The sequence below is a fragment of the Pipistrellus kuhlii genome, unplaced genomic scaffold (assembly GCF_014108245.1).
Source record: "Pipistrellus kuhlii isolate mPipKuh1 unplaced genomic scaffold, mPipKuh1.p scaffold_m20_p_33, whole genome shotgun sequence".
Taxonomy (NCBI): domain Eukaryota; kingdom Metazoa; phylum Chordata; class Mammalia; order Chiroptera; family Vespertilionidae; genus Pipistrellus; species Pipistrellus kuhlii.
The window spans coordinates 3144224-3384481 of NW_023425533.1; the positions used below are offsets into that span (position 1 = coordinate 3144224).

At 39.0% G+C, this 240258-nt stretch overlaps 2 protein-coding genes and 2 pseudogenes across 4 annotated transcripts; all 4 read left to right on the top strand.

Annotated features, from left to right (window-relative positions):
• The first annotated feature begins 26389 nt into the window (after positions 1-26389).
• Positions 26390-93767, top strand: RADX (RPA1 related single stranded DNA binding protein, X-linked). The gene is made up of 14 exons (XM_036460748.2): positions 26390-27055; positions 30831-30973; positions 32147-32339; positions 34596-34704; positions 37103-37194; positions 37302-37424; positions 40927-41031; positions 42305-42469; positions 44050-44210; positions 45608-45768; positions 54402-54475; positions 75004-75294; positions 81600-81767; positions 92519-93767. The coding sequence occupies exons 1-14, from the start codon at positions 26410-26412 to the stop codon at positions 92647-92649; spliced, it is 2562 nt and encodes an 853-aa protein (XP_036316641.1). The 5' UTR covers positions 26390-26409; the 3' UTR covers positions 92650-93767.
• LOC118731867 lies at positions 29470-30371 on the top strand (annotated as a pseudogene).
• Positions 93768-105075: 11308 nt separating the features above from the next.
• On the top strand, positions 105076-221735 carry RNF128 (ring finger protein 128). Of its 3 annotated transcripts, none has more exons than XM_045570466.1 (7): positions 105076-105647; positions 195459-195706; positions 207351-207422; positions 211872-211954; positions 213621-213717; positions 214687-214855; positions 220311-221735. In XM_045570466.1, exons 1-7 carry the CDS (start codon positions 105242-105244, stop codon positions 220442-220444), a joined length of 1209 nt encoding a protein of 402 aa, XP_045426422.1. In that variant the 5' UTR covers positions 105076-105241; the 3' UTR covers positions 220445-221735. The 3 variants fall into 3 exon arrangements, with proteins under 3 accessions (XP_045426422.1, XP_036316644.1, XP_036316645.1); XM_036460751.2 differs by lacking the exon at positions 105076-105647 and adding an exon at positions 150702-151382; XM_036460752.2 differs by lacking the exons at positions 105076-105647; positions 213621-213717 and adding an exon at positions 150762-151382.
• LOC118731869 lies at positions 172888-174949 on the top strand (annotated as a pseudogene).
• Positions 221736-240258: the final 18523 nt, after the last annotated feature.

Below are 240258 nucleotides of genomic sequence, written 5' to 3' on the forward strand. Positions count from 1 at the left end.
TGTCATTCCTTTCTTTATAATTCCTGGAAGAGTTCAAGTAAGATCAGTGTGTTATTTTTCCTTAAGTATTAGGTATAATTCATTGTGAAGAATTGAGAGATATTAATAAATTATAATTTCTTTATTATTCATAAGAGTATTGGGATTTTGTGTATTTTCTTGAAATTGGTTTTAATAAGATGTATTTTTACTTATTTTTTCATTCCATAGGAATTATTAATTTTATTGTTAATATCCTGTCATTATCTTTTTAATATTTATAAATTCTGTATTAATGTTCCTTTTTGTTACTGATACTTATAATTTATGCCTTCTCTCTGTTTATATTATCATTTTGTTTGTAGATTTATCAATTTCATTCTTTTCAAAGAGTCAACTTTTGGCTTTATTGGTCTTCTCAATTGCCTTTTCATTCATTCCTGGTTTTGCTTCTCTCTATCTCCTTTCTTGGAATTTATTTGATGTTTTTTAACTTTCTTTTTTTTTTTAATCTTTTTAAAAAATGTTTTTATTGATTTTTAGAGAGAGAGAGAGAGAGAGAGAGAGAGAGAGAGAGAGAGAGAAACATCAATGAGAAAGAAACATCATTGATCAGCTGTCTCCTGCATGCCCACTAGTGGGGATTAAGCCTGTAACCCTGGCATATGCCCTGACCAGAATTGAACTGGTGATTCCTTGATTCCTGGGTTGACACCTAACCACTGAGCCACATCAGTGGGCTTGAAGACCAAATGTTAAACATTTGAAGGCATGCATTTAAAATGACAGCTTAATTTTAAAATGGGAAGTTATAATTTTAAGCAATAGTATAATTTTTTAAAATCAAACTTTATTGTTCATATTATTACAAAAGTTCCTCAGTTTCCCCCCTCCACCAGGTTCCCACCCAACCACCCTCTACCCTTTCCCCACCCCCCATTGTCCTCATCCATAGGTGCATAGTTTATGTTCAGTCTCTTCCCAAAACCACCACTCCCCTTTTCCCCAAGAATTGTCAGTCCACTCCCCTCCCGTATCTCTGATTCTATTATAATCAACAGTTAATATTGTTCATCAGGTTTTTTAATTTCCTTGGTTTTTTTTTAATTACTAATATACTTTTATATTTTTAAGAATAAATTTTAAAATCTAATAATTTTAAACCTTGTTTTTTCTGCCCTGAGAACTGAGAAGCAAACTTGTCTACATGTAAACTTGCCCTTGGGCTATCAAAAGGCATAGCCATTCAAATGTAAATGAACACATTGTTTAAAGATAGCTGCTGGCTGGAATTGGATTACCTGTTCTGGGTGGGAAGGGCTTGTCCTCCCCTTTCTCCATTAAAATTAAGGTGTTAGCTTTAAAACCTCTTTTTGGCAAGAGACCTTAAACTTTCAGAACTTTAAATTTTTCAGGTAGCAAATCAATTACTTAGCATTTTCTCAAATCAATAATACCTCCACATTCCCAAGGATACACTTCAAACAGAAGACACATCCAAATAGATCAACCAACCTCATCCAGACCCCACATGAGGCACTCACAGATCAACACCCCAGCGCTACAATAACTCAACACACCCAGATCTAAGCCTTCATCACTTGATTCAGCAGACCCTCAAGTTCTCTCAAAAGTTTCCAGCCATGTCTGAGAAGCAGCCCTAGGGCATGGGCAGGTGAGGAGCGAGCTGTTCCGGCTAGGCTGCTCTGGGCCTGGCCGCTGTTGCTCCTGGCCTGGCTGCTGTTGCTTCAGGCCATTCCACGCCCAGCTGCTCCTGGCCTGGATGCTGCTGCTCCGGGCCTGGCCACTCACGGCCTGGCTGCTCGGGGCCTGGATGCTGCTACTCCAGGCCCGGATACTGCTGCTCAGGGCCCAGCTGGTCAGGGTGTTTTTTAACTTTCTTGAGGTAGGTGTTTAGCTCTTCTTTTTGATTCAAATTTGGTTTATCATTGCATACTAGAAAATGCATTTTCATAACAAATTGTCAATTAATGCTATTCACCAATCTATATATATAAAAAGCTAATATGCAAAGTGTCCCCTCAGGAGTTCAACCAGGAGACCAGGAGTTTGATCACTCAGTAGGACATGCTCTCACCTCTGGGGCCGGTGTGGAATGAAGGAAGGCCCAAGCCAGCAGCTAGAAGGCCCCGATTAGCCCTGATAGCCAGCCAGGCCTAAGGACCCTACCTGTGCATGAATTTTGTGTACCAGGTCTCTGGTATAACATATTTGATAAGTTTGGGGTTTTAAAAAATATTTTTCCCCCTTTCCTTAGTAAATTGCATCAAACTGAGTCATTTTTATGTCTAAGCAGGAAAATTAAATCTAAAGCCCTCCTGAAAAGCTGTTTTGAGAAATTCACCCACATTTCCACTAAACAACAGCTAGTTTTCTTACAACTTGTGAACACACATAACATGTCATACCCTTCCTTCCTGTACTTTGGTTAAAAGTGCTTTTCTCTTTTTTTCCAAAACATAACTGACTCTTTTTTTTTTTTTTATTCAACTTTTTTTACTCAGTTGTGAAGACTTTTTAAGGCTCCTACTCATTATCTAGGCCTTCATTCTACCTTTCTAACTTGCAGTTTAAACAGCAATCCAGTTTCTCACAAGGTAATCTCCAGTCCTTCAATTACATGCATTTTTCTTCCCAAATGTACTAACCTATTTCTTTTTTTAATTCTTTATTGTTTCAAGTATTATATATGTTTCCTTTTTCCTCCTTTGACCTCTCCCAAGCTGTTCCCACACCCGCCAGCACATGCCCTCACTCCCCACTGCCTATATGTCTACAGGTTCTGTTTATATACATGCATACAAGTCCTTTGGTTGATCTTTTACCCCCTCTCTCCAACCTTCCCTCTGAGGTTGGACAGTCTGTTTAATGATTCTATCTCCCTGGATCTATTTTTGTTTATATTATTCATTATATTCCACAAATAACTGAAAGCATGTGATATTTATAGCCTTTCTTCTTTTCTAATCTCTATATTTAAAAAGCCAGCAACCAGGAACACCAGATCGACCAGAATGACTGGTCACTATGACATTCACTAAGGCCATCGAACTGGCCAAATGGGGCAGTGGGGCCAGCCGACCAACCTCCCACAGTCCCTTCCCCCAGCCAGCCTGGCCCTGATTGCCCCCAATTGGGGTGGACTGGCAGGGCAATCTCCCACCATTTTCTCCTTTCTACAGGCCCAGCCCCAATCTGCCAATTGGGGCCAGGCCAGCCAGACCACACCCACGTATGAATTCATACACTGGGCCTCTAGAATGTACATAAAAGGCTTTAAGTTTTAATCACTGTTTTAAATGCATTGGACAAGTTGTGATGTCACATTTTTATTATAATTTAGTTCAAAATACTTTAAACTTTCAATTTTGAGTCCTTTGTATTTTAGCTATTTAAAAATATATTGCTTAACTTTCCAATATTTGAAGATTTCTAGTAGCTTTGTTATTAATTTCTATTTTAACTCCACTGAGGTCAGAGAACATAGTCTGATTTCAGCCATTTAAAGTTGAGACTTGCTTTGTGGCCTACCATATGGTCAATTTTGATCAATAGTCCATGCACATTTGAAAAAAATGTGTGCTCAACATTTATTGCATACAATGTTTATATGTTAAGATATATTAGTTAGTCTAATTGTTCTTCTATATCCAGACCTTTTTGTCTGCTTATTTAATCAGCTATTGTAAAACTTGTACTAAAATCTCCAAGCCTGTTTGTAGAGTTATCAATTCACTAGTGGCCCAGTGCACGAAATTCATGCACATTAAAAGGGAATTAAGAGGAAATATTTTAATATTGCTATTTGCCCTTTCTCTATAATAGAAGTGTCAGAGATGAAATAAAATTAGTAAAATGTATATGAAAATCTTTCTCTTATCAGAGTCTGGGGTGCATCATGGGACCCAGAGTCAAGACTCCGCCCACCCACATGCACTAAAAATTGCACAAGACCCAGACCCAGCTGTGGGCCCCCCCCCCCAATTGGGCTAGATCCAGACCCTGCCGGTCCCACCCTTATCAAGCCCCGCCAGGCAGGGGACACAGCCTCAGATCCCCTGTCAAGGCCCACGGGGAGGAGAGTGCAGCCTCAGGTCCCACATCAAGCCCCACTGGGCAGGAGATGCAGCCTGAGGTCTTCTGGCCCAGCACTGGGGCAGGGGGTGCACCTTGAGGTTTCCCATCAAGTACTGCTGGGAAGGGGGTATGGCCTGACGTTCCCCAGCCTGGAGCCAGGGTAGGGGGTATGGCCTGCCAGGTGGGGGGCACAACCTGAGGTCCCCTGTCAAGCCCCATAAGGATGCAGTAGAGGAGGGGGCTGTGGCCTAAAGTCCCTAGTGATTGCTCATTAAGGGAACGGCCTCCACTGTGAGTGCAGCCATCTTGTGTTACAGAAATCCCACTTCTACTGTGGGCAAAACCATCTTGTGTTACAGAAACACTGTGCCTCCACTGTGGGCACCGCCATCTTTGTGGTGGAGTTATGGTCAATTTTTATATCCCCTCTTTATTATATAGGATGTTTAGAGTTCTGGCAGTTTTCACTTAATGCATTTTGGATCTATTTTATTTTATGCATACTAATTAAGGTTTTCTAAAAACTTTTTGAATTAACCATGTAATCATTGTGAAATGTCTAATATCTCCCATAATGCTTCCTGCCTTAAAGTCTAATTTGTCTTATACATAATTAGCACAAATGGAGAAGCTTTATTTTAGTTCATGTTTCTATGGTAGACTAGAGACCTGGAGCATGGATTCAGGCACCGATGGGATTTCTTGGCCAGGCCTGCACCCTCTTACAATCTGGAACCCCTCAGGGGATTTCGGACTTCTGGTTTTGGCCTAATCCCTGCAGGCCAGGCTGAAGGACACCATTGGTGCATGAATCCGTGCACCAGGTCTCTAGTATGTGTGTAAGATCTTTAGTTAATCTCTTCTCACCCTCCTCCTCCCTTCTTCCCTCTGAGATTCATCAGTCTGTTCCATGTTTCCACGCCTGGGCATTGAGCGTCTTCCCTTAGTGGTCAGTGCACATCATAGCTACTGGTTGAACAGTCAGTTGAACGGTTGTTCAGTCACTTAGGCTTTTATATATATTATTAGTTTCAAAGATTCTATGTCTAAATATCCTATATAATAAAAGGGTAATATGCAAATCAACATTCTAGTTAAGGGTAATATGCAAATCAACCAAATGGTGGAATGATCAGCCACTATGATATGGCCAGTGTACTCCCACAAGAGGAGCACCATTCAGCCAGAAGTCATGCAAGTATAGCCGCAGTGTCAGGAACCTCTCCTGCCTCTGAGGAAGTGCTAAGGAGCAGTGAGCAGGTGGGTGGTAAGGAGCAAAGGCTCTCAGACTGCGAGAGGGATATCAGACTGCTGGCTTAGGCCCGCTCCCTGCACAGACAGGCGGACATCCCCCAAGGGGTCTCCAACTGCAAGAGATCAGGCTGAGGGATATGCCTCCCCAAGTGCACAAATTTTCATGCACCAGGCCCCTAGTATTTCTTATAAGCACACATAATTATAATTTGTATTTATATCCAGTCTGAAAAAATTTTTGTGATGGTATGTTTTAATTACACATATATTTTAAACTCCAAAAAATGATGTTCTTATTTTGAATAGCCAATATTCATGTAGATTTATTCATATAAACTCTTTGAAGTTTTCTTCATTTCTTCTTAAATTACTTCTTCCCATTGTTGATGATTTTCTTTTCATCTAAATAACTCCCTTTAGAATTTGTTTTACTGCATGTCTGATAACTAGGAATTGTCTCAATTTTTGTTTCTCTTAAATCTCTTTGAGAAAAAACTTCTGATTCACCTTCATTTTCAAATAACTTTTATGTTATTAGAACATTTTATATTCATCAGTTTGAAAATATACCATTGTTTTTTCTTTATGATTCTTTTTTAAAATATTTATTGTTGAGAGTATTTTGTATTTCTCTCTTTATCCCTCCCCCATTGCCCTCCTCCATCCAGTTCCTGCCCCACCCCAGGGCTTGACCACCCTATTGTCTGTTTTCATAGGTAAAGCATATATACATGTAAGTTCTTTGGTTAATCTCTTCCTATCCCCCCTTCCCTCTGAAATACGTCAGTCTGTTCCACGTTTCCGTGCCTCTAGTTCTATTTTATTCATCAGTTTATTTTGTTCATTAGATTCCTTGTTCATTTAATTTGATTTCTAGATTTAATTGTTGATAGACATGTATTTATTGCCATTTTATTGATCATATTTTTGGCAGTTCTTTTTCCTCCTCCTCATCTTACAGAAGACCCTTTAACATTTCTTGTAATACTGGTCTGAAGGTGATGAAATCCTTTAGCTGCTATGCCTCCTGGAATTGGTAGAGTGGCTTTGTGTAATAGGTGTCCTGTAAGTCCCAGTAGCTCAGCCTCCCTAGTCACCTAAGCTGGCATCCTAGGTATGACCCTGTGTGGACTGTGTACAGTCTTTTTATAGTTGAGTCTTGATTCCTATTTGTTCCACTTGGAAGAATTGACCCCCTAGCTAATTGGCTATGAGGGCCATCTGTGAGACACCCATATGGACCAGGACTTGCTTCAGTGGGGTTTTGGTGCTCACTGAGTCTTCCACTTGAATGTGTCACTTGTGAATGTATATAGTTGTAATCTGGTATGGTCTGAAGCTGTCCACTGGGAGCACTGGCTCTGAGGCCTCCTAGGAGGTGCAAAATCAGCCATTGCCTAGGGCTACCTGGCAGGAGCTACAGAGTGATCTACAGATGGATGCTACTTGCATTCAGCTTGGAAGTGCCCAGGCAAGGCCAAACTGTGAAGCAAGTCCGGCTGGTGCTAGTGCCATGTCTTGGGCCACTTATTCATAGGCATGGGGCACTCTGATGCCTATTGATTGCTTATTTGAGAGATTTTAGGAAAGTATAAGAAATATTTCAAAAATGTATACAGAACCACAAAAGAAGCCAAATAGCCTGATCAATCTTGAAAAACAAGAACAAAGTTAGAGGTGAAATCAAACTATACTACAGGGCCATAGTAATCAAAACAGCATGGTACTGACATGAAAACAGAGATCAATGAGACAAAATAGAGAACTCAAAATAAGCTTATTCCTTTATGATAAATGAAAATTTTGCAAAGAAGTCAATAACATACAACGGAGTAAAGAATGTCTATTCAATAAATGGCATTGAGAAAATTGGTCAGATTCATGCAAAAAATGAAATTAAACCATCTTCTTATACCACAAACAAGAATAAATTCAAAATGAATTAAAGACTTAAATCTAAGACTTGAGATCATAAAATCCTAGGAGAAAACATAGGCATTAAAATCTTAGACATTTCTCATAGCAATATTTTTTTTTCTTTTTATCTCCCTGGTCAAGGGTAATAAAAGAAAAATAAACAAATGGAACTACATCAAATTAAAAAGTTCTTTCACAGAAAAAAAAAAGCAATAAACAGAATAAAAAGACAACCCACATATTTGCCAGTGATACATTTGATAAGGGATATATATCCAAAATTTATAAAGAATTTATACAACACAAAAACAAACAAACAATTCAATTAATAAATTGGCCAAAGAATCTAAATAAGCACTTCTCCAAAGAGGACATACAGATGGCCAATAGTTATGTGAAAAGATGCTCAACATCACTAATCATCAGAGAAATACCAATGAAAGCCACAATGAGATATCATCTCATACCTGTCAGAATGACTATCATCAATAAATCAACAAACAATGTGGATGTGGAGAAAAGGGAACCTTCATGCACTACTGATGGGAATGCAAATTGGTACTGCTGCTGGAAAACAAATTAGTTTCACTAAAAAGAGATGTTGACAGGAAGCCAGGAAGGCTGGTCAACAACCTTAATTGCTCTAACCACTCACCCTTTAGTTGAGACATTGTTAGCTGAAGCAGCCTCCACCTTGTTTGTCCCAGGTAAGTTTCTGTTATTTCCTGCGTAAGGGCTACATGTAAATTTCTGTTTATGTTGCCTAAGATGTTTTCCCCAAAACCTTAATAAAAGGAAATGGCAGGGCCAGAGCAGTAGTAGTTCTCCCACTAGAGTTGGACTACCGCCTGGCCTTTCATATAGCCAAGTTGAATTTCTTCAAGTCTCAAGTCTCTTCATTTGTGTGTGGCCCTTCTTCAGAACCCAAACCCTGAATTGGAACTCTTTCCACGCCGGTCGTGAAAGAGATTCCTATATGCAGCCACTGTGGAAAACAATTTGGAGTTACCTCAAAAAATTAAAAATGAAACTGCTGTTTGACCCAGAAATTCCACTTCTGGGAATATATCTGAAGAAAGCTGAAATACTGAATCAAAAAATTATATATGCACCCTTATGTTCACTGAAACACTATTTACAGTAGCCAAAATTTGAAAGTGGCCCAAGTGGCCATCAGTAAATGAGTGGATAAAAAGCTATGAAATACTTTTTGGCCATAAAAAAGAAGGAAATCTTACATTTTCAACAACATAGATGGACCTATAGTGAATTATGCTAAGTGAAATAAGGCAGTCAGAGAAAGACAAATACCACATGATTTCACTTATAAGTGGAATCTATTAAATAAAATGGAAATAAACTCATAGAATCAGTGAACAGATTGACAGCTGTCAGAGAGGAAGGGACCTGGAGGACAGGGTGAAATACTTGAATTAAACAAAAAGTAAAACTCATAGACACAGACCACAGTACTGTGATAACTAGAGGGAAAGTGGGTAGGGCATGTAGAAGAGGGTAAACAGGATAAATGGTGATGAAAGGAGACTAGACTTGGTTTATGAACATATAATATAATATATAGTTGATGTATTATAGAATTGTACACTTGAAAACTATATAGTTTGGTTAACCAATAAAACCCCAACAAAATGAAAAAGTAAAAATTAATTTCACAAAATATTTTAAAATTAATTAAAACAAAAAACAGGAGTAAATCCTAGTGATGTTAGATTAGGAAATGGTTTCTTAGATGTAAAACTAAAAACACATCAAGAAAATATATAGTTAGAGTCTCCATTATCAACAAGACAAGCAATAACAAATGTTGGAGAGGTTGTGGGAAAAAGGGAACCCTCATTCACTGCTGGTGGTAATTGAGGAGTGGAAAATAACTGACCTTGCCTGGAGGGTAGAAAGTTGCTACTCCCTCCCCCTCCTGGACCTGAAGGCCAAATCAACAGTCTGGGTTAGTCAAGGCTAAGATAGCAGAACAAACCAAGAAGGGAGATTAGGCCGTCAGGCCGATGCGTGCAACCACAAGGTTAAGCAATATAGAAACTAATCAGCTTCAGCCCCGTGGACCTCCCCCCCCCCCCCCCCCCCCCTGTTTGGAATGTGTTTGTTTGAAGAGTGCTTAAAAGGAGACTGCTTTGTAACGGCTGCTGCTGCTCCTGGCCCGTGCCGTTGCCGCGGCGGCAGCCCAGATTCGAATCTGCAATAAAGTTTGTTATTTGACTCCGCAATTGGCTAGTTGGAGTTATTTCCCGGGTAGGGGTCTCTGCCTCTTGGGTGGTCTCGTCTCCATTCAACAGTAATGTAGACTGGTACAACTACTATGGAAACCATCTGGCGATTCCTCAAATAATTAAGAATAGAGCTACCATATGACCCAGTAATCACTCTCCTGGATATATATCTGAAAAACTTGAAATAATGTACTTGCAGATATATGCAACCCTATGTACATTGCAGCATTATTCATGGTGGCTAAGACATTGAAACAATCAAAGTGTCCTGCAATAGATAACTATATAAAGAAGATGTGGTACATATACACAAAAGAATACTACTCAGCCATAAGAAATAGTACCATTTGCTGCAACATGGATGGACCTTGAGAACATTATACTAAGTGAAATTAGAAAGAAAAAGCTAAGAATCATATTATTTCATTTATACGTGGGACAGAAAACTGAAACTTATGAACACAAATAGCAGTATTGTGCTTGCCAGATAGAAAGGAGGTTGGGTGAGGAGGGGGTTCTAATATATGGTAACAGGAGAAGATTTGACTTTGGTGGTAGGCACACAGTGCAATATACAGATCTTATAACAGAAACCCACAACGGAAACCTGTATGGTCATATTAATCAATGTCATCCCAATAAATTTAATAAATAAATAATAAAAAAATATATGCAGAACTACATAACATTTAAAAAATTTGTGTTTGAAGGACATCATCAAGAAAGTAAAAAGACAATCCACATGATCAAAGAAAATGTTTGCAAATCATATATCTAATAAGGGACTTATATCTAGAATACATAAATTATATAAAGGCCTCTTATGATTCAATTATAGACATAAGTCAATTTAAAAATAGGCAAAGAATCTGAATGGAAATTGCTCCAAAGATATAAAAATGGCCAGTAAGTACATGTACAGGTGCTCAAATTATTAGTCCTTATAAAATGCAAATCAAAACGAGAACCACTTCATATCAAGTAAGATGACTAGAATAAGCAAAATCATACAATAGCAAATGTTGTCCAGGATGTGGAAAAATGGGAACTTGTACATTGTTAGTGGGAATTCAAAATGGTATAACACTTTTGAATATAATTTTCCAGTTCCTCAAAAAGTTAATCTTTGAGCCCGGCCAGTATCGCTCAGTAGTTGAGCATCGACCTATGAACCAGGAGGTCATGGTTCGATTTTTGGGCAAGGTGCATGCCAGGGTTGCAGGCTTAATCCCCAGTAGGAGTCGTGCTGGATGCAGCCAATCAATGATTATCTCCTGTTTCTACCTCTCTCTCCCTCTCCCTTCCTCTCTGAAATACATATATATATATATATATATATATATATATATATATATATATATATATATACATACATACATACACACACACACATTAAATTGCCATGTGAGCCAGCAATTTCTGTCCTAGATAACTATACAAGTAGATATTTGAAACCATGTCCACACAAAACTCATACATTAATATTCATAGCAGCTTTAGCAAGAAGTGGAAAGAAATGTCCATCTGCTGATGAGTGATGAGCATAATATATTATATCATTAAATGAAATATTATTCAGCAAAAACAAATAATGAAGTATGCTACAACATGGATGAGCCCTAAAACCATTATGCCAAGTGAAAGAAGCCAGACACAATGTATGTTTCCACTCATATGAAATGCCTAGAATAAGCAAATCGTTATTGACCGAAATTAGATTAGTGCTTGCTAGTGTTTTAGGCTAGGATTTAGAATTGGTAATGGCTACTAATATGTATAGGATTTCTTTAAGGGATGATAAAATGTTCTAAAATTAGATTCTGGTGATGGTTGCACAACTCTTTGAGTATACTAAAAACACTTGAATAAGTGACACCTTAAATGAGTGAACTGTATTTTCTGTGAATTATAGTACAATCAAGATGTTATTTAAAAAATAAACATAATCATCTTTAGATAAATAGCCCATTGAGAAACAAATTTCTGGCCCAGCTTTATTTCAGGTAAAGTAACCCAGTATACACACTGATTTTCATATTTACAAAAATCACCAGATTTTAGCCATATATTTCAATAAATAGAAATTCTTAAGAAGAGAAATATAAATATTGAAGCATACTAAATAAATCATATTAGTATGACAAATTAGAATAACTGGAAACAAATTAATCTGTAGAATTCTGGGAATTTGTTGGCAGTCAACTTTATTTCTAATAATCAGGAAAACAAAGATCTGATAAATTGAAAATGATAAAATCAGTATCCTAAAATCCAATCTAATAATGATATATAATATTTAAACTCAGAAAGAAACTATGGCACTGGGACCTTTAGGAAAATGGTGGTATTTAAATGAACAGAACAGAAGGAGGAATCAGCATCAAGCAACCATTTATGTATCTAATATGTGTTCAGGATAAGCAAAGGTATGGGGACAAATATAAGCATTTGCCTGAGATACTGATGAGTCCATAACCATTTGATGGTGAGCCTGTGTTAGAGACTTTTGTTTATGCATATCCAACAAATCAATCAAAACATATTCAAGGCCCAGCAGATGTGGCTCAGTGAACCAGGAGGTCATGGTATGATTCCAAGCAGGAGCACATGCTCAGATTGTGGGTTCAGTTACCAGTAGGGGTGTGCAGGAGGCAGCCAATTGATAATTCTCTCTCATAATTAATGTTTCTAACCCTCCCCCCTCCTCTCTCTGAAATCAATAGAAATACTTTAAAAAATATTTGGCACATGATAAGTAAGGTAATATATGAATATCCTTGATTCCAATGAAATTAGGGTATTATAAACTGTTCAAATCCATCCTTGTATTTTGAGGCAATTTAGTTAATAAAATAATTAAGAACAGCCTTAAAAAGAGAAGGATGTTGGAAAAAGGCAGCACTGAGCTGGAGGTCTTAGTGCTCTGATGCCCAGGCAGCCACCCTCAGACCCTCTTTTGTTACTGTGGTAATATTGGAGAGCTTACCAAAATACTCTTTCAGATAACATCTGAACTCTCAAAATCCTTTTAGCACCACATAGTCATGCCACTTCCATCCCCCCCCACACACACACACACATCTCTATCCACACTGTCATAATCTTATTAATCAATGAACCTACAAGTGTACCTCAAATGCCCAATATCCAAGGCCAAAAAATGACAATGATTTTCCTACCTATGCAAAACTCAATGAAAGGATAGTTAAATAAATGAGAATATCAAACAGGGATATCCAATGAAAAATATCAAAATAACCAGAAGAAGGTTATTCAAATAAAAACAATTTATATATTTGGGGGATAGTCGAGGTTCTGTCCGACTTCATCTCATGAAAAGAACTTTGGCTTAGTAATCAGTAGTTCTGACACTATGTCTCTTAATGCTCTCTGATCTTGGCCATGTTGGTCCCCTTTTCTGGGCCAAACCCGGCAGTCCAATGCTGCCTGCCACGCCTGCCTGCTGCTCCTGCTCATCCTGGCACCACTGCACCTGCCACCACTGCTGCTCAGTAGGCTCGCTGCTGCTCTGCTATGGTCTCTGGGCTGTGACAATCAGCTGTGGGCCCTGCATCTGATGTCCATCAGTCAGCTGAGTGGCGCTCCTACTGTGGGAGCACAATGAACACCAGGGGGCAGCTCCTGATGGTCAGTGTGTGTCATAGTGACCAGTCAACCAGTCGAACAGTCAAGAGGTCAAACAATCACTTAGACTTTTATATATATAGTTCTCACTGGTGCCAATTGCACATGTGTGTTTCCATCTGTCATTGTTGATCATGAATTTGGTTAACACTTCTATTATAAAGAAAGGGAAAATAGCGATATTAAAATACTTCTTCTAATTAATGTCCTTTCAATGTGCATGAATTCATGCAACAGGCCTCTAGTAAATAATAAATCAGATTCTGCTCTCAAAATGCTTATAGCTATCTAAATTAGTGGTTCCTAAACAAAGGCAACTTTTTCCCCCAGGGGACATTTGTCAATGTCTGGAAATATTTTGAAATGTCACAACTGAGAAGTAGGGGTGGTGCCATAGCCATCGAGTGGGTAGAGGTCAGAAATACTGCTAAACATCCTCCAGTACACAAGATATGCCCACAACAAATAATTTTCTGGCCCAAAATGTCAAGAGTGTCCAGATTGAGAAACCCTGAGTTAGAAAGACAAGCTACATGCTACATACAATAGAAGTTTTTATTTTTATTTTTTATTGTAAGACTAAAGGCCTGATGCAAGAAGATTCAGACAAGAATGGGCCTTCCTTCCCCTGGCAGCCGGCACCACCTTCGCTACAGCCAGAGCTGCCTTTCCACCTTCCCATGCTGCCCAGAGGCCCAGAGTGGCTGGGGTGGTGCGGAATGCCTGCATCATCGCCATGGTGACGATGAAAGTGTCCTGCTCCCGGCTGCTTAGCGCCTGTATATGCAAATTAACCTGCCATATTTGTTGGGTTAATTTGCATAATTACTCCTAATTGGCTGGTGGGTGTCATGAAGGTACAATCAATTTGCATCTTTCTCTTTTATTAGTGTAGATATTAGATGATAACAGTTAAATGTGTGATATATACAAGATGATACAAATAAAACAAAGGTCATTGTACTTCAAATTATACTTCAAAGCAACAATAATGAAAACAGTATGGTATTGGCATGAAGAACAGACTCAGACTAATAGAACAGAACTGAGAACCCAGAAATATACCTACTTGCATATGGGCAAATAATTTTCAACAAAGGGACCAAGAATATACAATTGGAAAAAGAAAGCTTCTTCAATAGATAGTGCTGGGAAAATTAGAAAGCCACCTGTAAAAGAATGAAACTAGAATGATATTTATTGCCCTACATAAAAATTAACTCAAAATAGATCAAAGACACAAATTAAGACCAGAAGCAATAAAAAGCAGAATAAAACTATTGACAAAACAAAAAGGCAACCGACAAAATGGGCAAAGATATTTGCAAGCAACACTTCCAAAAAAGGGTTAATATCCAAAATATATGAAGAACTTATAAATATCAACAACAATGACAGCAAACAAAACAAACAAACAATCCAATTAAAAAATAGGCAGAGGACTAGACAGACATTTCTCCCATGAAGATATACAAATGGCCAAGAGATATATGAAAAGATACTCAACTTCACTAGCTATTAGGGAAATGCAAATCAAAACTACAATGAAATATCACTTCACACCTGCTAGAATGGCTGTTATCAAAATGATCCCTCATACACTATTGGTGGAAATGTAAACTGGTACAGCCACTATGGAAAACAGTATGAAGGTTCCTAAAAAATTAAAAATTGAAAAAATTGAAAACATCCTACCTTATAAAAGAGTAAATGCAAATTATCCATCACTCTGCTCAAGCCATGCCCACTAGCCATGCCCACCAGCCATGCCCACCAGGCAATCAGAGTGAGTATATAAATTAACCCCAGCCAAGATGGCTGTAGCCACAGAGAGCAGTTGAGAGAGGTTTGGGTTTCCCTGGCAATGGAAGCCAAGCTTTCCACACACCCTGGCCAGCCTAGGCCTCCACTCCAGGCTACAAAGTTTCAAATATAGGAGGTAAACAAATCCAAACAGAAATCGCAGGAGCCACGAAGCAAGGAGTGCTCTTGGTTTCACTCCAGGTTACAAAGTTTCAATTGTAGAAGGTAAATAAATTCCAGATACCAGGGCCTCCGCTTGGGTTGCCAGGGAGTGTGGTTGGCCTGAAAACTACCACAGGCCCCTCACCCAGACCACCCCGTGCCCCAAGGGAACCCCCACCCTGATCTGGGACACCATTCAAGGCAAACCAGGTGGCTCCCACCCATGCACCATGCCTCTATCCTATCTAATAAAAGAGTAACATGCAGATTGACCATCACTCCAACACACAAGATCAAGATCCTGCCCCCATCCAGACACAAGATGGCCACCACAAGATGGCCAGCAGGGGAGGGCAGTTGGGAGGCACCAGGTCTGCAAGGGAGGGCAGTTGTAGGCAATCAACCCTGTAGGGGAGGGCAGTTAGGGGTGACCAGGCCGGCAGAGGGGGGAAGTTGGGGGCAAACAGGCTGGCAGGGGAGCAGTTAGATATCAATCAGGCTGGCATGGGAGTGGTTATGGGGTGATCAGGCTGGCAGGCAGAAGCAGTTAAGGGCAATCAGGAAGGCAGGCAGGAGAGCAGTTGGGAGCCAGCAGTCCTGGATTGTGAGAGGGATGTCTGACTGACCGTTTAGACCTGATCCAAACGGGCAATTAATATCCCTCAAGGTGTCCCAGATTGGAGAGGGTGCAGGCTGGGCGGAGGGACACCCCCACACCCGGTGCATGGATTTTGTGCACCAGGCCTCTAGTTTATTCATAAAGTTATATGTATCTCCCTTTTAAGTATCTACCCAAATAACTTGAAAACATTTACTCATAAAGATGTTTATACCCTATGTTCATTGCAATATTATTCACAGTGACCACGATATGGAAATAACCAGAGTGTCGTTTGATAGATGACTGGATAAAGAAGATGTGAATAATATATACATAATACTACTCAACCATAAAAAAAAGAAAATACTTCCATTTGCAACAAGTGTACAGATCTTGAGAATATCAGGCAAAGTGAAATAAGCCTCATAGAAAAAGTCAAGAACCATATAATTTCACTCATATCTATCTATCTATCTATCTATCTATCTATCTATCTATCTAAAGAGGTAATATGCTAATTTGTCCTAACAGTGTCCCAGTCATGACCAGTCAACAGGCAGGAGCTGGTGGGCGGGGATGAGAGCAGGGCCTTGCACCCCCAGTGCACGTGCACACAGACCTGCCCAGCACTAACGTCACGCTGACTCGGAGGCTGAGGCCACTCCTGATGGAAACATGTGCAGGCAGGAGCTGCTGGGCGGGGACAGAGGTGGGGACTTGTGCCACCAGAACATGAGGCTGCCACGGGGGGCAGGCCCCCTGGCTGAGGCACATGCAGGCCCATTGTACCACCTGATCTAAAGGGAGGCATCAGGACATGCCTCAGCAGCCCTCACCCCCGCAGAAGTGCACACAGGCCTGTGGCATCACCAGGTCTGGAAGGGGTCTTCAGGACTGGGGCAAGGCCTTGGTGGAGAGCTCTCAGCACTTCTGGCCAGGTTCTGAAGGTGCAGAGAGGAAGGGAGAGCACGTAGGCAATAAGGGGGTTTAGCCAGGAGGGGAGAGCTGTTAGGGGTATCAGGCCGGCAGGGGAGCATTTTGGGGCATCAGGCAGGCAGTAGAGCAGTTAAGGGCATCAGGCAGGCAGGCAGGTGAATGCTTAGGAGCCAGGGGTTCTGGTGTGAGAGGGATCCCAGATTGGAGAGGGTGCAGGCCAGGTTGAGGGGACTCCCCACCCCCTGCATGAATTTTGTGCACCAGGCCACTAGTCCTATATAATAAAAGCCTAATATACTAAGTGTCTGGTCAACTGGCCAACCATTCAATCAATCAAAATATAATATGCTAATGATATGCTAAGGCTGCTTAACTGCTCACTATGGCATGCATTGACCACCGAGGGCAGATGCTCCGACTGGTAGGTTAGCTTGCTGCTGGTGTCCGGCCAGATGAGCCAGATGGGCCAGCTGAGTGACATGGGCTGGACACATTCTGGAGGCCTCTGGCAGTCCCTCCCCACCTGGCCAAACTCTTGCATCTCTCCCCAGCCCTGATCATGCACTGGTGGGGTTCCTAGACCTGGCCTGAAGCTTCTTGCAATCCAGAACATCTCAGGGGATTTCGGGGAGCCAGTTTCAGTCCAATCCCATAGGGAAAATGCTGCTCAGCCAGAAGCCAGGCTCACTGCCAGCAAGTGCAACAGCAGTGGTGGGAGCCTCTTCCACCTCCATGTAAGCACTAAGGATATCCGACTGATGGCTTAGGCCCACTGCCCCCAGGGAGTGGACCTAAACCACAGACATCCCCTGAGAGCTTCTGGACTATGAGAGGGTACAGGCCAGGTTGAGGGGACCCCCCCCCCCAAGTGCATAAATTTTGTGCACTGGGCCTCTAGTAAATATGGAGGCTAAGTGACCAGCTGACCAGCCAATCAGTTGGTAGGCATGACACACACTGACCACCCGGAGGCAGATGCTCAATGAAGGATCTACCGAATGACAGCAACTTTGCAGAGTGCCCTCTTGCACTCTGAAACCCCTTGGGGGATGTCAGACTGCAGGTTTCGGCCCTATTACTGCAGGCCAAGCCAAGGGACCCCACCTGCTGGAGGGACTGACTCACTCCATAGATGTCCTTTAAGCCCCAGCTCCACCCCACTTGCAGTCAGCTGGCGAGGGACCGCGGGAGGTTGGTTCCAGGATATGTCTGGCCATCTCACCCAGTCTCACCCCACCAGCCACCTTCTAATTAATTTACTTTCAATGTGCACGAATCCATGCACTAGGCCTTCTAATATGGGATAGAAAACTGAAAGCTACAAATGAACAAACAAAGACAAACAAAAACTCATAGACACAGACAATAGTATGGTGGTTACCAGAGGGAAGGAGATGTGGGGGTAATAAAATGTAAAAGGGTTCATATACAATATATGGTGACAGAAGGAGATTTGACTTTGGGTGGTGAATACACAATGCACTATACAGATGATGTGTTATAAAAATATATATTTGAAACTTATATAATTGTATTAACCAATATCACCCCAAAAAATTAATTTTAAAAAATTCAAAAAAAGAAAGGTCATTCTAGAATGAATTGGTATGAGAGGCTTCATGAAAGAAGTGGGGCTCAAGCTGAAATATGTCACTCTTCTCAAATCAGAGGAAAGCCTACAGAGCCTTGCTACTTTTCTGACTTCATCTCCTATCACTGTCCTCTTACCCCTCCACTGACTTTTTCATTTCCTTGAAAATATCAAGTATTTTCCTGTCTCATAAAATCTGCTTTTACTGCTCCCTGTGATTCAAGTATCCTTTCCTAAAATATCTATATATTCACTTCCTGTAGGTCTCTGTTCTGTTCAATTTCTTTATATTGATGATTTTTTACAGAGAGGAAGGAAGAGAGATAGAGAGCTAGAAACATCAATGAGAGAGGAACACCGACCAGATGCCTCTTGCATACCTCCTACCGGGGATGTGCCCACAACCAAGGTACATGCCCTTGACCGGAATCGAACTTGGGATCTTTCAGTCCACAGACCAACGCTCTACCACTGAGCCAAACCGGTTTTGGCTCTGTTCAATTTCTTAATATCTAGAGCACTTCCCTAATCATAGTCTATATAAATTAATTCATGCTGCATCCACTCCTTTTTCACTTATGTGTTTTGAGTAGATACTCAAGAAATATGTGATAATAAATTAATTAGTTAAATATTACTAATGATGGCAGATTCTCCCATCCCAAGCAATGAGAAAAGCTTGACTAAAGGAGCATGAGTACTGTTAGCACCAGCTGCCTAGAATAGTGCCTACCTCATAGTAGGGACTTCAAAAATCTATATATAAATATGAAAGACTAAGATACAAAGTGTCTCCATGGGAGTTCAACTGGGAGACTGGGAATTCTATCATTTTCTATGGCATGCACTGACCACTACGGGGTGGCACGGAAAGAAGAAAGACCCGGCTGGCAGCCAGGGAAGGGAGACCCTGGCTGGCAGCTGTAAGGCCCCAATCAGCCCTAATCGCCCAGGCCTAGGGACCCTACCTGTGTACAAATTTCATGCACTGGGCCTCTAGTAGTAAATAAATAATGATGAAATAGAGAGCAAAGGAAGACTAACATAATTAAAAGAAGCATATAATCATCTTTGAAACAAATTCTTAAGGCAATTACTACATTCTTTGTGTACTAATACATCTGGGTAAATAAAACATGTTTTATTTTCAATTCTGCCTATTCTTACCAGCTTTCTCCCTTTACATTCATTCCATATACAGTATATTCTTTGTAATTTAGAAATACAGTTTCTGAAATTCTATATCCTAGCTGTATGTTAAGCCAGATATTATATAATACATAAATACACTTTTAAAATTTAACTTTAGCTGAAACTGGATAAAGCATCAGCCTGCAGACTGAAGGGTCTCAGGTTCGATTCCAGTCAAGGGCACATACCTTGGTTGCGGGCACATCCCCAGTGGGAGGTGTTCAGGAGGCAGCTAATCGATGTTTCTCTCTCATCGATGTTTCTAACTCTCTATCCCTCTCAATTCCTCTCTGCAAAAAAAAATCAATAAAATATATTTTTAAAAAATAAAATAAAATTAACTTTATTGTTGAAAGTATTACAGATATCCCCATTTTCCCCTACCTACCCCCTTCAACCCACTCTCACCTCCTCCCCCGACAAGCCTTCACTGCAGTATTATCTGTGTCCTGGCATATAAATTATTTGGTTAATAACTTCTTACCCTCTTCCCCACTTGGTAGCTCTTTATCAAGACAGTTCTATAACTTTCTGTCTTCATTTGCATTTAATCACTTAATCACTGATTCACCTACCCTGCACTCTACAATTATACTAATGATTTCCCCCTACTGGGGATCAAGCCCGCAACCCAGGCATGTGCCTTTGGCCGGAATTGAACCTGGGACCCTTCAGTTCGCAGGCTGATGCTCTGTCCATTGAGCTAAACCAGCTAGGGCAGAAAACCATTTTTAAAATATATTTTGTTGATTTTTTTAGAGAGAGAAAGGGAGAGGGATAGAGAGTTAGAAACGTGAATGGGAGAAAGACATCGACCAGCTGCTTCCTGCACACACCTCCTACTGGGGAGGTGCCTGCAACCGGGGTACGTGCCCTTGACCAGAATTGAATGTGGGACCTTTCAGTCCACAGGCTGACGCTCTATCCACTGAGCCAAATTGGTTAGGGCTAGAAAACCATTTTTAAAAGTATTTTACATAGAGAGAAGAACCAAGATGGCGGCCTAGGTAAGCACCTAGACTGCTGCCTCACACAATTATTTCAAAATAACAACTAGGGGACAGGAAAGCTGGTTGAGCGGGAGATCCGTGGCTGGAAAGGAGAGAGGCTCACGGATTCGATCAGACCAGGAGCCACAAAGTGCTGAGGTAGGAAGAAGCTCACACAGAAAGAAAGGGCAGCTGAGTGCCAGGCTGGCAGGAGGGGAAATGAAGCCCCCGACTGCATTGAGCCCCAGTTCTGACTGCACTGAACCCCAGCCTCGGCTGAAACCCCGAAGACCTGTGGACCCAGGCTTGTACGGGTGGAGTAAGGCACCCAGCGACTCAGGGGAGCCGCAGCACGTGAGTGAGTGCGCGCAGAGAGGCCTGACAACTGCGGCCTCTTCAAAGGAAGGAGTCCTAACTGCACTGAACCCCCAACTATGACTGCACTGAGCATCCGTGGAAGGCAGAGGTCTGAGGAATGTGCACGAGAACAGGACTGACAGGAGGCCAAGACTGGCGGCTCAGCCCCGAGACTCCGCCCCATCCAAGCTGAGCTCAGAAGCTTTTGCAATTTTGCAAGTCTGATCCTATAAGACTATTTCCAATACAGAAGGTATCCTGGTGTAGACACAACTGATACATCCAATAAACCTGGAGGTCAATTCCTCCCAGTGATACCAACAACAATCGAGACTTAACTACAATGAGGCCGTACACGCAGTACAACTGGGGAGGCTGACCCACCGAACAATATAGGAAACCAAGCACACAAAGCCACCCTACAAACTCAGGGAAGCAGTGAAAATGCCCAGACAAGGAAAGAGATCTCAAACAAAAGAAATGGAGGAGAAGAAAAGACAGGATATAGAGTTCAAAACCATGGTTATAAGGTTTTTCAAGAATTTCCTAGAAAAGGCTGATAAATTTAAGGAGACCCTTGAGGATATGAAAAAGGACCAACTAGAAATTAAACACACACTAACGGAAATAAAAAATATTATACAGAGACCCAACAGCAGATTAGAGGAACGCAAGAATCAAGTCAAAGATTTAGAATACAAAGAGGCAAAGGACACTTCTCTGGAGAAGCAAGAAGAGAAGAGAATGAATCCAGAAAGTTGAAGAGAGTGTAAGAAGCCTCTGGGAAAACTTCAAGCATACCAACATCAGAATTATGAGGGTGCCAGAAGAAGAGAGAGAACAACATACTGAAAACCTATTTGAAGAAATAATAACCGAAAATTTCCCCGACCTGGTGAAAGAAATAAACTTACAAGTACAGGAAGTGCACAGAACCCCAAACAAAAGGAATCCAAAGAGGAACACACCAACACACATCATAATTAAAATGCCAAGGGCAAAAGACAAAGAATCTTACAAGCAGCAAGGGAAAAAAAACAAACAGTTACCTATCCGGGAGCACCCATACCACTATCAGCTGATTTTTCAACAGAAACTATGCAGGCCAGATGGGAGTGGCAAGAAATATTCAAAGCGATGAATAGTAAGAAAATTACAACCAAGATTACTCTACCCAGCAAAGTTATCATTCAGAATTGAAGGGCAGATAAAGAGCTTCACAGATAAGAAAAAGCTAAAGGAGTTCATCACCACCAAAGTAGTATTAGATGAAATGCTGAAAGATATTCTTTAAGAATATCTTTAAGCATATTCTTTAAGAATATAAGAGGGGAAGGTCACTACTGGTGACCATGCTGGTGGCATTATTGGAATAAGCGCTCATATACGGTTCAACCCTGTCTCTGCTCAGACATCCCACATGAAAATTTTGGGAGGAGGATCCAAGATGGCTGCTCGGGTAGACACCTAACTGCAGCAGCACAAAACAATTTCAATGGAATACAACTAAAATGTAGAGTGGACATCGCCCAGAGCTACAGGTAGTCGACTAACTGAAAATTCTACAACAAGAAGGAAAGAGAAAACCAGAAGGAAAATCAGAGGAGCTGAAAAAAAGCCTAAGGTACGGAGACATGCTGCGCGCCCGCACGCACACGCGCGCGTGGAGAAATCACAGCCAGAGAGGAGGAGAGGACTGGGTGCTGCCTGGCATTCCCTAGCAGGAAGGAAATAAAACCCCCAGCCTGGGCTGAACCCCCGAACCGGCAGCGCTGACCCCCAGTTATGAACCAGACCCTGGGGACCCAGGCTCCGGCGGGGGAGAGGGGGCTGTGAGGCGGAATCCCAAGCAAGCAGCGAAAAGCAGGGCCCCCGGAGTCGTGCGCACTTTGCGCGCAGAGGACTGAATGTTGACTCTGATGCTGAATTACCCTAGCGGGAAGAAACAAAGCCTCTGGCGGTGCTGAGCCTCAGTCCGGAATGCTCTGAACCCCAGACCTGGACCAGACCCTGGGGACCCAGGCTCGGGCAGGGGGAGATGGGGCTGTGAGGCGGAATCCCAGAGGAGTGGCGAAAAGTGGAGCCCCCAGAGTCGTGCGCACTGTGCGCAGAGGACAGTCTGTTGACTCTGATCCTAGACTCCCCTAGCGGGAAGGAGAAAAAGAAAAAGCTCCAGACTGGAGGAATGCGACAGGGAGCAGGAGCCCCTGCCGGACACGAGCCGGGCGACTGGGCCCCCGGAGGGGGGGGGTGCCCCTGAGCCTTTGACCTCTGAGCTCGGGCAACGGAGCCAAGGCTGGGTGCTGCTTCCTGGGCGGCGCTGACCCCAGCAACAGGCTGAAGCAGCACAGGAGCCAGCGGAGAACAAAGGGGTGCCACAGGCCAACCTGCTGAGCTCCCAGGACAAGGAGGAAGAAACCAAAGTTCTCAATGTGAAGAAATCAAGTGAGAGCAAAAGGTAGTAAAATTACTTAAGAAATAATACAAAGAAGATCTTGAAAAATCAAAGTCTAAGTCAGAACTCAACTCACCAGCCAACATGGCAACATAAATGCGTTTGTTTTTTTTAAAAAAAAAAAAAAAAAAAAAAGGACAGAATGTTGGAACAGCGGCGGCCAGGCCTAGAGTGCCCAGGCACAAAGCAGTGGCAACCGGGCCCAGAGCAGCAACGGCCAGGCCCCAGAGCAGCAGCAGCCAGAACCAGAGCAACAACAGCCAGCACTGGAGCAGCCAGACCTGGGGCAGTGGCAGCCAGGCCTGAGGCGGAGGCGGCCAAGCCCAGGGTGGCCAGTCCAGGAACACCCAGACCCAGAGTGGCCGGGCCCGGAGAAGCTGGGCCCAGAGCAGCCGTGTTGGGAGCAGCCAGGCCCAGAACAGCAGTAGCCAAACCCGGAGCATCCAGGCTGGGAGCGGCCAGACTCAGAGCGGCCGGGACTGGGGCAGCTGGGCCCAGAGCAGCCTGGTCTGGTGCGGCCAGGCCCGGAGCAGCAGCTGCCAGGCTGGGAGCGGCCAGGCCCGGAGCAGCCGGGTCTGGTGCGGCCAGGCCCGAAGCAGTGGTTGCCAGGCTGGGAGTGGCCAGGCCCGGAGCAGCGGCTGCCAGGCTGGGAGCGGCCAGGCCCGGAGCGGCTGGGCCCGGAGCAGCTGGGCCCAGAGCAGCCGGGTCAGGTGTGGCCAGGCCCAGAGCAGCAGCAGCCAGGTCCAGAGCAACTAGGTCGAGAGCGGCGGTAACCAGACCTGGAGCAGCTGGTTGTGGAACGAACCAGAGCAACAGAGGCCAGGCCCGGAACAGCCAGGCCTGGAACAGCTCGCTCCTCGCCTGCCCCTGCCCCACGGCTGCCTCTCAGACATGGCTGGAAACTTTTGTGGGAACTTGAGGGTCTGCTGAATCAAGTGATGAAGGCTTAGATCTGGATGTGTTGAGTTAGTATAGGGCTGGGGTGTTGATCTGTGTTGATCTGTAAGTGCCTTGGGTGGAGCCTAGATGAGGCTGGTTGACCTATTTGGAAATGTCTTTTGTGTGAAATGTATCATTGGGCATGTGGTGGTATTATTGATATGAGAAAATACTAAGTAACTGATTTACTATCTGAAAAGGGATTTACTATTGGGGAAAGGGAGGGAGGAAGAGACTGAACATAAACTGCACCTATGGATGAGGACAATGGGGGATGGGGAGGGGGCGGAGGGTGGGGTGGGAACCTCGTGGAGGGGGGAAGAAATGAGGAACCTTTGTAATAATATGAACAATAAAGATTGATTAAAAAAAAAACAGGAAAATTTTATGAAGAGCCTAAATTATACATGAGGGACAGTTTATCATTTCTATGCCTAACAAAGTAAGAATTTTAAATATTTGCTTCAAAATTATCTGAATTTATCTCTGTAGGCCTGCAGGAAAGATAGGACATGTTAATAATGTCTTTACACTTTGCAATTTCATATGACTGTTCTGTTATTCATCTAATCACTGATTTTGTAATCCTTGATACTTTTGCCTTGAGCTGTTGTGCTAAAAGGGAAACTTAAAGTTGAAAATATTAAAAAAAAAAAAGAATATAAGAAGAGGAAGAAGAAAAAGATAAAGATAAAAATTATGATCAAGAAATACATATATATCAACAAGTGAATCTAAAAATCAAGTGAATTAAAAATCTGAGGAACAGAATAAACTGGTCAATATGGTAGAATCAGGGGCAAAAAAAGGGAGTGGATTAATGATTATCAGGGGGAAAGGGGTGTGGGAGGTGTGAGAAGAGACTGGAATAAGGTCTATACCTATGTATGAGGACAATGGAGGGGGGAGGTAAGGGCAAAGGGTGGGGTAGGAACCTAGTGGAAGGGAGCTATGGGGGTAGAAAGGAGAAACAATTGTAATAGTCTGAGCAATAAAGATTTATTTAAAAAGAAAAGAAAATAGCAATCATAACTAAAGATTATGGACTTTTTGTGTTAGAAACTGTCCTGAAGGCTGTGAATATATTATCTGGTTTCAAGCACAATACAGTAAACCCATGTTATCACATTTATGTATATTAACCAACTCTAATTTACTTTCTGTTCCTGGTCCAAGGCCAAAACCCCAAAAACACTGAGATATGATTACTTGCACCCAGCTTCCAGCCACCTTCTCTTTTACCTTGCATCTGGGCTCCATCCTTTCTTAAAGAGTCACTGAGTGCTCCTTCCCCCTTTTTTTTAACCTGTTAACCGGGGAGTTCCCTTTTTAATTATGCAACCTGTAATAGGCATGTACTCTTTCACTAGGACGTGTCAGTACGTCACGCCCGGAGGACGTATCGATAATTTCATATTATTATTATTTTTTATTTATACTTAATTAAAATAAATTATATATATATATTTTTTTCGTTTATTTACATATAAAGCACAAAGAAAAATACAAAATTACAAAAAAATAGAAAAGAATACCAATAAAAAAATGGAAACATCGAATTAAAAAATTATAAATTTTACAAACAATTATAAAGACTACAAAAAATATATACCGTCCCTTTCAGGGCGCAACATATATTTCCAGGACGTTCCTACCCGTTCCCGATGTCCGATGTTTATGTTTGACGTATTTATAGGTCGTCGTAGTCCTGTCCTCTCCCCGCCCCCCACCCCCCTCCTGATTTACCTCAGGATTCCGCCGGTCGCCCCAGCATATGAGGAGCCGGCCTGAGGCTCGTCCAACTCACCAGACATGGTGAGGAAACTGCTACCCTCCCCACTCCGAAACCCTAATGTGCCCAGTCCAAAGCTGAGAGACTAAAAAGACGCACCGCGCGCGAGCGAGGGAGTGAAGAGCACTACTTTGCCCCCTCAGTCACTTTCGCGCGCACATATCAGCCCTTTAGCCCCGCCCCCTGGCAGGCGCGCTCTGGACGTAAAGGTCAGGTCGCTAGGCTTCGCACACGCACACGTGGTTATGTAGGGGGTCTTCCGACCTGTGGCAGGCTACGTTACCTGCAGGGGGCGGGGCTAAAGGGCTGATGTGTGCGCGCGCAGAAAGTGACTGAGGGGGGCAAAGCAGCGCTCTTCACTCCCTCGCTTGCGCGCGGCGCGTCTTTTTAGTCTCTCAGCTTTGGACTGGGCACTTTAGGGTTTGAGAGTGGAGAGGGTAGCAGTTTCCTCACCATGTCTGGTGAGTTGGACGAGCCTCAGGCCGGCTCCTCATATGCTGGGGCGGACCGGCGGAATCCTGAGGTAAATCGGGCTCGGGTCCCGGGAGGAGTGATCCAAAGGGCCGGTGCCCTAGGGCCTAGGTCCTGGATCCAAAAGGTTCTTGAGCAAATAACAGACTCACCTCTCCATTGGGTCACTCCCTCGGAGGTGGTGCCTGTCGCTGTGCTGGCCGTCCAAAGGTACCTGTTAGAAGACGAGCCGAGAGACATAGTTCCCAAACCGCCCCGTTACTGCTATGACGTGACGATCTCAGACGGGGTGTACCAGGAGAAGTGCTTCCTCGATCCCAGACTGAACTTTCTCGTATATAAAAATATTCTTAAAGTTGGCATAGAAATGAAAATTTTCAGAGTCTCGTGTCTTTACAACGAGAAAAGGTTAGGCCAGGGGATCCTGTGCATTGATAACATCCACTGTGGGGAGGAGATCTTGGACATTATTTCTTCAGCAACTCCCTTCAGAAATAGTGCCCACGAGGAGAAACCAGAGAGGCCCTTACGGGGCGGGAAAAGTCATTACCTGGCCCTGTGGAATAACGAAGATCCATACGGAGATATCTGGTTAACCAACAAGCAACCTGAGGAATACAATTTTAACCGTAAGTAATGGGAGGGAACGACGGGATGTGGTGTAAAAATAGTTTTGCGGTGCTTACTTTAACGGGAAAGGAAGCAGAAATGTTTCGGGAGTGATAGACAATTTTTCCTGAGTGACTGAGAGACGCTCGCTTAGTGAAATTTGCACAGCCCTTGTCTTGCTTCGATTTTATAAGTGGGTGTTAAGCAAGTGTCTGAATAATCTTAATTTTTAAAAATTACATCTTAAGCCGGGACTGGTTTGGCTCAATGGATAGAGCGTCGGCTTGGCTTGGGGACTAAAAGGTCCCGGGTTCGATTCCGGTCAAGGGCATGTACCTTGGTTGCGGGCACATCTCCACTAGGGGGTGTGCAAGAGGCAGCTGATCGATGACTCTCTCTCATCGATGTTTCTAACTCTCTATCTCTCTCCCTTCCTCTCTGTACAAAATCAATAAAATATATTTTTTTAAAAATAAATAAATAAAAATTACATCTTAAATTTATCTGTCAAACATAGTGGTGTCGTAATCAGTAGTCCTAAGTGTTCATTGTAGGGTTGACCAGTGGAATTGATCTTAACGTCATTCCCATTCCAGTTGTGGAAATAGTACTGTGCTGGTTGGAGAGTCTATTAATTAGAAATAGAAATAAAAAGTTGTAAATATTTGTAGTTTTGTGTGTTTTAACCTTCATTCAAAAAAAGGATGTTCTATGGTATTCCTTAATAATTTACATTAATGAAATGCCATTTTATGTCTTTGAGTGTAGCAGTTATGTAAATAATAGCTTTTTGAAGATGTGATTTTTGTGGGAAGACTTGAAATTCTCATGCTTATATTTCTTAAGATCACAGGTAATGCTGATCTGAGAAGTTCAGTTCTTCTGGGTCAGAAATAGGAAGTTAACTTGAAAATGCCAGCTGATCATCAGCAACTGCTCTAATATATGTTTTATCTCAAAAAAAATGAAGTAAAGGGAATAATTATATTATAGTCATGTACATGTATAGAATGGGGAAGAAATAAAATGAAAAAAATAAAAGCAAAAGTACTAGAGAGAGAAAGATGATAGTTTCTACATTACTGCTTTTCAGGTGTTGGGTTTTGTTTTGTTTTTTTTATTTTATTTTTTTTGTTATTGTTTTACATTGGGCTCATAATGCTAGACCATAGATAATCTTACTATGATGTGTAACAGCAACAAACTAGAAAGTGAAAAGATAACTGCATCAAAAATATGCAATTAAAGTGATATCCAGTTGTAAGGGGGGGAAAGATGTTATAGAAATGGGTAGCCAATGATAATTTAAATAACTTGTTTTAAAGGCAAGATTGTAATATCAGAGATGAACTAATGGAACGACTTTATCTCAGTAGTGCATTACTACTCTAGGGGTTGATCATTTTTATTTTTAGAATTTAATCTGTAAATGAAAAAATGGTACTTTAGAAGAATTTAGGACAATAATAATTTGTAAAAATTGTATTTCACTTTTCCGATTATGAAAGTAATATCTGCTCATTATTGAAACCATATTTTTATTACAAAAGGCAATGTCCATGTGCTAAAAATCCAAACGTTTAAAAATGTATATTGTATTAAAAGCGTAAGACCCATGTACAGTGAAATTTTGATGACAAAATCTAGAAGTAGGTGTATTGGTGTTCTTTCAGGATTACTATATGTTTAGAATTTTTAATAAAATATTGGGGTGGAATGAAAGGCCCCTTTTACCTCCTTCTATGCCTTCAGCTTTCATCTCAAAACTCCAAACTGTCAGCCATTTGGTGTGTGAATTTGAAAAAAATAATTATTTGGTATCACATGATTTGCTATTTCCACTTAAACATTTTTAATGACATCTATTCATACACTCTTCTGTGATATGAATGTATGATGATTTACTAGTATATAATCACTAGGGGCCCGATGCACGAAATTCTTGCAAGGGGCTCGGCCCTCTCAGCCCCTTGCAGCCTAGGTAGGTCCTGGCAGTTCCAGCTTCATCCAAAAGGTCTTCCAGAAGGTCATTCAGCTGTTCTATTAATTAGCATATTAGCTTTTTAATATATAGGATTCCCATGTAAATGGGTAATTTGTAATTTTAGGAAGTTGGTGTATTTTTCTTTTTCAATTTTAGATCCAAGGCTGAGCAGCATTAAGATATATACATATGTGTTCACTATGTTTAATTATTTCTGTTGAATGGATGGATTCCTAAAGTAAAATTGCTTGTTTAAATAATATTTGGCACTAGCTGGTTTGGCTTAGTGCCGTGGCCGGCAAACTGCGGCTCGAGAGCCACATTCAGCTCTTTGGCTTCTTGAGTATGGCTCTTCCACAAAATACCATGGCCTGGGCGAGTCTATTTTGAAGAAGTGGCGTTAGAAGTTTAAGTTTAAAAAATTTGTCTCTCAAAAGAAATTTCAGGCCCATGGCTTCGGCCTTCTCCGTGGCCGTGTCGGGCCGCGGCACCCAGAACCTGCTGCAGTTCCTGCGGCTCATGGGGCAGCTCAAGAGAGTCCCACGGATTGGCTGGGTGTACAGGAATGTCGAGAGGCCAAAGAGCGTATCGGATCACATGTACAGGATGGCAGTTATGGCTCTGGTGACCAAGGATGACCATCTGAACAAAGACATGTGTACGCCTAGCCCTGGTTCACGATATAGCAGAATGCATCGTTGGGGACATAGCACCAGCAGATAACATCCCCAAAGAAGAAAAACATAGGCGAGAAGAGGAAGCTATGAAGCAGCTAACCCAGCTTCTCCCCAACGATCTCGGAAAGGAGCTCTATGAACTCTGGGAAGAGTATGAGACCCAATCTAGCGCAGAGGCCAAATTTGTGAAGTAGCTGGACCAATGTGAGATGATTCTTCAGGCTTCTGAGTATGAAGACCTGGAGAACAAGCCCGGGAGGCTGCAGGACTTCTATGACTCCACAGCAGGAAAGTTCCGTCACCCAGAGATAGTCCAGCTGGTTTCGGAACTCGAGGCAGAAAGAAATGCTAACATTGCTGCTGCTGCTGTCGCGGCCGGCGAGGCGCACTCCTGAGAAGTTCTCTGTGTTGCAGTCCTGTAACAAACGTTTTATTTTCCCATTGGATGTATTGTGTTTGCCACTGTTGGCCTGTTAATTTCCCCAGATGTCAGTCTGTTTATTTTCAATTGCCTGGACGCCAGCAAGAAACGTGATATCGCTTGGGCCATAAAAGAAGCTGCAGAACAGGATGTGGTCATGAAAACGCATGGATGAAGACTTGGCAGGGTGTGGGAGAGGAGGTGTCTTTTTATGAAGAAAATAAATACATTTTAAAACCCTAAAAAAAAAAAAATTTCAATCGTTATTCTGTTGATATTTGGCTCTGTTGACTAGTGAGTTTGCTGACCACTGGCTTAGTGGATAGAACGCCTATGGACTGAAGGGTTCAGGTTTCAATTCAGGTCAAGGGTGCATGCCAGGTTGTGGGCTCAATCCCCAATAGGGGGTGTGCAGGAGGCAGCTGATCAATAATTCTCGCTCATCATTGATATTTCTATCTCTCCCTTCCTCTCTGAAATCAATAAAAATATATTTAAAAAATAAATAAACATTTCTCTTGACAATTATAAAATATCAGTCTAAGAACTTTTCAAATACACTTTTTTTTTTTCTTACATTCTCTTTGTATGGTACCATTTTGCTATGGTTGCTTTCTTTTTGTTCACTTATATCTGATATTTTGACCACTAAAATATAATTTTGAAATTACCATGAGATGTTAAGGAGGATTTTTTTCTTTTTTGTATTCTAGATACCAAAATAATTTCTCTTGCTCACCTTGAAATGAGCTGGACTAACAGAAGGAATTATCCTGCTTTGCTTGTGAGAATCATGCATAAGTCAAGACTGAGGTACTATGGAAAACCCAATAAAAAGATGATTGAGCCATACCAGGTATAAATAAGATGAGAGTACATGTTAATTTAACAGTTATAGATTATAACTTACAGACCTGACTCCATATTAGAATAATTTATGTTTAAATAAAATTTATAACTTAAATTTAATAATTTTGAAAATGTACATGGATATATATTCCAAGGTATTTTTCTAATGTAATTTCTTATAAAAATGAATTATTTTTTGTATTGGCAAGCTTTAATTCCTTGATCCAGCCAGTCTCCTTCACATCTTTTGATACTATATCTTCAACCTTTTCCTCTCTACTGTGCTTTCTATACTAGAATATAAATATACTTTAATCTTCCATTTTAAAAAAGGAAGATTAAAGTATATTTATATAAGTACAATTATTCTTTGACCTCAGATTCCTCTATTCCCTCTCTCCTCTTCAGACAAGCTCCTTGAAGAAGTAGTCTATATTAGATGTTTCCACTTACTTGCCTCTCATTTACTTCTCAACATCACTAGTTTGGCATTTTTCTTCAACTGGTCATTTACTAGATAGAGACCTAATTGTCAAATCCATCTGACTTTTTTTGCTATCTTGGCTGTCTATGCCATATAATGCTGATGAGAATATTTTCTTGGTTTCTGTCCTTTATAACTTAACATTTTACTTTATTTTCTCTGTTATCAAGAATTATTTTGGGTGTTTCATTAGTCTTTTAAAATAAAACTTGTATATTCTTTTAGAGAATTTGGAAAATGTAGAAATCTATATAAGTTAGACTGATAAATAATATCACCCCAAATCATACCATAATCACTGTTTACATTATAGTTTTATTCCTTTTTGTGTATATATATCATATATCCACACACAAATATATTCTATATGTGCACATATCTGTGATATCATGTGTATATTTCATATCTATTTGTATATGTATGCATGCATGTCTTATATTTCATATGACTATGTCATATATTAAATTAGCTTACAAACGGGCAATTATATAGCACAAAATTTTGTATTAGTCAACATTTTCTTAAGTATTTCCTAATATCACTAAAATTTCTTTATTATGGCTTTTTATTCTTAAAGATTCTTTCATATATCATAAATTAGTCATTCCCCTACAGTTTTACTTCTTCAGTCTTAAAATTTTAATATCCTGTAGATAAAAGTAACAAATATGTGTGTACTTTTACTCATCTTTTCAGAGCTTTTTGGAAGTTGCTGACAGTTCAGGCACTGTATCAGTGATCATGTGGAATGCCCTGTGTCCTGAGTGGTATAAATGTTTGCGGGTTGGTTTAGTTCTTCTGCTTCAAGATTATTCTGTTAAAAAGAGTTTTCCATTCAGGCTGCAGCCTCTCCCTGTGGATTCACAGATCAAACTAATTTCTACTATGGGTTAAGTATTAATTGCATTTTGTTTCTTTTATGACTATATTTTTTTTATAAATCTGTTAAGTATCATACCAGCCAAAGACTCTGAAAAATTACTAAATCTGTTAGAATCTGACAAACCTTTAAATTCCTGAATCTACAAAATTTCCAAACAATCACTTAATGAGTATATTTATTTATTATTGAATTTATTAAGAAAAATTATCTGAGCATTCATTGTTTATTAACAAGCTCCACTTGGGATTACTTATTCTTATTATCTTTTATTTTTCATTATAATATTAAGTTAATGACTTGAATGTAATTTTCTGTTACTACGAGCTGCTATTCAAAAGGGCTTTTTTTGAAATAATTTCAGAAAGCTTATTTTGAAGTAATTTCAAAGTTACATAAAAATTAGAATACGATACGATAAAAAATCCTATATACCCTTTACACAGATTGAACCACTGTTAATATTTACCTTGCCTTTATCATTCTCTCTCTCTCTCTCTCTCTCTCTCTCTCTCTCTATATATATATATATATATATATATAAATATATATATATACATTGTCACATCCACTTATCTCCCCACCAAAGGTTAAATCCACTATATATATATAAAACCTGAACCATTTTAGAGTAAGTAGCAGCCATTATACGTCTCTTTACCTTTAAAAACATCATTAATATTTCAGAATATATTTCCTAAGAACAAGAACACTCTAGTACATAATCACAATACAGTTATCAAAATCAGAAAATTTAAAATTAATACAATACTGTTATCTAACCTATAGCCAATATTCAAATGTTGCCAATTGCTACAATTTTTAAAGGGCTCTTCCTAATTAGTATTAAAATCAAAGTTATGACATCTTGGCATCACCCTAAATATTTTGGGAGCATTAGAATGAATATAGTAACTGATTGCTTTAAGAGTTGAATATGATATTTTCTTGCATTTCAATTTTTCAAAATTGTGGGTTACATTGCTCATTAAGTATTGTTTTATATAGGACCTGTATTTCTATATATTCTAAATTTCCTAGCTAATCTGTTAAGCTTAATTACTTAGAGAATGTTCAGCCAATGTAGCCTTTATTCATTGTTTCCTTAAATATTTTTTATTTTAGAAAACCTCATATAATTAACAATATAAGGACATTCCTGAATGAACCATAAATATATGAAATGTTTTTCAAAATAATTAGTAATAAGGGAACTGTAAAATAAGATCCCAACAAATTACCATTTTGTGTCACTAGACTGACAAATAATAAGAAATTTAATGATACCAAAATTTGGAGAGGATGTGGATCAATGTGAAATCTTACACACTGTTGATGAAACTATAAAAAGTTCTTTACTTTAAAATAGTTTGGAATTATCCTGCCAAGTGAAATATTTGCATATTTTACAATTCAAGATTTCCCTCCTAGGTATAATATGTTAGAAAACTATTGCCTGTGTACACAGGGAGATATGTACAAAAAACTAATAGTGGCCCCTCTTTATAGTAGCAAAAACTGAAAATAATCCAGATTCTGTCAACATGATAATGGTTAAATAAAATTGAAGTATGCCAACATCCTGGAACATTATTCAGTAATGACTATGAGGAAAAAAAAACTGTTATGTGCAACTGCATGAATGAATTTTAGAACCATAATGTTAAAGGAAAAAACTAGCCTTAGAGTACTGTATATAATATGTACATTAGAGTTCAAAAACAAAGCAATCCAAACACTATTTTGTTTGGACAAAAACTCGTAAGTGATTAAATATCCCCCCTTTTTTTTTTTTAATAAAGTGATGAACTTTTCTAAGTGGTTTGGCTCAGTGGATAGAGGTTTGGCCTGTGGACTCAAGGTTCCTGGTTTCGATTCTGGTCAAGGGCATGTACCTTGATTGCGGGCACATACTCAGTGGGGAGTGTGCAAGAGGCAGCTGATCGATGTCTCTCTCTCATCGATGTTTCTGGCTCTCTATTCCTCCCCTTTCCGGGAAAAAAAAAAAAGACTCAATAATTTTTTTTTTTTAAGTAAGGTGATGATAAAACAAAATTTAAGGTATGTTTAACCTTTGGTGGGGAGATAAGTGGATGTGACAATGTAACAGTAAGTAAAGAAAGCTTTTTTGATAATGGCCTTGTTCTGAAGTTTACCATTGAGCTCAAAAGTGTTCAGTTTATTTTTTTCCTATGCAATTTGTACACATGTATATTCTTTTATGTGCATTAAATATAATATTGAAGTAATATATTTGTTTTTTAGAGGTCTGCCTGAACCTTCAAGATCCTCCAAGTAATATAACTATCATTCCAGAAAGGCAGGTGAAATCAGAATGGAGATTGCCAAAGTTAAATCATCGCTTTATCACTAGGTAAAATAATCTCTTATAAAATATCCTATATAATAAAGGGTAATATGCAAATAGACCAAACGGTGGAACAACCGAACAACTGCTCTCTATGACGTGCTCTGACCGCCAGGGGGCATGTGCGGAACATGGTTGGCATTGGCCTCGGCAGGATGGTGGAGCTGGTGAGCAGGGGCACCAGATCAAGGTGGGGCACCAGTTGCTGCTGTCATCGGGGTGAGCCTCTGGTGGTTACTGAAAATTCTTTGCTCCTGTGCATCTGCTGCCAGTGCTGGCCCTGCTTGCACCCACTGCCAGTGATGGCCCCACTTGCACCTGCAGCCAACGCTGGAGCTACTTATTGCACCTGATTCTGGTGTCTGGCACTGGTCCCAATCACTCAATGCCATCAGCAGGTGCCAGTGGTGGCTACCAGCCCTGATCACCCCTGAGGGCCTCTGCACCTCCCCCTGCTCCCCTGCTCCTGAGGGGTGATAGGAGTACCAGCTGCTGCTCATACCCACTGATGATGCCGGCCCCTCTTGCACCCACTGCTGGCACTGGTCCCAATCACACACACACACACACACACACACACACACACACACACTACCATTAGCAGGGAGCGAGCAGAGCTGGCACCATCAGTGCATAGGAGTGGTGGTGGTCAGACTGGAGCCCACAGTGGGAGGGGCCAGGCGGGGGTGGGGGGTAGCAGAGGATGGACCGAGACCTGCTCCTGTGCCTACTGTAGTTTCACGGCCTACAATTTTTTTCAAGGTGCACAAATTCATGTACTGGGCCCCTAGTCTTAAATAATTTTTAGTGTTAGTCACTGAAATAATCTCTATATATTATATAAAGAGCCAGGGTTCATAACATCCAAAATGATCGAAGAGATGACCAAACACTGAAAGTCAGTCCTGCAGTCAGGGCTGCAGATCAGGCCTGGAGAGAGGCCCAGAGAGAGAAGCAGGGTCTGATCCGCAGCCTCTGTGGCAGCTGTTGATCAGCCCTTGCCTCTCTTTTTCTCCGGCCTCATAGCAGCACAGGAGCTACTGATCATCCTCACATCTCTGATCAGGCCTGGAGATAGACCTGGAAATGCTGACTGGCATAGAAACCAATTAATCAGAACCAAGTATTGGCTGCCTAGGAGGCAGAGCTTTAGGTGATGACTGGCATAGAAACTAACCATCAGAACCTGATCTGGTGAACTGCAATGGCAGAACCTAATGTGAGGGCTGAGTAGGGGTTTTAAAGGCAACAGCTGTTTGGTGTAAGGTGTAAGAAAGTAGTTCAATATTCTAATGATTGGTTTGGAAATATAGTGCATATGGCCAGCTATCAGTCCAGATATAGGGATTATATAATTTTTTCTGCCAAGAAAAAAGTTTCCCCTCCCCTCATTTAAGTAATCCTGTCCTATATAATCTATCTATACTAATAAAATGGTAATATGCTAATTAGGTGGGTGGACCAGCCATCTTCCAGACATTTGGCTTCCTTCTGGACAAAGCCATGGTGGTGGGGGCCAAGGCAGAGGCCATTAGGGGTGATCAGGTCAGTAGGGGAGAGCAGTTGGGGGAGAGATCAGGCCTGCAGGCGAGGAAAGTTAGGGGCAGCCAGGCTGGCGGGGGGGCGGGGGAGTTGGGGGCGAGATCAGGCCGGCAGGGGAAGGCAGTTAGGGGTGAGATCAGGCCAACAAAGGAGGGCAGTTGGGGGCAAGATCAGGCCTGCAGGGGAGGGCAGTTGGGGGAGAGATCATGCCAGCAGGGAAAGGCAGTTAGGGTAATCAGGCCAGCAGGGGAGAGCAGTTAGGGGCAGGATCAGGCCAGCAGGGAAGGGCAGTTGGGGGTGAGATCAGGCCTGAAGGGGAGGGCAGTTGGGGGCAACCATGCCAGTAGGGGAGGGCAGTTGGGGGTGAGATCAGGCCTGCAGGGAAGGGAATTTGGGGCAAGATCAGACCAGCAGGGGAGGGCAGTTAGGGGCCATCATTCAGGCAGAGGCAGTTAGGGGCGATCAAGCTGATAGGCAGGCAGAGAGTTTAGGGGCAATCAGGCTGGCAGACAAAGGAATTAGGGGCAATCAGGCAGGAAGGCAAGGGCAGTTAGGTGTGATCAGGCAGGCAGGCAGGTGAGCAGTTCGGAGCCAGCAGTCCCAGCAGAACCCTGGGATCTGACCTAAACCAGCAATTGGACATTCCCTGAGGAATCCCAGATTGGAGAGGGTGCAGGCTGGGCTGAGGGAATCCCTCCCCTGCATGAATTTTGTGCACCAGGCCTATAGTATATTATAATTTGCTTAAAATCTACCCAAAATTTTGCTATAGTAATTATGTAAATGTACATTTTCACAACCATAGTTATAAAATACTTTTTAACTGTTTAAAGATACAATATTTGATTATTTGTTTTTTTAGATCAGAACTGGATGATATGCCAGAAAAGCAAATCTGTGATGTTGTTGGCATTTTAGTTTTTGTAGGAAGGGTCCAGCGGTTAAAAAAGAGAGGTAAGCTTTTGAAATTGAAAATAATAAAAAGCATTTCAGTGAATAGTTCTATGTTTATATGTGCATAACCAGTTACCTTCATTTATTCTAATATTATATCCATATAGAAAACAGTGAAGATTTTTGGACATATCGCTGGATTCACATTGCTGACGGGACTTCAGAACAACCATTCATAGTGGAACTGTTTTCTACATCTCAGCCAGAAATCTTTGAAAATATTTGCCCAAGTAATCAGTTCCAATATTTTTTTCTTTTTATTTTTGCAAGTGGGGGCATTAACTTTAAAAAAAAATGTTAAACTTGCCAAAAACAGTTTGGCTCAGTGGTAGAGCGTCGGTCTGCGGACTGAAAGGTTCCGGGTTCGATTCCGGTCAAGGGCATGTACCTTGGTTGTGGGCACATCCCCAGTAGGGGGTGTGCAAGAGGCAACTGGTCGATGTTTCTCTCTCATCGACGTTTCTAGCTCTCTCTCTCCCTTCCTCTCTGTAAAAAAATCAATAAAATATATATTTTTTAAAATGTTAAACTTAATTATACAGGGTCATGATACTGAATTAGCAAATTCAAGCTATCAGATATCATTTTTAATTTTTTTCTATATTAATATTTTATTTGGTATTACATGTCATGTTTTTTATTCAAAATTAATTTGGGATTGAACTAGTTTTCCAGAAAATAGGTGCTCCTATTCTCATTGTTAGCATTTCAGACATAAAAGCACAACATTCGGTGAAACTAAAACAAAATTTCCTTTGTCAATACACTTAGACAATGAAGACTTTCCTAATGTTGAATTAATTGGTAAGAGATTGGCAGACTGTGTAATTAAATACTGACAATGATAAATATGATTCTATTTGAGTATTAAGTTAGTATTAGGTTGGTGGCATTATAATAGCTGGTTAATATTTTATTTACTTTGTCATTGACCTTTTCTCCTTGCATTCGTTTAGATATATAGGTGTTTTTTCCCCCACTAATTTTATTTATTTGAAAACATTTTAGAAGTACCCTATTATACATTTTATATAACAAGTTAGTTTTTATATCTAATATAAGAAAAAAGTAAAAAAAAAAGTATACATAATACTTTTTAATAACTTCAGTGAATTTTTCCTTTTTTTGATTTTGTAGTATCAAGTTATTTTAGATATGATGTGCTATTTTACTATTTTCTAAATGATTATATAAATTAAATACTGAGTGTTAAATGTTTGTTAACATTAGGAAAACTCTCAATCTTGGCTACATGCAATTTTTTTTTTTTTTAAATCAGCAACATGCCTAGCTGGTGAGGCTCAGTGGTTGAACATTGACCTGTGAACCTGGAGGTCATGGTTTGATTCCTGCTCAGGGCACATGCCCGTGTTGAAGGCATGATCCTCAGTGTGGCACATGCAGAAAGCAACTGATAGATGATTCTCTCTCATTATTAATGTTTCTATTTCTCTCTCCCTCTCCCTTTCTCTCTTAAATCATTTAAACATATGTTTAAAATAATAAAAATAAAACAAAATCAGCAACATGGTAGAAATTGTAGATCAGGAGTCTTGGAGACCTTGTATAGGGCTGTTCTGCTATTCCTTTGTTCTCTATTGCAAAACAGTATTATACACTATGTAGATATTATCTCATTAGATTCCACCCTGTGTTTGTGAGATTATTTTTTAAACATAACTTAATATAACCAAACCTCACCCCAACTACTGGGGGAGAGGGCAAAAAGACAGTTTTAGCGAAAACCAAGGCCTGGTCTTCCAAGGTTAGCAGGGCTATGTAACTTCTCCAAAGGCATAAATGATTGGTAGTGATGACCTCTGATGACAATTTTATTACCTCATTTTAGATGAGTTTTATTGCCATGTTTCTCTCTTTGTAGACACTTTAAACAACAAACTGATCCAAGTTTTGCATAAGGCTTTTTCACAGAAATGTTGCCAAGCATACATGTTCTATTTCTTGTAAGAAGGTAAAATATATGTTTTTTTTAAAGAAAGATTTCTATGGACTTTGGTGAGATTTTCTCTAATATAGTAGTTGACAATAATCAGTTTATCTTCATCTTTTGACCAAGAGTGAAGGGGAAAAAATAATTTAATGAATGGTGAGTATTAAAGGGGTTTTAGGCCTATGAAGGGGAACATGACTAAGGGTCTTCTGTAGTAATACCAAATTCTTTGGTAATAGGGCATCTTTTTTAATTTTTAGGAAAGTGAAGAACTACGGGAAAGGAATATTGAATGTTTACTATGTATCAAATGCTCATAGATGTTATCTCATTTTGTACTCCCCGTTACCTTTTAAAGAGTTGACATATTTTACAAATTTATAGGTAAGGAAACAAAGGTCCAGAGGGTTAAGTAATCTCCTGGATGTCAAACAGCTATTAAGTATTAGATATGAATGTCTGATTATTTTTTAATCTTTACCCAAGGACATTTTTTCCATTGATTTTTCAAAAAGAGGGGAAGGGAAGGAAAGAATGAGGAGAGAGAGAGAGAAAAAAACACACATCAATATGAGAGAGACAGCCAGGGTGAACCTGCAGCCAAGGTATATGCTCTTGGCCAGGAATCAAACCCACAACCCTTGGATCCACAGGCCGATGCTCTAACCACTGAGAAAAACAGGCCATGTCTGATTTTTAACAGCCATGAAATTAGAATAAGATATTTTGTTAATGCTACTAATCAACATCTTTAACCATGAATACTCACATATTTGTACAGTTTTTTGAAGTAAAGAAACACAATATAAAGAGAACTATTCTTAGTCACTTGAACAGATTTTATTTTTATTGCTATAAAATAAAGATCTAGTAAATATAAGATGTATAATAGAAAATAAATTTATATATCATGCTCTAGGAAAATATTTATTCTCAAGGAGAACTTACAGTTATTGTGAGATTAAAAATATGTTTATTTCTTTATTTCCTGGTTTGCAAGACTATATCAATTTTACCATGTAAGGAGTTAAAATTTTTAAAAACTGTTGGAGTAATGAAATTTTCCCAAATAAACTGATAGATATTTAAAAACAAATGATAGCTCTTGAAAGTAATTCAAGTCTGTAGACATAATCTTATTTTCAGTTATTCTTTTTAGCCTATTAAGTTTGTTGGCAAGGTGAACAAAAATAATAGGTATCAAGCCTTGTCATTGAGGCTTAAAGTCTGAAGGTCAGCACATGTAAAATACTTTTCCTAAGCAAATTAAAATACTCCATAGCCCTCTCTAGTGGAAGGAGTCAGAGTACTTTAGGGATCAATGTTAAATTGAGTTAATCAGTGAAAACATCATGGAGAAACTAAGCCTTTTTTCTCGTTAGGAAATAATTGTTCACATTGTTTTGTGTGTCCCATTAGAAAGACTCTTGCACTCTTCAACTATGCAGCAAGTAGTGACTTCAGTTAGGTGCAGCTGTTGTACATTCTAAAGGAAAAGTAAGTGTTAAGTCCTTTATCTAAAGGAAAAGGTAAGTGTTAGATCCTTGTTGCTCCAAGTGTGGTCAAGGGATTGGCAGCACTAATACCGCCTAGGAACTTATTAGAAATGGAGAATCTTAGACCCTACACTAAAACTACTAAATCTTGATTTGAATTTTAATAATTGTCCTAGGTGATTTCTATATCTATTAAAGTTTGAGAAGCACTGTGTTAAATCCTGATCTTGTTATGTCCTCTTTGAAATGCAGAAGTGCTTTCATAAGTGTTTTCATTTTCTACAGTGACATATTTCATGTGTACACAGTTGAAAGTTGTCAGAAATAGCAATCAAGTACCTAAACTGCTTTACCTCACCACCACAAATGAGAGTCGAATGTTTATTATCGGTGAGCAATGTCTTTGTATATGCTCTATTGGAAATGTAATATATTTTCTCTTCATTAAATTAACTTTTATATGACAACATTCAACCACAAGATAGTTCTATTTTCATCTTCTTTATCTCTAAGGTTATTTTAAAAGAATACTTAGCCTATGGAATATATTCCTTCTAGATTATTTGTGATTGAAGCAATGATTTTATGACTCACTGGAGAATTGTGTTTATATCCTTTGGCTAACTTTCATTCCTATTTGTATAAGGTAGATAATCATAAATTATTTGATAGATTGGAGACTGCTAGGCCCTACATCACAATATGGATTCAGTTATCAATATTTTAAAATACTGAGTAAAACAAAAATATAGATCAAATTTTGGCCTCACGATCTCACAGTTTACTTATATAGCAAGAAGAGCCTCACTACTTGTCTATAAGTACATTATTTTTCTCTGTTCCCTTTGATAATAGTCAAAACAATAAAGATAAAAGTTCCAGATTAGTGAGGGAGTACTGTGGAATGGTGTGCTTACTAGAATGCTACCATATTGTTGATTAGGAAATTTGTCAAAAGAGAGTCCTAGGAAGTGTATAACACAAATCTTTGTCAATACCTCATTTTATAAATACTAATAACATCAGATATAAACACTTTTAAGGGTGCTTTAACAAAATGAATTTAAACATTATTCTATACTGCCTGGCCAGTATGGCTCAATGGTTGAACATCAACTCATGAACCAGGAGGTCACCGTTAGATTCTTACTCTGGGCACATGCCTGTATTGTGGGTTCAATCCCTAGTAGGGGACATGCAGGAGGCAGCTAATAAATGATTCTCATCATTGATGTTTCTATTTCTACCTCTTCTTTCCTCTCTCTAAAATCAATATCACCCCAATAAAATTTAATTTTAAAAAATGCTAAGCTATACTTATAGGGAATTTAGTTCATGCATGATGCCATATATTAAAGACAACATGTGATTTAAAAATCCATTTTTAAAAAATGCCAACCACTTGGATAGTTAGAAAAATCCCAGTTATTAGTTTCTTTTTCATATGGCTTTTTAGAATCCTGTAGACAGCTACAGTTTAGTCCATTAAAACTCTGGTATGCATATTGAGTACAATTACCCTCTACATAGAGAATCAGTGAACATGACTTGTTTTCTTGGTGACATAAGAAACTTTTAATTTTAAACTGTATTTATACCAAAAAAAAAAAGTCCATGCAATTTATACCCTCCTTATTTTTCTCTTTACCCTTCTTACAAATAGGTCATAGAGGCCAGCCATATGGCAACAATACCAGAATAAAAAATTTTATTCACTGGATTAAAACAAAGACTGACTCTGGGGAAATGAAGAATACTGTTATTGGTGGATATTACCCCTATCCACCAGTGCCAGAGACATTTTCCAAGTATAGTACTTCTGTAAAAGGTACTAATAGAATTGCAGCTTTTTCAATGATATTTTATATGCTACATGTATGGTGTATGATATGTCAGTTAGTCTTTATTCTTTTATTATATGGGGGTGAGCCAAAATGTAGCAACACTCCCTGATAATAGTCTTTCTGAAGATCTAAAAATGTCATGTGTCCTAAGGTTAATATTTTCATTTTATTTGACTGGAAGGAGAGAAGGAACATAGATGATGACTAAATAGAGATAATATCTCAATTTACTGTATTTTCCGGCGTATAAGACGACCCTCTAATTTTTTTTACAGTTAAAACATAGGTTTAGGCCTATATTCGCTGTATAAGACTACCCCCCACTTCAAAGAAAAGACTTACTTTGCCGTCAAGATCTGCAGGTAATTTTTGTGCAATTTTGGTCTTTTGCCCCCAATTTTCGGTTGACTTTTTTTCGTTTCAAACGTCGTCTTGTACACCGGAAAACACGGTAATGTCATTGATATAAATCTGACCTTAGTAGATTTCAACTCCTATATTACATAGAGAAACTAAGATATCAAAGGGAACACTGGGAAATTTTATATCAAGATATTGAAAACTGCATTATGCTGCTCTTATGAAATAGTATAGTATTTGATGATGACAGGTCACTATTTCAAAGTTTCTCTTTTTTCCCCAAAATCATGAATTATCTCATAATTTTAAAAAACAATATACTTAAGCGTTAAACTTTTCAACTGTCATATCTTTTTTTTAAAAAATATACTTTATTGATTTTTTACAGAGAGGAAAAGAGAGGGATAGAGAGTCAGAATCATCGATGAGAGAGAGTCATCTATCAGCTGCCTCTTGCACACCCCCTACTGGGGATGTGCCCACAACCCAGGTACATGCCCTTGACCGGAATCGAACCTGGGACCTTTCAGTCCTCAGGCCGACGCTCTATTCACTGAGCCAAACCGGTTTCGGCTCAACTGTCATATCTTAATTGCAATAAAATTAATTAAAATTAGGCCTCTCTATCAGTACTTACTTTGCATCTCATTTATTTTGGTGTCATTTTTATTTAAAGGCAGCAGTCGATTGTGTGATAGCCAATATACAGGGGTGTGCAAAACACTTTATTCTTATATTATTATTTATTAATTATTACATTATTTTCCATATGAACAACTGTAAACCCGCTCTTGACCCGCTCTGTATTGGGATCCTTTTGCACTTTAGAATGCCATCAATTTGTAGTATATATTTAGAAATATTAAAATGTCTGTGTCTATACAGTGGCTAGGCAACACTTTATAGTCTGAAATATAATCTATAAATTACATTCAATATACAATTTTTTTGTTTCAAATTAAAACGCTAGATTAGAAGACTGTATCATGATTTGACTGATTAATATATTTTGCCTATTTTACAAAAATTGCATAAGGGGATGCCAGATATAAACACAAAAATATAAATACAATAAAGCCTCACAAATTTAAATTATGTGGCAAATTTATAATTTTATGTTGTATTTATATTGCAAATCTGATTTTTATTTTTAGCATTGTAGCTCTTTAAAACTTACAATTTCCTTGGAATTACTCTTTTGCAGTTCAGTCGCTCCTGACATCTATGAGTGAAGTGAGGAAGGAGATTGAAAACTTGCAATATAGGGAACAAAAACGCATTGCAATTCAGGGGATAATTACTATTATAAAGTATATATCCCATAGCAGTGCAACTGGAAGTTCCTCAGTATCAGAAACACTTCAGGTATGACATCAGAGAATTAATTGTATATTGCTGAAAACACTGTGATCATAATTACAGTGGTACTTTGTTCATTTTATTCAGAACTCACATGTATTGGTTCTTTTTAAAAAAAAATTCTTAATGGTCTAAAACCAAGAGGGGGGAAAATCATTGTTGTTTTTTGTTTCCTGTTTCTGTCATTTATTTTGGAGCAGGCTGGGCAGAAGGTCATAGCCTCTGATATTTTCCAAGGCCCTCAAATCTGGTATCTTGATTTTGCTTTCAAACAATTTAAGCCTATCTTGATTGTTGTTTAAATCCTCAACTGGTATATATGATTACAGGCATCCTTGGAGATAATATAGTTTCAGTTCCAGATCACTGCAATAAAGCAAATATTGCAATTAAACAAGTCACATGAATTTTTTGTTTTCTCGGTGCATATAAAAGTTATTTTTACATTCTACTATAGTCTATTAAGTGTGTAATAGCATTATATCTAAAAAACAACTTACATACCTTAATTCATAAAATATTTTATTGCTGAAAATATTAACCATCATCTGAGCCAACCGAATGTTAGTAGATTTATTCCACACAAGGTTTCCTCAACCATTTAATGTGTAAGAAACACAATAACTGCAAAGCACAATTAAATGAGATATGTCTATATATTATTTTCTTACTTTTTGTCAAGACCAGAACTTTAGGAACACTTCCACAGGAAGTTTTTACCTCTGTATCTGGAATGTCAGTCTTAGCCAGGTTGTATAAGACACCAGTTCTGAAATCTAGGCATAATCAAGACCAAAAAAATTAATTTTCCCCTGAGTTTATCTTTTGAAAAATTATTCCTAGGATTGCTATTCTTTTTTTAAAAAAATGTTATTGGAACACAACTGCAGTAATTTGTTGACATATTTGTCTTTGGCTCCTTTTTAAAATTTAAATATTTTTACTGATTTCAGAGACAAAGGGAAAGGAAGAGAGAGATAGAAACATCAGTGATGAGAGAGAATTATTGATCAGCTGCCTCCTGCACACACCCTACTGGGGATCGAGACCGCTACCTGGGCATGTGCCCTTGACCAGAATTGAACCCAGGACCCTTCAGACTGCAGGCCTACGCTCTATCCACTGAGCCAAACTGGCTAGGATTACTATTCTTACCAAAACACACATCTAATCTATCTTTTCAGCTATACTAATATAAGAGGGGCTTCTGTTTATTTTCCTTTTAAAATATTTTAATAGAAGATGGATTAGGATAAATCATCTTTATAAAAGCACTAATATGTTTTCAACATTTTGTCACAACTCTTAAGATTATGAAAAATGGGTAAACTAAAATTATAGACTTTTAAAATAAATAATTCCAATGATAGTTTTAAGTGTTTTCTTTAAAATTTTGGTTTCAGAAAGTTAACCAACCCTCAACATCCCAAACAGCAATAAAAGAAAGTCAAAGTCAGGAACTAGATGGTAAACAAGATGATGGTTCTGTGAGTGCTCAAACTACCTGTACAAGTTTGAGCCCTCCCAAGAAAAAAAGGATTCGTCAAGGGCTATTTGCCAAACTGTAAGTCATTTGTATTAAGTATATACATAGCATATTAAGTTGTTTTTTTGAGGGAGGGATTTCTTCCTATACTGTAAAATGAATAATTGTACTAGAAGCTGTATTAGTTTTCTAGGGCTGACAAAGTACAAGATCAAGGTATTGGTGAGGTGAATTCCTTATGAGAGATATAAGGTAGATTCTGTTCCATGACTCTCACCTAGCTTCTGGTATTTTACTGGCAATATTTGGTATTTCTTAGCTTATAGAAGAATCACCTCAATCTGTGCCTTGATCTTTACCTGGCATTTGCCCTATGTGTAAATTTGTGTCCAGATTTCCACTTTTTATCAGAACACCATCCACATTGAATTACGGATCCTCTCTGGGGTACTGGTCTACTCCAATATTATATTATCTTAACCTACTCCATCTTCAATGACCCTATTTCCAAATGTCACATTCTCGTGTCCTTGAACATGTAATCAGTTACATATTAGTAGTCTGTCCTCTGGCCCCTAAAAATTTATGTCCTCACAATGCAAAATACATTCAGCCCATCACAACATCCCCAAATGTCTTACCCCATACCAACATCAACTCTAAGTTCAAAATCTCATCTAAATCTCATCTAAATCATCTGTGGATGAGATGCAGGATGATTCATCCTTGGGCAAAATTATTTCCTATGTGAAACTACACATTATATGTCCAAAATACAATTGGTGGGATAAGCATTCCAAAAGGAAGAAATTGGAAGGAAGAAAAGTATCATGGGTCACAAGTAAGTCTGAAACCTAGCAGGATCAGTTTCACTTGATTTTAAGGCTCCAGAATTATCCTTTCTGGCATGATACTGTGTCCTCTGGGCTCACCAGATGACAGCCTGAGTAGTAGCTGGCTCTGTACTCTGGAACTGAGGTGATGGCTCTGCCTTCATAAAGAAAAGGCCTTATTCTCAGGGTTATTCTTCCCTTTTTTAAAAAAAGAATAACACATGATCACAGCTGGATATCTCTATCAGGTCATTTCCTGACTTAAGAATTCCAAAAACCCAACAGCCTTTCTTCATTTCCTCTCGCCTATACCCCTTCAGTCTAAGCTAACAGCATGCCAACTGAGATAGTTGATTGGGTCCACAGGTCACAAACCTAATGTATTGGGCAAATGGTTAGCCAACAATACCCTTGGTGTTCTATCCAGAGCAAATTTTCTCATTTTTTGAAATTGAGTAGGCTGAGAATTTCCCAAGTATTGAAATGTGGGGTTTTTTTTCTTAACAATTCTCTTTTTAAATGTTTCTACCCTTATAGTATTTTACTATAAGCAGCAAGGAAAAACCAAACTGTGCCTTCAACACTTTGTAAGTTCAGCTAAATATGCAAGTTCATTGCATACAAGTTTCACTTTCCATCCAACAAAATACAATTCAGCCAAATCCTCTGCTATTTTATAACAAGGATCACCTTTCATCCAGTTTCAAATAAGACATTCTTTCTTTCTGAGAACTTGCCAGAAGCACCAGTTACATTCATATTTCTAGCAACATTCTGTTCATGACAATATGTGTTTTCCCTAAGAAACAGAAGCTTTGTCTACAGCTTTCTTCTTTTCTTTCTGAGCCTTCAACAGATTCTCCTTCAAAATCCATATTTCTAGCAACATTCTCTTCAAAGCAGTCGAAGCTTATTCTGTTAATGAATCTCAAAACTCTTTCAGCCTCTACTTAATACCTAATTCCAAAGCCACCTCCACATTTTTAATTATTGTCACATTAGCACCCTACTTCCTGGTACTGAAATCTGTATTATTTTTCTAGGGCTGCCATGACAAAGTATCACAAGTTATATGGCTTAAACAACAGAAAATTATTATCCCACAGTTCTTTAAGCTACAACTCTAAGATCAAGGTGTCAGAAGGGTTGGTTCCTTTTGAGGGCTTTAAGGAAGAATCTGCCCCATGCCTCTCCTCTAGCATCTGGTGGTCTGCTGGCAACCTTTAGCATTCCTGGGCTTGTAGAAACATCACCCCAATCTGTATCTGTGTTCAAATATCCCTTTTTTATAAGAACATCTATTATATTAGATTAGGGGCCCACACTACTCCAGTATGACTTTATCTTCACTAATTATATCTTCAGTGACCCTGTCTCCAAATTTTCAGTAGCCACCAGAGGCTTTCCCTGATGACAGCTATCTTGCTCTGGCGCCCCTGCTCCACCACCCCAACAAGGCTGATGCCCGCCATGTTCTGTGCGCATGCCCCCTAATGTAAACGCATATCTTAGCGACTGGTTGTTTGGTTGGTTGTTCCGCTGTTCGGTCTATTTGCATTTTATATATAGATCCTTAACAGCTATTTATTGGAATCCATCCATTATCCATCAACAGTGAAATGTATAAATTAATTGTGGTATATTCATACAAGAGAGCATTAAACATACAATTAAAATGAGTAAACTTGCCCTGGCCAGTGTGGCTCAGTTAGTTGTCATCCCATGTACTGAAAGGTCACCAGTTTGATTCCCAGTCAGAGCACATGCTCAGATTGTGGGTTTGATTCCTAATCAGTGTTTGTGCAGGAGGCAAATAAATGATAGATGTTTTTCTTTCACATCACTGTTTTTCTCTCTCCCACAAAAATCAATGAAAACATTTTCAAAAATAAGAATGAACTGCAGCTATATGCAGCAATGTGAATTACTATTAAAATATAATTTTGAAAAAATAATATTGTGGAAAAGAAGCAATTTTAATGAAAAAAGAGCCCTGACCAGTGTGGTTCAGTCATTAGAGCATCGGCCAAGCATGTAAAGGTCATGGGTTAAATTCCCAGTCAAGATCACATACCTGGGTTGTGGGTTTGCTCCCCAATCCCGGTTGAGGCCAGAGAAGAAGCAACTAATTGATGTTTCTTTCTCTCCCCACCCCTCTCTTTTGAGACTGTATCTGTTTTGTCCATCTTTCCCTCTGTTTCTTGAACATATTAATCATTGTATTGTAAATCCTGGTCTGCTGCCCAGCCAGAGGTCATGATTCAATTCCCAGTCCGCATAAGCCCAGGTTGTGGCTCAATCCCCAGTGTGGGACATGCAGGAGTAGGCCAATCAATGGTTATCTCTCATCATGGATGTTTCTACCTCTCTCTCCCTCTACGTTCCTCTCTGAAATCAATAGACATATTTTTTAAAAATAATAATAAATCCTGGCCTGCTAACTCCAATTTCTGGGTCATCTGTTAGTCTGCTTCTGTTGGCACAATAATCTATCCTAATAAAAGAGTAATATGCAAATTGACCATACCTCTGAGATACCCACAAGCCATGCCCACCAGCCCATCAGGAGCAAGTATGCAAATTAACCCAACCAAGATGGCTGCAGCCACAGACCAAACAGAAGGCTTAGCTTTCCCTGGCAATGGAGGAAGCCAAGCTTCTTGCACACCCTGGCCGGCCCAGGCTACAAAGTTTCAATTATAGAAGATAAATAAATCCCAATAAAAATGGCTGCAGCCACAGAGTGAGCAGGAGGCTTGGGTTTCCCAGACAATGGAGGAAGCCAAGTTCTTGGCCTATCCTGGCCTCCGCTCAAGGCTTCAAAGGTTCAATTATAGAAGATAAATAAATCCCAGATACCAGGGCCTCCACTTGGGTCACCAGAGGGTGGGGGGAGACACATGGCCAGCCTGAAAACCACCATAGCTCCTCACCCAGACTACCCCACGCCCCAAGGAAACCTCCACCCTGATCCAGGACACTCTTCAGGGCAAACCAGCTGGCCCCCACCCATGCATCAGGCCTCTATCCTGTCTAATAAGAGTTATATGCAAATTGACCATCACTCCAGCACACAAGATGGCTGCCCCCATGTGAACACAAGATGGCCACCACAAGATGGCCAGCAGGAGAAGGCAGTTGGGAGGAACCAGGCCTGCAAGAGAGAGCAGTTGGGGGTGACCAGGCTGGCAGAGGAGGGAAGTTGGGGGCAACTGGACCTGCAGGAAAGGGAAGTTGGCGGAGGGACCCAGGCCTGCAGGGGAGGGCAGTTATGGGTGACAAGGCCAGCAGAGGTGTGCAGTTAGTGGTGACCAGGCCTGCAGGGAAGGGCAGTTATGTGCAATCAGGGTGGCTGGGGAGTGGTTAGGGGGTGATCAGGCTGACAGGCAGAATGGTTAGAGGCAATCAGGAAGGCAGGCAGGCGAGCAGTTGTGAGAGGGATGTCTAACTACCCGTTTAGGCCCGATCCTACCGGGATCGGGCCTAAACGGGTAGTTAGACATCCCTCAAAGGGTCCCAGATTGGAGAGGGTGCAGGCTGGGCTGAGAGACTCCTCCCCCTCCTTGTCCATGAATTTTGTGCACTTGGCCTCCAATCCTACCTAATAAAAGAGAAACATGCAAATTGACCTCACCTTTGCTATGTCCACAAGAAGCCTCACCCACCAGCCAATCTAGGCAAGCATGCAAATTAACTCAACCAAGATGGCAGTTAATTTGCATGCCCAGACCAGAGTGAAGACTGAAGACAGTGTAGAAAGAAGCCAAGTGCTGCAGAAGGGAATGAAGCTGCGGAAAAGCAAGCAAGCGGGGCGGTGCAGAAGGAAGGGAAGCAGGCAGGGAAGGGGAGAAGAGAGGAAAGCAGGCAGGCTAGGGGAGAAGGGAGAGAAGCAGGCAGGGCAGCAACCACAGCAGGAAGCCCTATTGCAGGAATCTTCCTGCAATATGGCTAATATGCAAAGTGTCCCCTCAGGAGTTCAACCATGAGGCCAGGAGTTTGATCACTTGGTATGACATGCGCTGACCAGCAGGGGATGGTGCAGAACATGGCCAGTGACCAGCAGTGGCAGCAGGGCACTAAGGAGCAAGGGAAGAGAGAGGCAAAGAGGCAGGGAGGTGGGGAACCTGACTGGCCCTGATCGCCGGCTAAGACTGGGACTCTACCCATGCATGAATTTGTGCACTGGGCCTCTAGTAGTAAATATGACTATTTAAGAGCTTCTATCAACCAACATTTTATTCCAAACTAAAGGCCCAGTGAATGAAAATTTGTGCACTCAGGGGGGTCCCTCAGCCCGGCCCACACCCTCTGGCAGTCCAGGAGCGGGCCTAAGCCATTAGTTGGACATCCTTAATGCTTCCACAGAGGTGGGAGAGGCTCCTGCCACCACCACTGCACTGGCCAGCTATGAGCCGGCTTCTGACTAAGTGGCACTCTCCCTGTGAAAAGTCACTGACCACCAGGGGGCAGCTCCTGCATTAAGCATCTGCTCTGTGGTGGTCAGTACATGTCATAGCAACAGGTCATTCCCAGTTGTTCTGCCATTAGGGTGAATTTGCACATTACCCTTTTATTATTTAGGATGGTAGTAAATCATGGTACTCTCTTTTAGATAAAATGTGTAAAAATCCACCAACTTATTCAAAAAGTTAGCAGTGAGAAATAAAATATAATAAATGGGACATTAAAACTTCTTTATTTTATCCTACTGATAAGACTATTTCCTTACCTCATTTGATACTCAATATCCCTGTGAGGGAGGCACAAGATAATTATCTCAATTTTGTAGATGAGGAATCTGAGATTCAGAAAGGATAAAAATGGTAATTAAGCATTCATTTATGTATATTAAGAACTTTTAATTTTTTGCTTGAAAGATAGTTTATAAGACTATAATAATACTAGAGTTCTGGTGCATGAAATTCATGCATGGGGGTGGGGCAGTTCCTCAGCCCGGCCTGCACCCTTTCCAATCTGGAATTAATCTCACAATCCTGAATCACTGGCTCCTAACTGCTCACCTACCTGCCTGCCTGATGGCCCTAACTGCTCGCCTCTGCCAGCCTGATCTCCCTAACTGCTCTCTCCTCCTGGCCTGATTGCCCTTACTGCCTAACTGCTACACCCTGCCAGCTTGATCCCCCTAACTGCCTGTCTGCTCTCTGCTGCTGGCCTGATCCCCCTAATAGCATATCTGCTCTCCCCTTCTGGCCTGATTGCACTACTGGCCTATCTGCTCTCCCCTCCTGGCCTGATCCCCCTAACTGCCTATCTGCTCTCCCTTTCTCTCCATGCCCTTCGGACCCCCAGCACAAGTGTGCTGAGAGCTCTCCTCCATGGCCCCACCCCCATCCTGATTGGTCATTATGTAATGGCGTCTCAGCCAATTTGCATATTCCTCTATTATTAGTAAAGGTTAATTATAATCCTGTTATATAAATTAGGGGATGAGCCGGGACCAGTTTAGCTCAGTGGATAGAGCTTCGGCCTGCGGACTGAAAGGTCCCAGGTTCGATTTCGGTCAAGGGCATGTACCTTGGTTGCGGGCACATCCCCAGTGGGGGGTGTGCAAGAGGCAGCTGGTCGATGTTTCTCTCTCATCGATGTTTTTAACTCTCTGTCCCTCTCAATTCCTCTCTGTGTAAAATCAATAAAAATATATTTTAAAAAATAAATAAATTAGGGGATGATATATAATAGAATCTACATGGCTTTTATCTAAGATCAATATGTTAGTGAAAGAGCAAAATTATAGTACAACTTAGAGCTTTTGAGATAATTTTTATATTTTGCCACTACCCATCATATGTGTCTTTATCTTCTCTTCTTTTTCTTTCTTATCTGTGCTCAGTTATCCTTCAATATTTCTTATCTTTTCATTTTTTCTCTCTTTCTACAGTTTCCTCAGTTGATACCCATAGACATTTTATATTCCATTCTGTCATTTAGCATCTTTGAGACATTTAAGTCATACAAACAAATGACTACATAGTCCAGTAGAAATCTCCTAAGCCACTTTGTAAAATTCTGTACACTATCATTGTGATGTTTCAGATTGGGAACTATTTCTTCCAATTTATTTCAGATGAATATATTCTTTTTAATCACATGTATTATAAGTATATACATGCTGTTTATGGATTTCAGAGTATGTGTAATTTAACTATTTTTAGATATTTACATTTCTCTCTGAATTGATATTTTCAGTTTTCTAATTTCTGGAAATACCATGTTTCAAAAATTGAAAAATTACAACTATAAAATGTTTTTATGTGCTAGAGTTTTATAGTTAAATAGATGCATTCTTCTTTCATGAAAACGACTTCATTTTAGTTTATTAATAACTTGACATTATAAAAGAAGCCATAGAACTAATTTTTTTAAAATTCCTATCATATGAAGTATATATCCATCTTTAGTTGATTATGTGGCATTCTACAACATGACAATTCTGATTTTCATGCTTTTAGTTTTGGAAATACAACAGAAATATGATAAATATGCTAAAATCCCATAAGGTGGAAATATTTCCTTATAAAAGCAGGCTTCACCTCAGCTGCAAAATAAAATGCTTCCCCTTTCCTCCATTCATTTCAGTTCAAAAAATAGTGAACAGATAATATGTGGAGATTCAGAAATAGATAAAATGAAGTTTATACTTTTGTAATACTTCTAGCAGAACTTATAAGATAATCAGATGGAAGAGACAGACCTATAAACTAATTTTAATATAGTGTGATAAATGCTATAATAGAAGTTTTTTCATGGTGCTATGAGAGCATACACAAGGAGCAGTGAGCCTTGACTAGAGATCAAACATAGCTTCTTATAGAAAACTAGAGGCCCAGTGCACAAATTCATGCACTGGTGGGGTTCCTCAGGATGGCCTGTGGGGATCAGGCCAAAACCCACAGTCCAACACTGCCTGCAGCTTATCTGCCGCTCCTGCTCATCCCAGTTCCACTACACCTGCTGCAGGCTTTCGCCCAATCAGTCCAGATTGAGAGAGGCTCTCATCGCCACAGCAGCACTCAACAGCTGTGAGCCCTGCATCTGGCTCCCTTCCAAGGGCAGTGGCCTGCGGGATCTGTTGAAACCAGCTCTCGGACATTCCCTGAGGGGTCCTGGATTGTGAGAGGGCAAAGCCCAGGGACCCCACCAGTGCACAGTCAGGGCTGGGGAGGGACCATGGGAGGGATCTAGGGCATATACGGCCCATCTCTCAGTCCTGATCAGTTGGACCCCAGCAGCAAGCTAACCTACTAGTCAGAGCATCTGCCTCCTAGTGGTCAGTGCACGTCATAGCAATAGGTTGAGCAATCTTAGCATATCATTAGCATATTATGCTTTGAATGGTTGAACAGTCGATCAGTCACCAAATGCTAATATTTAGCATATTAGGCTTTTATTATGTAGGATAATTCCTGAGGTAAATTTTGAAGGATAAGAGTTAATCAAGCAAAGGAAAAGGAGCAGAAAGAAAAGCATAAATATAGGAGAGTAAGGCCATATAGTTTTCTAGAATATTTGAACAAAGCAAACATGAAAATAGGCCATAAAACTAATTTTTAAATTTGTCATATAAAGTATATATCTATCTTTAGTTGGTATTTAATAAAACTGAATACTTTCTTTTGTGGAATAATTCTTAAAAGAATATTTTAATCTATTGTAGTATTTGAATTGTTATGCAGTATATGGATCTTTGTTCAACATTTTAATGTATTTTTCCTTACATTTTTAATGCATCATTTTAAGAAAATAGACCTACATATTTTCTAAATTTATTGAATTAGAAAAAATTCTGAATAGCACCAATTAATGTTTTTATTTAAGTCTCTTTGTAACTATTGGTTATTCTCATTTCATCTTTTGTAGAGTTCCTATACCTCAGCCAGAATCTTCTCCACAAACAAGAGAAAATATACCAGACATGCCATGCATCTTCCAAAGTATGTTGCTTTATTGTTAGTAGTATTAATGAAATATAATATTTATGGCACACTATTATATAAAGATCACTGTTCAATTCTGCATTTTTGTGTCATGACTGCCACTAACATAATATAAGTATTCTAAAAACGTTTATAACTAGTTACTTTTGTTGCTGGTTTTCATTTATACTAGCATAGGTCCTTGTCAAAAATACTGGTCCCAATTTAGAACAATATTGTGGTATCACCAAAGTAAAAGTAAATATAAACAAACTTATACTTATCAATTTGCTTCTTTAGTAGCATATCCCTTCAAATGTACTATTTTTAATTATCAGAAGAATAAGTAGAAATTTTAATTTTACATAAATACAGCTAAAGCTTAAAATATTGTTATAGTTTCTTTCTTAGATATTGGGTTGACTGTTTTGAATTTTGGGTTCATTTCTGAAGTAATTTAGTAAAGTAATTTATTTCTGGAAAGATATCCTTAGAGTGATTTATTTTTAGTCAGATTTTATATGGGGCCATCTTTCTGGACTAGACTTTTTATCATTTTATGTCCTTCTTGCATTTTGAATCATTCTTATTTTGGGATTGACCTGTAGTCTTTCTGGCAGATTAAGAATGCACAAAAGGTATTCATAGCCAATGAACACATACAACAGTGTGATGATGGCTAGAGGTGGAGGGATGAGAGTTGGGTGGAAATGAGTAAAGGTGGGGGACAAGAAGGAGACATCTGTAATGATATCAACAATACAAAAAGAATGCACAAATGTATCTAAGTATGTACCCTGCAATAAACATAGAAAATAAAGGGGAAATCGTAAGAATATATATATATGTAACCAAGCCTCAAAAAATAATGAAAAACACCTATGTGCCATAAACAAAGAAATTTAAAATTAGTAGTGAGTAGGAACTAAAACTAAAACTGCTAATCGGCATTTCAAAACTAGATAAAGGCCTAAACGATTATAGATTGAAGTATAATAACAACATGGAAAGGAAAGTCCAGTAGTTTATGTGAAGTAGAACTAAAATAAAATTGGAAGTTTGTGGATGACCAATGAAATTGTGCCCTTTAATGTGGGAAAGTATTAAAAAGCTACCTGTATCCTCTGGACAATGGGTGGGAAAAATTTGGAATCCCAGGACTCTGTAGTAATGGAAGTATGGTCATAGTTCAGATGACTGAAATGGTGAAGAAAATGTGCTAAAAAATTAACATTAATATCTGATCCGAAATCAATGAAACCCAAAGGTGAGTGTGAAACTGTCTTAAAGAGAAGCTTTTTATAACCTACTAGAGGCCCAAATTCATGAACCGGTGGGTTCCCTCAGCCTGGCCTGTGCGGATTGGGCTGAAACTGGCTCTCTGACATCCCTCAAGGGGTCCCGGGTTGCGAGAGGGTGCAGGCCAGGCCAAAGGACCCTACCGGTGCACGATCAGGGTTGGGGAGGGACCACATGAGGACTCCAGGGTGTGTCCAACCCATTTTACCAAGTCCCAATTGGTCAGTCCCAACAGCAAGCTAACATACTAATCGAAGTATCTGCCCCCTGGTAGTCAGTACAGGTCACAATGACTGGTCGAACTGTTGGACACTTAGCGTATTAGGCTTTTATTATATAGGATAGCATTTGGGATTCATTTGGAAAGCATCTATAGAAAATAAATTCATAGTTCAAAAAATTACAGACTTCCCGAGGAAATGAAATACTTTGAGACAATGTGATTAGATGTAATATGTGGAAAATTTTATACCCCAAAAACTAGAAATACTAGATTAATCAGAAAGGGACTTTAAATAAATATAAATCATAAATCAGGAATAGATAAATATGAAAAAGAACTGGCATATTGGAATCCCAAGACAACTATATATATAACTAGAGTTCTGGTGTACGAATTCATGCACCAGTGGGGTCCCTCGGCCTAGCTTGGGGGATTGGGCTGAACCTGGCTCTCTAATATCCTCTAAGCAGTCCCAGATTGCAAGAGAATGTAGGCCATGCCAGCACCGGTTTGGCTCAGTGGATAGAGCGTCGGCCTGCGGACTGAAAGGTCCTGGGTTCGATTCCAGTCAAGGGCATGTACCTTGGTTGCAGGCACATCCCCAATAGAGGTGTGCAAGAGGCAGCTGGTCAATGATTCTCTCTCATCGATGTTTCTAACTCTCTATCCATCTCTCTTCCCCTCTGTGAAAAGTCAATAGACTATATTAAAAAAAAGAGTGCAGGCCAGTCTGAGGAACCCCACCAGTGCACCATCAGAGCCAGGGAAGTATGTGGGAGGTTAGCCAGCCAGGGAGGGACTGCAAGAGGACTCCAGGGCATGTCTGGCCCATATCACTCAGTCCCAATTGGCTGGACTCCAGCAGCAAGATAACCTACTAGTTGGAGCGTCTGTCCCCTGATGGTCAGTGCACGTCACAGCAATTACTCAACTGGTCACTTTCTTGCCCCTGATGGGCAGTGCACATCATAGCAAGCAGTTGAGTGGACTTAGCATATAATTAGCATATCATGCTTTGATTGGTTGAACAGCCGCCTGAAGACTTAGCATATTAGGCTTTTATTATATAGGATGGGTTGAAGAGTAACTAAATGCAGATGAAAAGATAATTGATACATTTGGAAGATAGATACAGAGGAAATCATACAAGAGATTGGGAAGGTAAGAGAGAAGTTGAGAGACCTAGTGCATAGGGTGAGAAGGTCCAATTTATATCAAATAAAATTTCCAGGAGGACAGAATATGGATAATCAGGAAGAAGCAATATTTGGAGAGGTACTTTTTCAAAATTAAAGATACATATGAATCATTAGATTGAAGGTCACAGTGAATCCTGAGCAGAAATATTAAATAAATCTATACCCAAACATATCATGGTAAAGTGCAAAGAATCAAAGATATTAAATATCTCAGAAACTATCAGAAAAAAACTAGATATTTTTTTTCAAATGAAATATAATTAGATTGGAAGATTTCTTATCAGCAATAATAGATGCCTTAGACAATAGAATAATGACTTCATTTTTTAAAAGGAAGTATTTTCCAACCTAGAATTCTATATTTAACTAAAACTGTAAAAATGAGGGTAAAATAAATATATTTTTAGATATTCTAAGACTGAGATTTTACTCATAGAGTCTCAATGAATTAGTAACTTAAAAAAAGAATTCTAAAAGGAATAAAATGAAACAAAAAATGAAGTAGCAGAATTCAAGAAGAAATGGTGAGCAAAGATTGTTTGGTTGATCACACTGTAAGGTATAAAAATGTCAAGTCACTATGCTGTACACCTGAAATTAATACAACCAATGTAAGATTGTATCCCAGCTATCCTTAAATTAAAAAGTATATTTTAATAAAAATGGATACATGCAAAAAATAAGAATTTCATGAAATATTGATAAATATAAATAAACATGGGCAGTAAAATTATGGTAATAGAAGAAGGGGAAGATGGCTATGGATAGGAAGGCAGACTGCAATATAGTGCATGAGTGAGAGAATGAAAGGAGACTATGTGGTTGCACTGGGAGTGTTTATTTGTGAGTTGAGGGACAGCTATACTCCAAGGGACTGTTGGGGATTGCCAGACAGGGTTCCCCTAACCAGGAAGCCTCCCCTGCTGCTGAAATCCTTCCTGGAACAACCGGCTCTAACACAGAGACTGTGCCATCTTGAAGGGAAGAGTGACTGTTTTCAGTTGTCTAAAAATCCCAGGAATCTACAATAACAACACCCAGGGAACAGCTGCAAACCCAGGAACACTGGACCCCAAACAGCTTGAATACACAGATGTGGAGGAGCTCTGCACCTTCTCATGGAAAGGTCAGATTTCACCTTAGAAAACGTCAGGTCTGTGATACAGGCAGGAGAGAGAAAAAGCACACAATGGGAACTAGAGGATCTGTGGAAGTCTGTGCCCAAAAAAATCCGTGGCCATTGGGGCTGGCATGATCTGCAAATGTGGAAGGGGATCCACAGGACGGCTAACAGAAGGGAACTCTAAACAACCCATAGCTGAACTGGGCTCAAAAGTGCAGCTTAAAAATTTTAACAGTGTGCCAACTGCTTAGAGCCAGGGGGGAAAAAAAGATTACACAGACTTGCATGCAGCTCCAGAGGATAAAAGTTGTAAGTTCGCACACTTATTCTGGTTCATTTTCTTTTTTTTTCCTCTTTAAATCCTTGCTTTTGATTACTAAACCCAGGACATTGGGGACACTTTAAGAGACTGCAGGGGAAAGTTGTTTTTCTGGAACCTGGGGATCAGAGTGGGGAATAATGATCAGAGAACCAGCTCTGGGGCAGCCCATTCCCCAAAATCAGTATTAAGTGTGACAGGGAAAACAAAATCTAAGCACTAAATAGAGAGGACTTATAGACCTAAAGGTCAATCGAAAAACACTGTCACCCAGGGGTTGAATCACAAATTGACTTTTGTGTAAACACAAAGGAGTATAAGAAACAAAGAAGTACTGCCTGCTTGAAAATCAGGACTGTGGCTTAAAACACTGAGGAGCAGTGGAATACAGGAAACTTTAATACTGTCCTGACTAGGAAACAGGCATGCCAAACAGAACAATAGAGGAAGTGAATGACCTTCACTATCGCACATTTTTATTTATTTTTATCTTTTACTAAGAAACTGTTTTCTTTTTCCCTCACTTGATTTTACCTTTTTAATTATTACATTTTTATTTTTAACCAGTATTATTACTACTACTATTTTACCCCTTTTTTAGTAACATTTTATTTTCTCTTTGTTTTATTTGGGATTAGTGTCCTACATTCTATTGTCATCTTTCCTTTACCATCATTTTACTCTATCTCAACTTTACCTTTATGCTATCAGTCTCTTCCTATCTTTTCCCCTATTGTCCTGTTTCTTTAACCCTATTCCTGCTTTAGATTTTCCCTATTCCTTCTTTTTACCCCCTGTTATAAATTCATCCTACTTATATATCTAATTTCCAATCCTCTGCTGTAAGTCCATACACACCCCTCTCTTCTCTTGCTTCACTCTCAATTTTTTTTTCTTTCTGTCTTTTTGTTATTGTTTATATTGTTGATTATATTGGGGGTTTTTTATGCTTGTTTGTTAGATTGTTTCACTTTTTGTTTTGTTTTTTTGTTTTTTGCTTCTGATTTTCCTCACCTCACTTGATATTAGTTGTTGTTCATAGTTTGCATTCATCTTTAGGTATTTGTTACTTGCATTTGTTGGGATTAGTGCCTATTCTATTGGAGTTTTCTCCCCATATAAGTAGTTTTTTCCTCTCTTCTTTTTTATTTCCTTTCTTTTCTCCTATTTTTTTCATTATCTCAATTTCATTTTGACACTCCTATTTCTTCTTTCTTTCTTATTCTCTAATTCTCTTTTCTCTGGTGGTCACCTTTATTTGGAGATATTAGTATCCTTAATACATTTGAGTTCAGTGCCTTGTGCGTTGTACCTTGTTCGTATTGTCTTTCTGCCTTTAAAACAATGCAGGAGAGAGAGAAATACATAACCTAACACCCAGAGAAGAGAGATTATGGGGAGAAAAAGAAACATCCCTCATATGAAAGAAAAGGAGAAATCACCAAAAAAAAAAAAAAAAAAAGGAAGTAAACAAAATAGAGACAAGCATTATGTCAGAGAAAGAATTCAGAAAAATGGATATAAGGTGGCTGGAAAGAATGGAAGACAAATTCAACACTATGTGTAAGAACCAAAAGGAAATGAAAACCAAGAAGAAATGAAAAACCACATCACTACTATAAAGAACTCAATAGGAAGAATCAATTGGAGACTACAAAAAGCAGAGGACTGCATCATTGAACTGGAAGACAAGGTAGGAAAAAATACACAAGCAGAGGAATATCTAGAGAGAAAAAAAAAAACATAAAACTTAAAAAACCGGAAGAGTGCCTAAGGGAAATTTGGGACAACACGAAATGGAATAACATCTGCATAATAGGAGAGCCAGAATGAGAGGAAACTGAGCAAGGAATAGAAAACTTGTTTGAATAAATGCTGCCAAAAACTTCCTTGATATATGGAAGAAAAAACTCAAACAAATCCAAGAAGCACACAGAGTTCCAAACAAAATGAAACCCAAAAGACCAATGCCAAGGCACATTATAATTAAGCTATAAAACACCAACGACGAAGTAAGAATCTTAAAAGCAGTCAGAGACAGAAACTTACCTACAAATGATCCCCTATCAGAGTAGCAACTGATTTCTCAACAGAAACACATCAGGTCAGAAGGGAATGGAATGAAATATACAAAGTCATGCAAAGGAAGAGTCTGAATCCAAAAATACTGTACCCAGCAAGGCTACCAAATCAGGAGTTTCACAGACAAAAAAAAAAAAAGGACTAAGGGAGTTTATTACCACCAAACCAGCACTGTAAGAAATGCTAAAGTGTCTTCTGTAAATGGTGACAAGTATCTATCAATAATAACTTTGAATGTAAATGGATTAAATGCCCCATTCAAAAGACATAGGGTAACTCCGTGGATAAGAAAACATGACCCTCTGGCACCAGTTTGGCTCAGTGGATAGAGCGTCAACCTACGGACTGAAAGGTCCTGGGTTCGATTCCGGTCAAGGGCATGTACCTTGGTTGCAGGCACATCCCCAGTAGGGGGTGTGCAAGAGGCAGCTGGTCGATGATTCTCTCTCATGGACGTTTCTAACTCTCTATCCCTCTCTCTTCCTCTCTGTGAAAAATCAATAAAATATATTAAAAAAAGAAGAAGAAGAAGAAAAAAGAAAACATGACCCATATATCTTCTATCTACAGAAAACCCACCTCAGAAAAAAAGATGCACACAGACTGATGGTGAAGAGATAGAAAAAGGTTTTTCATGGAAATGGAAAAAAAAAAAAAAAAAAAAAGGCTGGAGTAGCAATACTTATACCTGACAAATTAGATCTCAAGGTGAAAGACATAAGAAAGAGATAAGGAAGGCCAGTTCTTAATTCTAAAGAGAGTAATCAAAATAAATAAATAACTCTGGAAAACATATGAACCCAATACAGGAGCATCCAAATACATAAAACTTCTGGAAGATATCAAGAGGGAAAGTGATAGCAATACAATCATAGTAAGGGTTTTAATATCCACTATCACCATTGGACAAATTCTCTAAACAAAAACCAACAACAAAGAACCATCAATCCTAAAAGACTCACTAGACCAGATGGAATTACTTGACATCTTCAGAACATTTCACCCCAAAGCCACAGAATATACATTCTTCTCAAGTGCATATGCATCATTTTTAAAGATAGACCATATATTGGGTCACAGGCAAAGTCTCTTCAAATTCAAGAAGATAGAAATCATATCAAGCATCTTCTCAGATCACAATGGCATAGAACTGGAAATCAACTGTAATAAAAACAATCTAAAAAAATTAAACACCTGGGGTCTAAATAAGATGCTATTAAACAATGACTGAGATACCAGGAAGATCAAAGAGGAAATAAAAAAACATCATGGCAACAAACAACAATGAAAACACAACAATCCAAAACTATGGGAAACAGTGAAAGCAGTCTTGAGAATGAAGTTCATAGCTCTACAAGCCTACTGCATAAAACAATTGTAATAAATTATCTAACCCTACAACTCAAAGTATTAGAAAGAGAGCAACAAGAAAAGCCCATCTTAAGTAGAAAGAAGGAAATAATAAAATCAGAGCAGAGATAAATAAAATAGAGACAAAAAAATATATAAGATGAACAAAACCAAGAGCTGGTTCTTTGAAAGGATAAACAAGTTTGATGAATTTCTAGCCAGGTTTACCAAGAATCAAAGCAAGAAGACAGAAATAAACAAAATCAGAAATGAAAGAGGAGAAATAACAGACCTCCACAGAAATACAAAGAATTGTTTAAAAAAAAAAATACTGTAAACAACTCGATTCCAACAAACTGGACAACCTGGAGGAAATGGACATAGAATAGGGAATCCAGAAATAGACCCAAACTACTATGGTCAATTAATATTTGACAAAAGAGGCACGAATATACAATGGAGTTAAGACAGTCTCTTCAATAAATGATGTTGGAAAAATTGGACAGATACATGCAAAAATAATGAAACTAGAACACCAACTTACGCCATACAGAAAAATAAACTCAAAATGCATAAAGGACTTAAACATAAGATGGGAAACCATAAAAATATTAGAGGAATTCATAGGTAGCGAAATCTTAGACATATTCCAAAGCAATTTCTTCACTGATACTGCTCCTAGGGCAATGGAAATGAAAGAGAAAATAAACAAATGGGACTACATGAAAAGAAAAAGCTTTTGCAAAACAAAAAACCATAAACAAAACAATAAGAAAGCCCACTGTATGGGAGAACATATTTGCCAATGTTATCATTGATAAAGCTTTAATCTCCAACATTTACTGGGAAGTCATACAATATAACAAAAGGAAGATAAACGATCCATAAAAAAATGGGCAAGGGACCTAAATAGATACTTTTCGAAAGAAGACAGAAGGAAGGCCAAGAGACATGAAAACACACTCAAAGTCACTAATTATCCAAGAGGTGCAAATCAAAATGGCAATGTGGTACCATCTCACACCTACCAGAATGGCTATCATCAACAAATCAACAAAGGACAAGTGTTGGTGAGGATGTGAAGAAAAAGGAACCCTTGTGCACTGCTGGTGTGAATGCAGACTGATGCATCCTCTTTGGAGAACAGTATACAGTTTCCTCAAAAAAATAAAAGTAAAACTCCCATTTGATCCACTAATCCCACTTCTAGGAATATATCCCAAGAAACTAGAAACACAAATTAGAAAGACTGTATGCACCCCTATGTCATAGCAGCACAATTCACCATAGCTAAGATTTGGAAGAGCCTAAGAGCCCATCAGCAGATGAATGGATTAAAAAACTGTGGTACATTTACACAATGAAATACTATACTATATTAAAAAAGGAGTTCTTACCATTTGCAACAATGTGATGGAGATGGAGTGCATTATGGTAAGTGAAATAATCCAGGCAGGGAAAGATAAATATGATATCATCTCACTCGTTTGTGGAATATAATGAACAGCATAGACTGATGAACAAAAATAGGTCTAGAGACAGAGAAACATCAATCAGAATGTAAAACCTCAGGGAAGGTAGGGGGTAAGAAGGAGAGATCAACCAAAGGACTTATATGCGTGCATATAAGCCTAATCAATAGAAACAGACAACAGGGGATAAGGGTATGAATGGGAGGTGGTGTAACTGGAGAATAAGGACACTTATGTAATACCTTAATTAATAAAGAAATTAAAAAAAAAAGAAACTAGAAGCACCAATCAGAAATGATATATGCACCTCTATGTTCATAGCAGCACAATTTACAATAGCTAATATTTGGAAACAGCCTAAATGCCCATCAGCAGATGAGTGGATTAGAAAACTATGGTATATCTACACAATGGAATACTACGCTGGTATAAAAAAAGAAGAAATTCTTACCATTTGCATGGGTGGAACTGGAGAGCATTATGCTAAGTGAAATTGGCCAGGCAATGAAAAAAAAAAATACCACATGATCTCACTCATTTATGGATTATAAAGAACATTATAACCTGATGAACAAAATGATAGATACAGAGGCAGTGAAGCATTGAACAGACTGTCAAATTACAGCGGGCAGACTGGGGAATGTTGCGTTGGGGCGGGGGTGTGGATCAACTGAAGACCTTGTATGCGTGCATATAAGCACAACTAATGGACACAAGACACTAGGGGGGTGGGGTCTGGGCTAGGGGGGTAGTACCATAATGCACTACCCTGCCAGGAGGTAGGGTAGGCTGGGGGAAGGTCAATAGGGGGAAAAAGGAGATATATATACTACTATTTGTAATATCTTTAAACTATAAAATAAAATTCATAAAAAAACAACTACAGTAATAAATAGTTTCTTGAGATTGGAAACAAAGTGAAAACAAAATACAATTTAAAATAAAATAGGTGGGAAATGAACTATAGACATAGTAAATTTAGACGTGAAAGTTACAATTTTTAGGAGCAACCAAGGTAGCAGCATAGGTAAATGCCTAAACTGCCTCACACAACAATTTCAAAACTATAACTAAAAGACAGAATGGACATCATCCAGAACCACAGGAAAGCTGGCTGAGTGGAAATTCTACAATTAGAAGGAAAGAGGAAAGCACATGGAGAATCAGAGGAGCTGCAAAGAACTGAGGTATGAAGACATGCGCACAGAGAGGAAGGGTGTCTGAGTGCCTGGCTGGCATTCTCTGATGGGAGAGAGAAGGAAGCCCCCGACCACACTGAACCCCAGTTCAGACTGCACTAAACCCCAGTTCCGGGCGAAACCCCATGGACCCAGGCTCATATGGGGGGAAGCTGGACTGTCAGGTAGGGAGAAAGGCACAGGGAGACTCGAAGACTCAGGGAAGCTGTGGCAGGCAGGGGTCTGGAGGCTTCCACACGAGTGCACACAGAAATGACTGACTGCTGAGATTGATGCTAGCTCTCCCTAGTGAAAGGGAATTGGAAGCTCCTGACTGCACTGAACCCCAGTTCTGTGCGAGCCTGGGGAAATTTGGACTGTCAGGCAGAAACTCAGGAGAGTAACAGAAGGCAGAGGTCGGGACGTGCATGCGCAAGGGCAGGGCTGACTGGAAGCCAAGACTCTGCTCAGCCCTGAGGCTCAACCCCATCCAAGTTGAGCACAGAGGCTTTTGCAATTTTTCAAGTCTGGTCCTATAAGGCTTTCTCCAGCACAGACATTCTCCCAGCGTAGACACAGCTGATATAGCCAATTGGCCTGGAGGTCAATTCCTCCCAGTGATACCAACAATAATCAAGACTTAACTACAACAAGGTTGTACACACAGACTACAAACAGGTGCACCAAGAGTGTCCACCTCAGGTAACTGGGGAGGCTGATCCATTGGGCCATACAGGAAACCTAGCACACAAAGCTACCCTACCAACTCAGGGAAGCAGCAAAAATGCGGAGACAAAGGAACAGATCACAAAGGAAAGAAATGGAGGAAAACAAAAATCTGGATATAGAATTCAAATCCACAGTTATAAGTTTTTCAAGAATTTCCTAGAAAAGGCTGATAAATTTAACCAGACCCTCGAGGATATGAAAAAGGACCAACTAGAAATTAAACATACACTGACTGAAATAAAAAAAATTTATTATACAGAGACCCAACAGCAGATTAGAGGAACACAAGAATCAAGTCAAACATTTGAAATGCAAAGAAGCAAAAAACACTCAACTGGAAAAGAAAAAAGAAAAAAAATTTTCAAAAAGTTTAAGATAGTATTAGAAGCCTCTAGGATAGGGGTGTCGAACTCAATCAGAGAAGGGGCCAAAATCTAAAATCCAGCCTAAATCTCGGGCCGAATGGTTTACTGAACAGTCATAAACTGTCATTGTGATGGAAACGCAGCGGAGTGCAGTGATGACAACGCGGTGCGGGCCACATTGCAAGGCCTGGCGTGACGGATTTGGCCCGCGGGCCTTGTGTTTGACACATGTGCTCTAGGACAACTTCAGGCATACCAACATCTGAATTATGGGGGTGCCAGAAGAAGAGAGAGAGCAACATACTGAAAACCTATTTGAAGAAATAACTGAAAACTTCCCCCACCTGGTGAAAGAAATAGACTTACAAGTCCAGGAAGCACATGGAACCCCAAACAAAAGGAATCCAAAGAGGACCACACCAAGACACATTAATTAAAATGCCAACAGCAAAAGACAAAGAGAGAATATTAAAAGCAGCAAGAGAAAAATAGTCAATTACCTACAAGGGAGCACCCATGCTATTGTCATTTGATTTCTCAACAGAAACTATGCAGGCCAGATGGGAATGGCAAGAAATATTCAAAGTGATGAATAGCAAGAACCTACAACCAAGATTACTCTACCCAGCAAAGTTATTTAGAATGGAAGGTCAGATAAAGAACTTCACAGATAAGAAAAAGCTAAAGGAGTTCACCACCACCAAACCAGTATTATATGAAATGCTGAAAGGTATTCTTTAAGAAGAGGAAGAAGAACAAAAAAGTAAAGATAACAAATACGTATCTATCAACAAGTGAACCCCAAAGTCAAGTGAATTAAAAATCTGAGGAACAGAATAAACTGGTGAATATAATAGAATCAGGTGCATAGAAAGGGAGTGGACTGATAATTCTCAGGGGGAAAGGGGTATGGGGTTACAGGAAGAGACTGGAGAAAAATTGTACACCTATGGATGAGGACAGTTCAGGGGAGATAAGGGCAGAAAGTGGGGTGGGAACCGGGTAGAGGGGAGCTATAGGGGTGGGGGGAGAGGAGAAACTATTGTAATAATCTGAAAAATAAAGATTTATATTTTTTGAAAGTTAAAATTTTAATGGCATGCAGAAAGAACAGGCATAGAAGGTATAACTTCCGAAGCAACAAGAAAATAAGGAGAATTATGATAATTTGATAGGGCAGAAAAAAAGGGGTGGGGAGCAGAGAAAACTATATTTAAAATACAAAATAACATGACCAAAGTAATTCTAAATACATTAACAATTAAAATAAATATAAACATGTTAAACTTTCAAAGACGGGCTTTAAAAATTTACCTAGTTAGATAATCTCAGAGAAAAACCAAGATGGTGGCATAGGTAAACACCTAACTGCAGCCTCACATAACAATTTCAAAAAAATACAACTAAATACAAAATGGACATTATCCAGAACTACACGAAAGTTGACTGACTGGAAATTCTACAACTAGAAAGAAAGAGAAAACCAGAAGAAAAATCAGAGGAGCTGTAAAAGCCTGAGGTACAGAGATACTGTGTGGTGCGCTCGTGGGGAGAGGATGGAGTTGGAGAGGAGGGGGCGGCTGAGTGTTTGGCTAGCGTTCCCTAGCGTGAAGGAGATAAAAGCTCCAGGCTGTGCTGAACCCCAGTTGTAGGTGAGACCCTGGGGACCCAGGCTCATAAAGAGGGAATCTAGGCTGTAGGGCGGAAACTCAGAGGAGCGGCAAAAGGCAGTCCCAGAGGCACGCACGTTGCACTCAGAGGATGGACTGTTGACTGTTCCGCTGGATTGCCCTAGTGGGAAGGAGACAAAAGCTTCAGACTCCACTGAACTCCACTTCCAACCCCACTTCCAACTGCACTGAACCCCAGTTCTGGGCTCATTGGGGAGAGACTAGATTGGTAGCGGGCGAAACTCGAGGGCACCTTTCTCTCAGAGGTGCTTGCAGCGAGTACCAAAGGACACTGAGGAACACTGAGACTCAGGAACCTCATAGGCTGGGGCTCACAGGAAGCCAAGGCTGTAGGCTCCACCCTGAAACTCTGCCCCATCCAAGCTGAACACATAGGCTTTTGCAATTTTCCAAGTCTAGTCGAATAAGGCTTTCTCCCAGCATAGACACAGCTGATCCTCACAACCAATTGGCCTGGAGGTCAGTTCCTCCCAGTGATACCAACAAGAATCAAAACTTAAATACAACAAGGCTGTACACACAGTCCACAAAGGGGTGCACCAAGAGTGTCCACCTCAGGTAACTGGGAGGCTGACCCACTGAACCATATAGAACACCTTAGCACATAAAGCCACCCTATCAACTCACGGAAGCTGCGAAAATGCCGAGACAAGGAAACAGATCACAAACGAAAGAAATGGAGGACAAAAAGCAACTGGATATAGAGTTCAAAACCACAGTTACAAGGTTTTTCAAGAATTTCCTAGAAAAGGCCGATAAAATAAATGAGACCTATGAGGATATGAAAAGGGATCAACTAGAAATAAAGAAAACATCATCTGAAATAAAGAATATTATACAGAGTCCTAAAAACAGAATGCAATATCGCAAGAATCAAGTCAAAGATTTGGAATATAAAGAGCCAGAAGACACTCCTCTGCAGAAGCAAGAAGATAAGAGAATCCAGAAAGTTGAGAATAATGTAAGAAACCTCTGGGACAACTTCAAGCGAACCAACATCAGAATTATGGGGGTCCCAGAAGATGAGAGAGAGCAAGATACCGAAAACATATTGGAAGAAATTGTAACAGAAAACTTCCCCCACCTGGTGAAAGAATTAGACTTACAAGTCCAGGAAGCACACAGAACCGCAAACAACAGGAGTCCAAAGAGGACCACACCAAGTCACATCATAATTAAAATTCCAAGAGCAAAAGACAAAGAGAGAATATTAAAAGCAGCAAGAGAAAAAGTTAGTTACCTACAAGGGAGCACCCATACGATTGTCAGCTGATTTCTCAAGAGAAACCATGCAGGCCAGACGGGAATAGCAAGAAATATTCAGGGTGATGAACAGCCAAAAATACTCTACCCAGCAAAGCTATCACTCAGATAAAGAGCTTCACAAATAAAAAAAATCTAAAAGAGTTCATCACCACCAAACCAGAATTATATGAATTACTGAAGGGGGTTCTTTAGGAAGAGGAAGAAAATAAAGATAAAAATTATGAACAACAAATACATAACTATCAACAAGTGAATCTAAAAACCAAGGGAATTAAAAAATCTGATGAACAATATTAACTGGTGAATATAATAGAATTAGAGGTATGGAAGGGGAGTGGACTGACGATTCTCAGGGAAAAGGGGAGTGAGGGGTGCGGGAAGAGACTGAACATAAACTATGCACCTATGGACGAGGACAATGGGGAGTGGGGAAAGGGCAGAGGGTGGGGGTGGGGTGGGAACCTGGTGGAGGGGAACAATGGAGGGAGAAAAAGTGAGGAACATTTTTAATAATATGAACAATAAAGATTTATTTTAAAAATGTTTTAAATAAAATAAAATAAATAAATAAAAATTTACCTAGTTATATGCTGCATGTAAGACACACTTAAGCAAATTTATATTAAAATTTGAATATAAATAAAAGACCAAGGATATACCAAACATATATTAAAGGAAAGATAATGTAGCAATAGTAATATGAGATAAGCAATTTATATTTACCCGTATTTTCCGGCGTATAAGACAACCCCCTAATTTTACAGTTAAAACATAAGTTTAGGCCTATATTCACTGTATAAGACTACCCCCCACTTCAAAGAAAAGACTTACTTTGCCGTCAAGATCTGCAGGTAATTTTTGTGCAATTTTGGTCTTTTGTCCCCGATTTTCAGTTGACTTTTTTTTGTTTCAAAGTTCGTCTTATACACCGGGAAATACGGTATATGCCCTAGTCAGTTTGGTTCAGTGGATAGAGCTTGGCCTGTGGACTGAAGGGTCCCAGTATGGATAATTGCCTTTATATTTCATTTCTCTTTTTCTACATTTCTTTCTTGATTATTAAAAATATAGAAAACATTACTGATAATTGTTAGTTATTTCAGACAAATCTCAAAGAAACTGATAATTAAGTGTTCGTAATTATTATTATTATTTTTTAAGAACATCCCCATTCATGGCTAGAGACCAAACCTTATTAAGTTAGTGTGCCATCCCTAGCTGGTTTGACTCAGTGGGTAGAGCGTCAGCCTGCAGACCAAAGGATCCCAGGTTTTATTCCTGTCAAGGGCATGTACCTTGGTTGCAGGCTCCTCCATGGTCAGGGCGCTTGCAGGAGACAATCAATGTGTTTCTCTCATATTGATGTTTCTCTCTGTCTTTCCCTTTCTCTTCCATTCTCCCTAGAAACCAATGAAAAAATATCCTCTGGTGAGGATTAACAACAACAACAAAAAGTTAGTTTGCCAAGCCTCCAAAGGCATTTCTGTTACAAGATAGTTTCTCAGGAAGTGGCTAATGAAGGTTATAATCGTTCTTTCTAAACTACAAAGCTCTTTTACATTCCTTATTTTTTTATATTTTTAAAATTGATTATAATTGGCATATAACATTATATTAGTTTCAGGTGTGCAACATGATTATATATTTGTATATATTGTGAAGTGTGCACCACAATAAGTCAACATCTGTCTCCATACATACATATTTACATTTTTTCTTGTGATAAGAAATTTTAAGATCTACCTTCCTAGTAACTTTCAAATATGCAACAGAGTATTGTTAACTATAGTCACCCTGTGTACATTTTGTTCCCATGACTTATTTTATGACCTTTTAACCACTTTCACCCATTTCACTTCTCACCTCTGGCATTCACTAATCTGTTCTCTATATCTATAAACTCAGTTTTTTTTCCTTGTGGTTTTTTTTTTTTTAATTTCACATATAAGTGATATCATAATAGTGTTTTTCTTTCTGTGACTGATTTATTTCACTTAGCATAATGCCTTCAAGGACCATTCATGTTTTTGGAAATGCAAGATTTTGTTATATTTTATGGTTGAATAATATTTCATATATATATATATATATATATATATATATATATATATATATATATATATATGTGTGTGTGTGTGTGTGTATACATTCACATTTCATTATCCATTCATCCATCAATGGACTCTTAGGTTGTTTCTATATCTTGGCTATCTATCTATATAAAAGGCTAATATGTAAAGTGTCCCCTCAGGAGTTCAACCAGGAGACTGGGAGTTTGATTGCTCATTATTTGTGCTGACCACCAGGGGGCGGTGCAGAATAAAGGAAGGTCCCAGCCAGCAGCCAGCAACCAGCAACTGGGAAAGGAAGGCTGGAAGGCCCAGATTGGCCCTGATGGTTGGCCAAGCCTAGGGATCCTACCCGTGCACAAATTTCTGCACCAGGCCTCTAGTTGTAAATAATTCTACAATAGACATGGGGCTGCATCTATCTTTTCAAGTTAGTGTTTTTGTTTTCTTTAGATTAATATCCAGAAGTGGATTTGCTGAATCATACAGTAGTTGTGTTTTTACTTTTTTGAGGACACTCCATACTGTTTTCTATAGTGGCTGCACCAATTTACATTCCCACCAATAGTGCACAAGGGTTCACTTTTCTCTATATCCACACCAACACTTGTAATTTCTTATATTTTTAATAATAGCCATTCTAAATGTAAGGCGATATCTCATTATGTTTTTGATGTGCATTTCTCTGATGATTAGTGATATTGAAACCCTTTCCATGTTGACCATATGTATGTCTTCATTGGAAAAATGTCTATTCAGATCCTCTGCCCATTTTTAAATCAGATTGTTTTGGAGGTAAGGTTTGCTATTAAGTTGAATAAGTTATTTAGATATTTTGGATGTCAACCACTCATATGATTTGCAATTATTTTCTTCTGTTCAGTAGCTTGATTTTTTATTTTGTTGATGCTTTCCTTTTCTGTGCAGAAGCTTTTTAGTTTGATATAGTCCTATTTGTTTATTATATTGCAATTTTAATGAATGAATTAGTTTTATGTGTGTTAACATGGTTACTGATGTATTCCCAGCTATGTTTCATAATAGTTTTGGAAATTACTATGCAAAAGAGACTCATTTGTGAGTGTGGACTTATAGTGCTGGTTTTTTTCAAGGTTACAAAGTTGAACATTTTATCATTTATATCTGATAACTTAGATAAATAGATAAAACATACATTGAATGTTAACAATAAACAGTAACAGTGCTACTGAAATATAAGACATTTCAGGTAAACTCTGACTTACACAACTCTTTAAAAAGTCTGTTATATATTTGGTACTAATTATATAACTTATCACTGGACTATCCTATTATTTTCTTATAGATCTTGTTCCAGGGTTGGGGTCAGTGGAACCAAGAGAAGAAGAGAAAATGAAAATAGTTCCTCTTCCTCTCCCATGCCTCCATACACCCCTGCCTATAACTCTTATCTACATAATGACATGCTCAGAGTAGGTTTTGTGAAGAAAAAAAAATCACCATTGCTGCATGCAAGCATGTATACTGTGTCCTTTTTTACCTCACAACTTAAATGTGGTCTTTCCCTGAATATTTTCTCATTAAACTATAAATCTGCTCTCAACAGAAAGGAGGGTAAAATGAATCATTAAAATAATAGTGACCATTATAATTACATTATATAATCATATATATTTAAACAAAAGTATAATTTTTCTAGATAATTAACCTGTATCATAATCATGCTTTAGGCTTAAAAACATAATATGGCCCGGCCTGTGTTGCTCAGTGGTTGAGTGTCAATCCATGAACCAAGAGGTCACCTGTTTGATTCTCAGTCAGGCAGGCTCGATCCCCAGTAGAAGGCGTGTGGGAGGCAACTGATAGATGTTTCTCTCTCATCAATGTTTCTGTCTACCTATCTATTCCTCTCTCTAGAATCAATAAAAATATTTTTTAAAAAGATAATGTGTTTCTTATGGCAATTTTAACAATATTCAAGCTAAAAATAAAATAATTCTAGTTCATAATATTCTTATTTTTAGCAAAACCTGAACTCTAAATGTATTTGGTCTGCTTCTTAATTGTTACCTTTAAAATATTGCTTCTGATAACCAGTGTCTACAAATACCTCTTTTATTAAATTTATACACATTTGTATTGATTATGAACATATAATTGGAATAGGTAAGTACAGTCCCAAGTTACTAAATTAAAAAATTAAAAAGCATGATTTTTCAGAGGAATTTTTACTATATTTATACCTTGCCATCCTTAATATTAACACTGAAAAAAAAAGAAAATAAGCATATAAAATATTCTGACATTCCTGCCAGGGTCAACCATAGGTTTTTTTTATAAGGTAAATGTAATTTCTTAATTTTTAAAAATTAGAATAGCCTATAACTTGTTCTTTGCATAATATATTTTTAACAAGTCAATCATGAACACACAATATAACTTGGGTCATTGTCATAGCTACTTATTGCTGCTCTAATTATGTACTTTTATTAGTTTAGGGAGGGGATATTTATTTCTAGAAAGTAAAAATATTAAATCATTGCCCAATTTTCAGTTTAGTCTAATACTATTAGCTTTGAATTTTTCTGTTGGCATTGATTGGTTCCTTTCCTTTTCATGTGTGATTAAATATTTTAATATTTTTGTTGTCAAGCATTTTATGAGATGTTAAATGAATTCATCAACTGAATTTTGAGTTTAAAGAGTCTTGTAATATTGTAGTATTTTAAATTCCTGGTAAGAAGTGTATGTTCATCTTCTTTATCTTTTCTTATAGTTTAATCTAGTATTTTATCTTGTAATAAAATTTTAGTAAGTCTCTTGTGAGGTTTAGGAAACCAAAATGTAGCTGATTTGGCTCAGTGGATAGAGCATCAGTCTGCAGAGTGAAGGGTCCTGGGTTCGATTCTGGTCAAGGGCTCATGCCCTGTTTGCAGGCTGGATCCCCAGTCAGGAGCATGCACGAGGCAGCCGATCAATGATTCACTCTCATTATTGATGTTTCTATCTCTCTCTCCCTCTCCCTTCCTCTCTGAAATGAATAAAAATATATTTTTTAAAAGTACCCAAAAAGTAGTCTAAGAATACGGAATAAAGTTAGGAAAGCAGAAGTAGTATATTAATCAAACTGAAACCTTACTATTGGTGCTCCTTTCTGTCTCATCAAGGCTGTTGTGTTGTTTTTTGTTTGTTTGTTTGCTTTTTAATGCTAGGGTGAAAATAAACAGCAGGTATAAGCAGCCTGCATGGAAGCAATTCAGCAGCCATGGTAAACTTTGAAATAGAGTTGCTGTCAGCTTTCCTCAGCTAGTAGAACTGACAACATGAGGCTCTTGTTCCAAATCTATTTTTTCTTATTCTACCATATATCTTCAGTTTCCAGAGTATAGTATTCAATTAAAATTGTATTTCACAAAGTTTCTTAGCACAGTACTAAATTCCTTAGTATATAATAGGTGCTTAATAATTAGTTGCTGAATGAATGAATGTCATAATGTGTGGGGGAGAGATTATATTCTGCCTTAGAAACTGTTAGATAAACTACATAAATGATAAATTAACTTGATGTTAGAGAACAATCTAGAATTGAAGCAGTCTTTCTGCTCAATTTAGTTCCCTCTTTGTTTTTCATATGTCATTTATATCTGAAAGAGGTATCATATAAATGAATGGTCCTTTTGAAGGTGAGTGATATGCAAAGAAAAGACTGTCTTGTGTTTGTTCAGACTACTTTTAGCAAAGATGAACAAAATATTGTTTTAATCTTAAATTCCACCAATAATGAGTGGTGGTTCCATCTCTAAAGGTGATTATTTTCATGAATTTGTTTTACCTTGAACTTGTCACTGAATATAAAAGGAATATATGTTTATTTAAGATCATTTAGAAAATACAGAAAAAAATATAAAGAAGATAATTAACAAATACCCATAAAGCCATTAACAGAGGAAATAATATTACTTTTTAATACTTTAGATTCTAAAGTTTAGAATAAAAGTTTATTTTGAAAGTAATTTTAGTTCTTTCCTCACTTTAATAAGAATTATCTTTTAGATATTCAATCTACATTTTGTAGGTGTTTGTTAGATTTTTTAAAATTACTTAAACCATTTCTCTTTAATCTGTGTTCTCTTTTTGTAGAAAATGGCTTGATTTGCTTAATTTATAGGTCAATTGTATTTATCTTATTGTGTCTTTAACAGGTAGAGAAAATGCAAGCACTGGTATTAAATGGAAAGCCAGAAAAACTCTAACTCATAGGTGGGAAAGTCAACTGTGGAGAGAGAAAAAGTTTGGCTTAAGAGATCACCTACGTTACAGCTTTGTTTATCCTGAAAGTATTCCACGGAAATTTGTTTTCGAACACAAAAAATTTCTTATTCAGCAGTATAATTGTCAGCCTGCAAAATACATAGCACCAGAAGAAAGGCCCCCAAAACTTAGTGATTTTAAGAGTGCCCAAAGTCTTGGACATTTTGAAATAACCATCCTAGGTAAGTCAATTGTTTTTCCCTTTAGATATTATTCATTTAATATATTTTAAATATAGATGATAGTGTTTTGCTTCAAAAAAAAAAATGAAGTACTCTCACAAAAAAATTAAGCTCAAGGAGCGCTTTTGTTTGGTTCAAACCAAAGGAATAGAGCACTAGTTCTAGAATACATTAAGCTCTAACTGTGGGCTTTTAAACATTGGCAAGTCCTTGGAAAGTATTTGGGGGGAAAAGATTAGGAACCTAGGGAACTTTCCTAATCCCAGACCGACTACTTCTAAAACTGTTTCTGTTCTCTGTTAGCCACCACTTTCTTGCCCATATTCTCTGTCTCTTATTCAGAGCATCTGAACCATCAAAACTAAAATGTAGGTTAAAGAGAAAAGGGTACCAATCAATAGATGCTCCTATAAACAGGGGTCTGTTTAGCCCTGAAGAAAATAAAATTCTCAAGTAACTCAGAAAAAAACTACTGAATAAACATCCCATGTCTAATAAGGAAAATAAGCTAATTTCCTCAGCTTGTTTAAAATTGAGAAGTAGCTACAGAATTTATAGAATTATAAAGGAATCAATACATTTTATATATTTATTAAATTAAGTTTGTTTTTAATGAGTGAAATCTACATAAAATATTTCTAATATAAAATTTTAGCCAAAATGAACTAATTTCAAAGTCAAGGAAAACATTTTATTTGAATTTGTGTTTTAAAGAAAGATCTTGTTACCTTAAAATGAAAGAATAAGGAAAAATCATTGGCAAATGAATTAAATGCCTAAAAGAAATTGCAAATCATAGATTTTTACATCTGGACTACTGGAATAAATTACTTTGACCTTTATCAAAATTCCTTTTTCTTCTTTTCTCTCTCCTACTCCCACTTCCCTACCTTCTTACACATAAATATGAACATACATGTGTATAATCTACGAAATGTGTGAATTTCTATTCACTCTGTTAGAGTCTTACATCTAAATTTCAGATGCTTCTTTTCACTAGAGTGCATTCTTGGTCTTTGGGGGTCAAGTTTATCAGTCTTAGTTTTATATCTAGGAAACAAATATTACAGCAACAACTTCCCTTCTATCACAAAAAACTAACCATGGAAATAATGAGTTCATCTGAAAACACATAAATTGAATATTTTTCTTCTTTTTAACATGTTACTGGTTCATTAAACATCTCAAATAATTGTAAAACTTTGAGGCTTTTGCTATACACCACATAAAAGCAAGAATCAAACGTGAAGAAGGCAAATTTATCATTCTTCCCAACTACTTCCAATCCATATTAGAATTATACTGTTTTATATCTTGCCTGTTTTCAATGATTTAAGATGGTTAACGGGAATAAAAAACAATGAAAAATAAACCATGTATGGCTAAAACAAAACAGAATATTTAAAATAAAACAAAGAGTAGGTGTTACTGGGTACTTGAAAATAACCAAAATTTTATCATTTGGTAGCAATTTTATGTCGTCTTTCTGGCAAGAAGGGAAAAAATGTATTTTTTTTTTTTTCCTGATGAGATATTTTAGAGTTCAAAGAAATTTGGAAATCTTCTAGTCCTACTTTCTGGCTAGGTTGAAGTCAGGCCATATAAATTTTGTTTCCTTAGTTTTCTATTACAGAGAAAACAAAAATATGTAGGAAACCTGTTTATTTCTTTAACAAAACTCTGAATTCTAATTTTAACCAAAGAATCACAAATCCTATATAATAAAAGGGTAATATCCAAATTGACTCTAAAAGAGGAATGAACAGGAATGACTGGTCACTATGATGTGCACTGACCACCAGGGGGCAGACACTCAATGAAGGAGCTGGCCCCTGGTGATCAGTGTGCTCCCACAGGGGGTGCACCACTCAACCACAAGCCAGGCTGACGGCTGTGAGTGCAGCAGCAGTGATGGGAGCCTCTCCCGCCTCCTTGGCAGCACTAAGGATGTCTGACTGTGGCTCCTGGGCTGCCAGAGGGATGTCTGACTGTCAGCTTAGGCCCAATCCCCAGTAGACATCCCTGAAGGGTCCTGGACTGTGAGAGGGTGCAGGCCAGGCTGAGGGACACTACCATCCCAAGTGCACAAATTTTCGTGCACCAGGTCTCTAGTGTTATTAATAATATATAATCTAAATCACCTTAATTTGCAGTTTAAGAATCAACTGAAAGTAGTATCAATGACATGCTGATAATAAAGCTATCTTCCTGAAAATATCAAAATTTCCAACTTCAGATATTTTCTCAATTTCAAAGCATATTTTCTTTCTTTCACATTTGCAAGTTGGACTGCTTCTTATAGTCAATAGATGCATTGAATGCAATGTTTGCTTTTTATTTAAAACTAGGAGCCCAGTGCACAATTTGTACACTGGGGTGGGGGGTCTCTCAGTCCACCCTGCCCCTTCTCACATACTGGGAGCACTCAGGGGATATCCTACCCATGGGGTGCTGGCCTAAGCCACAGTCTGGCCTCCTTTTGTGGGAGGCAACTGGGCTGATCAGGGGAAAGCACCAGCCCCATCACCCTGCTGCTGTAGTCACTGCCAGTCACTGCAGCCACCAAGGTGTTTTCATCAACACAGACTCCAGTCCCTTCACCATGAAAAAATGACAACTTTCTTTAGGCATTTTTAAGATAAGTCTTTCATAGGATATGACATTTCTTTCTTTTTTTATCCTCACCTGAGGATATGTTTCCATTGAATTTTAGAGAATGTGAAAGAGGGAAATATAGAGAGAAACATCAAAGTGAGAGGGACACTTTGATTGGTTGTCTCATGCATGAGCCCTGACCTAGGCCCAAGCCAGAGAGGAGCCTGCAATCTAGTTACATGCCCTTGATCAGAATCAAACTCGGACTCTGCGGTCTGCAAGCCTAGGCATTATCCACTGAGCCTAACTGGCTAGGGCAGGATATGACATTTCTTAGCCCTCCAGCAATGGACCTTCGTTTTTCTCTCTAAGAGTGTGGTGGAAAAAGCCTAGATCAACTTTTTGGATTCTTATACCCAAGTTACTAAGAATATTACCAGTGGCATACAGGGAACTTAGCCAATGAGTGGTCAGAAAAGGTGTTTCCTCTGTAATCACCAGCTCCGCCCCTGCCAAGACCTAAAGCCTTGGGGTCTGGGCAGGGGACCCCTGGCTCCCTCTAATTGCTGGCTCTGCCCCTACCCAGGCCACAAGCCTCTGGCCCAGACTTGGGACCTGGGCAGGGGCCCCCCAGCTCCCTCTCATCGCTGACTCCACCACTGCCCAGGAGCCCCCTGGCTCAGGCCCTTCCCAGGTTGCTCAGGACCCACACTACGTCAGAGTGACCTGGGTGCCAAGAAAGTTCCCAGGACCCAGGCTGCTGGGCGCCTGCATATGCAAATTAACCGCCATCTTTGTTGGGTTAATTTGCATACTCTGATTGTCTGTGGGCATAGCAGAGGTACAGTCAATTTACTTCTTTGTCTATTTTTAGGTACTAGATGGCCGGTGCACAAAACTCGTGCTCAGGGGTTAAGGTGTGTCCCTCAGCCCAGCCTACACCCTCTCTAATCTGGACCCCTCAAGGGATGTCCAACTGCCCATTCAGACCCAATCCCATCGGGATTGGGTCTGAATGGGCAGTTGGACATCCCTCTCACAATCCAGGACTGCTGGTTCCCAACTGCTCTCCTGCCTGCCTTCCTGATTGCCCCTAACCTCTTCTGCCTGCCAGCTTGATTACCCCCTAACCACTCCCATGCCAGCCTGATTGATGTCTAACTGCTCCCCTGCCAGCCTGTTTGCCCCCAACTTTCCTCATCTGCCAGCCTGTTCACCTCTAACTGCCCTCCCCTGCAGGGTTGATCCCTTCCAACTGCCCTCCCTTGCAGGCCTGGTGCCTCCCAAATGCCCTTCCCTGCTGGCCATCTTGTGATGGCCATCTTGTGTCCACATAGGAGCAGCCATCTTTGACCACATGGGGGCAGCCATCTTGTGTGTTGGAATGATGGTCAATCTGCATATTACTTTTATTATTTAGGATAGAGGCCTGGTGCATGGGTGGAGGCCAGAAGGGTGTCCTTGATCAGGGTGGGGGTTCTCTTGGGGTATGGGGTGGCCTGAGCAAGGGGCCTGTGGTGGTTTACAGGCCAGCCATGCTTCCTGGTGACCCAAGTGGAGGCCCTGGTATCTGGAATTTATTTACCTTTTACAATTGAAATTTTGTAGCCTGGAGCGTAGTCAAGCCTCCTGCTTGCTCTGTGACTGCCATCATTTCTGTTTGGATTTGTTTACCTTCTATAAATGAAACTTTGTAGCCTTTATTGGAGGCCTAGGCCAGCTCCAGCAGGTGGAAATCTTGGCTTCGTTCATTGCCTGGGAAACCCAAGACTCCCTCCTGCTCACTGTGGCTGTAGCCATCTTGGTTGGGTTTATTTGCATACTCACTCTGATTGGCTGGTGGGTGTAGCTGGTGGATGTAGCAGAGTGGTGGTTAATTTGCATATTACTCTTTTATTATGTAGGATGATACCTGTTAGCCCCCAGCAGTTTGGCTTAGTGGATAGAGAATCAACCTGTGGACCGAAGGGTCCTAGGTTCGATTCTGGTCAAGGACCCATGTCTTGGTTGCAGGCTTGATCCCCAATAGAGTGTGTGCAGAAAGCAGCCAATCAATGATTCTCTCTCATTACTGATGTTTCTATCTTCTTCTTCCTTCCTCTTTGAAATCATTTAAGAAACTAAGTAAATAAGATAAAATACTTATTAAATTGAAGGTATATCTGAGATTTAAATTTAATCTTAGCATCAAGGAAATAAGACACCAGAATGTGCACATTTACAAGGGTTTTGCAGCATTGCTAAGATTCATGAGGTAGCTATACTTGTAATACTGAGTTGGAATCCTCAGTAAATTCTAGATAACATGGCTATTTTAGTTTGTGAAAACCAAATTTTAGTAATTCCTTGCAAATCTTTAGCCCTTGGTCATATGTTATATTAAAGCTATGGAATTTTGTGTCATTTGCCCATAAAAAGCAAATAATGCACTTGCATTTCTGGATTAATTTACAGCTCAACAGGAAGGACTTTGTTTACACATCATTGTGTCATACTAAGCAGTTAAGAATCATTGTAAGGATGAATAGGAGAGATATTAAGGTCATAGAATCTATAGGACTCTGTGACAAATATCATGGAAGAATGAAAGGAAGGAGTTATGGATAGTTCCCAGGTTTCTGGTTTGGGTAACTATAATAGATAGAATTCATACAGTTTTGCTCTGTGTATTTACCCTTGCTTCAACCGCAATGGGCTCCTTACTGTGGCCTATACTTTTGGCTACTCCATTCCCTGCCTGAAATACCCTCCTGTTTACTTAAAAGCTATTCATCCTTCATACCCTTGCCTCTAGGAAGTCTTTTTCTACTCTAAATGACATTGACCCTAAATGTAAAAAGATGACAGTAATAGATCAGGATTCAGTTTGGTTGGTCCCCTATAGCCTCTTCTCTACTGCAGCCTCTTATAGCCCTAAGAGTGAGTTAGTGACATTTATATATTTGAGGACAGATTAGACTTAGTTATTATGGTGCATACCATACCATACCATACCATACCATACCATACCATACCATAACACACCATACCACACCATACCACACAATAACATAACATGTATTCTTAAGTCCAAATGCAATAAGGGAGCCAATAGTCTTCTCATGAATGATGAAAAAAGCACCATACAAGTCTTCATTTATGTGACTAGGCCATTCTCTGCATATTAAGATTTTAACCTTCAAGCTTTCATCAGTAGGGAAATTTTTTTGTAATGTTATTTCCAGCAGTGGTGAAAGACTGCACTGAACCGTCTTCCTCTTTCAACCAATAGCATGTATTCATAAATGTTTGCACAGCTAAGAATTTAGGCCACAGTTTTCAAAGTGTCTTTTTTTCATCCTCACCGGAGGATAGCATGGAAAGGAGGAAGAGCGGGAGGGAGGGAGTGGGGGAGAAGGGAAGAGAGAGAGAAAAAGAGAGAGATCCTCAATGTGAGAGAGATACATCAATTGGCTGCCTCCCACACATGCACAGACTCAGTTGGGGAATGAACCTGCAACCCAAGCACATACCCTTGGCTGGGAATCAAAACTCAACCCTTCAGTGCGTGGACTGATGTTCCAACCACTGGGCACACTGGCCAGGGCTCAAACTGTCCTTTACAGGTGCAAAGCTATTTGGCATATGTTAGGATCAAATCAGCAACTTGGCTTCATTAGTACCATATACTAACCCACTAAGTTTTAATAAATGTCATTTTTCTTTAACAGGTCTGAACCATGAGAGAGCAATTGATGTTGCATTTCTACCCCTGTACCATCCAGAAGATATCCAAACATCTCAAATAGACACATTATTAGCCTGTATGAATTACAGCTGTGTGTATCCACAGAAAGTAACTGATTCTGAGAAGATGCCAGGTCCAAGAGCCCTTGCAGGTATTACCATCTCAGTGTTCTTTTCATTCAGAAAATAAAATTAGTATGTAAGTAGTCATGTTTTGTGGAATGTGCACCTGAAACCTGTATAATTTTGTTAATCTGTGTCACCCCAATATGTTCAATAAAAAGGAAAAAATAGCCAAAACCAGTTTGGCTCAGTGGTAGAGCGTCAGTCTGCGGACTGAAGGGTCCCAGGTTCAATTCCGGTCAAGGGCATGTGCATTGGTTGCAGGCACATCCCTGATGTGGGGTGTGCAGGAGGCAGCTGGTCGATGTTTCTCTCTCATCGACATTTCTAGCTCTCTATCTCTCTCCCTTCCTCTCTTTATTGTAAAAAAATCAATAAAATATATTTTAAAAAAAGGAAAAAATATTGTAAAAAGTCTTAACCTTAAGATGTTTTTATATAAACCAGAGGTGGGGACCATCTGGTCTGCCAGGTGTATCATTTGGTTTGGCCCTGCCAAGGCAACCACAGGTGGGACACAAAATTCAATAAATCTAGGAGCTTTCTTCATAGCAATAAAAATTTTAAGTTAATCATTTTATATGTCCTGCAAATGAAGTTATAAATATCCAAGTGGCCCTTGGCAGAAAAAAAGGTTCCCCACCCCTGATATAAATAGTCATAGCCTTAACATCCTACCTAATAAAGAGGGAATATGCTAATTGACCCTCATGCCATCGCAAAGATGGTAGTGCCCACAGCCAATAAGGAGGGAATATGCTAATTGCCTGCCCTACCCTCAAATATGGCAACACCCACAGCCAATAAGGAGGGAATATGCTAATTGAATATCATACTCAAAGATGGCAGCACCCACAGCCATAAGATGGCAGTGCCCAGTCCCCTCAACCCCCAAGCTACTCAGCACCGGCCCATGGCACAGGCAAGCCTCAGACATGGGTTGCCCAGCCACCCAGGGCTGGCCCAAGGCACAGGCAAGGATCAGATGGTGGCTGCCCAGTCACCCAGGGCCAGCCTGAGGTGCATCAAGCCTTGAATGGCAGCTGCCCAGCCACCCAGGGCCACCCAAGGCTCAGGTAACCAGGGCTGGCCAAGGCTTGCACTGCCATCAGTGGCAGCAACAAAAGTGTGACAGGGGCACTTGCCTTCCCCTGATCGCCAGATTGCCTCCTGCCCCTGAGGGCTCCTGGACTGTGAGAGGGAGCAGGCTGGGCTGAGGGACCACCCCCCTCCTCCAGTGCATGAAAATTCCTCTAGTTTAATATAGTTTGAAGAATTATTTTATAAATGTACCCTAAGACTTCTAAGTGAAAATATATATTTAAAATAAAATAGAATAGCCCTAACTGGTTTGGCTCAGTGGATAGAATGTCGGCCTGTGGACTCGAGGGCATATACCTTGGTTGCAGGCACATCTCCAGTAGGGAGTGTGCAGGAGGCAGCTGAATCGATGTTTCTCTCTCATATATGTTTCTAACTCTCAATCCCTCTCCTTTCCTCTCTGTAAAAAAATCAATAAAATATATTTTTTAAATAAAATAAAATAGAATGGATTAATGGTTTTTATTCCAGGCAGGCATTAACCATGTTCTCTTACAGACTTGCCAGTATTTCTCTGTGGCTGAGAGTCCACCTATAAGTTAAGAGGTCCCTGGTTTGATTCCCAGTCAGGGAACATGTCTAGGGTTCAGGCTCGATCCCCAGTAGGGGACATGCAGGAGCACCTGATCAATGTTTCCATCTCTCCATCTCTCTCCCTAAAAAAAAGGTTTTTAACTAAAGAGTTTTCTCTTATAATACAGTTCTGAATGTAAGTATTGGACCTACTAGTAAGTGGTATATGCACATGAGAGCAATGCAAATTTCTAATCTCTCTTTTTAACTCAGATGAGACAATTTATCCTCTCACCTTATAATTGCCTGAAATTTTAATACCTCCATAGTATAGAACAATTGTTTTCTCTTATAAATGTTTAGTTATTCAAGTGATATGCAATAAACTCCTTGAGGAGTGATAGCAATGTATGTATCAATAATTCCGATAGTAAAAACCTTCAACAAAATACTTAGGCTACTACACAATATGCCAAAAATTTATATATACCAAAATTATTTATATATACCTATAAAATTATGTGTCCATGATTAACTTATTTACTTTCTCTGTCATTTCTATTTCCTAAGCATTTGGTAAAGTTTTTAGAAGGTTTCATTGAGCTTATAAGGATATTACACTTAAAATATGTTTTAAGAAAGCCTTTATTATTTTTTTTATTTTTTATTAAATTATTATATGTGTACATATACCATTGCGCCCCCCCCCCCCCATACATGCCCTCTGTCCCCAGAGTTTTGTGTCCATTGGTTGTACTTATATGCATTTATACAAGTCCTTCGGTTGATCTCTCATCTTTCTCAGATCTCCCTACCCTCCCTGCTGTAATTTGACAGTCTGCTTGTTGCTTTACTATCTCTATATCTATCTTTTGGTTCATCAGTTTATAATGTTCTTTATTATCCATAAATGAGTGAGGTCATGTGGTGTTTCTCTTTCATAGACTGGCTTATTTCACTCAGCATGATGTTCTCCAGTTCCATCCAGGTTGCTGCAAATGATGAGAATTCCTTCTTTTTTATGGCAGCATAATATTCCATCATGTAGATGTACCATAGTTTTTGGATACAGTCATCTGCTGATGGACACAATCATTTGCTGATGGACACTTAGGCTGTTTCCAAATCCTAGCTATTGTAAATTGTGCTGCTATGAACATAGGGGTGCATATATCCTTTCTGATTGGTGTTTCTAGCTTCTTGGGATATATTCCTAGGAATGGAATTACTGAGTCAAATGGCAGTTCCATTTTCAGTTATTTTGAGGAAGCTCCATACTTTTCTCCACAGTGGTTGCACCAGTCTACTTTCCCACCAGCAGTGCACGAAGGTTCCTTTCTCTCCACAACATCACCAACACTTATCCTTTGTTGATTTGTTGATGTTGGCCATTCTGATAGGTGTGAGATGGTACCAAATTGTTGTTTTGATTTGCATCTCTTGGATAATTAGTGACATTGAGCATGTTTTCATGTGCCTCTAGGCCTTCCTCCTGTCTTCTTTTGAGAAGATTCTATTTAGATCCATTGCCCATTTTTTAATTGGCTCAATTATATTCCTTTTATTAAGTTGTATAAGCTGTTTGTAGATGTTGGAGATTAAAACTTTATCAGTGATAACATTTGCAAATATGTTCTCCCATACAGTGGGCTTTCTTGTTGTTTTGTTGATGTCTTCTTTTGCTTTAAAAAAGCTTTTTATTTTGATGTAGTCCCATTTGTTTATTTTCTCTTTAGCTTCCATTGCCCTAGGGGCAGTATCAGTGAAGAAGTTCTTTTGGCATATGTCTGAGATTTTGCTGCCTGTGGATGCCTCTAGTATTTTTATGTCTTAAACATAAGACAGTCCTGTATCCATTTTGAGTTTATTTTTGTGTATGGTGTAAGTTGGTGATCTCATTTCATTCTTTTGCGGGTATCTGTCCAATGTTCCCAACACCATTTATTGAAGAGACTGTCTTGACTCCATTGTATGCTCGTGCCTCCTTTGTCAAATATTAATTGAGCATAGTGACTTGGGTTGATATCTGGGTTCTCAATTCTGTTCCATTGATCTATTAATATATGTCTGTTCTTGTGCTAGTACAAGGATGTTTTGAGAATAGTGCCTTGTAATACAGCTTGAAACCTGGTATTGAGATCCCTCCTACTTTACTCTTCTTTCTCAGGATTGCTGTGGCTATTTGGGGTCTTTTATTGTTCCAAATGAATTTAGGGAGAGTTCTTTCTAGGTCAGTGAAATATGCTGTTGGAATTTTAATAGGGAGTGCATTGAACCTATAAATTGCTTTGGGAAGACTGGACATTTTAATGATATTGATTCTACTAATCCATGAACATGGTATGTTCTTCCATCTATCTACATCTTCCTCTATCTCTTTTTTCAGTGTCCTGTAGTTTTCCGCATATAGGTCTTTTACCTCCTTAGTTAAGTTTATTCCTAGGTATCTTAATTTTTTTGGTGCTATGGTAAATGGGATTGCTTTTTTAGTCTCTGTTTCTGTAAGTTCACTGTTGGTATATAGAAATGCCATAGATCTCTTGGCGTTAATTTTGTATCCTGCTACATTGCCAAATTCATTTATTGTCTATTAGTTTTTTGATGGAGTCTTTTGGTTTTTTTATGAACAATATCATATCATCTGGAAATAAGGAAAGCTTTACTTCTTTTACAATTTGGATGCCTTTTATTTCCTCTTCTTGTCTAATTGCAATGGCTAGTACTTCCAGTACTATGTCAAACAGGAGTGGTGAGAGTGGGCATCCTTGTCTTGCTCCTGTTCTTAGAGGCAATGGTTTTAGTTTTTGCCCATTGAGTATGATGTTTCCTGTGGGTTTATGATATATAGCTTTTATTATGTTGAGATATGATCTATTATGTTGAGATATGTTCTATTCCCCACCATGTTGAGAGTTTTTATCAGGAAAGGGTGTTGGATTTTATCAAATGATTTTTCTGCATCAATTGATATGACTATAGGATTTTTATCTCTCAATTTGTTTATGTGTTATATCACGTTTATTGATTTGTGGATATTGTACTATCCTTGCATTCCTGGAATAAATCTTACTTGGTCATGGTGTATGATATTTCTGATGTTCTGCTGGAGCCAATTTGCTAGAATTTTGTTGAGGATTTTGGCATCTACATTCATGAGGGATATTGGCCTGTAATTCTCTTTCATTGTGTTGTCTTTATCTGATTTTGGTATTAGGTTGATGCTGGCTTCATAGAAGGAGTGTTCCTTCCTCTTGAATTTTTTGGAATAGTCTGAGGAGGATAGGTTTTAGTTCTTTCTTGAATGTTTTGTAAAACTCTCCTGTGAAGCCATCTGGCCTGGGCTTTTGTTTGCTGGAAGCTTTTTGATGACTGTTTCAATTTCTTCCCAAGTCACTGGTCTATTGAGGTTTCTAGATTCTTCCTGATTGATTTTTGGAAGGTTGTATTTTTCTAGGAATATGTCCATTTCCTCCAGTTTGTCCAGTTTGTTGGAATAGAGTTGTTCATAATATTTTGTTACAATCCTTTGTATTTCGGCAGGGTCTGTTGTTATTTCACCTCTTTCATTTCTGATTTTGTTTATTGGAGTCCTCTCTCTTTGTTTCTTCGTTAGAGTGGCTAGAGGTTCATCAATCTTGTTAAACCTTTGAAAGAACCAGCTCTTGGTTTTGTTGATCTTATGTATTATTTCTTTGGTCTCTATGTCGTTTATCTCCACTCTGATTTTTATTATTTTCTTCCTTCTGCTTACACTGGGCTTTTCTTGTTGCTCTTTTTCTAACTCTTTGAGTTGTAGAGTTAGACAATTTGTTACCATTTTTTCTTGTTTTTTTGCAATAGGCTTGTAGAGATATGAACTTCCCTCTCAAAAATGCTGTTGTTTTGATTTTGGCTTGTTCTCTTTTCATTGTCATTTGTTGTCAGGATGTTTTTAATTTCTTCCTTGATTTCTCTGGTAACCCATTTCTTGTTTAATAACATGCTGTTTAATCTCCATGTGTTTGATTTCTTTGGATTATTTTTATTGTAGTTAATTTCCAGTTTTATGCCACTATGATCTAAGAAGATGCTTGATATGATTTCTATCTTCTTGAATTTGAAAAGACTTTGCCTATGTCCCAACATGTGGTCTATCTTTGAGAATGTCCCTTGTGCACTTGAGAAGAATGTATATTCTGTGGCGTTGGGGTGGAATGTTCTGAAGATGTCAATTAATTCCATCTGGTCTAGTGAGTCATTTAGGATTGCTATTTCTTTGCTGATTTTTTGTTTAGATTATTTGTCCAAAGGTGACAGTGGGGTATTCAAATCTCCTACTATGATTGTATTGCTATTAATCTCTCCCTTAATTTCCTCCAGCAGTTGTTTTATGTACTTTGGTGCTTCTGTATTGGGTGCATATATGTTTACCAGGGTTATTTCTTCTTGTTGTATTGCTCCCTTTAGTATTATGAAGTGGCCTTCATTATCTCTTGTTATGTCCTTCACTTTGAGATCTAATTTGTCAGATATAAGTATTGCTACCCCAGCTTTTTTTTTTTTTTTTTTTTTTCATTTCCGTTCGCCTGGAAAACCTTTTTCTATCCCTTCACCCTCAGTCTGTGTGCATCTTTTTTTCTGAAGTGCGTTTCTTGTAGACAACAGATATATGGGTCTTGTTTTCTTATCCAATCTGTTACCCTATGTCTTTTGATTGGAGCATTTAATCCATTTACATTTGCAGTTATTGATAGGTACTTATTTGACACCATTTTTATTCTATACCCCTGTGTTCCTTCTTCGCTTCCTATCAATATTTCTTTATTTTTACATTAGACCCTTTAGCATTTCTTGCACTGCTGGTTTGGTGGTGATAAATTCCTTTAGTCTTTTTTGTCTGTGAAGCTCCTGATTTCACCTTCAATTTTGATTGATAGCCTTGCTGGGTACAGTATTCTGGGATTCAGACCCTTCCTTTGCATAACTTTGTGTATTTCATCCCACTCCCTTCTGGCCTGATGAGTTTCTGTTGAGAAATCAGTTGCTAGTCTGATGGGGGTTCCTTTATATGTGACTTTCTGCCTCTCTCTGGCTGCTTTTAAGATTCTTACTTTGTCGTTGGTGTTTGCCAATTTAATTATATGTGCCTTGGCGTCAGTTTTTTAGGATTCAGTTTGCTTGTGACTGCGAGCATCTTGGATTTGTGTGGGTTTTTTCTACTCTATCTCAGGAAATTTTTCTGTCATTATTTCTTGAAATATGTTTTCCATGTCTTCCTCATTTTCCTTTCCTTCTGGAACCCCTATTATTCTAATATTGTTTTGTTTTGTATTCTCACAAAGCTCCCATAGGCTCTCCTGCTTTTTAATTTTTTTTTCTAGAAGCTGCTCTAATTGGGTATTTTTTTTCATCTTGTCTTCTAGCACACTGATGTGGTCCTCTGCTGCTTCTAGTCTGCTCTTGGTGCTTTCTATTGAGTTCTTCATAGTAGTGATATCATTTTTCATTTCTTTTTGGTTCATCTTCATTTCCTCTTGGTTCTTCTTCATTTCCTCTTGGTTCTTACTCATTTTGTCAAGTTTGTCTTCCATTCTTTTTAGCCATCTTATGATCATTACTCTGAATTCTTGCTCTGGTACATTGCTTGCCTCCTACTCGTTTACTTCCTTTTCTGGTGATGTCTGCTTTTCTTTCATTTGTGAGCTGTTTCTTTGTCTACCCATGGTCTCTATTTTCAGGATATCTGGTTATGTAGATCTCTCTCTCCTGCGTTGGTTTAAAGTCCCAAAATACAAAGCAACCAGGTATAACACACAAGGCACTATACAGAAATGTATTTGTGATATTAATAACCTCCAATAAAGGTGACCACTAGGGAAAGGCAAATTAGGGGATAGGAGAGAAAGAAGAAGAGTAAAAGGAGAAGAGGGAGGGAGCAAAAGAAAAAGGGGGGGGGGGAAATATATATATATATATATATATATATATATATATATATATATATAAAGGAATGTCAAAATGAAATTGGGAAACAGGGAGAAGAAAAGAGAGAGAGAGAGAGAGAAGAAAATGACTGAGGGACAAAAGGGGAACAAACTATATATATGGGGACAGAATTTCAATAGAATAACCACTAACCCCAGCAAATGCTTGCAACTGTACCTGGAGAATAATACAGTCTACTCACCCACTAATATCCAGCCAAGGAAGGGAAAACAGAAGGAAAAAAAAGCAAATAAAAAAATACCAAGCAACCGCAACAACAAAAGAATAAGCAAAACACTCTCACTAAAAAGCATAAAAATACAATATAATCAACATTCACACAAACAGCATCAAAAGGACAGAACGGGGAAAATATATATATGTATATATATTTGCTAGTTAATACATCTCAGAGAGGGGTGTGTATGCACTTGGCACAGGGGATTGGAAATTAGATATATAAGTAGGGTAGAAATTTTAGCAGGGGGGAGACAGAAAGAGTAGGGAAAATCTAAAGCAGAAAAGGGTTAAGATAAACAGGTAGCAAAAGGGGGGAAGTTAGGAAGAGAGTGGAGAGTGATGGTGTAAAGATCATGTTGAGATTGGATAAACAACGCTAAAGGAGAAATGAAGATAGAATGAAGAACAGTAATTCTAATGTAAAATAAAGACAAAATAAAATGGCACTTAAAAAAAAGTTAAAATAGCAGTAGTAATAATGCTGATTGAACCTAAAAATGTAATAATTAAAAAGTTAAAATCAAGAGAGGAAAAAAGGAAAAAATTTGTTTCTCAAGTAAAAGATGCAAAAATGAAAATAAAATAAAAAATTAGCAAAAAAAAAAAAGTGTGCATTTGTGAAGGCCATTCACATTCACTTCTTCTATTCTATTTGGCACGCCTATTTCTTTAGACAGTATTGCAGTTCCTTGCATTCTGCTGCACCTCAGTGTTGTAAACTAGTCCTTAATTTTAAGATGGCGATTTCTTAGTTTCTTGGTTTTTGATTAAATAAAACTAATAAACACAGTAAGTTTGTACTCCAGCCCCTAGGTGGCAGTGTTTCTGGATTGATGTCTCTGTCTTTTTGGCTGATCTAGCCTTCTTTTTCTATGGAACTCAATACAGTTTTTGTCTTGGAGCTGAATCCCGGATGATTTCTCCCAGCTCTGCTTCTCAGCTTCCAGAAAAGCAGTTTCCCACTGTCGTATCTCAGGGCCAGCCAATCTGGGTGGTCTCTCCTTTGTAATCAGAAGCAAAGGGTTGTAGGGGAGCCAGTGTAGGTGTGCGATGGGCCAGTCTGCGCGCACTTGCAAACAGACTGCATACCTTTCCAACTCCTATGTTCTCCCTCTGTGTCTGATCAGAATGGGTTGCTACCTAGAGAACCCCACTATTAGCAACCTTAGAAACTCCCGTCCACTCTCTCGAATCACGCCAGACCCAACAGCGGGGGACTCTTGTGGACAGAGATTTCCACAGTCCCAGCGCACGGGCTTTTGTCTCTGCCACCACAGAGGCCCGCAGCATCTGCAGCTGCTGCCTCTGCAGCCTGGACACAGACACCCCACGTTATCCCCGGCAAAATCCAACCTTTCTTTGGAATCCACGTGTCCGCACTGGCCAGGGCCCCACAGCTGCTCAGTGGTCTCCACAGTTGTGGTTTTTTTAAAGTCTCAGATAAGATCCCCAGTTGCAGCTCTGATGTGGTTGTGAGAGGCAGCACGTACAAGTGTTTACCTTGCCGCCATCTTCTAGGAGCGCCAAGCCTTTATTATTATGGTCTTTCTATGCTGATGAAACTTTTGAGTGTATGTTGTTTTTAAACAAATCTTATGAGCTGTGCCTGATGATTAAGTAACTTTTGGTATTAACACTTACTATAAACTGAACATGAATAGCTAATTTTATGTGATGAGGCTGTTTTATTTTCCCACAGTCTATTTTAGAGATGATTATTAGTTGACTTGCAGTATTACTTCCTACATTGCATCTCCTTAAGCTTCCAAAAATTCCAGATTCCTTAATTAGTGCCCTAGTATGCACTTTAAATATTTGTATACTTATTTTCTTACTTCATACAATATCCATTTCTGTCACATGTTTTCTGTTATATGTATATGTTATTATTGAAGAATATCAAGGCAAAATTCTCAGCTAGTTTCTAGTGCCAATATTTTTCCAATAGTCACTAAAATGGTCATATGAAAATATCTGGTTAATATTTGGGAGATGAAGGGCAAAAATCACTAGAAAAGTGATAGGGTAATCTAAACTGAGGTGATTTATTTTGTTTTTCATCACTTAAGATTATTAATAATATGTCATGGCTAGGTGGCTCAGTTGGTTGGAACATCATCCCACACACTGAAAGGTTTTGGGTTCAATTCCTGGTCAGAGCATATACCTAGGTTGCAGGTTCAATCCCCAGTTGTGGTGCCTTCGGGTGGCAACCAATTGATGTCTCTCTCTCTCTTCCTTCCTTCCGTCCTTTCTCTCTCAATCAATAAAAACATATCCTCAGGTGAGGATTAAGATAAAAAATTATTGACAATATCATGTCAATTTAGCTTTGTGCCATGCACTGTGCCTGAACATTTGAATAAGTTATGACTAATCCTAATTGAACCTTGTAATGTGAACATTATTTTCCTATATTTAAAGATGATTAGACTGAAAATCAGATTTATTAGCACAGGTAACAGCTAGGACTTGAACTCAGATCTGTCTGACTTAAAACTTTTTAATTCCTTCCATAATTCCAAAGTGAAAGGTCAACCTAAAAGGTAAAAATGGTCAACCCGAAAGGTAAAAATAAGTACAGAATAATGTAATGCAGCGCCTTATAGTATAGCATTGGTGTCATCTTTTTAAACATTTTTTATGTACAAGTTTCTTTTTGTTGTATTAAAAATATGTAGATTTGTATTGCTCCACTATAAAAATTAAAAATAACTAAATATGGCTTTAAAGTACCAACTCATATCTTGACATTATCAGCAGTATCTGTTGGATGTATTGACTGTTATCTGTGGAAGTTATTACATCATACCTTTAATGAATGTGTGTGATGAATTAGAGGGAAGAGGAAAATGAAGTACAGGGTTAATATTATAAGAAAAACACATCAGCTTATGTGATATTAAATAAAAGTAAATATTTAATTATTTTATAATACTTACCATCTGCTTTTTATTTTTAGGTGATATTATAAAAGCAGTAACTGAACTGGATAGAGTGCATGTCATCAGTATCTTGGATATCTGTAATTTGGGTAACAACAAAGTAGAAGTCTATTTGCATAAAATTTATAGACCAGATAATGCTCCTTAAAATTGGCAAGTGGAATTATTACAGATTGTTAAATAAGGAAATACCTTAATTATATTCTATCATTTTGTTGGTAATTTTGATAACTATTTTTCTGCAAGAATATTACATAAGCTCCCAAGTTAAGTTGTTTAATGTTTATTTTCTATTGTATTTGGAGTTAACAGACTTCAGTTTAACTTCATTACTGAACCAGTCATCAGAAAAACTTATGTGTATCAAGAAAATTTACTTTACATTGATATGACTATTATCTTGACTTTTAATAATTTATGTTCAATATCTTATTTGTGAAGTGTACATTTATTCTAAAGCCTCAGCATATGGCATTTTAACTTCAGAAGAGTAACTTCATAGCCATTTAACATCCTGCAACTTTTATTCACCTATAATGGGAAATTTTGAGTTGCTAATTTGAAGATTAAATGCTTCTAAAATGGTCAATCTGCATTTCTTACAACCAAGGTAGTTTCTATCATTTTCAAAAGCACACAATAATTGTTATGGTCTAGTTGCCCCATTCTTTAATTTAGTCAGCGATAAGTGTGCATGAATTAAATTGTCTTAACGTTTTTCACTTCCTATTGTGACTTCATATCATTTGAATTTCTAAATGTGTTCACAGTCTGTTATTTTAAAGCCAGAGGCTACAATATATCTAGATTTTAGCTGTATTCAGTTGTAATTTGGATACATGTAATGTGAGCTTAAATAGTATCTCATATTAACATTTTAAGTGCTCATATTCAAACTATAAAACAGTAACTAAGGACATTGATTTTATTCTGGTTGTCTATTATACTTCCACATTTGCAAGGCCCTTTGGTTGACATCTATTTGTATCTATGACCAACACATGAGTTAAAAATTATTCTGTATCAAGTTGAATCTGATTATAGTTAAGCTATTAATTTGTGGGGTTTCCTTGGAGCCCTATTGGTCTGTGATTTCATATGCTATACATTTAAAATGTATTGGGCAGCTCATAAACCTAAAGACAGATGCTGTAGTTTGTCCATAAATGTGTATGGTCTTTTGTTCTTTATAATTGTGTTTAAATGTTAATTAGAATTGCAAATCCTTTTTGTGATAAAATTCTGAGTGTGTTATTAAAGAAGTTAGAAAACAATAACTTTTTTGGTCACCTGTCTTATTTTGAATGGATTTAATTTCTTTCTTCCATATGTATTTTTGGTCATGAGAGATCTGTATGTACTTACTAAATGAACCAATATGAGTCTTCCATATGGGTTGAAGATTGTTGTTTTGTCAAAAAAAAAAAAAAAAAAAAAAAAAAAAAAAAAAAAAAAAAAGCTGGGTTTTTGTATTTAGTTATAATAAACTCAAATATAAGGAAATTTAATTTTAGTGCGACATAAATTTTGGGGAAGGGAAAAATAATACTTAAGAAGTTACTGACTAAAATCTCAGGCCGAGATTTCAAAACCACACATTTTAACAGATATAATTTCTGTTCTCATATTGAATGAGAAATATGAACTTTTTTAAAATTTAGAATTTTTAAAAGAAAATTTCTTGGCAGTTTATTTTATATTCTAGTGATGTTTCTATCCAAATTTGGAGTTAAAACATATGTGTCATTAAGTCTGGATATTGCAAAATTAGATCGCTCCTGTGGCAGTTTCCTAAGAAGAATAGAAAACTATCTACAGCCGGGACCGGTTTGGCTCAGTGGATAGAGCGTCGGCCTGCGGACTGAAAGGTCCCGGGTTCGATTCCGGTCAAGGGCATGTACCTTGGTTGCGGGCACATCCCCAGTTGGGGGTGTGCAAGAGGCAGCTGGTCGATGTTTCTCTTTCATCGACGTTTCTAACTCTCTGTCCCTCTCAATTCCTCTCTGTGTAAAATCAATAAAATATATTTAAAAAAAAAAAAAAAAAAAAAAAAAAAAAAAAAAGAAAACTATCTACAGAAGAACATATCTTCAAGTGACAATGTGTTCATTAATTCCAAAGTCAACACAAATATACTACTGTGACATCAAATTTATATTAACAAGTCAATGAGTAAATTATGAAATATTGCATAGTCTACCAGGGACCACAGTCTCTCACTGAAGTTTCTAATGTTATATGGCACATGAGATATACACATTGAAATATTTTGGTAAATTATTAAAAGAGGAAACTTAGCATATGTCCCCTCAGCCATTCTTATGTCTTTGTTAGAAATATATTGCATTCATTTTAAGAAAAGGGATTTTAAGAAATGTGAAACCCTTATTTGGTGACACTAATAATATTTGATGTTTTTATCTAGAAACTATGTGGTAATATGGACTATAGATTATAACCAATTGTATTATTACTAGAGGCCCAGTGCACGAAATCCATGCATAGGGTGGAGGGTGTCCCTCAGCCCAGCCTGCATCCTCTCCAATCTGGGACCCCACAAGGGATGTCCAAATGCCCATTTAGGCCTAATCTGGGTGGGATCAGGCCTAAACAGGCAGTCATACATCCCTCTCACAATTCAGGACTGCTGGCTCTCAACCACTCGCCTGCCTGTCTGCCTGATTGATCCTAACTGCTTCTGCCGGCCAGCCTAATCACACACTAACCACTCTCCTGACAGACTGATTGACTCCTGACTGCTCCACTGCCAGCCTGATTGCCCCTAACTGCCCTCCCCTGCAGGCCTGGTTCACCCCCCCCAACTGCCCTCCCCTCCAGGCCTGATGGCCCCCAACTGCACTCATCTGCTGGCCTGGTCGCCCCCAACTACCCTCCTCTGTAGCCCTGACCCCCCTCAACTACCCTCCCGTGCAGGCCCGGTCCATCCCAACTGTCCTCCCCTGCATGCCTGGTCCCCCTCATTTGCCCTCACTTACAGGCCTGGTTCTCCCAACTGCCCTCCTCTGTAGGCCTGGTTGCCTCTAACTGTCCTTCCCTACAGGCCTGGTTCACCCCCAACTGCTTTCCTCTGCCAGTCTGGTCACCCCTAGCTTCCCTCCCCTGCAGGCCTTGTCCTCCCTTGCCCGCCTGGTCACCCCTAACTGCCCTTCATTGCAGGCCTGATGCCCCTAACTGTCCACCCATGCAGGCCTGGTCCCTCCCAGCTGCCCTCCCCTGCTGGCCTTATCGCCCAAAAGTGCCCTCCCCTGCCAGCCATCTTGTGGTGGCCATCTTGTGTCCACATGGGGGCAGCCATCTTTGACCACATGGGGGCAACCATCTCATGTGTTGGAGTGACAGTCAATTTGCATATCACTCTTTTATTAGATAGGATTAAGTTATTTACATGTTTTGTAATTGAGCTTATTGCTAATTCACTAGTTATCTTTTCAGATACATTTTCTTACTTTTTTTCTCTTTTAAGCATTGCTACCCAAGAATTTGCAGATAAATTAATGGGAGGTGAAATATGTATTAGTCCTGCTTATTTCAGTATGAAACTTTTTTAGTAAAGTAATTGTAGGAAAAAGATTTAAATTTAGCCGAAACTGGTTTGGCTCAATGGATAGAGTGTCGGCTTGGGGACTGAAAGGTCCCAGGTTCGATTCCGGTCAAGGGCATGTACCTTGGTTGTGGGCATATCCCCAGTAGGGGGTGTGCAAGAGGCAGCTGATCGATGACTCTCTCTCATCGATGTTTCTAACTCTCTATCTCTCTCCCTTTCTCTCTGTACAAAATCAATAAAAATATTAAAAAAAAAGATTTAAATTTAGTAAATAAAAGAAGATTTGGGGACTATCTTATGATTCCATTTATTTGAATAAAGTCATATCCCTATCTAATAAAAGAGTAATATGCAGATTGACCATCACTCCAACACAAAAAATGGCTGCCACCATGTGGTCAAAGATCCTGTCCCCATGTGGACACAAGATGGCCAGCAGGGAAATGCAGTTGGGAGGGGCCAGCCGCCCTGCAAGGGAGGGCAGTTGGGGTTGACCAGGCCTGCAGAGGAGGGAAGTTGGGGACAAACTGCCTGGCAGGGGAGCAGTTAGGCATCAATCAGGCTGTCAAGGGAGTGGTTAGGGAGTGATTATGAGATGGATGTCCAATTCAAAAGAGGGTTCAGGCTGGGCTGAGGGACAACCCCCCCCCCCCGCCCCGTGCACAAATTATGTGCACAGGGCCTCTAGACCTACCTAATAATAGAATAATATGCAAATTAACCATCATATCCACCAGCCAATCAGAGTGAGTATGCAAATTAAGCCAACAAAGATGGAGGTTAATTTGCATACTCAGAGGGAGGAGTGAAGACTGAAGACAGCATAGAAGGATGAGGGAGGGAAAGTGGAAAGCAAGGCAGCTGCAGCTGCTGGAAGGACAGCACTGGCAGAGCGTACAGGGTGGGGTAGGGCAAGGCGCATAGCAGTGGCACACATGGAGGTGGAGGTGGAGGCAGCAGCGGCGGGAGGCAGCAGAGGTGGCTGCAGTCGTGATGGTTCGGGAGGGTGGGGCAGGGCACATAGTGGCAGTGGCAGGAGCCTCTCCAACCTCTATAGCAGTGCTTAGAAGTAGTGAGCTGAGCATTAGAGAGCAGCAAGCAGATGAGTGGTAAGGAGTGAGGGCTCCTGAACTGTGAGAGGGATGCTCACTTGCCAGTTTAGGCCCACTCCCCACAGGCAGACATCCCCGGAGGGGTCCCAGACTATTAGAGGGTACAGGCCAGGCTGAGGGACCCCTCCCCACCAGTGCACAGATTCTGTTCACCAGGCCTCTAGTTTTATTACATATGTGCTAAGTCTCCAAAATAGGAACATCCTATATAATAAAATATACAAGATGGCTGCCCTCATGTGGTTAAAGATGGCTGCCCCCATGTGGACACAAGATGGCTGCCACAAGATGGCCAGGAGGGGAGGGTAATTGGGAGGGACCAAGCCTGCAAGGGAGAGCAGGTGTAGGCAATCAGGCCAGCAAGGGGAAGAGGCAGTTGGAAGGGACCAGGCCTGCAAAGGAGGGCAGGTGTGAGCAATCAGGCCAGCAGGGGAGAGCAGTTGGGAGGGACCAGACCTGCAAGAGAGGGCACTTGGGGGCGATCAAGTCTGCAGGAGAGGGCAATGAGGGGTGACCAGGCTGGCAGAGGAGGGGAGTTGGGGACAATTGTGCTTGCAGGAAATGGCAGTTGGGGGGGGACCCAGGCCTAAGTGGAGAGCAGTTGGGAGGGACCAGGTCTGCAGGGGAGGGCAGTTATGGGCAAACAGGCTGGCAGGGGAGCAGTTAGGCATCAATCAGGCTGGTAGGGGAGTGGTTAGGGGTTAATCAGGCTGGCAGGCAGATGCAGCTAGGGGCAATCAGGAAGTCAGGCAGGCGAGCAGTTGGGAGCCAGCAGTCCTGGATTGTGAGAGGGATGTCCCAGGTTGGAGAGGGTGCAGACTGGGCTGAGGGACCACCCCCCTTCCTCTGTGCACGAATTTCATGCATCAGACCTCTAGTTACATATAAACATCTTTCTTGGTCCACATCATACCACTCACTATATTATGCTTAATTTTTACATTGTTATGTTAATACCATTTCTAGGCCTATGTTTTCGCTTTATTTTATATTTAAGAAATAAAAAGTAGATTATGGGGATTTTAAAGCTAGTCACAAATCTATCCTTAATCCTTGTGGAACTTTCAGATAAGCCACTTAAATTGCTGGGCCTTAACGTACTTATTTGTAAAATTGGCAAAATAACGGTCCCATCCAGTTTCTATATAGCAGTGGTTCTCATACTTAGATTCATATTGATATCTCCTATAGAGTTTTTAAAATAACTGAGATTAGGGGGCTCCAGTCGCGCAATCGGTTAGCGCGCGGTACTTATAAAATAACTGAGATTAGCATTATTCACAGTGGCCAAGACATGGAAACATCTGAAGTGTCTCTTGATAGGTGTTTGAATCAAGAAGATATACACACACAATGTACATATACACAATGAAATAGTACTCAGCCCATAAATAAAGATGAAATACTGTTACTTCCAAAAATATGGATGAATCTTGAGAATAACATGCTAACCAAAATCAATCAGAAGGGAAAAGTCAAGAACTATATTATTTCAGTCATATGTGAGATGTAAAACTGAAAGCAACAAATAAATAAAAATTCATAGACATAGACAAAAGTATGGTAGTTACTAGAGGGAAGGGAGGTGGAGTGATAATAAAGGGTAAACAGGATGAAATATATGGTGATAGAAGATTTGACTTGGAGTGGTGAAAACACAATGCAATATACAGGTAATGTATTATAGAATTCTATTTACATTTAAAACCTATATAATCTTATTAACCAGAGTCACCCCAATAAATTTAATGTTTAAATTTTACTATGCTTAGAGAGAAAAACAAAACATGGTGGGCATAGGTAAATGCCTAACTGCAGCCTCACATAAAAATTTCAAAAAAATACAACTAAAATACAAAATGGATATTATCCAGAACTACACAAAAGTTGACTGACTGGAAATTCTACAACTACAATAGAAGGAAAGAGAAAACCAGAAGAAAATCAGAGGAGCTGTAAAAGCCTAAGGTACGGAGACACACTGTGGTGCGTGTGTGGGGAGAGGACACAGTCGGAGAGGAGTGCCTGGCTGACGTTCCCTAGCAGGAAGGAGATAAAAGCTCTGGACTGTGCTGAACTCCAGTTCCGACTGCACTGAACTCCAGTTCTGGGCAAGACCCTAGGGACCCAGGCTCATAAAGAGGGAATCTAGGCTGTAAGGCGGAAACTCAGGGGAGTGGCAAAAGGCAGAGTCCCAGAGGCACACACGTTGTGCTCAGAAGATGGACCATTGACTGTGCTGCTGGATTGCCCTAGTGGGAAGGAGACAAAAGCTCCGGACTGCATTGAACTCCACTTCCAACCCCACTTCCAACTGCACTGAACCCCAGTTCTGGGCTCATTGGGGAAAGACTAGACTATCTGGTAGTGGGCAAAGCTTGAGGGCACCTTTCTCTCAGAGATGCTTGGAGTGGGTACCAAAGGACACTGAGGAACACTGAGACTCAGGACCCTCATAGGGTGGGGCTGATGGGAAGCCAAGGCTGTAGGCTCCACCCTGAAACTCCGCCCTATCCAAGCTGAACACAGAGGCTTTTGCAATTTTCCAAGTCTAGTCGAATAAGGCTGACTTCCAACATAGACACAGCTGATCCTCACAGCCAATTGGCTGGGAGGTCAGTTACTCCGAGTGATACCAAGAATAATCAAGACTTAACTACAACAAGGCTGTACACACAGTCCACAAAGGGGTACACCAAGAATGTCCACCTCAGGTAACTGGGAGGCTGACTCACTGAACCATATAGGACACCTTAGCTCACAAAGCCATGCTACCAACTCAGGGAAGCTGCGAAAATGCCGAGACAAGGAAACAGATCACAAACGAAAGAAATGGAGGACAAAAAGCAACTGGATATAGAGTTCAAAACCATGGTTACAAGGTTTTTCAGAAATTTCCTAGAAAAGACCGATAACATAAATGAGACCTATGAGGATATGAAAAGGGATCAACTAGAAATAAAGAAAACATCATCTGAAATAAAGAATATTATACAGAGTCCTAAAAACAGAATGGAAGATCTCAAGAATCAAGTCAAAGATTGGGAACATAAAGAGCCAGAAGACACTCCTCTGCAGAAGCAAGAAGACAAGAGAATCCAGAAAGTTGAAAATAATGTAAGAAACCTCTGGGACAACTTCAAGCGAACCAACATCAGAATTATGGGGGTCCCAGAAGAAGAGAGAGAGCAAGATACTGAAAACATATTGGAAGAAATTGTGACAGAAAACTTCCCCCACCTGGTGAAAGAATTAGACTTAAAAGTCCAGGAAGCACACAGAACCCCAAACAATAGGAATCCAAAGAGGACCACACCAAGACACATCATAATTAAAATTCCAAGAGCAAAAGACAAAGAGAGAATATTAAAAGCAGCAAGAGAAAAGAGAAAAGCAATTTAGTAATGTAGAAAAAGGAGCACCCATATGATTGTCAGCTGATTTCTCAACAGAAACCATGCAGACCAGATGGGAATGGCAAGAAATATTCAGGGTGATGAATAGCCAAAAATACTCTACCCAGCAAAGCTATCACTCAGAATCGAAGGCCAGATAAAGAGCTTCACAAATTAAAAAAATCTAAAAGAGTTCATTACTGCCAAACTAGAATTATATGAATTACTGAAGGGGGTTCTTTAGGAAGAGGAAGAAAATAAAGATAAAAATTATGAACAACAAATACGTAACTATCAACAAGTGAATCTAAAAACCAAGGGAATTAAAAAGTCTGATGAACAATATTAACTGGTGAATATAATAGAATCAGAGGTATGGAAGTGGAGTGGACTGACGATTCTCGGGGAAAAGGAGAGTGGGGGGTGCAGGAAGAGACTGAACATAAACTGTGCACCTATGGATGAGGACAATGGGGAGTGGGGAAAGAGCAGAGGGTGGGGTGGGAACCTGGTGGAGGGGAGCAATGGAGGGGGAAAAAGTGAACATTTGTAATAATATGAACAATAAAGATTTATTTAAAAAATAATAAAAATAAAAATTACGATGCCTAGATGTCACCTTTAAGTTTCTGATTGGGGTGTAGCCTGGGCATCAAGATTGTTAACAGCTCCCCAGGTGATTCTAATGTGCAGACAAGTTTGAAAACCAATGGTTTATTGTAGGTAGCATCTATAGGGTTAAGCCTCAGAGTGACCTGTTGGAAAAGCCACAAACAAGTCCCAGTTTAGAGGGCACAGTCCTCTTAGTATAATTAGCTTGACCTTATGACACTCCCTAGATCCTTCCTAGGCAGCTAATGGGATGTAGGAGATGCAGCAAGTGCTGCTAAAACAAGTGAAACTCACAAGAACATTGTAACTATGGTGACCACTACCTTGTTTACCTCTGACAATAAAATAAAGGCTTAGCTTGCATCTGGATCTCTCTCTGTGGCCTTAGTCAGGCATAGGAGATCCAATATAGACCAGTTTATTCTCTTTGTCTTTTCGACATTCTTTGCCACCCCCCTCCCTCAGGCTCACCGAACCCTTGGCTGTACTGGCATGGCACAGTTTATAGTACTATTTCAAGCACTTGCTAGTTTTATTAAAGCTCAAGTTTTATCCAATACTTTGAACTTTCCTCTTATACAGTTTCATCTACTCAAGGTGCAGTGTCATCATGAATTGTGCTGATAGGAAGGAAAAATTAAAAATTAATGTTTTCTAAACATTTATTTTCATAGAGTTCTAACATGTCAGATCTAGAAGAGACTTGATAGATACTTTTTAATCCAACCTCTTTTATTGTGAAAAATAAGAAAAAGTTCCAGAGAGGTTTTTATTTCCTTGGGATATATATTTATTAGGTGTTGTAAAATCAGCACCTATGAAAACCTTTGGTTTTTAAAATACTTAAAAAATGTTCAGAGTACCACCTAAATTATAAACAAACATCAAACCTTCATAGCTTGGAAGTTGAACAAGGAGGTTGAATATTGATAAAATGACAGCAGCTAATCCATCAAAATTAGTGAGATCATGTGATATTTATCTTTCTTGGGCTGGCTTATTTTGCTCAGCATAATGCTCTCCAGGTCCATCTATGCTGTTGCAAATGGTAAGAGTTCCTTCTTTTTTCACAGCAGCATAGTATTCCATTGTATAGATGTACCACAGTTTTTTAATCCACTCATCTGCTGATGGGCACTTAGGCTGTTTCCAAATCTTACCTATTGTAAAATGTGCTGCTATGAACATAGGGGTGCATATATCCTTTCTGTCTGGCATTTCTGTTTTTTTGTTTTTTTTGTTTTTTTTGAGGTATATTCTTAGATGTGGGATCAGTGGGTCAAATGGGAGTTCCATTTTTAGATTTTAAGGAAACACCATACTGTTTTCCACAGTGGCTGCACCAATCTGCATTCTCACCAACAGTGCATGAGGGTACCATTTTCTCCAAATGCTCTCCAGCATTTGTCATTTGTTGATTTGTTGATGATAGCCATTCTGACAGGTGTGAAATGGTACCTAATTGCCATTTTGATTTGCATCTCTTGGATGATTAGTGACTTTGAGCATGTTTTCATATGTCTCTTGGCCTTCTGTATGTCCTCTTTAGAAAAGTGTCTATTTAGATCCTTTGCCCATTTTTTGATTGGTTTGCTTATCTCCCTCTTTTAAAGTTGTATCCATTCCCTGTAAATTTTGGAGATTAAACCTTTATTGGAGATGACATTGGCAAATATGTTCTCCCATGCAGTGGGCTTTCTTGTTATTTTGTTGATAATTTTGCTATGCAGAAGCTTTTTATTTTGATGTAGTTTCACTTATTTTCTCCTTAGTTTCCATTAATATGAAGATTTGAAATTAGTGTGTTAATATTATTTAACCAAATATGAAGTCTAATGGATTTAACTTAACTCCTCACTAATCTGTTTTTAAACTATTTCAAGGAGGAAAAAAGTCTCTTTTAGAAACAATTTAGTAATGTAGAAAAAGGTTAAATCAAATTTCTAGGACTTCGCTAATTATTTGCATTTTGAATGCTGATGTTGAATTTATCACAGGTATCTGTTAGCAATCAGCAAATTAATGCTTTTGACAATAATAACACTTCTGTTTCCCATTTTATAGGTTTTTTTTGTCTATGTTTTTGTGTTTGTGTGTGTGTGTGTGTTTTGTTTGTTTGTTTGTTTTTCTAGTGTATACAGGCTATATTATGAGTTTTAACATCAAAATGGTAATGCTAATAGCAAGATAATAAACTACATTTATTCTTAAATAGACCATAAGCTAATACACAAGATCTTTAAACTTTACAGTTCAAGTTCATGAATAATTATCAAGTGATTACTATGTGCAAAGTGCCACTATGCCTGGCCATTGTGGCTCAGTGTTTAAGCATTGACCCATGGACCAAGAGGTCGCCAGTTCGATTCCCAGTAAGGGCACATGCCAGGGTTGGGGACTCAATGCTCAGTAGGGACATACAGGAGGCAGCTGATCCATGTTTCTCATCAATGTTTCTATCTCTCGCCTTCTCCCTTCCCCTTTCTCTGAAATCAATTTTAAAAAGAATAAAAATAAAATAAAAAAATTTAAAATTAATTTTAAAGTGCCACTAATACCAGGTACCGTAGGGGAGTAGGTACACAGATACATAATTGGCAGCTATATATTAGAAAGGTTTATATTTGTATTGTGCTTCTGTTGGGGTTTATTCATTAGGTTCAAGTGTAGATTCCTTGAACTCCTCACCGCTGCTGAGTAGTGTTAACTTTTTGTTTCCAACTGCAGGATCCACTCCAAAGTTAATATCTCAGATGCCTACAAACAGACAGGAAGCAAGAGGAAGAAATAGCCCCACTGGTCATCTCCTTCAACAATGTCTCCTATTTTCCTACTTTTTCCCCTGTTCCCTTGACTTCAGTATTCTTCCTGATTCCAGACTACTTTCCTTGGACTTCAGACTACCATTGTGCCTGCCCTCCTTTTGACCTGGTGTCTTTCTGCTTCTGTGACAGCCTAATGCCTGCTTGTCTAGTTTGCTAACTCTTGACCCAATCAGACTTCTTATATGTCTGTTTGTTTTCTTGTTAATTTATCTACTCCTTCACCAGCCCTTGGCACACATTGAAATATCCCTACCCCAGCAACTTGCCAAGAGCAGTTGACCCCATAGCAATGTCCAAGTGCTGCGAGTGTCCAATGACTCCGGTTTAAAATAATAATAATAATAAAAAGCTTACAATAAAGGAAGCACTGAAATAAATAAATATGTCTATGCATTTAAAATAAATAGAATTTAAAATTCTAAATGTCAAAAATTAAATATTGAATGACCTTGTTAGAGTATAACACATGGAACATAAAAATTAATGGAATGTAGCAACTCATAAGTATCTGTCAATCAACAAATTTTTGAGTGCCTTGCATCGATAAGGCACTTTACTTGAAAGGAAAGCTACTAAAATATGTTTACTTTTCAATGAAAAAACAATGTGGCAGAAGATATACCTTGTGGAGCCTATTAAAAATATTCCAAAAAGAAATAAGAGAGGAAAGGATTGTAAAATCAATTCCACTAATGCCCTAGCAATTAAAATTATGTATCTTAACTTACTTCTGGCTAAACTGGTTGATAGCATATTTCAGCAGGGCTTGGAAAACCAGTTTGGTGTTTTAGTTATTCTGAGAGAGGTGACTTTCAGACTTGTTACCTGGGATTCCCAAGAGTCCAGTTCCTCGTTCCAATCCACTCCATGTTTATGAAAGTGCATTAGGTGGAACAGTAGGGGGGTGGGGAATGTCAGTGCAGGAAGTCATCCAACCCTGATAAGTTGACATGTAGAATAAAGTTGATGGTGTTATTTATTACTAAGGTAGTCTTGGTGAAGGGTTACGTGTATGTACAGTTGGAGGAGGGGCAGGCAAAAGAGAATGTAGATAAGTGAAGTGAAATAGAGCTGATGTATTCAGAGCTTATGTTGCTTGAGGTGAGATCAGTTACCTGCTTGCAACTGAAATTTCAAACTTCTGCTTAGCGGGGAACTGCGTGAACAAATGGTGACTGATAGTTGGAAATATCAGCAGACATCTTAAATTTTATGCTCAAATGAACAAGCAATGAACCAGGAGAATAAGTCCAGTTGGTTTCGGTTGCTTGTAAGTTTTACCTTTTTATTTAAAATCACAGTATCCTTTCCAGTGAATGCCTATGTGACTGTGCACTATTACAATGAAACCAGCAACTATACTACAACAGAGACATGTGAATGTGGTGTTTATGGCTTAGCCTCACCAGTAGCTAATGCGATGGGGACGGTGGGCATCCCTAAGAACAATAAGTATCAAGCTTGTGACTACAACACTGAGTTTACCAGTACCGAGAAGCCTTGGATTGCACTGATAGAAAGAGGTAATTGTACATTTTCAGAAAAAATTCAAACAGCAAACAGAAGAAATGCTGATGCTGTTGTGATTTACAACGTTCCAGAGACTGGCAACCAGACGATACAGATGGCAAATTTTGGTAAGTAATAATACATAGGTTCCGCAAAAGAGATAATGTCTTTGTTTATCTTAAAATGGTATTTCCATCTAGAATTACTCTTGATCTAGCAATGAGGGTATAAAACAATTTTACTTTAATTTTTCTTGCCTGGTACTACTTAAAATTAACTATTACTCGATATTTGTAATTAATTTGGTCCAAGGACAAAAGCAATTTATGAAGTGGATCCTACTTTCTTTCACCATTTTTTAAGCATTATTAGGTTTTTCAGTGTGTATTATATAATTGTGTTTTAATAATATGTGCATTTACCTCTAAAGTTTAAAGAAATCAAATATTTTTTATCTTTGTTAATTTATACTTTTCAGTTTAGTTCAGTTTCTCATGCAAAAAGGATTGTATGTATTTAGGTATGCTATAGCTGCAAAATAGACTCATTATTATGATTAAACAATAGCTTATTGTAAGTGTGAAAAATGTTTACATAAATGCGAATTTGATTGCTGTATACAAGTGAGACTTGAATCTATTTGTGGGACTAATACATATAAAATTACTCTATAAGAAACATTATACATTGAAAAGGGTATGGCAGAAATAGGATAACTGTATAATTCACAACTAAAGTAAAGGTTTCCCTTATAAATATTTACTTATGACTTCTTCAGTATATATAATCACCAATTTATTAACTTTATAAAGGGATTTGCTTCTGAGAATGACTATTTTTTTATTTTGTAAAAAAAAAAAAAAAAAAAAAAGCTACATTCCAAATAAATGATTTTTAAACCACTGAAGAAGTAGACTTCTGACCCAAGTTTTTAATACTGTGGGTGGGTATGGATATTTTTGACCCCAGACTTGTAATAATATCAAACAAAGTAGAGACTGGTTTAGCTCAATGGATAGAGCGTCGGCTTGGGGACTGACGGGACCCGGGTTCGATTCCAGTATAGGGCATGTACCTTGGTTGCGGGCATATTCCCAGTAGGGGGTGTGCAAGAGGCAGCTGATCGATGGTTCTCTCATCGATGTTTCTAACTCTCTATCTCTCTCCCTTCCTCTCTGTACAAAATCAATAAAAAATATATATATATATAAAAATATCAAACAAAGTAAGAGCTGACAAAACATAGTATCAGGATAATTGGTGTTCTCCCTGCCAAATTTGGCCTCTGAAAAAAACTAATGTAAATTAAAGAGGTGTCAGAATTATAAAAAAGAAAATCAAATTTCTTTTTTTTTTAATATATTTTATTGATTTTGTACAGAGAGGAAGGGAGAGAGATAGAGAGTTAGAAACATCGATGAGAGAGAGTCATCGATCAGTTGCCTCTTGCACACCCCCTATTGGGGATATGCCCGCAACCAAGGTACATGCCCTTGACCAGAATCGAACCCGGGTCCCTTCAGTCCCCAAGCCGATGCTCTATCCATTGAGCTAAACCGGTCCCGGCAGAAAATCAAATTTCTTTTAAAACTAGTAGAAGGGTTGGACCATTCCAGGTTGTACACATATAATATAATTAAGTACTACTGTTTGAAAAACAAGCTGATTATTTTCTTGGGAATTGAAAAACCAAGTGAAGTGGTCTTACACTGGTACAAAGTTATTGTAAATGTACAAAACTCTACTTGAAATATTTTGTAACATATCCTAGATATTGCCAAAAGTCAGATAGTCACTTTATTTTTAAGAGCACGTCATAAATATTCCCTGTGTGTTCTTACATTTTTATGTGACTTTTATTTTGTAGAAATAAATGAGGCAGCTTTCTGATGAAAATTATAAATTAAACCTGTTCTAAGGAATCAACTTCTAAGATTTTGAGTACTCTAGGTTTCCTTTTCCATGGACAATCACATTCTGCTTGTTCATTCCCTGGACATTTTTAAAATATAAAAAGTATGAAACTAAAAGGTAGTACTGTTTTCAAAACTTGCTTTGCAACATGCAGTACGGGCCAAGATCTAGTGGAATGTAGGTACTCAGCAACTGAATTTAAAAGATTTACCAAAGGTAGCTTACAGTAAATCTTGCCAAGAGGCATGTAAACAGTCATTTGAATATATGGCTCTGACCTGAGTTTAAAAAACAAAGAAGTTACATTTATCATTCAATATATACCTCTTACATAATCAAGGATATGTATTCAAAACTTTTTTTTAACTATGCAATTGCCCATTTTAAAATGAACACATTGAAAAAAAATAGTATAATCAGAGTAATTACAATAGTTAATATGTATTACCATTAACTATATGCCAGGCACTGTTCTGGGGCCTTTATTTTATTTAATGAATATTGATGTTTAACATTGGATGATCTCAACCCCAAAGAATTAAAATTGTAAGGTTAGTGTTTTGCACTAATACCACCTGTTCACCACTGTGTCATTGTAGTTCTTCCTTCTCAGAAATTTTCTTTATATAGAAACTATTATATGACGCAGTTGACAAACATAGGCAAATAAGTGTGGAAAACTATGATCAACCTCTAAGACAGCAATTTTTCAACAGGTGTGCTGCCAGCATTTTTAAAACATGCAATACCTGACTATTTAGTCAAGGGCACTGACCTCTTTTCCCTTAGATTGTCAAATAAAAAAAATACAACAACCAACACAATCCACTGTGAATGAATCAAAATTATACCTATTTTGGTTTGGTGAAGGCCTGGGGCTGGGGGCAGGGCCTAGAAAGGGTCAATAGGGGTGGGTATCTGTAATACTTTCAACAATAAAAATTTTTAAAATTGTAGTTATTTTTTGGTATGCCACAAAATTTTAGTAATTAGCTTATATGTGTCATGAGATGAAAAAGGTTGAAAATTACTGCTCTAGGCCATTAAACATTGAGTCATTATTTTATATCATAAGCCAAATTTTTGTTTGTTTTTGCTGTCTTTTCATTAGTGTTTCTTTTGGTCCAGGCACAGAGGGTGGAGCAACAACTCCTCCTCCTACAAAAGCTCATGCCTTCACCTTCTATCACCTTATTTTTATCATTCTTAAAAACCACCTTTTCAGAAAACCACACACTAGCCCCTAAGGGCTGTGCCACCTTTTATATTTCTTTGGTTCCCCCACCTTTTAATTCCTTCAGTCTCATTTTTCTATGCTAGCTAGGCCTTATTAGCTTTTCCACAATGCTCCTTTTTGTTTCTTACTGATGGCAATTCCCTTCAATGAAAGACCACTAGGAAAAGACCTGTTTTTAAAAATGTTGAGTTTATTATTTATTGCAACAAAGGGTGAATGCATAAGAAAGGAAATTATGAAGTGTCTCAATAAAAGGGTGATAGAAATGACTTACAGAATTTGATCTTGCTTTGCATGATTTGTGGGAGAGTTTAAGGAAGCAGGCATTTGAACAGCCATCCCAATTTTGCTCAAGACTGAGTACTTTAGGTGTTAAAACCAGGAAATCCTTGGGAAAACCAGGCTGAGTTGGTCACTCTAGATGGCTTTGTTATAGACTTAGATGCTGACAGGAAGTAAGGATAATTCACTGATCAAATTTCTAAATAAATCTTACTTTTAAGTATGAAGACTAACCCTAAGCTAAAGCTATCTATATATATAAAGAACTAGGGTCTGTAATGTCCAAAATGACCAAAGAGATGACCAAACACCAGGCTCGGGTGGGTGGGGACTGGTGAGCAGGCTGAACTGATGACCTGTCAGAGAGAGACAAAGGTGAGGCTCTCTCTCTCCAGGCCTCACCAGCAGCCAAGCATCCCTCTCTTTCTCTGAGAGGTCAGCATGTCAGCATGACCTCTCTTTCTCTGAGAGGTCAGCCTGGGGCGGCTGCTGATCAGCCCTGCCTCTCTGATCAGGCCCAGAGAAAAACTTGGAGACACTGACTCACATAGAAATCAACCAATCAGAACCAAAACTGGGTGAACTGTGAGGAGCCAATGACTGCCAAGGAGGCAGAGCTTTTGACGCCGACTGGCATAGACACCAATCAATCAGAACCTAATCTGGGTGAACTGTGAAGGCAGAATCTAAGGTGGGGACTGAGGAGGGGTTTTAAGAGCAACAGCTGTTTGGTGCAAGATGTAAGAAAGTGGTTCAATTTTTTAATTACCAGTTTGGCAGTATAGTGCATATGGCCAGCTATCAATCCAGATAGAGGGATTATGTATTTTTGTCTGCCAAGAACATCTCCTTCTGCTGACAAAGGCTTTCCCTCCATTTAAACAATTCTATCCTATATAATCTATCTATACTAATAAAAAGCTACTATGCTAATTAGACCTGGTTGACCAGCCATCTTCCAGATGTCCAACTTCCTTCTGGACAAAGCCATGGTTATGGGGGCCAAGGCAGAGGATGTTAGGAGTGATCAGGCCAGCAGGGTAGGACAGTTGGGGACGAGATTAGGCCAGCAGGGGGTTACGGGCAATCAGGCCAGCCAGGGAGGACAGTTGAAGGTGAAATGAGGCCCGCAGGAGAGGGCAGTTAGGGACAATCAGGCAAGTAGGCAGAGGTAGCTTGGGGCAATCAGGCAGGTAGGCAGAAGGGTTAGGGGTAATCAGGAAGGCAGGCAGAGTGGTTAGGGGTGATCATGCAGACAGGCAGGTGAGCAGTTAGGAGCCAGTGGTCCCAGATTGTGAGAGAGATGTCCCTGATTGGAGAGGGTGCTGGCTGGGCTGAGGGGAACCCCTCCAGTACAAATTTTGTGCACCAGGCCACTATTAATTAATAAAGAAGCAACAGTCACTCATGTTAGCCCGGATGGCAGATGTTGGTCATTTTGGGGGTTTGGACACTGTTCATATTTTGACTGCATTCAAACATGCTAATTGGAGTGGTTTTGTTTTTGCCTTGATCTATCACGGTCATGGAATGACCTTTTCTCATGTTGATGTTCTGTGAAATTGTTTATGTTCAACAAGAAAATACCAAGGCCAGATTGATAGTGCCAGGCCAGGTCCCAGATGCCAGAGGCTGCATGTCTCTTTCTCACTGCCATTACTGTTGTACACATACCGGTATATTCTCTCTCCCGACTTTATATTTCTGTACATCCCTATCCCCTGTATGCTTCCTTCAAGGACCCAAGCAAGTCTAAGGAATGCTTTTTCACCCTTTGTTTCTCATGCTTTCATGTTGAGGAGACACACTGTCCTTACTCATCTGCCCAGTCTATTTACATTTTCCCTATTGGGAGTATTCTCTTTCTGAAAGGGGGAAGTTCAATTAGAGAAGAGCTCCCACCGAGAAGGAATAGTCTATAGCCTGGTACTTGGAGGTAAACCTTTAAATCAAAAGTTCATCCAATTATGTCCCAGGTATGCAAGAAAAGTCAGGACTGCTCATTAAAGCAGAAAATTTGGAGCAAGTTTAGAGCAAGTTTAGCGCTTGCTGAGCAAACAAGTTTTGAAAGTTAAATATGCAGTTAAATAGGTAAATTTCTTTAAGAAATACTTAAATTTGAATGTAGTTTACTTCAGCAAAGTCAGTAATTTGAGAGAGATAAAATTGTTCTTACATTTTTATCATTTTAACCATGTCCAATGAAGTGAGATTTGCAGCATTTCAGGATCCCCAAAACTCATCATTTCAGAGTAATTAAGTACATGGAAAGGAAGAGTTTAATCAGAGAAGCAAGCTCACATGTTTTCAGGGGAAATTTTTCTAGAAATGAGGGGGGAAATTTAAAAAATAGTATATAAATGAAGTGAAAAGATTAAAAAACTTCAATAAGGCTTAGGCTCAGATATACATATAAAGAAGAGCTTAATTCAAAGAAATCAACCAGTTCTACTTCGAAATCTGTCAAGAAGTATCTATCTCTAAGACTTCATCCTCAGATATCTGCAGTAACTTCCTAATTGATTTCCCTATTTCTCTCATACCCTTCCAAGCCCACTCTACCCTGAAACCAAGTGGCTGTTTAGAAGTAATAAATCACACTCTTTAAAATATGTCAGTGGCTTCTCATAGCACTTAGAGCAAATGAAAACTCCTTTCCATGCCCTTACCCATCCATGAATCATCTGGCTTCTGCCTACCACTCTGACTTCAGCTCTTCACAACCTCCCCACACACTTACTACGCTAGCAACACTGGGTTCATTTGAGTCCCTAAATTCCCCTAAACTCTTCCTGCTCTTGAGTCTGAAAGTACTTGATACCTTCCTCTTCTTGCTTGCACCCAAGCCTAAACCAATATCATCTCCTACCTGGATTATTTCAATAGCCTCCCAACAGATATCCCTACTACTCTTGTCCCTCTATAGACAGAGTGTAGTCTTTCATATATTGTAGCAGCCAAAGTGATCATGTGAAAAATGTAATTCAGTCCCCATTAGAATATAATCCAAGCTTCATGCCATGTCCTATAAGACCTTATTACATGACCCTCTCCCCCCATTACAATGATTCAGACAGCCTAGTCTTCTGTTTATAAACCAATAGAGAAATATGAGCAAGCTTTTACACCTGCTGTTCCCTCTACCTAACTCATTAATTTCTCTTTCATACTTTCACATAATGTTTCCTCCAAAAATATAGCCATGTGTAATATAAACAATCTATTGCAGGGTACTTTCATCTCTCATACTCTCTACTGCAAATGGCCTCCAACCTCACTTCCTGCTTACATTCTTTCTGAGGTTCATATTTTCTCTACTTGGCATTAAGAGTGATGTTCTAGAAATATAGGTTAGATCACATTATTCCTCTATTCAAAGCCCCCAGTGACTTTCCTTTGTTCTAATGAAATCTAAACTTTACAAGCCTAAAGGAGATTTGCATAATTTGGCCCCCTGCTGACCATTTTATTCTTATTTTTCATTTATTTATTTATTTCAGAAATGAAGGGAAAGGGAGAGAGAGATAGAAACATCAATGATGAGAAAAAAAATCATAGATCAGCTCCCTCCTGCACGCCCCACACTAGGGATCAAGCCCACAACCGGGGCATGTGACCCATCTACTTCATAATTCTCTGAACTTTATATATAATATTTTCTCCAACACTCAAAGCTTTTTCTGTGAGAATCTTTTTGCTTGCTTTTCTCCCTGTCACCACCATCATTATCACACATAACAGGTCCTTCAAATCACAGTTTAAATGTATCTTCTAGGAAGTTTCCCTCAACCACATTATTTCCCATCAAAATCCACTGCTCATTTCAATTTAAATCTCCTATAATTTGTAATTATTTTGATATTTGCTTGTAATATGTCTCTCCCATTTAACTGTAAGTTCCAGGATGACAGAATATATGTCTGTCCTGCTTGTCATTGTATCCATTATACTGAGCAAAGTGCATGGTCTTCACTAGTTGTTGAATAAATGAAAGATTATGAAACTAGAAAGCAATTCCCTTTTATATATGAAAAGGTGAACAGGTTTAAATGAGGTTGATTAGGTGAATTTAGCAAACCATTGTATTATATATATATATATATATATATATATATATATATATATATATATATATATATATATATATATAATTTTTTTTTTAATTGCAGAGAGGAAGGAAGAGGGAGAGAGAGATAGAAACATCCATGATGAGAGAGAATCATGGATTGGCTGCCTCCTGCAAGTCCCCCACTGAGGATTGAGCCCACAACCCGGGCATGTACCCCTTGACCTTGACCAGAATCGAACCTGGGACTTTTCAGTTAGGCTGACATTCTATCCACTGAGCCAAACCGGCTAGGGCAACTCATTGTATTTTTAAATTATTTTTATTTTCACAATACTTTCTCCTTTTACAAAATAAAAATATAATTAAAGTCCCCCTTAACTATCACCCCCAATCTTGGTCCTCTCCCAAGACATAACTAACTATTGCTATGTATTTTGTTAGCTAACCTTTCAGCGTGCGCTCTCTCTCTCTCTCTCTCTCTCTCTCTCTCTCTCTCTCTATATATATATATATATATATATATATATATATATATATATATATTTGTGTGTGTGTATATGCATATACCAGTATGTACTAGTATATATACACATTATATGTATGTATATGTACATATATATAGTAGTCAACTTGTGTTTTTTTATTTTTATATATTTTTATTGATTTTTTTTAAGAGAGAGAAGAAGAAACATCAATGTGTGAGAGAAACATCAATTGATTGCCTCCCAGACACACCCCAACCAAGGACTGAATCAGCAACCTGGGCATGGGCCCTGACCAGGAATCAAACTGTGACCTTTTGATGCACAGAATGATGCTCAACCAACTGAACCACATGGGCCAGGGCAACTTGTGTTTTATCTTTAACATTAACAAGCATTCTGTAGCTTTCTTGAGAGCTTGTTTGGAGGTTCTAGCAGGGGAGCGCAGCTACTCGTATACCCTTGACCGAAGACTGGTCCTCTCCTCTTGGGGGAAAGTCGTCCTCTTCGACCGAGCGCACAGCTTCGGGAGGGACGCACATGGATCGGTGAGGGAGGAGGGGGACACCCGCCTAGCCAGCCAGATCAGCCGAATCAACCCTGGCGATCAATGGGGTGACAGATGTCGCAGCCAGATCGCCCTCACATCCGCATTCTGTAGCTTTCTTTTGCCACTCAACAATAGGAATTGTTGAGTTATCACCATGTCGATAAATTTACATTTAGATCTAATTCGTTCTTTTAATTACTGCATAATATTTCATGGTGTGTATACACACATAATTTATTTACCTACTCCCCTATTAATGAACATTTGGATTGTTTTTATTTTAATTATTTTGTACATAATATTTCAATGAACATAATTATGGCTGATAACTTAGGATGCTATTGATATTGACCTTGCATTATTTATGTTAATTTTGCATCTGACCACCTTGTTGAACTTTTAATTTTGTTTGTCCATTTGATTCTCTGAATTTTCATGATAAATCACAATTTTCTCTAAAAAGTTTTTACTTAATTTTTTATCTTAATTTTACCTGTTAATTCTATCCAGTGGTTTTATTCTCATGCCTTGGGCTCCAGTAGTGTAATAGTGTACATTGCTTATGTGTTCCTGACTTTACTAAGAAAAAAATTTCCAGCTGGTCTAAATTAGTGTGTTGCTTGATAGAAGGTTCTAGGAGGTACTCTTTATCAAGTTTCATGACTTCAGAAAGGATGTGGAATCTTATTATTACTACCAAGCTAGAATATAAATATATATATGTATATATGTATGTATGTAGAACAACATATAAATACAGTCATCTCCAGCATAACAGCAAGAATATGTTCTGAGAAATGTCTTCTTAGGTAATTTCATCATTGTGCAAACATCATAGAGTATACTTACACAAACCTAGCTGGTATAACCTATTATACACCCTATTATACACCTAAGCTTATTGTTCTTAGGCTGGGGCCACCATTGTAAATGCAGTCTGTAGTTGACAGACATGACTATATACATATACAGTATATAACCCAAAGGGGGAATCCAATGATTTATTGTTATTTTAGGAGAAATAATAAAGTGAAATAGAGAAACAATAGTTTAAAAGGACAGTTTTTGTTTGTTTTTATATATAGTTTTATTATTGCCCTAATAAAAGGATTAAAAACATATTCATTGCTTATACGGATGATTTCAAGTTGAGTGTCAAGTTGTAAGACACCAACAAAATTTAAAAGCATCTTAAAAATTAGAAAAATTGGAATGGCTGAGGAGAGGTCAATGGGGGGAGACATATAATACTAATAAAGATTTTTTTTTAAAGAAATTGGTTATAAAAACAGTGCCATAGTAAAGAGTAAGGAATAATAAATGTAGAGAAAGATATAAAATAGAAAACATGGGCAAAATACAGATTTATAAGCAAAATATGTGTTAATTTTAATTTTCAATTATATTCAATAGTTTATATTCAGTAACATTTTGTATTAGTTTCAGGTGTACAGCACAGTAAGTGGTTAGGCAATCATATACTTTACAAACTGTTCCCCCTAATATTTCCAGTACCCACCTTGCATGCGGCTCTTTGGCCCCTTGAGTGTGGCTCTTCCACAAAATACCATGGCCTGGAAGAGTCCATTTTGCAGAAGTGGCATTAGAAGAAGTTTAAGTTTAAAAAAATTTGACTCTTGGGGGAGAAGAAGGGGGAAGGAAGAAAAAATTAACTCTCAAAAGAAATTTCAATTGTTGTACTGTTGATATTTGGCTCTGTTGACTAATGAGTTTGCCCACCACTGCCCTATGTTGTACTTTACATCCCTGTGACTATTTTGCAACTACCGATTTGTACTACTTAATCCCTTTACCTTTTTTCACCCAGGCCCCTGGGAACCATCAGTCTGTTCTCTGTGTCTATGACTCTGTTTCTCTTTTGTTTGCTCATTTATATTGTTCTTAGATTCCACATTAGTGAAATCATATGGTATTTATTTTTCTCTGATTGACTTATTTCACTTGACATAATACATTCTAGATCTATCTGTACTGTCATAAATGGTAAGATTTTATTCTTTTTATGTCCAAGTAATATTTCATTGTATGTATGTATCACACCACTTTTATCCACTCATCTATTGATGGGGCACTTGGGGTGCTTTCATATCTTGCCTATTGTAAATAATGCTGCAATAAACATGGGCATATAAATATCCTTCCTTTTTAGTGTTTTGGATTTCTTCAGATATATATCCAGAAGTGAAATTTTTGAATCACAAGGCAGTTCCATTTTTCACAGTGGCTGCACCAATCTGCACTTCCACCACAGTGAATGAGGATTCCCATTTCTCCACATCCTCTCCAACATAAATTTCTGGATTTATTGGTAGCAGCCATTCTGACAGATGTGAGGCGACATCTCATTGGGGTTTTAATTTGCAATTTTCTGGTGATTAGTGACATTGAGCATCTTTTCATATGTCTATTGGCCATCTGTATGTTCTCTTTGAAGAAGTATCTATTCAGGTCCTGTGCCCGTTTTTTAAATTGGATTATTTGTTTGTTTGATGTTGAGTTGTATGAGTTCGTTATAAATTTTGGATATTAACCCCTTACTGGAGGTATCATTGGAGAATATGTTCTCCCATTCAGTGCATTACCTTTTCATTTTGTCGATGTTTTGTGTGGGGTTTTTTGGTTTATTTGTTTGTTTTTTGTTTGTTTTGCTGTGCAAATCTTTTTAGTTTTATGTAGTCCTATTTGTTTATATTTTCTTTTGTTTTCCTTGCCTGAGGAAAAAACATTCATAAGCAAAATATTTAACAATCATATCACAATGTAAATAAAAATGACAATTATTTTAAGAACTGGTATGATCATGAGATGTACAAACAAGTATATAACATGTTAGGTCTGGAAAATACATCAGCTATTCTTAAAATTTATGAAACTACAAACATCACAACCTTTAATATAATTTGGTGTACAATAATATTTTGTACCATTCTCATACATTCACATAAGTCTCCAAGTGCTCTCTTTCTGCTCTCTCGACACATACATACATCTTTGCATAAGAGTTTATATTTTTATAAGGAAGTCAAAAATATAATTCTTCTAGATGCTTGTCTCCATAAAAACCAAACTGAGTACATATAATTTGAGTTCTTTAAAGTACGTTTTATCTCACTTTCTCCATCTTCAAATAAATGTTTTGTGGGAATTCAAACACATGCTTTTTGTTCATTAATATGTTTTTTGCTTAACTTTCGGCCTCTTCTTCCTAAAATTTTAAGGCTTTATATATTACGTTATGATTTGCTGCAAGAACATTGATTTCCCTGAAAATTATTTTTAGTTAATTGTCAGGAAGGAATATGCATGTTCTTATGCGTGTGCACGTGTATATAAATACAAAAAAAAATGCCTGAGCAGGATTGTATAAAACAGACTAGTTTCTCTTAAATACTCTCTCCCATTCTTTATATCAAGTATTGGTTTCTAAGTCCTCTTACCCCAGCCACACCTCTTCATTATGCAATACTATCTTCCCTAGGCAGCAAGGACTTCATTTAAATAAATTATATTCATTTACATCTAAACTTTCAAATCCTATGTCCTGCTCACTTAGGGAATTGTTAGCTATGCAGGAACTACTCTGATAAAGTGTACCAGGTGGGACCTTATTTGCTGCACCTGGAAACAACATGCCACTCGAACAAACCCAAATTCTAACTAATGATATTATCAGGACTTTTGACAGAACTGTGGAACAGTGAATTGGAGAAATGATATTTCAGAGCATTACTCTTCACATCAAGCAACAACCTATTCCACCTGTGCTCAGAACTGTCATGATCACATACATGTTTAGCAATATAATATTAGTTAAAAGCTTTTAGATTTTAGATGTATATCATATTTTATCCAAATTTTAATAACACATATTCTCTGTATGCCCTTCTACTGATGTCATAATTCAATGAAAGTGGACAAATAAACTAGTCTCTGGCAATGATCATTACATTGACATCTACTCAGTGGAAAGTAAAGATAGAAGAAAATGAAAATTTGCTAATTCTCTTGCTTTCAATTTCAATTTTAAAATGATTGTCTCTTAGTTTCATTATTCCTAATAATAAGAGCTCTTTTTTCATTTTATTTTTCAATTATAGTTTGCATTCAATATTATTTTTTATTGGTTTCAGGTGCACAGAATAGCACTTAGACAATCATATACTTAACAAATAACCCCTGATATTTCAAATACTCACCTGGCACTGTACATAAATGTTACAATAATATTGACTCTATTCCCTATGCTGTACTTTACATTTTCATGACTATTACATAATTACCAATTTGTAGTTCTTAATCCCTTCACCATCTTCACCCAACCTCAAACCCCCTCCTCTCTGGCAACCATCAGTCTGATCGTAGCCATTTTTATTTCAGTATTGCACCTAATTCCTATTAAAATCTATTTTCCTTGCCCTTTATGAAAGTAACTAGAGAGATTCATGCACTGGGGGTGGGGGGTTCCCCTCAGCCCAGCCTGTACCCTCTTACAGTCTGGGACCCCTCGCTCCTTACTGCCTACCTGCACCAGAGATGGGAGAAGCTCCTGCCACCACCTCTGTGCTAGCCAGCCATGAGCCCGGCTTCTGGCTGAGTGATGCTTCCCCTGTGGGGAGCACACTGACCACCAGGGAGCAGCTCCTGCATTGAGCATCTGCCCCATGGTGGTCAGTAGGCATCATAGCAACCAATCATTCTGCCATTCTGTCAATTTGCATATTAGACTTTTATTATATATGATTGTTATTACCGTGTTTCCCCGAAAATAAGACATCCTCTGAAAATAAGACCTAGCGCAACTTTGGGAGAAAAAATTAATATAAGACAATGTCTTATTTTAAGGGAAACAGGGTAGTAAGCATTCTATTAGCTATGTGCCAGGTATTCTTCTAAGTATAATCATTTCAACAACTACATAAGGTACATAGTGTTAATACCCTCATCCTATATAATAAAAACCTACTATGCTGTGTCCAGTCGGCCAGTCTGTCATTCAACCAATCAAAGTGTAATATGCTAATGATATGCTAAAGCTGCTCAGCCACTCGCTATGACATGCACTCACCACCAGGGGGAAGATGCTCTGACTGGGTTAGCTTGCTGCTGGGGTCCAGCTGATTGGGACTGAGCAAGGTGAGCCAAACATGCTCTGGAGCCTTCCCATAGTCCCTCCCTGGCTGGCCAACCTCCTGGGTCCCTCCCCAGGCCCAATCATGCACCAGTGGGGTCCCTCGGCCTGGTCTGTGCCCTTTTGCAATCCAGGACCCCTCGAGGGATGTCAGAGAGTCAGTTTCAGTTTTGGCCCTACCGCAGAACAACTGGTTACTATGATGCACACTCACCACCAGGGGACAGATGCTCAACTCAGGAGCTGTCCCCTGGTGGTCAATGAACTCCCATAAGGGAAGCGGTGCTCAGCCAGAAGCCGGGCTCACAGCTGGTGAGCACAGTGGCAGTGGCAGGAGCCTCTCCTGCCTCTGCAAAAGTGCTAAGGATATACGACTGCCAGCTTAGGTCCACTCCCCATTGGCTGACAGTTGGACATCCCAGGGGGCTCCCAGACTGTGAGAGAGCACAGGCTGGGCTGAGGCCTCTTCTAGGGCACAAATTTCATGTACCAGGCCTCTAGTTTATATATAAGAGACTGGAGGCATAGAGAGGTTGATTAACTTCCCCTGGATATATAGCTAGTAGGCTATAAAGCTAGAATTTAAACCCTAATATCCTGTCTTGAAAGTTTGTGCTCTTAATCAGCACATGACACCACCTCTCTAGTGAGCATATACTATTCAAGATAATGTCCAAAAATGATTTAAAAATGATAAAGGTCCTTAAGGAGGAAAGTATAGTAGGGAATACCAATATCTATGCAACTAGTAGAAGACAGAATGTGAAAAGCATTATCATAAAAGTGTTAAGATTACTGGATCTGAAGAAATTAAGAAATTCCAGGGTGTTGGAAGGGTCATCAACATGGAAGTTAAAGTTATAGAAGATGATAGCAGAGAAATCAAAAATCAGCATTTGGAGAGTTTCGAGGCAGGAAATCAGAAAGTAGAGTATTTTTGTTAAGATTTCAGAAGCTGGGAAGATCAGAATGTCAATAATATCCAGAGTATAACCATAGAAGTGGGGTGCCTAAAGAGGAGTAGGGGCAAAGATCCTTGAAGTTGAGGCCAGAGTGTTAGATGCTTAAAGAACTTAGGGTGAAGAGGATGACTATGATCCAAATGACAAATGCTTCATGTTTGTGGAGGAGTAACTAGGAGGTTATGTAACACCAAACAGGAAGATAAGAAATAGAAGGTAGTAAAACCAAATGCCATAAGTCTCTTGACTGCCATGAGTCTCCAAGAAGCAGGGATTGTTTTTGCATGAGGGTGATGGAAAGGTGGTCTGGAAACAATCATGTGGGAGGAGAACCCTTATATGAACTTAAAATATTAATACATGGTGTGCAGAAGGATGAACTGCCTCTATTGAAAATAACTGAGGGGTAAGTGGTGTTCTCATGAGTAAGATGGATCAGGAATGGTAAAGAAATATTATATTATAAGCCTTAGTATAATCCTCACTTAAAATAAGAGAATTTTACCAGTTAAGCATTGTGTCATGTAACCAGAGAGCTAGAAGACAGTGGAAAATTTTGGGAGAAAATCAGTGGAAGAAGAAAGTAATAAGCAGCAATATGGAGAGAGGAACACAAGAGTGAATATTAACCAAATAAGCTTCCCTTTAGGACCATAACAAATGAGCATTAATGTCAATATTTCCAACTAAATTCTGGAATAAAGTTGTCTCAGACAAGTACTGAAGTGCATTCAAAACATGAAGGGGTTGTTCACAAAAGAGCAGGCACTCTTTTTTAAATTTTTTTCCATCACCATTTATCTCCTTTCTGCCCTCTTTCACCTCCATTCACTCCCCTTCCCCCCAGTAATCGCCACACTGTTGTCCATGTCTGTGGGCTCTTTTTTCTTCTTTTTTTTTGCTCAATGCCTCCACCCCCCAACATATCCCCTTTCACCCCTTACCCTTACTAGCTGTCTGCCTAAGAGCAGGCACTCTTAAATGAACTGAGAAGGGCAGTGCTGAATAGGGTAGAGATGGAAATATGAAAGAATATAGAACAGCGGGGTCCTAGAGCTGTAGATTATAAGGGTGAAGAAGGGGCATGTAATCTTTGAGTAGGTAGGGGAAGTATACTAGAAGGTAATTGGTGCTGAAAAACCTCAATGAAAAACTAAACCAGCCCTAGGTTCCAAATGGTGCAGCTTTAAATTCTTAAATTTGGCAGAAGTTGGAACTTGTGTTAAGTGCTACCTATGAATCTGGAGCATGTTGCATAAAAGTATGAAATTAGAAAAGCCCACTGTATGGGAGAACATATTTGCAAATGTTATCACTGATAAAGGTTTAATCTCCAACATCTACAGACAGCTTATACAACTAAATAAAAGGAAGATGAATGATCCAATTAAAAAATGGGTAATGGACCTAAATAGAATATTTTCAAAAGAAGACAGAAGGAAGGCTAAGAGGCACATGAAAACATGCTCACAGTCACTAATTATCCGAGAGATGCAAATCAAAACAACAATGCGGTACCATCTCACACCTGTCAGAATGGCCAACATCAACAAATCAACAAATGACAAGTGTTGGTGGGGTTACGGAGAAAAAGGAACCCATGTGCACTGCTGGTGGGAATGCAGACTGGTGCAACCACTGTGGAGAACAGTTTGGAGTTTCCTCAGAAAACTGAAAATGGAACTCCCATTTGACCCAGTAATCCCACTCCTAGGAATATATCCCAAGAAACTAGAAACACCAATCAGAAAGGATATATGCACCCCTATGTTCATAGCAGCACAATCTACAGTATCTAGAATCTGGAAACAGCCTAGGTGCCAGTCAGCAGATGATTGGATCAAAAAACTATGATACATCTACACAATGGAATACTATGCTATCATAAAAAATAAGGAATTCTCATCATTTGCAGCAACCTGGATAGAACTAGAGAACATCATGCTGAGTGAAATAAGCCAGTCAATGAAAGAGAAATACCACATGACCTCTCTCATTTAAGGATATTAAAGAACATTATAAACTGATGAACCAAAAGTCAGATATAAAGACAGTAAAGCAACAAGCAGACTGTCAAATTACAGCCGGGAGGGTAGGGAGATCTGGGGGAGATAAGAGATCAACTGAAGGACTTGTATACATGCATATAAGTACAACCAATGGACACAAATCTCCGGGAAGGGAGGGTATGTATAGGAGGGGGGGAGACAATGTTAAAATATGTACACAGATAATAATTTAATAAAAAATATTTTTTTAAATATGAAATTATAAAGGAAGCACATAAAAAATTTTTGGGCCATTTTAATTAAGAGTTCTGATAAATGTTTTATGAATAATGCAAATCATCTATCTCTGCATTGAGGAGATTCAGATTTTAGTGAAAATTGGTAGAAACTTAGTCAAGAGTTTAGGATGTCAAAATTGCAATCACTAAATGCCTAGATGCTCTGAATTACAGAATTGAATTAAATCCAATCTCCATTTACTTGTATATATTTTTAGCTTTTAAATGAAAAATGTGAATTGGGTTCTTTTCCTCAAAGCCGTCATTTCTGCAGAGGAGGAGGCAGAGGAGTGTAGAATCAAGTCAAATGGGATGTTTCACATTATTTTAGCTCTAAAAGTGTCTAAATGGACCAAATAACCATTTGTCAAAATATAGGGGGCAGATGCTCCAACCAGTAGGTTAGCTTGCTGCTGGGGTCTATGTATCTGTCAATGATAATTAGGAATCCAGGAAAGATACAAATGTGTACATAAGAATACACAAAAATAAGCAAAGAGCAAATTAACATGACCTAAACTATGTTTATAAGTGTTGAATGGGTGTCAAGTAGAGGAGAAAGCATGGTAAACTATTAGTCAATAAAAGCTTCTACCAGGTAATAAATTTTGCCCAAGATTTTAAAGTGAGAAAAAGACATGGATAGGCAAAGAAGGAAAATAAGCCAAGACAGGGGATGACTTCATTAGCATCTTCTTAATAGTACAATTTTTAATGTGCTATAGAATAGGCAATATGTACTATAGCATTTGTACTCTATAGAAGAGACAACTGAGATGAAAAGATTGGAATTCAGAAAGGTTAAATAACTTTTCCCCAAGGTCACACAGGTAGAAAACAGATAGTAGACCTAGCATTCAAATTTAGGTCTGTCTCCCTACAAAACCCATACCTAAATCACTACAACAAACTACTACTTCTCATAGTACCCATATTGTATATGCAAAGGCTCAGAGAATTAGGAAATATAAAACTTGGGGAGACAGGACAAATAATTGGCCAGCAGTAAATATTTAATGAATGAATAAGTAAACTCTTGCTTTTAAGATAAAAAAAAACAAACAAGCAAAACAAACCACCCACATTTTTATGTATTATTTTGTTTCCATGTTAGAAAACCCACTTGTCAGCCAGAGCTTGCTCTCCCTAAGAACTTAACTCCTAGTCACAGACTGCACAATTTCACTTGGCCCAGGTTACAGATATGTAAACAAGAGTAGCACTCTAGGGTTTTATCCCCTAGGGTTTAACCTCACTTCTTGTATCCCAGGTGAGTGAGGTAACATGTGGTTATATGCAACACGTTAGAGCCCTAGTGTTTCTAAATATTTAGACCTTGTTTAAGCTTCCTTTATTGAGCCAAAAGGCTGACGTTTTCAGGAGAGAAAGGATGCATTCTTTGTGAGATGGTCCAAGAAAGCACTGTCTCCCTTTAGCAAAAATCCAACTTACCTCTCTCTCCATCTGAGTTCTGTTTCAAGAATTCTCTACAAAGCCCTTTGGCAAAAAAAAAAAATAATAATAATAAATTAAATAAATAAAATTTTTAAAAAAAGCCATTTTGATATATCCTGACTTTTTGATAAGACTAATTTTCTAAAAGCATTTGCCTGTATAGTTAGAATGATATAGGAATATGTTCTCATTTATAGGCTTAGGCCTCAGATAAAACACATGGAATTGGGGTAGGGGCTGGAAATAGATCTTTGCAAACCCTGCAAAAATCTTGAATTAAAATCCACCTCTTCACACATATCTTCTTGTGGCAGAATTATTTTGTTGGCTTACATAATAATATAATCATTACATAATAATGGTAGAATTATTTAGTTGGTTTACACATTTATGGAGAGATTTTTGTGATTTTTTTTTATTTCACAAAACATAGGGGAGTTCCTAAGCACAGAACAAAGTTTTAGTTCATTGGGTCAAGATAGCATTTTAAATCTTCCTTTTAGCATTGAAACTAGTTAAATGAGTCAAACATATTTGCGCCAGAAAGACTTGTGAATTTGCATTTAGGATTTATTCAACATTTGTGATAGTTACAATAGAATTCCTTTTCTAAACCCAAGTACAACCAGATGACACAGCATTTTTCTGTTCCAACTTTATAAAATAAAGGTCCAGCAGAGGGCACATTGAGCAATTTCATGGCTAATCCAAATGCCTTAGCATTCTCTTAAGTCTATTTAAACCAGATCATGCTATTTTGGCATCTGAAGTAAAATTTCCAGTGTCTTCTGACACCGTAAGAGAACTCTTTCAATTAAAAGAATACCAAGATACTCAGTAAAGATCAGCCAAATAAATTTGAATTAAAAAAAATTTTTTTTGAAATTTTATTTTATTGCTTATAGTATTACAAATAGTAGTACATATATCTCCTTTTTCCCCCCATTGACCTTCCCCCAGGCTCTCCTACCCACTGTCGCATGCCCTCATCCCACCACAGCAGTGTTCTGCGTCCATTGGTTGTGCTTATTTATATGCATGCATACAATTCCTTTGGTTGATCACTTTCTCCTCCATCCCCAACACTCCCTAACCTTCCCGCTGTAATTTGACAGTTTGTTCAGTGCTACTCTGCCTCTGTATCTATCTTTTTGTTCATCAGGTTATATTGTTCTTTATTTTCCATAAATGAGTGAGATCATGTGGTATTTTTCTTTCAATGCCTGGCTTTTTCATTTAGCATAATGCTCTACGGTTCCATCCATGCTACTGCAAATGGTAAGAATTCATTCTTTTTTTTAATTTCATTTTATTTATTTTTTACAGAGAGGAAGAGAGAGGGATAGAGAGTTAGAAACATCGATAAGAGAGAATCATCGACCAGCTGCCTCTTGCACACCCCATACTGGGGATGTGCCCGCAACCAAGGTACTTGCCCTTGAGCAGAATCGAACCCGGGACCTTTCAGTCCACAGGCCGACGCTCTATCCACTGAGCAAAACCGGTCTCAGCTCATTCTTTTTTATAGCAGCATAATATACCATTGTGTAGATGTACCATAGTTTGCAAATCCACTCATCTGCTGATGGGCATTTAGTCTGTTTCCAAATCTTAGCTATTGTAAAGTGTGTTGCTATGAACATAGGGGTGCATATATTCTTTCTGATTGGCATTTCTAGCTTCTTGGGATATATTCCTAGGAGTGGGATTACTGGGTCAAATGGGAGTTTCATTTTCAGGTTGTTTTTTGTTTTGTTTTCTTTTGTTTTGTTTTTAGGAAAATCCATACTGCTCTCCACGGTGGTTTTATCAGTCTGCATTCGCACCAGCAGTGCATGAGGGTTCCTTTTTCTCTGCACCATGCCAGCACTTGTGGTTTGTTGATTTGCTAATGATAGGCATTCTGACAGGTGTGAAATGTTATTGCATTGTCATTTTGATTTGCATCTCTCGGATAATTAGTGACTTTGAGCATGTTTTCATGTGTCTCTTGGCCTTCCTTCTGTCTTTTTTCTAAAATTATCTATTTAGGTCCCTTGCCCATTTTTTTATGGATCGTTTATCTTCCTTTTATTATATTGTATGACTTCCCAGTAAATGTTGGAGATTAAAGCTTTATCAATGATAACATTGGCAAACATGTTCTCCCATACAGTGGGCTTTCTTATTGTTTTGTTGATGGTTTTTTGTTTTGCAAAAGCTTTTTCTTTTGATGTAGTCCCATTTGCTTATTTTCTCTTTAGTTTCCATTACCCTAGGAGCAGTATCAGTGAAGAAATTGCTTTGGAATATGTTTGAGATTTTGCTTACCTATGGATTCCTCTAGTATTTTTATGGTTTCCTCTCTTATGTTTAAGTCCTTTATCTATTTTCAGTTTATTTTTGTGTATGGTGTAAGTTGGTGGTCCAGTTTTATTTTTATTTTTTTGCATGTATCTGTCCAATTTTCCCAACACTATTTGTTGAAGAGACTGTCTTGACTCCATTGCATGTTCATGCCTCCTTTGTCAAATATTAATTGACCATAGTAGTTTGGGTCAATTTCTGGGTCCTCTATTCTATTTCATTGATCTATATTTCTTTTTTTAAAAATATCTTTTATTGATTTTACACAGAGAGGAATTGAGAGGGATAGAGAGTTAGAACGTCAATGAGAGAGAAACATCGACCAGCTGCCTCTTGCACACCCCGCACTGGGGATGTGCCCGCAACCAAGGTATGTGCCCTTGACTGGATTCAAATCCGGGACCTTTCAGTCCGCAAGCTGACACTCTATCCACTGAGCCAAACCAGTTTCGGCCTCATTGATCTATATTTCTATTCTTGTACCAGTACCAGGTTGTTTTGAGAACAGTGGCTTTGTAATACAGCTTGAAATCTGGTATTGAGATCTCACTTACTTTGTTCTTCTTTCTTAGGATTGCTGGAGCTATTTTTTTTTTTTTTATTCCAGATAAATTTTTGGAGAGTTTTTTCTAGGTCTGTGAAATATGCTGGTGGTATTTTAATGGGGAGTGCATTGAATGTATAGATTGCTTTGGGGAGTATGGAGATTTTAATGATGTTGATTCTACCAATCCATGGACATGGTATATTCTTCCATCTGTTTATGTCTTCTTCTATCTCTTTTTTAGTGCCTTGTCATTTCTGCATATAGGTCTTTTACCTATATTAAGTTTATTCCTAGGTATCTTAACTTTTTTGGTGCAATGGTAATGGGATTGATTTTTTAGTTTCTCTTTCTGTAAGTTCACTATTAGTGTAGAGAAATGCTATAGATTTCTTGGCATTAATTTTGTATCCTGCTACATTGCCAAATTCATTTATTAAGTCTAATAAATTTTTGATGGAGTCTTTAAGGGTTTTTATATACAATATCATATCATTGGCAAAGAAGGACAGTTTTACTTCTTCTTTTCCAATTTGGATGTCTTTTATTTTTTCTTCTTGTCTAATTGCAATGGCTAATACTTCCAATACTATGTAAAACAGGAGTGGTGAGATTTGGCATCCTTGTCTTGTTCTTGTTTTTGTTCTTGTTCTTGTTTTTATTCTTGTTCTTGTTCTTAGGGGAAATGGTTTTAGTTTTTGCCTATTGAGTATGATGTTGGCTATGGGTTTGTCATATATGGCTGTTATTATGTTGAGGTATTATCCTTCTATTCTCACCTAGGTAAGATTTTTTTTTTTTTATCAAGAAAGGGTGTTGAATTTTGTCAAATGCTTTTTCTGCATTAATTGATATGACTATGTGGTTTTTTATATCTCAATTTATTTATGTGATGTATCACACTTATATTGATTTGCAGATATTGTACTATCCTTGCATCCCTGGGATAAATCTTACTTGGTCATGGTGTATGAGCTTTCTGATGAACTGTTGGACCTGATTTGTTAGAATTTTGTTGAGGATTTTGGCATCTCTGTTCATGAGGGATATTGGCCTATAATTCTCTTTCATTGTGTTGTCTTTATCTGGTTTTGGTATAATGGTGATGCTGGCTTCATAGAAGGAGTTTGGAAGTGTTCCTTCCTCTTGAAATTTTTGGAATAGTCTGAGGAGGATAGGTTTTAGTTCTTCCTTGAATGTTTGGTAAAACTCCCCTGTGAAGCAGTCTGGCCCTGGGCTTTTGTTTGCTGGCAGCTTTTTGATGACTGTTTCAATTTCTTCCATAGTTATTGGCCTATTGAGATTTTTAGATTTTTCCTTATTGAATTTGGAAAGGATGTATTTTTCTAGAACTATGTCCATTTCCTTCCGGTTGTCCAGTTTGTTGAAATAAAGTTGTTCGCAGTATTTTTTAACAATCCTTTGTATTATGGCGGGATCTGTTGTTATTTCTCCTCTTTCATTTCTCATTTTGTTTATTTGGGTCCTCTCTACTTCTTGGTGAGTCTGGCTAGAGTTTCATCAATCTTGTTTATCCTTTCAAAGAACCAGGTCTTGGTTTTAGTGATCTTTTGTGTTGTATTTTCTGTTTGTTTGTTTGTTTTTTGTCTCTATGTCATTTATCTCTGCTCTGATCTTTATTATTTCCTCCCTTCTACTTACACTGAGATTTTCTTGTTGATCTATTTCTAACTCTTTGAGTTGTAGAGTTAGGTCATTTATTACCATTGCTTCTCGATTTTGCAAGAGGCTTATAGAGCTATGAACTTCCCTCTCAAGACTGCTTTCACTGTGTCAAATAGATTTGGATTGTTTTGTTTTCATTGTCATTTGTTGCCATGAAGTGTTTATTTCTTCTTTGATCTATCTGGTAACCCAGTCGTTGTTTAATACACCCTATTTAGTCTTCAGGGGTTTGATTTTTTTTTTTTAATTATTTTTTTTGTAGTTGATTTCCAGTTTTCTGCCATTGTGATCTGAGAAGATGCTAGATACTTTTCTATCTTTTTTAATTTGAATAGACTTTTCCCTGTGACCCAATATATGATCTATCTTTGAAAATGACCCATGTGCACTTGAGAAGAATGTATATTATGTGGCTTTGGGGTGAAATGTTCTGAAGATGTCAATTAATTCCATCTGATCTAGTGAGTCATTTAGGATTGATGTTTCTTTGCTGATTTTTTGTTTAGCGTATTTGTCCAATGGTAGTAGAGAGATATTAAAATCCCCTACTATGGTTGTATTGCTGTTAATCACTCCCTTGATATCCTCCAGAAGTTTTTTTGTTTGTTTGTTTGTTTGTTTTTTGTTTTTCAGGGTTTTTGGGTTTTTTTTGGTTTTTTTTAAATGTATTTGGATGCTCCTGTATTGGGTGTGAATATGTTTACCAGAGTTATTTCTTCTTGTTAAATTGCTCCCTTTAGTATTATGACGTGGACTTCCTTATCTCTTGTTATGTCTTTTACTTTGATATTTAATTTGTCAGATATAAATATTGCTACCCCAGCTTTTTTTTTCTTCATTTCCATTCATTGAAAAATTGTTTTCCATTCCTTCATCATCAGTTTGTGTGGGCTTCCTGTAGACAACAGATATATGACTCATGTTTTCTTTTTCTTTTTTTTCTTTTTAAAAAAATATATTTTATTGATTTTTTTACAGAGAGGAAGGGAGAGAGATAAAGAGCTAGAAACATCAACCAGCTGCCTCTTGCACACCCCCTACCGGGGATGTGCCCGCAACCAACATACATGCCCTTGACTGGAATCGAACCTGGGACCTTTCAGTCCACAGACCAATGCTCTACCACTGAGCTAAACCAGACTCGGCAGACTCATGTTTTCTTATCCACTCAATTGCCCTATGTCTTTTGATTGGGGCATTTAATCCATTTACATTAATGTTATTATTGAAAGGTACTTGTTTGTCGTCATTTTAATTCTTTACCCATGTTCCTTCTTAACTTCCTATTTCTATTTTTTACAGAAGACCCTTTAGCATTTCTTGCAGTACTGGCTTGGTGGTAATAAACTCCCTTAGTCCTTTTTTGTCTTTGAAATTCCTGATTTTCCCCTCGAGTTTGATTGATAGCCATGCTGGGTACAGTATTCTTGGATTCAGACCCTTCCTTTGCATGACATTGTATAGATTGCTCCATTCTCTTCTGACCTGATGTTTCTGTTGAGAAATCAGTCACTACTCTGATAGGGATCCTTTGTAGGTAACTTTCTGTCTCTCTCTGGCCACTTTTAAGATTCTTACATTATCGTTGGTGTTTACCAATTTAATGATAATGTGCCTTGGCATCGGTCTTTTGGGGTTCATTTTATTTGGGACTCTGTGAGCTCCTTGGCTTTGTGTGAGGTTTTTCTTCCCTATATCAGGGAAGTTTTCTGTCATTTCTTCAAACAGGTTTTCTATTCCTTGCTCAGTTTTCTCTTCTTCTGGTACCCCTATTATAAGGATGTTGTTTTGTTTCCTGTTGTCCCAAAGTTCCCTTAGGCTCTCTTTCTGTTTTTAATATCTTTTTCTAGAAGCTGTTCTGCTTGATATTTTTTTCTACCTTGTCTTATAGCTCACTGATGTGGTCCTCTGCTTCTTCTAGTCTACTGTTGATGCTTTCTTTTTTCTTTTTTCTTTTTTTTAATACATTTTATTGATTTTTTTACAGAGAGGAAGGGAGAAAGATAGTTAGGAACATTGATGAGAGAGAGTCATCAATCAGCTGCCTCTTGCACATCCCCTACTGGGGATGTGCCCACAACCAAGGTACACGCCCTTGACTGGAATCGAACCTGGGACCCTTCAGTGTGCAGGCTGATGCTCTATCCACTGAGCCAAACCGGTTTCGGCCTGTTGGTGCTTTCTATTGAGTTCTTTACAGCAGCGATGTCATTTTTCAATTCTTCTTCATTTCCTCTTGGTTCTTAGATATATTGTTGAATTTGTCTTCCATTCTTTTTAGCCACCTTATGACCATTTCTCTGAATTCTTTCTCTGACATATTGTTTTGTCTCTATTTTGTTTACTTCCTTTTCTAGTGATGTCTCCTTTGCTTTCATATGCAGGCTGTTTCTTTGTCTCCCAATGATCTCTTTTTTCCGGGTGTCTGGTTATATAGTTCTCTCTCTCCTTTTGCTAGGCATAATCTGACCTTTATGTGAGAAGCTGCAGAACTCCTGCAAATCCATGTGTTCATGCTGCTTGGGGACTGGTGTTCCTGGGTTTGCAGATGTGTGCTGTGTATTGTAGATCCCCGGGGTTTTTAGGTTTCTGATAACATACACTCCCCTTGTTAAGATGATGTGGTCTCCGTGTCAGAGTCAATTGCTCTGGGGGGGATTTCAGCAGCATTGGAGGCTGCCCAGTCAGGGGAACCTCATCTGGCAATGCCCAACAGTCCCTTGGAGTATAGCTGTCTGTCAACTCACAAATAAACACTCCCAGTGCAACCACATACTCTCCTTTCATTCTCTCACTCATGCACTATCTTGCAGTCTGCCTTCCTGTTGGCAGCCATCTTCCTCTTCTCAAAATAAAAATCAATTTAACTGATTACTTTGAAACCAAGCACTGTGAGGATGTGAATAAATTCCCAGAATGAATAAGGCCAGTGAGTCCATGGATTTTCTTTAGTGGTTACATGCTTATGGGAGTAAGGTGATAGTCTATATAATAAAAGGGTAATATACAAATTAACTGTCACTCCATACAAAGATGGCAGTGTCCATAACCAAAGATGGCGGCACCCATTCCTTTCAGTTCCCCTTGAGTCCCCCAGTCCTGGAGGGGAGGGAGATGGCTGCTGAGAGCAGGCTGTGTAAGCGGCCTGGTGGAATGCTTGCCTTGTCACCATGGCAACGAGGCAAGCATTCCACCCCAGCCACAGAGGGCCTCTAGGCAGGGTCACAGAACAGCTGGGGAGGAGAACACTTGCGTTGTCTCCCCAGTGACGAGGAAAGTGTTCCGCACCGGCCGCTAATGGGCCTCTGGGCTTCAGAGAGCCTCTGGGAAGCGGGCATGGAGATGCCAGGCCCCACAGAGAACTCCTGGCACACAGATTCGTGCACAGGGCTACTAGTACAGAATATAAATATACTAAGGTATGTGATTTGCTTAATTATCTGCATGGAGCTAGATTACTGGCAGTATTTAAATCTCAGGCTAACTTTCTTTGATCACTCAAGCTACTTCAGAGTCACAACTTCTGGGTCTGGAAATGCTTATGTAAAACATAAATAAAAATGAACTTTCAAAGCCTCAAATACAACCCCAAGTGTCTTTTCTGTTATCTATCGATATATCACTGGTTCTCATCTGCTAGTATCTATAATTGAGATCTGACTTAATTATTTTGTAGGGGACTAATAAACAATGACCCTAAGAAAACTGCACCTTCAATATAAAAGGTGTACCTAGTTTTTAGACAGAAAATGAAATTCAACTACAAAAAAAAAATTTGATTTCAATATTTGAAAGAGAAAGCCAGGAATGAAAAGATATCGATTACATTTTAAGAAGACAATTCTTCTAGTGAGAGCAATGTCATCAGAGCTTTGGTAAATAACTACCACTTTACACATAAGTACCTTCTACTCCTATAAAGTTGACAAACTACAATGAATTAGAAAGCTGTGTTGCACAACACAAGCTCCCTTACATTTTCTCCAACTTATTTTCTGCCTACACATATAACTCAACTCAGCGATTTATTTTCCCTTCACAGCACTTAAAATCTTGCTCCTCCCCAATCTATTTTAATAACACAATTAGTATCATATACACTTAGTGGCCAGATTATTATGATCTCTGAACACTTAATAATCTGGCCACTTAGTGTATATCCTATATAATAAAAGGCTAATATGCAAATTGTCCCCTCAACCAGAAGTTCAACCAGGAGGCAGGCCGGCCAGCGCCCATGTCCCCTCCCTCTGTCCAGGCTGGCTGAACCCCACCCATGCACGAATTCATGCACCAGGCCTCTGATGCTGAGTGGCCAGATTATTATGCATTCAGAAATCATAATAATCTGGTCACTCAGTGTGTGTGTGTGTGTGTATGTATATATATATATATATATATATATATATATATATATATATACACACATATATATATGATATTATTATGTGGAATTGTATGAGTTCCCTATATATTTTGGATATTAACTCCTTACCATATATATATATATATTATTTATATATCATTTGCAAATTTCTTCTCTCATTTAGTAGTCTCTTTGCTTTGTTGATTATTTCCTTTGCTATACAGAAGATTTTTAATTCAGTTATAAAATAAATCAACAAAACCAAGAGCTAGTTCTTTAAAAGGATAAACAAGATTAATGAACCTCTAGCCAGGCTCACTAAGAAGCAAAGAGAGCAGACCCAAATAAACAAAACCAGAAATGAAAGAGATGAAGTAACAACCAATCCCACAGAAATACAAACAATTATGAAAAATACTATGAACAACTTTATTCCAACCAAATGGGAAACATAGATGAAATGGACATATTCCTAGAAAAATGCAAGCTCCCAAAACTCAACCATGAAAAATCTAAAAATTTGAATAGGCCTATAACTACTAAATAAATTGAAACAGCAATCAAAAAGCTTCCAGCAAACAAAAGACCTGGTGCAGACAGCTTAACAGGGGAGTTCTACCAAACATACAAGAAGAACTAAAACCTATCCTCCCCAGACTATTTCAAAAAACTCAAGAGGAAGGCATATTTCCAAGCTCTTTCTATGAAGCCAGCATTATCCTAATCTCAAAACCAGATAAAGACATCACAAAAAAGAGAACTACAGGCGAACGTCCTTGATGAACATAAATGCTAAAATCCTCAACAAAATTCTAGCAAATTGGATTCAGCAATACATTAGAAAGATCACACACCAGGATAAATTGGGATTTATTCCAGAGATGGTAGGATAGTACAATAGTCGCAAATCAATAAATGTGATACATCACATAAACAAACTGAAAGACAAAAATCACATAATCATACCAATAGATGCAGAAAAAGCATTTGACAAAATTCAGCACCATTTCTTGATAAAAACTCTCAGCAAAGGGAATAAAAGGATCATACCTCAACATAATAAAAGCCCTATATGGCAAACCTACAACCAACATCATACTCAATGGGCAAAAACTAAACCCATTTCCCCTAAGAACAGGAAGAAGGCATGAATGCCCACTTTTACCAATCCTGTTCAACATAGTCTTAGAATTACTAATCATAGTGATCAGACAAGAAGAAGAAATAAAAAGCATCCAAATTGGAAAAGAAGTAAAACTGTCCTTATTCGCAGATGACATGATACTTTATATAGAAAAACCCAAAGACTTCATAAAAAAACTACTAGCCATAATAAATGAATTTGGCAATGCAGCAGGATACAAAATTAATAACCAGAAATCTATGGCCTTTTTATACACCAATAATGGACTCACAGAAAGAGAAATGAAAAAAAAATCCCATTTACCATTGCACCAAAAAAATTAAGATATCTAGGAATAAACTTAACTGAGGACGTGAAAGACCTATACTCAGAAAACTACAGGACATTGAAAAAAAAGATAGAGGAAGGCATATCATGTTCATAGATTGGTAGAATCAACATCATTAAAATGCCCATACTACCTAAAGCAATCTATAGATTCAGTGCAATACCTATTAAAATACCAATGGCATATTTCAAAGATCTATAATAGAAAAAACTCTCCAAAAATTCATCTGGAATAAAAAAAAGACCCTGAATAGTCACAGCTGTCCTGAGAAAGAAGGACAAAGTTGGAGGGATCACAATACCAGACATCAAACTATATTACCAAGCCACGGTTCTCAAAACTGCCTGGTACTGGCACAATAACAGACATATAGACCAATGGAACAGAATAGAGGACCCAGAAATTGACCCAAACTAATATACTCAATTAATATTTGACAAAAGAGGCAAGAGCATACAATGGAGTCAAAACAGACTCTTTAATAAATGGTGCTGGGAAATTTGGTCAGATACATGCAAAAAAAAATGAAAGTAGATCACCAATTTATACCATACACAAAAACAAACTCAAAATGGCTAAAGGACTTGAACATAAGACGGGAAACCATAAAAATCCTACAAGACTCCATAAGCAGCAAAATAGCAGAGATTTGACGTAGTAATGTCTTTATAGTCACAGATCCTAGGGCAAGAGAGACTAAGGAGAAAATAAACAAATGGGACTACATCAACATAAAAAGCTTCTGCACAGCAAAAGAAACCATCAACAAAACAATAAGTAAGCCCACTGCATGGGAGAACATATTTGCCAATGTTATCTCCAATAAGGGTTTAGTCTCCAACATTTACAGGGAACTTAACAAAAGGAAGATAAACAACCCAATCAAAAAAAAAAAAGAATGGGCAAAGGACCTAAATAGACACTTTTGTAATGAGAACATTCAGGAAGCCAAGAGACACATAAAATATGCTCAAAGTCACTAATCATCCGAGAGATACAAATCAAAACAACAATGAGGTACCATCTCACACCTGTCAGAATGACTATCATAAACAAATCAACAAATGACAAGTGCTGGAGAGGATGCAGAGAAAAGGGAACCCTCCTTCACTGCTGGTGGGAATGCAGACTGGTGCAGTCATTGTGGAAAATAGTATGGCATTTCCTCAAAATTTAAAAATCGAACTGCCATTTGACCCACTTCTAGGAATATATTCCAAGAAAACAGAAACACCAATCAGAAAGGATATATGCACCCTATGTCCATAGCAGCACAATTCACCGTAGCTAAGATTTGGAAACAGCCTAAATGTCCACAGCAGATGAGTGGATTAGCAAACTATGGTACATCTACACAGTGGAATACTATGCTGCTATAAAAAAAGGAATTCTTACCATTTGCAGCAGCATGGATGGAACTGGAGAGCATTATGCTAAGTGAAATAAGCCAGGCATTGAAAGAAAAATATCACATGATCTCAGTCATTTATGGATAATAAAAAACATTATAACCTGATAACAAACAAGATAGATACAGAATCAGAGAAGGATCAAAGAGGCTGGGGAGTGTTGGGAGAGTGGGTAAAGAGATAAACCGAAGTACTTGTATGCATACATATAAGCATAACCAATGGATACAAGACACTGGGGGAAGGGGAGTGAAAGCATGTGCCAGGGGGTAGGGGAGGCCAGGAGAAGGTCAATGGGGGGAGGGGGGGAAGGAGACATATGTACTACTATTTGTAATACTTTAAACAATAAAATAAAATAAAAAAATATTCCCAGAAGTGGAATCTCTGGAATATATGGCCATTCCATTTTTCTTTTTTTTCCCATCAAAATTTTTGAAATCTTATCTCCCAAAAGTGTTAAGAACCACTATTGCAGAAGCAGAAGTAGCTGCCCCTATTTGTGCTCTAAGTTTCCTAACAACATGATTAAAACTAGAAACATAGCTCTTTTTTTAAATATTTTTATAAGAATATATCCAAATTACTCAGCAAAAAACAAATAGAACCAAGTAGGTGGATTTCTGAAAGTTATTCATCTATTTGTATGTGTGATCCAGTTTCTCTACATTCTTGCCATAGTTGGATCCTATTTTTCTTTTTATATCTTTCTTTTATTATCTTAGATTTATTTAAAAAAAATAATTTCCTACAGTTAAATTCAATCTGGCCAGTATGGCTCAGTAGTTGAATGTCAACCTATGAACCAGGAAATCACATATCAATTCCCTGTCAAGGCATATGCCTGGGTTGCAGGTTTGATCCCTGGTGTGGGGCATGCAGGAGGTAGCTGATCAATGATTCTTTTTCATCATTGATGTTTCTATCTCTCTCTCTCTCTTCCTCTATAAAATCAATAAAAAATATATTTAAAAATTAAATTAAATTCAAGTAATGTAGAATACATTTCTACAACCAACATATAGTCCTCTTTTTTAAAGAAAAAATATTTTGAGAAAATTGTAATTGTAAGAAATAGTGGTCCCATTTATCATTCACCTAGTTTTCTCCAATGGAATCACCTTACATAAGTATAGTACAATACCACAACGTGCATATTGACATTGATACAATCCATCCACCTAATTTGGATTTTATTGGTTTTATATGGATTCATTTTCATCATCTATGCAAGTCTATCACATGTAGGTTCATGTGAGTATCATCATATTCAAGATTCAGAATAGTTCCATCACGAAAAGTCTCACTCATGTTGCCCTTTTTCACACAAAGTCCACTACACAACCCTCTCCTTAAACCTAGGTGACCATTAATATGTTCTCTATTACTATAATGTTTTCATTTCAAAAATGCTATGTAAATGGAATCTATCTTTTTGGATTGGCTTTTTTTCACTTAGCAGAATTTTCTGGAGATTCATCCATATCTTTGCATTTATTCATAGTTCATTCCTTTTTTTAGTAATATTCTGTAGTATAGATATATAACAGTTTGTTCAACCACTCACCTATTTAGGTTATTTCCAGTTTTGGGAAATTATTAATGAAGCTGCTACAGGTTTTAGTGAGCATAAATTTACATTTATCTAAAATAGAGACATAACTGAATTGCGGAGTCATATGGTAATTGTGCCAGACTCTTTTCCAGATTGACTGTACCATTTTACATTCTCACAAATAATTTATGTGTATGTGTGATCCAGTTTCTCCACATTCTTGCCATAATTTGGTATTACTTTTCCCTCTCTCTTTTTATCCATTTCCATAAGTATGAAGTCATATCACATACTAGTTTTAATATGCATTTTCTTAATGGTTAATGATATTGAACATCTTTTCATGTGCTTGTTTGTCATCTGTATATCTTTTCTGGTGAAATGTCTGAGGTTTCTTCCCTTAGAAAGAAAGCATTCAAGATAGGAATGTGTTCTTTTTACATAGGAATTTGCGCAATATCAGTGAATAATTTGGCCTTAAAAAATGTTGTTCGACTGGAATTTTTATTGCCTATCTGCTTAGACAGAAGCCTAAAATTAATTCTCACCCCAGTGCAAATGTTTCTGTGAAGAACTAGGAGAATACGATCCAGGAACAACACTTGGCTTTTTGATACTTTGACCATAGAGAGACTTGAGAGAATACAAATGAATGATGAGATTAGAGAGCCTTCGGTTGGCATTGGATTCAGTCATTTCATTAATACTTTTTCTAACAAGTACTGTTAGTGCAGATATTTTATATTCTAAGTATGCTTTTTATATATTTTAATGGATATCATTTGTTGCTTTGCTTAAAAGTAACCTTTGTATACTCACCCAAAGAGCAGTCTCCTTTGAGCTCAGGCAGGGCAGCAGAATTACCTGCAGAAAGAACCACCATATTATTGTCCTTGAGAAAAAGCTTGAATCAGAACACTTCAGTGGCTGTCCACTGCCTAATAAATCAAGACCAAATTTCTAAATGTGTTATTTAAGGTCAAGAAAGCCCTAACTAGCTTTGCTATACTGTCTTCCACCACTCCTCCTCTCAAGTGGTCTAGCCAAATAAAATAATATTCTCCAAATCAGGCTATCTTATATCAGTGTTTTTAATTATGCCCCACATAAGGCATCTTCGGCAGGAATTCTCAAGGAATTGACCATTACCTCTGTCTTGGAACTTGAGAATTCCTGCTGAAAATGCCTTATGTGGGGCATAATTGAAATGATATAAGATAGCCTGATTCCTGGAATGTGTATACTGATAAGCTTTTACCCTGCCTTGAATCCAACAAAATAGGTCCTAAAACCAGCAGAGTTGCTGGGCTCTAAACATATCATAGGGCCCAAACACATACTCTCATCAGGCCTCTAAATATCTCAAACATCACCACCTAAGAAAAACGAAGACATTTAATGAACTGGTAGGATCATTGAAGGTAAACTTGACTAGCCTCTTCTTCAAACAAAGAAGAGATTCAGTACTTCAATTTCTGCTTTCCCCCCCCCCCCCGAAAAAAAAGCAAACATTGCTGAGCCACCTCATTGCCTCTGCTGAAAGGCTTTCTGTATCTCCAGAGTTGACAGCCTCCAGAATATTAAACAGTCATTGACTTCTACTCCTGAACTACCGTAGTTTTCTATGAAGAACATGAAGTATATTGATGCTATCTGCACCCAAAGTAACACAGAAAGAACTTAGGAAAAATGTGTACTTAGTGCCTGCTAATTGGAACATTGTCAGCTAAGGAAGAGTGATTTTATGGATTTTAGAGTGTGCTGTAGTTCAATGAACCTGGGCATCTTTTCTTTTGATGTTCCCATTAGTATTTTTCTTTGTTAAAGTTCCTATACCATATGCTGCATGATTTATGGTGAAGTCAAACCAAAGTAATTTTGATAGTCATAAAATACCCTTTTTTGACGTCCACTTACCTGTTTCCTGCGACCAATATAACTGTAACAGTTACCTAATTCTGTTGTGACAGAACTTAATTATTGTGTGAATCATGAGTGGTAAGCCAGCCGATTTCAGTTGTCTCAACTATGTACTAGCGCTTTGTCACTTATTGCCAGATACTTGTTTACTTGGAGTTATTGATCAATTTTGAGCCATGACCAGCTACAGCTAATCCTAATGCATATAGTTGGCAGCTGTGAATTTGTGACTTTGCCCCTTGGAATACAAAGGCTGCCTTTGCCCACGCTCAGGCTGACTTCAACTTCTAAAGGGCAAGCCTTGGCCTCAGTAGGTGATTGTGATTATGCATTACAATGTAAATCTTTTTATTCTTAAATTGTTTTTCAGAAGACCCAGCTTTATTAGGAATTATCAAATTTGATTCTTATTGAGAAAGAACCCATTCTGTCTGTAGGTTAAAATAAACTCAGTACCCATTTGCAATTTTAAGAACTTAGCACCTCCCTAATTTGTAAACTGATTATAACCAGGCCCACTCTCTTCTAAAGCTCTTCTGTCAATTGTCATAGTCAGTGGCAATAACATCGATACTTATTTTACTACTAGAGGCCCAGTGCATGAAATTTGTGCACGGGGGTGGGAAGGTGGTTCCTTAGCCCAGCTTACACCCTTTCCAATGTGGGATCAGGCCTAAACCAGCAGTCAGACATCCCTTTAACAATCTGGGACTGCTAGCTCCTAACCGCTCGCTTGTCTGCCTGCCTGATTGCCCCTAACCACTCCCCAGCTGGCCTGATTGATGCTTAACTGCTCCCCTGCCAGCATGATCATCCCCAACTGCCCTCCCCTGCCAGCCTGATTCACCCCCAACTGCCTTCCCCTAAATGGCTGAGGGGACTGGGGGACTGAGGCTGCATGAGGCAGGACTGAGGAGACTGGGTGCTGCCATCTTGTGAGGGCTTGGCAGTCATTTAGCATATTCCCTCTTATTAGATAGGATTTGATTTGTTAGACTTTAATCTGAAGGAATATTACGTGCTTCAAAGTATATCTATACAATATTTCAGTATTATTATTATCCTTATTTTGTAGCCGAGGAAGAAGAAAGAGTAACTTCCTCAGTGACACACACCAGTCAACAGCACAGATTGGAATGGAGGAGATATGTGAATTTAATCTATTGAGTTGTGTGAATGGATTGGAAGAAAACCTCAAATATGTGGTCTTATCTGTAGGGCACAATTCATTAGGAACACTTTCTTTTTCCTTCCAGTTTCCCCAAGTAATTGGTTTTTTAAAAAAGAACATACATAAATCTCTTACGATCACAGATTTAATTCCTTTGTTATCTTCATCCTACTAGAATATGAAAAGGAAGGAGAGGAGACAGCACGAGACCAGATGAGTTTCCCAAGTAGATTGCCCTAATATAATAATTCAATGAAAGGTAAAAGCCACTCATGTCCATCATTCCCTGCAGCAACTCCCTTGCCCAACTTTTCCCTGAAGCCATTCCTGCTCTCATGCCTTGGGCCCTTCCCCACTCTTATCCCATTTTAGCCATCTGGGATCCCCTCAATAATTTTCCCAAATGAAAAATTGCTATCCTGATCCTCCAATAGCAATCAAGTCAACACAATTTAACTCAAAATTGCTCATTGCCCTCCATCAATTCAAGTCCTTTCTCTACCAGTTTTCACGAGTGGACATAAAACATACAACACAGATTTTAGGTACTCCTCTGCACACTCTCATGTGAGCAAGTGTGTACAATTAAGATGTAGACATATATAAATGACAATGAAGCACTTGACTAAATAGTATACTCCCATCATCTTTGTTATATAGGATTTTTGGTGCTGCTCAGCAAAAAAAATCAGGGCCCTCTAGTGAGGGGTTTATTAGTGTGCTAAAATGTGTTACTAGATGTGGCTAAAAAACACCCATTCTTTCCACATTGTAATAATATCCTCACTATGCATGTGGAAGGCAGTACAGCAGAATTAAAATGATGTAGAATTTGGAGTCATACTCCCATGTGAATTTCACTTCTGCCACTTACTGTGTGACATTTGGCAAGATTCTTCACCTTTCTGAGCCTCATTTTCCCCATCTGAGAAATGGGAATTATTATATAATAGAATTTTATTATCTGTTGTAAGCATCAAATGACATCATTAAATACATGCGAAGTGCCTGACACACAGTAGGTTATCAATAAATGTTTTCTTCCTACCTCTACTTTTTCTAAAATATGTTTTTATTTATTTCAGAGAGAGGGAGTGGGAGGGAGAGATAGAAACATCAATAATGAGAGAGAGCCTAAACTGGTTTGGCTCAGTGGATAGAGCATTGGCCTGCAGACAAGGGTCCCAGGTTCAATTCCGGTCAAGGGCATGTATGTTGGTTGTGGGTACATCCCCAATGGGGGGTGTGCAGGAGGCAGCTCATAGATGTTTCTAACTCTCTATTCCTCTCCCTCTCTGCAAAAAAAAAAAAATCAATAAAATATTTTTTTTAAATAATGAATCATCTATCAGCTACCTCCTACACACCCCTACTGGGGATTGAGCCAAGAACTCAGGCATGTGCCCTGACAGAATCAACTGTGACCTCCTGGTTCATGGGTCACCAGTCAACCACTGAGCCACACAGGCTGGGCCTTACATCTACTTTTGAAGACAGTGTTGTTTAGAGTGGAAAGTGCTACTAGTACAATGGGAAGAGTGTAGTTTTGTACTAAGACATGGAGTCAAATTCTAATTCTGTCATTTGGTTACCTTGGGTGACCTCAACAAGTTTCTTAACCGGAGCCTCAGTTTCTTCTTCTCTAAGATGCAGCATATAATACTTATGTCCTAGGTATAAGGTACCTGGCCCACAGTAGATCTCAATGTTAGATATTAATATTATGGATATAAAATTTTTTCTTAATTTCACAGATAGCAAACTTCTGTTCTAAAGCCACTCTCTGAAACTCGGTCTTTTCTTTGTATGAAAGTTTCTTTTTAAAAATCCCGTTTTCGACAGAGGAGAATCCAAGATGGCAGAACAGGTAGACACCTAGCCGTACCCACACACAACAATTTCAATAAGATACAACTAAAATATAAAATGGACATTACCCAGAACTACAGGAAAGTCAACTGACTGGAAATTCTACAAAGAGAAGCAAGGAGAAGGCCAGAAGGAAGAGCGGAGGAGCTGTGAAAGCCTAAGGTACTGAGACGTGCAGCGCGCAGAGAGGATGGAGCTGGAGAGGAAGGGCGGGGCGGCTGAGTGCCTGGCTGGTGTTCCCTAGCAGGAAGAAGATAAAAGCTCCGACTGTGCTGGGCCCCAGTTCCAACTGCTCTGAACCCCAGATCTAGGCCAGACCCTGGGGACCCAGGCTCATCCAGAGGGAGCTGGGCTGTAAGGCGGAACCCCTGGGGGAGCGGCAAAAGGGGGTCCTGGCGGTGCGCACATTGCTCGCAGAGAGGGGACTGTTGGCTGTGCCAGGGGATTGCCCTGGCAGGAAGGAGACTGGGGCTCCAGACTGCTTTGAACGCCACCTCCAACTCCACTTCCAACTGAACTGAACCTCAATACAGGGCTCATTGGGGGAGAGCCTAGACTGTTTGGTAGCAGGCGAATATCGAGGGCACTTTTCTCTCAGAGGCACTTGCAATGAGTACTGAAGGACCCTGAGATGCAGGAGCCGCATAGGGCAGGGCTGAAGGAAGCCAAAGCTGTAGGCTCCACCCTGAAACCACGCCCCATCTGGGAAACTGCGAAAATGCCTAGATGAAATAGATCACAAAGGAAAGAAATGGAGGACAAAAAGCGACTGGATATAGAGTTCAAATCTACGCTTATAAGGTTCTTCAAGAATTTCCTAGAAAAGATCTATAACACCTATGAGGATATGAAAAGAGATCAACTAGAATTAATAAGGAATCAACAAGAAATGATAAGGGATCAACAAGAAATAAAGAATACATTGTCTGAAATAAAAAATATTATACAGAGTCCTAAAAACAGAATGCAATATCGCAAGAATCAAGTCAAAGATTGGGAACATAAAGAGCCAGAAGACACTCCTCCGCAGAAGATAGAAGGCAAGAGAATCCAGAAAATTGAAGATAATGTAAGAAACCTCTGGGACAACTTCAAGCGAACCAACATCAGAATTATAGGGGTCCCAGAAGATGAGAGAGAGCAAGATATCAAAAACATACTGAAAGAAATAGTGACAGAAAACTTCCCCCACCTGGTGAAAGAATTAGACTTACAAGTCCAGGAAGCGCACTGAACTCCAAACAAAAGGAATCTAAAGAAGACCACACCAAGACACATCATAATTAAAATCCCAAGAGCAAAAGACAAAGAGAATATTTAAAGCAGCAAGAGCAAAGCAGGTAGTTACCTATAAAGGAGCACCTATACTAGGGGTGTCGAACTCAATCAGAGAAGGGGCCAAAATCTAAAATCCAGCCTAAATCGAGGGCCGAATGGTTTACTGAACAGTCATAAACTGTCATTGTGATGGAAACGCAGCGGAGTGCAGTGATGACAGAGCGGCCACATTGCAAGGCCTGCCGGGACGGATTTGGCCCGAGGGCCTTGTGTTTGACACATGTGACCTATACGATTGTCAGCTGATTTCTCAACAGAAACCATGCAGGCCAGACGGGAATGGCAAGAAATATTCAAGGTGATGAATAGTAAGAACCTACAGCCAAAGATAATCTATCCAGCAAAGGTATCACTCAGAATCGAAGGTCAGATAAAGAGCTTCACTAATAAAAAAAAAAAAGCTAAAGGAGTTCATCACCACCAAACCAGAATTATATGAATTGCTGAAGGGGGTTCTTTCAGAAGAGAAAGTAAATAAAGATAAAAATTATGAACAACAAATACGTAACTATCAACAAGTGAATCTAAAAACCAAGGAAATTAAAAAAAAAATCTGATGAACAATATTAACTGTTGAATATAATAGAATCAGAGGTATGGAAGGGGAGTGAACTGACGATTCATGGGGAAAAGGGGAGAGGGGGATGTGGAAAGAGACTGAACATAAACTGTGCACCTATGGATGAGGACAATGCGGGGTGGGGAAAGGGCAGAGGGTGGGGTGGGAACCTGGTGGAGGAGAGAAGTGGGGGGGGGGGAGGAACATTTGTAATAATATGAACAATAAAAATTTATTAAAAATAAATAAATAAAAAATAAAAATAAAAAAAGTAAAAATCTCGTTTTCTGCCGAAACCGGTTTGGCTCAGCAGTAGAGCGTCGGTCTGCGGACTGAAAGGTCCCAGGTTCCATACTGGTCAAGGGCATGTACGTTGGTTGCGGGCACATCCCCGGTAGGGGGTGTGCAAGAGGCAGCTGGTTGATATTTCTCTCTCATCGACGTTTCTAGCTCTCTATCTCTCTCCCTTCCTCTCTGTAAAAAAAATAAATAAAATATATTTAAAAATCCCCTGTTTTCTAATGGTTATATACCCATTTGAGCTGGCTGATGTTTACTTGCATTTACAAGTGACGTTATATTATTTGAAAGCTTGTTGCAGCATCATATTTAACTTTTTGTTTTGTTTTCTTTGGCTGTTCTCTCATTGCACGCTCCCATCAATTTCTTCTTGGTATCTGTAGAGCAGCTGCCTAGAGTGAAAATTTATTGTCATCCCTTCTCCATACATTCTCTGCACATATTTTGTAGATCTGTGTAGCACAGCTTTGCTTAGATGCCAGTACACTAGTTGTCCTAGACTCAGGGGTCCTCAAACTTTTTAAAGTGGGGGCCAGATCACGGTCCCTCAGAGAGCTGGAGGGCCGGACTATATGAACTACTAATTCCTACTGTAACACCTCGGCTGCGCTCACTGCCCAAAAAACCTGGCGGGCCGGATCAGACTCCTCTTCGGGCCGCATGTGGCCCGCGGGCCGTAGTTTGAAGACGCCTGGGTGCCTTGCCATTTATTTAATAGTAAGAATCCAGATGTGATGTCTCAATTCTTACAGAGGTCTGTCTCGGAACCTCTGCAGAAACTCAATGTGACTGGAAAGTTAATCAGCCACAGTGGTGCCCTGCTGTTACTTCTGCATGATGTTGTTCTGTTCATCATTAGTATCAGTTCATCATTATATAGTGCACTGCTCAGGACAGCTTTCTGTTCAGTATTGCTGATACAAATGTTTGGCAAGGCTAGCCATTGTGGTAGGATTTGAGGAATTCAAAAAGGATCCTGGCCCAAATTTATCTCCCTTGCTGTTCACAGTGCCTGAAATGCATACAAGAAACATTTCACTTGAACTTTGTTTCTTTAGTATAAGGCAATGTTGAAGTGCAAATGCCACTCTCCAGAGGCAAGGTACTCAGTCACTCACTATTCAGCTATTAATACTTACAGTCAGAAGTGCATTAAAATCCTAATTTGATTACAAGCTATATGATTTTAGGTAACTTGATAATTCTCTCTAATCCCCTCTTCTGAAATTTTTGATAATGACCAATGGTTGTGAGAATCAACTGAGATGATGCATTTAAAGCACACAATAAATGCTCAGTGAGCAGTAGCTGTTCTTAGCCTTAGGTATAGAAGGATCCTAAGGGAATACATCTAGGACTAGTAAATTTGGTTTGAGGGTCAGGAATCAGGTGATGTCTGACTGGTACTGGGAAACTGCTCAAAGCAAAGACCCTGGTGGGGTGGTGATAAAGCTAAGAAATAGCATGGAAACTCTGGGGACCTGAGGGGAGGAAGAGTTGGGTGGGAGGAAGAGGGAGGACCAAAACAAAGACAAACAATACTTACATGAACTTTCCAACAAGAAAAGTATAGTACTATTCAGGATGTGATGCTTTCTGAGGTAGTAATCTTTCATATCAGGAGTGTTCAAGCAGAGGTTAGGTGCTGGCTACCAATCTTTGAGTAAAGCCAGAGAGTTACCCAGACAAATCTCCATAGAATGGAAGGACATTGAAAGAGTCTGGTTCTGCCGAAACCGGTTTGGCTCAGTGGATAGAGCGTCAGTCTGCAGACTGAAAGGTCTCAGGTTCGATTTCGGTCAAGGGGATGTACATTGGTTGCGGGCACATCCCTGTTAGGGGGTGTGCAGGAGGCGGCTGGTCGATGTTTCTCTCTCATCGAAGTTTCTAGCTCTCTATCTCTCTCCCTTCCTCTCTGTAAAAAATAAATTATATATATATATATATATATATATATATATATATATATATATATATATATAAAGAAAGAAAGAGTCTGGTTCTTAGCTTTGTAAGCTTTGAACTTTGATTGGTAGTATAACCAGAGACTGGGATCCTGGAGACTGACTCACAGTTAAGTAGATTCACAAAATACCAATATATAAGCCAGAATACTAATTGATTAATTTATAATGAGAAGTATAACTTCCAAGTGGACCAGATACTAGTGTTTGCCCATCAGTACAGTATCTCCCTGTAGGCATATTTACATGAGGAGCTAAATACTAATAAGAAGGTTGCTTGGTGAGGATTAACTTGTAGCAATGGGAGTTCATGGGATAATTTTAATGGTTAATAGTTTAATAACTCCATCTCCACAATTGGGAAAGACTTCCAGAGTTTTACTGAGGATATTAGCTTCCTCACTAATCTCTCTGTGTCTTGTCTTGTCCTTAATATAATCCAGATTATCTATTTAGTCCTAAATCTGATCATATTCATTTGTTCCACATACTTTAATATAAATTCATAACTTTAAACTTATCATTACAAAAAGTTTAAAATATGGAGAAAATTTTAAAAATAATACATTGAGCACTTATATACCCATCATCTGGATTTAATAATAATAATTTTGCCATATTTTCTTTATGTGTGTGTGTGTGTACATGTGCATTCACGCGTGCTCGAATGTGTCTGTATGTGTATTGAGTTCACTCTTATTTTTTGAGTTCACACTCTTTAACATAGTTTTCTACACTTTTCATATTCTGGCATAATTTATTTGACCAGTTTTACTTTCCTTGGCTTCCCCTTTGCAACTTATATGCCCACCATACCTAACTACTGAATGTTAGTTCCCTGGATGTTTCCTGCTGTTCTTATGTAATATACTATTGCCTATGCCTGAATTTCCTTACTCTCTTTGCTTGATTAACTTTGTTCTAAAAGACAGCCACAACCATGTTGCTATAGCACCTTATGTTTTCTCCAGTCATAACATTTATGACACTGTATATTATTATCTGTTTACCTCTCTGACTTTCCTACTAAACTGTGAACTCATTGAGGGCAGGGACTGTTTCTTTTGTCTCTGTATACCCATACCTCTCCAGTGTCAGGTGTTCAGTAATCATAAAATCCAACTGCCTACCAGAGAGTTCTACCTAGTTATGTCATAGATACCTGAAAATCAATTTGTCTACACTGGACTCATCTCCCCTTCCTATCCACTCTATTAAATTTAAAACCTTCTTCCTGATTAATCAAGTGTCATTCGGTCTTCCAAACAAAGCTTCAGAGACATCCCTAACTCTTGTCTCTCTTTTATAATCCAAACAAGTCCTATTGATTCTACATCCAAAATACATTCCCAATTTATCTATATATCTTCATTCCCACTACCTGTGTATCCAGGCCACCTTCATACCTTACCTGGAGCATTGCCAACAACCTTCTATCTGGACTCCCTGCTTCTACTCTTTTCCCCTCTAATCTATTGTACATAGAGAAGCCATAATGATTCCTAAAATTCAAATCTAACTATATCTTACTCCCCTCTTAAATCCTGGTTATATTACTTCTTGCTTTTGGATAAAATCCAAACTCCCTAGCTTAACTCAAAGGACTCTCAAGAACTGACCCCCGTGGACCTCTAAAACTTTATCTCTTGTGCTCTGGGTTGTATGCAACCATATTGTTTATAGAGCTTGTAGTGCTTGTTGCTACCCAAAATTTTCAGTTTCATGCCTCAATACTTTTCCTTGTATTGTTCTTTACCTAAAAAGGCCAAACTTCTCAAACTCAGCACAGGTATAACCTCCTCTGGAGAGCTTTTCCTTACTTTCCAGTGGGTTAGGTTCCTCTTTTCTTTTATTACCCACTATTGCCCTATGCATACCTCTATCAGAGCATTTACACTATATACATAAAGTACTCTATATTGCAATCACAAGTTTGCTTGTTGGTTTCATCAAAGTTAATTCATTAACTTTTAAAAATGCTTTTATTGATTAAGGTATTACATATGTGCCCTTATCCCACCATCCCCCACCCCACTCATGCCCCCCCCCCTTGTTGTCTGTGTCCATTGGTTATGCTTATATGCATGCATACAAGTCCTTTGGTTGATCTCTCCCCCTTACCCCCACCCTCCCTTACCTGTTGGAACTCTGAGATTTGACGGTCTGATCAATGTTTATTGCACACCTACTGTATATCGGCCTTGGGCTAAACATTGGGGTAAAAAAAAAAAAATACATGAATATTCATTAACTTTTTGAAAACAGAATTCATGTCTTATTTTTTTTTACCCAAATGCTTAGCCCATGGCCAGTATAGAGTAGATATGTAATGAATATTTATTTAAAAAAAGAAAGAATGAATGTTAAAAAATGTCTCTCCAAAATTCATTTTTGTAGGTACTTTAGAAAAATATTTCTTTTCTTTTGAACACATTGTTTCTTCAAAGTACAATTTAGTTGATTGTCATACAGGTAATATTAATTGAATTTTGAGAGCTCTTCAATAAAAAAAAAATTAGACAATTTCTGAGAGGTGGTTGATCCTACCATTTTCTTTTCCCCTAGTTAATTTTTATCTTAGAGATTAACATCATTAATAGATATGAGTGCCATGCTATTGGCCCCCTATACTTACCCCTGTGATCTCTAAAGTCCATTTCAATTCCTAGGGTTCATGCCCATTTATTTGAATTCTAGGTGCTATTTGATTATGATATTAACTTTCTATTAGGTTTATCTTAAGCTATAAAAGTAAGAAGTGCAGCCGAAACTGGTTTGGCTCAGTGGATAGAGCGTTGGCCTGCGGACTGAAGGGTCCCGGGATCGATTCCTGGCAAGGGCACTTACCTTGGTTGCAGGCACATCCCCAGTAGGGGGTGTGCAAGAAGCAGCTGATCGATGATTCTTTCTCATTGATGTTTCTAACTTTCTGTCCCTCTCTCTTCCTCTCTGTAAAAAAATCAATAAAATATATTTAAAAAAACAGTATGAAGTGCAAATTGTCACATGCTTAATTTGGGGGAATAATATTGAGTAAGTAAATGTTGGGCCAAGACTGAGGGGAGTGATTGATCAGGAATTTTACAAATGTTGGGCTGGACAAAGTAAATTATATTTCTTTGGATTAAAAAAGTTACTAAAGCTGAACATTCTAAACATAACTTTATCTGATTATTACCTCAAAGTAACAACTTTAAGATTATTTTAAAAGTATTGTGTCCCTGAACCTGCTTAAAAATAGTATGTAACAGATATAACTTTTACATTTTGCTTAGTAGTGTCTCAAGTGCTTTACTCATGTAAACTCATTTAATCATCTGAACAACTCTAAGAGGTAGGTACTATTATTATCCCCATTTTATAGATGAAGACACTGAAGTACAGAAAAATAATTTCCCCAAGGTCAAAAGTTATCTGAAACCACATGTACTGGTATCAATTAAGTTTAATCAAATGCATATTCATTGAACACCCACTAAATGTAATAACCAACATAGTGCATAAAAATTGTACACTTAAAGTTAGGAGAAATCATAAAGCAATAGTGTCATGAGTGAATTGTTAAGGTGAGTCACTTCTTTTTTAGTTAGTGGGAAATAAAGATTATGTAGTTAGTGTCATGAATTGTACCGATATATCCATTTGGATAAACCTGGTTTGGGAAGACAAAGAGACTTAACTGACATTTGTGAAAACGAAATTCTCTTTTTGAACACTAAGATAACTTTTAGAAGGGGTCTCTAATGCAGTATATTTCGCATGGGGTATGGTAAGAGGGAAATACACAGGTATGACGCTTGCTTAATATATATATATATATATATATATATATATATATATATATATATATATATATATATATATATATATATATATATATATATATATATATATAAAATACAGCACCACCCACCGTACCCAAATTCTCTTGACTAGAACTCAGAACCTTCGGATCTGCGCTTTTTAGAAGTACTTTCACATTCTGGCACCTTAAGCCTGAAAAGCTTTTTAGGCAACTGTTAGGATAAAAAATGTGTTATTGAAATTCAAAACAAACTCTAATGCTACCAAAGAGCTAGCTCTCTTTATGTTCGCAGATTCTAGCTCCTCACCTGTCCATTTTTTTCCTCTTTTTTTTTTCCTTCTTTTTTTCTTTTTTCTAAAATCACACACACCTGGCTACACAGCCTTAGATGCTACTTTGTCCATCCTGTTACCCTTTTAAGAGGCGGATCCCGCAGTGTCCTTTCCTCCCTCCCAGCCACCTCTACCCCCAGCCGGCTGGGCGGAGCTTCGTGCCAAAGCCCCGGAGCCCTGCGCGGCCGTGGCAAAGGCGGCGACGGCTGCTCCCCGCGACGTCCGCCCCGAGAATTCGTGCCCCGGGCTCTAACGCCGCCCGCGCCTCCCCGTCCCCTCCCCACCTGGCGCGCACCTGGTCAAGGCCAAGGTCTCGCCGCCCGCGAGGAGGGCGCGTGTCACAGGCCCCAGGGAACCGCAGAGCGCGCGCCATGGGGCCACCGCCCGGGGCCGGGGTCTCCTGCTGCGGTGGCGGCGGCTTTTCCCGGCTGCTGGCGTGGTGCTTCCTGCTGGCCCTGAGCCCGCAAGCCCCTGGCTCCCGGGGAGCCGAAGCCGTGTGGACCGCATATCTCAACGTGTCCTGGCGGGTCCCGCAGACCGGGGTGAACCGCACCGTGTGGGAGCTGAGCGAGGAGGGCGTGTACGGCCAGGATTCGCCGCTCCTGCCGGTGGCTGGGGTCCTGGTACCGCCCGACGGGCCAGGGGCGCTCAATGCCTGTAACCCGCACACGAATTTCACAGTGCCCACGGTTCAAGTCTCTTGGTTGGCCCTCATCCAGCGCGGAGGGGGCTGCACCTTCGCGGACAAGATCCATCTGGCTTATGAGAGAGGGGCGTCTGGAGCCGTCATCTTTAACTTCCCAGGGACCCGCAATGAGGTCATCCCCATGTCTCACCCGGGTGAGTGTGGCTACTAAATTGTGTCTTTTTAAATCCCTTCCAAGGCCAGTTTCTCTTATTTTCCTCCATGCTCTCCTTCTATTTCTTTGCTCCGAAAGAAAACCAGTGCCCGTTCTGTCCCCACCGAAAGAAACTGGGGCCTCTTCTCTGGGAGATTTACCCTGCATTGGGGGTTGGGCAGAAAAAACCTTTAGAATTTGTCTCTCTGGGTAGAAAAGGGTAAGACAAACAGAATGCGGAGGCTGGCAACTGGAGGGGAGTGTTGGGACTCTGTGTCGCCTTTACCTGGTTTCACAAGGTGCGTGCATTGGATTAATTGGTGGTGGGCATTGGCTTTGAAATGACTTGGGAGAAGACTTCCTGAAAATCCCTTCCTCACTCTTCCTGTTGAACCTCAGGCCTGCAGCAGATTTCCCCCTCTCCTCTCCCTGTTTTTCTCTTCATGTTTCCTAGTATCAGGTACAAAGATTGTGTTACTGTGCCCTGTTAACCTCATTGCAGTTTTGGTGGCAACTTTGCTTTGCTCTTGGGCTCTTCTCTGCCCAGGGATCTCAGAGCCCAAGTGTTTGTTGGTATCAGTGCTTTCCTTTGCCTTTGAAAAGTGACAGAAGAGGTGATTAATGTTATTGAAAAAAGTAGAGGTTTATGCATAAGGATAGCAAAAGCCTAGACTTTGGGAAAAGTAGTAAAAGTGGGTCTTTAATTTCTGGAGATGATGTGGGTTACAATTTTTCCCTCTGTAGTTATCCTTCCAGAAACCTTTTCCTTAACTGTAATTAGATATTCATTATATATACGTACTGATCTTAGCCCAGAATTTTTGGAAGAAAAAGGAAGAGACATAACAGCAATATATCATAGTTGTTCAGAGCTGGGCCTCAAGTCAGGCCTTGGAATTCTGGTTCCATTTGCTTACTAGTTCTGTGACCTTGGACAACTTATTTGAAGTCTTTGAGTCTGATTTCCCTCATCAATTAAATGGGAAAGAACTAAGAACTACTCCCATAGGTTTGCTTAAGGATGAAATTAAATAAGGCCTATAAAGACACATCATCTTTCTCAGAAAAGTTTAGTTAATAGGATTAGCTTTTTAGGAGTCACTGGAGAAATTTATTTATTTAAGTACTTTCAGGGGTTTTTGTGTGTGTTTTCCCCCTACAACATTGTCTAGCACTGCCTAGAGAGCACTTGCATTGAGTGCCTGGGTGGCGTAATGGAAAGAAGACTGAATTGGAACTCTGGAGATTTTAGCCTCTTCTTTGCCTCTACCAGCTTTATAACCTTGTACTAATTACTTAGTCAAATGATAGTACAGAGGTAGGAGTTGGAAGCCAAGTTGGCAGAGTGCGCTGAGACAAACGTGAACTAGATGAACTCTAATATTCCTTCCTGTGATTCCTTCCTGCTGTGATTCTTAGATTTTATATTTATTAAAGGAGCAACTGTATCTCTGTTGGTTAATAATCCATTGATTAGAATGAAATTATTTTTTTCCTCTTTTTTCCCCTTGTACTTTTTTATTGTTGACACTATTTCCCCTTCTACCCAGACCCTACCCACCTTGGCCTGCATATTGAATTTATTGGGGTGACATTGGTTAATAAAATTATAAAGGTTTAAGGTATACAGTTCTATTATACATTATCTATATAATGTTTTGTGTGTTCATCACTTGAAGTCAAGTCTCCTTCATCACCATTTATCCCCTCTTTACCCTCTTCTACCACCCCTATCCCCTTTTCCCTCTGATAATCCACCATAATGTTGTCTGTGAGTATTTTGTGGGTGTTTTTTTGTTTTGTTTTGTTTCATTTTGTTAGTTTGTGTTGTTGTTTCTTTACTCACTCCCTTCTTAAAAGCTAATAAAAATGAAGAATAAGAACTTGGTAAATTTTAAAGTCCTTACATTTTAATTGGCTACTTAAATGCAAGGTTTTGACTTTGTCTCCTCCAAATGAGATTTACTTGCATAAATTATTTGGAATTGAAGAGTAGTCTTTAATTAAAGAGTTTCTACTCAAACTATTTTCATCCTGATAGTTTTAGGGGTAATAAAATTAATTTTGTTGCACTCCCACTGTGTGCCTGGCACCTTGCATACACCTTGGTTTCTGAAGTGTTGAGTTTTGGCAGAGAAAGGGTGGAAGACAAAAAGAAGTAGCCGTGGGGGAAATGTGGACAAGAAATAGCAATGTGAGCCCAGCTAGTGTTGCTCAGTGGCTGAGCATCAACCTATATACCAGGAGGTCAAGGTTGGATTCCTGGTCACGGCATATGCCTGCAATGCTTAATCCCTAGTGTGGGGTGTGCAGGAAGCAACCAATCTATGATTTTCTCTCATAATTGATGTTCCTATCTCTCTCCCTTCCTTTCCTCTCTGAAATCAATAAAAATATATTTTTTTAAAAAGGATGTGAATCAAATTCTGGATTTACCATACAATAGCTTTGTGTCCTTGGTCAGATTATTTAACTTTACTGAGTCTCAATTTCCTCAACCATAAGATGGTGATAATATTTACATTGCTGTAATTATTAATGATAACATGTGTGAACTACCTAGCAGATAATAAACACTCAATTAAAGTTAATTATGATAATAAGTTGATGCTAACAAAATGTAAAAAATAAACATACAAATATATGATTATGCAACTGTTAGTTTGAATACATGAAAACACTGGGAATCTAATCGTGGCTGTTTTGCTTCAGAATACTACATAGAAATAAAGCCCCAAATATTGATCACTTAATTAAATTACATTCATAAAGGTATTTTAATACTTTAAAATTTTCTTATTATCTGAGATTATGACTATGGCAAAGTTTACCATTAGACTAATTAGCTATAAAAAAGCTAGCTGGTTCCTTAAAGTATGGAGTTATATTTCTCTCTTGAACTCTGGCAGAAACTACTTTTCAACATGGGAAAAATCACTTTGCATTTCTTTCACGTGCATTATTGAACATTTGGCAAAGTGCTGTTTCTCATTTGCTTTGCTCATTCCTGAGATAAATCCTAGGGTTCGTTGTAATGTCTGGTCAAAAACAACCTATTTTGAATCTTAGTGGCAGAGAGGTAGGACTGAGGTTTAAGTGTTGATTATTTCAATATGTATTGCTATGAATTGCACAAGGGTCACCAAATGTGGAAAAGCCAGTGTTGCCTTCTTTGTTCACAAAAATCTCTCTTCACCCACTCTCACAGGGGACTGTGCTTGAATTGTTTTATCTTTGAGTTTATGCTGAGCATCCACACTCTTACCTATTACAAACCTATGACAATGAAGACCCTTTATCCCAAGACAACAGAAATAATTGGTTTAGTTCTGGTTTACAACTGTTTTAAAATAGTTGCTTTAAAACTTGTTTATTAGAGAGAAATTCCACTATATTAAGAGCAATTGATTAGAAAAATGAGGCTGTTTTTATGCATACTGACATTTTACAGAAGGTAAGCTGTAGCTTTGTATCAACCATGCAGTTTATTTCTGTATAGTATTATTTGGGTTGCAAAATATTCAGAAAATCCTGATTCACACAGATAATTGTAAATGATACAGTACATTTATTGACCGCTTGTCTTGCTATCTCTGAATATTTTCCAGTTAAATTGACCCAGAAACCTGGAAGAAATTAAGAGAACATTTTGTTTTCAAAGTTTAATTACTATTCATATGTCTTAACTATGAAAATAAGATAAGAAGCAGCCCAAACTTAGACTAAGCGCTAATGCCTTCTAAAATGTAGGATTGTCACAATAAGACAAGGTACACATGTTTTTTGTTATTGTGCAACTAATTTTTCTGCTTTCACCATGCATATGGGTCTGAACTCAACATACTGTCTAATTTAGCAAATCCTACAGGTTCAAATTGTGTAGATACTTGCTTGTACAATTTTCCTTGAATCAACATGTGCAGGCATAAGTTTATTGAAAGACTTGTGTAGAGCTATAACCTTCATAACCCATAACACATTTACAAAAACTTGAAATATATTCAAAGGTATGGCAGGAGAAGCATTATTTCTGAGCACTGTAAGAAAGTGAATGAACTAAGTAGTTTAGTTAATTACTGGGTGAAAAACATTTGCTTTTACTAGTATATATTATTGGAAGACAGTAGAGCATATTAAGAGGTTGGTTCTGTCAATTACTATTCTTAAAATCTTAGACCATAACTTCTCTAAGTATCAGTTTTTGCCTATGTAAGATGGGCATAATAATAAACTTGCATTATAAAGTTGCTGTGATTAAATGAAATAATCCAGATGAAGTTTGAGACAGTTCTTGGCATATAGGAAATTGCTATTTTTTTTTTATTGCAGTTAACATAGTTAAATGTATTTAGAAAATGAAAATAGAATATTATGTTTGTAGTACACAATTTGAAAACGAATGGCCAAGAGTACTTCAAAGTATACATTACCTGAAATCCTAAATTTAATTCTTTTTTGTTGTTGTTGTCAATCCTCACCCAAGGATTTTTTCCATAGAGAGAGTGGGAGGTGGGGAGAGAGAAAAACATCAATGGGAGAGAGATGATGTGAGAGAGACACATCTATTGGCAATTGGTGTGGGGCGGGGAGCCTGCAGCAGAGGTATGTGCCCTTGACAGGAAGCGAACCCTGACCCTTCACTCTGTGGTTGACACTCTAACCACTGGGAAAACCAGCAAGGGTCTAAATTTAACTCTAGGAATAGGGTGAGTAGACTGAATTCCTTACAAGAATTCCTTTTGACCCACCTTTATTTGTCATTGTTTTCTTAAATAACTGCTTTTCCTTCTATCTTCTACCTATCTTTTTTCTATTCACAAATACTTTGAGATAGTATTTTATTCTGATTCATCACTTGATATTTAGTTTTCTGTTTTTTTTGTTTTTGTTTTTTTTAACTAGGATGTTGACTTTGAAAAGAACCGTTTTTAGTAGAGTGAGAGGTTCAAAAGAGGATGAGAGGGGATTGAGTGTGATAATTTACCAAAGTAAAGTACCATTCCTAAATCTGTTTCCAGATACATCCTTTTTGATATCTCTGCAATATTATATTGATACTATTGATTGCTCCTTTGAAATCCTCTCCCAAGCAGTCTCTGGCTTTTAATGCCTCACATTTGTTTCATTTTATTACTTTACTAGTGACCTGGTACACGGATTCGTGCACATTGAAATGAAATTATTTAGAAGAAAGATTCGTGCAGTAATTATGTTACTGCAAAAAATTACATGTCAAAATAGTATATATAATATCATAATAAATAAAAGAACAAGAGGCATCAAGACCAAAATGACCAAACGACTGGTCACCAGAAGGTCCCAGGAGCACCTCTTGGCCATAAAAACCTAACGACCAGTCGCTATAATGTCCACTGTGGCCAGCAAACCAGCCCGATCAAGGGGTGGGGCCAGCGGCCAACCTCGGGGCCCCTCCTCCCTGCCAGCCTGCCCCTGATTGGACCCTCCCATCCTGATTAAGAGCTGGGCTTGCCAAAAAGTAAATAAATAAATAAATAAAATAAGAGCCGGGCCTGCTGGCCAAACATCTTCACCTTCCCCACCACCCCTGCCAGCAGCACCCCCATCAGCCCACCTTACCACAATAGGCCCACAGCCCCTACCCTCAACCCACCTGCCCTGATCACACCTCCCCACCCCAACCCACACCTCCGATGGGCCCCCACAATCCTGATCAGCCCACAGCCCCTTTTGGCCAGCCCCACCCCTGATCACCCTTGTACCCTAAAGGAGGGTGGGGCTGGCTGGCCAACCACCATGGCCCCTTCCCCAGGCTGCTGGCCTCCAATTGGAACCCCTCCACCCAGCCCACTGCCCACTGCCCATCCCCATGGCCAACCCTGCCCCCAGTCAGCCTTCCAAACCCAATCAGGGGCGGGGCCCACCAGCTAGTCTCCTGTGGCCCCTTCCCCCAGCTAACCAGGCCCTGATCAGGGGCCCAGATTCAGGTAGGCTGGCTAGCCAACCTCCTGCCATCTCCTCCTTCCAACAGGCCCAGCCCCAATGGGCCGGCAAGACCCCACCCATGCATAAATTCGTGCGCTGGGCTTCTAGTCTATATACATAAAAGCCTAAGTGACCAAGCGACTGAATGACCAGTCAACCAGTTGCTATGACACTCTCTGGGGGTACAGATGCTCAATACACAGGATCAGGCTCCCTCCTATCTGGATCAGGGCTGTGGAGATCAGGCTGAAACTGGCTATCTGACATTTCCTGAGGGGTCCCAGATTGCGAGAGGACACAGGCCAGGCCGAGGGACCCCACTGGTGCACCAGGCCTCTAGTAGTATTATAAAATTAAAACACATGTGCAATTGGCTTTTGTGAGAGCTTTATAAGTATCGTACATGTATGAGTCAATGTTTATTTTTAAATTGCCAGTGAGCGGCATATGTACCACCAGTCGGATAGTCAGATGGATGTATGGTCAGTCACTTAGCCTTTTATGATCTCTGAACACATAATAATCTGATCACTCAGTGTATATCCTATATAATAAAAGGGTAATATGCAAATTGTCCCCTCAACCAGGAGTTTGACCAGCAGGCAGGCCAGCCAACTGCCCATGTCCCCTCCCCCTGGCCAGGCTGGCTAGACCCCCACCCATTTATGAATTCATGCACCGGGCCTCTAATATTTTTATACACACACACACACACACACACACACACACACACACACACACTGAGTGGCCAGATTATTATGCATTCAGAGATCATAATAATATGGCCATTCAGTGTAGATTAACTCATTCATTTAACACCTCTTCTTCATTGCATTCAGAACTAGGCCCAACATTCCCCCTCCAATAAATAAGTGCCATACCAGTTGATTCTATCACTTTAAATCTTTTAACATATGTTCCCTTCTCTTTTGCAACTGATACTGTTGTGCTTTCAGTTCCTATGTCTTCTCATGGGAACAAATACTTAGTCTCCTAATTTAATAGGTCTCCCAGCCTTCAGTGGTTACTTCCCTCCAATTCTTCTACATTGCCACTGGACCACACTTTTCATCACATATATGCCATTGCTTAAAAGCTCATTACTTAGAAATTTTGGACTACATTTCCCAGAAGAAACTTAATGTAATCCCAACCTTCTTTTAAAGTTTTATATACCTCTTCTCTCATGTTGATCCCTGCGTGTTATCTCTTCTTTCCATTGTCATTCTTTTGCCTGTATTTCTGCTTTTGCCTATATGTTCTTTTCTTCCCAGCTCCGCTGGTCAAAACTTATTCTTCAAAATCCAACACAAATGCCTCCTTATCTTTCAAGTATTTCTCAATTCCTTCTTTTCCTCTTCCCACCACAGCCCACATCAAAACCAAAATAATCTATTTTCTTTTCTCCCTTAGTACTCCATCTCTTATAGTAATTTCTGCATTTTGTTTATATATGTCAATATCATATTCTACTAGATCATAATCATTTTAATATTTTATTTTTATATTTCCCACAGAAATATTTGTATTGTAAGTGCTCTAGTAATGTGGGTGGAGTTAACTTCAATACCCAAGAATGCCAGAGGGTCATAAGATTCATTAGAAAAGTATCTAATGGAAGAGATTGAAATTAAATTCATTAAGCATTTATCAAGTGCGTATTGTATGCTAGGTACTGTGCTTCTTGCCTGAATATCCAAAATAATTAATGTAAAGTAGGAGAAATAAGAATATACAAATATCTCAAGAATGCTCTTTTCCTAATTTTTATGGCGATCACTGTCATGGGCCAGTTTTTGCGTTTCAAATGGCAAATGACCTGGGTAACAAAGAAATGATGGCAATGAGTTTTTATATTGAACTTTTCCCATTTTATTTTGGAATTTTTAAATTTTTGATTTACATCAGCATTCAATTTATGTATCCAATTAAAATGCTTCCATTGAACATGTTGAAGAATATGGAATTCTATTACATAAAAACCTTAAATAAATACATAGTTTGGTGAGCAAATTGTTTTTCTAAGCATATAAAAAATCTTTTATTCCCCCACCCAGTCCCTGTAAAATATCTGTTATACTGTATAGGATACTATATTTAATCTCTGTTCCCAGGCTCATGGAGGAAATATAGGAAAGTACCAAAGACATTTTCTAAGTTATTTTCTATTATAAAATTAATCATGCTTCTTGTAGTAAACTGAGAAAATACAAAACAAGTTTAAAAATAAAAACTATGCATAATTCCACAGAGGTAATACCATTAATATTCCTTCCTGTGTCTTTTTCCATATCTAGGTATAGTTATGTGTCCTACTTTTATCTTAACGGTTATTTATTTCATGAGTATTAATGTAGTATTAAGAAAATAGGTATAATTTAAAATGCATAGATTAACCATTTTAGCATTTAGAAGTGTTTTTGTTGTCATTTTCTTCTTTTGTTCTGCAAACATATTATTTAAAGAATTATATACTATAAATACAGTTTTATATCCTGCTTGTTATTGTAACCATTTCTCCATGTAATTAAAAATAGAAAGAGGGTTCTCTTATAAGTTGAAAGTGGTAGTCTTTGAGTAGGGACGGGTTGAATATCTCTTCCAAAAAGTAACAGGGAGCACAGGAATGTTGACAGGTAGTGGTGTGAATTAGAACATTTAAAACAAAAACATGCACCACAGAGTTTTACATAAAAACATATTTACTAGCCATAAATTTGATGTGGTCTAATTCACATGCATTGCCTATTGTGGCCTCAGTCTTTTGAAAGTTTTGATTAACACTGTACTGTAGTTCATTTTCTCCTATGAAATTCCTTCAGTTTACAAATGAGGTTTGCACCCAGTTTCTCTTTTGCTTGGTTAAGTAGCACCTCATTGACTAAAATGGCTTTTCTTTTTCATGATGGTCACTGAACTGTAAACTATTGTTGGGGTTTTCCCCAAAGGGTACTTGATAGGGTACCACTGGTATTGCTTAGCCATGAATACTTTTTTGTATATGTAAACTTATTTGAAGCATAAATACATACCAGCAAAGTAAAGAAATCATTAGTGCGTAGCTCAGTGAATTTTCACAAAGTGAACACACTTGTGTAGCCAGCATCTCAAGCAAGAAATAGAACAGGGAGAAACCAAGATGGTGGCATAGGTAAACACCTATACTGCTGCCTCGCACAACAATTTCAAAACTGCAATTGGAAGACAGAGCAGACATCGTCCAGAACCATTGGAAAGCTGGTTGAGTGGAAATTCTACAACTAGAAGGAAAGAGAAAGGGAGAACACTGATACTCAGAGGAGCTGTGGAGGACAGAGGTGCAGAGAACCAAAAGTGTAGAAAGGGCGGGTGGCTGAATACGTGGCTGGCTTACTCAAACGGAAGGGAGACCAAGGCTCCCCTCTGCACTGAACTCCAGTTCTGGTAGCGATTCGGGGAACCCAGTCTCATACAGGGTGAAACTGGAATGTCAGGAAAAAGCACACTGAGACTCAGGGGAGCTCAGGAAGGCAGAGGTGTGGAGAGGTGGCACATGGAGAGGGCGGGCAGCAAGCGTGCGGCTCTTTCAGGAGGGAAACAAAACCTCCTGACTGCACTGAACTCCAGTTCCAGGTGAGACTTTGGGTACCCAGACTCATTCAGGGAAAAACTGGTCTGGCAGCGGGAGAAACTCAAGGGCAGCCTTCTCTCAGAGGTGCATGCAGCCATTTCCATGGGACACCAAGACACAGGGGCCTCTTAGGGTAGGACTGACGGGAAACCAAGTCTTTCTACACAGCCCTGAGACTCTACCCCATCCAAGTTGAGCACAGAAGTTCTCCCAGCATAGGCACAGCTGGTCCTCAAAGCCAATTGGCCTGGAGGTCAACTTCAGTGATACTAAAAACAATCTAGGCTTAACTACAAGATAGCACACACAGCCCATAAAGACACACCAAGAGTGTCTACCTCAGGCTGAGACACTGGGCCCTATAGAACACCTAGCACACAAAGCCACTTCATAAAATCAGGGAAGCAGCTAAAATGAGGAGACAAAGTGGCAGGTCACAAATGATGGAAATGGAGGAAAGCAACTGGATATAGAATTCAAAACCACAGTTATAAGGTTTTTCAAAAATTTCCTAGAAAAAGCCGATAAATTTATCAAGGCCCTCGAGGATATGAAAAAGGATCAACTAGAAATTAAGCATACACTGACTAATATAAAAATATATTATACAGAGACCTAAAGGCAGACAAGAGGATAGCAAGAATCAAGTCAAAGATTTGAAATACAAAGAAGCAAAAAACACTCAATTGGAAAAGCAAAAAGAAAAAAGAATCCAAAAATATTAAGATGGTGTAAGGAGCCTCTGGGACAACTACCAACATCAGAATTATGGGGATACCAGAAGAAGAGAGACAGCAACTTATTGAAAACCTATTTGAAGAAATAGTGACCAAAAACTTCCCCCACCTGGTGAAAGAAATAGACTTACAAGTCCAGGAAGCACACAGAACCCCAAACAAAAGGAATCCAAAGAGGACCACACCAAGACACATCATAATTTAAATGCCAAGAGCAAAAGACAGAGTATATTAAAAGCAGCAAGAGAAAAACAGTTACCTACAAGGGAGCACCCATATGATTGTCAGCTGATTTCTCAACAGAAAATATGTAGGCCAGACAGGAATTGCAAGAAATATTCAAAGGGATGAATAGCAAGAACATACAACCAAGATTTCTCTACCCAGCAAAGAATTGAAGGGCAGATAAAGAGCTTTACAGATAAGAAAAAGCTAAAGGAGTTCATCACCACCAAACCAGTATTATATGAAATGCTGAAAGGTATTCTTTAAGAAGAGGAAGAAAGAAACATCAATCAGAAAGGATATATGCACCCCTATGTTCATAGCAGCACAATTTACAATAGCTAGGCTTTGGAAACAGCCTAAATGCCCATCAGCAGATGATTGGATTAAAAAACTATGGTACATTTACACAATGGAATATTATGCTGCCATAAAAAAGAAAAAATTCTCATCGTTTGCAGCAACCTGGATGGAATTGGAGAACATCATGCTGAGTGAAACAAGCCAGTCAATGAAAGAGAAACACCACATGACCTCAATTATTTATGGATGATAAAGAACATTATAAACTGAAGAACCAAAAGATAGATATAGAGACAGTAAAGCAACAAGCAGACTGTCAAATTACAGCGGGGAGGTTGGGGAGATCTGGGGGAGAAAAGAGATCAACCGAAGGACTTGTATACATGCATATAAGTACAACCAATGGACACAAAACTCTGGGGATGGAGGGCAGGTACGGGAGGGGGTATATGTACAAAAATAATAATTTAATAAAATAATATATTAAATTAAAAAAAAGAAGAGGAGGAAGAAGAAAAAAGTAAAGATAAAAATTATGAACAACAAATACATATCTATGAACAAATTAATCTAAAACCAAGGAAATAAAAAATCTGATGAACAGTATTAACTGATGAATATAATAGAATCAGGGCATAGAAGGGGAGTGGACTGATATAATTCTCGGTGTGAAAGGGGAGTGGGGGGTGCGGGAAGAGACTTAACTAAAATCGTACACCTATGGTGAGGACATTTTGGAGGGTAAGGGCAGAGGGTGAGGTGGGAACCAGGTGGAGGGGAGCTAAGGAGGGGAAAAAAGAGGAAAAATTGTAATAATCTGAACAATAAAGATTCATTTAAAAAAATGAAATAGAATAGTATCAGAATCCCAGAAGACTACCACACACACCAAGATGAAGAATTTTTAAAGCAGCACAATTCTCAACTTTGCCTCCTGAGGGAATGATGTCTTGCAGCATGTGGTTGGAGCCTAGTCGCCCACAGAAAGTTTCCTTAACTGCACTGAAGTTAACTATCGCAATTCTCAGCTACATACTACAGGGAATTCTTTCTAACCATAGAGTACGTGCACTTTTGATGTGCTTACTAAGCAAGTTCAGAGTTGCCACATTTTGCTGTTAACACCCACTTTGAAGCCCTTTGGGCAAAGCAGAGCACAAAGGCTCTTTGTTCTTAATTCATTTCCTGTTCTGTCTTTTTCTTTATTGGCTCTATATATGCCTTTCTATTATAGTGGTATAGAGTTAATTACTGCTTTAATTTATCCATAGGCTTATTACAATATTGATTTCTTTCAAAAAGAAAATTTTGTGATTCATTCCTAACTTGATGGAGGCTGTTTAGATTCACAACCTAGTTGTGATTTACTTGGTTTTAATGCTTGAATGCTCAAGTTAGATATACATCAGTGATTTTCAAAACCCTATCTACCCTATTTATTTTTATTTTTTTGAAAGACAATGGTACTAGAACTCACTTGTTGATATGTATATGTTTTTCTCAAGATATTAATCACAATAATTTCAGATAACATGTTAAAGTAGCTTAGTTAAATGCTGCTTGCAACTAAAAAGTCTTAACTTTTAAAAAGAAAATACACCAAAGTGTTACCCTTGATTATTTCTGGTTGGCAGAATTATGGATGATTGTTTTTCCCTGATTATTTATTTTTTTTATTTTCTGAACTTTTTATAATGAATAACATTTATACTTGTAATTAAAAAAACACAGTTATTTTAAAAAATACTCCTATAGTGTTAATAAATCTTAAAGAAAGCATTAATAATGTGACTATAGCAACAAAACATCCTATATAATAAAAAGGTAATATGCAAATTGACCCTAATGGCGCACTGACCACATCTTGGTCCCTCTCCCTCCCTCCTATACCCTCCCACCATCGGGCTCCAATTGCCCAATGGTGAACGGGGAACTGGGGGTGGGTGGCAGCGGGGGGCAGGGCTGGCTGCCAGCAGCCAGGGAAGATGGCCCTTATTGCAGGCCAGGCCTAGGGATCGTACCCTCACATGATTTTGTGTCAGGCCTCTAGTATTTGATTATAGAAATGATTTACAGACTACTATGAAAAATTTTTTAAATTGGTTTGGCCTTTTGAATATATCTAACACATATAATTGTTAGGGTGGCTCTTTCTTGTTAACACTAGTTTCTTAATATGTGAAATGAACCTCAAACACTGAAGAACTGACTTTTTCTATTTTAATATGTAATATTTCTTTTCTCTTTGTATCACTATTTATATATTTTTTCTTTCCCCCTTACACACATACTCACATACACACACACACACCTCACCTTTCTTAGTATTTATTTTTCTTTTACATTAGTTTTCTTCTCACTAGCCCCCTTCAATATCTATTTTCAATACTTTTAAGATTAGTGCAAAGTTTAACATTTTACAATGAAGTAACCAATATATTGGCAGTTGAACCCATGACACACTGGGTTCATCTGATGACAACAGTTTTTGTTATTCTATAAGAAAGGATGAATTTTTAGAATAAGGGAAGAAAGGAATCATGGTGTTCTTATTTTATACTTTATTTATATTAATGATATGCAGAACATATAAGCTCAATCAAAATTGCATTGGATACATTAAAATTGAGATACTTTTTAAAGTTTTATTCAATTATAGGGGTAACATTGGTTAATAAAATTGTATAGATTTCAAGTGTACTTGTTTTGCAAATTAGCATTTCCCTTGAAATGATATTATGCTATAAAGAACTCCACCAGTTGGTGGTTTGCACAATGAATTGTCTAATTCAAGGGTAGCTTCTGTACTCTACTTTTCTTCATGGGACACATTTCATGACCTACTTTTCTATCCCCCTTCTCTTCCTTTAATAGCATTAATTCTACTTTATATAATTTTGCATATACAAACAAATACACACACACACACACACACACACACACACACACACACACACATCTTCTTGGAGCCCCATCTTCCTTTTCAAAGTATTTGAACTTCTTTTTATGTTATTCAACTTATTTTAAAATGAAATTAAGCATTATAACAAATTAGTACTCTCATTCTAAGGACCTTGAATGTGTCCATAACTCACTCTCACAATCTCCACAAAAACTTATAAATAGCCAAAACCAGTGTGGCTCAGTGGTAGAGTGTCGGTCTATGGACTGAAAGGTCCCAGGTTCGATTCCAGTCAAGGGCATGTACATTGGTTGCGTGCACATCCCTGGTAGGGTGTGTGCAGAAGGCAGCTGGTCGATGTTTCTCTCTCATCGATGTTTCAAGCTATCTCTCTCCCTTCCTCTCTGAAAAAAACAAACATAAATAATGTGATCCTCCTGATTAAATATGTATTTTATGTGCCAATATTTCATATAAATTTTAAATGCTTTTGTTTGTTTTAGGTATTTCAGTGATATTATTTCCTGAAAAGCTTTGTTAAAAATATCAGTTAAATAATAATTTCCATATATTTTGCAGTTTTTAGCCTTCAAAGCATTTCACATGCACTAATCTGTGGGCTCATTTAGGAACCAAAACACTATTTAGCAACATTACTATAGGAAATTGTCTTTAATTCTAAACAACAACCAATTAGTGTTCCTGTTGTGGTTATTGTTAATAGTGATAGGCTCATGGCAAAAACTAAAAGCATTTCCCCTAAAAACAGGAACAAGACAGAAATGTCTGCTTTCACCACTCTTATTCAACACTAGTAGCCCTGCACACAAATTCATATGCCAGTAGCTCTCCGCTGCCCTCCTGTAGCTCTCCACCTCCTGCCCCACCCTTCTGTAGTTCCTCCTGCCCCTCTCCCCCTCCTCCCCTCATAGCTTGCTACCCTGTCCCCTCCTGTAGCTTTTCGCTGCCTGCTTGTAGTTCGCTGCCCCACCCTCCTGTATATCCATGATCTGGTCCTTACATGGTTGGTTGTTACACCTCAAGGCTTAATGGATAATTAGCATATTCCTCTCTTATTTTATAGGATAGTACTGGAAGTTCTAGCCATAGCAATTGGACAAGAAGAAGAAATAAAAAGTATTCAAATTGAAAGGGAGGAAGTAAAACTGTCATTATTAACAGATGGCATGATATTGTACATAGAAAACCCTAAAGACCTCATAAAATCTACTAGATTTCATTTAATAAATTAATTTGGTATTGTAGCAGGATACAAAATCAACACCAAAAATCAATGGCTTTCTTATACACCAATAATGAATTATCAGAAAGAGAAACTAAATAAATAATCTCATTTACCATTGCAACAAAAAAATTAAGATACTTAGGAATAAAATTAACCAAGGATGCAAAAGACCTGTACTCAGAAAACTACAGAACTTTGAAAAAAGACATAGAAGATCTAAACAAGTGGAATAATTTACTGTATTCATGGATGGGTAGAATCAACATCATTAAAATGTCCATACTACAATCTACAGATTCAATGTAATCCCTATTAAGATGCTCAAAATCATGAATCATCCAAGATATGCAAATCAAAATGGTTTTTGGTACCATCTCACACCTGTCAGAATGGCTACCATCAACAAATGACAAGTGCTGGTGAAGATGTGGAGAAAAGGGAACCATAGTACACTGTTTATGGGAATGCAGACTGGTGCAACCATTATGGAATTTCTTGAAAAAAATAAATATGGAGCTGCCATTTGACCCAGTGATCCCACTTCTAGGAATATATTCTAAGAAACCTGAAGCACCTATCAGAATGAATGTATGCACCTCTCTGTTCATAGCAGCACAATTTACAATAGGTAAGATCTGGCCGAAACCGGTTTGGCTCAGTGGATAGAGCGTCAGCCTGCAGACTGAAAGGTCCTGGGTTCGATTCCAGTCAAGGGCACGTACCTTGGTTGCGGGCACATCCCCAGTGGGGGTGTGCAAGAGGCAGCTGGTCAATGTATCTCTCTCATCGACGTTTCTCTCTATCCTCTCAATTCCTCTCTGTGTAAAAATCAATAAAAATGTATATATATTACAATAGGTAAGATCTGGAAACAGCCCATGTGCCCATCAGTAGATGAGTGGATAAAAATGCTGTGGCACACTATACCATGGAATATTATGCAGCAGTAAAAAGAAGAATCTCTTACTCTTTGAGACAGCATGGAGCGACCTGGAGAGTATCATGCTAAGTGAAATAAGTCAGTCAAAGAAAGACAAGCATCACATGATCTCACTCTATGTGGAATCTAATGAACACAATAAACTGATGAATGGAAGCATGGAACAGAGCATGAAATCTCAGAGGGAAGGTGTGTAAGGGTGGGTAGGTGGGAGGTAATCAACCAAAGGCCTTGTATGCATAACTCATGGACACATACAATGGGAGTGGGCTGGAGGGAGTCAATGTGGGGGAAAAGGGGACATATATAATTCTTTCAACAATAAAGAATTATTTTAAAAATGATAGGCCCATGAAATATAGTTTATTACAGTTGACCCTTGAAGGAACATAGATTTGGACTGCGAAGGTCCTCCACTTATACATGGATTTTTTTTTCAATAAATATACAATTAAAACAAAAATCAGGAACCATCTCACACCTGTCAGAATGGCTATAATCAACAAATGACAAGTGCTGGTGAGGATGTGGAGGAAAAGGAACCCTCTTGTACTGCTGGTGGGAATGCAGACTGATGTACCACTGTGGAAAACAGTATGGAGTTTCCTAAAGAAATTATAAATGAAATTTCCATTTGACCCAGTAATCCCACTTTTAGGAATAATAATATATCCCAAGAAAACAGAAACACAAATCAGAAAGGATATATGCACCCCTATGTTCATAGCAGCACAATTTATAATAGCTAAGATTTGGAAACAGCCTAAGTGCCCATCAGCAGATGAGTGGGTTAGGAAACTGTGGTAAATCTACACAATGGAATACTATGCTGCTGTAAAAAAGAAGGAATTATTACCATTTGCAACAGCATGGATGGAACTAGAGAGCATTATGCTAAGTGAAATAAGCCAGTCAGAGAAAGATAAATGTCACATGATCTCACTCATTTATGGAACATCAGAAACAACATAAACTGATGAACAGAAATGAACCAGAGACATAGACGCATTGAACCGACTGTCCAACCTATGAGGGAAGGTGAGGGATGGGGGGCGGTAATAGATCAACCAAAGGACTTTTATGCATGCATATGAATATAACCAATGGAAACAGACAGTAGGGGGGGTAAAGGCATGTGTTGAGTGGTGGGACTGGTCAGGGGGAGGTCAATGGGGGAAAAAGAAGACATGTAATATTTTAAACAATTTTTAAAAATTAAATAAATAGCCGGGACCGGTTTGGCTCAATGGATAGAGCGTCGGCTTGGGGACTGAAGGGTCCCGGGTTCGATTCCGGTCAAGGGCATGTACCTTGGTTGCGGGCACATCCCCAGTGGGAGGTGTGCAAGAGGCAGCTGATCGATGACTCTCTCTCATCGATGTTTCTAACTCTGTATCTCTCTCCCCTTCTCTCTGTACAAAATCAATAAAATATATTTTTTAAAAAATTAAATAAATAAATAAGTAAATAAATATACAGTTGACTCTCCACATCCCTGGGTTGCACCTCAACCATAATAGAAAACAATATTTTAGATCTGTATTAGGAGTCTGTAAAGGGTGAGGGTTGACTATATGCATTGTTCTATGTTATTTTACATAAGGGACTTGAGCATACCCATTTTATATAAGGGATGTCCTAAAATCAATACCCAGCAGATACCAAGGGACAAGTATGTTTAAGTTTGGGGAGAGGCAAAATTTATATATTAATTTTCTACTGTATGGGTTCAGAACTCTTATTCCCCCTTCCCTGTTGTTTAAAAGTCAACTGTAAAATGGTGGCTGAATAGGCAGACATGTCCCAAACCTTATCCCAGAGCAGATAGAAGGGCATCTAAATTGAATATCATTCACCCAGAATTGGTGAAGTCGACACAGCTGGTGAGACAATTCACAGCCAGGAAAGGCAGATTATGCCTGAAGAATAGTATTATAGGATTGGGGATCTGGGCTGGAAAGAGTTTTGAGACCTCCAAGCCCAGGGGGTCAGTAGGAAGCTGCACAGCACCAAGTCCAAGTCCCCTGAGGAAAGGAATAACAATTGAGTGTGGAAAGGAAGTCCACAAGATTGCTGGTGGCAGGGAATTCTAGATCTAAGTCCACAGCCTTGAGAGGCTGAGCCCAGAGGGGCAGCCTGAAGGAAATAGCCAAGCTGCATGGTTCCAGGGGGAAAGAAATTCAAAGTGACACAGTTGTTTCCCCTCTTTTGGGTCTTTGCTTTTATTTGCTAAACCCCATTCATAGGACCTTTCAAATACAAACAGTCATCTGTGGCTGAGGTGCAGGTGAAGGTGAGGACTTGTGGAGTCTAGGGAGAGACTGTGGAGAAGAGCAGGTTAGGGAGAGGTGACCAGGAGTCTGGCAATGGGACATTCCTGACACTTTGGACCTAAGCAGCCATTTTCTTCTGCAGAGTTAGCCCCTCCCAGCAGTCTCCAGACAACCAATACAGCCACACCCAGACTGTACCCTGAGTGGAACAAAGGTCACAAAAATATGAATAGCTCCTAAGAGCCTTCAGGGACTGGATTGAAGAGAGGCCAGAAAGCAATTACAGCAACCTCCCAACTGTAGTCCTATCATAAACAGCTGCTTGAGAGATTAAGATTGACAGTGGGCAGACAAGTTAAGTGGGCAGATTGGTCTGGCCTACTGGCAGTCAAGGTAATGGAGATAGACACAAACAGAGGAGTCATGGATTGCTTGGAACTTCAACAGGGTGCTGACTACATAATAGGAAACTGAGAAGTGGCAGACAGTTCAGAAGAAGGAATTTAAACCAGATCATATGGGGCATTAAAACTTGACTGAAATGAATGACACTTCACTTTTCTATTTTTATTTTTTATCTTTTATTTAAAAATTTTTCCCCTTTCTTTTCTTTGTTTGTTCTTTATTTTTTTCATTTTGTTTTTTAATGTTATTTTATTTCATCTTATTTTTTTCCTTCTCTTTCTTTTCTTCTTATCCACTCATCCTCTTTCTACCTCCTCTGAGGTCCTCCCCATATTCATTTAATTCCTTAACCTTACTTTCTGTATATACACTCAGCCTCTACAGATTCTGCCCCCACCCTCTTTTCTGGATGTTTGTTGTTTTCATTTTTTAGTTTATCTGTTTGTTCTGTGGTGTGTTCTTTCCATATATATATATATATATATATATATATATATATATATATATATATATATATAATCTTCCTTTTTCTTCTTTTTCTTTTCTCTCTTACCATTTTTTCTTTCCTTGATATCATTTTTGCTCTCTTTTATCTCCGCTAATTCTCTTTTCTCTGGTGGTCACTTATATTGGGGTTATTGGTGTCGTGAGTACATTCCTCTTTTGTTCCCTTTGTGTCATGTGTTGTTGAGTTGTATTTTGTGCTGTTTGGTCAACATGGGAGAGAGCGAGCCACATAACCAGACACCATGAGAGGAGACTCCATCCACAAATGGGACCATAATACTCAAAATCCAACTACACCAAGAGAACCCAAATAACTCAAGTAGGGGGCATCCATAAATTACCCAGTCCAGAAGACCTGAGAGATTGCACTACTGGGTCCCACAAAACATCTACTATATAAGACAAACTCAGAAAATCTGGGTGTCATAGCAGTTTGATCTAATATGTAGAAACAATCACAAAGGAACAGAAAAAATGGGGAGACATTCAAAAGAAAAAGAGGAATCACCAGAAAAAGAAATAAATAAAATGGGGGTAAGCAATTGTCAGTGAAAGAATTCAGACAATGGTCATAAGGACACTGAAAAGGTTGGAAGACAAATTCAACATGTGTAAAAATCAAGAGGAAATAAAGGATGGCATAACCACAATAAAGAACACAATGGAAAGTTTCAACAATAAACTAAGAAGAAGCTGAGTGAGCAGGGAGTAAGTAGCCCAGGATAAACAATGATGTGGTATTTTTCCTCTAGGGAGCTCATATTTTCAGGGTCTATTGCATTCCTCCAGAAAATATTAATAAATAGCAACAACAAATGTTGAATTTCAGAAAATATTAATAAATAGCAACAGCAAATGTTGATTTTGATTCCTAGAAATCTTGCTAACCCTCAAACAAAAACTATGACAATAGAAAACTTTAGCAAGCAGGCTGTGTGGGGCAACCAGGCCAGTAGGGGGGTTAGTGAGGGACAACCAAATGACAACAAGCAGGCTGTGTGGGGTGACCAGACTGGCAGGAGGGCGAGAGTGGCGACCAGGCCAGTAGGGGGGAGGTAGTGAGGGATGATCAAATGACTGAACAAGCAGGCTGCGTGGGGTGACCAGACTAGCAAGGGGGCCATGAGGGATGACCAGGCCAGCAGCGGGGGCAGTTGGGCGTGACCAGGCTGGCTGGGAGGGGGCAGTTGGGGGCAACCTGACTAGCAGCGGGGAGGCAGTTAGGGGCGACCAGGCTGGCAGGCAGGTGAGCGATTAGGAGACAGTGGTCCAGGATTGTGATAGATATGTCTTACTGCCGGTTTAGGACTGATCCCTGTCAGACATCCCCAAGGGATTGGAGAGGGTGCAGGCTGGGCTAAGAGGACCCCCATCCCCAGTACACAAATTTTGTACACTGGACCTCTCGTTATTTAAATAACATTCCTACTACAATTTTTTTGTGACTTTGAAATAGCCTATCTTATTACTTTCCTTATTATCAGCACAAATTTAAAGTTATATGGACACTCAAACTGTTCCTACTACTTTAAGACTTCTCTTTTATGACCTCTAACCCTCTTCATAAGTGGCCAAAATAGTAGTCTCCTATTGAACAAAAATAATTGTATTCTAAATTGAGTTTGGGATTAAAATGGCATCTGTTCTAGCTCCTAAATGTAAATGAGAAACTTAGGTATAATCAAGCTCCATTTGGAGAGGGGTTTTGCCAACATTAGTAGTTCTGCTCTGGCAGTATAGTAATTTCAATGGGATCAGAACCGTGGTAGTGTGCACTGCATAAAACCCAAAGTCTACAGAGTAGGATTAGTGTTCAGCTTTTTATCTGTATTTATGTGACATGTCCTTGCTGTAAGCAGACATGTTCTGTCAAGATATGCCATCTTTGAATGTGAAGTACTTACTAATAAAAATAAAATAATTCTATTGACAGTTTTTCTGTGCAGGGTAAAGGATTGATATTGATCTGGCCAGAGTGACTGGACCACTATATTGGAGCTCAAACTATAATCAAACTCCAGCCCAATGGTCGGCAAACTCATTAGTCAACAGAGCCAAATATCAACAGTACAATCATTGTAATTTCTTTTGAGAGCCAAAAACCGACTTATGCACATGGGTCACGAAGTTTCAATTGCACTGTACATGCGCGCCTGCACGTGGTATTTTGTGGAAGAGCCACATTCAAGGGGCCAAAAAGCTGCATGTGGCTCATGAGCTGCAGTTTGCCAACCACTGATCCAGCCTAATATTTCTAAATATGTGGGCCTTACCTTTCACATCTGGCCTTCCAGAGAGATAGCTGTGGTACAGGCACCTTAGGTGAATATGGACAGTGGCAATCCAAAACTGAGCAAAAAGTGGTGGTAATCATTAGTTCTAGGGTGTTCTGACATGTTGACACAAGCTGCTGTAAGGCTTGTTAAGGGGTCCCTGCATCAACCTCCTGTGGGGTTTGAGGGAGCTGTGAATGGGTCAACTTACTCCCTTCACAGTCTTTCACAAGGACAAGCTACTTTCTAATAAAAGTTAGCTAAAGAGATGCCTGAAAGCTGAGAAGAAGGTAGTGGAGAAGGAGGCCAAGCATAAAGAGCTCAGTCAGAAACAACTAAGCTAGGCCAATGCTGCTACCACCAACCACACCACTGACAATATGGGTACCAAGAGAAGAGCCCGTACCCAAACAAATACTACAAGATCTGTAGCCAAGCAGTCCACCAACTAAATGTCAGTGGTAAGACCCATACCCATACAAGTTCCATGTAGACATCTTACTCACTTCATTTAAGAATATAGCCACCTGCAGCCTGGGGACCACCTAAGTGACATTACCTAAAGGTGATAGGTAGGATCCATGCCTAAGGAGCTTCTAGGGGAAAGCTCACCTTCTATGGCCTTCGAGGACAGGGGGTCAAATTGCAAGTCATGGCCAATTCCATAAATTATAAATCAGAAGAAGAATTTATTTGTATTAATAACACAAACTATTTCAGGGAAACATAATTGGAATTCAGAGGAATCATAGGAAAAACCAAGAAGGATGAGCTAAGCATCATTCCCTAAGAGATTACACTGTCATATCTTTGCTTGCATATATTATCTCATCTTTACTTTGGCCTCAAAGACAAGGAAACGTGATATCTTCAGAGACACTTGTGCTTAATCCTGAATGACTCTGTGAGGCAGAAATTTATCATCTGCTCTAAAAAAGAAGTTTCTTGGATGAATTGGAATGCTTAAAGATTGAAAGTCCCATGATGAACAACATCCCAGGGGGAGCTGTGGCTGTGCCTTTTATCACCTACCACAATGAGCTGGACATGAATTCATATATGAAAATTGCTCCAGAACTCTACCATTAGATGCTGGTGGTTGGTGGCATTGGCCAGGTTTACAAATTGGATGCTAGTTCCTGAATTAAGAAATTGATTTGATTCACAATTCTGAGTTCACCACCTGTGAGTTCTACATGGGTAGGCAGACTATCATGATTTCATGGAAATCTCAGAAAAGATTATTTCAGGGATAATAGTGAAGAGTAATACAGGCAGTTACAAGCTCACTTACCATCCAGATGGCCTGAGGGCCAAGCCTGAGAGATTGACTTCAGCCCACCCTTCTGGAGAATGATTATGGTAGGAGAGCTTGAGAAAGCCTAGAGGGTGAAGGTGACAGAAATCAACCTTTTCAAAACTGAAAAAACTCACTCACAAAATTGTTGATGATATCTATGTGGCAAAGGCCCTCCACCTGGTACCAGTCAGACTCCTTGATAAACTTGTTGGGGAGTTCCTGGAAGTGATGTACCAATCCTACATTGATCTATAATCACTCAAAGATATGAGCTCTTTGGCCAAATGAACTGCTCTAAAGAGGGTCTGACTGAGCACTTGAGATTTTTTTTTTTTTATAAAATATATTTTATTGATTTTTGTAAAGAGAGGAAGGGAGAGAGATAGAGAGTTAGAAACATCAACGAGAGAGAGTCATCGACCCCCTACTGGGAATATGCCCACAACCAAGGTACATACCCTTGACTGGAATCGAACCAGGGGCCCTTCAGTCCCCAAGCCGACGCTTTATCCATTGAGCCAAACCGGTCCCGGCAACACTTGAGATTTTTATCATGAAGAAGGAAATAGCAATACCTACACCAAGCTGAATAACTCCATGAGGAAATGGCAGCTATTCAAAGAAAAGGCCAAGCTGCCATGTCATAGATAAACACTTTTGCACCACCCTGGAATAAACCAAGTCACCATGTTTTTCATAGACAAGGAAGTACTTCTATGTCATGCCATGAAACCTGAAGACAAGAAAGAAAATATAGTAACTGCCAATACACTGGGAAGCACAACAGCTAACACTTCTGTATAGAAAATAACTGCAAGTCACATAACTCAGGCATCTTTGCATTTCTAGGAAAGGACTGCAATGAAATTCTTGTACATTGCTATCCATTTGACTATTGCAATTCATTCACCAGAAGAGAGAAAACGAATTAACAATTCCTGTTTTACTCCTTGTTACTAAATAAACCATTTCTCTAAACAATTAAATTTTTAAAAAAGCTATGGGCCACAGATAACGTGCAGCCAAAGAATCCACAGAACTTGTTAAACTATATATTCCCCAGACATACTGAATCAGGGAATGGGGACCTGAGAGTTCAGTGTTTTAGCAGGTTTCCAGGGTTATTCTCATGCATATTAAAGTTTGGGGATCATTGATTCTGCCCAATAGTTTTCAAATTATGATCTGGGACCACAAATCCCTGAGGCTGTTTCAGGGATCCATGAGGTCAAAACTATTTTCATAATAATATGTAGACATTATTTTCCATGTTTCACTGTGATGACATTTATATGGAGGGTATACAAGCAGTGATCAGCAAAAACTGCTGGCCCCTTAGCACAATTTAAGACAGAGGCACCAAACTAGATTGTATACTATACTTCCATGCATTTAAAGTAAAAAGAAAATGTCAGTTTTACCTAAGAATGTCCTTGATGAATCAATAAAAATCATTTATTTTATTATCCTGTTACTTGTTCTACCTTGTCATACACAAATTTTTGTATATTCTGTGTGCTGAAATGGGAAATAGGCATAAAATGCTTCTGCAGCAGACCAAAATATGATGGTTGGTTGAAGGAGAAGCACTTGTATGACTAAGTTGTGAGCTGAACTAGCCACTTCGAACAACTCCTTTTTAACTTAAAAGAACGACTGACAAACAGTGGTTGCCCAGACTTGGATGTTTAGAAGACCTTTTCTCCAAAATAAACTGAGTCTGTTATGTCAAGAAAAAAATTACAGCATTTGTTGTTAATGATAAAATTTAAGTGTATAGCAAAAATTAGAACTTTAGAAACTTTATCCATCACATGAGCTTGACAATTTCCTAATACTTAGACTATTCTGATGTCATCAATGGTTATACAATATCAAAAAGCAACCATGATTTTTTTGGTATTGTGTATCTTGAAATGAGTCACCATTTGTGAGAGCTGATTAACTCAATAAACCAGTACTTTCCACTGACCAATGCAAGGTATTACAAAATCATGTATAGATAAAGGATCCATTAATTATACAAGATAAATCAATGTATTTTCATATAAGGAAGTACAGAGTTCATTGGTATGGTTTCAAATTCTACCTTGCACTTAACCTTCAAGAAACTACCAATTGTTAAGTTTCATTGTAGTATCAAAGAAGGATATTGAAAATTATTTGAAAATACTATTAAAATTTTCATTTTTCTAATTGCATATCTGTGTGATTACAGATTTCCTTCATATATTTCATTCAAATATACAGATCCCAAAAGATCTGATGCAGAAGCAGATATAACATTCAGCTGTTTTTTATTAAGTCTGCCACTAAAGACCTTTGTACAAATGACAGGGCCACTTTTTATTCCATTTTGGGGGAAATATAATTATTTTTTTATTTAAAATATGTTAATTATAATAACAGGTATTTGTGACTGTTATTTTAAATGAATAAAGAAATAGTTTTAAAATTACTCAGTGTTAATTCCTAATATTGTAAATATGAATAGGAGTAATCTACATATGCAACAGCATGGACAGACCTGGAGAGTATTATGCTAAGTGAAATAAACTAGTAAGAGAAAGAAAGATACCATGTGATTTCTTCACTCATATATGGAATAAAATGTACTAGCAAACAAAATAGAAACAAACTCAGAGAACAGATTGACAGCTCTCAGAGGGGAGGGGAATTCAGGTGCTAGGTGAAAATGTTGAAAAGATTAAGGGGGAGAGTCGAGGGGTGAGGACAAACATGCATACACACAGACAACAGTATGGTGATTACCCGAGGGAAAGGGTAGCTAAATGGTGATGGAAGGAAACTTAACTTGGGATGGTAAACACACAATAGAATATACAGATGATGTATTATAGAATGATACACCTGAAACCTATATAATTATATTAACCAACTAGAGGCCCAGTGCATGAAATTCATGCACGGGCTGAGGGGGTCTCCAATCTGGGACCCCTCGAGGGATGTTAGACTACCCATTTAGGCCCAACCCCACTGGGCCTAAACAGGCAGTCGGACATCCCTCTCACAATCTAGGACTGCTGGCTCCCAACTGCTTGCCTGCCTGCCTTACTGATTGCACCTAACCACTTCTGCCTGCCTGATCACCCCCTAACCACTCCCCTGACAGCCTGATTGATTCTCAACTGCTCCTCTGACAGCCTGTTTGCCCCCAACTTCTCTCCTCTGCTGGCCTGGTCACCCCTAACTTCCCTACCTTCAGGCCTGGTGCCTCCCAACTGCCCTCTCCTGCTGGCCATCTTGTGTCCACATGGGGGCAGCCATCTTTGCCATCTTTGACCACATGGGGGCAGCTATTGTGTGTTGGAGTGATGGTCAATCTGCATATTACTCTTTTATTAGATAGGATAGAAGTCTGGTGCATGGGTGGGGGCCAGCTGGTTTGCCCTGAAGGGTGTCCCAAATCAGGGTGGGGATTCCCTTGAGGCATAGGACAGCCTGGGCGAGGGGCCTGTGGTGGTTTGCAGGCCAGCCACGCCCCCTGGAAACCCAAACAGAGGCCCTGGTATCTGGAATTTATTTATCTTCTACAATTGAAACTTTGTAGCCTGGAGCAGAGCCAAGTCTCCTTGTCACTCTGTGGCTGTCACCATTTCTGTTTAGATTTGTTTACCTTCTATAATTGAAACTTTGTAGCCTTGTGTGGAGGCCTAGGCTGGCAAGGGCAGACTAAAAGCTTGGCTTCCTCCGATGCCTGGGAAACCCAAGCCTCCCTCCTGCTCTCTATTGCTGTAACCATCTTGGTTGGGTTTATTTGCATAATCGCTCTGATTGGCTGGTGGGTGTGGCTTGTTGGTGTAGCAGAGTGATGGTTAATGTGCATATTACTCTTTTATTAGGTAGGATGCTACTGCAACAAATTCAATTTAAAAAAAGTAAAATAAGAAATAGTCTACATAAACAAAAATTTTTTGGTATAAGGTGGTCCTGAGATCAAGAATTGAAGAAATGCTGATCTAGCCATTGGGTTCTTAAAAATATACTAAACATATCACTACTGGAAATTAGAATAGCCCAGGCAAGACTAACCATATTTTAATAATACTAAGAATTGTTTACCTGAGTATTACCTGCCATCCAAAAATTATGTATCTGTGACCTTTTTTTAAAAAAAAAATCATTATTGTTTGAAGTATTATAGATGTCCCTGCTTTTCCCCCATTGACCCCCCCTTTACCCAGTTCTCAACCTGCCTCTGGACTTCATCAGTCTACTGTATGTATCCAGAGGTAAGATCTTTGGTTAATCAGCATGTCCCTCCCCCCACCCCCCACCCCCCACCCCGCTTTCCTCTGAGATTCATCAGCCTGTTCCTTGTTTCCTTGCCCCTGATTCTATTTGATTCACTATTTTATTTTGTTCATTAGATTTATTTGCTTATTTTGATTTTTAGACTTAATTGTTGATAGATATGTATTTGTTGTCATTTTATTAATATTTTATGTCCTCCGCCTCCTTCTTCCCTCCTCCCCCCCCCTCCTCCTCCTCCTCCTCCTCCTCCTCCTTCTTCTTCTTCTTCTTCTTCTTCTTCTTCTTCTTCTTCTTCTTCTTCTTCAATATCCTTTGACATTTCATGTAATACTGGTTTGATGATGATGAACTCCTTTAGCTTTTCCTTGTCTGTGAAGCTCTTTCTGTGACCTTCAATTATAAATGAGATCTTAGCTAGGTAGAGTAATCTTGGTTGTAGGTCTTAGCTTTTCATCTCTTTGAATATATCTTGCCACTCCCTTCTGGCCTGCAAAGTTTCTATTGAGAAATCAACTGACAGTCTTATGGACTCTCCCTTGTAGGTAACTAACTGCTTTTCTTTTGCTGCTTTTAAGATTCTCTTTTTGTCTTTAATCCTTGGCATTTTAATTATGATGTGTCTTGGTATGGGCCTCTTTGGGTTCCTCATGTTTGGAACTCTCTGCACTTCCTGGACATGTAAGTTTATTTCTTTCACCAAGTAGGGGAAGATTTCTGTCATTATTTCTTCAAATAGCTTTTCAATATCTTGCTCTTTCTCTCTTCTTCTGGCACCCCCATAATGCTAATTTTGATATGCTTGAAGATGTCCCCAAGGTTCCTTACACAATCTTTATATTTTTTTAAAATTATTTTATCTTTTTACTTTTCAAATTGGGTGTTTTTTGCTTCCTCATATTCCAACTCATTGATTTGATTCTTGGAATCCTCTATTCTACTATTGAATCCCTATAAATTATTATTTCAGTTAGTATATGCTTAATTTATGATTGGTCCTTTTCCATCTAACTTTCTCACTAAGATCCTTAAAAGTCTCATGAAGATCCTTGAGTAACCTTATAACCATGGTTTTGAACACTATCCAAAAATTTGCTTGCTTCCATTTCTTTCATTTGTGATATGTTTCTTTGTCTCTGCATTTTGGCTGCTTCTTTGTGTTTGTATTAGGTAGAGTTGCTATGTCTCCTGGAATTGGTAGAATGGTCTTGTGTAATAGGTGTCCTATAGGTGACTAATCCTCCCCAGTCACCTGAGCCAGGCACTCTAGGTATGTAACTGTATGGGCTGTGTGCACAGTTTTGTAGTTGAGCCTTGATTGCTGTTGGTGTCACTGGGAGAAATTGATCTCCAGACCAATTGGCTATGAGGACCAGCTGTGACTACAATGGGAGAACTGTTGTGCAGGAGACACCCTTATGAAGCAGGACTTTGGTGTTTACTGAGTCTGCCCTTTGAGTGTGTCACTTATGGTTTTTAGGGTTGTAATCTGCTATGATCTGAAGCTGTCCACCAGGTGCACTGGCTCTGGGGCCCCCAGGAAGGTGCAAAGTCAGCCACTGCCTGGTACTACCCTGCAGGAGCTGTTTTTATTGAGCTTGGTGGTGCTCAGGCAAGGCCAAGCTGTGAAACAAGGCAAGCTCATGCTAATGCAGGGTCTTGGGACTCTCATTGATAGGTTTGGGGCATGATGACCCAGCTGCTTGTTAGATTTTAGCAAAGTCTAATGCCAGAGCCAGGACAGGCCATTCATATGCAAAAGCCGCTACAAACAGGTTGGGTGGAGCTGAAAATTGGATGGGGTAGGGTTTCTGGGAATCACCAGAGTGTCTTAGAATCAAAAGTCAGAGCAAAAAATATGGCTGCCAGTCAGCCCTGTGACTGGGGAGGTCCCAGAACAGGAACAATGACCCCTGCAAGCACCCCTTTCTGGGGAAAAGGCTGCCCCAAATTCCTGCCCTGATGCCAGACAATCTAGTTCCTCTTCATATATGTCTGGGTCCCCCAGAGCCTCTGCCTGGCACTGGAGCTCAGAGGAAGTGGGACCTTGTAAATTCAGTTCATGAGCCTGCCCTTTCAAAGGAACAGCTGGGGCTCCAGCACTCTCCATGTCACTGAACCCCAATTTCTACTGGTTTTTACAGCCCAAAGTTACAAGAACTTCTTTTCCCAGCTCTGGGAGCCTTGGATGGGGATCTGGTATGGAGCTGGGACCCCTTGCTCCTCTCAAGCAACCTCCACAGAGATGAAAGATGATCTCCCTCCCAATTAAAAAAGCAGCACACATGGGTGCCAGACAAGCCTGTTCCACACCTCCACCCCTCCTAACAGTCTCAGTGTGTTTTTTTCTTTACTTTTCTTGGTGTAGGACTTCCATTCAGCCAGATTTTAGGCAGTTCTGAATGATGTTTTTTTTCCATATTTTAGTTGTAACTTTGATATGTTTGTGGGAGGCAGCAAGTACAAGGCTTTTACCTATGCTGCCATCTTGACTCTCACATATGTGACCTTTTGAATAGCATTAGTTCTAATTCCCTAGTATCTTTAATACACTGTTTCCGGAAGGCTCCATCTACCAGAGATGTTTTTGTTTTTGGTACTATCGAATATATCCAGTCTGTAATCCATTTTGTAATAGAGTACAGTCAACCCCCATAGTTGTGATTTTCTCATGCCCTCATTCGCAGATTTAACTAAACATGGGTCAGAAATGTTTGGGGTGGCCTGGCCAGTGTGTCTCAGTGGTTAAGCATTAAGAAGTCACAGTTTGATTGACAGTCAGGGCTCATGCCTGGGTTTCTGATTTGATCCCTACTAGTGGTAGCTAATCAGTGATTCTTTCTTATCTTTGATATTTCTATTTCTCTCTCCCTTTTCCTTCCTCTCTGAAATCAATAAAAATATATTTTGAAAAAATATTTGGGGTGAAAATGTTACATTGTTGCTACAGTGTACTGTGTAGTTAGGTCTACAATGGTTGCATCTGTATTGAACATGTATAGACTTCTTGTAATTATTCCCTGAACAATAGGGTACAACAACTATTTACATAGCATTTATATTGTTCTAGGTATTATAAGTGATCTAGAGATGATTTGAAGTATTTGGGAGGATTAGGTTACTAGTATATGCAAATACTTTGCCATTTTACATAAGGAATTTAAACAACCATGGATTTTGATATTCACAGGGGTCCTGCATCTAACTCTCCAATATTGTGAGAGAGAGCTGGATTGTCTTAAAAACCTATAGCAGAAGTATTTGGGGGTTCAGAGAAAAAATAGAGGCAACTTGCTGTATTATATATGACTGTGTGCCTTTGTTTCATATGTTGGTTTAAAAGAATCTTACTGCCCTAATCAGTTTGGCTCAGTGGATGGAGCGTTGGCCTGTGGACTCAAGGGTCCCAGGTTTGATTCCAGTCAAGGGCATGTATAATACCTTGGTTGCAGGCACATCCCCAGTAGGGGGTGTGCAGGAGGCAGCTGATGAATGTTTCTCTCTCATCGATGTTTCTAGCTCTCTATCCCTCTCCCTTCTTCTCTGTAAAAAAAAAAAAATCAATAAAATATATTTTTAAAAATAAATGAATAAAAAATAAAAGAATCTTACTAATAATAGAGTAATATGCAAATTGTTGGAACACCGTCACAGTAACCACCAATCAGCAGGCTGCATGTGCAACAGGTGTGAGTGGGCGGGGATTTGCAGCAACAGGGTCTTGTATCACGTCATTCGTGTGGCTCCACTGGGGATCCAGAGACCTCTGTGCACTCTGCCAGGTGTCCCACGGGCTCTGCAGCCTGGCCCAGGGACGGGGCCCACTGCGTGCCTCCACTGGGGAGCCCAAATCCTAGCCTACCTAAAACAAGGTTGTGTGCCATCATATCAGTAAGAAAGGGACATCCCACACTTGCCTGGGGCATCTAAGTCACTGTAATAAACCCTTCACAAGCAGCTCAGCCAGCGTGCTTCATTTAAATTGAGCCTTCTCCCCCGAAGTGAATGGTCCCAACTCTCCCTGGATCAGGCAGGTTCCCATGGAGCACAATCTCCATGCAATACAATGAGGCCCAGTTTCATCCCTAGTGATCTCGTGCATTAGCTCGCGGTATCGGGGAAGGAAGGGAAAAGGCATCACCCAGGGCAGCTCAGGCGAGCATAAGAAGGAAACCATGTCTGGAAGATGACTCCTCTGTCACCCCCTTCAACGTGTCCTTTTATATGGGAGTCTCAGTTCACCCAAAAAAAGAACATGACCATAGGATCAAACTCAAACCCCAAAGCCCTTTCTCTGGAAGAACACAGGCAGCCCATTCTGATGGCCTGGAGTTTTCCACCTCACCCTCCTCACACCCAAAGCTTGAATACATGTTTGGATTCAAATCGCATAGCTATGCAGCGCAGTCTTTGCCATTGGAGTCTATCCAGGGTCAAGGTTGTTGCACTCCCGCCCCGCCCCAAGGCAGGGAATTCAGGTGCAGCACGTGCTGCTCCAGCCTCCCTTTGGTCCCCAGCAGAGGCTCAGCTTTTGCAGACCCTGCTACCGGCTGCCTGGCCCTGCCCAGCCCAGGGCTGGAGCCACCTCACAGCAGGCACACACACCATCTCCCCAGCACCAGCTTCTAGTGCCTTGCAGGAGCTCATTCTGGTGCCAGAGGAGTGGCAAACAAGAGCTCTGGAACCAAACAAACAAGATCCAATATCAAATTTCTATATATTATGAATAACTAGAAAGTGTGTGTTTTTTTTTGCCAGTAGGTCTGAGAAGAGATACCCTTTATATTAACATTTTAATGTAATGATATTCACTAACAGTAGTAAGAGTTGCTACACCCTATTTTATTACATTTGTACCAAGATAGGCACATGCCAAAACCTTTATTCATTGTTGAACATTTGAAAATGGAACCTGTATTTCTTCTGTTGCTTAATTGTCACTTATTCCTAATCTGTCCCTCTCCCCAAATATGAAAATGTGAAAAACTTAAGCCATATTGTGTTATTAATGATTTTTTTTTTGGGGGGGGTGTTGTTTTTTTAATTTTTTTTATTGTTTGAAGTATTATAAATAGTAGTACATATGTCTCCTTTTATCCCCCATTGACCTCCCCCCGGCCTCCCCAACCCCCCAGTACATGCCCTCACCTGCCTTCCCCCAGTGTCTTGTATCCATTGGTTATGCTTATATGCATGAGTACAGGTCCTTCGGTTGCTCTCTTACAGTCCCCCTGCCCCAACCTGCCCTGCCTTCCTGCTGTAGTTTGGCAGTCTGTTCAATGCTTCTTTGCCTCTGTATCTATGTTTTCCCTATTTCTTTCCTTTAAAAAATCTTGCCTCTGCAGACTAGAAATAAACATATAATAACAAAAAAAATGTTTGAGTCCCAATTTCAACGTTCAACAGTTCTGAGTCCCAGTTTCAATGTCAAACAGTTCCTTATGTGTACATGTCAGCAATGATATCTGGATGGTGGGCACACGGTGGCAATGCAGGTCCGACCTTCTCTGGTTTGGTCCTAGGCAACCTGCAGCGAGGCACGACCAAAAATTAATAAAGACATATTTTCTATATAATTGATTTGGGATCCTTTTTATTTTTGCCCAAACGATTTTCCTTTGTGTTATTTAGACACCATGTGTGTTTTTCATGGGTGTCTTGCTGTTAGCATTACAAATAAAAATTAACTTTGTAAAGTAAAAATTTTCTAGATGTAATTTACTTATAGGATATTTTCCTTACATGATATTACCCTACTATCCCCCTCCACCCCCCCCCTTTTTTTTATTAATGGAGGCTTTTGTAAATTTTGTAATGCAGTCTTGATAACTTTAAATTTTAATTTTTTCACAAAAATATGACTACTTTAGGTTCATTGCATGTTCAGGAACTTTACTATGATATGAACTACCAATAGAAATTTTAGTTACTACTTTAGGAACAGCTTTTTGTCCAGTATAATTAAATTTTCTTGAATATTCACTTATTTCAATTAGCCTATTTAAATTAATCTGAAAATTTGATCACTATTTTACTATCAAATTTAATACTCTACCAACAAAGTTTACCCTGTAAATATTAGTGGAAAGGATTATTTGCCTTCTTGAGTAGGCCCTGAGCATTCCTGGTGCTAGGCTGGATTTAGATATAGGGCAGTTGTTGTCGGCCAAGTCTCTGTTACCTGGGTCCCGATCTGAGCTGGGCCAAATCTCTGTCCTCTGTGTCCCAATCAGAGCTGGGCATGGGAAGCAAAGCAGCCATGAGGGCAGGAGACCTCCCTCAGAAGGGGTGAGGGTTCAGGCCCCTGCAAAGTTGGGGGGGTGAGGGTCTGTGCCCCACCTCTGTTGACCCCCAGTTCTCTCCTGATGGCCCCTTAAATAGGAAGTTCGAGGTGAACACAAAATAAAATATATAGATGATGTATTATAGAATTGTACACTTGAACCCTATATCATTTTATTAACCAAAGTCACCCCCAATAAATTCAATAAAAATTAAATATAAATAAATAAATAAGTGACTGCTATATTTGTGGTGGTATCAAGGTAAGTCTGGTTCAAATTATACTGGACTCAGGAACTGGTGTTCAAGCAATTAGGGTTCAGATTAGCTATTCTTGACCATTAAATTGTCAAATATGAAGTGGTATTAATACTAGAATTGTAAAAAAAAAAAAAAAAAAAGCTGGGGTTATTGAGGGAAGTGGAGGAATTGAGGGGAAAAAAAAAACAAGGAGAGAGAACTCATGGACAACATTGTGGTGATTTCAGGGAGAGAGGTAGGTAGAGGTGGATGAGGGCATAAAGGAGATAAATGGTGATGGGAAAAAATAAAATTTAAAATACACTAGAATTGTAAAAAATGACACCTCTTCCTGATATTCAACTTTGAAAATGTATTTACCAGATACAGTGCATTAAAATTTGTGAATAAATCCATAATTTATCTCTACAAGTTAGATAGGCATTTAACTAATTCTTTTTATGGTTTGCTTAATTATTTTGTCGAACAGTTCAGGAAGGAAAAGGACATAAATGGGCTCACAATCACCTTTGAAGCAAAGTGCAGATTTAGAGAGATTCAGATCCTGAAATGACAGATGTTCTGTGATCAGGGTTTAGGCCATAGAGGCTTCTTGTCCAATTAATGGTCAGTTTTCATCATCAGAGACTTTTAGCATAGTTCCCTTTTCACTGCAGGGGTGGGGGATAGAATGGGTACTATGCTTTATTGAAAAGCAGCATGAAATTAATAGTTGATTTGGAAATTCTACAAGGATAAAAGAAGAAATGTAGTCATATTCTTTTGCCAGACTTAATTTTAGAAATTTATTACAGTCTTACTTTCTTCAGGCAAAAACTGCAAACCAGTGTTCTGATTCCCACCTCAGTGTTATTGTTGGTGCATGATGCCCCTTTCTGGGCTCAAACTCTAGTCTACTTCTGGTTACCAATTTTTAAATAAAGAGCACTATTGAATTAACAAATACAATTTTTTATTTTACAAATTGTTGTACACTGAAGGAAATTAAGTTTTCTTTTTTACATAGGAAGGAATTCTAATAAAACAGTATCAGTTCAAAATGTGATTTGGAAATTATTTTTTTTTTCTACTGCTGGAGTTGATAATAAATGTACACAATTCATTTTACTGGCTTAGTCCATATTCTTCTTAGAATTGAATGTCTTATATATAGGAGACATTTGCAAGTGCCTAGACTCTAGGCCCTAGAGGGAAGAGACTATATTGTATTCCTTTCTGTAACTCTAAGGCCTAGCACAGTGTCTGGCATACATATAGATACTACAAAACAAAACAAAACAGCCGAAACCGGTTTGGCTCAGTGGTAGAGCGTCGGTCTGCGGACTGAAAGGTCCCGGGTTCGATTCCGGTCAAGGGCACGATGTTTCTAGCTCTCTAACTCTCTCCCTTCCTCTCTGTAAAATATCAACAAAATATATTTAAAAAAAAAAAAAAAACACCCTTAATGAATGAAATTAGAGGTACTTCCTTTTCTATAATTGCTCCTATAAGAAGGTTAATTAAACCATATCTTGATTTTATTATTAATACTGTGTCTTAATCAACTAATCTGTCAAACCATATTTTGCTTCTTAAGCCTGGTACTTTCCAAACGTGATAGTTGGTATGGTGAAATTTTGGATAAAAAGGTGGAAAACTTGGCAGCTTGTACAAAAGTCTATATATTGATCAACATTGGTTTTAAAGATCAACTATAATGCCCTAGCTGGTTTTGCTCAGCGGATGGAGCATCAGCCTGCAGACTGAAGGGTCCTGGGTTCGATTTCAGTCAAGGGCACATGCCCAGGTTGTGAGCTCGATCCCCAGTAGGGGGTGTGCAGGAGATAGCCAATCAATGGCTCTCATTCTTGCTATTTCTGCCTCTCTCCCTCTCCCTTCCTCTCTGAAATCAATAAAAATATATATTTATCCTATATAATAAAGAGCTAATATGCTAATTAGATTAAATAGCAGGATGACTGTCCCAACAACTGTCTGGACGAAGTAGGGGCTATAAGGGCTGGCCAAGGCTGCAAGGGGCTGCAAGGGCTGAGCCCCTTGCATAAATTTCATATATCAGGCCTCTAGTCTATAATAATAAAATCCTAAGTGACCATTGCAACAAAATGGACAACCGAACAGGCTGCTTGGGGAGAGTAGGCCGGCATGGGGGTTAGTGAGGGACAACCCAACAACTGAACAGCAGGCTATGTGGGGTGACCAGGCCAGCAGGGGGATTTGTGGGAGGCAACCAAACAACTGAGAAGCAGACTGCATGGGGAGACCAGGCCTGCAGGGGAGGCAGTTGGGAGCAACTAGGTTGGTGGGGGTGGGGGGTGGGCAGTTAGGGGTGATCAGGCCAGCACAGGGGGCAGTTAGAGGCAATCAGACAGGCAGGCAGTTGAGCAGTTAGGAGCCAGTGGTCCTGGATTGGGAGAGGCCAGGATCAGGCCTAAACAGTTGAACATCCCCTGAGGGTTCCCAGATTAGAGAGGGTGTAGGCTGGGCTAAGGAGACCCCCCACTCCGTGCACAAATTTTGTGTACTGGGTCTCTAGTATATATATAAAAGGTTAATATGCTAAGCGTCTTTCCCTCCATCCAGGTAATAACATCATGTAGCAATGCCCAGTTTCCTCTCCCTAGCAATGACTAGCCTCCTTGTAGTTTCTTCAGCCCAAGAACATAACTTGCTTTATAGCCAGGTGGAAATACTTTACACTATAACAAAATGTCTGTGAAGTGTTTTCTCATGCCTCATCTCATTTGATTCTCACAGAAGTCCTAGAGTAGGTACATAGGAGACTCACAGGAATCCAATTTTCTTTTCACTAAATAGAAAATGGAGATTTAGAAAGCTTAGAAACTTGACCTGACTAAAAAGAAATAAGAAATGATGGGCCTTGAAAATGACTTCAGGTTTTCTCACAGTGTAGAATAATCAAGCACTGCTGCAGTTAAATATTTTATCCTTTGTTCTCCCTGTGCAATCTACAATAATATTATAATCTGCTTTGTGTTGAGATTTACTGCTGTGTTGCTGACAATTATCTGAAAGAGAATTTGGAGTGTTTCACTGGGCTGGAAAAAGTTTAGCTAAATCAGAAAACAGGCCTAATTAAGCAAGTTTGTTAAAAGGCTAAGTTGACTTGCATATGTGTGATACATATAAAGCTATCGCTGGCACCAATCAAATGCGTGCGTTTGATCTGTCATTGTCGATCGTGAATTTCTATTATAGAGAAAGGATGAACATCTCCTGTTCATCCTTTAAAATATTTCTTTAATTTACTTTCAATGTGCATGAATTCGTGAACCAGGCCACTAGTGTGTGTGTGTGTGTGTGTGTGTGTGTGTTTAAAGATTAACTGTAAGGATGCTTTGAAGAAATATCAATAATTTTAAAGATTGTAATATAACTTTTAATTTAATGTTATATGACTATGAATAAATTGAGAATCCAAATTCTGCAGCACAAAGAACATATATTCATCAGTATGTAAGTGGAACTGTGGTACATCTACACAATGGAATACTACGCTGCTGTAAAAAAGAAGGAACTCTTACCATTTGCAACAGCATGGATGGACCTGGAGAGCATTATGCTAAGTGAAATAAGCCAGTCTGAGAAAGATAAATGTCACATGATCTCACTCATTTGTGGAATATAATGAACAAAAATAGATCCAAAGTCACATAAGCATCAAACAGACCATCTAACCTCAGAGGGAAGGCAGGACAAGAGGGTAAGAGATCAACCAAAAAACTTGTATGCCTACGTATAAACATAACTCATAGACACAGACAGTAGGAGGGTGAGGGCAATGGGGGGAAAGGAGACATATGTAATACTTTAAACAATAAAGAATTTATTTTTTTTAAAAAGAACAACAACAACAAAAAGAACATATATTCATTCAATGTATAGGTTGATTATCTGTTAATTGCACTTGTCTTTTTGAGGGCCAAAACTCCTACCTTTGAAGATCAGTTCTAATAAACACTTGAGAAGTGCTTTGAGTTTCTCTAGGAAGGGAATGGGAATATCAGTATTACATCCTTCCAAATAGACAATAGATTATATTTTACTCATCCCCTTGAAAAATGCCAGTCTTTATATTTTCTAATTCTTGTTTAAGATGAGAAAATCTTCTGGCTTTTGTGTATGTGTTTTCAATGTTCACTTTCTATTCCTCAACACACCATAAATTAGAGAGATTAGACATTCAGAATAAGTTCTGAATAAGACCACATATATGGTACTTATATAAATGACTAACTTAACATACAGAATATGTCTTGTAATTCTTTAAAAAGAAATTACAAAGTCATTAATTTTAATGTGAGAAATTTGAAACTAGCTGAAATATAGTAATGGCCCCTTAAATCTCTAATATTTTAAGGACTGAGAAAGCTTGAGGGAGAAAAAAGTTAGCAAAGCCTGTGTTAGCAACACACACACACACACACACACCAATCAGAAAAGATTTCTTTTCCTGTTCCACAAAAAGAAGTCTGGCCCTGGCTAGTGTGGCTCAGTTGGTTGAGCATTATCCGGTGCACTGAAAGGTCACCTGTTAGATTCCTGGTCAGGGTTATGCCCATGTTGTGGGTTCGAACCCTGGTTGGGACATATGCAAGAGAATCGATGTTTCTCTCTCACATTGATGCTTCTCTATCTCACTCCCTGTCCTTTCCTCTCTCTCTAAAATAAAATTAATAAAAAATAATAAAAATCTTTGTTTTTAATAAATAGGTCTGATTGTTCTTCTTTGAAATTTCATGGTACATATTTTATGGTTTTCAAGAGTAACAACTAGAAAACCAAATTTAACTTGGAATTTTACATAAACTTTGGTTTTTCAAAGTAGGTATGAGTAAGTGAAATGAAAAAACAAAGTAACTTTGTTATAAATTTTGAATTTTATACTGTTTGTATTTTAACTTTTTAAATTTTGTATTAATTTAAGAGATGGGGAGGGAAAGAGAGAGAGAGAAATTGATTTTTGTTGTTCCACTTATTTATGTACTCATTTATTGATATTGTATGTGCCTTGACCAGAGATGGAACTCACAACCAACCTTGGCATATTAGGACGACACTTTAACCAACTGAGTATTTACATTTTGACTCTGTTATATACAGTGGTATGCTAGAGTCATCTGGCTTAGCCAATTGTACATATCTTTTTGCAACTCCACATTCATATGGCCATGGGGGTAGTATTTACACCATGGAAATTGAGAAATACTACAAATCAAGAATTCCTCCTTTCCCTACCCCAACCTAAGAGACAGCTGTTAACATTTACCACTACCCCACCTCCCAAATGTGCCTATTTAATTTTTATTTTACAATAAAATAATAGCTTTAGATTTCTTTAAAGATATAGAAATTATGTAGAATGGTGGTTAAGAGGAGATACCAGTTGTGCACTTACTAGCATGTTATTCTAGGCAAGTTCGTCAACCCTATCTTTAATAGGATAAAGCAATGCCTACCTTATAGGGTTGATGTGTAGATGAAATATGTTAATGCATGTAAAGCACTTGGAACAGGGTTTAGTTTATAGATAAATCTTATCTGGCAACCTCAATTATCCAGAGCATAAGACAGGATTCAGGAAGTAAGCAAAATGTCACTGAGCAACCAATATAAATATCAGAGGGGACCTGTACTAAAGCCCTCAAGTTTTCTCTCTGGAAGCCTGTTTTTTTTCTTTCTTTAGACCAACTTTGGTTCAGTTTTTAGAGTTGACAGTAGAGAAACTAAGGAGTGGGAAGAAGTATTTAATAATGAGAGAAAGGAAATAGCTTCTACAGGGCTTAGTAGGTTAGCAGTGATTATTCAAACTTGATTCTGAGGTTCCTAAACCAAGTGACCAGAGGTTTGTGACACCATTAACTGTTATGGAGAACTCTGTAGGAGGAGAAATTTTTAAATATTATAGTTGCAGGAGTCCGGCCAGTGTGGCTCAGTGGTTGACCGTCGACCTATGAACCAGGAGGTCACTGGTCAATTCTGGGTCAGGTCACATGCCCAGGTTGCAGGCTTCATCCCCAGTGGGGTGCGTGCAGGAGGCAACTGATCAAATGATTCTCATCACATGTTTCTATCTCTCCCTCTTCCTTCCTCTCTGAAATCAATAAAAATTATAAAAATAAATAGTTGCAGGGGTGTGGGCAAGAGGAGGTATAAAATAATGCTTAGAAATAGGGTTTTTATATGATTAGAAAGCTAATTCAATAGATAGGTGTACTATGTATATAGCATGTATGAATATGAATTGGGGAAATTGAAGCAGAGTATTGTTCATCCTATCTAATAAAAGAGTAATATGAAATTGACTGTCACTCCAAGACACAAGATGGCCACCCCCATGTGGTCAAAGGTGGCTGCCCCCATGTGGACACAAAATGGCCTGCAGGGGAGGGCAGTTGTGGGCAATTAGGGAGGACCAGGCCAGCAGAGGAGGGCAGTTGGGAGAGACCAGGCCAGGATGGGAAGGCAATTGGAGAGACCCAGGCCAGCAGGGGAGGGCAGTTGGAGGACACTAGGACTGCAGAGGAGACCAGTTGGTGGGGGGCAGGCCCTCAGTGGAGGACAGTTGGGGATGGGGGACTCAAGCCTGCAGGGGAGGGCAGTTGTGGGGGACTAGGCCTGTAGTGCAGGACAGTTTGGGGGGAACTCAGACCTGCAGGGGAGAGTAGTTGGGGAGACCAGGCCTGCAAGGGATTGCAGTTGTGGGTAATCAGGCCAACAAGGGAGGGTAGTTGTGGGTAATCAGGCCAGCAGGGAGGGTAGTTAGGGGTGACTGGGCCAGCAGAAGAGGATAGTTGGGGTGACCAAGCCAGCAGAGGAAGGCAGTTGGGGGAGACCAGGCCAGCAAGGGAGGGCAGTTGGGAGAGACCGAGGCCTGCAGGAGAGGGCAGTTTGGGTGGACAAGACCACAGGGGAGGGCAGTTGGGGGGGGGCAAGCTGGCAGGGGACAGTTAGGAGTAATCAGGCTGGCCAGGAAGCAGTTAGGCATTGATCAGGTTGACAGGAGATGGTTAGGGGGGATCAGGATGGCAGGCAGAAGCAGTTAGGGACAATCAGGCAAAGGCATATGAACAGTTGGGAGCCAACAGTCTTGGATTGTGAGAGGGATGTCCGACCACCCACTGGGATCAGGCCTAAACAGGAGGTCGGACATCCTCAAGGGGTGCCAGATTGGAGAGGGTGCAGGCTGGGCTGAGGGACACCCCCCAGCCCCCATGCACAAATTTCATGCACCGGGCCTCTAGTTATGTGTAAACAATGTATTTCCCCATCTGACCACAATGGCAGTATGTTCCTGAGCACCCACCTCATATATTCTAAAAAAATGAAAACTTATTTCTATTAATCAAAAAAGTTTAGAAAAACATATCTGTGATCAAAAAGAAATATTTAAAATTATAATATATTCCCAAACCTGCTTTTTAGAATCACCCATGCTTTCAAAGTCTATACAGGTTATCTAATTAATCAAAACTTGATAACAAGAAATTTTCCTAATAGATGTCTTATAGAGAAAAGACAAAGTCTGTGCTTTTAGTGCCAAAGCTACAAATGTGAAACCCCCAATAAATAGAAAAATGAGCCACTCTTCTTGCAAAATAACCAATTCTTTAGACATATAAAGGATACTGATTCAAATATTAATAGAAGAAAAATATACAACAAAAGACTTCTTTACTTTTCATGGCTTTTGAGGTTTTCACCCATGTAAATGAGAAAATAAGTCGTTGATGTCTGCCAAACTGAGTGATTGGAAATGAGTCAGTAAAGTTATAAAAGGGTTTAATTAAATGGCTATCATGTATAAAAATGATCTTTTGGAACACATATGTCAAACACAAGGCCCGCGGGCCAAATCCGTCCTGCCAGGCCTTGCAATGTGGCCCGCACCGCGCTGTCATCACTGCACTCCACTGCGTTTCCATCACAATGACAGTTTATGACTGTTCAGTAAACCATTCGGCCCTCGATTTAGGCTGGATTTTAGATTTTGGCCCCTTCTCTGATTGAGTTCGACACCCCTATTTTAGAACTTTAAAAAATCTGTAATAATACCTTATAAATACCTTATTTTAAAATCAGTAATTTCAAGTAAAGAGATGATCTTTATCTTTTGAAGATTTTGGCCACTGAGGATCATAAATTTAAAGGATTACTTGGGTAATAATTCTGCTATGTATATTGCCATTTAAGGTTTGTACTCTTAATTTGACTAATTTAAGTGTTAATTCTCTTTTCATATTATACTTTTGCAATTAAAATCCTAGTCTGAAGGGCCTTTTAGAATTATGTGTATGTGTTTGTGTACTTGCAAGTATGACTTTGTTTTTTTCCCTTAACCTAATATCGGTGGGAGTTTCTCTGGTTGGTAATTTCTTAACATTCAAAGACCTCTGTTCTTTTTCTTCAGATTATCTGTCTCAGGTCATATAAACTAGAAGGAATATAAACTTTGATAAGCACTGAAATGGCATGAGTAATTTGACATCCTCATAACATTGGGAATGATAATATTTGTCCCTTTCTGTTTTCACAAGATTTATATAGTTCAGGAGGGAAGACTTGTCTGCTCCACTCCAGCCTGCCCAAACAGGTCTGCTCTATTTGGCTTCCTCCCACCAAAACAGGACAGCTCCATTCTCCAGCAAGACAGCGTGGGTTGTACAGCCCCAGCTAGGGAAATGCAGTCTTGGATAAAAAGGAAAAGTAGCTCCCAGAGTCAGAGAGGAACTTACTTATATAGAGAAGTCCCCACCCTTGGCCCCTGATTGGTCTTTTCTTATGCAAATGAGGAGTCTAAATTCTCACAGTTTGACTGGTCAAAAAAACTCTGTTCTGATTTATTAGAATGGAGCCACATAGATTGATTGATGAAGATGTTGATGAGGATATAGCTATGCATCTTCAATTAGCTGAGGAAAGTCTCACTCCTATTGGTTGAAATAATTCCAGGAATTTCTTTTTTTAATTTATTTTATTTTATTTTATTATTATTTTTTTTAAATCAATCTTTATTGTTCATATTATTACAAAGGTTCCTCATTTCTTCCCCCCTCCACCAGGTTCCCACCCCACCCTCCGTCCCCTCCCCATCCCCCATTGTCCTCATCCATAGGTGCACAGTTTATGTTCAGTCTCTTCCTCCCTCCCTTTCCCCGATAGTAAATCCCTTTTCAGATAGTAAATCAGTTACTTAGCATTTTCTCATATCAATAATACCTCCACATGCCCAATGATACACTTCACACAAAAGACATTTCCAAATAGGTCATCCAGGCCCCACCCAAGGCACTCACAGATCAACACCCCAGCGCTATACTAACTCAACACATCCAGATCTAAGCCTTCATCACTTGATTCAGCAGACCCTCAAGTTCCCGCAAAAGTTTCCAGCCATGTCTGAGAGGCAGCTGTGGGGCAGGGGCAGGCGAGGAGCGAGCTGTTCCGGGCTTGGTTGCTCCGGGCCTGGCCTCTGTTGCTCTGGTTCATTCCACAACCAGCTGCTCCGGGTCTGGTCACTGCCGCTCCCAACCTAGCTGCTCTGGACTTGGCTGCTGCTGCTCCGGGCCCGGCCGCTCCGGGCCTGGCCGCTCCCAGCCTGGCACCTGCTGCTCTAGGCCTGGCCACTCCCAGCCTGGCAGCCGCTACTCCGGGCTTGGCCGCTCCCAGCCTGGCAGCTGCTGCTCCAGGCCTGGCCGCTCCCAGTCCAGGAATTTCTTAATAAAAGTTGGCTCACATGTCAGGAACACAGTGCAGGAAGGCAGTTCAGTGCAGGTCACAAGTTTAGTTCAGGCTTCTGTCTGAAGCACCACTTGAATGAGAGGCCCCTGTTGAGTAATGGCTGCTGAGCTCTGTGTATAAATTTGAGCCGAATCAGTCACTGGGAGCTCTTATTAGTAGGTATCATCATTCTCCAGGTCAACAAGACTAAGTAATAAATTTAGTCTACTTTCAGGCTTGATTTTAGTTGGTGTTGAATAGTAACATACATTTCTATCAATATGTTGTACACTTGTGCTTGTAAGCATTATTTGCCTCAAATTACTAATCTGGATATATAAGTTCTTATACTTTTTAGTAGTGATCTCATAAGATAGTTTATCACCTTATTAATTGGGAAATGTATAGTTAAATATTTCTCTTTCCCAAATCTCAGATTCTCTAGGATATAAGCCATATTTTTGTACCATCCACGAAACTGTTAGTCTTTTAGAAAGCCTTAATTTAAGAGCAAACTGGGACACCGACTGAATACTGTTGAATTATAAGAGGTTAACCTGAGGATAGGAAAGTATTTATTACATATCACAGCTTCCTTACTAAACTGAATTCCTTAAGATCAGTAACCAATATATATATCCTATAACTTATATATGTTTATATTCCCTATAACTTATCTATGCATAGTTCATGCCCCCCCCCAAAAAAAATTAAGATTGAATGAATAAGTATCCTCCTTTCGTCTCATTGAGAATCATTTAAAATCAGTTTAGTCCTTGAATTTTTATATTAAGAATGCTTTACCAAACTAAAACTAAATTTCTTTTCTTTTATAGGTGCAGGAGACATTGTTGCCATCATGATTGGCAATCTGAAAGGCACAAAAATTCTGCAATCAATTCAAAAAGGCATACAAGTAACAATGGTTATCGAAGTAGGGAAAAAACATGGCCCTTGGGTGAATCACTATTCAATTTTTCTTGTTTCTGTTTCCTTTTTTATTATTACGGCAGCAACTGTGGGCTATTTTATCTTTTATTCTGCTAGAAGATTACGGAATGCAAGAGCTCAAAACAGAAAGCAGGTTTGTAATGGTCTTTTCTTCCAATTTAAAAACAATTTACTATTTTAATTTCAATTTCAGTGTCATGCATTTTAATACATTTCACAGCTAGACAATGATCCATACATGTGTTTTATGAACTGTGTGGTTTTTAAAAGTATGTCAGCTTTCATCATGTCAAATCTTTTAATTTCTGTAAATTGTCTATGGCCTTAATCCTGCCTGATTAAGTCTTCTAACACCTCATTTTGGAGTACAGCCAGGATTTTAATTGTATATGGGTATGAATACATATGTTCTTTTAAATATTTGTTCTAAATTACAGAAGCATTTTATACTCAATATAGAAAATTTAGAAATTAGAAAGCATGAGAGAAAAAAATCTTCATCAAAACCCCAAATAACAAAAAAAATAGTCACCGCACAAAGATAACCACTGTTGCCCTGGCTGGTTTGGCTCAGTGGATAGAGCATCAGCTTTCGGACTGAAGGGTCCCAGGTTTGATTCTAGTCAAGGGTACATGCCCTGGTTGTAGGCTTGATCCCCAGTAGGGGTGCATGCAGGAAGCAGCCAATCAATGATTCTCTCTCATCATTAATGTTCCTATCTCTCTCTCACCCTCTCCCTTACTCTCTGAAACCAATATATATATATATATATTTTTTTTTTAAAGTAACCACTGTTATTTTACATGTATATGTGAGCTTGAGCATGTGTGTATTTTCATGTGGGGCTGGGCTGGAAAAAGAGACTAGGCTGAATGTTATGAGAAGGCAAGTTTGAAGATATAATTGTGCATAATATAGTGCTAAGCTCCAGTCAGAGTCACATATTCATAATTTCCACCATATTTTAACAACTGGTATATAAACAAGTACAAAGAATATAAATAATAGAGGAAAAATACTAAAGCATCATTGAACATAGAAGTACCCACAGTTGTGTGACATTGATCCTACTACCTTTAAACTCTGTCATTTCCCTGACATCCTCACTTCTCTCCCTACCAGCTTAACTTCCATGGTCACTCCCATGCATATGTCTTCAGTTTCCCTGGCCCTTCTCCCTCTTTGTCATATTTGCTGTCAAAGTCCAACCCTGGTCAAATCCTATTTCTCACCTACCCTATACCTGCACTTTGCACAGCTAAACTAACAGGAAAACATATATACAGACTGACCATAAACTCAGTGATCCCTTAATGCTGCCCAACAATCATACTGTTTTCTTAGACATTTCTTCTCCTTTCCTAGGTGACTAATCATACATGTTCTGTTCTCCTTAAACATCCAACACCTACTCCAACTTTACTCTCAACTTGTATTTTGGATCTTATTCCACTGAAAAAATTGAAGTAATCAAAAGAGTACTTCCACAAGCTCCATCTATCTGCATCTATGTCCTCTGCTTTGGCTTCTGTTAATGTGAATACACAAACATGATATTATTGCTTCCATTTTCTTTTTTTAAAATATATTTTATTGATTTTTTACAGAGAGGAATTGAGAGGGATAGAGAGTTAGAAACATCGATGAGAGAGATACATCGACCAGCTGCCTCTTGCACGCCCTCTATTGGGGATGTGCCTGCAACCAAGGTATATGCCCTTGACTGGAATCGAACCTGGGACCTTTCAGTGTGCAGGTGGACACTCTATCCACTGAGCCAAACTGGTTTTGGCTTTCTTCCATTTTCAAAAGAACTTTTCTTGACTTCAGGACAGAAACCTTGAAGTTATTCTTTTTCCTTTTTTCCTCTCACTTCCCATATAACTTCCATAAGCAAATACTATTGATTCTACCTCCATTATATATCCAGAATCTGATTACTTCTTACCATTGCCACTGCTTCCACCCTGTCCAAGCCACTATCATCTCTCACCTCCTCCAAATTTCAAATATTTCTACCATGTCAACATGGTGAAAACACCCTAGTTATGTCTCCAGAATGCTCAGTAGAGATTTAATACTTTCAGCTGTTCATATGTTAGGGGCAAGAATACATTTTTATGTGAACTGAGAACTTCCTCCAAAGGCCATGAAATTTTGCCCCTTCATGCACTTTTTCTCCAGTAATCGAAGATTAACCCAATTTATTTGGGAGTGAGGGTTTCTGTATGGCAAGCAAGTTCACTGAATTTCAGAACAAATTAGAATTGTAATCTTATTGTAAAACCTTCATAATTATTAGACAACAGCATATGTTAATGAGTGATGATTATTTAAGTATTTAAAATTAATTGACTTCTATCCTTCTCAAAGAAGCAGCTATCACATTGGTGGCAGGTTCAGCTTGTTATTAGCTATAATCAAAAGGATGTTTCAAATTCCTGTGCCAGACCATTCAATAATTTCAGTGTTAACATTTGACATTTGTATATTGGGCTGTTTTTATCTTTAAGTTTGGAAAGAAATATGTGTCATGTATGAGTAACTACTCAAAGGTTATAGTTACAATTATAAGAGTAGTTGGTTTGCTTATGTTTGTGGTGGAGTCTGTATTTCTATATTCTAAGTGTAATAAAAACTTTATTAGCATGGCATTAAACTTTGTCAGTGAGTAATACAGTGTATAAAGAACTGTCCGGTGTTCCACAAGTTTGGAACTCATTGTTCGTTCAAGTAATTTTCATATTTTATAGTTATGAATATTAACTCCTGCCTCTCTGATGGTGTCCCCGGGTCTCCCCGCGTCTCACACCACAGCACAGTAAGCAATCTCAGCTCTGCAAGCAAGCCAGCCTCACTTTCTCACCCGATGGCAGACAGTCTAGCCTCTCCCCAGAAACTGGATTTCAGAGAGATCGGGCGCTTATTTCTCTTCGTGTTGAAGAAAGCACCACCCTCCACGTGCAGGGATCCACCACCATTCCTTATCGTGTCCTCGCCCCCCCAGTTTTTCAGCGCTTGTGCCCTGGATTCTCCTCTTTCTCTTTCAGTCTAGATGTAGGACTTCCTCTCAGCCAGCTTTTGTTTGTTTTTTGGGACATAGACGTTTGTTTTATAGGGGTTTTTTTTTTGGACTTGTTGTGTCCGGCGGCCGTTGAAGAGTGTTTACCTAACGCTGCCATCTTCGTTCCTCATATCATCCCTTTTTCGTGGGTGGAAAGATTTTAAACAAGATTAAAAGTATCAGTGGGTTGTGAATGAAAATAACATACTAGGCATTATATAATGGATACGTGTCTCCACTAGGAACAATCCAGACCTGAAACAAGGAAAACATTATGACATGGTCAGACTAAACTGAATTTTGGAGTAACCACTATACTTTTGACTCTGGCATGGGACACCCAGAATTTGGTGATACAATGCATGTATTCTAACCATAATCAAGCAATTAATACTCAATGGCAATAAGGCATGTGTTGGATTTTACATTGGCCAGTGAAATAAAAGTGAGCTCAACATGAAATAGAAGCTGGCCTAGATATAATGGGACAAGCTGAATTTACTTTGAAGAGTGGCTTTCAAAAGAAAATATTTTACTTTCTAAAATTAGAAGAAATCATCTTCCAAGAGGAGAGAGAATAATGAAAATCTGGAAAGATGACAAAGTCTAATACTCTAATATGGACCCAATGGATAATGCTAGAGAATGCTAGCTCTCAAGGCTGAGAAAGAGCATATATTCTGACACAACATGGTCTATTAACTATTTTACTGCAAATGGAGGCCCAAGTAGCCCTGTAGTAATGGCCTTCCATTTTTAGCTTTGGAAGCATAGAGATAGCATCATTGAGACACATGCAGATCCCAATTTATGGAAATTTCCTGGGTGGAATTATAACTTACATTCCTGATCTCTGACTGATCTTGACCAAAAGGTGGACCAAAGTAAAACTAGCATTTAGAAATAGGAAAAAAAAAAAAAAAACACCTAAATGATATTCATGTATTCCCCAGGGAAAGGAGATGATGTTGCTGCACAACAGTCAGTGTGAACTTATAAATATATAAGAATATGAGTTGTCTTCACCTAACCTGAAACCTATAATGAAAATATTGACACTGGTGGTAACATTTGTACATAATAATATCTGGTAGGTGAGCAAAGGAAAATTCTAGGAAGTTTTAATAAACAATCTGTGATATTTCCTTATTTATTTTATAACCTAACTGTATCATAACCATATCATAATATAGCATGACACTAGTATTATTGGTAAGATTCAACTACCTGATATAAATAAATCATATGATAATCAAGTTATTGGGAAATTAAAACCTCCCTAGTATGTGATAATAATGGAGTGATTGACCTGAGGAAGAAATAGATTTAGTTCATTACTATATTAAATAGCTGTGTACAGTTTGTCACAAAGTTCAAGTGATCATAGATCAAGGGAGGAAACAGATGTTAAATTACTACATCAGTATCAATATATGTGCAATGGTCTTATAGATTGAAAAATTATTTCTTTGGGACCATTTTCACCTTTTGTTGGCTTCTAAAGTGTTATACATGCTTATCTTGTTCTTATTTTACCTTTTATATAAATGCTGTACTAACTGTAAAAGCCCAAATAACTATGACTATTGTGTTTTTTAAAGCACCTTGACCAAGAACAAAGAGATGGATTGTGAGGAGAGATAACAGAGTAGATCTAGATGCTTACTCCTTGCAAATTGCCAAGGAATGAATGATTGGCCCTTGGTCAACCTCAGAAATGTGGCACTCAACATGTTCATTATGATGGTGATTAATAGTTTTTATAGACACCTAGAGCAATGGACTATGTTGTGCCAGCTTGTCAAGGTGACTTGACACAACAATCAAGATTGATGATATGCATTTGGTTTCATTGTTGAGGTCCTGATTTTTGGCAGCATAGCCAGTTGCTACCAAAATTATCTAGTGAGCCTAGTCTCCATCTGAGCCTCAAACCCTGAAATGCAATTTGGGTCCCTGAGCAGAGATGTGCCACACATGTCCTTGTAGTTTCCTTCCAAAGAGATAGCTCTCCTGTGGGGTCTCAGATGAGGAAAAACTAAGCTACAGTACTATCTTAAAAGTTATTCATGAATTTATAGCATGACTAAAAAATAATTGAAATATTTCTAGTTACATTAAGTTTTCTCTACTAGTATGTGAAATTAACTGGAAGATTTTATCAGCTATCTGCACATACTATCAATATACTATACACATTTGTGGTGGGTGTGTTTGCACGCATGTCTCTGTTTCTGCATATATTTGAGAATTAATTGGTGCCTTTTACAAAACCATTATTTTGTCTCTTATGTAATACGAGTAAATTAAACAAAATCTTATGTGAATTGGACCTAGTTTCATAGACTTTCTCTGATTTTCTCACTGAATAAAATGAAGCTCTATAGTAGGGGTGTCGAACTCAATCAGAGAAGGGGCCAAAATCTAAACTCCAGCCTAAATCACGGTCCGAATGGTTTACTGAACAGTCATAAACTGTCATTGTGATGGAAACGCAGCAGAGTGCAGTGATGACAGCGCGGTGCGGGCCACATTGCAAGGCCTGGCAGGACGGATTTGGCCCGCGGGCCTTGTGTTTGACACATGTGCTCTATAGGCTTCAGGAGTTTTACATATTTACTTACTCTATATTTATATCACTAATTCTAGAGGTTTTGCTTGTCTTTCTTTGAAAAACGCTATAATCTGAACATACCTATCTACCTGGTTGAAATCCCCTTTTCCTTACTTCTTTTCCTGACATTGCATTTCCTCATATTATTTGCAGTGATCACCTGCATATGAGTGGTCTGAACTCCTTTTTACCTCCATCTCAGGAATTCTTTGGACTTATGGGAAGCTATTTTATTGTCTGTACTTCCTCGTTCCTTTAGGGATGCTTTCATTCAAATATTATGCATAGATTTTTTATTGGAAAAGATAGACTTTTTCCCCCCCAGTTCTTATAGATCTAAACAGCCAGATGACCTAGACAATTATTTTGTTCACAGGAATATATGAGGGGAAATCCTCTTACTATAATTCTTGATTTTAAGAATTCTGTTTTATACATTCTGAGCCAATTGTTTAGGAAAATATTTGTTTTAAAAAGTGGTGACTAGCCGTGGTTCAGTAGGTTGGGTGTCCTCTCATGTACCAAAATGTTGCCAGTTTAATTCCCAGTCAGGGCACATGCCTGGGTTGTGGGCTTGATCCCCAATAGGGTTTGTGCAGGAAGCAGCTGATGGATATTTCACCCTTACATCGAGGTGTCTCTCTCTCTCCCTCTCCTCTCCCTTCCTCTCTCTCTCAAAATAAAAGAAAATCATCTTTTTTTTAAAATCATGACTTAAGTGAAGGAAAATCTAGTTTCGTTTGTCTACCCTACTCTCTTTAAAAAAAAAAATTATGTGTGTGTGTGTGTGTGTGTGTGTGTGTATATACCGGTGTGTGTGTGTGTGTGTGTGTGTGTGTGTGTGTGTGTGTGTGTATATATATATATATATATATATATATATATATATATATATATATATATTGATTTCAGAGAGAAAGAGAGATGGACATAGAGAGAAAAATAGAAACATCAATGATGAGAAAAAAATCATTGATTGATTGCCTCCTGCACACCCCACACTAGGAATGGAGTTTCCAACCTAGGCATATGCCCTGACTGGGAATCGACACATGACCTCCTGGTTCATAGGTCAGTGCTCAACCACTGAGCCACATTGACCAGGCACACCCTCCTTTTTTGCTTTTGCAGGCCCTTCCTTCTATCAGGTAATTAGGTTTGACTACATGGCTAGTGTTATTCACGTAGGTTTCAGTTAAGCTAAAATCTGAATGCCTTGGAACCAAAACCAGTCTAAATCACCAGACTGAAACATTATTTTTACTTAATTGGATATAAATACACAAATTAACTATGCAAAATATCATTTTCAGTCCAAATAAAGCCCTAATCAGAACCAAAAATACTATATACTGAGATTCTTCAGTGACTAGGGCAATCATAGCTTTTGAATAGCTTAAATAATGACATTATGCTTATGTTTAAAAAAATTGGCCAACAACTAAGCCTCTTTGAATTAGCATACAACTCTACTGCCAAATATTCTTCAACCAGGTATTTCTTAAGATGGGAGAGGAAGAGGTGGGAGTATGTTGTTATAATATACTTGTTTAAAAGAGTTCCCCCAAATCTCAATAAGTAGCCAATTTAGGAAGGATTTGAAGATTGGGTAATAGCTAACTTTGAGATTTTTTTTCTCATTTATTTTCTTTATTGTCTTCATAAGGAATATGAAGCCTTTTGAAGACACAATGGAGGCAGTGTACTATAGTGGAAAGAACATGGGCTTACAACCAGTTGGAACTTGAGCTTGAATTGAATCACAGCTCTGCAGCTAACCAGCTGCCTAGACTTTAGTCAAGCTTCTTAACCTTTTCTTGTCTATAAAACTTTGATATTAAAATATCCATTCCATAAAATTGTTAATGATTAAACAAGATGACACTAAGCTTAGTCTTGGTAGGAGCCCAATACATGTTACCTAAACTCTTCCTAAATTTAACAAGTAGAGGCTTTTAATAAGTAAAACTGTGACTTGGATGAGAAAATAATGAAAATCTGTTTTAATTTTCTAAATTCAGAAGCTAATCTTTGAGCAATGACTAAGCACTATGGGATTTTTTTTTCTCACGATAAACACCCAGTCCTAGCAATCAAGTGGCAGAAAAAAAACACAAATAGTACAATTATAGAATATGGTAAGAGGTAGAAACAATGTCCTATTGGAATTTATAGGTTAGAAGAGAATTCTGATATGGTGGAGAGACATTGAAAAAGTGTCTAATGTTAGTTGTCTAAAAAAAATAGATATAATCTTGACGTTATTTTTAAGGAATAATAGGTAAATTACATTTTGCTTTGGGCATATTGTCTTGAAATGTTGAAACATATTTGAGCACCCAGAAGTTTGACTTAAATAATATTATCCAAGCATATATATGTAATATAAACTACTTGGTCTTAATGTTCTTCTCATATTTCAGTTTTTATAGGAATGAATGCATCTTGGAATCTTTTGCTATCAGTGTTTACAGTAAAATATTTTGAATACTAATTGCAGTTTTGCACGTGAATTTCATCCAAGTTCCAAAAATATAGTTTGTGCTTCTTACCAAAATTACATGGCTCACATCCATATTTAAAGAAAATTACTTTTGTTTTTTTGTTTTTACAAAAGCTCAGGAGGAGTTACTGGAAATATTCAAATTTCCTTTTGAATTATTATTATTTTTTAATTCCAGGGTTTCTTTGTTAAACATTGGTTTCTACTGTGCTACAAATCTTTTATAAATTCTTCATAATCAAGTCTGCTGGTCAAAATCTTCTGGCATCTTGGGTTTTGCTCTGTATTTTTGTATCCCCAACTTGTATCCTTGTGGGTTCATCTCTCTAATTGTGTCTAGAGTTTGTTGCTTAAGCCTAATTAATTCAGAAGTGCTCTAACAACAAAGTGTAAAATGATTGTCAAAGACTTAACTACATGTTTTCCTTTTCCCATTTCCTGTTCTTGGCTCTTTTACTTATCATTTGCATTTTTCTAATCTTGGTATCTAAATAGCTTGTGATCTATATACAAAAAAAAAAAAAATTAGTTACTTTTGGAAGTCTAGGCCAAGGTCAGGGTCTTGTTGGAATACTGCTTATTCAGTTTAAGGACTGGAAACAATTTTTAAGACCATAAAATCCAGGATTTGGAAAAACTTCAAAAGGTAGCTGAGTCATGGATAGGTGTATTGTAATGGAATCTTAGAATATGAAGTGTTCCAGTAACAGCTTTATCATTTAGAGGTGGCATGCCCCTTTGGACAAGTTTTTGTTTTATGTGTCTTTGTTTTTATTTTTTTAGTTTTCCAAGCTTTCCGAGCTTCCATCATATTATCTCCCTCAGGAGGTTGTTGTGATAATTAAATGAGGTAATAGATATAAAGGTAATTTTTAAATATAAAATGATTTTATAAACATAAGGAAGTAGTACCAACTTTCTGTTCCAAGCCACAGTAAAAAAAAAAAAAAAGATGGTTACCTTGATGTTGTGAAGGAACACTAATTCTGGGCTTCAATAGGACTAACTGTGAATTCAGAGATGTTGAGCAAGGCATTTCTCCTCCTTGGGCATCAGTTTTCTTATCTAATCAGATTTGATATCAGGCTAAGTGAACTCTGAAAGTTCTTCTGGTTCTAAAGATTCTAAGTGTACTTCCTTTCACTGTCACTCTATTATGTACTAGAGGTTCAGTGCATGAATTCGTGCATGGGTGGGGTCCCTGGGCCTGGCCTGCGATCAAGGCCAATTGAGGGACTGGCCCACCAGGGGGTGGGACCCTGAGAGGTTGGCTGGTTGGCCCCCCTTATTGGGGCCTATGGTGGGCTGACCTGCAGCAGGGAGGGGCCAGTAGGGGAGCCCATGGGCAGTTGGCCGGCAGCCCTGTCCCCAATGAGGGGGGGAGGGGAAGGCGATCAGGGGCAGGGCTGGCCAAAGGAAGGGGCCACAGGAGGTTGGGGGAGGGATAAATCAGGGCCCAGGTCAGGCCAGTTGGCTGCCATTATGTGCATCATAGCAACCGGTTGTTCTGGTTGTTCCACTGTTTGGTCGCTGGGCTAGAGTCCCAGTGCACAAAATCATGCATGGGTGGGGTCCGTAGGCCTAGCCTGCAATCAAGCTCCAGTCTTGCCCCTCTGCCACCCACCCCAGTTCCCTGTGATTCTCTGTTGGCCATCCAGTGATCAGAGCCTGCAGGCTGGTGGGAGAGACCAAGAGGTCTGCCTTGTGCCTACTTGCAAGTCCCCAGTCCCGCCACACCGCAACCCACCCCAGTTCCCCATGATTTCCCATTGGCCATCCTGCGATCAGAGCCTGTGGGTTGGGGGGGAGGGACTGAGAGGTGGTCAATGCACCTCATAGCAACTGGTTGATCGGTCATTCTGGTTGTTACGCCATTATGGTCACTGGCCTTTTATTATATAGGATGATATAATTAACAAAATTGAAGGGAAAATTGTGCTCAAAATAAAGTGCCATCATAGAATTCTCCTTGTGAGTTAACTCATAAGTCCCTAAGTGAGAATGAAGGGGCCTTGGTTACCATCTCTTTCCTTCTGAGAACTAAGCCTTCCTATTAATTATTTCTATTAAGTTATATTTGCTGGTCAGGTAACAATCTGGGACGTTTCTGCTATTCCTGTGACAACAAAGAAATAGTTTTAATAGTAATCTTGGCATTAAGCCAAATACCTTTCACAAAATGGTATCTTAAATAGGAGGTAGGTTTGAGCATTAAGGAATTTCCTTACATACCTACATTCATGGATTATTCCCTTCCAACATATATTTGCTGCAGTGATATGTAAATATGTTACAAGAACCTGTAAGGCTTATTTTGAATAGTAGTTTATATTTTCATTTAATAAACATTTTATTGAGTATCTTCTATATGCCAGATATTATTCTAGATACCGGTACTTAAATTATCTCTAATTTTCACATAACATAAATATCAGATGTAGGTCTCCCTGCTGGGGATGGAGATACATATATAGGAATGAGGAAACTGTTTACATTCTCACAATGACCTCTAGATTTAGGTGCTTACTTTTTACTGAATTTCTACCAAATTTGTTCATTTTGCAGTTTAAAATAGGAATATAGTTTATTATCTTGTCATGCTGCACATGCTATGTCTCTATTCCACAGAGTATCCATCCGGGTGTGACAACTGGTCTCTTCTTCAATGTACACATATATTATATTCAGTTGAGGTATTTATGTATGAGGTAGATTTTAATGAAAGGGACAGATTTTTTTACAGCATCACAAATAACTTCAAATTAACACTGAATAAATCATACCATCTGGGGGTTTTTTCTTTGGACAATTCACCTCACATAGAGGGAGAGTTTCTCATTGATTACTCTCTTATCTTTTCCCAATCTCTCATATTTCCCCCATACCCCAATTTTACTTCTGATTCAATTATGTACTACATTTTAGTACTTATTCCTTAAGTGAGCCTGGGGCTTGTCTTTGCATGCCCAGACTCATCTAAGGTGTGTTCTCAGTAGAAGAAAAAAAACAGGCCTACCACTCTCAGAAGCCACTCTCCTTATAAGGTAGTAGTGATTATAAACAGTATTTTTTTTCCCTAATACCAAATAACACTGTAAGGGTTGGTAATATCCTTATTTTATAGATGTGTAAACAAGCCCAAAGAATTAAATGGATTATTCATGTAATAAGTAACAAAGTTAGATTTTGCATCTAGGTCCATTTAAATCCAAATCCTGCGTACTTTCTACCAAGTGAGAAATGATTAAAAAAAAAAGGGGGGGGGGGGTGGAAGATGTACTTTAAGAAACTCTGAGCTTGAAAATAGGAAATTTGCTTTGAAAATTCATAATATTTGAATGGGGAGACGTAGCTTTTACTATTATAGCTCGAAGATGCTGTTTAAGTTAGTGAAACATAATAAGTGAAAAGTTTCAGTAATTTAAAAATTCCTGCCCGGTATCAGATAGGATAATTATTATAATTAATTAAACCTTATCTCTTAAAATTTTTTTATCTTTTAAAATCCATTTAACTGAATAAATATTTTAATTCTCTCTAACTTTATCATTGTGTTTTTAATAGTTTTTGTAATACCTATTCTTTTTTATTACAGAGACAATTAAAGGCCGATGCTAAAAAAGCTATTGGAAGGCTTCAACTACGCACACTGAAACAAGGGGACAAGGTACATTTGTGATTTAAAAATGTCTTTTGTTTTAAAGCAATGCTTAGCAAGCCATTGTAAAGCTAAAGTTCTTCCAAAGTAGTATTTTCATTGGAATTTATAAATCTTACTAACTTTTAAAAATTTATTCATTGTTGAAGATAGGCTGAATAATGACCCCAAACCTACCATCTAGGTTCTAGTCTATGTTACTTCATATGGCAAAAAGGATTTTGCAGGTGTGATTATATTAAGAAAGGATCTTGAGATGGAGAGATTATCCTGGATTATCCAGGTAGATCCTAAATATAATCACAGTATCATTGTTAGAAGGAGGAAGGGGCAGATTTGACTACAGTACATGGAAACAAGAGGTTGGGTGACACAAGAAAGGGGCCATGATTTAAGGAATGCAGACACCCCTAGAATCTGGAAAAGGTAAGGAAAGGGATTCGCCCCTGAAGTTTTCAGAAGTAGCACAGCACTGCCAACACCTTAATTTTTTTAATTATGATTTCCAAGACAATAAGAAAATAAATTTGTTATTTTAAACCATAAAGTAATAAATTGTTTTATCAACAATAGGAAACTAATACAATGCTTCAAGATAGCTTTACTTGAATAATTAGGTTCAGATTAAGACAGTTGAAAACTACTATCAATGTGTAAAATGTGTATCAAAAATATAGAACTTATTGAAATAAAAAATACCAATTCAATAAAATTAAAAAATGAATAAATAAATTTTCTAGTAGCCACATTATAAAAGTTTTAAAAAGACAAATTAATTTTAATGCCTGATATAATATATATAAAATATAATCATTTAAACATGTAATCAATATATAATTATTAATGCAATATTTTACATTTATATTTTGCTCAATCTTAAACATGTAGTGTATATTTTATACTTATGGTACATTTCAGTTCAAATCAGCCACATTCCAGGGGATCAACAGACATGTGTGTTTAGTGGCTACTGTATTGGATAGCACAAGTTTGAAAAATGAACACATTGGACTAATCGTCTCTAAGGTTTTCTCTATGCCATGTCGTGTTATGTTGCTTCTGCTGCTCTTCAATTTAAATCAGCTGCAGTATAAAAGTGTGACTTGTTGGTTGGTGAGATCAGAATGTTAGAGTGATAGCAATTATGGTCACAAATTTAAGCTCAACAATCAGTAAGATCTGTGCTGCTGTGTGGATGTGGCTTTTAATGTTACACCAATTGATCATAAATAGTATATGGTATGTGGACAGAATGGGTAGTTGCATAAATTTTCATAACATAGATCAGCATGTTCTAGTAAATGAAATGATAAACATAAAAAATATCATTTATGCCGAAACGGGTTTGGCTCAGTGGATAGAACGTCGGTCTGCGGACTGAAGGGTCCCTGGTTCATTTCTGGTCAAGGGCATGTACATTGGTTGTGGGCACATCCCCGGTGGGGTGTGCTCAGGAGGCAGCTGGTTGATGTATCTCTCTCATCGACGTTTCTAGCTCTCTATGCCTCTCCCTTCCTCTCTGTGGAAAATCAATAAAATATATTTTTAAAAATACCATTTATAATAGCACCAAAACCATTAAACAGGTATAAATCTTACAAAATATGCACAAAGATCTATATGCTGAAAACTGCAAAACATGAGAGAAAAAAGAAATCAAGAAAGACCTAAGTAAGTGTGCATGGGTCAGAACACTCACTGTTGTCAAAATATCAATCCCCCCAAACAACTAATCCATTTATTCAATGCAGTTTCAATCAAAATCCTAGTTGGATCTTTTATAGAAATTGGCAAGTTGATTCTAGGCTTATAAGGAAAATCAAAAGAACTATAATAACCAAAGCAATTTTTATAAAGAACAAATTTGGATGACTTACATTACCTGATTTGCAGAATTATTTTTTAAGATATTGTTGTATTGGAGAAAGAAGAGATCTTTATTTAAATCAATGGAATAGAAGAGAAAGCCCAGAAATAGACCGGCATATATACGGTTAATTGATTTTGACAAAGTTATAAAGGCAATTCAATGAAGAAAATAGCCAATTGTTGGGTCTCTATATGCAATTATTGAATATCCATATTCAAAAAATGAACCTCAATTCATACTTTATACCCTTAGTGAAAATTAACTCAAAATGGATCACAGGTCTAAATATAAAACCTAGAACTATGAAATTTATAGAGGAAAACTTCAGAGAAAAATATCTTCACAGCTTGTGTTAGGCAAAGATTACTTAGATGTGTTACCAAAAATATGCCCATTAAAGAAAAAAATGAGAAATTTAACTCTGTTCAAAATTAAGAATTTTTGCTTTTTGAAAGACACTGTTAAGGGAATGAAAAGACAAGCAACAGACTGGGAGAAAATATCTGCAAACCCCATTTATACTAATAAAAAGGTACCAAATAGACCGACGACCTTCCTGACATCCTTTTGGACAAAGCCACAGTGGCGGAAGGGCCCGAGGCAGAGGTGGTTAGGGGTGATCAGGCGGGCAGAGGAGAGTGGTTAGGTACACTCAGGCAGACAGGTAGAGGCAGTTAGGGGTGATCATGCAGGCAGGCAGAGGTGGTTAGGGGCAATCATGCAGGCAGGCAGAGAAATTAGGGGTGATCAGGCAGACAGACAGGTGAGCAGTTAGGAGCCAGAGGTGGTCCGGGATTGCAAGAGGGATGTCTGATTGTCAGTTTAGGCCCTATCCTGCAGTCGGACATGCCCCAAGGAGTTCCAGATTGGAGAAGGTGCAGGCTGGGCTGAGGGACTCCCCACCCCCATGCATGAATTTCATGTACCAGGCCTCTAGTATCAGATAAAGAGCTGTATCCAGAATCTATGAAGAACTCTCAAGATTCAACAGTAAAAAAAACAAGCAACCTAGTGAAAAGTAGGTGAAACAGACATGTTGCCACAGAATATATATGGATGGCAAAAAAGCACATAAAAGGATACTCAACATCATTAGTCATCAGGGAAATGCAAATACAAATCACAATGAGATAACACAGCGCATTCATTAGAATGGCTAAAACAAATACAATTGACAATACCAAGAGCTGGCCAAGATGTGAAAAAACTGGAACACTCATGCATTTACTAGTAAGAATGCAATGTACAGCCAGTTTGTAAAAACAGTTTGGCAGTTCTTTATGAAGTCAAATATACACTTTCCAAACAACCCAGCAATCTCACTACTAAATATTTACCCTAGAGGGGAAAAATGTGTTCACATAAAAACTTGTACACAATTGTTCAGTTTTATTAATAATTACCAACAATGGGAAAGAACCCAAATGTCCTTCAATTGGCGAATGGATAAATAACTGTTGTACATTGATATCCCAAAATACTGTTTAGCAATATAGAGGGAGCGGACCCTACCAACACACACAACAATATGGATGAATTGCAAATGCATTATGTTAAGTGAAAGAAATCAGAATCAAATACAGGAGTCCATTTATATGAAATTCTAGAAAAGCCAAAAGTATAGGAACTGAAAACAGATCAGTAATTGCCAGAGGGTGGGGGTAAAAGGAGAGGTAACTACAAAGAGATAGAGAGGAATTTGTTGAGGTAATAAGACTATTTTATATTTTGATTGGTGGCAATTAAGTGGCATGTTTGTCTAAACTTGCAAAACTGCATACTAAAAAGAGTGAATCTTACTGTATGTGAATTATATCTTAATTTTCTTTAAAATTCCCTGGCCAGTTTGGTTCAGTGGATAGAGTGTGGGCCTGTAGACCAAAGGGTTGCAGGTTCGATTCTGGTCAAGGGCAGGTAATTCAGTTGCAGGTTCCTCTCCAGCCCAGACCCTGGTCAGGGCTCATGCAGGAGGCAACCAATTGATTTGTTTCTCTCACATCGATATTTCTTTGTCTTTTTTGCTTCCATTCTCTCTAAAAAATCGATGGAAAAATATCCTCGGGTGATGATTAAAAAATAATAATAAAAATAAATAAATGGGACAGCATAGCTAAAGGATTGTACAAATGGCATTTTGTAAATTAAATCTAGGAAAAATGTTTAAATAAGTGCTCCATGTTTTTATTTGTGCTGTTCCCCTTTTAGGTAACTTTATAATTTTATATTTTTAAATCTAAATAATTTTATTTTAAATTTACAGTGTAATCAACTGTAATCACCATGTTTTATATTAGATCCTCAGACCTTATAGCTGAAAGTTTATACCCTTCTACCAACTTCTCTCAATTCCCTCCACCTCCAGTCCCTGGCAACCACATTTCTACTCTCTGTTTCTATAACTTTGACTTTTTAAAGATTCTAAATAAGTGTAAATAGTTTTAAATTGCTTATTAAACATAGTCATTTAGTGATATATTCTTCTTTCTATAGGAATTTATGCAATTTAAGACATGTATATTCTGATCTTGCTCTGTAGTTTAATGTATTGTTTCTTATCCATTAGAGTAACAATAACTATTTGCCCATAGGAAATTGGTCCTGATGGAGATAGTTGTGCTGTGTGTATTGAATTGTATAAACCAAATGATTTAGTGCGCATCTTAACCTGCAAGTAAGTTTGATTTTCATTTATATCATCAATAAGAATAGCTGATTTTTTTAAAAAAAATGACTAATGGGGAAAACTATTTTGAATGTTTCCAAATTAATGTAACTAAAGTATTTATTTTGTTATTTTCATTTAAATATAAGAGAATGCTTTATTTTTAATATTATTGAAATTGATATATGACTAATTATATAAAGTTTCCATAATTTGGTAAAATTTGTAAACTAGTCCTATCCAATAATCCTATCCAATAAAGAGGGAATATGCTAATTGACCCTCGTGCCATCACAAAGATGACAACCAATAAGGAGAGAATATGCTAATTGACTGTCACACCCTCAAAGATGGCAGCGCCCAGTTCCCTCAGCCCCACCAGGGCGTCAGGCTTGTGGAGCAGCCTGCCTCCGGAGTTCCCCCAGTCCCCTCAGCCCCCCAGCTGCCCAGGGCCAGCCCAAGGCACAGGCAAGCCTCGGATGGCAGCTGCCTAAGTTGTCCAGGGCCTCCTGAGGCTCAGGTAACCAGAGCTGTCCAAGGCTTGTGCTGCTGGCAGTAGCAGCAGCAGAGGTATGATGGACATTGCCTTCCCTTGAGAGCCAGGTCACCTCCTGCCCCTGAGGGTTTCCGGACTGTGAGAGGGGGCAGGCCAAGCTGAGGGATTCCCCCTCCAATGCATGAATTTTCATGCACCGGGCCTCTAGTTTCATATAAAACTGAGAACCTAGTCAGCACCACAATTTATTTATATATATATATATATATATATATATATATATATATATATATGAATATTTAAATTCATGCTAGCAATAGTGTTAAGGAAAAAACATAACATCAACTTATTAGTACCTATTTGGAAGAATTAATTCTTTTATGGGTTTTTTTAATGTTTTTTTTCCTCTCCTAAAAGTTGTTCTTAACACTCTTTATGCTACTAAAAAGTGGTGCTCTAAGCATGTATCACATTGCCTAAAGAATCAGCACTATGTTGTATTCAATACTGTATTGTACTATATTATTGTTGTACTATATTATTAGGAATGACCAACTGTACCATTTTACAGTTAGGAAATGACAAGATAATTAAGATTTGAAATACTGAACAAAGTCTTAGGATAGCAGTGTCTTAGCCATTTTTCAAATAATGAGTATTGAAACTATTTCTTTTGAAGCTAGAATAATAGGGCTTTTATATTAAAAAATACTATATTATGAAATTTACAAATTTTGCTTCTGTGGCTCCTTCTCAATATTTATGCTGTAACATGTTTATTTTCAACCTACATACCACAAGAATTTTTAAAACATGCAATACCTGACTACTTAGTCAGGGGCACTGATTTCTTTTCCCTTAAATTGTCAAATGAAAAATGACAACATCCAACACAATAGCTGTCTGGTATGGATGAATCAAAATTATACCTAGTTTTTTGTCAGATTGGCAAAAAATATCATATATATTTTGGTGTGCCACAAAATTTGAGTAATTAGTTTGTGTGTGCCATGAAATAAACAAAGGTTGGAAATTGCTGCTGTAATAGTGTGTTTAAAACAGGAAAAAAATAGCATCTGTTAAAAGACTAAGTGAAATTACAGGGTAAACTGTTAGTACATTAGAAAAGTGTTGTTGCTATTTCACAACTGATTAATTATTTGTTTTTTCCTTCATTAGCCATATTTTCCATAAGACATGTGTTGATCCGTGGCTGTTAGAACATAGGACTTGCCCCATGTGCAAATGTGATATACTCAAAGCTTTGGGAATTGAGGTAAACATTACTAAACTGCTTAGATTATTTATGTATCTGGGCCTCAGGAGAATAACATCCTTATTTTTTAGCTATGTAATGTGCTAGACTTAGAGGGTATACCAAAAATTGAACCTATTTATATCATAGTGACAGCAAGGTGCTATGTTGGACTACCTCCATTTTCTGTCTTTCCCCCTTTTCTCAAATGTACTTATTTTTTGGTCATCACTTAAGTAATGTTCTTATTAACTGCCAACTGGATTCTAGTACCCCTCTCTCATTTTTACTGTCTTACTATTCCATAGCAACTAAACTTGTAGATAAATGATCATGTATAGTTTCATAAAGTATAAGTAAATATAATTATATTTGGTAAATGAAAAAACTACCTCTTCCACAGTACATACAACAGAAAGTCAAACTCAACAAAGTCTTTCTGATTTGAGGAGATATAGAATACAGTAATTCTCAATTCCCCAAAGAACAGCATAATATTTTTTATTGCCTACCTTGTACCAGGTATTGTATTATGAAGTACTGGGATCACCCAGATGAATATGCCAGGTGTGATGACAATCTGCTTGAAATATATTTTTCCCCATTGATGGACCCAATTACTCCAACTGCTCTGGCTGGGACCAGCAAGAGATTTTTATGATTATTAAAAGGGATTATAGGTTTTAAAGGTTAAAAGCATCGCTGTAGCCTGCCTGGCCAGCATGGCTCAGTAGTTGAGCCAGGAGGTCAAGGTTCAATTCTAGGTCAGGGCATATGCGTGGGTTGTGGGCTCAGTCCCCAGTATGGGGTATGCAGGAGTCAGCTGGTTATTAATTCTCTCTCCCTCTTCATTCCTATCTGAAATCAATAAAAATATATTTAAAAGAAAAAACATTGCTGTAATAAGTCACGTATGAATAAACTTTATATGATATGTCAAAGAAGAGTATGTACTCTGAGTATTTTAATTTGTTCAAATGTTTTCCAAAGGTGGATATTGAAGATGGATCAGTGTCTTTACAAGTCCCTGTATCCAATGAAACATCTAATAGTGTCTCGCCTCATGAAGAGGATAATCGCAGTGAGACTGCATCATCTGGGTATGCTTCAGTTCAGGGAGCAGATGAACCACCTTTGGAGGAACATGTGCAGTCAGCAAGTAAGCACCATGCTGAGGGTAAAGTGCCACACAAATGATACCTTGTGGTTCTTAGCATTTGTTTCATTCATCCATTAATACATTTCAGATATTTTTCTATGAACAACAATGCACTGAAGGATGCATCCCTTCCTTAGCTTAATATACATATATTCAAATAAACCTGAAGCAGATGAAATACCTCAGGAGTGGGAATTACAGAAGAAAAATATTTATTGAAAGCTTTTTTTTTTATGCATTTAAGTGTTGACTTGTTAATTTACAGAGGCTAGGGGGAATTTTTAAATTTTATAAGCCATTGTTTATTGCAGACCAATCAGCAATTAAAAAAGGAGTTCTTAAATGATAAAAATAGAATTCAATTTACAAAAGCTTGATTTGTATACAAGTTCTCAAGAACCCATCTTTTGCACAGATTGAAACTTTGCTTAAAAATAGTATGTACTGCCACCTGTTGATTATTTACAATGAAATGAACAAACCTTGGAAAGTAAAATTGAATACAATAGTGCCCCCTTATTCCTATTTTTGCTTTACATGGTTTCAGTTGCCTACAATCAACTACTGTCTGAAAATATTAAATGGAAAATTCCAGAAATAAGCAATTCATTAGTTTTACTCTGTGTGCCGTTCTAAGTAGTGTGATGAAATCTTACACACTGTATAAGCTCCCTGCACATTAGTCACTTAGTAGCCACTTCAGTTATCAAATCAATTGTCCCTCTATTACAGTGCTTGTGTTCAACCAATCCTTATAAATAGCCTAATTACAATATATGTCATTCACCTCACTTAATCTGATCACAGAGTATTGTATCATCTCCCGTCATTGCAAGTAGGGTGAGTACAGTACAATAAGATATTTTAAGAAAGCACATTCATTTGACTTTTATTCTTAATTTGTTAATCTTTTACTGTGCCTAATTTATAAATCAAACTTTATTATATGTATATATGCATAGGAAAGAACATAATAGATATAGAATTCTGTACTATCTGCAGGTTCAGGCATCCACTAGGAGGTCTCAGAACATATTCCCTGTTGATAAGGGGAAAGTACTATATATTATTCATGAAAATTCATGTGAATCAGTATTGCAGCTTAGTAATACCATAGTAAAGAAATTTTAGGGAATTCAGTGACTTTTTTTTCTTAGAAAACCTCTATACAAAATATTTCCCCTGATTTTAACTTGCAACTTTTTCATTCTTTTTGATTATTTGAATTTCTTTTTCTTTTTTTTCTTTTTTTAAAAATTTTTACTTAGTCCTTATCTATAATAATTAAAGGGTAATATGCTAATTAAACCAATGTTTTCCGGATGTCATTCTGGATCCTTCCTGACGAAGCCAGGGTGGAGGGAAGCCAGCCCAGGTCCCGGTGCCGGAGGGAAGCTGGTGCCAGCAGCCAGGGGAAGGAAGGCCTACTCTTGCACTAATTTTCATGCATTTGAGTCTCTAGTTTAGAGATAAACTAACTGGCATAGAGATAGAAGAAAAACTAAATGTCAGGATGACTTGTGAAATGCCAAATGTCAGCTTCCTATGACATAAACCTTTGTCCTCTGTAGTCTTATCAGTGCCATAGATACCATTTCTGAAGATCTCAGGAGGAACATTATACAAATATAAACATTTTATTGCATGTAATCTAATCTTTAGACATATCCTAGAGTATAACATCATCATAAGAATCTTAATAATCTCTGGATTATTCGGCCTATAACAGGAAATCATTATATATTTGCCCCAGATGAGATTGACATTTTGTCCCCATAACTATGTGGTAATAGAATTCAGTGAAGATAAAGGAGTGTACAAGATAACTCAGTTTATTGCTAGACTTGTTTAATAAAGTTCCAACCTTTTTGTGTGTGTGTGTGCTCTGTTCTTGTGGGAGAGGATGGTAAGCACAACAGTTTTTTCAGGGAATTTGAGAAACAAATGAAATAATGACTTTCATAATTATGAAATGATGACTTTCATAATCATAATTAGTGACTTTGAGCATGTTTTTGTGTCTCTTGGTCTTCCTTATGTCCTCTTTCAAAAAGTATCTATTTAAGTCCATTGCCAATTTTTTGATTGGGCTTTTTATCTTTCTTTTGTTAAGTTGTATGAGTTCACTGTAAATGTTGGAGATTAAAACTTTATCAGTTATAATATTGGCAAATATGTTCTCCCCTGTAGTGAGCTTTCTTGTTTTTCTGTTGATAGTGTTTCTTTTGCTGTGCAGAAGCATTTTATTTTGATGTAGTCCCATTTGTTAATTTTCTCCTTAGTTTCTATTGCTTCCACATATGCCTGAGATTTTGCTGCCTGTAGATTCCTCTAATATATTTATGGTTTCTCATCTTATGTTTAAGTCCTGTATCCATGGTTTCTCATCTTAAAGTTACTGTTTTGCCCTTTGTAATTATTAATTATTGTATAGAAAGACACTTGAAAATATTCTTTCTCATCATACTTTTACCCAATAATTTTGGTAATAATTGGTGCTTCTTGCAATAACTATTACTGAAGTGTGTGCCAATGGTGATTTTTTAATTTCTATTCTTCTTCCTACATTAATTAAGCTCCAATTTTAAGGAATATCTATCCTTTTTCCATTTCTTATTCAATTATTTATAATATCATGGATTTGTAGATATTTCTTTTCTCCTTTAATATTATTCTCAAGATCTAGTCATTGCTTAGATTTGGTAAATTAAGAACTCTCTAAAGTTGGTTTCTGTTTTCTTTCAACATGCCCCATCTTTTTGTGTGTGTTTTTGAACATTTACTTTCTGGTACTACAAGATGTTCTACACCAGGGATTGGCAAACTTTTTCTGTAAAGGGCTAGATAGTAAATATTTTAGGCTTCAAAGTCCATAAGTCTCTGTTGCATTTTTGTTTGTTTGTCTTACAGCCTTTTAAAAATATGAAACCACTCTTAGCTATGGATTTGGCTCACAGATCATTTGCTAATCCTAGGTTAAAATCTAGGTTAATCTTATACTCTCTTTGCCCTAGCCTTAGAAGCAGCCATTTCTTCCAGAGGCTTTTTATTGGAGAACAATAATTTGAAACCAAGATCTGGGCATTAGTTATGCTCATTGCTACTGGGGTGTCATTAATATAGACCCTTTTAATGAACAAAACTGTTAAATATGTACACATTTCATGCAGCTATTCATCTATCTATCCATTTGAAACACAGTGAACTCATAATGATATATCCAAGCCAGCACCCCAGAGTTTACTTTAGCCTTCCTCTTTATTTGTAGTTTCTTTCTCTTACAGTGAGAAAGTTGGCTCTCATTATCTATAATATATTTACTTATTTGTTCAATCCTAGAACACACAAAAATAGTTTTAATATTGCCAACTCACAATCCTGTGAAAAACTTTTTCACTAACTAGTGTGTAGTTATTTTTGTGTCTAGCCTTATAGGATATAGTCAAAATACTGTTTTCCAATGTTACTTAAGTTAATTCTTTTCTTCTTCACTATCTTCAGAATGGTTATGTATTTCATCTGTTATATAATTACTAAGGGCCCAGTACACTAGTTCTTGCACCTTAAAGGAACTGTGGGCTGCGAGGCTGCAGTGAGCACAGGGGCGGGTATTGGCCCATCCTCTGCCCCCCCCATTGGCCCCTCCCACTGCAGCCCCTGGTCCCCTGTCTGCCAGCAGCCGGTGTGAGTGGGGCTGGCGCCATCAGAGGGTGTGAGCAGCGGCTGCTGCCCAATTGCCCCTCAGGAGCAAAAGGTGGTAGAGAAGCCCTGAGGGAAAAGGAGGGCCAGCAGCCGCCACTTGCACCCACTGACAGCGCTGCACAATTGGAGCCAGTGCCAAGCACCTGCAGTAGGTGCAAGCAGGGCCAGCACCAGCAGCATGTGTGAGTGTCAGGCAGGACTGCGCCACATGAGAGCAAAGAATTTTCAGTAACCACCAGAGGCTTGCCCTGATGACAGCAACTGTTGCCCCACCTTAGTCTGGTGCCTTCACTCATCTGCTCCACTATCCTTGCTGCGGATAATGCCCATCATGTTCTGCTCTGCCGCCTGCTGCCTATGTCTGCCATGTTCCACACATACCCCCTGCTGGTCAGTATACATCATGGCAATCAGTTGTTCTGCTGTTCAGTCTATTTGCATATTAGGTTTTATATAGATAGATAGATGTTAATTTGTTACCATTTGCATTCCATTCTGGGCACTTTCCCCAACTTCCTGATTGTTGTTGTTTTTGTCTATTTATATATGCATTTGAAAAAGCATAGGTAATTTTTAAAGTGTTCAGGTGAGTTTACAATAGCTAAGATCTGGAAACAGCCCAAATGCCCATTAGTAGATGAGTGGATAAAAAAGCTGTGGTACATTTATACTGTGGAATACTATGCAGCAGTAAAGGAGAAGAATTTTGTACCCTTTGAGAAAGCATGGAGAGTATCATGCTAAGTGAAATAAGTCAGTCAGAGAAAGACAAGAATCACATGATCTCACTAATATGTGGAATTTAAGTAACAAAATAAACTGATGAATGGAGTGGATCCAGAGACATGGAAACATGGAAGACAGTGTGGAATCCCAGAGGGAAGGCAGGGGAGGGTGGATGGGTGGGTAGGCGTATGGGAGGTAATCAATCAAAGACCTTTTATGCATATATGCATAACCCATGGACACAGACAGTGGGGTAGAGAGGGTCTGGTGTGAGGGCCTGGAGAGGGCTGGAAGGGGTCAATGGGGGAAAAGGTAATATGTACGGTAATACTTTCAACAATAAAGATTTTTTAAAAATAAATCCTATATAATAAAAGGCTAATATGCAAATTGACTGAATGACAGAATGACTAGTGGCTGTCACATGGCTGTCACGCGCACTGACCAGCAGGGGGCAGACGCTCAGTGCAAGAGCTGCCACCTGGTGGTCAGTGCGCTCCCATGGGAGCGTCACTCAGCCAGAAGCTGGGCTCACCTCTGGCAGGCCTAAGCTATCAGTCATACATCTCCCAAGGGTTCCTGGACTGCAAGAGGTCACAGGCTGGACTGAGAGACACCCCCTCCCTGAGTGCACTAATTTTGTGCACCGGGGCTCTAGTAAAATAAATAAAAATATCACTGTAATTATATAAATAAATAAAGTATCCAGATGATTGCTCAGTTTAAGAACTGTTATATTTAAGACAAAAAAGAAATGGAAGACATAACTTTTGCTCTTAATGGGTAATGTAGGCAGAAGTAAGCACATGTGAATTTTAAAAAAGATAATTGTAAATTAATATAATAATGCCCTAGGTGCTTTAAGTAAAACATAGCAGAAATATAATTATTAAAGGAACAGAGAATAAGTATAATGATCAGAGAATTATCAAATTAGACATGAAAAGCTTCTTAGACATGAGTGTTGATTTTTGTCTGAAAGAAGAGAGGGTTAAAATAATCCTAAAATTGTTATTTCTTTCTAAAGATGAAAATCTACAGCTGGTAAACCATGAAGCAAGTTCTGTGGCAGTAGATGTTGTTCCTCATGTTGATAACCCAACCTTTGAAGAAGATGAAACTCCTGATCAAGAGACTGCTGTTCGAGAAATTAAATCATAAAATCTGTGTCAATAGGAAACTTGAACCTTTAGTAATAACAGAACTGCCAATCGGGGCCTAGTTTGCTATTAATGAACTGGATAAATTTAATAAAGTAAGAATGATAATGAAAGTGCTGAGATGACTAATATTATGCTATAATTAAATAGCTTAAAATATTTAACCTATTAACTTTTTTCATAAACTCATTATAATGTTTTTCATAGGCTAGTTTCCTCCCAATAGTTATAGCAAGATTTTTAAACATTCAAAACTCTCTTCAAGTAGTCATGTTTTTCATTTATAACAGTTTTATTTCTTATAAAAACATGTTGATTTAAAATGTGAAGTAGCTATAATTATTTTATTTTCTGATGTTATATTAATTAAAAATCTACTACTTTAGCTTGGGCTATATGTGTCAGGGTTTTTCTCCAGGTGCTTATATTGATCTGGAATTATATTGTAAAAAGCAATGCAAACTTAGGCTGATACTTCATGAAATGTCTAATTAAGCTACATTAAGTTGATAGAACAAGATTAAATCAAAACAATCATTTTAACTATTCTTTTTTTTTAATTAGGCTAAATGAACTTCATGTAAGTGTTGAGCATAGTTTATCAGGGAATATGGACTGGACTGGATTAGTTGGTATATTAGTGACATTAATTTGGCACAAAATTATAGACAAAAAGTTTCCTTACAAAACTGCTATATAATTATTTCTCAGACTTTACTAATGGAATTTTCAAATGCAGAGTATATAAATTATCATACTAATTAAAAATGACAAGTCACACAAAATTGGTAATTGATCTTTGTATATGAATTAATCTATAGAAATAGTTTGCATAAGGTGTTTTCCAAATAATGTTGACTTTAAAAATTTGAGTTTACATTTTACTTAAATGGGCTAAAATTACATTAGGTAAACTAAAATTCTATCCACGTAGCTATAAATTTTGTGAATGCAATTTCTTGGTGTTTGAAAAAGAATTGAGGGAGGGGAAAGAATTCCAGGTGCCTTAATATAGTGTTAGAAGCTTCATCCACCAAAGTTAATAGAGCTATTTAAAAAATGCACTTTATTTGTATTTTGTGGCTTATCTGTGGTTTTAGAATTTTGTTTCCAGTGCAAATTTCAGCAAAATTTAGGCAAAAGCAGAACAGACATGTATTTTTTTTGTTTGCTAAATATAGAACAGATGAAATCATTGCATTCTTGTACACTGATTTGAAATGCTGTAAATATGTCCTGATTTGTATTGATTCTCTTTAAATATAAAATGTAAATAAAATATTCCAATAAAATTTTGTGTATGGTGTTTAGTTTAACAATCATATATTAATTTTCATATATTCTTGGATTTGGAAGAAAGAGATAATTGATATATTTGATCAATAAAAACTAAAATTTTAGTATAATATACATTTACAAATTACATTACATAGAAACTTCTACCATTACAATATAACTGGCCCTACCATGAATTATTTTAAAATATCAGCAAGGTAAATAATAAGGTTACATTAACCTTATGATAATATAATGTTAGAAAAAGATGTTGATGCCGAAACTGGTTTGGCTTAGTGGATAGAGCGTCGACGTGTGGACTGAAAGGTCCCAGGTTCAATTCCAGTCAAGGGCATGTACTTTGGTTGCAGGCACATCCCCAGTGGGTGGTGTGCAGGAGGTAGCTGATTGATGATTCTCTCTGATCAATGTTTCTAATTCTATCCCTCACCCTTCCTCTCTATAAAAAAATCAATAAAATATATTTTTAAAATAAAAGAAAAAGATGTTGATGCCAGTCCATCTTTATACTACTGAAAACTTAAGGCCATTTCATTACTTTAAAGTTTTCTTTTCCTTCAGCCTTCTCTTTGGCAGTATGATTATTGGGATGCTAATAATGAGTTAAATGCATCTCTTTTTTTTTTTTTTTTTCTTTCAACAAATTCTTTTTTAATTTTTTTTATTTATTTCAGTGAGAAAGGGAGAGGGAGAGATAGAAACATCATTAATGAGAGAGAATTATCGACCAGCTGCCTCCTGTACACTGCACACTGGGTATGAAACCCACAACCCAGGCATATGCCCTTACCAGGAATCAAACCATGGTCTCCTGGTTCATAGGTTGATGCTCAACCACTGAGCCACACTGGCTGGGAAACAACTTTCTTTTGTCAAATATCCTATCTAATAAAATATTAATATGCAAATTTACCGTCACTCCAACACGCAAAAATGGCCTCTCCCATATGGTCAAATATGGCTGCCCCCATGTGGACAAAAGATGGCCACCACAAGATGGCTGACAGGGAAGGGCAGTTGAGAGGAACCAGGCCTGCAAGGGAGGGCAGTTGGGGGAGATGAGGACTGCAGGGGAGAGCAGTTGGGGGGAACCAGACTTGCAGGGGAGGGCAGTTGGGAATGACCAGGCCAGCAGGAGAGGGCAGTTAGGCATCAATCAGGCTGGTAGGGGAGTGGTTAGGTGGCACTCCTGGCCAGGCTGGCAGGTGGAAGCAGTTAGGAGCAATCAGGCAGGCAGGCAGGTAAGCAGTTGGGAGCCAGCAGTCCTAGATTGTGAGATGGATATCTGACTGCCCATTTAGGCTCTGTGGGATTGGGCCTAAATGGGCAGTTGGACATTCCTTGAGGGGTCCCAGATTGGAGAGGGTGCAGGCTGGACTGGGACACACACACACACACACCCTCCGTGCATGAATTTCATGCACTGGGCCTCTAGTGTTAAGAATAAGCATGTTTGGAACACTTTAGAATCATGATTATCAAACCAGAGTACACATACGTCTTATGTGGCAGTATTCCAGGTGTGTGTGATAACATATAAGAAACTTGGCCTAAATCCTTAGAGAGTTAAAGAGAGAGTGATTCATAATATTTTGAATTTTAATAGCTACCTTAAAGTATATTTTACATTTTTAAAAATCCACTCATTTGAAATGTACAGTTTTGTGATGTTTAGCAAATGTATACAATTGTGTAACTTTTACCACAATCCAGTTTTTGAACATTTTATCTACCACCAAAAGTTCCCTCATATTTATTTGGAGTCAATTTCTGCTCTCATTCTCAGCCCCAGGCAACCACTAATCTGCTTTCTATTTCGACAGATTTGCCAATACTGGACATTTCATATAAATGGAATAATCATACAACAAGTGGTCTTTTGTGACTGACTTTTTCCACTTAGCATACTTTCAAAGTTCATCTTTCTTGAAGTGTATGTCAGTACTTCATTCCTATTCATTGCTATGTAATATATCCCATTGTACTGATATTCTACATTGGTTATTCATTCATGAGTTAATGAACACTTGGGCTGTTCCCACTTTTTAGCCATTATGGATAATGATGCTATGACCATTCACACACAAGTATTTGTGTATGTTTTTTGTACTCCTGGGTATATACAAAGGAGAGGAGTTCCATGTAACTTATGAATTTTCTTCTATATATATATATATATATATATATATATATATATATATATATATGCCTAAGCAACTGTTAGGACTGGTCGACCAGTTGCTATGACATACACTGACCATTAGGGGGCAGATGCTGAACACAGGAGCTGCCCCCTGGTGGTCAGTGTGCTCTCACAGCCAACCTCCCATGGTCCCTTCCCCTGGCCGGCTGGACCCATTTGCCCCAATCGGGACTGGGTGAAATGGCCCCAATAGGCCTTAATAGCTGTATTTTATAATAAAACTAGAGGCCCGGTGCACAAAATTTGTGCATGGGAGTGTGTGTCCCTCAGCCCAGCCTGCACCCTCTCCAATCTGGGACTCCTCAAGGGATGCCCAACTGCCCTCTCACAATCCAGGTCTGCTGGTTCTCAACTGCTTGCCTGCCTGCTCGATTGCCCCTAACTGCTTCTGCCTGCCAGCCTGATCACCCCCTAACCACTCCCCTGCCAGCCTGATTGATGCCTAACTGCTCCCCTGCCAGCATGATTGCCCCCAACTGCCCTCCTCTGCAGGCCTGGTACCCCACAACTGCCCTCCCTTGCAGGCCTGGTCCCTCCCAACTGTCCTCCCCTGCTGGCCATCTTGTGGTGACCATCTTGTGTTCACATGAGGGCAGCCATATTTGACCACATGGGGCAGCCATCTTGTGTGTTGGAGTGACAGGCAATATGCATATTACTCTTTTATTAGATGGGATATATCATTTGAGCCTGGCCAGTGTGGCTTAGAGGCTGAGTGTTTACCTATGAACCAGGAGGTCACAGTTCAACTTCCTGTCCAGGCACATGCCAGGGTTGCAGGCTCAGTCCCCAGAAGCAGGTGTGCAGGAGGCAGCCAATCATTGAGTCTCATCATTGATGTTTCAATCTCTCATTCTCCCTTCTCTGAAATGTAGGAAAATTTATTTTTAAAAAATACAGTTTGAGCAACAGACTTTATTATTCTCACATAATAATCAAAATATAAGCTGATTCCCTTAAGTGGCAGTAGATATATTTGTAAGTACGTGGAGTCTAACTTAAAAAAGAGGGGTCTGAAAATTCATTAGTAAATTTAATAGAAGTAAGGCCACATTATTTTGTAAATAAGAATATATTGATACATGGTTCCCAGATAACTCAGTAAAAATGAATTTATTTTTTATTATTTTTTAATATATTTTATTGATTTTGTACAGAGAGGAAGGGAGAGAGATGGAGAGTTAGAAACATCGATGGGAGAGAGTCATCGATCAGCTGCCTCTTGCACACCCCCTACTGGGGATATGCCCGCAACCAAGGTACATGCCCTTGACCGGAATCGAACCCGGGACCCTTCAGTCCCCAAGCCGACGCTCTATCCATTGAGCCAAACCGGTTTCGGCAGTAAAAATGAATTTAAAGATACAATTGGAATGCTGGGAATAATCCCCTTTCCCCACTATATCTGGTTTTGGTTCATTTATTAATTGGGTTTAAACATACAGTATATTTTTACTGATTTCAAAGAGATAAGGGGAGAGAGAAAAATCAATGATGAAGTAAAATCATTGATCAGCTGCCTCCTGCATGGCCCCTACTGGGGATCAAACCAAGAGCGTGTGCTCTGGCCAGTAATTGAACCTGTGACCTCGTGGTTCATGTGTCAAGGCTCAACCACTGAACCACATTGGCCAGGCCACTTACTAAATATTTTAATTCAGTTCTATAACATCTGAAAAAAGTTTCTGACCTTTGGCTATACATATTTTGAGTTATTTACCTCAGACATTGCCTTTCTGTTTGTAGTGGATTTTAAAAATATTTTAGATGGAGAACCAAGATGGTGGCATTCCCACTACCAGATCAAAATTACAACTGAAATACAAACCAATCATAATTCAGAAGCACCTGAAGGCTGGCTGAATGGAAGTCCTACAACTAGGAAAGTAAAGAAGAAAGTACATCAAGACTAGCAGAGGCACAGAGCAGGCTGATCCAATACCCACATGTGGCATTTTTTTTTTTTCATCAGGAGGGATATCTCCATTGCAAAGGCCTCCTGTGAGAAGAAAGGGGACCTAGCTCCACATGAGACCCCTAACCCATGGTTGCAGAGCTGGGAATCAAAGTTCCCATAACTTCAGGATATAAAAACCAGTGGGGATTGTGGCTGAGTGACATGGAGGCTGCTGGAGTCAATGCAGTTCCTCTTAAAAGGTTGGTGCACAGCCCAAACTGGTTTGGCTCAGTGGATAGAGCTTTGGCTTGTGGACTGAAGAGTCCCAGATTTGATTCCAGTCAAGGGCATGTACCTTGATTGCGGGCACATCCCCAGTAGGGGATGTGCAGGAGGCAGCTTGTTGATGTTTCTCCCTCATCAATGTTTCTAGCCCTCTATCCCTCTCCCTTCCTCTATGTAAAAAATCAATAATATATATATATATATATATATATATATATATATATATATATATATATATATATATATTTAAAAGGTTAGTGCACAAATTTACATGATCCTTCTTCCTCTGAGCTCCAACACTGGGGCAGTGGCTCGGGAAGAGCCAGGGGCATACTGGGAGGAACTGGATTGTCTGGCATCTGGGAAGGAACTTGGGGGGCAGCTTTCTCCCAAATGGATGTGCTGGCAGGAGTCACTGTTCAGGTGCTGGGACCTCACAGAGCTAACTGGCAGTCATATCTGAGTTTCCATCAGCATGGCCCACAATATTTGCTGTGCCCTGGTGATTCCCAGAGACACCATTCAAGTTATAGTCTGACCCAAGCTGTTTGCAGCTGCTTTTCTATATGAATGGCCTGTTGTGGCTCAGGCTTAAAATCTCTTAAACAAGCAGCAGCTGTCTTCAGTGTGTCCCAAACCTATCAATAAAAGGATCAAGACAAGGCACTAGTGCTAGTCTGCCTTGCTTCACAGCTAGTCTGCCTTGCCAAGGCACTTCAAGCCCAATACAAATAGCATCCATATGCACATCTCTCTGTAGTTTCTGATGGGTAGCTCCAGGCAGTGGCTGACTTTGCATCTCCCTGGAGACCCCAGAACCAGTGCACCTGATGGACAACTTCAGACCATAGCATATTACCACTCTACATATCCAGAAGCAATGCACTCAAGGGATAGTCTCAGTAAGCACCAAAGCCCCATTTAAGCAAGTCCTGTTCCATAGGGGTATCTCCTGCACAGCACTCTTCCACTGTAGTGACAGTGGATACTCACAGCCAATTAGTCTGGAGATCAATTCCTCCCAGTGATGCCAACAGCAATCAATTCTCAACTATAATAAGACTATACACACAGTGGTGCACATAAAGTGCTCAGCTCAGGTAACTGAGAAGGCTGAGACACTGGGCTCTATAGAACACCCATTACACAAGAGCACACTACCAATTCCTGGAGTCATAGCAGCTCTACCTAATACAATGAAACAAACACAGGGAAGCAGCCAAAATGCAGAGACAAAGAAACATGTCACAGATGAAAGAAATGGAAGCAAGCAAACTTTTGGATACAGAGTTCAAAACTATGTTTATAAGGTTATGCAAGGATCTCACTGAGAGCTTCAAGGGACTTAATGAGAGTTTAAATGGAGTTAATGAGACTTTCAAGGATCTTAGTGAGAATTTCAAAGACATGAAAAGGGACCAGTCAGAAATTAAGCATACACTAACTGAAATAAAGAATTTACAAGAATTCAACAGTAGAGTAGAGGATTTCAAAGATCAAATCAATGAGTTGGAATATGAGGAAGCAAAAAACACCCAATCAGAAGTGCAATCAGAAAAAATAATCCAAAAATATAAAGATAGTGTAAGGAGCCTCTGGGACAACTTCATGCATACCAATGTTTGCATTATGGGGATGCCATAAGTAGAAGAGAAAGAGCAAGATATCGAACAACTATTTGAAGAAATAATGATAGAAGACTTCCCCTACCTCATGGAAGGAATAGACTTACAAGTCCAGAAAGCACAGAGAGTTCCAAACAAGAGGAACCCAAAGAGGCCCACACCAAGATATCATAATTGAAATGACAAGGGTTGAAGACAAAGTAAGAATCTTAAAAGCATTAGGAGAAAATCAGTTAGTTAGCTACAAAGACGTGCCCATAAGACTGCCAGCTAATTTTTCAAAAGAAACTTTGCAGGCCAGAAGGGAGTAGCAAGAAATACTCAAAGTAATAAGTAGCAAGGACTCCCAACCAGATTACTTTACCCAGAAAAGCTTATCTTCTAGAATTGAAGGTTAAATAAAGAGCTTCACAGACAAGAAAAAGATAAAGGAGTTCATCGCCATCAAACCAGTATTACATGAAATGTTAAGAAGAAAAAGGAAGAGGATGAGGAGGAGGAAGATAAAAAAATATGAACAATAAAATGACAATAATACATATCTACCAACAATTGAATCTAAAAATCAAAATAAATGAGCAAGGATTCTAATTAATAAAATAAACTGATAAATAAAATAGAATTAGAAGCATGGAAACATGGAACAGAATGATGAATCTCCAAGGGAAGGGAGGTGGTTGGGGGCAAGAAGAGGTTAACAAAAGGTAATGTGTCAGTGTTTGTATATCTGGACACATAATAATCTGGCCACTCAGTATATTTATATTAGAGGCCCAGTGAGTGAATTCGTGCATGGGTGGGGTCCGGCTAGCCTGGCCAAGGGGAGGGGACATGTGCTGTTAGCCAGCCCGCCTGCTGGTTGAACTCCTGTTCAAGCAAACAATTTGCATATTAGCCTTTTATTATATAGGAAACACACTGAGTGGCCAGATTATTATGCATTTAGAAATCATAATAATCTGGCCACTCAGTGTGTGTGCGTGTCTGTGTGTAATATATATATATATATATATATATATATATAGATATAGATATAGATATAGATATAGATATAGATATAGATATAGATATAGATATAGATATAGATATAGATATAGATATAGATATAGATATAGATATATCAATATATATATATATATATTGATATATATATATATTGATATATATATATATATATATGTGTGTGTGTGTGTGTGTGTGTGTGTGTGTGTGTGTGTTTTAGAGGCCTGGTGCACAAAATTTGTGCACTGGGGGAGGAGTGTCCCTTAGCCGAGCCTGCACTCTTTCCAATCTGGGACCCCTCGGGGATGTCCGACTGTGGAATCAGGCCTAAACTGGCAGTTAGACATCCCTCTCATAATCTGGAAATAGTGGCTCAAAACCGCTCGCCTGCCTGCCAGCCTGATCATGCTCTAGCTGCTCCCGTGCCAGCTGAATTGCCCCCAACTGCCCTCCCCTGCTGGCCCGGTAACCCCCAACTGTCCTCTCCTGTAGGCCTGGGTGCCCCCAACTGCCGCCCCTTGCAGGCATGTTCTCCCCCAACTGCCCTCCCCTGCCAGCCCAATCACCCCCAACTACCCTCCTGTAATGGCCTGGACTCCCCAAACTGCCCTTCCCTGCCAGCCAGGTCACCCCAAACTGCCTTCCCCTGCCAGCCTGGTTGCTCCCAACTGCTCTCCCCTGCTGGCAGGGCTAATGGGCAGCTATTGCTGCTTGCTCCTGGTGATTCCCTGAGACCCCACCAAACCCAATTTACAACCCCACCCAAGCTGTGCACAGAGGCTTTTGGATATGAATGCCCTGGCCTTTTGCAATCTAAAACCTAACAAACTGCAGCTGGGTCAGAAAGCCCCAGAGCTTCCAAAAGCAGGCCCAAGGCTGGAAAGCAGCTTGCACTGCTTCACAGCTGGGCCTCAAATGAGTACCTCCAAACCCCAAACAAAGAGGAGGAATCTGAAGATCTTTCTGTAGCTCATGCTGGGTGGTCTCAGGCAGTGGCTGACATTGCACCTTCTTGGAGATCCAAGAGCCAGTGTACCTAGTGGTCAGAGTGAGACCATACCAGATTACAACTCTTCATATCCATAAGAGGCCCACTCGGGGGTCAGACTCATTGAGTGCCAAAGGCCCACTGAAGTAAGTCTTGAACCATAAGGGTGTCTCCTGCACAGTTCTCCCATCATAGACACAACTGACTCTCACAGCCAATTGACCTGGAGGTCAATTCCTCCCAACGATACCAACAACAATCAAGGCTTAACTACAACAAGATTGTGCACACAGCCCACAAAGGGATGCATGAAGAGTGTCTACCTCAGGTAATTAGGGAGGCTGAGTCAGTGGGCCCTATAGGACATCTTGCACACAAAGCCACTCTATCAACACAGGAAGGCAACCAAGATGTGAAGACAAAGAAACAGGTCACAAATGAAAGAAATGGAGGAAAGCAAACTATTGGATATAGAATTCAAAACCACAGTTATAAGGTTAATCAAGAACCTTCTAGAAACCTCTGAGAAATTTAGAGAGACCCTCAAGGATATGAAAAAGGACCAACTAGAAATTAAACATACACTGACTGAAATAAAGAATAATATACAGAGATCCAACAACAGACTAGAGCACATGTGTCAAACACAAGGCCCGCGGGCCAAATCCATCCCGCCAGGCCTTGCAATGTGGCCCGCACCGCGCTGTCATCACTGCACTCCGCTGCGTTTCTATCACAATGACAGTTTATGACTGTTCAGTAAACCATTCGGCCCGCGATTTAGGCTGGATTTTAGATTTTGGCCCCTTCTCTGATTGAGTTCGACACCCCTAGACTAGAGGATCCTGTTAACGAAAAAAACCATTGAAACCTGTAAAGAATTTTTTTGTGAGTTTATTTGAGCCAAAACTGTTTACATATGCCGGGAAGCAGAACCTCAATGGATTGGGATAATGCTCCGAAGAATGGCGGATTACATTTCTCTATTTATATACTGAAATCAAGGAGGGACATAGATGGGTTACATGAAATTCATTGGTGATGGAGTAAGGAGGCGGGAGAAAGCAAAGCAGTGGGAAACTCCTGGGATTGGATAAGAAGTAAAATGATGGACGTGTACTCAGGTGAGTGTAGGAACAATTAACATGATAAAGAAGGAATTTGAGGCATCTGTCCTGGCGCCCACCACATTTGGTTGTTCCCCAAGGGCTCCAGAAAAAGGGAAGTTACAAGTTACCCAGACATCTCACAGATATGTTATCTTAGAGCAAAAAGGCAAATGGGCTCAGTAAAAAGATCAAAGTTGATCTTTGTCTGGGAAAATATCTGGGACATGACTACCTACTATAACCTGTTAGATATTTAATTTTCAAACCATCTTTTGTGGTTATCTTAGGTCTCTGGGTTTGCAAGACTGCCACGCAGGCCTTCCCTGAGCTTGTCAGGTTAGCATGTGGCTTTCTTTTTCTTTCACAATCCCAATAATTAAGTCAAATATTTGAAATATGAAGAAGCAAAAAACACCCAACTGGAAAAGCAAAAAACAAAAAGAATCCAAAAATATAAAGATACTGTAAGGAGCCTCTGGGACAACTTCAAGCGTACCAACATCAGAATTATTGGGGTGCCAGAAGAAGAGAGAAAACAAGATATTGAAAACCTATTTGAAGAAATAACGACAGAAAACTTCCCCCACTACTTGGTGAAAGAAATAGACTTACAAGTTCAGGAAGCACACAGAACTCCAAACAAAAGGAATCCAAAGAGGACCACACCAAGATACATCATAAGCAAAATGCCAAGTGCATAATACAAAGAGAGAATATTAAAAGCAGCAAATTGGCTCAGTGGATAGAGCATCTGCCTGCGGACTGAGAGGTGCCAGGTTCGATTCCAGTCAAGGGCATGTACTTTTGTTGTGGGCACATCCTCAGTAGGGGATGTGCAAGAGGCAGCTGATCAATGTTTCTCTCTCATCAATGTTTCTAACTACTATCTATCCCTCTCTCCCTTCCTCTATGTAAAAAAAAATCAATAAAATATATTTTAAAAAATAGTTATTGGCAAGTTCTTCTCCAACTGATATCTTATCTAATAGTTCTCAACCAGTGTGTTAGAAAATTTTAATAGGCCTTATTACTTGATAGAATCCATTTTTTTATAATGAAAACAATTTAGTCAGCTAAAATTCATTAACAGATCATTTTTTTTAAAAAGATGCCTAGCCCTAGGCAGTTTAGCTCAGTGGATAGAGTTTCAGCCCACGTACTGAAGGGTCTTGGGTTCGATTCTGGTCAAGGGCTCACACTTTGGTCACAGGTTCCCCAGCCCTGTTTGTGGTGTGTGCAGGAGGCAACCAATCAATGTGTCTCTCTTCCATTGATGTTTCTCTCTGTCTCTCCCTCTCACTTCCACTTTCTCTAAAAATAAATAAATAAATAAATAAATAAATAAATAAATAGAAAAATAGCCTTGGCTGAGAATTAACAAAATAATAAATAAAAAGAGGACTATATGTGTCTTAATGAAAATGTGGCTAATCACTTCCAATTTGTTGTACAATTTTATTTTCAAATATACAATTTGCTTTAAATTAGTGCATCTAGAACTTCAACGTGCCACATATTAGCTGTGAATCTTGTTAAAATGTACACTATTACTATACAAGTCTGGGCGGGAGTCTCAGATTATGAATTTCTACTAAGATGCTGGGTGATGTAGGTGTTGCTAATCTGGGATCCCTGTTTTGTGTAGTAAAGCCTTAAATGGTTCTCCTCTAGTAGTGTATTTGCTGTTTTGAATCTTACTGTTTTTAAAGCTGCTGCATACTGCAAAGTATCAACTAAGCTTGTGAAATTCATTTCAAATAACTAAGTAGAATCTTGAGTGTCAACCTTAGCTTTTCCATGGCACAGGGCTTAGAATTGCTATCTGGGGTTTCCTAATACATTTTTTACATAGGTAATTGAGGCTATGATTTTCTAGTAGAGGCCTGAATCTGCTGGAAGACTGACCTCTAGATAAATGTGGTATTATTCATCTATGCATGGTATACTATTGTACCATAATTTTGTGGCTTAGACCAGAAAAATAAGAATTGAAGCAAACAGATGAGTTGGGAAGCTATTAAAATAGTATAATGAGAAAGTGATGTAGAGCTCATCTGAAGCGATAATAGGAAAATGGGATAGACTTATATAAAAGAAGTACAGGTGTGTGTGTGTGTGTGTGTGTGAGGGGGGGGGGGAGTGGCAGAGAGAGGAGGTGGCTTGAGTAAAAAGTTTAAGATTATTCCAAAGATGTTAGCCTGAGCATCTTTTTAAAACATATATAGTTTTATTGATTTTAGAGAGGAAGGGAGATGAAAAGATAGAAACATCAATGATGAAAGAGAATCATTGATTGGCTGCCTCCTGCATGCCTCACACTGGGGATCAAGCCTGCAACCAGGACTTATGCTCTGACTGGGAATTGAACCATGACCTCCTGGTTCATAGGTCAGCACTGAACCACAGAGCCACACCAACTGTTCTGAACTATGAGAACCTAGTAGGAGAAACAATCTTGGGCAGGGGGGATATTGGAGGAAAAAACTTTGGCTTTGAACATGTTGTATTTGAGGTATTTATAACCACATGCATATACTGTATAGTGTCATGGTTTGCATCAGACAAATCTAGATTCAAATTCCACCTCTAATATTTATTTAGCTACTAGAGGCCTGGTGCATGAAATTTGTGCATGGGGGGTGTGTCCCTCAGCCCGGCCTGCACTCTCTCCAATCTGGGACCCCTTGAAGGATGTCCAACTGCCAGTTTACAGGGATCAGACCTAAACTGGCAGTCGGACATACCTCTCCCAATCTAGGACTACTGGCTACTAACCGCTCACCTGCTTGTCTGCCTGCCTGATCGTCCTTAACCACTCTGCCTGCCAGCCTGCTCACCCCCATTTGCACCCCCTGCTGGCCTGCTTGCCCCCACCTTCCCTACCCACTGGCCTGCTTGCCCCCAACTGCCCCCCTGCTGGCCTGCTCACTCCAAACTGCCCCTCACCCCGCTGTCCTGCTCACCCCAAACTGACCCCCACTGATGGCCTGCTCACCCCCAACTGGCCCCCCTGCTGGTCTACTTACCCCCAACTGCCACTCCCGCCTGCCTGATCACCCCCAATGCCCCCCCCCCCCGCCCACTGGTCTGATCACCCACAACTTCCCTCTACTTTTGGCCTCTAACCGCCTTTACTTCAGCCCTGCCACCATGACTTTGTCCAGAAGAATGTCCGGAAGGTCTCCTGAAAGGTCTCCCAGACTAATTAGTATATTAATCTTTTATTAGTATAGATAGAGGCCTGATGCATGAGTGGGGGCTGGATGGTTTGCTCTGAAGGATGTTCTGGATCAGGGTGGGGGTTCCCTTGGGGCATAGGGCAGTCTAGGCGAGGGGCCTGTGGTGGTTTGCAGGTCAGCCATTCCCCCATGGGGTGAGGGTCCCCACTGGGGGTGTGTGGCCAGCCTGGGTGAGGGGCTGAGGGCTATTTTCAAGCTGACCACAGCCCCTTCAGTGGGGAGGGTCCCACTGGGGTGCCTGGCCAGCCTGGGTGAGGGGCTGATGGGTATTTACAGGCTTGCCAAACCCCCCAGCAAGGACCCTCACCCCATGGGGTGTGGCCAGCCTGGGTGAGGGGCTAAGAACTGTTTTCTGACTGGCCACACTCCCTTCAGGTTGGGAGTCCTCACTAGGGTGCCTGGCCAGCCTGGGTGAGGGGCTGATGACTATTTGCAGGCTGGCCAAGCCCCCCAGCGGGGACCCTCACCCCATGGGGGTGTGACCAGCCTGGATTGTGGGGCTGAGGGCTATTTTCAGACTGGCCACACCCCCTTCAGGGTGGGGGTTCTCATTGGGGTGCCTGGCCAGCCTGGATGAGGGACTGATAGCTGTTTGCAGGCTGGCCAAGACCCCAGCAGGGAACCTCACCCCATGGGAGTGTGGCTAACCTGAGTAAGGGGCTTTCCCCCCCCCCCCCCCCACCGCCCACAGTGCCTCCTTGAGCTGAGGCCAGGGCCAGTGAAAGCAGGTACCTGGGATTTATTTATCTTCTATAATTGAAACTTCGTAGCCTTGCCTTGAGTGGAGGCCAGGGCCGGCCAGGACAAACTGGAAGCTTGGCTTCCTCCAACACCGGGGGCAACCCAAGCCTCCTGCTTGCTCCAGCTCTGTGGCCATCACCATCTTTGTTGGGCAAATTTGCATACTTGCTCCTGCTTGGCTGGTGAATGTAGCAGAGTGATGGTTAATTTGCATGTTTCTCTTTTATTAGTGTAGATATTATTTTAGGCTAGTTACTTAACTTCTTTGAGCCTCCTGTTCTTCATATGTAATGTAAGAAGGTAAAAATGTGTATTTATTAATGAGGATTAAATCTCTCTCTCTCGATCAGTAATGGGGAGAATCCAAGATGGCTGCTCGGGTAGGCAACTAGCCGCAGCCGCACACAACAATTTCAATAAAATACAACTAAAATATAAAATGGACATTACCCAGAACTACAGGAAAGTCGACTGACTGGAAATTCTACAACAAGAAGCAAGGAGAAAACCAGAAGGAAGCGCGGAGGAGCTGTAAAAGCCCAAGGTACGGAGACACGAGGCGCACGCAGAGAGGACGGAGCCAGAGAGGAGGGAGGCCAAGAGCCTGGCTGGCGGTCCCAAACGGGAAGGAGAGAAAAGCTCCGACTGTGCTGGGCCCAGCTCCAACTGCTCTGAACCCCAATTCTAGGCCAGACCCTGGGGACCCAGGCTCATCCATAGGGAGCCGGGCTGTAAGGCGGGACTCCAGGGAAGCAGCGAAAGGAGGTCCCGGAGGCGCGCACACTGCGCGCAGAGAAGGGCCGGCCGGCTGTGCCGCGGGATTGCCCTGATGGGAAGGAGACAGGGGCTCCAGACTGCTCTGAACGCCACCTCCAATCCCACTACCAACTGAACTGAACCCCAATACCGGACTCATTGGGGGAGAGCATAGACAGTTTGGCAGCAGGCGAAAATCGAGGGCACCTTTCTCTCAGAGGCGCTTGCAACAAGTACTGAAGGATCCTGAGTCTCAGGAGTCGCATAGGGCAGGGCTGACGGAAGCCAAGGCTGAAGGCTCCACCCTGAAACCCCGCCCCATCAGGAAAGCTGCCTGCGAAAATGCCTAAACCAAATAGATCACAAACGAAAGAAATGGAGGACAAAAAGCGACTGGATATAGAGTTCAAAACCACACTTATAAAGTTGTTCAAGAATCTCCTTGAAAAGGCCGATAAAATAAAAAAGACCTATGAGGATATGAAAAGGGAATCAACTAGAAATAATAAGGGATCAACAAGAAATAAAGAATACATTGTCTGAAATAAATAATATTTTATGGAGTCCTAAAAACAGAATGGAAGATCGCAAGAATCAAGTCAAAGATTTGGAACATAAAGAGCCAGAAGACACTCCTCCGCAGACGCAAGAAGGCCAGAGAATCCAGAAAGTTGAAGATAATGAAAGAAACCTCTGGGACAACTTCAAGCGAACCAACATCAGAATTATGGGGGTCCCAGAAGATGATAGAGAGCAAGATATCGAAAACATACTGAAAGAAATAGTGACAGAAAACTTCCCCCACCTGATGAAAGAATTAGACTTACAAGCCCAAGAAGCGCACAGAACTCCAAACAAAAGGAATCCAAGGAGGACCACACCAAGACAAATCATAATTAAGATTCCAAGAGCAAAAGACAAAGAGAGAATATTAAAAGAAGCAAGAGCAAAGAAGGTAGTTACCTATAAAGGAGCACCTATACGACTGTCAGCTGATTTCTCAACAGAAACCATGCAGGCCAGACAGGAATGGCAAGAAATATTCAAGGTGATGAATAGTAAGAACCTACAGCCAAAGATAATCTATCCAGCAAAGCTATCACTCAGATTCAAAGGTCAGATAAAGAGCTTCACTAATAAAAAAAAGCTAAAGGAGTTCATCACCACCAAACCAGAATTATATGAATTGCTGAAGGGGGTTCTTTCAGAAGAGAAAGTAAATAAAGATAAAAATTATAAACAACAAATACGTAACTATCAACAAGTGAATCTAAAAACCAAGGAAATTAAAAAAAATCTGATGAACAATATTAACTGTTGAACATAATAGAATCAGAGGTATGGAAGGGGAGTGAACTGTTTATTCTTGGGGAAAAGGGGAAGGGGGATGTGGGAAGAGACTGAACATAAACTGTGCACCTATGGATGAGGACAATGGGGGGTGGGGAAAGGGCAGAGGGTGGGGTGAGAAGGGGGGGGAAAGGAACATTTGTAATAATATGAACATTAAAAATTTATTAAAAAAATAAATCCAGGTGAATTAACCTCAAAAAAAATAAAAAAAAATAATAATAAAAAAATCTCTCTCTCTCCCTCTCTCTCTCTCAAATTTCTATTATGGTATCAGCAATGATATCTAAAGCAATTTGTAATTCCAGTCCTTCATCTCTAAATCAAATTACATTAGTATACACAATTAAATATTAAATAGAGTGACATGCTCTATTTTTTTAAAGATATTTTTAGAAAAATAATTTGATTTGCAAAGGCTTGAAATATAATTTATGATAAAGCCAAAATTTATATCACAGGAGTAATTTAATTTCAAAAAATATTTCATTACATAATTAGTGAAATGGTTACTAAAGCAAGAGTTCTCTAAATGCCCCTACTGAACTAAAAGTGGGGAACATGTGGGCACATTTTGTGGAGTTGCAGAATAAAGAGAGTAATATCCAGTTCTGAACAGCCCTTGCCGCAACCCTAACTTTTAAGGGTATTAGGAAAGAATGTGGTATGATCAGAAAGGAAATGAAAAAGGGAAGGAAAGGTTAAAAAAAGAAAGAACGAAAGGAAGAAAGAAATGAAAAAAGAAAGAAAGACACCTCACATCTCTACATTTGCTACATTTACTGATCTTTCGTCAGAAACAGGAATTATTTTCCTTAGTACACATCTACACATCGACATTGGAAATACTTCTTCTCAGGGATACATTGCAGTTTGGAATCTGGGTAAACTGCTTCTTCTCATCCTCTCCAGAAAGCTACCATGGAATTTCTTACTACCCTTTTAAAAAAAAAATCTTTATTGTCCCCTTTTTCCCTCCCATTGACCCTTACACCCCACACCACCTCCATACTGCAGGATTGTCTGTGCCCATGGGTTATGCATATTCTATGTAATAAAAGGCTAATATACAAATAGACTGAACAGCAGAACAACCAAATAACCAGTCACTATGATGTATGCTGACCACCAGGGGGTGAGTGTGGAACATGGTGGGCCTCAGCTGCAGCAGGATGGTGGAGGAGGTGAGTGGGGGCACCAGACTAAGGTCGGATGCTGGTTGCTGTCATCAGGGCAAGCCTTTGGTGGTTACTGAAAAATCTTTGCTCCTGTGCACCATGGTCCCACCCAGTGCTCACACCTGCTGCCAGTACCTGAATTGCTCAGCGCCGTCAGTGGGTGCTGGCCACAGTTGCCTCTCAGGGCTTCTCCACCTCCCCCTGCTCCAATGGAGCAGCAGCGGGCTTTTGTACCTGCTGCTGGCACCAGCTCCAATCGCTTCACGTCTCCGTCAGTGGGAGCAAGTGGGGCTAGTGCCATCAACGTGTGGGAGCAGTGGTGGTGGGATCAAGGCTGCCAGCAGACAGGTGACGAGGGGCCGTGGCTAGAGGGGCTAGGTAGGAGCACAGAGGATGGGCTGAGACCTGCCCCTGTGCCCACTGCAGTCTCGTGGCTCACAGTTCCGTTTAAGGTGCTAGTCCATATAATAAACCCTAATATGCAAATTGATTGAACAGTAGAACAACCAGTCGCTATGACATGCACTGACTACCAGGGGGCAGATGCTCAATGCAGGAGCTGCCCCTTGCTGGTGAATGCACTCCCACAGGAGGAGCAGCGCTCAGCCAGAAGCCGGGCTCAGGGATGGCGAGCTCAGTGGCAGCAGTGAGAGCCTCTCCCACCTCTGTTGCAGGCAGATGGTAAAGAGTGAAGAGTCCTGGACTGTGAGAACCCTGGACTCGGAGAGGAATGTCTGACTGCCATGTTATGCTGATATCCCCCAGGGGTCCGGGTCTGGGAGAAGGTGCAGGCTGGGCTGAGCCCTCTGCCACTCTGCCCCACAAATTTCATGTATCAGGCCTCTAGTATGCATATAAATTATTTGATTAATCTCTTCCTGCCCCCTCTTACTGCCTTTTCATAAAAGAGAATTGCAAATTGACCCTTTTCTCACCCCAAGAAAAATCTGCTTGAAGTACATGTCTGTCTCCCTTGAGCTGCCCCACATCTTGAGAAGTGTAGGTAAGCCACAGATGCTGCTCCAAGGCAGAGTTCTTTGGCTCCTTGACTTGGCATTGGGTGTACCCCACCCCTTTTTCTTAGCCAAATGGCCTTGAGGCTTCTTCTCAAAATAGCTTACCAAGAGTTCCTAGTTATTTTGTTCATTTTCTCCTAACTTCTTCCTTCTTATAAACCTGTCCTCTCTTTCAGTGCTCTCTAATTTTGTTGGGCTTAGTTACCACAATAAATAAAAAAATCCCTCAAATAATTCCTCACTGTTGCCGAAACTGGTTTGGCTCAGTGGATAGAGCATTGGCCTGCAGACTGAAAGGTCCTGGGTTCGATTCCAGTCAATGGCATGTACCTTGGTTGCGGGCACATCCCCAGTAGGGTGTGTGCAAGATGCAGCTGATCGGTGATTCTCTCTCATCGATGTTTCTAACTCTGTATCTCTCTTTCTTCCTCTCTGTGAAAAATCAATAAAATATATTTTTTAAAAAGTAATTCCTCACTGCAATGTTATGTAAATCACTGAACTCATTCGCTTTAGTGTTTAAGCAGCTGTGTATTATGGCCATGGTACAAAGAGGTAAAGGCTATCCTAAAACAATTTTTTTTTCTTAAAGAGTTTAAAAAAGAGTATATATATATATATATTTTACTCATAAATTATTTAGATTCTGAAAAGGAAAGTCTACTGGTACCAAGACATTTTGTGGCTGATTACAGTAGTTAAGTAAACTGATTGGGGCGGCAGAGGGGGAAGGAAAGGTGCACTCCGTGAAGAAATGGGTGGCTTCTGGATATTTTATATTCTTCCTATAAGGGTAGAAAGAGCTTTCTAAGGAAGGTTTTGAATTAGACAATATATCGTATGACTACTTACTTGGGTGTCCTTCAATAAGCCCTCTCACCAATCTGCACTTTGTTTATTTACGTGAAAATGAGGAATAAAATTTACTTCGCAACATTTCTATAAGGATTGCATGAGAAAATGTAAGAGAAATCTCCTTCGTAGTAAGAGTTCCTTAAAGGTTAGTTGGTGCTACTGCTGCTTCCGAGAATGGGCCGTGCCTTACTCCACAATTCCAGAAACTTTGTTTTTTGTAATTTAACACCCTCGGTTGTAAAGGATGAGAAGCATAAACAGTTTTATATCTAAGA

Bases quoted from the DNA above. Each gene is read 5' to 3' on its own strand.
- RADX (XM_036460748.2), top strand. From the start codon at position 26,410: ATGTCTGGTGAGTTGGACGAGCCTCAGGCCGGCTCCTCATATGCTGGG. The intron at 34,705-37,102 runs GTAAAATAATCT...TTGTTTTTTTAG, and splicing joins AATCATCGCTTTATCACTAG to ATCAGAACTGGATGATATGC. The intron at 54,476-75,003 runs GTATGTTGCTTT...TGTCTTTAACAG, and splicing joins CATGCCATGCATCTTCCAAA to GTAGAGAAAATGCAAGCACT.
- RNF128 (XM_036460751.2), top strand. From the start codon at position 150,914: ATGGGGCCACCGCCCGGGGCCGGGGTCTCCTGCTGCGGTGGCGGCGGC. The intron at 151,383-195,458 runs GTGAGTGTGGCT...TTTCTTTTATAG, and splicing joins CATCCCCATGTCTCACCCGG to GTGCAGGAGACATTGTTGCC. The intron at 207,423-211,871 runs GTACATTTGTGA...ATTTGCCCATAG, and splicing joins CACTGAAACAAGGGGACAAG to GAAATTGGTCCTGATGGAGA.